Source organism: Erigeron canadensis, chromosome 8, assembly GCF_010389155.1.
Source record: "Erigeron canadensis isolate Cc75 chromosome 8, C_canadensis_v1, whole genome shotgun sequence".
NCBI lineage: Eukaryota > Viridiplantae > Streptophyta > Magnoliopsida > Asterales > Asteraceae > Erigeron > Erigeron canadensis.
In genome coordinates, this window is record NC_057768.1 from 45,541,255 (window position 1) to 45,744,525 (window position 203,271).

General features: G+C 33.7%; 23 protein-coding genes, 1 long non-coding RNA gene, 1 other non-coding gene and 1 pseudogene across 29 annotated transcripts; 12 read left to right on the top strand and 14 right to left on the bottom strand.

Annotated features, from left to right (window-relative positions):
- The first annotated feature begins 17,013 nt into the window (after window positions 1-17,013).
- Window positions 17,014-23,183, top strand: LOC122578450 (glycine dehydrogenase (decarboxylating) A, mitochondrial). The gene is made up of 15 exons (XM_043750421.1): window positions 17,014-18,405; window positions 18,891-19,136; window positions 19,207-19,284; window positions 19,369-19,469; window positions 19,819-20,014; window positions 20,104-20,229; window positions 20,309-20,494; window positions 20,569-20,682; window positions 20,819-20,971; window positions 21,053-21,241; window positions 21,359-21,436; window positions 21,511-21,636; window positions 22,077-22,175; window positions 22,264-22,381; window positions 22,937-23,183. The coding sequence occupies exons 1-15, from the start codon at window positions 17,194-17,196 to the stop codon at window positions 23,026-23,028; spliced, it is 3,114 nt and encodes a 1,037-aa protein (XP_043606356.1). The 5' UTR covers window positions 17,014-17,193; the 3' UTR covers window positions 23,029-23,183.
- Window positions 23,184-25,798: 2,615 nt separating this feature from the next.
- On the top strand, window positions 25,799-28,056 carry LOC122578925. The gene is made up of 6 exons (XM_043750977.1): window positions 25,799-26,188; window positions 26,676-26,746; window positions 26,841-26,887; window positions 26,986-27,474; window positions 27,547-27,637; window positions 27,769-28,056. The coding sequence occupies exons 1-6, from the start codon at window positions 25,825-25,827 to the stop codon at window positions 27,853-27,855; spliced, it is 1,149 nt and encodes a 382-aa protein (XP_043606912.1). The 5' UTR covers window positions 25,799-25,824; the 3' UTR covers window positions 27,856-28,056.
- A 4,806-nt stretch (window positions 28,057-32,862) lies between these two features.
- Window positions 32,863-36,363, top strand: LOC122578938 (histone deacetylase 2). The gene is made up of 13 exons (XM_043750997.1): window positions 32,863-33,092; window positions 33,212-33,267; window positions 34,163-34,280; window positions 34,389-34,451; window positions 34,753-34,821; window positions 34,912-35,078; window positions 35,173-35,237; window positions 35,315-35,361; window positions 35,447-35,491; window positions 35,581-35,631; window positions 35,715-35,801; window positions 35,918-36,005; window positions 36,104-36,363. The coding sequence occupies exons 1-13, from the start codon at window positions 32,868-32,870 to the stop codon at window positions 36,190-36,192; spliced, it is 1,170 nt and encodes a 389-aa protein (XP_043606932.1). The 5' UTR covers window positions 32,863-32,867; the 3' UTR covers window positions 36,193-36,363.
- Window positions 36,364-37,996: 1,633 nt separating this feature from the next.
- Window positions 37,997-41,265, bottom strand: LOC122578826 (homeobox protein ATH1). The gene is made up of 5 exons (XM_043750872.1): window positions 40,854-41,265; window positions 39,003-39,944; window positions 38,552-38,898; window positions 38,410-38,470; window positions 37,997-38,266 (listed from the first exon to the last, which is right to left on the bottom strand). Exons 2-5 carry the CDS (start codon window positions 39,894-39,896, stop codon window positions 38,123-38,125), a joined length of 1,446 nt encoding a protein of 481 aa, XP_043606807.1. The 5' UTR covers window positions 39,897-39,944; window positions 40,854-41,265; the 3' UTR covers window positions 37,997-38,122.
- A 4,703-nt stretch (window positions 41,266-45,968) lies between these two features.
- Window positions 45,969-46,802, top strand: LOC122610970. Its single transcript, XM_043783922.1, has one exon. It carries the CDS (start codon window positions 45,969-45,971, stop codon window positions 46,800-46,802), a length of 834 nt encoding a protein of 277 aa, XP_043639857.1.
- Window positions 46,803-50,012: 3,210 nt separating this feature from the next.
- On the bottom strand, window positions 50,013-55,936 carry LOC122578497 (protein NDL2-like). Its single transcript, XM_043750472.1, has 11 exons — window positions 55,798-55,936; window positions 53,452-53,551; window positions 52,845-52,942; window positions 52,535-52,623; window positions 51,964-52,024; window positions 51,788-51,874; window positions 51,270-51,347; window positions 51,122-51,178; window positions 50,788-50,843; window positions 50,564-50,699; window positions 50,013-50,442 (listed from the first exon to the last, which is right to left on the bottom strand). Exons 1-11 carry the CDS (start codon window positions 55,858-55,860, stop codon window positions 50,227-50,229), a joined length of 1,041 nt encoding a protein of 346 aa, XP_043606407.1. The 5' UTR covers window positions 55,861-55,936; the 3' UTR covers window positions 50,013-50,226.
- Window positions 55,937-57,695: 1,759 nt separating this feature from the next.
- Window positions 57,696-61,299, bottom strand: LOC122579632. Its single transcript, XM_043751837.1, has 5 exons — window positions 60,368-61,299; window positions 59,383-59,435; window positions 59,094-59,257; window positions 58,559-58,704; window positions 57,696-58,245 (listed from the first exon to the last, which is right to left on the bottom strand). Exons 1-5 carry the CDS (start codon window positions 61,083-61,085, stop codon window positions 57,932-57,934), a joined length of 1,395 nt encoding a protein of 464 aa, XP_043607772.1. The 5' UTR covers window positions 61,086-61,299; the 3' UTR covers window positions 57,696-57,931.
- A 2,138-nt stretch (window positions 61,300-63,437) lies between these two features.
- On the top strand, window positions 63,438-69,497 carry LOC122579106 (serine/threonine protein phosphatase 2A 55 kDa regulatory subunit B beta isoform-like). 2 transcript variants are annotated; one of them, XM_043751207.1, is made up of 15 exons: window positions 63,438-63,603; window positions 63,791-63,900; window positions 64,072-64,175; window positions 64,267-64,365; window positions 64,464-64,583; window positions 64,668-64,814; window positions 64,919-65,010; window positions 65,117-65,235; window positions 65,322-65,445; window positions 65,622-65,745; window positions 68,239-68,307; window positions 68,407-68,498; window positions 68,603-68,680; window positions 68,759-68,829; window positions 69,024-69,497. In XM_043751207.1, exons 2-15 carry the CDS (start codon window positions 63,801-63,803, stop codon window positions 69,158-69,160), a joined length of 1,476 nt encoding a protein of 491 aa, XP_043607142.1. In that variant the 5' UTR covers window positions 63,438-63,603; window positions 63,791-63,800; the 3' UTR covers window positions 69,161-69,497. The 2 variants fall into 2 exon arrangements, with proteins under 2 accessions (XP_043607142.1, XP_043607143.1); XM_043751208.1 differs by lacking the exon at window positions 63,438-63,603 and having other exon boundaries at window positions 63,665-63,900.
- A 5,931-nt stretch (window positions 69,498-75,428) lies between these two features.
- On the top strand, window positions 75,429-76,058 carry LOC122610971 (ethylene-responsive transcription factor ERF021-like). The gene has a single exon (XM_043783923.1). The coding sequence runs from the start codon at window positions 75,429-75,431 to the stop codon at window positions 76,056-76,058; it is 630 nt and encodes a 209-aa protein (XP_043639858.1).
- A 2,316-nt stretch (window positions 76,059-78,374) lies between these two features.
- Window positions 78,375-80,955, top strand: LOC122579443. Its single transcript, XM_043751623.1, has 5 exons — window positions 78,375-78,661; window positions 78,776-78,930; window positions 80,183-80,241; window positions 80,316-80,396; window positions 80,671-80,955. Exons 1-5 carry the CDS (start codon window positions 78,552-78,554, stop codon window positions 80,677-80,679), a joined length of 414 nt encoding a protein of 137 aa, XP_043607558.1. The 5' UTR covers window positions 78,375-78,551; the 3' UTR covers window positions 80,680-80,955.
- Window positions 80,956-82,763: 1,808 nt separating this feature from the next.
- Window positions 82,764-86,755, bottom strand: LOC122579706 (zinc finger CCCH domain-containing protein 34-like). The gene is made up of 7 exons (XM_043751929.1): window positions 86,296-86,755; window positions 86,008-86,153; window positions 85,747-85,812; window positions 84,887-85,006; window positions 84,178-84,477; window positions 83,802-84,098; window positions 82,764-83,710 (listed from the first exon to the last, which is right to left on the bottom strand). The coding sequence occupies exons 1-7, from the start codon at window positions 86,360-86,362 to the stop codon at window positions 83,363-83,365; spliced, it is 1,344 nt and encodes a 447-aa protein (XP_043607864.1). The 5' UTR covers window positions 86,363-86,755; the 3' UTR covers window positions 82,764-83,362.
- Window positions 86,756-87,786: 1,031 nt separating this feature from the next.
- LOC122610973 lies at window positions 87,787-88,778 on the top strand. The gene is made up of 2 exons (XM_043783924.1): window positions 87,787-88,284; window positions 88,476-88,778. Exons 1-2 carry the CDS (start codon window positions 87,787-87,789, stop codon window positions 88,776-88,778), a joined length of 801 nt encoding a protein of 266 aa, XP_043639859.1.
- A 3,327-nt stretch (window positions 88,779-92,105) lies between these two features.
- On the bottom strand, window positions 92,106-98,147 carry LOC122611375 (cullin-1-like). The gene is made up of 20 exons (XM_043784399.1): window positions 98,082-98,147; window positions 97,332-97,469; window positions 97,120-97,219; window positions 96,575-96,760; window positions 96,305-96,358; window positions 96,020-96,223; window positions 95,854-95,931; window positions 95,678-95,767; window positions 95,504-95,584; window positions 95,351-95,413; window positions 95,206-95,241; window positions 95,037-95,123; window positions 94,794-94,943; window positions 94,399-94,454; window positions 94,198-94,318; window positions 93,482-93,643; window positions 93,246-93,389; window positions 92,905-93,123; window positions 92,645-92,812; window positions 92,106-92,370 (listed from the first exon to the last, which is right to left on the bottom strand). The coding sequence occupies exons 2-20, from the start codon at window positions 97,466-97,468 to the stop codon at window positions 92,269-92,271; spliced, it is 2,238 nt and encodes a 745-aa protein (XP_043640334.1). The 5' UTR covers window position 97,469; window positions 98,082-98,147; the 3' UTR covers window positions 92,106-92,268.
- A 9,336-nt stretch (window positions 98,148-107,483) lies between these two features.
- LOC122579954 (lipoamide acyltransferase component of branched-chain alpha-keto acid dehydrogenase complex, mitochondrial) lies at window positions 107,484-111,520 on the top strand. Its single transcript, XM_043752221.1, has 8 exons — window positions 107,484-107,957; window positions 108,838-108,984; window positions 109,445-109,570; window positions 109,672-110,054; window positions 110,175-110,422; window positions 110,539-110,627; window positions 110,761-110,988; window positions 111,132-111,520. Exons 1-8 carry the CDS (start codon window positions 107,784-107,786, stop codon window positions 111,243-111,245), a joined length of 1,509 nt encoding a protein of 502 aa, XP_043608156.1. The 5' UTR covers window positions 107,484-107,783; the 3' UTR covers window positions 111,246-111,520.
- A 2,261-nt stretch (window positions 111,521-113,781) lies between these two features.
- On the top strand, window positions 113,782-116,062 carry LOC122579094 (probable acylpyruvase FAHD1, mitochondrial). The gene is made up of 7 exons (XM_043751194.1): window positions 113,782-114,013; window positions 114,120-114,285; window positions 114,711-114,763; window positions 115,094-115,156; window positions 115,243-115,293; window positions 115,477-115,594; window positions 115,764-116,062. The coding sequence occupies exons 1-7, from the start codon at window positions 113,921-113,923 to the stop codon at window positions 115,871-115,873; spliced, it is 654 nt and encodes a 217-aa protein (XP_043607129.1). The 5' UTR covers window positions 113,782-113,920; the 3' UTR covers window positions 115,874-116,062.
- A 960-nt stretch (window positions 116,063-117,022) lies between these two features.
- On the top strand, window positions 117,023-119,824 carry LOC122609918 (epoxide hydrolase A-like). Of its 2 annotated transcripts, XM_043782867.1 has the most exons (4): window positions 117,023-117,170; window positions 117,886-118,504; window positions 118,900-119,141; window positions 119,416-119,824. In XM_043782867.1, exons 2-4 carry the CDS (start codon window positions 118,022-118,024, stop codon window positions 119,660-119,662), a joined length of 972 nt encoding a protein of 323 aa, XP_043638802.1. In that variant the 5' UTR covers window positions 117,023-117,170; window positions 117,886-118,021; the 3' UTR covers window positions 119,663-119,824. The 2 variants fall into 2 exon arrangements, with proteins under 2 accessions (XP_043638802.1, XP_043638800.1); XM_043782865.1 differs by lacking the exon at window positions 117,023-117,170 and having other exon boundaries at window positions 117,683-118,504.
- Window positions 117,044-117,146, top strand: LOC122580705. Its single transcript, XR_006320851.1, has one exon. It is a non-coding gene; the product is annotated as a U6 spliceosomal RNA (small nuclear RNA).
- Window positions 119,825-120,072: 248 nt separating the features above from the next.
- Window positions 120,073-121,385, bottom strand: LOC122609919 (epoxide hydrolase A-like). The gene is made up of 3 exons (XM_043782868.1): window positions 120,865-121,385; window positions 120,534-120,778; window positions 120,073-120,427 (listed from the first exon to the last, which is right to left on the bottom strand). Exons 1-3 carry the CDS (start codon window positions 121,339-121,341, stop codon window positions 120,181-120,183), a joined length of 969 nt encoding a protein of 322 aa, XP_043638803.1. The 5' UTR covers window positions 121,342-121,385; the 3' UTR covers window positions 120,073-120,180.
- A 2,249-nt stretch (window positions 121,386-123,634) lies between these two features.
- On the bottom strand, window positions 123,635-125,727 carry LOC122609917 (epoxide hydrolase A-like). Of its 3 annotated transcripts, XM_043782862.1 has the most exons (5): window positions 125,630-125,727; window positions 125,302-125,367; window positions 124,427-124,943; window positions 124,085-124,329; window positions 123,635-123,997 (listed from the first exon to the last, which is right to left on the bottom strand). In XM_043782862.1, the coding sequence occupies exons 3-5, from the start codon at window positions 124,904-124,906 to the stop codon at window positions 123,751-123,753; spliced, it is 972 nt and encodes a 323-aa protein (XP_043638797.1). In that variant the 5' UTR covers window positions 124,907-124,943; window positions 125,302-125,367; window positions 125,630-125,727; the 3' UTR covers window positions 123,635-123,750. The 3 variants fall into 3 exon arrangements, with proteins under 3 accessions (XP_043638797.1, XP_043638799.1, XP_043638798.1); XM_043782864.1 differs by lacking the exon at window positions 125,302-125,367 and having other exon boundaries at window positions 125,630-125,725; XM_043782863.1 differs by lacking the exons at window positions 125,302-125,367; window positions 125,630-125,727 and having other exon boundaries at window positions 124,427-125,179.
- A 1,265-nt stretch (window positions 125,728-126,992) lies between these two features.
- On the bottom strand, window positions 126,993-127,607 carry LOC122609920. The gene is made up of 2 exons (XR_006325423.1): window positions 127,409-127,607; window positions 126,993-127,269 (listed from the first exon to the last, which is right to left on the bottom strand). It is a non-coding gene; the product is annotated as an uncharacterized LOC122609920 (long non-coding RNA).
- A 2,129-nt stretch (window positions 127,608-129,736) lies between these two features.
- LOC122611346 lies at window positions 129,737-131,395 on the bottom strand (annotated as a pseudogene).
- A 799-nt stretch (window positions 131,396-132,194) lies between these two features.
- On the bottom strand, window positions 132,195-133,655 carry LOC122611345 (epoxide hydrolase A-like). Its single transcript, XM_043784366.1, has 3 exons — window positions 133,042-133,655; window positions 132,718-132,959; window positions 132,195-132,601 (listed from the first exon to the last, which is right to left on the bottom strand). Exons 1-3 carry the CDS (start codon window positions 133,648-133,650, stop codon window positions 132,343-132,345), a joined length of 1,110 nt encoding a protein of 369 aa, XP_043640301.1. The 5' UTR covers window positions 133,651-133,655; the 3' UTR covers window positions 132,195-132,342.
- Window positions 133,656-143,640: 9,985 nt separating this feature from the next.
- Window positions 143,641-144,756, bottom strand: LOC122580040. The gene is made up of 2 exons (XM_043752310.1): window positions 144,552-144,756; window positions 143,641-144,418 (listed from the first exon to the last, which is right to left on the bottom strand). Exons 1-2 carry the CDS (start codon window positions 144,639-144,641, stop codon window positions 143,936-143,938), a joined length of 573 nt encoding a protein of 190 aa, XP_043608245.1. The 5' UTR covers window positions 144,642-144,756; the 3' UTR covers window positions 143,641-143,935.
- Window positions 144,757-155,831: 11,075 nt separating this feature from the next.
- LOC122579773 (condensin-2 complex subunit H2) lies at window positions 155,832-161,137 on the bottom strand. Its single transcript, XM_043752003.1, has 11 exons — window positions 160,811-161,137; window positions 160,592-160,691; window positions 159,843-159,955; window positions 159,625-159,767; window positions 158,865-159,306; window positions 158,277-158,452; window positions 158,040-158,201; window positions 157,857-157,952; window positions 157,657-157,758; window positions 157,396-157,554; window positions 155,832-156,351 (listed from the first exon to the last, which is right to left on the bottom strand). Exons 1-11 carry the CDS (start codon window positions 160,995-160,997, stop codon window positions 156,028-156,030), a joined length of 2,004 nt encoding a protein of 667 aa, XP_043607938.1. The 5' UTR covers window positions 160,998-161,137; the 3' UTR covers window positions 155,832-156,027.
- Window positions 161,138-162,579: 1,442 nt separating this feature from the next.
- On the bottom strand, window positions 162,580-164,464 carry LOC122580439 (pectinesterase). Its single transcript, XM_043752711.1, has 2 exons — window positions 163,405-164,464; window positions 162,580-163,312 (listed from the first exon to the last, which is right to left on the bottom strand). Exons 1-2 carry the CDS (start codon window positions 164,390-164,392, stop codon window positions 162,615-162,617), a joined length of 1,686 nt encoding a protein of 561 aa, XP_043608646.1. The 5' UTR covers window positions 164,393-164,464; the 3' UTR covers window positions 162,580-162,614.
- A 1,617-nt stretch (window positions 164,465-166,081) lies between these two features.
- Window positions 166,082-188,596, bottom strand: LOC122578256 (probable acyl-CoA dehydrogenase IBR3). Its single transcript, XM_043750171.1, has 19 exons — window positions 188,430-188,596; window positions 184,620-184,688; window positions 175,951-176,117; window positions 175,089-175,223; window positions 174,866-175,006; window positions 174,651-174,782; window positions 174,368-174,553; window positions 174,175-174,252; window positions 173,598-173,717; window positions 173,369-173,467; window positions 173,135-173,252; window positions 172,754-173,016; window positions 172,458-172,652; window positions 172,105-172,247; window positions 169,122-169,206; window positions 168,794-169,003; window positions 168,280-168,432; window positions 168,050-168,154; window positions 166,082-166,554 (listed from the first exon to the last, which is right to left on the bottom strand). The coding sequence occupies exons 1-19, from the start codon at window positions 188,446-188,448 to the stop codon at window positions 166,363-166,365; spliced, it is 2,610 nt and encodes an 869-aa protein (XP_043606106.1). The 5' UTR covers window positions 188,449-188,596; the 3' UTR covers window positions 166,082-166,362.
- Window positions 188,597-203,271: the final 14,675 nt, after the last annotated feature.

Below are 203,271 nucleotides of genomic sequence, written 5' to 3' on the forward strand. Positions count from 1 at the left end.
CTTGTCAATACATTCATACCATATGTAATAGCCAAAAACTTATCAATACTAACTGAAATCTTGCCAAATTTGATGGTATAGTGTTAAATTTTGCCAATTTTTGAAGTTACCAAATACACCCTAAAGTTAAACACGATACAAATACAAATTAAAAATATTACAACTAGGAATTAAAAAACAATACAACTAGAAAATAAATAACAAACTAATTCAACCCGTCATGAGGTCACCCGTATTTGTCGGTAATGTTGCATTTGCGCTGTAAAATTATGCTACGCATGGGATCGACCAAATGATCGTGAGGTTGCGCAAAGATTTTGAGGTCTAGTTCCATCGACTTTTGTCGTTGAAAATTGAGTTGGGATTGTAGCAAATCCCGCACAAGCTTCTCACGTTCGGCAATGGCGGCCATCCTCATTTGCCGATTGAGCCTCTTTTCTTCTTTGTGTGTCATACTCACCTCCTTATACTCTTCAACGGAATCGAGCAACACTTCTTTGTTTTTGACCGAACTCGTGGGAAATTTTTTTTGAAACGGTGGTTTTTCAAGGGTGTTTTGTCAAACAAGTTTTGGGGAAAAAAATTTATAAAACAAGGTAACCCAGTAATGCAAATACCGGTTTTGAATTTGGCTCAAAACCACCGGTTTTAGAAAAAGATGATCGAACCCGGTATTTCAATTACCGGTTTTAGAGTATACAGGTGTGATTTGACAAGCTCATGTACGATCTTGACTGGCTACAGTGGTTGCGTGCACCATTAAACCCGGAAAGTTTCTAAGTTCTTTTAATCTTTTATTTACTTTTTCCTATTTCCATAGTTTTTAATTAGTTTATTGTACATTGGGTACAACTCAAGTGTGGGGGGAGAGGTAAATAGGAAAAATCGGGTCAAGAGTGAATTGTTAAGTTTTTGAGATAGTTTCTATCTTTGCATGCATGTTTTTAGTCAAAATTTTTGATTTTTTTGAGTTAGCTTAGTTAAAGACGAAAAGTGATAAAATTTGTGGGTTTCGGAAATGTTAAAAGAATAACATAAACATGAGGTTGATTATTTTTAGCTTTCATATATCTATTACCCGTGACATTTCATCTTTCCAATTAATAGTTGGTTTGTCTTGAACTTCAACACAATTTAGGAAATTACAAATGCATGCATTAATTGAACTTAATTGAAATATGAATTAGTTAATGACTCCATCATATGATGTACCGGTAGGCACAAAGCACCACGGTTCCACTCTTGTGGGGAACATAACTAGTTATATGGCTTTGAATGCTTGTTTTTCACCTTGTGAATTGATCTTGTCCTTAAATCTTGCGAAAGAGCTAGTGTTGTTACTTCATGTATTAGGGGTTATGCGGGAAATGTCTACAAGTTAAAAAGCATAAAAGGCTACGAAGCCATCACAAGGGTGAAATTTAAAGGCCATGAAGCCATCCGAAAGGGGAATAAATTCAATATCAAAGTAATAAAGAGTACAAAGTATAAATGAAAGCAATTAAGTTGAACAAAGTGTTGTTTAGTTTGTTTAAGGACATTTTCCGTATAGGTCTCTAGTATGTGTTTGTTTTAATGCTTGACTCGATTGCGGGAGTATGGCTAGTTATGGGACACATAAGTGAGCTTATAAACTTGAGTGCGTTATAAATCTATAAAGTAGAAAGTACTTATGGATACCCGGAAGTGCCGAGTGTTTAAGTGGACAACAATATCGGTAATCATCTTGGATTGTTAATTAAATCGCCAATAAATAATTAAGTATGCGAATAAATTGTGAGCTTAGTAGGTATGAGCTTAATATTAATTGGAAAGATAGAAATGGTAGAGGTTTTGCACGAGTATGGATTTGATTCTAATTATGATTGATTGATTGTTTGCTAAGATGTATTTTTGATTTCGTCCTAGGCTTCCTCGAAAAGATATTATTTAAATGCATGTGGAATTCAAGACCGCTTGATAGAAATTTTTATGAAGTTTCCTTTGATTAATATTGACATACTTTTGTGTTTTGGAAAATTTGAAGATTCTTGAGTTTGTATTTGCTTGAGGACAAGCAAAGCTCAAGTGCGGAGGAATTTGATATCGCCTATTTTATACATAGTTATTTTACGCGATATCGTTTCTTTTATTTATTTTAAGTTTGTATTATTGTCACTTTTATAGACTTTTATACTTAATATGTGATTTTATATGATTATAGGTCTACAAGATGAAAGTTGACGAAAGTATGTTGAATAAAGATCATTTACGGAAAAAATGAAGATTGGAGCTGGAAAGACTAAAAATGTTCACAGAAGATGATTCGGTTAAATAGAGTTACAAGACACAAGACGGCAAGATGAGGCTAAAATGTTCACATAAAATGGCGTATTTTGGACTCGACTAGATAAGGAGTGGCTGCAACAAATAATAAGTGGTGATCTCGTGCACTTGTTCCAGCCGAGAGAAAAAAAAAAAAGAAGCAGCGGCCCAGTGGAGAAAAGCCCATTTGGGCCTGATTGTTCGTCAAGGCAGCCTCGAGTCAAAGGAGTCAACGGGAGTCAAGCACAATATGATTAATTGATTTAAGCTTTGCATAAAAAGTGTTCCTGGTGGAGTGGGGTGCGTGATTTCGGCAGAAAAAAGAACATGGGTCTAAGCCCAAAAAGTGATGGTGTTATGTGGGTCATGGACTCATGATTAATAAGTTCAAAGTACTTGTGGCTAAATAACGTGAATTGGCAGATGGCAAAATCCAACTATATATATATATTTTGAGTTTTGCAAAAAAAAGGTCGGCGAGGGGGTTACGAATTGGTGGAGGACCACAATTAATAAATAATTCGTACGTAGAAAGGAAGTTTTAGGAAGAGTTTGGAGGTGCTTAGGGAATTCGTACGGGAGGAGTTTGGAGGTGGCCACAATTTTGATTGGTTGGTGGATTCGAGACGAGAGTGCCGCAAAAGAGAGCAGCCAAAAGGCTTTTGCCTTGTTCTGTTCGTGACATCATTATCTTTTTAGGTGTTCGACTTCGACACTGCCGCAACAAACATCTCGTTCGATTCTTTCTTTTTAAGTTATTATTAGTACATTGGTATTATTATTAGTTGTTTAATATTAAGACTCTATATTATACAATTATCATTATGAATTCTATTTATTTTATAATTGTTAGTTTTATTTGTCTTGACATGCATAACTAAGTATTTTAATCATCTACTTAGATGAAGTGATACAATGAATTAAGGTTGCATATTTTATAAATTTAAGTTGATTTGATTTAACGTTGTATCATAATCTTAGCTTATTAATTCTTTGTTATTTAACTCTTAATTGCGGATAGTTTTTGCATGATCTTAGTGGTAACTTAGGTTGTGTAAGAGTTATTTTAATTGCTTGGTTAGAAGCGATTGTTTCTATGACGGGTACGGTTGAAAGTAATTAATAGTTAATAAGAATTAATGGGTTAATGGTTGGGTACAATCAATAGACACAATTGTTATCTAAAATAACCAAAATAATTAGTTGACTAGAAAAGTTATGAAAGGCGTCTCGGGGTACCGGTCTTAGTAATGGAACTAGTTAATTAAGGGAATTGAATAAAGTAACGAACTTGACGGGTACGGGGTGAGTCTTTGTTTAGTTCTCGGTTATTAATTATTCATATTTGAATTGGTTCTTCATTTAGGTGCAACCTGAATTTGTAGTGTCATGGATTCGAGGTAGATGATCTTTTAAATAATCTTGATATAAATCAAATCTCTTTTCGTTTAATTCTTCGGAATTACTAATTTTGTTAACTAACTAACTTCTTCAAAATCCAATGTGACGGGAGTCCTTAAAATCCAAAGCTTTTCTAAACTACTTAAAACTCGTTTGCTCTTAATCAGTCCCTGTGTTCGATCCTGGACTTACCTTTAAACTATATTGCATACGAACAGGTCCACTGCCCGAGAGTGTGTAGTAGTCAGTTTTAGGGTATTTCTTGTTTATAAATTTAAGACTAGATTTTACACATCATGGCCTTACTACGTGATTTGCGAGAAAATGAGGGCATCGAGTCCTCATTCAAATTGGGAACTCGAGTGTAGTGGCTCGACTCATTGGTTCGAACCCTTTTCTCACTCCCGCTAGTATCTTCGGTGCGAAGAGTGCCGACCGTAGGAGTAGTAGGCTCGGTCGAAGTACCACTAAAACCACTCGCCGATGGAACATACGAAAACTTATCATGTTCCTTCACAACTTTCCAAGCTTTGATATGTTTGAATCCCTTGTTCTTGTGTCGTATCGCCCACTCTTCCAAGTTTTATGTCAAGATACACGTCTCATTGGCACTGCTAGCCCACATAAATACAAAATTTATATTTATATAATACAACATAACTATATATATATAAATCCGTAAAACAACATATATATATATATATAAACGTAAAACAATATATATATATATAACCGTCAAACAACATATATATATATAAACGTAAAACAACTCTCTATATATATATAAACGTAGAACATATATATATACAAACCGTTAAAAAAATTTATATATATATAAGAAAGAAAATTAACCATCGTATTGAAGATACCGAAAAACTCGTTGAATAGCGGTTGCATTTTCTTCCACTTTGTGTTCACTTGATGGTAGGTTCGTTTTTTTTATTATTGCTTATTGTAGTGTTGATGAGTCATATTCCAAAAGGATTCATATTTTTGTTGATCGGCGGCTGCGAGATCCATAGAGATATGAACATAAGCTCGGGCCAACAATTCTTTATCTTCGTCACTCCAAGCGATCGGGGGTGCTCTTGTGGTTGAGGTGGTTTTTTTTGTCTTCCCACGACCGAGCGGAGGTGGTGCCTCCTCCTCGCTAGAGGTGTCTCACAGATCGTCATATGGTTTGTTGGGTTGCACTTTGTCATCATCATCTTCAAGAAACGTGATCGTGGGTTCGGTAGGAGGAAGTTGAAAGCGGCCCGTGTCGACTTGCACGGGGAAATCCGGGGTCAAGAATTGAGAGATGTCGTCACCGACGTTTTGGTTTTGACTAGAAGAACCACCGAAATAGTATTGTGGTTCGATGATTCCAGGAAGTTGATTTCTTTGTGCTCGGTATGTTTTTGATGTTTTTTTAGTAGGAATCATTTTGAAGAATATATATGAAAAAGATAAATAAGAAATATATAGAGAAGATGTGAGTATTCTTTATTTGTGAGAAGAAATGAAAGATTAAAAGGTATATATAGGTAATATGGAGAGGGGTAAAATTTGTAAATTAAATTTTAAAAAAACGGTCACATCTGACCCCCCGTTCACAGCAGACGCTCCCCAACGTGTACTAGCATTGGCCAAAACTAGCCGATGAACTTGCCAAACTTGCCGATGCATGTGTTATAGCCTTGCCAAAAAGACGTACTAGCCGATGCTTTTTGCCGATAAAACTAGCCGGGTACACCCTTGCCCCTTATATTGTGAGTTAATTTTGATGAGATTTAGCAGCAACTTTCCAACTTCAGTATATATCTGCCCCCATGAATCATATTTCCAACTTCTGTATACATCACAGAGAAGTAGCAGTTCAAATCCTGGCGGTTCACCACTAAAATATATATGCTGCAAATTTCTTTAGGGTGTGTCTACACGCGAATCATTGAACGCCTTTGTCAGCAATTCTGACTAAAAAGATAGGACTACATTAACCGAGTGGTTAAAGTTTAATGATTCTTTAATGAAGAAAAACACTCATGGAGGTACCAGCGAAACATTCTTGTGGCAATGATCAACACCTTACGGCATGAGAAATTGTATTATCAGTGTCATTTTCCGCCACTTTGCTTTTCAATCTGATCTTACATAAAAGTGAGAAACCACTAAAAATCTCCTTCCCACTCCTGTCCCCTTCTTTTTCCGCCTCTGTTACCACCATCGGCCATTTTACCCGTCACCCTCACTCTCACCGCCATGGCGGCTAGGATAGATCCCATAACGTATCCAACCACCACCATTTATTGAAAATTTGAAATGCATGTGATGGGGCTCGTCATATAAAAGGAATTGGACTTACTTAGAGGGCTTCAAAAATGAATTTTGCATGAAGATAATGGACTTAAATAAAGATTGGACCTATGGGCTTATAAGGACATTATAAACTAGGCTCAATCTTCCCTGATTAGAGAGAGAGAACCGCTGAAGTAGACATGAAAAAAAAAACCGGTTTTAAAAAAACGGTTCGTATAAACCAAAAACTGGACCCGATAAAGACCGGTTCCTTCCCTCAAGAACCGATCGGTTTGGAACTGGTTCTACTGTTGGATCCCAAAATCGGTTCCGGGATGGTTCCAGAGCGTTCGGAACTGGTTCTTGGTCAAAAAACCGAAAAAAATTAGTCAATTGTTGACCAAGAACTGGTTCCGGTCCTTGAAAAATGGGTTTTAGTTAACGTAATCGGTTCCAATCAACGTTAACTGGAACTTCCTGCAAGAACCGGATTTTGGGCACGACTACGCTGAAGAGCCTAAAGAGGAATAGAAAAAGCATAACAATAAGAGAACGGTTCATTGTTGAAACAAACCTTGTCGATGAAAGTTGCACATTATTCAATTCTCAATTTGTTGGTTTCCATTTTCTATATTTGAGTGTACATCATTTTTTAATAGTAAAAATTAAGAAGTCATTTATCATCATATCTTATGTAGGTATGATTTTTACTCATATATCAACTTAGTCAAACAGTCTTAAGAGTAGTTAGTCAAGTAATTGCAACAAGAAGTAATTGCAACAGATTTATAGATTTTTATCAAATATTTAAAACAGTTAAATAGTCTAAGTATCTTAACAAATTAACAAAATATTTAAAGACGTTATTAATGATCCACCAACTTCATTGGCTGTTACTCAGTTTTATTAATGTTACTTTTAATAATAATAGCTTATTATATTTAGGCAATATTCATTATTTTAATATGATTGTCCATGAGATTATTGTTTCTATCATGTTTTTTATGTTTTTGTTTGTTGCTAAAGATGTCAAATTTACATATTATTTATTGTAGTGGTGTTGTTCACGAGATTATTGTTCCTATTCATGTTTTTTATGTTTTTTTTTTTTTGTTGTTAAATGATTCACATAATAAAGATATACATTGAGCAAATAGTATTTTTAATTGAGTATAATACTTTTTTTAAAGGATATATAACAATTTTGCATTACTTATTTGTATAATCAATTATAAATACATGTATGATGTAATTTTTGCTATTGCTATTGGAGAGCAAATGAAAATTATGTATTATTTAAAAGTGTTAGAGATTTGTATTTTCTATTACATTAATATTATACTAATAATTATTTTCTTTTACATATGGGTTTTAAATAATAAGCTTGTGAAATTGTAATTATTTCATTTATTATCATATTTAATTATTTATTAGATTTTAGTACGTTGTCTTATAAGGTTGTCATGTAAAATTATAATTATATTTTTTTAATCTAACACACACACACACATATATATATATACACACTAGACGGATACCCGCGCGATGTGACGGTGATGGTGTTAGAGACGAAGGTGTGACGACGGCGCCAGTGGCGGCGGCGATGTACATCAGTGACGATGGTGGCAACGCGCGGTGGTGAATGTAAGTTAATTAATGTAAGATGGGTTAATATGGTTCTTTAAGTCTTAGAGGATCTATGTTATAATTTATTTCATTAAGAGTATTATAGATTTATAGGTAAATTTGTGAAAATGTTTAAATTAGTGAATAAAGAAGAGGGGTAATATGGTCATTTCAAAATATTAGTTATTTAAAGGATGGTGAGGTAGTTTGCTTTATAAAGTAGTATAGATATATATATTAAGGGTAAATGACCAGGAACCCCTTAGTCCCCTATTATATATATATATATATATATATATATAGGGAAAAGATAAAATGAGTCCAGCTTATTTTGAGTCCACAAAAAGTCCATTGTTTTTCTTCCATCACCTCCAATTCCAACCACCTCCTACCACCACCACCATCATCTTCGACCACCACCATGATCATCCGGAGACGGCGACCATCTTCGGCGAGTACAACTTATGTACACAACAATGAAGGTTAAAGGCGGAGCCCGTCAATCCATGGCACTATGGCAGTGGCCAAGGGCGGAGCCCGTCAGTCCATGGCAAAGCCATAGCGGCTAAGGGCGGAGCCTGTTAGGTAGATCACCCATCACCGGTCACCCCTATGACCTATCACCTTCTATGACCTATCACACTATGACCTATCACCCTCAATGACCTATCACCCCCACCAGCTTTGGTTTATAAATATCCTTAAGGGCGAAGCCCGCTCCGAATCATAATTTTTGACAACCACCACCAGCCACCATCATCGTCGGAAAGTTAACTTACACATATGTAAGTTGTACTTACACGTGTGTAAGTCTCGTCGGAGATGGTCGCTGTCACCGGAGGATCATGGTGGTGGTCGGAGATGATGATGGTGGTGGTAGTGGTCAGAGTTAACTTACACATGTGTGAGTTACATGGACTTTTTTTGGACTCAAATTAGCTAGATTCAATTTATCTCACCCCTATATATATATATGTATATGTATATAGATCAGTTATAACGAGAAACAATAAATTTTTGAGAACTACGAGAACTAACATTATCCATAAGATTATTTAGATCAAGGGTTAGAAATAGCTAATGGCATTTGTGTAAATAAATGGTTCCATTTAAAGCGTGAAATGAACAAAGGGTATAATTGGTATAAGAAAATGGTATTATTTACACAATCTATTTATTAAAAAAATAGAAATTTTCATTCACAAAATACCCGTTTCATCAATACAAGCCGTGAATAACTTAAGCAAAAAATCAGTGGCATTATTAACAAAATCGATCCAACTACTGATTGTGATTTATTTTGCTCCTGTAGTTTTTATTGGTAGAAATAATTTGGAGTAATTGTTGGTATGTGATCACGTTATAATAAACGCATGTTCGGTAGTTATTTAAGCCTATTGGGTCACACGAAATGACATGGTAACTTTATATTATTAATTAGTATATTAGAGTAATATATTAGTTAATATAATCATAAAATAATTAATTAAACTAAATTAAGGGTTTAATAGTATTTAATTAATTAAAAGTGGAGATGTTTATGTGAAATTAGGAATTAGAATTGTTTTCCAATTCCACATCAAAGGGCCGAAAATTCTAAGGCTTGAAAGCCTTACAATTAAGCCTATATATAGAGGGCTTAGGCTTAAGGGTTTTCACACATCCACACAAGACAATTAGTTGTGAAAATCTCTTTTCTCTCCTCTCTTTGGTTCGGCCGAAACATAGCAACAAAAAGGGTTTTGGGTTTTGTGGTTTTCGACTTCAAGGGGTATAGACAAAGGGTTGTTGATCGTGATTGGGTACTAGCATACGGTATAGGGGTGTGTAGTGTGCGATTATAGAGGGGTTTTACTTTAAACCCTAAATTAATAATAATAATCTTATTATTAATATTATTGGAAGCTTTGCGCAAAGGTACACGTTTCGATCCTTTAATTTGTTAATTAATGTGATTGCATATACGTTCTTATCCGCTGCGTACTCATGATTTGTTATTTGTTTATGTGCTCATATTTTAACAGTAACAGTGTAAGAAATTTGAAATCGTGAGCAATAACAGGGTAAGGAGGAACATAGTAACCGGAATAGAAACGATGGTGGTGGTGGATGGTGAGGAATTTTCAACTGCATCAAGATAAGGCTCTAAGAGGGAAGAATTTTTTATTTTGATATTAAATGGTGAGAGGGCATGCTAGTAAAAATGCATCAATTCCTTGGAATGTTTCAACATTCCATCAAGTAAGTGATGGCATTACAAATTCCATGAATAAAAGAATTTGATGGAATTTTTTAGATTCCAATTCATTTATCTCTCAACCAAACCATGAAATGAAATGAAATTTGAATTCCAATTTCAAAGAATTCCAATGAATTTAATGAGCCAAACATCCCCTTAAAGAATTCATATCCATAATTGAAATGTCAATCATACATGGCATGAAATGATGAAAATAGCTAGAGACGTGGACAAAACTCTTTATTTCTATACGAGAAATGCTAAAGCTACAAATAAATTATAAACAAAGTTATAAACTGACTTGTCAAATAGGATCAACCAATCAAAATAAAATACTCTTTTCTTTCATGTTTCCCCCTTTCTATTCTAATGGCGACAAATGAGCATGTACAACTTTTGTTTGTAAATTGTTAATAACTATAGCATTGCGCTTTCTATACGAGTATACCACCTCCACCACCGAACAAAAATCGCTTCATATTTGTCGCCATGTTTTATGCTTCATGGATCGAAACTTCGTTCATCTACAAGAAAAATCCAAATATAATAATGTGACACTTAATCTAAAAAAAGTATAAATTTCAATATCTACTAATTACAGTACTAGTTTACCAGCTTTGAAATTAGGAAGGGTCATTGGCATAAATATACGAAAGTCTATTAAATGTACGTATTTTATTATATGGACATTGGTTAGAAAATCTCATCGCACAAATAATGAAATAAATATTACTCGTCAAACGAAGTAGCAAATAGCAATAAAATTAGTCCGTACACGCAACATCAAGTCTTCATTTTATGTAATGTAATATGTTTTGACCCAGAAATGTCAAGTTGTCAAAATTACGAGGTCAGTTTTGTGAAGTTGTAAAGTTGTAACAAAATTCAATTAGAAGTCTGAAAGTGTTATAAAGATACAGATTGATGTATATAGGATCACTTTTTCAGTGACGAAGATCCCCATTCTCTCTCTCAATTCTATCATAAATTCATTTTCTGAAATGATATCATTGCTTGATCCAATCATCTGGATCAAGGAGTCTTTTCTTTGCTGTATCTTTTCCATTAACTCGAATCCCCATTTTTCCGATCACCGGAAATCATTCATTTTCTATTCAATTCACAAATCCAAACACCATCTACATTTTCCTCTTTCCTATAATCATTTGATCAAATATGTCAAATATATAAACCCCCGAATCAAACCCCCAAATTCAAACCGCCATATTCAAACCCCAGATCTCTATTGCCTCGAAGTTGTAAATGATATTAATTCCACTCAACCAAATCGACAGATTCAAACCCTGGATCTTCTATGTCCCAAGTTTTAGATGACATGAATTCCACTAAACCAAAATAAAAGAAAAACCATTTATTAAAACTCAAACCCGCTAATAATACCCAAAGGAGGTTGCTAGCTATTATCATATAATGTGTTATGAAAACTTGATCAGAATTTTAAAAAGCCTCGCCAATAATGTTGAAAAATACAAGGGAACCATCTAGAATTTTAAAGATATTGAAACGACTGTGATTGAAGCTATTGTTGATATGACATTTGACTTTTATTCGGATATATCCGCTTATGTATTCATCGCTTATGAGTACCAAGATTACTTGAAACTGTTGGTGATCTGATATTTGACTTTGATTCAATCATATCGCACTTGGACCAATACTTTTCAAGTAATCTTCGTTCTCGTAGATATAACTGAATCAAAGTTAAATGTCATATCATTCCCCAATAGTTTCATTCTTAGTCGTTTGAATAATATCTTTCAAGTTCTAGATTTATCTCTTGTTTTTTCCAACATTGTTAGCGAGACTTTTTAAAATTCCAATCAATGTTTCGTAACACAATATATGATCAGAGCAAGCAACCTACTCCAGGTTTTGCTAGCTTGATAAATGACTTTTTTTTTTTTTTTGTTTAGCGGAATTCATGTCATCTAAAACTTTCTTACATAAGAGATCCAGAGTTTGAATTTATCGATTTGGGTGTTTGGTTTTGGTTATTTGTAAGTGCTTATTGCATCTAAAATTAGCACAAATTTAGCCACTTAATAGTAGTGCTTCTTTGGCCTAAGCGAAGGTAAAACACAATGCTAACGAAGTTCAAACTATGCAATTAGCCATAAGTCCATAACTACTTATTTTGTGCATTCTCATAGGAAATTGTAAGTAATACAAAGTATGTATTATTACCTCGGAGTAGGGGTGAGCAAAGCCAAACCGGAAAATCGAAAACCGAAAAAAGTCAAACCGAACAGGTCGGTTCGGTTTTCGGTTTCATATACAAAAACCGACCCTCAAAACCGAACCGAATTGAACCGAATACTATATATATATTAATCTAGTAATTATATCATTTTGTATGATTGTATCTATTACTAGTTTAGCTCCTTTACGTAATGTTTCATTACATTATGTACAATACGAATACAAAAGTCAAGTTAATTTGTTTTTGCAACCGTCCAGTTTTACATAAATATAAGTTATATTATGTTAAATGTTTTTTTTCAGGTTAAACATTGACATACACCAATCAAAACTTAATAGTATAGCTTCTTTAAACTTCATAAAAGTTTACTGCATAATAAACATTTTGTTAGTAGTTAACACTACATAATAAAGCAAATATTTAAATAAATAAAAAACCGAAAATCAATAAACCGAACAGAATCAAAACCGAAAGTTTCAGTTTGGTTTTTGGTTTTGGGACAAAACCGACCCAAACCGACTCAATCTCACTCCTACCTGGGAGTGTAACTAACTATCCCTAAATGGTTGTGTTATGCATTTACTCGAGAAATGTTTATATAATGTATATAATTACTTATTTTGGTCTATAGTAAGTATAAGATTACCGGTCACTACGTGAATAATGTTAAAAAAAAAAGAAAAAAAAAAAAGAAAAGTGTACACCAGACGGTTTGACTTGGAAATCCCTTTGACTTTTTCTACGTGTATATTTTGGTTAGTTTTCAATTATTTTTAGCCCATGTTATTCGTTACTGAGCTTGAGCTCAAGAAACCTGTCTAACAGCTCAACTTAAATGCCCAGTAAACTCACTTTTAATTGAACAAACAAGCTTGTTCGACTAAAATAACTAAACAAGCTTTCAAATGAAATCAAGAGCTTTAGAATGCTTTTAGTTGTAAAAAAAAAATCCTTTGTTTTCCTAAGAAAAAATTTCAAAAAGAAAACAAAAAAGCATGATTAAATTAGAGTTTCCAAAAACATATTTTTAAAAAATAAAAAATATCATTTTCCATTTTATAATATAAATTTAGAAAAATACATTTTGATGTATTTACTATGCTGAATGTGAATAATAAGGTAGGCTAGAATTAGTTTTATACTAGTATAATTAACCCGCGCTTTGCGTCGGGATTGAGTAGTTTAATTGTGATTTTTGAAGTATTTATACTATTTCATATTCTTTGTACTTGCTAATGGTATACGAAAATTTTATATGAAATAAGTAAAATGGATTTTTCTAATAAGTAATAGCGTAAGATTATATGATTATTATAATATTGATAACTAATAATATATCTAATTTAATGTTGCAGTCATAAGTTTCATATAGTTCTGTAAAACTTAGTTTAAAAGGTAATTTTTCAGATAAACTGAAACTTAATTTAGTAATACGGATAGTACTAGTTGAAATGATAATAATAATAATAGTCTAACAAAGTAATAAATTTGAGTTGCATTTTATATTTGTCTTAAAAAAAAAAAGAATTGTATTTGACACTTTTAGCAAGTAGTCTTTTATGTTTTCATACTTGTACTTTTAGCTACCATGCTCCGGCCTTCATGTGAGAGTGCCGATTTTGTTTTTCCATCAATTGTTTTTTATATCTTGTGTGGAACTTGAGATAGAATTGTGAAAACATGTATCTTATATTCTTATCTATGTATTTGTTTATGCAGTAGTGGTTGTAAATTCTACTTAGAAGTTCTAATGATCAAAAGTTGTATATTATGTTTAAAAACTTGTAAAAATCAAATTAGTTTTTAGTATCTAGGTAAATTTATAAATTTGGGCCTGTCCAAATTGGATACATGAGGACATGAGGTGTAAAGATCTTCAAGCTTATTAATTAAAGCATGACAATGGTCGTTTCTTAAATGAAAAAAATTAATAAATAACAAAAGACTTCTAATAAAAATAAAAAAAGGGGGATGAAAATAGCCAATTTTCATTTGTTTTATAATAATGAAAAACTCCTTCAAATTTTGAGAAAAAATTATAAATCGCTTTTTTATAATTAACACACTCGTGTTTTGTTCTCCAGTATCCACATTAGATAAAGTGTTGCCACAATCCTCTTCACCTTTTTTTTTTTTTAAAAAAAATCTCTACACATCTCCCATTTGAAAAGAAGGATTAAAATCCTTCAAAGTTATTATCGACTTTACAAGTCGAAATTAAGTAAAGCTCATAGTAAAGTTGATAATCATGATTATTAAATTAGAAACATAGTTCATGATTTTTGAATTTTGATATTAGTCTAATGGTCCAGATACATTTAACTTTACTAGTAAGTTGAAATTAACTTTATATTGAAAGAAATGTCTCATGCTCCATCCTTTATTGATACAATCATTAGATTTATATTCTTCAGATTTCTCAACTGATTGTAGATATGTTATTGATACACTTCCTCAACGAATTACAATATTTCTTTATCGATACAAAATATATTTTTGAGACGCATGTATTAATTGAAGCAACAATAATCATCAATTTTTTTTAAAAGTGTAGATTACTCGCAGCGGAGGATTTAACATATGTTATCTTAACCGAATTCGCGCTAGAGAGTTTCTTCACCTCCAATACCTAGTAGGTGGAGAACCCCAGACTAAACCGTCTGAAGACACGACATTTAGTTGGGACTTCCCCCTCTACAGGACTCAAACCTGTTTCACTGGAAGACTTTTTTGTGAAATTTCTTGAATTGTCTTTTCTATGTCTCGAACTCGAGACCTCCAACATGCAAAGCCGAACTCAACCACTGAGCTATAATGAGAACTACAATCATCATTTTATTAATTTTGCATTTATTAATTTGACATCATTCTATATATAAAAGTGTTTATGCATTTGGAATTGAAATATGAATGTAGTTATATCGATTTTATAATTTCATCTAGTTCAACGATTGGAATTTAAGCATTATTAGAATTCGTAAAAAATAAGGCGTACGTTTTTAAAAGTGTTAAAAAATATATAATATTTTTACTTATTATCCCTTAAAAAATTCACTTACACTACTGCTTAACGTTGATGATTAAATAACACCTAAGTCTCTTATCTTTTAAAATATTTTCATTAACCTTTTACATCAATTATCTACATCACTCGACGTCGATTTGAACACTAACAATCGCCGCCGCCACCACAGCGTCGCGGCGTCGCCGCCACGACAACCGCTTTATTGCGCGGGTACAGTGCTAGTCTTTAGGGAAGAAAAAAATATATATATATCTTTCACTTGTTATTCATGGTTTTTAGAGTTACAAATAATAAAATCTTATAAATATTTACTTAAAGTATCCAAAAATATATGTATCACCAATTTCCAATCCTAATTCTGGTCATCAAAAGATTAGCAAGACAGATGTACAGCTAGCCCTCATATCTCCAAAGAATTAGGAAGATAATTAGTCATATTTTATGAGGTTGATTTTTGAAGAGATAAGGTGAATGTGAAACAGGATCGGCCACCCCAACATAATATTTAGCATTGTTAAATAGTTACACACAAATATTATAGGTACAATTTGCTCCACTGAAACCCAATCCAGTTTATCCCATCGTGCCTGCCACATGTTTAACAAATTGCGCCTATGAGGGTATGTAAGTGACTCGTTTTAAAGTGGCCGATAATAAACGATTGGCTTCCATTGCTCTTGGTTTTAGAACTACTATAGACGCCAAACAAAATCATATCATATCCACGTGTTCCAATGTCGTCATTTTCCTTTTATTTCAAATTGTACCCACCACCTTAGATCTGGAATATGTATTTATTTTCACTTTTGGTACACAGACTATACATATAAAGACATATCTTGTCCATCATAATTAACGCCCACATTCAATTTAGAACAAACCCATCGAGTGGTCTAATATCAAAGAGTCTTATTTTTTCACAAAAGGTCTAGGGTTCCAATGGTGTTATAGCCGAATATATTGGGATGACTAAGGTAACCCGTCACATAGGAGAAATCGGTTACATCGACATATCAAAAATTGGCTCGTCATCTCCGAATAACTCAAACATTAAAAATCTTTATTGGTTACCCGTTGTTGGGTATATTGGTTATCCATGATAGTTGTAATGCAAAAAAAGGGAGAAAACAAAACTATATGATTTTTCTTTTGAGAAATTCTTTATGTTAACTTAAAGCTTAAATGTTCAAAAAAATAATAAAATATAAGAACAAAAAAGAAAAAATTAAGGCCTTGTAACATAATTCATACATTATATGACACTCGGCCAAAGTTGAAGAATTGACTTTAAAGACTCAAAACATGACATTTATAGTGAAAGAGTGGGAGTAACTATTAATATTATATTAGAATTACTCTCGAATTAATCTTTTTTTTTCCAATAGGTTAAGTTGCACCAATTTGACATAGGGTGGTTCACCCTTGTGGTTACACTACATCATATGTTTGGTCTTTCATTATTACATCAAGTCCATAAGATTAAGAGTTATATATAATCAATTTGGAGAGAAAGTATTAAGAGTTATATATAATCAATTTGTAAAAGAAATGTAGTAGAATCCAATCATGGACTTGAAGGAACTTATAAGATTAGTAGATAAGTTTAAAAAACGAGTTGTTTATATAAAATTAATGTGTCATGGTGTGGTATTGTAATGACCTTGATAAAATATGCAACATTAGAGATACTCTTATAAAGGCGATACTCCGTATTATATATATTCTAGAAGGTTAAAATTTTAAAGAAGTAAAATGAAAGTAGAGAACCAAATATAAACATGAGTATATAGTTTAGGACCAAATAGATAAATATAAAGCCACTATTGATGACATGTGACTAGGGGAGAAAGCTTGTGAGGCCATTGTATTCCCAGTAACCCCTTTTTATCTACACCCCAATCCCTCCACCATTTCCCTCACCATACTAATCAAAAATTAAAAAAAAAAAAAAAACCAAACAGAGCAACCACTCTGTTTTCTTCTCATTTCTATTGACAGTTGAGTGTTCTTGATTCATTCAACTTCAATAGAATACAATCCAATCATATACATACATAACATATACATATATAACATATATATACATACATATACAAAAATATGGAACGTGCACGCAGGCTAGCTAACAAGGCCATCATTGGCCGGTTAGTTTCACAAACCAAACAAAGCCCGTCATCCCCTGCTCAATATTCATCATCAAGGTATGTTTCATCTTTATCACCTTATGTATGTAGTGGCACAAGAAACATTAGTAGATCCTCGGACAGGAACATGTTTGGTTCCCAACATGTTCGATCTATATCTGTTGACTCATTGAAACCAAGTGACACGTTCCCACGTCGCCATAACTCTGCCACCCCAGATGAACAAACCAAAATGGCTGAGTTTGTCGGTTTCCCGAATATCGAGTCACTTATTGATGCAACTGTGCCCAAATCTATCCGTCTTGAGTCAATGAAGTATCCTAAGTTTGACGAAGGGTTAACCGAGTCACAAATGCTTGCACATATGCAAGATTTAGCTTCTAAGAATAAGATCTTTAAGTCGTTTATCGGTATGGGCTATTATAATACTTCTGTGCCTACTGTTATATTAAGAAACATTATGGAAAACCCGGGTTGGTATACGCAGTATACGCCGTACCAGGCTGAGATTGCGCAGGGTCGGCTTGAGTCCTTGCTCAATTTTCAGACCATGGTTACGGATCTTACCGGTTTGCCCATGTCGAATGCTTCTTTACTTGATGAAGGGACTGCAGCTGCTGAAGCTATGGCAATGTGTAACAATATTCAAAAGGGTAAAAAGAAGACTTTTATTATTGCTAGTAACTGTCACCCACAAACAATCGAAATTTGTAAGACTAGGGCTGATGGGTTTGAACTGAAAGTGGTCACCGCGGATCTTAAGGATTTTGATTACTCGTCTGGTGACGTGTGTGGGGTTCTGGTTCAGTATCCAGGGACTGAGGGTGAGTTGTTGGACTATGGTGAGTTCATTAAGAATGCACATGCAAATGGGGTGAAAGTTGTTATGGCTAGTGATTTGTTGGCTTTGACTATTTTGAAGCCTCCTGGTGAGTTTGGAGCTGATATCGTGGTTGGTTCGGCTCAACGATTTGGGGTTCCAATGGGGTATGGGGGTCCTCATGCAGCTTTTCTTGCAACATCACAAGAATACAAGAGAATGATGCCTGGAAGAATCATTGGTGTTAGTGTCGATTCTTCTGGCAAACCTGCTTTACGTATGGCTATGCAGACCCGCGAGCAACACATCAGAAGGGACAAAGCAACCAGCAACATTTGCACAGCTCAGGTATCTTTCGATGCTTTAACGTGGTGTTTGGGTTTATGTCTTCGAATTAATTTATTACAATATTTGTTTTTTATTGTTTGGATAAACGTATTTTGCTTCTCATTATCCAGTTATTTAGGGTATAATAATAACTAGTTGCAGATTTTTTTGGTCATTTTATGCATTAGTTTCTAAGTTTCTTAGATCATCAATTTGTTTAAACAGTTAAACAACTGATTATCTTGTTATAACAACTTCAGAAAACATGAACCCACGTAAACAATATCTCCTGGAACCTGTTTTTATTGTAGCTTAAAATTACATAGCCCGCTCTAAAAGTACATGCTATTACACATCAAGTAACTCTATTCTTTTAGTTGTATGAAGGATTACAGATGTTTACTTATATGCACAAACACTAGCCTCTGATATGCTAGTAAAGTTATGCCATGTCACTCCCATATCAGATGTTTGCCGCTTTCTAATAAAACTGCTTTATTATACAGGCGTTGCTTGCAAACATGGCTGCTATGTTTGGTGTTTATCATGGACCAGAAGGTCTTAAGACCATAGCCCAACGTGTCCATGGTCTTGCTGGCACATTTGCTGCAGGTCTGAAAAAACTGGGGACGGTACAAGTTCAGGATCTCCCATTTTTTGACACTGTGAAGATAATATGTGCTGATTCGAGTACAATAGCTGAAGAAGCTTACAAGCATCAGATGAATCTGCGTATTGTGGATAAAAACACGGTATGTATCTTTCCATGTGCTATTTAGATATACACACTGTTACACTCTTTCTCAAAGATATTTGTCTCAGATCACTGTCTCTTTTGATGAAACAACTACCATCGAAGATGTGGATACTTTGTTCAAAGTTTTTGCATTGGGGAAACCTGTGAGTGTGCCCATTCTGTTAATATCAAGAATATCTGTATACATCTTGTTTGGATAGACACTTGAAAGTTTTTCTTGATTCTAGGTGACCTTCACTGCCGCATCTCTTGCACCAGAGGTTCAGGATGATATCCCTTCCGCGCTTGTAAGGGAAACTCCATATTTGACTCATCCAATTTTTAACGCGTATGATTCTTTCCTATACCGTTTCTTGCAATACTTTAACTTTTAATTTCATAGCCACAGTTTAATAGTTTAACATTTAGTATTAAGAACACCTGTCATCTTTAGCTTTGCCTTTTATACGGCGAGATGTACAATTTTCTATTTAGGTGGCAGTTTCGACCTATTTACTTATGAACGGGTTGCATCTGGGAAGTATTGTTTTGGGTCAACCCAACTTCAAACAGAAAGTTACCCAAAATGACCTCTTACCCGCCTCACCCATTTTACCACCTTTAGATTTTGTTGAGTAAAGTTGTTCAGGAGACTGATACTTATCATTAAAGACTTGCTCGGTTGTATGTGATTGCAGTTATCATACAGAGCATGAGCTATTAAGATACATTAGTAAGTTGCAATCCAAGGATCTCTCATTGTGCCACAGTATGATTCCCCTTGGGTCTTGTACTATGAAGCTCAATGCAACTACAGAAATGATGCCAGTGACATGGCCAGCCTTTGCAGATATGCATCCTTTTGTCCCTACCGAACAGGCACAAGGCTATCAGGTAACCTTATATTTCTTTTAGAATTTTTAATAATGTACCATAATCATTTCAAAGTTTAAAGGCAACATATCTGTGGCATTTGTTTGCAGGAAATGTTCAAGAATTTAGGTGACTTGCTGTGTACCATTACTGGATTTGATTCTTTCTCTTTGCAACCCAATGCTGGTGCTGCTGGAGAATACGCCGGGCTGATGGTTATCCGAGCATATCATATGGTATGTGTGCATTAGTTTTTGATGTTTATTATTTCTGAATGCCAAATTACAATTGAGTTGCTGACTTTGGTCCCTATAGGCAAGAGGAGATCACCATAGGAACGTATGTATTATCCCTGTCTCAGCACATGGAACAAACCCTGCTAGTGCTGCCATGTGCGGAATGAAAATCATTACTGTGGGAACTGACTCCAAAGGTAACATCAATATTGAAGAGTTACGCAAGGCTGCTGAGGCAAACAAAGAGAATTTATCTGCTCTCATGGTAAGTAGTTGTAACTAAATACTGTAACTTTATTTTGATCCAATGTATATGAGATTAATTAAGATACATTTTAGGTTACATATCCTTCAACTCATGGAGTTTATGAGGAGGGTATTGATGAGATCTGCAAAATTATTCATGACAATGGAGGTCAAGTTTACATGGATGGAGCCAACATGAATGCACAGGTATCTTCAGAAGCAGCATGCATAAAACAAGCCTGTGCATTCTGAAAGTATATTTAGCTCAGGAGTTTGAAGCATATATAATCTCATATTTTCATCTCATTTTGAATTTTTGTGTGTATTTCTCTTGTTTTTATAGGTTGGTCTGACAAGTCCAGGATTTATTGGTGCCGATGTTTGCCATCTAAACCTGCACAAGACATTTTGCATTCCACATGGTGGAGGTGGTCCTGGAATGGGTCCAATTGGTGTGAAGAAGCATTTGGCACCATACTTGCCTTCACACCCTGTGGTACACACCAAAACTGACTGTATTTGTATTTGGTCATGATTATGTGTGCACTTTCTATAATACTATACATTTTTTGTGAAGGTCTCGACAGGTGGCATACCGGCCCCTGAACACAGTAAGCCACTTGGTACTATCTCGGCTGCGCCTTGGGGTTCGGCACTTATCTTGCCTATATCATATACATACATTGCTATGATGGGATCTCAAGGAATAACAAATGCATCAAAGATAGCTATCCTTAATGCAAATTATATGGCAAAGCGCCTAGAGGTCTGAATTTGTCCCTTTTTCTTCTGTGCATTAAACAAGATATCATCTTGTTAGTTTAGGATAAAAGAATACAATTTATTATTATCAGTATGACTTACCCTAGGTATTACAATGCAGAATCACTATCCAATTCTTTTCCGTGGTGTGAATGGAACAGTTGCCCACGAATTCATTGTTGATTTGAGACCATTGAAGGTAATTTTCATACGTATCAGTTTAATTGTGGTTGTTTTTATTAAGATATATGGACTAAACTCAGTCATATTCAGACTTCTGCTGGAGTAGAGCCAGAAGATGTTGCTAAACGTCTTATAGATTACGGGTTTCATGGTCCTACAATGTCATGGCCAGTTCCAGGAACACTGATGATTGAGCCCACTGAAAGTGAAAGCAAGGTATGCTCCACGTTAGAGATTCTGTTAAAACTATAAAAGTATAAGCAGAAGATGTTGCAAAATGAGTGGGCTGGGTAACCGACTAACTGGTCAAAATGGATCGGTTGAGGTTGACCAGGAATACTTTTTTGTCTCAGAAGTCTTAAATGTTTTATATCAGATATATGTGTGTCAAATATAATTCTTATATAATACTCCGTATTACTTCAATAGTACAACTACAAAGTTTACGAGGTTTTATACATTAAGAATACGCTTTGGTGGACCTGTACTTGTAGCTAGTATTTACGTTTATTTGTTTGACATGTTAAAGACAAAACATAATCCAAATCAACCTATTCATAACTAAATCGCTTGAAATTTTCATCTCTGATGACGAGGTTTTGTATTCTTTTTCCTTACATTTTACTTAAGGCATGGGACTTTTAACTTGTATGTAGGCGGAGTTGGACAGGTTTTGCGATGCTTTAATTTCCATTAGAGAAGAAATTGCGGAGATTGAGAAAGGAAAAGTTGATATCAACAACAATGTCATCAAGGTATTTTAGCCATCAGTTTGACTTCGTTGAAATAGTTCTTGGCTTCTTGCATGAGTTATGCCTTGATTTGATATAAATTTATTTGCAGGGAGCTCCTCATCCTCCACACGTACTCATGGCTGATAAGTGGACAAAACCATACTCTCGAGAATATGCAGCTTACCCTGCACCTTGGCTTCGTGCTGCTAAGTTCTGGCCTACTACATGTTCGTATCTCTCTTTCACTCTCTTATAAATGCTGACAATATGGTTATTTTCTGAATAATAGAGGTGGCAAACAAGAGGATCGGGCAGGGCGTGTCAAATGGGTTGGGTCAAAATGGTTAAATTTTCATATGTGGGTCATTACAGGTCGCGCCTGGTTGGTCCAGCCCACCAGTTTTTTGTTTTGGTTCGTTTTTTCCTATATCTTTATAAATAAATACGAGTATTACAACTATTATATGAAGGTAATGATTTTACTTATCTGTAACTAAAAAGATATAATGAGCCTCAATAGGAATGGAAAATTTGGTTTAGCCTTTTCCTTTTTGATATTTTTTTTATAATCAACTATTTGACATGTAATCAATTAAATACAACTCGCATTGGGGCATGTTTGCATATAAATTGCCACCTATACTACATATGCAATGTGGTATAGCAAGTGCAGATTGGCCTTACTGCCAGATCACACTGATATTTAATATCCTGAAACTTTGGATCAAAACTGTCTTTACTGTCTCTATTTATAACTTTCTGATATCGGGTTGTGTTGACAGGCCGTGTGGACAATGTGTATGGTGACCGCAACCTCATCTGCACTCTTCAGCCACCACAGGAGTATGAAGAGAAAGCTGAAGCAACTGCTTAAGATATGAACCATTAAATGTGCCTCAAGGGTTTTCATTAGCTGTATACATCAATCTGTTCTTGTATATAGATGTTGCTTATCTGTACGCCTTACGGCTGCTGGATTTTGTGATATTCCTGTAATCATGATGACCAGCTGCTCTGCTCTTATAACAATTCCTTCTGGTATACAACTTTCACTTGTTGTGAAAGAGATTGTACTCGCCAACATCAGATTTATAGCTATCAAACATACGGTCAAAACCAAAATATGTCAAGGGAATAAGGGGAATCTGGTAAGTTACTCGATCATCTGAGGGCAAGGTACTTCAGTTGACGCCTAATATGCAGTTTTTGTGTATATTTCATTCAATGGCTTGTGTGGTCAACGTATTGAGTAGAGGTGTCAAAGTAGGTATGTCGGGTGGTTGGGTAATATGTGGAAACCCATAACCTATGTGCAACGTTTAACTCGCTGCTTGGATTGGATCAGTTCAAGATGTTTTAGACGTTTAATCAAGTTTTCAGAAATGTTATTTATTAAAGCGTCGTGATTACAAAAACAATATCATTTCAACAATGATATAAATTTTAAATGAAACGTTAAAAGTTTTTTTGCAAAAAAGAATAATAAGAAAAAAAATATTGAACTAACTTTTTTTTTTTTTAAACATATATATATATATATATATATTCACAATGGTCCTTGCAAATCACAAGCAACCATTATACAAGTTATTACATACAAGGTTATCCAATATTGAAATTATACCAATCTTTTCAACTAATATCCTTCCTTGTGGTTCTATTCTTATACCATAAAAAACCAAGACTTTTTATGTTATGAAAAATCTTCACCGGGCAAGCAATCACATTGTTGAATCTTCTATCATTTCTAGCCTTCCAGATACACAAACATGTCGTCCACACGATACCTTTGACAATCTTTCTTTTCTCCTTCTCAACCCTGACATGTTTGTGAATGATCACAAGATCCTTGGACTAACTTTCTAACTGATTTTGTCACTTGCTGCTTAGTCTTAAAGGCTATGTATATTTGACAAATAATCAATGTGGACTACATCAATTTACATTACATGAATAAAAAAAATAATCCAGACGATCATTGGTCGTCTCAAAAATGTTGGGTGTCTTCATATAAAACGAATACAAAGTCGTATAAAACAACATTATAAAACGCTAAGCAACTTGCTTATGTGATTATATAAATTATTTTAACTTAACAGGCGGAAAAAAAAAAAGAAAAATATTATCTGTTTAGTGTAAAGTAAAAGAGAAAAATAAGAATAAGAAAGACAAATGGTGTGGAAAAATTTTTGCTAATGAAAAGAGTATTGATAATGTAAAATGCTAGTGCTTAAAAGCAGTGGCGGAACCAGGATTTTTATTTTGGGGTCGTTGAACGGTTTTCATAAGAATAACAAGTGTAACATTAAACTACAAAATTTAATTACACTAGTTTGGGGTTGCCAAAAACAATTACCTAAAAACTAAATAAAATTATAGAAATAATACTAGAAATATAGAGTTTTATAAACATTGTGGGATTGTTAAGGCCATCCTTGATCACCACATAACTCCTCGACTGTTTAGAAGTGTCAAATAATTAAGGTGCTTAATAAACTTCTAAGGAAAAATCAAAATGAACAACGTCAGAGTTAAATCTATGTATTAAAAACATCAAACAATATGATATTTTAGTGTTATAAATCATTTATAATCAAAAACACATACCAAGTTTTTAATCATATTCTACACCAGATTAGATATAAAATCAAACATCATATCAAATATCAAATTTATATAAAGTACATATTAGTGATTCAATTCAAGTTTCAAAAACTATTAATTTGCCATAATTAAATACTAATTAATTTCTATAAACTAGAATACGAAAAATGATACTAAATATTAATTTTATAAAACTAATCTTAATACTCATATGATATACTCCATCCGTTCCACTAAATGTGTCCACTTTTAAATTTTTAAAGTCATTTTTTTGCAACTTTGACTTTGAATATCTTTGTTTGTGTTATATAATACTCGATGGAAGTTATACCGATGTAAACATATATAAAACTCAATTAATTCATATAATTTCCAACAAGTATTATACAACACAAATAAAAATAATCAAGGTCAAAGTAGTAAAAAATTGACTTTGAAAAAATAAGTGGACACATTTAGTAGGACGAGAGAGCCAAATTTTTATTGAACAATCATATATCAGATAATATCTAACCATACAAAGATGAAGTGTTCTCAATTCCAGTACTCCTAATGGGGTTTAAGAGATACACACCCATTTCAAGAAGGAAAATCTCATAAACAATTAACCATATATTGTAAATTTACCTTAATCCTATATTAACTAATTTTTAGTTGCTACTAGTTGCCGTCATCATCACCACCATCAGTCGCCTCCGTATTGGAACTGAATATGTTACATAAGACTGAAGAGAGTGAGAGGTGAAAAGGACAAACCCACCTACTTTTTGCCCCCTAGGTGAACCCTCTACCCGACAAACCTACAAGTTAGCTCAAATTGGTTTGACCAACCCAAAATTGAAAACCAAAAACCCACTCCCCCAATCAAAACAAAGAACCCATCACCCCACATGTCTCATAATATAAGTCGTCTTACTCTTCAAAATTCATCTATTTCCATCTTTTTTCGAAAAGAACTCTTTCTATTTTACATGAAGCAAGTCATAACATTTAGCTAAGGTTTTACACGAATTCTTTCCTTTTTCTTTTTCCACTACACACGTATCCAATCCAATGACGTATTGTGATGCCCGAATTTTTTAACTTTGTAATTTTATTACCTGTTTACCCACCATCCTTTTGCTTTTCCTTCACTTCCACCATCCAACAGAACTGTTTAACCCTCCTCCTGCTCCTGCTGGTACCTATCTTTTTCAACCTAAATAAGAAGTCCCAGGTATCGTATCATCCATCGATCTCTGAGACTCCAGAAAGATTCGAAAAGAATAAAATTAGAAAAATGGGTGGAGGTGGAGGTGCGGATAAACCAAGCAGAGGATTGGTGTTATTCGGTGGCGGAATGGCTAGATTCGTGAATCAATCTCATATCCATTTACACTCTTTGGCTGCCAAATCTTTATGTGGCTTCTTATCCCTCCCTCACTTCCCAGGTTCGCTTTCTAGTATTAATTTCAGTATTATTATTATTATGAATCCCTTTCTGTTGTTAGTACTAGTACTAGCATTAAATTAAGTTTGTTATCAGATTGAATCAATATCCATATGTTTTGTAGATTGTATGTATGTGTATAACCTTTTACTAACAAGGATGTTTATCTTAAATGCCCTAGACACTCGATGAAATTTTGCTTAAAAATTAAGAGATCATTAATTTCTCTTGGCCCTTCTCATCTGACAATTTGATCATTAAGGAATATATATGCTATTGAACTTACGCGGCGACTTTGTTTTGGGCCTGACTTGTATTTTTCATTATGGTGCATGCAAGTCATGGAAAGTTAATCAATATTCACATTTTTGGCCTTCAATATATGCTCATCTTTTTTAGTTACTTGTTTTTGCAAATCGTGATGTCTTTTCTTACCACTTAATCCCGCTGACTATCCGATTATTGGTCGTTCCTTACTTCTTTTGCAGAAAATGTGGATGATGCAACAGTTGGAGAGTTCCTTAATTTGATTGATGCATATGAAGATTATACCACTTTGGTCAGAATATGGTTTTAAGTAGATAACATTCAATGCAGACTGTTTAACCATTTTGTGTTTGTCGTTTTATCTTATACCTTTTGTCCGTTTCCAGAGTGGAGACTCTCAAGGCAAGTGCATTACACCATCTATATCAGAGAGGTAACATTACAATAGCACTTATTTAGGAAACCAATCATTCCTATCATAATCGAATGCTTTGATGACTAAATATATACACTGGTTTTGGACCAATTTAGGTTTATGGGAGTTAGAGCAGCTCTAATAACTGAAAATACAAGGCTAAAATCATGTGGAAGCCAACTTGGGTTTTCTGTGTTGCAGCCAAACGAGTTAATTAACAACAATTGTTCACTTGTTGACTCTCCGGTCAACCTTGCTGCAATTGAGTTGTTGAATCTGCTTGGATTTCAAGATGAGAAGGTTCTAGATACAAGTCAATTTGATCTAGTTTTTATGCATGTTGGATCTCATCAAGAAACCATCAGTAAAGGCACGGAATATGTTAATGCATTGGTTGGTGAGATAATATCTATAGCAGAACCTAAATCTCAGATAGGTTCTCGACTTCATTTATCTGTTGTGTTAACTTACGGGGATATCTCAAAAGACGATGCATCCAATTTTTTAATTTCAAATAAAAGTAAAATCATACAGTCGGGATTTGCTTCACTGTACCCTCGTCAAAGCTACACCATGAAAGGTAGCAATCTAAGGAATAATGTGAGGTAAACGCACAATGAATCATCTATTTACTTTGCCTGGTTCGTGATTTTACTAACTTAATTGTCATCTGACAGAGATTATTGCCCGATGTTACTCGCTCAATGGCAAGATGCTGTTACTCGGAAGGATATGGTTGAAACCTTTTCTTTTCAAGATTTTATGGAGGTACAAAAAACTAATCAAATATGTTAATTTCAAGTTTCGTATTGGTTATTAAACATCTTGTGGAAGTAGAGTTTTGTGATATTTGTGCAACATATCATGTGTTATTAACGAGCGGTTCAATGGTGATGCAGAATGGAGGAAACCTGACAATACCGGCCGATAGATTCCTTCATGAAGTTTCGTTTAAGCTTTGGAAGGCCCCCAAGTATGGAGCCTGAGCTACTACATTTTTGTTGTGATAAACTAACAGTGTGCCTTAGCCTTATGGTTGTTTTTATTGTTCTTATCGTACATGACACTGTTTGTATAACTAGATTTTTGCTTGGTAAAACACTGGTCGCTTTGCGAGTTTCTCACTGTGTTTGATCAGTTGTTTCTTCAAATGATGCATAATTAATTGCAACAGAACTTGTCAAAAAGGTAAAATTGTATACATGTTTAGTTGGTGTCTGTCATGTTGTTTCCTGTCTTTCTCTGCATAGCGACCCTGTATGGTGGATCAGGTTATAATGGTGAATTTTTCTTCTGTTTACTGCTTGCTAGTGGTGCAACTTTTTATATAAAGGATTAATCACGGGATGACTAATGTACTTTTCGTTTTGTATATGGTTGTCCATTATACTTTTTTTTTGATATATATTACCCACAAACTTATAAAATTTGTACATGGTTGACCATTATTTTCAAATCTGGTTCTCTTTCCTTCACCTAGCTTCGTATCTTCATTCACTCTATAAGAAAAAACCCAGAAAACCCAGATTCTTTTAAAAAAAATTAGGAAAAAGAGTAGAAAAGCCATACAATATGTCAAATCTACCACCGTAAAATCTCACAATCCGAGCGATCTAATTGAACCTCCACCTTATATCCACTTATTTCAACAACTCCACCTCACATCCTAATCGCATATCCACCGCAGATCCCAATCGCACATCACTGCATCTCCGCCTCTCAATCGTACATCTGTAGCGAGCATCCCCACCGCAAAATCGCACCTCTACACCGCAGCTCCAACACAGTTCCACCGCACAGAACCGCCGACATTAACGGTAAGAGTTGATTCAGTTAATTTAGATTATAAGTTCTCTTAATTCTTAATTGTGTGTGTACCTTTGTTTATATATATATTTGTGTATAAAATGAAACCTATTTCTGTTTGGATGAAGTTATGCATCTATTGATTCCAAAAGTATCTGTTGATATCTCCAGCATTATTTTGTAGTATTATTTGATGATTTATGAGGGTGTTGGCAACGATGGGTGTTCTCGGTAGTGAGTGGTGGGACGACTCACTCACACACCGCCGCCATCACCTAAGCACTCACGCGTGAATGAATTTGAGTGGTCCGACCACATCGGGTGATAAGTGAGTGGAACAAAAATCAAGGAAATAATGGCTCTTTTTTGTCAACAGATTTTTTTTTGTTTTTGTCTCTTCAACCCATTTTTTCTTGTTATTTAAATTTGTAGCGAGTGGTGAGTGAGTGGTGGCAATGCCAACCAAAATTGAGTGAGTGGTGAGTGAGTAATGCATTTGAGATGGCACAATGTGATTGGTTGGAAGCGAGTGGTGAGTATGTGGCGAGTAAATGGGATGCCATCACCCTGATTAAGTTTTGATTTGATTCCAAACGTACTCATCCTTATATCTGTTAGTATTCTATATATCTCATGTTTTGGTTATACTTATAAGTAATAAATTGATTTGATCTTGATAAGAGTTTTTGCGATTTTTTTTTTAAAGAAACTGGGTTTTCTGGGTTTTTTTTTAAGAGAGAGAATGTAACACCCAACATTTAAAAATATGGATTTCCAAAAATTTTCGCCTAACGGCGTTAAAGAAAGCGGAAAAACATTTAAAAGTCCAAACCAGTAATTTCAGTTTGGTTTATTCAACAAACGGTGTTACTAGCCACATCATTGAAACAAGTCTAAATGGAAATCCATCGGTTGCCCAACATAAAACAACCGATCACAAGTCAATACAATTCATAAGTATCTAAACATAAATTCAAAGGTCTAAAGGAGCAGCCACTATGGGTAAACTATAATCCTTTTCAAGCAATCTACCCATGCCTCGCTCTTTATTCGTCAACACTCAAAGCTTGTTAAACCTGAAGGAACAACACGTTTCAAGAAACAAGTGTTAGCTAACGAATTAGCGAAGTAAGATAACACAAGCTTATAAAAACATTTGTCTAATTAAAACGTATTAAAGTCATATTTCATCATTAAGGCACATAACATCTCATATACCCATAAACATCATTCATATAGGATCGTTCGTCTTAGATGTGCCTAATCATCTTTTCATCATCACATATAACATCATTTTAGGTGTGACTTAAGCCACTCATATCATATAAGGTGTAAGTTTGTGTGTAGGTGGTCAAAAGACCTAACGGGAACCTCACACCCGACTGGATGGATAAGCCTTACGGCGGTCCATCAGTGTCGTTAAGGAATGACAAGCCAAACCAGGAGTAGTCCGTATGTTCAAGACATTGGTGGTTAATCACGCCACCCGGAGATACTCTAACCACGTAATTATGTTGCAAGGAGCCACCCAAGCAACCATATACGCACTCACCGGGCAAGGGCAAGTACGGGTTAATCTTAACACTTTCACATCAAATTTACGAGCTCGATTTCACATCACATATAGTTTAGGTGTTTACACAACCTAAACAATCATCACATATACATCTTTTACATTTGGGCCCTTAAACGTGCACGTGTAATGGCAACTTAATAAGTCTAGTGAACTAGATGAACAAGCCATGTAATAATGCACATTTCACATATCATCATCATACATCACATTTCATAGCATTTCATAATGTCACATATCTTTGGGGTAGCATTTCAGGCTTCAATATGCATATACATAGCCCATATCACCCCCCGTATGATCCCAAATACCCATAAGCAACCAAGATATCATTAGGGGAAGTTATTATATGAAAACTATGTTTTTGTTGAACCTTCAGCGTGTCAAAGTAGTGTATCTTACCTCGTAGAAGCACACAACAAATGATAACGTAAGTTACCGAGCTTTGCAAGTATTCCCGACTACCTATAATCATTAAACGACATAATGAGCTATCAATTACCCACTATTTATGGTCATGACTCAAGCCTAGATACCTATAAATATCACCCATGACAAGACTTGATGCATCGGAGGTTCGTTTAATACTTTAGAGCTTACATAACTCGACGGAACATGGAAATCACTCACTAAATTAACCTTTCTGTAAACTTTACATCATCCTCAACTTTAAAAAGCATTACCATTAGAAAGTAGACTCTCTCACGATTCCGTGGATAGCTTATTCGTCAAAAACGGAGTTACGGTTCAAAAGTTATGGTCGTTTATAAATGTTAACAAAATCAGTCCCTAACGGGAGTTACGAAAATTTGTAACGGGAGTTACGCACCTAACGGGAGTTATGAAAATTTGTAACGGGAGTTACCGTGGAGGTGTTATCGCAATTACCCAGCTAACGGGAGTTACACAACCGTAACGGGAGTTACGACGACCAGTCGTGAAAAACAACCCCAAAACCTAACCAAACATATTCCAAACGACTTTAACACATCTCCAGGTCTTATGAACATCAAATACACTTAAAATAAGACCAAAATCACTCATTGAAAATACCAATTAATCCTTGAATCATTCACCACCTAAATCAATCATTGAATCACCCGAATAACACAAAATCGGTAAAACGTTTGATCAAATAAACCAACCCACACCCCATGGCCTGAGTTGAATACAATCCAAGACTTAAATAATCAGATCTCAGAGAGGAAAATACCTACAATACCTGTAAATGACTTAGAGGATTCAAGATCTAAGCAAAACTTGGACGAAACACCTAGAATCGAGGACTTTTGATGATGGGTTTGCTTTGGGAGGGAGTTAGGAGCGGCTGGAGGTTTTCACACACGTTCAATCAGTTTTGGTGACAATTAGGGATACCTAATTACACCTGGAACCCTGGCTATCAACTCTTAATTTTGCACTTGGGACCCTTTAACTTCTAATCTTATCGTTCTAAGCTTAAACTCACATAACGAGAGACTTAACACATTAAAAAGCACTTAATTACATCATGACACTTTAATTACTTTCATTAAACATCACGTTAGTCATATCACATTTAGCATATAACATCAAATCACATTATCACATATAAGGCACATAAACTTAACGACCTAACGGTGACTAACGGAAAATCAATTAGTCAAATACGAAAAGTTTGAGATGTTATAGAGAATGAAGATTTGAAGATATGTAGATGAGAGAGAAGCGGATTTGAAGATAATGGTCAACCATGTACAAATTTATGAGAAATTCTGGAATAACATATTTAAGTGTTTCGTCCCCCTTAACAAAATCTTTAAGCGTCTTGAGTCTTTATGATTAGCTTTTTTTGGGGGTCACTCGGATCATCATAGATTAAATGATTAATGTTTGGATTAGATGGAAATCAGCGCTTGCAAGGAAAGAGATTGGAAGTTTAGAAGCGTTGAACCTTGCCTTACTATAACAAGTGGAGGTGAAGAGAGTGAGCGTGTAACAATTCAAATGCGTTTTGGTTGAATTGAAGGTGGTAAAAGTGATTCACGTAAATAATTGTTTAACTAGTTTAAAAGGTAAAGTTTTTCATCCCAACACGACCGAATTACCGTACTCGGTAATTTACAGATGCTAACGAGATATCATCCACGAGAAGAAATTTTCTCATCAGTTGCACAACTGAATGTAACTAATATTGATAGATTTGGTTCTTGTTATTTTACAATATATTCCCAATTATAATTTGGGTTCTACTTTTTCGATTTGCTTAGTGTAAACCAACTCCACTTAGGTGGGTTGGCTATGGGCATTTTTTAAATTTATTATGTGGGCTTCGGAGGTGAGTTTTTTTTCCCCAAGGTCTCGGTTTCAAGTCTTAGGTTTCTAATATCAAGGTATTTTCCATGAGGATAGGGTTGTGGAGGTCCAGCAAATCGCTGATTAAAATTGTCTCCAGCACGTCTGAATCGAAGCTAACTTAAAAAAAAAAAATTTGCCACTGGAAGTGTGTATTTGATTTTGGAAAGAATGATACAGAATTGGGCCGGCTTGTTGGGCCGGTTACACTCGCAGAGTATCAGCCACAGCCTCATAAACTCACAGGAATAGATGTGTTAATGCAAACTGAGCGCTTTAGAAAGTATGTACCTTGTGCACAACGAATTATACTTTCGTTTTTCTTTTATACTCATAACCAGAACCACCGCATGTCAACAACCGCTAGCGTTAAATTCAGGCCGCCGCCGACGACATCAACCGCTCTGCCAGTCACCAACCATGTCCACTCCACTTTCAACCGACGATGAAGTTATTCGACGGAATCGAATTCTATCAAGCAAACTCTACTTCGACATACCCCTCTCTAAGGTTTTTATTCAACTCATTTTTCAATTATATATTCCGTTGTATAAACTCAATTATGCTTAATTTTTTAATTTTTATGTATAATTTTATCTTATGTGATTTTGTCTTTGTGTGTGAATCAGGCTCCAATAATCTATTCAACTTCTTATGACATATCCTTTCTAGGAATTGAAAAACTGTAAGTATATTTATATTAGTTTCATTTATTATTGGATATTAGGGTAATTGTTTAAAACTTTTACCAAGTATATACAAAATTATCTATGATATGATATAAATAGTAAAGATTATAACTTTATACATAATTATCTATGATATGGAGTAATGTAATTAGTAAGATTTTGGGTAGTATTATATTTCATTAAATTGATAACATCTTTATCATTTTCTAAAGCTTGAAGACCAAAATCCAATTCACTATTGGAAATTTTAAAATGATAGTACGTTGAGATTGGCTATTGTGACCAAACTCTAACATCATAGCGGCTAGTGTAAGACCTACTAAGGAATGTAGGTATCTTTTCTGTAAAAATGATTATAAATCAAATATATAGCATGTAATCAGGGAAATACTTGTACTCCATAGGGTAAGAACCGTTATGTGAAAAGTAATATCGTACTAGTATTTTTGAAAATAAGATGTGACTTGCCATAAACCTTGATTAGATCAGAACTTGAATCTTTACAGTTGTGTATATACCATAGTGTACAAGAACTAAGAACCCCATGGTGTATGTAATAAAGAGGTTTAACCTTGATTTGTTCATGACTATGTTACTTATGTCACGGGGTACATATTTTGGGTATGAATTTGTGAGGATGAAATGTGAAATAAGGGTGACAATGAGTGAAATGATGGAGGGAAGGATGAATTCACCAATATATCCTCATGTGGGACGCACATTGATTGGGTTTAACATTAAGAAATAGACGAAGTTGGAAGGAAGACAGTTTTTGTTACAATTTCCTTCAGTACAGATACATAGTGTAAGATTTGGAAAGAGGGGCAGATAGTAAATAAATAAGCAAACCACAGAGACGACATTTTGTAATTTGCTCTAATATTAATGCAGGCATCCATTTGACTCTTCTAAATGGGGTCGCATATGCCAGTTCCTCATTGCAAATGGCATTTTGGACAAAGCTCGTATAGTCGAGCCTCTAGAAGCAACCAAGGATGATCTTCTAGTGGTACTACTCTCGTCTGTCTAGTTATATATTCAATAGACCCCAAAGGCTCTCTATATGTGCCACTTCTTTAGTTACCACTTCGTTTATTATGATTCTTGTGTGTGGCAGGTGCATTCTGAAGCATACTTGAATAGTCTCAAAAGCAGTTTAAATGTCTCCACTATCACAGAGGTAGGTAATTCTCTTACTCGTATTTCACAAGTCATTGACTCGTTGAGCCTTAGTTGTGTATGCATTTGTCGAAAAAGTTGTTGGTTGATTTCCACAAATATCAACAAATCTTTTTATAGTTGGTACACTTGGGACTGGAACCAACAACCTCTTCATTGATGGATCACCTTGAATAGCGCTAGGCCAAAAGCCCTCGTGTTTGATTGACCATCGCCATGTGAAAAATACAAATATGGAAATGGACCTGTATATTTTTGTAGAAAAAAATAATTATTTTCTTTCTTCATTTGCTCGAATATAGGTTCCTCCTGTTGCACTGTTTCCTAATTGCCTTGTTCAGAAGAAGGTCCTCTACCCTTTCCGTAAACAGGTAACAATGGGGGATTGCAGTATTATTTTATTTTTACTTCACTTGATACGTTATATTTTCCATGGGGTTACTTATAATAGTTCTATTTAGGTGGGAGGAACTGTTCTGGCGGCTAAACTTGCTACAGAACGCGGATGTGCTATCAATGTTGGTGGTGGCTTCCACCACTGCTGTGCAAATCGGGGAGGAGGGTTTTGTGCTTATGCTGACATATCTCTATGCATCCACTATGTGTTTGTCCGTCTAAATATTTCACGGTATCTGATGTTTATAAACTCACGGGAGTCTCGTAATTAAGCTGAACTCACTTGGCATATTACTTATTCACTTTAAAATTTAAACTACTTGCAGGGTTATGATAATTGACCTTGATGCTCATCAAGGAAATGGTCATGAAATGGATTTTTCAAATGATGGCATGCTTCCTATTTGTCCTAGACATATTATGATACATGGTAGAATCAGTCAACTGATTAAATTTGGTTACTTGTAGGAAGAGTCTATATTCTGGATATGTATAATCCATATATCTATCCACTTGTGAGTTTTCTCCTTTTGCATAGACACTAAACCCAAAAAAAGCATTTGCGTTTGTTTCCCCTTAACATGATGTTATCTTATTTAGGATTATGAGGCCAGGAGATATATTGATCAGAGAGTTGAAGTTCCGGTGAGCCACTCAATCGCTTGCTTCAATATCTTCTGTATATTCCTTCCGTTTATCCTTTAGAACTCTACATAATATAAGGTTCTCAATAGAGTGGAACCAGGACAGAGGAGTACTTGCTGAAGCTAGATGAAGCACTTCTGGTGTGTTATTTCCTAAGATCAATGTAAATGTATTTTTTCGCGGCATCCAACAAATGTCATTAATGCTTGGAAGATATTGTTAGGTTGCAGCGAATGCATTCGATCCTGAACTGGTGATCTACAATGCTGGAACTGATATTTTAGATGGAGATCCCTTAGGAAAACTGAGGGTAACGCTAGCTTTCTTTTGGGCCTATAAATCAGACTGTGCAGCAATTGAAGTTTATAGTTTTATATCATGGTTAAGGGTATTTCATTGATGATACCTTTCTTTTTGTCACAACAGATTAGTGCGGATGGGATAACAATTAGAGATGAAAAGGTATTTAGGTTTGCTCGTGACAAGAATATCCCACTCGTAATGCTGACATCAGGTTCACAAACTTCCAAATATATTTTCTGTAAATATTTTTTTATCACCCGAAATGAGGGAAGTTAAAGAAACAATATTGTAATGTTGTGTTTGTCACAGGTGGTTATATGAAATCAAGTGCTAGGGTGATTGCCGACTCGATCATAAACCTTTCGAACAAATCCTTGATTACTTTGAGTAACATCTAATCCTATGCACATATGTATAGATGATACATAGCAAAGAACGTAATGTAAAATATAGAGTTGGATGTTGATGGCTGGTATATATATAGGGTAGATGTACGTATTGGATTTTAGATGTTGGCTGATGTAGTGATGTTATTTATGTATGGAGTCATTTTGTTACCATTTGTTTCATCAATTACTATGGATATAGTTTAGTGATTGTATCCTGCTTGATGAATTTGAAACATAAACTTATATTATCTACAGAGTAATGATACGTTGGGTCACAGGCCAATTGTGGTCCCAAGTTTGTTATCGTGTAAAACAAACTTGTACGTGCAAGATATTCTGCAGACATGTGTGTCTGGTTTTTCTCATAGAAACTTACTATATAATCAACAATTTAAAGCCCTTTTACATGTTCAAAATTTCACATAATAAATTTATATTATAAACTTAACCTCAGTTGAGCACTTCAGCATCATGCCCATGCATATACTTTTACCAAATCATTTTCATCTTTGCCCTCGTGTATTATTTGAAAATTATCAATAGAGAAATTATCACAAATCTTTGTGGTTTACTCGATTCGCATTTTCATTAATGTGATTTTTTTTTCATTAAATGTCCATGTATTTTTCATTTTTATTGTCAGTCGTAAATGGCACTAACATCCGTTAGTTTTCATCCGTTAAACCCCTCATTTGCAATGCATATGAGCGCATTTTCGTCCAGTTTGTAACCACAGGGACTATTTGTGATAAAAACATCTTCGGATTGATCGTTGTTGCCGGAAAGACATCACCGGAAAAATCATTTTGAATATTTTGCCGCGATTCTTTAACTTATAAGTTATAACTCGAGGTTGGTACCGAAACGCTCAGACGCGAATTCCGCACAAACCTAGCCAAAGTAAACCCCCTCTTGGCAAGTGGTGGGTTGGTGGTGGTTCACAGTAATTCAACCCAGGGATAAAAGGAACCTGTTTTAGGGTTTTTAGAGAGAACGTGCGAGGTTGAGTTCGAAAATGGAGGTTGTCGTGGTGGGGGATGCTGCTGCTGATGTATTTCCGGCAGTTAGGGTTGCAACGGTGGTAGGAGGTGGGAGGCGGCGGTAGTAGGTGTTGCGTGGTGGTTGGTGTATGGTTTTGTTAGTTATGGGGAGGTACAAGGTGATAGATGTGTTTGGGGTTTGAAATGGTGAAGATGATGAAGTGGGGTGGTGGTTCTCGGCTTTTAGCGACTCTTCCGGCAGTGACCGACCGTTCAGCGATGGTGGCCAAAATTATGGGGGAAGATGATGAAGTGTGTAACCCCTCAAAGTTGTTTTAACACAAATAGTCCTTGTGGTTACAAACTGGACAAAAATGCCCTCATGTGCAATGCAATGCCCTCATGTGCAATGCACATGAGAGGTTTAACGGATGAAAACTAACGGCTGTTAGTGCCAGGGACGACTGACAATGAAAATGAAAAGTACAAGAACATCTAATGAAAAAAAAACACATGAATAAAAATGTGAATCGAGTAAACCACATGGACGATTTGTGACAATTTCTTTTATCAATATTTGTTTTAAAACTTTGATTTGGACCGGACCGGCTCTTTAGTATATTGAGAACTCATTCAACACCACAAAATATGCAGGTATACTTCTATTGGTATTTTACAAGCATCACAGGTGCACCCATGATTATAGGCAGCCTAGTATATATAATAGGGATATGCAGCATAATAACAAAGGTAAAAATCCTATCCCATATCACTTTAATCATGATTTACCTTACTGGTCTTTGAAAAGCCAACAAGGGTTTTGGTTATCCATATAGATACAATATATAAACCATTTTTATTTATTGTTATCAAATATATACTTAGATTCAAGTTCAGAAAATCGCTGACTTGTGCCAAAATATAAGCGAATGATACATTACAAAAGAAGAAATGTAGTTTTATATTTGACTGAGATATTGCTGGTTTCTGTGATTACTTGCTGTTTCTTCACCACGGCTCCTCCTCCTGTTCATCTCTAAATACATTTCCTCGATCATGGGCTTCCATAAACGAACTCTCGCATTTATAAACCAGTTTGATACCTGTTCACAAATCTCGGAACATGAAACCAGTGTTAACACTAATCCGCCAAGGCTATTTCAACCGCCACTTAATTTCACACACTATCGCTTTTATGATATAACTGACGCGTAAATTAACTTAATCTGTTGGATATGTATAGTACCTGGCTTCGTGTTAATCCACTTTTTACAGCCAACAACTGTTTCTCCGCGTCTTTAGGATATCTGCACAGGGAGTAAACATTATAAATATATCATGGTCGTCCAATATTTTGAGTTAAACTAAAAGATCTGTAAATGGCTTACGGGTGAAGAAAGTTCTGAAACATCCATGCGCGTAACACAGAAACTGATTTTTCAGGCAACCCTCTTTGAGGCCGCCATAGTTGATGATCTTTTCTTCTTAATTGCTGAAGAGCCCACTGTTTTGGTACAAAAGACGACAACTCTTCTTCCCCGGGATCCATTGTGCTAAAATCGGCTCCCATTGAAAGTATATGATTACTTAATTTCTCCCTTAAATTCTTATAAAAGAAAGTAATTGTATGCAGAGCAAAACAAGAATGAATTTGAGGATCCAGTTCTGTTACAGTATGGAATGCAGATATCACGGTATGAATTTCATCTAAGTATTGGTTATATCGTTCATCAACCTGGGTCACAAAACAAGTTGCAGACTTTTAAGGCTTAATTTCTGCATAAAAAAGATGGCTTTAAAATTAAAAATCAAGAAAATCATGATTCTTTGGTAACATACCATTTCTAGTAATGCCAGCAAATGCTTCTTTTTCGCTTCAACACCAAGCGATTTTAATACTGGATTATATCGATCTTCAAATCTGTTATTTCCATCCAAAAAATCATCGGCATTCAACTGTTTTAAGCTCATATGATCAACGTTTCCAAGAGAAAAGCTTGCAATTTCTGTAAGGATTTCTTGCATCATATGAAGATACCCAGATGAACATTGCAAAACCTGAACCGGCCTATGATTGATGTTAGAATCAAACCCTAATGAAAGATTTTTGCTATTGCAAGAACTCGCTTGTTCTAAGCTTCCTAATTGTCTACCTTGTAAAGAAAGGTTGCTCATGCCAGAACAAGTAGCAAGACTCAAAGACAGCTCATTACCATCTGAACTCACACTCGGGTTATTTCCAGATGATACCCAGCCATTCGGAAGTGTACTAAATGCCGTTTCTTCGGTTGGTGGTGTAAAAAACTCGTTGAAATCCCATTTCCTGTTCATGTCACTAAGCGTGCCATCAAATCCAAAATTCTCAGAGGTGTTATATAGCGTATTATTAGGGAAATAACTGTCTGGAACGACGGTTTTCGGTATGTCAAGAGATTGACCAAAAGGAGGCAAATTTAGGCTTTCATGTTGACCATTTCTTGAGGCAAGAAGAGCTGCAAGTGCTGTGCCAGAAATCGGAACATCCAAGTTGCTTCCAAGATTTTCAGTACCATTTACCGGTTCATTCGTGATCATCGAAATCATTGGGAATCCAGGCATTAAATGGTGGTTTTGATCAACAAATGCTTTTTGAGTCAAAGAAACCATGGCTGCAGACTGAAAGTTTTCATCTTGAATAAAGAAATTCTCACTAGGAATTCCCATTGGAATATTATCATATCCATTGTTGTCCATGATGATCAACGAACCGAATGAGATCAATTTAGATTCCAATAAGATCACCTAAATGATCAAAAGCTGTATCATAAGTTTTTAAGATGTTGAAAGTGGTTGCTTGTGAAATTATTAGTACATAATTAACCACTTAAAACATATAATAATAATAATAATAATGTATATGTAGAAAAGTCTTTGAACTTTGAAGATAATCCTGTTATAAAACAGTAGCCAACAAAGGAAGAAACAAAAATTGTGCACCAAAAGATAACACATTCCTAGTTGTAATGTAAGTTTTTTCACTGGCACGAAGTGACTTCTCAAAGCTCAACTCTCACTATCATGACCCAGTGGGAACAGTATTATCAAAGACTATTTAACATATTGGCATTAATTTCAAGATTTGTTCATGTGAATAAAAAAGACACTTGTCCACAATAAAATTAAAAAAAAAAAAAAAGTGAAAATAATAGGAACTTAATGCTCCAATTTTGATATCTTGATAATGATCTAGTACCATCTCTTCTGCTACACATATAATGCATTATTAAGCTTAATCACTAGCCCATGAAGCACCTAAATTCTACATGTTTAAACTATATATCACAACTAAATATCATGGCATGCCAAAATTCACACTAGAAATGCAAGAATTTTTAGAATATATATATATATATGTATATATATAACCTTGAAAAACAAAAAATTCTAACTTCATACATGTTCAAATGTAAATTGTATATGCGAACAAATTCGTTTACATATGAACAGATGAAGTTATACTTAATATTACATATGCTGATGACATGAACTTTAAGCTATATATATTCTCTCTTTCAAATTGCATGTATGTGTATGCTTGTGTATATTAAAGACTACAAAGTTAACATAAGTTCTGCATTTGAAGAAAATTGACTAAAAGTTCAAAATTTAAGAACATAAAAACATATATAAATGAACTGAAGTAAAACCAACCTTGCAAACATTTGAAATGGAGATGAAGTTACAGTCATACAGTAGCCTATACTCCACCAAGAGAACAAGAAAAGAAAGAAAAGATCTTTTGTGTTTTTTTTTTTTTTTTTTAAATTTTGGGTTCGTTAATAATATTTCAAGTCAAGAAAGGATGGGGAGGATGTGAATGGGATCTTGGTTTGTTGTTGATGTGGGTGTTTGACATTTGACTCCTGTACAAAGTGCATCTATCTATATCCTACTAGCTTCACTCAGATCACCCAAATCAAGAAGTTTGTATATGCAAATATAAAAATCTCTAATTTTGAATTTTCCTTTGAACCCCAACAAATAGAGGAGCACTATTCTAAAAGGTTTTAAAACAGTGTTTAAATAAAGAGGACATATATGTGGCCTACAGTTTTTGTTTGCTTGGATTTTTTTATAGCTTTTGAGCCAATAAGAAAAAACGACAAAAAGTAAACAAATGTAGTAATAAATAATACGAGTACTTGTAATAATGATAAGTAATAATAATAAACATGAGAGTAAATGAGTAATAAAGTTAGGAATGTATATTTGTACAGTACTAGGAAAATGATAAATCCTCTTAAATATTAGCTTAAAAGTTCTTTTAAAGCTTTAAAAAGGTGACATGTTATCCTCTAATACTCTTTCCTAATCTTGTCATCTAACTTTTTCATATATTATAATCCAATAGTTAGGAGAATTTTTAAGCTATTTTGTTAGGAGGATTAATCATTTTCCATAGTAGTATTTATGTTACGTGAGGAATGATTAATCTTCCTAATTCATTAGCCTAAATCATCTTAATTGATTGGATGGTAATATGTGAAAATTCAAAAAGAAAAATTAAGAAAGAGATTGAGTAGAATCCACTTATCTCATTCATAAAGTTTTTATGAGGATTTATAAGCTAATATTTTGGAGATTCGTCATTTTCCATGTTATATTATGGTTTGCATGGACAAGAAAAAGAAAATGATAAAATACTATTCTATTTCAATGATTTTACAGAACCCAAGAAACAGAAAGTTGATAATCACTATTCTCTGCTGTGAATCCAGCAGTTGAACCAAACACGCAAACACAAGAATATCCACAGGTCTTTTTTTTTTTTCTTTTTCCTAAAAGCAAACAAAGTAAGACAATATATATGGTGATGAAAATGAAGGTCACCACTTGTGGGTTTTGTATAGTGAATAATAACACCCCATTAAAAGCATATAAATGCAAAAGCTGTTACTGTTTCTAAAAAAGCCAAAAGAATAGGAGGAAAGAGAGGTGGTGGTGGTGGTGTTTTGCAGAAAGAAAGCAAAAATTTTTTGCATGATATTACTATCAAACATACTATTACAATAATGGAACTTCAAATGGACCCATCATACTTTTAAGCCACACATATGCACATAATTGATTGTATATATACCATTTATAAAACAAAATGTACAACTTAAAAAATAAAAATCATATAAAAAAATAAATGAATAATAATAAAAATATACAGAAAGAAAGAGTGTGTATGTATCATGAATGTGTGTGAGAGAGAGAGTGAGTGAGAGAAGCCATCCTCCCTTAAATGGTGCAGTGCCACTCATTTCTGTTGCAGGCCTTATTTTTAGCCTGAAACAAAAGGGGCCCATACTAGCCTGCAATCATCACACACACACACAAAATATCTTGAATCTTTTTTATATTTTCTGTTTTGAAAAGCCCAAACCAATAGAAAGCTGGACTAGTAGTAGGAATAAAGGAATAAGGATAGGAAGTAGAGGTTTTTTTAGGGTGATGAATTGATGATGAGGTTGAGGTTGAGGGGTGTGAGCAAATCTAAAATCTATTTGATCAAAAACCAAGAAACAGAAAAAAGGGTGTTGCATTTTTAACCATTTTTGGGGGAATGTGAAAAGAGAAATGTAAGAAAGTTGGTTGCTTTTTTATGGGGGTATGAAAGAGTTTATAGAAAGAGGGAGTTTGGGTTGGTTTTGGAGTGACCATAGGGTTAGAAATGGGCTTATTTTGCTACTGTTTGGTTGCAGTGTGTAGGGCATTGTTTGGTTTGTTTCTAGTACTCAGTAAAAGTACTGGTTTTTGTTTAGGGGGTATGATGCATGATGTAAGCTAAAATGGAGTGGTGTTTTTCTTTTGTGGCCCATGAAGATGCATGCAAAATCTTGCAGCAAGATCTCTCTTTTAAATGCCTTCCACTTTTTATTAGCACACACTCCACACTGTACGGTTTCTCTATTACTACACACTTTTTATTACTTGTTCAATATTACCATATATCATACTGTTTGTATCATTATAGTGTTACGGTTGATTTTTTTGGTTGATATAGGTGATGATGATTCGAAAAATTCAATAGCATTTATGACATTCCAACATCAAGAGTACATTGATTCTGTTAATTTAGTATGTCGGCAGCTCGAGTGTATATGATTCAATTACTAAACCCTGAAACTTCAAGCTTCAAACTTGTGTGAGTCGGTTACTTCTTTTACCGATCGAGTGTTCAACTCGACTCGACTTAATTAAAATATTATATTAAATTAACATGATACCCGCACAATATGACCGTGATGGCGACAACGGCGATGTGGTGGCGGTGGCGAGTCGGCGATCATTAGAGGTGGTGGCTGTATCGCGTGGGGTATGTTGATATAGATTTAATTTTTGTAAAAATGGCAGTGAGGTTATCTTAAGGTATAACTTAATAAGGTAAATGTTTATAATATAAATTAGTTTACTAAGAACAAATATCCTTATAACCTTTTTCAAAAGGAGTGGTTGTGGTTCATTAAAAGTATTTTATGAAAACCAACCATCGATTGATCGGCATATCGAGAATCAGATGGGGTGGCTGCTAAATGGCACCGCATGCACAGGGACATTCACAAATTCGATATGATGTTCTACCGTGTGAACCAAGGTCGCGCCAATGAACACGGTGCAATGGTTGCAAGGACTTTGGGCGAGTACAATGCGGTATCTCGAAATAGTTTTCATCACGTGGAGGAGTGGGAATTGGTACGAAGCAATACGAAGTTTAGAAAAATTTAATCGTTTAGTTGTTTAGTTGTATTGTATGATGCTTGGAATAATTGTTTAGTTGTGTTGTGTGATGTATGAAAAAATTAATAAAATTGTGTTTTTTTAATATAATTTAGTAATTTAAAACAAAACAAATGGGGGGTGGGGGTGGGGGTGGGGGCCCTACCCCAAAGAGTTGTCTCACTCCAAGAAAAAGGAGGGGCAACTTTTGGGGGAATCCTCTGTCACATGGCGGAAGTCCCCCCCCCCCCCCATGTGGGAAGCCCCTCCCCCTCCTCAAAGTCTTAGAGGTTTCCTCTAAATCCATTATGTGGGTCCCGGATGTAAGTTTTTCTAAAGTTTCAGGTTTGAGTCTTGGGTTTTCATCTCAAGGTATTTTCCATGAGGAGGGTGTTGAAGGTCCATCAAATCGCTGGTTAAAATTGCCTCCAGCATGTCTGAATCGAAACTAACTTTAAAAAAAAAAAATCTATTAATTGCAAACATATTGCAACCGAATATTAACAAGTTACATGTTAACATTAGGATATACAAACAAAAAATGAAAAGAAAAAAAAAACCATGAATTTAATTGACTCATCTCATATATATGCTATACCAATATAAGTATCAATGATGTATGCGATCTTATAAATGTTAATGGGGTGTCAATGTGTCATGGGACTATGTAAGCATCTTATTTTCTTATTCCGTATCTCCATACAATCTTTTATGATTAATAGAGTAAATCTACTTATTTTGCTAATCCTTTCATAGAATGATTGACATGAAAGTCTTGCAATCATGGATTTGGTTTGAGCAAACTTAACTTCAAGTCTTAACAAGCATCGGATTTTACTATTAATTCATTGTGGTGCATGAGGCGGGTGAGTTAACGGCTTTTCTATGGATCGTGTGACTGGGTCTTGGCTCCATTCGGTTGGATTGGGCCATCTAACGGTAGCCTTTAGCCATTGACTTATCCAAACAGAGTTCAGACTATAAAGTATTTAGTTGGTTGTTCGGGAAAAAAAAATTCTTACTTTACTTTATTTAGATTTCTATAGGAAACTAGTTAATCTCCCAACTCTCATATCTATGGCCACTAAGTGTTTCTTGGGATAAAATTCCAACTCGCAAATGGTAATACATTTTGTATTTATACAACTTCACATATGCAAAAAAAATTTACCGTACCAATGTTCTTGTGTACATTTCTTGTAATTTGTTTGTAAGACTTGCATTTATTTATTTATTAATACAAATAAGAGTGACGAGCTAATAACATTGTGATTTAATGACATTCACCTAACGATTCAAATATATATAGTAATAGTAATACGTACTAAAATGCTAATTCCAGTCTTTAAGGCTCTCCTTTGAATGCATAAAAATATACCTTTTAGTTTTTACATCAAAATTTTAACCTCAATTATATGATAAAAATATAACTGTTTTATTACTTTATACGTATACGTATATCAGCAAGACCAAATTGAAAAAATAAGCTTGAACCAATAATAAACTTTTGCAAAAAATAGTTGAAACGTCGAATCAAGATCATAAGAAAACTAAATGGTAAATAAATAAAATAAAAGGACATGCTATATAAATAGACTAGTCGTCTAGTTGCCGATCAAAAAGAAAATGCTAGAGTACTAGCCCAAACTACCATGTTTAGGCCTGAAATATTGAATGCTATGCTGCCCAAACAGACCATCAACAATATGGGTACCGCTCGCCCGTGCTCTCTTTTGTTAATAAAAAAAATAATAAAACTTATTGACCTTTTATACTCCTTTATAAGGGTGCCAACAAGCGTCGAAGCCGACCACGCGTGAAACACTGCCGCCAACGAATTTCCACCCACGAATGGTGCGTTTTGGGTCGAAGTTCCACTCGCGTGGAAGGTGGGTCGAACGTGACCGTTGGAGGAGTAACGGCTAGATTAGGTACTTCTGTTTTTTTTTTTTTCCTTTAGATACTATCCTACCTTTTTCCATTTCAAATCACACACACACATTTCAAACAAAAACACACAGCAACACATACATCAAAAATCAAACAAACTCATTTTCACAAATGGATAAACGATTTGGATCTACGGTTTTACTAGATGAACAGTTTGAATGGTTCGACGATAGTAGTTTGGAAATATTTGTGGACACGATTGAGGACGATGGTGAAAGTTCTACGGCAAGGTCAAGGCGTAAAGTTGTTAACCGCAATCGTTGGGAAGCTGGAGAAAGATTGTTTCGCGACTACTTTTCTGATGAACCGAAATTCAGTCATGAGTTTTTTGAGGAGTATCGTATGCCTAAAGGTTTATTCTTAAAGATTGTTCATGATCTTGAGTCGCGGTACAAGTATTTTCAGAAAGGTTACGATGGTAGGATGAAAAAGAGTTTTACCATGATACAAAAATGTACATCCGCCATCAGGCAGCTTGCAACCGGTAACCCACCAGATGAGTATGATAAGTACTTGGAGATGGCTCAAAGAACATCACGCGAATGTCTCCAGGTTTTTTGTGACGCCACGGTAGACACGTATGAGCAAGAATATCTGCGTAGACCAACAACGCATGATATTTTGCGGTTATACGAAGCACATGAGGAGAGACATCACATTCCAGGTATGTTGGGCAGCCTAGATTGTACACATTTTGTATGGAAAATGTGTCCAGTTGAGTTGAGGGGCCAGTATAAAAGGGGTGATCATCAATACCCCACGATTATGATGGAGGCGACGGCTTCTCACGAATTAAGGATATGGCACGCATTTTTTGATCCTCCTGGTTCACTGAACGATATCAACGTTCTGCAGCAGTCTCCATTGTTCCTTCCCGAGAGCATAGGCACGACGCCTAACTGCCCATTCAATGTGAATGATCACACGTACCGACGTGGCTATTAGTGGATGGCATATATCTGACATGGTCTACTTTTGTTAAAGTGTACAAGTATCCAACCAATCCGAAAGAGAAAAAGTTCAAGCGGTTACAGGAGTCAGCTCGAAAGGATGTTGAACGTGCCTTCGGTGTTCTCAAGCAGAAATGGGGTATCCTTTGTCGACCGTTTCGACAAAGGTGCAATAAGGAACCTCGTCTATGCGTGTGTAGTACAACATGATTATTCAGGACAACGGTCGCGCTATCAGTCTGATTCATATTGGAGATCCTCGGGTCCATCCTAACAGTCAACATGATCGTTTACAAGAGATACGGGACGAGGAGACACATTTTTGGCTCCGAAATGATCTTACGGAGCATATTGCGACTCAAGAGTTACCATATCTCGACGTCGCTGAAGACTAGATTTATTTATATGTTGTTTTTTTTCTTTAATGTTTGTATGTGTTTTAGTTTTATTATTTAGTTTTTATGTTTTTAGTTATGTTTATATAATGGTTTATGTTTAATGAAATTTTAATTTTAAAAATAAAAATAAATTTGTAGTGAGTGGTGGCAATGCCAACAAATTTGGGTGAGTGGTGGATTTGAGGTGGCGTAATGTGATTGGTTAAAATTAAGTAGTGAGTGAGTGGTGGGTGGTGGTGATGCCATCACCCTAACATAATTTCACCCCTTTGTTTTTCATATTAGACGTATGTTTGCACGATACAACGACAATGACGGTGGTGGCGACTAGTGAAACCTAACGCCACAGTCGCCTCTACCACCACCATCAACACCGCCATCACTATCGTCGTCTTACGGGGATACCGTCTAGTCTTTAATAGTTATAAATCATCAACACAATGTCTAGATTTAACTGATTTTCATTTTAAACTTTGAATATTTCTAAATGTTAACATTTCCTCAATGTTAAGAATACATTTAAAAAAAACGAATTATTAATATGTAGGTTTTACTAACTCATTTGTTTATCATTCCTTTGGGTGACTAGGGAAGACATCTCTTGCCAAGTTATGCGTATTTATAACAATTTTCTAAGGAACTGTTTGGTTTGTGGATTGCAATGAAATTAAAATTTGAAAATTGTTATTTTTAAAATTATTTTATAGATTATTTTAAATTAGGTAATGAAAGAATCTAATTGCAATTAATTATTGAAATTTGAAACTATTTAACTTTCCTCCATTAAAATGAAGGATTTATAAGGAATGATTAGTACAAACTAGACGGATGCTCACGCGATGCGGCGATGATGATGGTAGCGACGACGTTGTGACGACGGCCGCGGTGGCATGGTAGTGATTGTAAATTAGTTGATGTAGGAAGGATTAATATGGTTATGTAATAGTTCGGGATCTATCTTGTATGTTATTTTATTAAGAATATTATATGTATATAGGTGAAAATGTTTAGATTAATGTATAAAGAATAGAATAATATGGTCATTTCAAAGTTTTAATTACTTAAAAGGAGAGTGATAGTTTACTTTATATAATACATTAGATATAGATATAGATATAAATATAGAATCTAGTGATTAAAAAAATTAATTTATTTTAACTTCCTTCATTATCCAATTTAGAATAGTTTTATAGGTAAAATTTTTAGAGATGTCTAATATATTGTTGACATATGCTGGTAAGAGTATATAATATTTTCCCAATATTTTTAATTCTAATTTCATTGCATTACATGAACTAAATGGTTCTTTTAAGTACTTTTACTAAAGAATTTTGACTTGCGACCTTTCATACGTTATAAAAATTCATATGATTGAATGCACGTATATTCTTTTGTTCCTTCCATTTTGGTTGCCTGTATTGAAGTTGCAACCTTTGTTGATTTCATATAAAAATTTCGTGTAACCCTAAGATGGGTCGAACTACTTTATTATTGAAAGTGTTTCTCGATTCAAAGGGCAAGTCTCATGATTCCCTAAACCTTTTTGTCCAACAAAAACTACCCCATTTGAAATTTGTTTTGTATAAATGAACCAGTGAAATTGAAGCCAATACTACAATATGTGCGCGTTTAATTGTTGAAAATGTTTTCAAGTTTTTCATTTTTAATTTTCTAAAAAATGAGAGGAGTTTTCATCTCTTGAAAACAAATGAAAATTTTGAAAACGCGTTCAAAACTAGAAATGTTATTTTTATTTTCCATATTAAAATACATGTTCTAATACAATTGGTTATCTTGTAGGTCGAGGTGGGGTGAGGGCGGGGGGTGACGCGGAGGGGCAAGGGGTGACGGGGGCAAGGATGAGAGCGTATGAGAAGAGTTAATATAATTTGAGGTTTTAAATTTAGAAAAAATGAAAATGACAAGTGAAAAACAATAAACTAAAAAAAATGTTTTCTAGTTTCCCATGTAAAAGTGAAAAACACTATTTTCTGTTTTTCTTGGAAAATATTTTTGAAAAATTATGATTTAATTGCATTCTGTTTTTCATGTTTTTCGTAAAATTAGAAATGGAAAAACAATGGGTGTTTTTCTTAATTAAACGCCCCTTACAAACTCTGACTACTTATTTTAACTTTCATATTAAAACCATAAAGCCAAAGTTATTCGATTGTCTTGTCATTTCATTGCGATTGTACCAAATAGCTAACTAAACTTGGCTATTTTGGTACAATCTGAAGATTCTCTAACCCGTATACCCTTTTGTCCAACGAAATATATATACGGGTTATCAATTTAGTACTTGTAAAATCTAGTGACATAGTTAGTTTATCGATGGAACTATGGAAGTGATGTTGTCGTTTAAGTTACTATGATATGTTATAATAACGATACAGTGTGATCAAGAAAACACTTCTCATGCTCAAAGGTGGCTCAACAGTACTATGAAACTAGGCGGTCATTTTAGGCCCCCAAATTTTCGAGGCCTCAATATTTTGTATATTCGACTTAATGTTTGGATTTTGGACTAACTACGATATATAATTTGCATTATAGTAACGCCCTTATTGGTTTTGGTATCAACATCCATTTTTTTTTATTACTGGTAGTTTAACTTTATAATAAAAATCGAGTTACTTTTTTTTTTTCTCTTTTACTCTAATTTATATGGTAATGAACTAGGCCTCAAAAATTGATACCGTTTGAGTCCTCAAAAAACCTTAATCCGCCACTGCTCATGCTCTTAGACGTACAAGGTTAATGTGTGTATAAGTGTAAGATATGATTTTTGTGACACACACTGACACTTAAAAAGAAATGTTCTTTTCATGTTTCTATCAGTTGATGCTTAGATACACCTCTACCGTCTACCAAATCGACAAGTCTGGAAGCTCTCTTGCATTTTTAGTAAATTAAAAACGATGTCTCCTCGATCCTGTTATCTACACACCTCTATTCGAGTTTCCCAAACAATATTCAACTATCTAGTAACCCATAGCACTTGCTTTTTTGCATCCTTCATCATGGATGAAGTCTAGTTTTGATAGGCTTCAACTTCAAGCCCATGCTTTCGGGTTTATAAAGCTCTGGGGAGATTGAAGTTGGACTCAATGGGCTTCTAGGACTTGTATTTAACTGAGATGGTCTGTAAACTCCATATCCCATCATGAAGCATTCCAGTGGCATCAACATCGAGTCAGGTTGCTCCTCTGTTACCACCGAGCCGCATCTTCCAACCTAAATATGCACCATCATGTTTTCGCCTTTATGTTACCCTCAAAGTTGCAACTTAACATGTAATAGAATGCATATGGTTTATCTCATAAAGTATCTTTACCAGAAGACCAAAAACGCATACCTCAATGAGTGCACTGAATCTTCTATCTAGCTTTGAAGTCATATGGAGAGACTCCAAATGGAATGGAGAATTCTCTCCTACAAAGATTAGTGTACGACATTGCAATCTTTTCAGTCCGTCAGTTATGTCTGCTCTTCTGAAACCAGATAACAAAAATTTGTGTTCATATGATACACATCAGGCCAGTCTAAGAAAATAACCCTACTGGAAGGAAACATTTTTACCCATTAATAGCTTCGAGATATTTCAGCACATTAATACTCTGCATCCCATTGAGCGACTGCATAATAGCGGTTAGAATATCAAAACAGGTATATATTGATCAAGAAAACATAGCTTGTATAATCATATCTGGCATACTTATTATTTATAAACAAAAATGTTGTACTGTCTGGACAGTAAGTGTTTTGGTACTTGGGTCAACACGACCCGTGTAACACGTACCAAAAGAGTTACTTACTATGACTGAACTCGCTATATCTTGTTATCAAATCCGTCTATTTTAACTTCCTCAAAAATTCACACTCAGGTAGAATTAATAGTAAAGTGAGAACTCACACTTCTACATGACTGAACCACATCTGCTTCTGGAATCACACTACCTCCACGAACTTCCTGTCAGTTTACAAGTAATTTCAATATCAACTTAGCAGTTGTCAAGAACCAATTGTCAGTAGCGTTAAGTCTTAACTGAGAAAATTTGTACCTTGCTGAAATAACGCATCAACAATAACTCTTTTACAAGACCACACATCCCATAGTAATATAGAACGTTTGACATGACCTGCAAACAAGAATGATACATGTCATCAAGATTGTTTTGAACTTAGAAATGGCAAAATGGACAAGTTGGGCGAGTTGGTTAACATGTCAAAAGGGTAAGTTTGTTAGTATGGTACGGATTAGGTTTGCCTGCAAAAATCTTAAGTCCATGTTTAAAAATTTTTCACAAATGCTTATATGTTAAATAGGGTCTAATATATATTATAACAGCCATAATCGATATTTTGAACAAAATGATTTAAGTCGTTAAACTTCCTATTTATGAAAGTCACTCATTTGGAAACTTTTAACCCTTTCACGCCTCGTTATAACCGACCTTTTTTATTTGGTCCATTTGACAGCACACATAGCATATCAGCAATTCTTAAAGTAAATGAGTTAGAAGTGCAATGAATTGTATGTGTTCAGACATTGAAATGCAAGGGGTATAGAGAAACTAACCTTATTACACAACCATTCTGACCAGGAAGGTGTTTTGCAGAATGGAGAAATAAGTATAAGACCAATGACACGTTGTGTATATTTCATCTGTAATGCCAAAGAGATACCCATAAATCATAGCAACTTAAATTAACACCATCATTGGTATATTGAGTTGTACATAAGAAGCAACTTACCGCAAACAAGGTAACTACATAGGCACCGGCTGTTACCCCCAAACACATAACAGCACCAAGTCTGTAAGAGAAATTCACTGATAAATTTTCAACTTCTTTCGATTTAAATAAATATACTCATAAAGAATGTTAGGCTTCATGAAATATAACTTGGCCAGAGTTACACCAGTGGTCTTAACCTCTGGGCTTGACCTGAAAACTGCTCTCCTACACCAGTTGGGATTGCAAGTTGCATAGTGATCCTAGTATCTAATTCAAAATCCAGTTAGTTGTGGTCCTACAACCGGTATGCCTAAAGCGGTTTTACTGCAATGTTCTTTTAGTTTAAAGCTTAAATTAAACGATGTTTACTACTTTTGATAAAAAAAAATATATAAATAAATAATTTGTAAGGAACAAATAAATGAATAGGACCATCTGGCCTTTCTCAAAGTGAGAAATGGGTCTTGTCTTGGATCAAACTTAAGCAGCACAGTAAGGACTAAATTTTTTATAACCGGGCCTTGTTCACCTCTAGCTTAAATAGAAAGGCTTGAAGTTGAAAGAAAATAGAACACTTGCATGAGTTTACCCAAAATAGTCGAGAACCTCAGCAACCTGATCGGCTAAGTCATCAGCAGATAATGCCTGATCATCATATGACATTGGAGCAGCTCCCCACTGCAAAGACTCTTGAAGGAAGAACCACGTAAGAAATGATGCCAAGTAACAAGCTCAAAATTAACAGATCACCTAATGATCAATTGAGTATATGACACTCACAAAACATAATAACATATCATTTAACTTACCATTTAAATGGATGATCTGATAATGTGGTGTGACAGTTTTCCATTTTTAAGGATTTTTAGAAGTATAAGGTCAAGTGACGAATTACTGACCTCATGACCAGGCGGATTGATATTATATATGCAGAAATTATGAAGCAACAAAGAGAATGCTTCTGGACATAAGAACAGGCCTTGGAAACATGACATATCTGCACAAACAGGCACATAAGTTTTTATGACTTTTATCTAAAATGTATAAGCTTATCATTCATTCAACTCACTATCAAGCCCTTTCAAACCATAGTACATTACTAGAATCTAGTAGCAAAGTGATGAAAGCAATAAGAATGATTCGAAGCAGGCAACCATCAACTTGTTTCAAAAATGTTCTGCATTAGAGTGCCAAAATTATGAATGTCACTCTAAATGGGTAACTTTTATTATGCATCAAAACATGTCATTTGTTTACAATGCTATCTCTTAACAAGACCATTGAGGATTCTTTAAGCATTTGGATCATTACTTGACCGGTTTGAACTGTTCCATCCATTTGGATCATAAAAAAAGTAATAACCCAGATTAACCCGTCATTAAGCAAGTAATTATATTCTAAAATCCCAAAGCCATGGGTCTAGTTCAATACTTAATTTGCCTCAAATTCGAATAAACATCATTAATTGAGCAGTTGATAATAAAAACAAGTTAGTTCATCACTTACAATTTAAAGCCAAATCTGGGTATGTAACTAGAGCTGGTTTATCTGGGTCCCCCAAGATGGCAACAGAAATAAATCCATTGGCAGTTTTGATCAGGTGCTCCTGAAATGAATGCCCGGGCAAGCATTAAATCATTTAATAATAAATTCGCATAAACGACAACAAAAGACAGCTGCTACGTATTTACATGATCAAAAAGACATGTAGTAGTTTATTCACTGTATTGGTCAAAAAGGTCACATAGCCCACTAGCCTCCAAATCTCCTCGTACTATATATCATATCTTTCTAGTCTTAAAATATTACACTAGTTTAGTGATCTTTCAATTAATTAATGTTCTTACCAATCTCAAAATCTTGGGGAAAATGACTAATCTAAACGAAGATCTACTTGTGTGTACGTTGTATACCACTTAACTATTTAGTAACAAAAGCTCACAAAAAATATAAAGACTTATATATATATATATACACAAGAGCTTTAGTACTATAGATAAAATACACAATATCGACGAGAATTTCATTATTTAACAAGATTATAGCATGTTATTTTTGATGCATTTACATCTAACGTTGACGGACTGTTAATATGTTGTATGGCCTATATAAATGCAATTACCCTGTAGTTGTAACCATACACACCAACACTCATTGAAACCAACGCTGAACTATGTATATATCTTACATAATTTGTTTTTTTATTATTATTGATTTTTTAATTTTTTAACGGCATATCCTAGTTGTTAGTGGCAGGGACAACTAGCAATGAAAAGGAAGGATAATTTCTCTAATTTTTATTATTATTGATATTATTTTATTATTTTTTGAACGGCATATCCTGCATAATTTAGTTTTGCATATTGCATTTTCATTATCATTTTGATTATGATTATTATTGTACGAGTATATTTTTATCATATATGTGTACAAGGTCCTATAACATTTACTTCACGTCAACTACTTGAGTGCAGGAATGATTTTACTTAAATTTCTCCTTACGTTGTTGTAATTGGGAGATCGATCAAATAGCAAGATTAATGAATTTGAACAAATCCTCCTTTTAACAAGATTTTCCTATTTTTCTCAAGTAGTAGCATATGCCTATGCCCCCACTCAACCAAAAAGGACAATTATGTTTATGTAGCATGATACATCTTTTTGCAATGTAATTTCATTCATTTTCATTTTCATACAGATATAAATAATGTATTCATCACGCTTTTTCCCAAAATCAAAGCAAAGTAGAAATAACTGAACAATCACGATGTTTTTCGTTTACTTGATTAGACATTACTAACCAAATACGTCTTAAAAGTTACTGACCCTTTTTAGATAAAAGCTTCTGATATATAAATATATAAAGCCATACACGTACAGCTGTAAAAAATAACTAATGACTAAACCAAAACACAAATGGAAAATAACATTTTTAAACTTTCTGGTATGAATATGAATATACATATACTAATTATTCTTAAAAAAATAAAATAAATTACTAGTACTAATAATTTTCAAAGACAAAACTAATTACTAATATTTCAAAGGAATCATGCATAATTGATTAGCCCTAGCTTGCTTGTGGCAGGGGTGATGCATGGTCGTTTAACTAATTGTTAATATAAAGTAATCATGCATCCTCTATAATTTCTTCGTTAACTGAGCCTACATCCATCATACCTTGTTCGATCGGCATGATTGTATGGCTAGAGAGAGCTATATATTTGGTTTGAGGTTTCGATCGTCTTAATTGATCGGATCATATATCCATATTTTCTACCAGATGAATTGGTAGTTGTTATGTATTTGATCGGTGGGTTGGGATGACAAATAATGTACTATGGTTTCTGTTTCATTAAATATTGTTGAATTTTCCCGGTTAATTAAGTTGTACGATCGAGTATATTCCAGGATCATTTTTGTGTCGGTTGTTATACACATATGGTAGCTAGTGATTTACACTAATTAGTTAAATGACGGACCATATATATATGTATAATATATACATGTATCTAATGAGTAATTATAATGTATGTATTATGTTTTTGTATTAAGCGAGGTATAAGAACGTGACAGTCTTATCTCTATCTTTATGAACCATATATATATTTATAATTTGCAAGTCAAATAATTGTAAACGAAGCAAGTGCAATGATGTATATTAAGGATCACTACTCACTATATATATAATAATAATGTAATAATAACAATTACTCGTAATTAGCTAGATCGATATCGATCAACAATCAAAGCAGCTAGCCTACCAAACATGTAACAATTCTTTCTTCAAGATATATATATATATATATATATATAATATAATATTTGAATTGTTATTATCATCATACGTACCTTTCCATCATGAAAGCAGTTGGTATCCATGTCAATGGAGAAAGAATCGGTTGAATCCGCCATTTTTGGTTTATATACGAATTTGCCTCTGACTGACTGAGTGAGTGATGGAGTCAAGTGTGTGTTAGTTTTCGTTCTCTCTTTCTACATCTATTTATAGGGAGCTAGCCAGAGTGTGTGTAACTTATACTACTGTTATGTAAGTTTATATCATGTGTGTACGTAACCTATATTAACTATAAATGGCAATCTCGGTCCCTTTGGTTTTAGATGTTTTTATTCTGCCCCTTTATGATATTCTTTTCATCAATGAATCCGGCTTATATCGTTTAACGCATAAGGTTTTTTCAAGTTTCAGGTTATTCAACAAGAACGAGGCTTTTTAATTAAGGGATACGTGACTTAACCAGGATATCATGTGAGCGTTTCCAAACCCTTCTCTAGTCACCTCAAAGATAACATGGCGGGATTCGACCCTAAGACGGACCACTTGGCCACCTTCGGCTCTTGGAGATGGTTTTGTGTATTTTCTTTTAATTAGATTATATACTTCATTTCTTTTGAGGTTCCCCGAAATAATATGACTATTTCATTTCAATTGATAATATTACAACTTCATGGCCCGAAAAGAAAAAGATGAAAACATTGGTATCGAAAATAAAAATATATCTCGTATATTAATTTAATTAGGGGAATGAACCGACGCTCTTCTTCATTCTATTTCACGAGTAGGGAATGGCCCCTAGTCCTACACTCCTACCCATCACCCCTACTCGCACTTTAATAAATATTCAATTAACCTGATACTATGGTTTGTTAATTAACCATGGTTAGATACCGACAGATGTATGTTTTATTCATTCATGCATTCATTCATTTTTCCCCAAATATATATCTATCGTCCCATATACAATGCATGCATTTTCCATGCTTAATAATTAATGTTATTGGCTTGATTAACATGTACAGTAGTTAGTTGTTACAAGTTTTACTTTGCATTATTTGTTCATAAAATGTACTATGTCTATTAGTCTATATGTTCAACTTTTATCTTAACCAAATTTGTACAACGTTCGCTATATAAAATTTGAAAGTGGGGGCTAATCAAATTAAACATTTGAATAATGATATGTGATTAATTTAATAAGCCTTTTAATATTCTTAAATATTGATGCTAACACAATAACACATCTACTTCATTCATTCTCTCTTAATTTTAATATTTGATCTGTGACTGGATTTTTAGGCATGTATGTAGCCACATTTAGCATTTCTCTACACAGTTACGTAAACTATAGTGATTCTTTAATGTTTTAACCCTATTTAAGGTTAAATAATAAATACTAATTGATATGTAGAGTGTGTTTTTTTTCTTTTGAGTAGCTGTTGTTAACCAGGCTTCTTTGCAGGCTCTGTATTCTTTCTAGTTTTAAGAAATGTCGCCGAAAGTTTACTAATTAAAGATGCAGAACTTGCTTAAGAAGACTAGCAAAGAAGACTCCATGTCATTACAGTCATGTGCAAAACAAAAACTAGCATGGATGTAGAGGTGGCTCAACAGTACTATGGGATTAGGCGATCGCTTTAGGCCCCCAAATTTTTAAGGCCTCCAAATCTTGTATATTAGACTTAGTGTTTGAATTTTGGATAAAGTATCATTATATAATTTACATTGCAGTAATGCCTTTTTGATTTTTGCATCAACATCTGCATATTTTTTTTTATTACTTGTAGTTCAATAATAAAAGACGAGCTACTTTTTTTTTTTTTTTACTTTAGTTTATATGGTAATGAACTAGGCCTCCAAAATTAATCTCGTTTGAGGCCTCCAAAAACCTTAAGCCGTCAGTGCATGGATGTCAAGCAGCTAACTTGGCAAATGAACATAGATTTAGCCGTAAGTGTCCACACCATCAATGTGCGTAAACCATTTGAGGTACTTAAGCAAGTCATGAATTACAAACTGAACCAATCAGCTCGATTTTTTTTTAACAAAGATGTATTACTAAGTTATACAAACCAACTAGTATTCAATTCTAACAGATTTGCTTGAGAACTTACTCTACTTCAGACGGAACACTTTGCATAATCAACTTTTTGTGCACATTATACAACTACCAAGGCAGTGCTCGCCTCAATGAACCATATCTACCATCTCTTGATCGGGGACTGAATTTCCAACTTCAATTCTACCACAAAAAACTTCATCACCCAGATTCTCGTGACAGCATTTCATAGCTTTGATATGCTTTTGTACCTCCCCAAACCCTGTGCTATCTCGTTTTCTTCTACAGTTGATCTTTGCAGGTGCGTCCTCAACCATAGTTTGACAATCTGTAATTTCATTGCCGATCTCCATAGACTTGTACTTCAGAGTTTTTTCATGTAATTCTGAAATGCTGTAGTCACATATTTTAAGTCCCTGCTTCTCGAGGACCAACAGCCAGCCTGCATAAGCAAATTGAATGCAGTTACTTAAAAGCAAGAAAAGAGAAAGCAAACATCCTTCGTTGGTTGTTAATTGTTACATAGGTTGGCGTAGAGCTGGCAACATGGGCATGGAATGCAGGTTCGATAACAGGTTGAAAGTTGAAACAGGTTGTTATCAAAATGGGCTCTCTACTAATTCAGGTCAAGTTGACCAGCCTATAATATTATTTTTTAAAATCTGTAGATATTAGTGCAGCACAAAAATTATGCAGATAAGAAAGATTCAAGAGTATGCAGAAATATACAGATTACAATAAAAGACATTATGTACCAATAATGTCCTTTGGAGAGGAAATATCAGGAATGGTTGGTTTGATACTTGTCACTCCAGTGACCCATGCTATTATCTGATGTGGGAGCTGCGATGCAGAGAAGGCGTTGAGATAATATTTGACTCCGGCTTGGTCATCATTTTCACTGCAACCAAAAAAGCTAGACGTCATACTTCACTTTATTGATGTTGGCACACAGAACTCCTATGTCGTCATTCAAAGAGGGTTTAGACATTTCCATCAATACTCAAACATTCTATCCTAGTATTTTAAATGAAGAGTAATTTAACATTATCCAAATAATCTGAACACCATTTTGTGAAAACTAATCTGCAAGACTATTATAATGTCAAAGTTGAAGGACACTTTGGATATGTGTGATAATCAAACAATTATTATCACCATTTCATGTGTGTATCTTGAGATTATCCTAACATTAAATTATTAGTAAAAAACACCTAGCGGAATATAGTCCACAACCAAAAACTCCAGTATTTTACACGTTAGACCAATTGATAGTTTGATATAAATTACCTAGCAAACTGCAATGCAGAGTTTGTGGCAAACAGCCATAATGTGACAATCTCTTTGTACTTAGAATCTGAGAGCTGAGAATAGGCATCACTGCGCAGAAACGAACCCAAATCCGATGCAACATCAAAAAGCAGTCGCCTGAGAAGAAGTTCATCTGTTGTAGTCTGTCAGAATATGTCAGGAGTATATTAGTAACCATTCCTGCTATGCGGATTGTACTAATGTCCTTGTACATGTGTATCTCTCATATCTATACAACTATACAAGTTAATGGTATAGATATACTGACCAGTAGCTCTGTGACAGGTAAACTTGGTTCCAACAGCAGTTTAAAAAGCGTAACTGGCAGCCAACAGAAATAATATGAAATCATTACCACTTACCAAGAGAAATGGACTTGTTAAGAAAGCAACATATAAACACCCTTTTCTCCAGATACCACATTCTTTACAAAACTATGAAATTAAATGAAAAAAATAAAGTACAAAGATTAGCAGACTAGAAGGAGAAATGGCGAAATTATTCCAGTGGAAATGGAAGTAGAGTCAAATACTGGCTATTACATGCCAGACATCGCAACTTTCAGTTCAAAACTGACAAGACAGTTGACACTAATAAATTTCTACATGTAGTAAATGGTAACACGTCTAATACAGCTTAACTACTCATTAAAATACTTTTTCCTGAACTGAGGCAGAATAAGTCCCTTTGACCTTACAAGCATCTTTCCAACCGAGTAAAAATGGTTAAAAGAAGCGAATTAGGAATAAATTGTTGCAATGTACTGATAACATTAAACTTTGAGGTTTAAATCATAATCAAAGTATATTAAATTGTTTGTCAAGTCAAATGCGGCATTTCTTTGGCACGAGAAAGTATATTTTAGGATTCCTTTTCTGTCCATGGAAAGCTTACCTGAATAAACTCGCGCTTGACTAAATTTAAACTCACAATCAATGTCATATCTAAACAAACTATAATGAATGAGCAGCAAAAACATAACTTGCAGTTAAAACTATGATCTGAATGCATATGTTATACTTTTTCCATATTCACTAAAAGTATTAGATGCACGTTTAAACTAAATTAGTACATCTACTATCCAGGAATCATATTGATCACCCTTTTGAATCAATGTAAGCATGTAGTTGTAAACTAAAAACGATTGCAGTGTGCAAGTTTATGCATATGGTTTTATACAACAATACTTATATATAATAACAAAAGAAAACAATAATGGAAAAAAATAGTTAAGCCAGTGAATGAATTCTCACCCAAAAAGTTTGAATTCTTCTTAAACCCCTTGACCATCTGGACAGCATAACTCTTAACATCCCTACACAAATCCACTCGTGAAGCCCCCGACCCAAACATCAAACACAACCTAAACAAAAATGCCTCGATCATAACAACCCCAGCAAGGCGATCCATCCCAAACTCCCCATCAACCCCCCGACCACTCGACATGGGCAAAAACAACTGCAAACCGTCAACACGACCACAATTCTCCCTAACCTGACCCGCAATCCAAACGGGCACTACCCCAACCCAGCTCATCCCGACCTCATCCTCGGGTTCCACAACCTCACTATTCTCACAACACATAACTAAATAACTAACTATCCGGTCCGCCAAACTCTGAACTTCCGTCTTACAGTCGTTACTAGAAGAATAAAACAGGTGGTATAAAACAGGTGCAAGAATAGCCACTTTTTTAGAAAAACACGGGGTACGAAAAGAGGTTAGCAAGTGAAATAAGTCCTTAACATTTGTTAATAATGAATAGTTAGTAGAATTAGAATGAGTTTGAAATGCGAGTGCAGAGTAAAACCAGATGAATTCAAGGGGTGGATCAGTCATTGTTTGGATCAATCTGAAGAAAATTGAAGTTAGCTCCGAGAAATCGGTACGGCCGTTTTGAGATTCGACTAGAAAGTGGTAGATTGATTCGCTTAACATTGGCTCTAATAAGTTTTCTGGTTGCAACTCCATAGTAGTACTATTTTGTAAGGATTTAAAGTATATTTAATTTGATTGGGGAATAATGTGGCCGGGTAACTAAGCAATATTGTATGGGAGGGTGAGTGGGGATTTTGAGTTTAATTTGCTAAAACCCTAATTTGGAGGAAGAGGAGTCACAAGGAAGGCAACGAGGGAAGGTTTTGGGGATTTTTTGTTTTTCCCCCAACGGATGGATTTTGAATTGTTTTACATGTTTTCGTTTCCTTAACAAATAGTACTACCAATTAAAATCAGATTATTTAATTAATATATACCCTTTAAATACATGTCCCACTGCTAATAAAATTCATCTATGAAAGCAAGCTTTGAATTTAAGGAAACTCAAGTTCGAGTTTAGGGGACCAAAATTTTGATCTAATATGTTATTGTGTAAGTTGACAAATTATTAGGGTTTTTTTTTTCAGTGAAAATACTCTCTAGCATAAATCTGATAAATACAACATAGTATAGATTTCCCGTTGTAATTTTCTATTTGCATTGGTCAAAAAATATTCACGTAAGTGATGCAATAATATACAAAATAATTAAAATTTAAAATAGTTATTTTTATTTTTCACAAGATCGAAGGATATGCATGCAACGATGATGATGGCAATCGTTGGTGATAATCGATGTAAAGATAATTGTTTTTTATTATCTTACGAAGATAAGAGTCTGATGATTTAAATTAAATCATTAATTTCTCCTAAATTTTTAACATGGGTTAGAATATTTATTAAGCAATATAAAAATATAAATAATTTATAAATATATTATAAATTATAAAAAACTTATTTCAAAAATAAATAAGATAGTTATTGATACAATACTGGTGATTCTAAACAAGGGTAGATAAGTATATTAAAATGGAAAATGATTAATATGACTAGAAAGTAAGCCTAAAGGTGTGGCTTATAAGGCGAAGTAGACACATGTCAATATAAAGGGTATGGTGGAGATTACGAAAGAAAAAATATGTAATCCATGTGTCAAAAAATGAATGGAATAGACATGTTATTAGGTATATTTCTTAAGCATATGCATCATTACTCCATTAACAGGTTAAAAGTTGAAAGATAAAAGATTAAATGTTTTATAAGTGATTGGATGAATATTTGCATAATGCGACAACCTCAAATATACCGTAGAAGAGCCCACTACTATTATGGCGATGCAGATGGGATGGTGGTGTGATGATGGCGCAGATGGTTGGACCGAACCGTAAGAGACAAACTAGGTTTTTTTAAAATAATTAAACATAAATTTATAGTTAGAAATATACATGTATTAAATAAGCAAAATAGTAACACAGGTAGCGCATATACATTTTGTGCTTTTAACCTTATTCAAGCTTAAGAAACTTATTCAATGGTCACTGCTAATCTTTTTTTTTTTCCGCAAATTTTTTAGGTTGTTTTTTCCAATAAGCGTTGGTTACATTTTATTTTTTGCAGCGCTCATTGGTACAATGCCACTTCGAATCACAATTGTGGATTGCTACATGTAATTGGTTTGCGTCACCTTCGGTTCAAAGCCTAAAAGGCCGTTATGTGGCTTTAAAAAATTGAGCCACGTTAAGCAAAAATTGCATCGAGCTCCCCATGGATTATTCGTTGGACGAATAACGTATTTAGAGGATGAATCGGAAGACATTTTTTGTGATAATAAGGTCGAGAGTGTATGAGAAAGTTATGATAATTTTGCATGTAAAATGGTTTTTGGTTTAACAAAAGTGAAGATGTTTGTATTTATAAAGGAAAAAGAGGGTTTTAAAAAAAATCCTTTTGGAAAAATGTGGAATAATCACCTTTTTGACCAAGTGGCCCCCGTCACCTATATTTTTTTCCCCTCTCGACATCAAACCCCGACTTCCTCATCGATTTGGCCACAATGAGACATCCGTGTTGGTGTTACCGATCAGTGATGACAACTCCACAAAATCCGAACCGACCCGACTGATAGGGTAATGGGTTGGTCACATTTTTATTATTTTGTCCCTTAAACGCGATAACAGAATCGAACCTGCCTGAAACCGCCCCGAACCAACGGGCCGGGCCGGGTTCTATTTTGTTATTTTGTTGGGTCATGGGGTTAAATAGATCATTTTAACCCGTATACATGCCTGCTCTAAATATTAATAAGTTTAGTGTTTTTCTTTCCTTTGACAAAACAAAACCAATAACAAAAGAAAGCCTTTTTTTATATGCATATACAGATATACAGATAAATAAGTTTAGTGTCGTTCTTCCATTAGACAAAACAAAACCAAGAAACAAAATAAAGTAAAGAAAACAAGACGATTCCGTTCTCTCCATATTGTGTTGAGGTGAAAAAACCAAAACAAAAACATAACCAAAAACACAAACAAAATCTTTTTTTCTTTCTTGACGATCATCGGAATCTATTCCAAATTTACTACTCTTTTTTATTCACTATCAATCAATTTAATTTTATGTAAAAATAAATAATAATAATAATCCATTCCCTTTCCTCCCTTTCCCTTCCCTAGGTTGGGCTGGTTGTTTTTATTTTTTATTTATTTATTTTAGCTTATTACTCACTGTCAATTCTCACTTTTCTTTCTTGTTCGATTGATCCAAGAATTTTATTATTATATAAAATAAATGCTGATTAGTTTTTAGAAATCGATTCTGTTTTGATTGATATATATATATATAATATTTTTATAATAATAGTATTGGGAAAATGGATGGAGATGGTGACGTGGCGATGACTCCAGTTGGTTTAGACTGGAAATTTTCTCAAGTTTTTGGTGAACGTGCCGCCGGTGAAGATGTTCAAGAAGGTACTATATCTAATAATATTACTTTTTTTTTGGTGAATTATTATATGTTTATATAGATACAGATTATGTATGTATAGTGAAGATTGTTTGTATGTTATTATTATTGTTAAATCAGATAGGTGAGACAATGTAGTGTGTACTGATTGTTAATCGAATTGGTTGTCGTTACAGTTGATATCATTTCAGCAATAGAATTTGATAAAACCGGTGATCATCTTGCCACCGGAGACCGTGGGGGTCGTGTGGTTTTGTTCGAAAGGACCGACAGAATAGATGTATTCTTTCTTCCTTCAACCTATATTTACATTATTTTCTTGTATTGTTTGGTAATGTGTATATAATGACATCAACATATGTATAAATTAGGATGGTGTTCATCGAAGAGTTTTAGAAGGAATGGATTGTTCAAGTAGTCGCCACCCTGAGTTTCGTTATAGATCAGAATTCCAGAGTCACGAGCCAGAGGTTATCGTAGTTTCTGTGTTTTTGTTATTAGATTATTTATGTGTCTTTGATGGTGAATTTTGTGTGTTTATTCTTTCTGGCTGTGTGTGTGAGTTCAGTTTGACTATCTAAAGAGTTTGGAAATCGAGGAGAAAATCAACAAGATTAGATGGTATCACACATCTAACAGTGCCATGTTTTTGCTGTCTACTAATGATAAAACTGTAAAGTTCTGGAAGGTAGGAGTTTAAATGATATGTTGATTCGATAGTACGTTTTACTATCTGTTTGTAGTATGCTTAATTTTCTTCTAATTTAACCAGGTCCAAGAAAAGAAGATCAAGAAAGTATGCAACTTTAATGTAGAGCCTCCAAAAACGACAATCAATGGTTTTATTAATAGTTCAAATGTGCCTATGCTATCCAGAGCTATTTCTGCCAACGGAATTACATCATTACGTCTACCTATGGTACCCGTTTGCAGCCCTGAATTTTTAAAAATTACTCAGCATCTATTATTTTGAATAGTTATTTATTTACCCTTATGATTTCAACTTCCAATTGCCATGTTCAGGTAACCAGTCATGAAAGCGCCCTTTTCGCTAGATGTCGTAGAACATATGCGCATGCCCATGACTATCATATTAACTCCATCTCCAATAACAGGTGTGCCTTTTTATATATCTCTATTGTGCTGCATCATGCTTGAAATCTTCGGTATAGTATTTGCTGATGTAACTTTGTCTTTTTTTTGTATATGTATATTTTGTAGTGATGGCGAGACATTTATATCAGCTGATGATCTACGTATAAACCTTTGGAACTTGGAAATTAGCAGTCAGAGTTTTAATATTGTTGACACGAAGCCAACAAATATGGAAGATTTAACTGGTAGAGCTGCTTTTAACGGCTTTTTCATATTTTAAACTAGCCTCCTTATATTCCTTCTTGCATAAACTTTTATACGCTTGTTGCAGAGGTGATAACATCAGCTGAGTTTCATCCTTCACATTGTAATATGTTGGCATACAGTAGCTCAAAAGGCTTAATAAAACTTCTTGATTTGCGACAATCAGCTCTTTGTGACACTCATAGCAAAGTGTAAGTGCACAATGTAATTGGTGCTATTGTGTTATGTATGTGCTTACATAAGATAATCATCTAAAATGTCTGCATCTAGTATTCTAGTGTGTCGTCATATAAAGTTATATTATTTATGAAAACAAGAAAAGACTTGCTATTACCTGTAAAAGTGAATTATTCATCTACTGTTGCAGGTTTCAGGAACACGAGGCTCCTGGTTCAAAATCGTTCTTCACGGATATTATATCATCAATTTCTGATATCAAGTTTGCAAAGGGGGGCAGGTACATACTAAGCCGTGACTACATGACTCTTAAGGTATGTAATTGTTAGTGTTCTATTTTCCATATGTTACCGTCAATAATGTGTAAAGGCTTCCAGTTCTCCAGAAACTGTTCTGTATGATAGATGATCCCAGCTAATTTCTCATGATCACAACTTTGTTTATAGAGAGACCACATTTAATCTCTCTTCAGAAAGGGCAAAATTCTTAAAGTTTAACTATAAAACCACGCTGGCCCTGTTTGTTTTTTTATTCATTAAGAGCTTTCTGGATAAAGTTTCTGTTTGTATAAATATTGTCTGATATATTAAGCAGTATTGTTTGTTTTTATGTTTTATGTGCTGAACAAGGTGTAAAAGAAAAATCTTAAAAATCAGAGACTAAATAAATAAAGCAGTACACATTCGACTTCTTCAGCCAAGTGCTTTTGTATGGATTAAGCTCAAAACACTAACAGACACACCCATATGGCTTACTGTATTAAGACATCTACTCATTCAGTCAGTTATGTTCAAACAAAGTCCACCTTAGTTTTTTAACAGGAAGTGGCCTGTAAGTGCTGTAATTATTGTAGGTCATGTTTGGATTTGTGAGAAGTCCTTGTACGCTGGGGGATGGTACAACAAACCATCTTACCCACCTTCACCATTGACTTTGAAGACAATGTTTTGTATTTATTTTTTGTAATACCTCGAGCTACATCCAAAATGGTAACCACAATTAATCAATCTTGTTAATAACGGTGATATAACAGTGTTATATCAGTTATCGGTCCTTCCTTAAAATACCGGTCAAAATAAAGGTATCAATGGTGGTATTTACCGATATTATACCGATATTTTTAGCTTTTAAATATCGGTCTTAACGGTGTTAACATAGGTTTTTTTTCTTTTCTTTTTTTTGGGCTCAAAACTAATAAATACTTAACAGTCCAATCCTAAATAAATAAAAAGCCCTATTTTCCAGCCCTAGTTCTAACATAAGATTAAAAAGCAAAAGAGTCCAGCCCTAATTTTCCAATCAAGGGATTGATCAGAAGGGTTTCTCCTCTGTGTCTTAACTTTTCTATCCTGTTTCAAATACTTTTAAGCTTACTTTTAATATTAGTATTAAGTATTAATTATTTTGAAATTTATATATATTGCATAATATTATAATCACCGTTATACCACCGCTATAACCGGTACATCAAATATCGGTCCTAGACCGTTATAACCGATATTTGAGTATTAACAACATAGCAATTAATGCATTCTTAGGGTATGGAGTGATTTCCGTCTTTTGGCTCTTTGTTGCACGGTTAATGTGGCTGTGTCCGTTATTGGTTGTATCTGAAACATCAGTCCATAGGAACTCAGTTGCAACAGGGTTGCTTCTTTTAAGTCTGTTGGTTGGTCAACACTTGATCTAGATATCCTGACTGATTCGTATCGCACCCCACAAGGCATAAGCTTATTCCAGTGATACATTAATTTTTCTAGGTTGGTCAGTTTAATACATTGGTCAATTCATGATCTGCTTCAGTCAATGCATTTATCTATTATTTACTATCTCATTATAAAACCTCCTTCTGGCCAATCCCAAGCATCACCCCACGAGCCAAACACTCCCCTCCAAGAAGTTTTTTTTTTGTTTTATAAGTATTTTTTTTTCTTTATATTTGTTAGTATTAATTTAAAATATGATATTATGATAAACTTAAGAAGTTTTTTTTTTGTTTTATAAGTATTTTTTTTTCTTTATATTTGTTAATATTAATTTAAAATATGATATTATGATAAACTTTTAAAAAGTAAGAACATAAGTAGTTTTTCTGATGACAAAGTTATCTTAATGCAGCTACTTTTTCTGACAATGACACATATTTCCAACGATAGTTTACTTGCTTAAAGTCACTATGTTCAGGGGGTTTTTATGTATATTTTGAAGTTACTTGCTTTGTAAATTGTAACAAAAAAATTTGTAAAAAGATGTGTCAAATGGACTTTTCCTTGTCAAGGACATATTACAGAATTGGCTTGTTTAGGTGCTTTTTGGCCTTGTGATAAATGGAGTTGGATCACTGGATGGACATTTACTCGTCAAGTAAAGGAGAGAATTTTCAGAACACAACTTTTGAGATACAGTAAAAAACTAAAATTAGGGCTGAATATTGCTCCTTAAAGAATTGTATGCGTTACTTAAAAAATGAAGGAATGGTATGATATCGAATTAGGTTTGTTGATTTTGGGGTCTGCGTTTACAGCCCATACTCTACATGGGAAATCCAAAGTCCAAAAGGTGTCTACCATGCGCGTACGGGATAGATATTTGTGAAAAATCTTGGTAGATGTGTGTTAAATCTTTGGTTGTAGATCTATGCTTTGCCTTCGTCTATGTATGTATAAGTGTATAACAAGTGGATCAACATATTTTTATTTGCTTACAAACATGTTAAACCCATTCATAATTGCTGGAAATTCTCGTTAGAACATCTGGAGCCCCAACTGTCTGAAGTTCTGATATTGGTTTTCATTTATATTTGTCAGCTGTGGGATATAAATATGGGTTCTGGTCCGGTTGCAACTTTCCAGGTGCATGAACATTTGAGACCCAAGGTTATAAACATTTCTACTACCTTCTGCTGTTTAATGGAAAATTTAACCATACTTGCACAATAAATCCACTTCTTACAATATTTTGTTTATTCTACCCAGCTGTGTGATTTGTATGAAAATGATGCGATCTTTGACAAATTTGAGTGTTGTCTAAGTGGGGACGGACAGCGGGTTGCAACTGGTTCATACAGGTCTGGCTTAATTCTTTAATTGTTCTCCTCTATCTTAATTAGTATTTAATCTTAACCCAGATCATTTTCATTTAATGTTGTACTAACTATGATTTACAATCCAGCAATATGTTTCGTGTTTTTGGTTGTGCTGAGGGCAGCTCAGAAGCGACAACCTTAGAGGCAACTAAGAATCCCACAAGGTACAGAGTGGCTAATATGACATTCATTTCCTTGCAAGTATAATGTTTCTTATGGTTTTGTTTGTTATGAACAAATAGGAGACAAATTCAAACACCTCCTAGAATCTTTAGCTCCCCTGGAAATCGTTCCCCTTCTGTTAGCAGGCGAGGTATGTACCATTTCAAATGAATTTCCATCGGTGAATTATTCTTTACTCCAGTTTTGGTGGACGATTACCCTTGTATATGGTCATTAATCACTGAGTATCCACATAAAAAGATAACTTGAATAGGGGTCCAAATAGTCCCAACTGTTAAACGGATACAGGACACGTCACTAATTATTTAATTTATATTCTTTTAGGATCAGATAACTCAGGAGTTGACGTAAATGGGAACAATTTTGATTCAACAACAAAGTTACTGCACCTTGCATGGCACCCGAATGAAAACTCAATTGCATGTGCTGCTTCTAACAGCCTGTATATGTATTATGCATGAAGACAGACCATGACATAATTGTAAATTTGCTTCTTTTTGGATCGAAAGAATGTACGCTCTCCTACAGCCAAAAAACATGGTAATCTTGTAGTTGGACCTGAGATTTATTTTTGGATTGGAAGGAAGAAGCCGTGTTGTGAAACAAAGCATTTTTAGACCTGAATTAAACTATTTATATTTGTTGAATCGGAGGTTTTGAGATCTTTCGACTGTTTTTGTCACGTTTTGGTCAAGTCTTTCCAATTTATAATGTACAAACTACGAAGGTGTAGCATGTTTGCCTTTGATCAGGCCTTTAGTTTCGTTGATGTTTGCAATATTGATTTTTGAATCATCAGCTTTCGATCATCATTTGCATTTTTATAGAGTAACATTGTTCGTCTCCATAAATGATAAAATGTCTGTAGCCTACATGATTGGTGGATCATCTTATATTTTTTGGATGCTTTAATGTAAGTTAATTATTTTCATGTCATCTTTATATCTGAAGAATTTCTTGTGCTGAATAGATTGAAACTTGAAAGACAATAAAAAGGGATTTCTTTGCTAGGAATCCTAGGAACCGGAAGACTAAAAGCTCAGCAAAACGAGTTTCTTTCTCCCCACATTTTCTTCTTTTAAGAATTTATCATGCTATAGGCCTATAACTAGTAATTTAGGCTTTTTTGAAATTAACTCGTCGTGAAATCTGAATGACAAGTGGATGGTCAGGTCAGACCAGAGCCAGACCCGTGCATTAAGCCATTAATTAACCATGTGTTGCATCTATTCAAGCCATTGTTGAATCTGGAATTTGACGCATATTAGGCTTCAGCATACTTTTTAGACGTATTTAAAATGCAGTATATGAAACTATATATGCTTTTCGAAATAACATTTTTAAGACATGTCATGATAGCTATGTACTTTTGAATTAAAAAAACAAATCTTCATCTGTCATTATATATTATTTTATTATATGATATATATGATATATACCAATGTCAATGTCGGTTAAATGACCAACTAGGATTTAAAATTGATCGAAGAGTTGGGATGTCTCAGTGGCTTCTTTTTACGGTTGACCTTTACAAACTAAAGCTTGCCGTCATGAGCCATCCCCCACAAATGTACAAAGAGTACAAACAATGATCTTAGTTGGTTCCATATCTATAATTTTGATGTTTTGTGCATCATGTTTGTTTCCTTAAAACAAGAAATTATATGTGTTCCTTTTGTTTTCTTTTTAATTAAATTTTTTAAGCATATATACATCTCATAAACACATGTTAACAAAAATTAATATTAATTGATTTTTTTATTACTTTTAAAACTCAAAAAATACAATTGATATACATATTAAATAAGCAAGAACTTTTAAGTTTTAATATGAATGTGGTTTATACGTGACATACTTTTAAATCTTGTTCCAATATCAACAAGAAGTGCACGTAGACTAATCATATAATTAACGACTAAACGACATCCAAAGTTTTGTCTTATAGATAAACTAGTCCTAATAACCGTACGATGTACGGTAGGTATATAGATGGTATCATAAAGAAATTCGAATATGCCGTATACATGATTCGTGAGTATCAAATAAATTGTACTTAAAGTAAATCGAAGATCGAATCTAAATTATAACAGTAATGATAAATATAATATATTTTTAGTTAGAGTTTTGGATTTACTTTAAATTTTTAGAACCACATAAAAATCTGAACTTGTAAGCATAGTGGATGATTGTAAATAGCCTTGTGATTTCGGATCGTAAACTCAAAATTTTGAAGTCTTCATGTAAATAACTTATTATAAATAATATAAATAATAGCAGTAGAAGAATTCAGAAAGAAAAAGAGACAGTTTATTAATGAGAAATCGATCAATCAAATAAGGTTACAATGTCTTTTGTATTAATAAGCCAAGAGTTAGAGTTTAACTTTAAGTCTAATAAGAAAATTAAATTTATATACAACTAAAAAAAGTTGATTTAACAAAATAAATAAATTAAAAAGACATATGTCGATCAAGTACTACGTCATGTGTTGTTTTAAGAATATGTTAATTCCGTTTTAGTTTATTGGTAGATATTGTATGTTGGTATTGAAACAAAATTTAAAAATACATAACCTATATGGCTATATTGGTAGTATTTTCTGAAGTTTATTATCTACACTTGAGACGATTGTATTATTTTATGACTTAAGCCCTATACACTAGGAGTTTCAGTAGTTTGCTACTTTGCTTGGCAGCTGTTTTCCTTCTTTAGACTGTAACCTTTTTACTCATAGAATAAGCAAATTTAATCTTGGAGGTAGGAGCACCAATAAGGCCCTTGCTTATAATGTCATCCTCCATGCGTCCGTTTGGTGGAAGTCGCAAAATCCTATTGGCAGGGAGCGTCCCATCTTGTGCGTCCAACCATTTAGTCCTCGTGAGGACTCTTGAAGACGGAAGGTGTGGGACCGTTTGTGGGGCCGAGTAGCGTACAAGTGGCTTAAACAAAAAAAAAAACCTTTTTTTTTTTTTTGTTTCCAACGGTTAGTATGTCTTTTTTTATTTTATTTTTTATCTATTTAAACCTTATCATTTTATTTTTTCAATTATGTGTGTTCTCTGTATTGTAATGTCTACTTTGTACTTCAATAAAAACAGACTTTTATTCATAATTTAAAAACAGTACAAATTTATTAAAGAGAAACATACAACATAATAGTTCATAGAACTTATTTCTTCATCTTATAGACTTCTCTGGCAATCGGGAGGAACTCGTTGAAGGTGTAAACCGCATTAGCAAGTTGGTCAGCAGCAAGTTCACATTTATCGTACTTCCCCTGCAAATAAGTGAAGTATTGACACTCAAGTTCAGTACAATGCCCAGTTTGTATATACTGGATTTCTTTTTGACACCATTCCTTTTTGGCTACCAGTTTAGACCAATTTCAATAATATCCTTTCTGAACATTTCGTGATCGAGGATATCAGCCATGATACTGTCGTTCACTTGATCGACAGTCATTGGTGGTTTATGGTTAGGGACATTTGATGAAGAAGCCATTTAAGATGTATAAATGTTTGAGTTTTGGTAAAAAATATCTGATAAGGAGCCAATATTTATAGCTTAAGTAAAAGACGTTGCTCCAACGTTCAAAATTTAGAATATTTACACAATTAGTCCCTCTAACGTTCGAATTCAAAATATTTACAAATTTAGTCCCTCAAACGGCCAAAAATTCAAAAACATTTACATTTTCAGCCCTGAACGGCTAGTTGGATTGCCAGGCTATAAATACCAACCCATAGCTCAATTCAGTTGCATCCTCATACCCATTTTCATTATTTTACAAACTCACTCACTCTTTCTAACAAAATGGCCTCCTCATCATCAAACCAAAATGTTCATCGACCCCGTCTGACTGAACAAGAGATGAAAACACGAATCATGGCTGATATCAAAGAGGATACCCTCCTTCAAAATGAAGTCTCTAACCAAATGGGTTACCTAAGCAGGAAAAGACAACAATGTGAGGATGAGCTTCAAGCAATACAAGCACCAGGCCGCAAGGTCTCGAAGCACGAAGAGACATATTGTATGTTTTTGCAGGATGAGATCAAGAAGATAAAGAGGGTGGTCAATGACGTTTTTAAAGCTGGTCACACGTTGGGTGACCAGTGCACTTGGGCCGAATCTTATCACGACAACTGCGGGGAAGTCAAATGCCCGCAACACGGCCTGTGGTGGGCAAACGAGTAATTTAAATGATTATGTATTTCGTGTTTGTTTTATCAACTAGTGTTTTTTTAAATTTTGTGTTGTCTTTTATTTTTAAATAATGTAATTTGTGTGTTATTAATAAAATGTGTTTTTTTTATTATATTTGAATAGTATTTTGCTAATTAAATAAATGAAAAAAGAATTGATGATGTGGCGAAGAAGTTCTGAAGAAGCTGTCTTATAGGCAGGGAGAGTCCTGAGGGGAGTCCTGGGAAGACAATAAGCACCATATATATATATATATATAGGGTTTAGTGTGCCGAAATGAAACAAACTATGCCCAAAAAGTTATAGTGTGCATGAACTAACGTTTTTGTTTATTGTATGCATAAACTTAATAAAATTGTTTAAATCATGCAATGTGTATACGTGACAGCCCATATGAGCTGCTACGTGTAAAAAAATTTTTTTTTAACAGGCCACGTGGAAGATTTTGATTGGTCGGTCATAAAAATTTACATGATATAAACATTTTTACTAAGTTTATGCATACAATAAACAAAAACGTTAGTTGGTGCACACTATAACTTTTTGAGCATAGTTAGTTGCATTTCGTTATATATATATATATATATATATTATATTGTACTAGTTCAATTATTAACTTAATAAACCTGAAAATGACATTAAATTGATCTTTAATCATAATTATTGGAGAAGACTTGAAAGTCTATCCCGCTTTTATACATTTTTAACGCCACACAATACATTATACATCTAAATCAATCAAAGACTTAATATATTTTTTAAGTTTTTATACATTTTGGCATTTTGCTTTAAAGTTTAAACACTCCAAAAAGTTATACATACGCTCAACCACTGCCGGCGCGGCAAGCAGAGAAAATAAAATGAACAAGAAATCTATATGTCTTTTAACAAGATCTTTGCCTTTGTACGTGAATGCCTTTCCCATGTAACTAAATAACTTCATTAACGGAGTTAATCTAAGTGTGGCTCTACGTACATTTAAATTATGCGAAACAATTCCTATCACATGTAGGTTTAAGATAATTGATTATTGCGAGATTGGAAAACTTGAATCGATTAATAACTTCCGTGTTAGTATGTTCAAAAAAAAAAACCTTCCGTGTTGTCATTCAAAGAACAAGTTTTAAGCTAAATATAGATTTTAGCTTAATTACGTCGGATGAGTCAAGTCCTGTAAACTGTTTGTTTTATATTTTCTATTTGAGTTAACCATGACTATATTTGAAATTAACATTGCATAATGGGAGAATATGTAATGAACGTATTCTTTGATATTTGATCACTTATTTGTTTGTTGGTTTTAATTGCCTTTTGCAGTCGTCCTTATCTTTTTAAACTAAACCTTTAAATAAGTTTCTTTTTTCTTTTTTTTTTTTAACAAGATCACGTTTAAATAGGATTTTTCATACATTTTTAATTTACAGCCGTGTTGTTTAAATTGCATTGTATTTTCATTTTCATTGATCAAAGTATGTTAGACATTTTGGTCATTGTGAAGTAACTAGAGATAAAATAAATATTAGAATGGAAAGCGCGTTATCAACATACGGGAAGCCTTTCGCTAACCAATCTCTCTGTTATCCATTACAAAGTGCTATCTAACAACATTTATTCGGAAAAAAATCACCACATTTAATTTTATGCTGAACACGTGGCAATCTCTCATTATTCAGAACTACATCCTTAAAAATGATTATTGTCTTGATGAAAGCATTATACATTCATAATTAAAGACCCTCGGAATTCCATTACTAAGTGAGTAGTACAGTATATATTAATCCTATTAATTATATGGTCAATAAAAAGTGACCCTTCTAGTGATATTTGACTTACGATGATTGATCATTATTATTATATCTATATTGCCTTTTTATAAACATAAGATATATACTTAATTAGATATTTTATCTTATAGTTTGTTTTAAAAGAGTTATCAAACATGTGTTCAATTCTTAAAACCTATACAAGATATATACAATAATTTATAATTTTTTCCCGAATGGTTGAATTCTTTAAAAAAAAATATTTGGTAAATTAATAATTACATGTGTGTCTTCAAAGAGTAGAGTTTAGATTTTCATTTTGAAATCATCGAACAGTTTTTATAATACTTGAGAGATGTACAACTAAACTATAAAATTCAAAATAGACAATTTTTTTATATTAGATGAAAAGAGTACGTACATTAATAGGATATCTGGTAGAACAATATGTATGTTAAATGTCAAGTACTTAATTAAGTGTAGACTGATTGTATTGGAATAATTTAATTAGATAGAACGTACACTTCATCAATTCAAGAGAGGGAGAGGTTTATACAGGGAGTAGTATAATAAATTATAGACTTTTTGAAATTAAAAAAATAATAAGTTCCATATAACGTATGTAGTAGTGTTGGATATATATTTCCACATCATGGATGTATAAATACTACTTGGTTGCATTGCCCGTTGATCTCCTCACCAAATTAACATTTATTTCCAACTAGCTAACATATAGTATATATTTTCCCAATATATATATATGAGCGACGGTAGTAGTAGTCGGTCCCCTAGTGGTGGGATATCTTCAGCATACCGCGGTGTCCGCAAGCGTAAATGGGGGAAATGGGTGTCAGAAATACGGGATCCGGTTACCAAAACCCGCATTTGGCTAGGGAGTTTCGACACACCTGAAATGGCAGCGGTTGCATATGATGCAGCATCCCTTTATTTCCGGGGAGACTCTACTACCCGCCTTAACTTTCCACATATGGCAACCTCTCTTCCACGGCCATCTAGCTCAAGAGCCGACGACATACGTGTGGCCGCTCATGAAGCTGCTGCACTAATGAAGCCACCTGCTGCTTCCACTTCAAGCACCAGCTCCAGCAGTACTACTAGCGGCGTCCCCACAAACATTGGGCTTTCGGCTAGTGAGATTCAGGCTATCAATAATGAGTCACCATTATTTGATAATTATTGTTATTCCCACGAAACAACGTGGATTATGGACGAATATAACAACAACAACGTTATTGATAATCAACAAATTATAATGTACTTTCCACCCGAAAATTCTACCAACTTTTATCATAATAACAACAACAACAACAACAACAACAACAACTGGGATGATGAAGTACCTGATGATTCTCTTTGGGATCTTCCTTAATTAATTAGGAGGTAACTCGATCGTGCGGTCGATCGACTATATATATATATATATGCATGGTCTATAAACATATGAATTTAAGATTATATATAAATAAAACTTATAATTAATCATATGCATGCATGCATTGGGAGTATATATATATATAGTTTTAAAGCTAAAATACTAGCTTGTACCGTCATGTTTTTCAAGCTAGGTTCTTGGATGTATTACTCGTACGTTGGTGTGTGCGTGTGTCTCTTTGTGAGTTGACCAATAATAATGTGATGTAATGTTAATGTACTTTTTATTTTATTTTTATATATATCGGACCAATATTAATTAAGGTTTTCCTACTACCTATGAGTAATTTGTCATAGAGTCATTGTATTTGTGATTTTTAATGGTATATTCTTTATTTAAAATTAAGCAATACATTTTTCTAAACGGAAAAATTTACATTCATAATAAGGCTTGTCTAGCTTTACCATAAAATCGTAATCATCGTGTCTTAACCGTTCTCCACGCCCTTACTTTTACGTCGCCGTTCTGGCCATCCATCTCCGAGAAGCGGAGTAAGCATCTCCGAAAAGGGGAGTAAGTGGGTCCATGTTTTGAAACCCTTACTCTCCGAATCCTAATCTTCACAATCTGAAATTAATTTTATTTATGTTTATGTTCAATAAATAAAAATGATGTACCAATGATGTGACAATGATAAGTTGGGAATATGATAAGATTGAAAATTCTAAGTAAATTATAAAAGTAGAAAATGATATCATGTTGATGTACAATATCAAAGAATTTGACTTTCTTATTGGTTTAGAACTAAAGTGTTAGAATATTAATTGATTTTTCTAAAATTTCATATAGACATATGAGCAAAGTTTTAGAACAAACTAGCACGGTACCCGTGTAATGAAGTGATGGTGTTAGCGACGACGGTCTGGTGGTAGCGTTTACTGGTGGTGATGGTGACAACGATCAGTTATGGTGACGACGTTGAGTGGTGTATGTTAATGTAAATATAATTAATGTAAAATGATATTATAGATATTTTAAAAGATAAAAGTTTAGGATGTAAATTGATGTATAAACATTTAGGGTGTAAAAGGAGTTTCATTTGAGGTAAGAAGATTTGTAGGATATTTATTAAAAGGGATTAATCACGGGAAGACTAACGTACTTTTTCATTTGTACACGGTTGCCTATTATATTTTTTTATTCATGAGTCTCACCCACAAATTTTTTTCTTTTGTACATGGTTGACCAATATCTTCATACCTGCTTCTCTCTCCTACTTAAATCTTCAAATCTGCTTCTCTCTCCTACCTAGATTTGAATCTACTTCTTTATCTTCAAAACAAAACCCAGAAATTAAAAAGAATTTTCAAAACTCATAACTCAGTCAAACTTTTATTTTTTGTCATCTTTTTCTAGATCTACACAAGTTCAATTCCAATATCTTCCCTAATAATCAATCACCAAAACAAATTGATATTAAACACTACTAATATATATATATACGTATATCTAACCATGATATACCCACTAAATAACATTAAAAATAAAAAACCCTTGGGCATCAAATTATCCAATAACTACAAACCTTGAACAATAAAGACGCTCCAAACAACATCTCTTACCCTTTTATTCATTAGATATATGTATGAAATATATATTTAGTTGACACGCCGTTGTCTATGGTGGCTGAAAAATGCAGATGGTGACAAGGTTGTTGATTAGTGCTTGGTCTTTTTCATCCATCTGGCACGACAGTCCGTCGGGCTTGATTTCTTCTTAATTATAGTTTTTTCGGGTATTCCTACCACGCTCCCTCGATCTTCAACCAAGGATATAATTGGCATGACCCCGCCCTTCCCACGATCAGAAGAAACCCCCGCGGTGGGTTTTTATTTTTTGCGACAATGAGCTTTTCAAACTAGGGTTTTGGGTTTCCATCGAAATAGATTTCAGGATGATAAACTAAGATTGTAAGATATTGATCAGACATTCTAGGTGTGAATTTCATTTAACTTTTGAGAATTCTTTTTAATTCATGGGTTTTATTTTGAAGATAAAGAAGTAAATTTGAAGATTTATGTGGAAGAGAGAAACAAATTTGAAGATTTAGGTAAGAGAGAAGCATGTATGAAATATTGGTCAACTATGTACAAAAGAAAAAAGTTTATGGATAAAACTTAAATATAATAAGTAATTGAATACAAATAAAAAAATACGTTAGTTTTCTTGTGATTAATCTTTCGTTAAAAAGAGATATATGAACATTGTTCATTGTTTAGTTGTGTTGGTACTTTATTAAAGGGTAGAATGGGTATTAAAGAATAACAAATAACCAGGTAAAGGAGGAGCAACCTGCAACTGGAACCAGTTTCAAAAAATAAACCCCAAAATAACAAGATCGGAGGGACAGACGACAAGTGATATCGAAACCCTCCGTCCTCAAAGTTATTTTGTTTCGAATAAAATAATAAAAATAATCTGGGAAGCGAGATGGAAGGACTAACAGAAGAGGAACGAAAAGCTCTCCGGGGAAGCAAATTTGCTCCTCTTCCTTCCGCCGCCGCCGCCGCCGCCGCCGCCCCTTCCGTTTCTCGATCCAGGTTCTCTTTCTGCTTTCACGGTGTCTAACTTTTAAAATATTATTGATAACTAAGAGATTAAATAGTTACAGTAATTATTAATATATGTAGAGTTGTAATTTTTTTTGTGTGTAGATTGGCACACCCAGGAGGACCAATGAAGACTAACAAAGCGGCGGCGTTAGCCAAGTTTCTGGAACGAAAGTCCCAGGAACCAAATGGGTTATCTTCTATGAATCCAAAACTTGTCGAATTGGCTGTTAAAAATGCCAAAGACACTGTTAGAGCAAGTAATCCTCCTTTATCATTATTATCATATTATTATTTACTCTCCAATTCTTTTGTCCCCTTTTCAATGATAGAATTTCGATTATTGCCTGTTTTTTTTTTATAACAAAGTTATAAGAAACTAGACTCAATTTTTGGACTTTGGACTAAGTAACATTTTATAATAATCTGCATTGCAATAACACTCTTATTGTTTTTCATCAACATCTGTACTCTTTTTATTACTAGTAGTTCAATGACATAAATCGAGCTTTTTTGTTTTTGTTTACTTTAATTTATATGCTAATGAACTAGGCCCCCAAAACTAATCTCGCTTAGGACCTCCAAAACCTTAAATTGGCATTGCACAATATACATACCTAAGTACTGAAATTCATCATCCTTTTTGTGGTTCTTTATATCTCTAGCAATCAGCTCTGATACCATTGTGATAACCTGCCTGACTAGCAACTATCCCTTTGTTGTTTGACAAACTAACCATTTATGTCAAAAAGAAACTGATACATGAGTGTTAGAAGTTTTGACTACTAATATTAGTTCACAAGAAATGCTTTTGATGCCTGCTTACTATACTAACATCTTAGCGAGACTGATAATCTATTTGTGGGCCTTAAATCTGGAATTTTTCTTAACTTTATTGTTAGGTCACCCAATGTTTTGCTCTTTTGAATACCAGGGGGAACCTTAGGGGCCGTTGGGTTCCAAGAGTTTTATAGGAATCCGGTGGAATGGAATTTGCATTGTTCTATGCTAACCTAACATGACAAGGAAGAAAATTCATATTTCATTCCATCGGATTCCCATATATTCTAGGAACCAAATGGCCCCTTAGGGTGTATTTAATTGCACAAAAGTTTCTTTAGCTTTCATCTTCAAAATTATATCAAATTGAAGGTATTTCTTATCACTAGCAGTTTTCTCTTTCTGGAGAAGTAATAGAAAACAATAAAAAGTGAGTTTTCAAAAACTTGGCTACAATTCTGAAATTTGAATCTTTATTTTCAATGAATTATTTTCCTTTAGAAGTGCCTATCGGACATACGTAGGAAGGCTGACTTTTCTATTTTTCAAGTATGCGATATTCTAGATCTCAAGTTACTTCTTTGTTAATGCAACTCACGTAGGAGTTGCTTAGAGCAACCCATTAAGTTGACTACTATCTGATTTCAGGAAACTATTCAGGTTTCCATCATTTGTATTCTGTATTATACATAACTCATGGATCAATAAGATCCTTATGTAATTTGTCTCCAGGCAATGCTTCAAATTCTGAAAGAAGAATCCAGCATGTAAATTCATTTGGTGACTCTGAGGTGCTTTGATCCTCCAATCTATTGATACGTTGTGTACTTTTATTTCCATCTCTAAGTGACTCTGATTGTGGCAGGATATAGTAGAAGAAGATGAAGAATCAAAAGTGAAGTTAATCAAAAAGAAGAAAAAGAACAAGAAAAATAAAAAACAGAAGGTGTGTTTTTTCTCTCCTATTCTTTTCATTGCAATCATATGGTTTGTGATTTCGACCAACTCACATTAATTTGGGGTGTGTTCTACTTTTAACAAGTCAATTGGGTCAGATACAAGTTTTTAGTTAAAAGTGAAACTGGTTTAGTTAAAAGTGAAACTGGTCGAAAGGTCACTGAGTGTGTACATCAATGCACCCATCGTTGTAAATCGCTATTTGCAAAACTAGTTATATGTTTGAATCTGGCTAAGCTACCTATGTTTTTGCATGTCATCAGGTGATCTAGATGCCAAAACGGAGTCTTTTTCACAGCAATCTTCTACCGTATAGACAGGTTTTTGATACCCAAATATTTGGTTATTGGTTAGAGATCCCCACAGAAATGTGTTGTAACATGATTTTGTCACACCCATTGTTTTTTGACGACAAAAAGCACCATATTATGTGTTTCCAAAATCTGATTTATTGCACCTGTCAGCATCTTTGTCATTTTCCTTGGAGATACATAACTTGTGTAGTGTTTGTTAAATTGTCATTTGAGTTAAAGGTAGTTTTGTTTGATTGTCTTTATCAGCTAAATAATGTAGTTAAACTTTAGTCATGTTAAATACAGGACTAGCCTAGTAGCCTTTCAATGTTTTGGAAGCAATTATTTTCTTGAAAGTAAATAATAATTATATTATACTCATTTAAGCTGACTTTCCAAAGTTAATATATTTGGCTTTTGAAGGACTAAGCAGGCAGCTGCCTCTTTGCATAATAAGAACATTCGTGGGATGTAAGATCTAAAATGACCAAGGGAGTAAGGGGCGTTTAGTTTGGAAAACATCCATTGTTTTCCATTTTTGTTTCTAAAAAAACATGAAAAACAGAAAACACGATCAAATCATAATTTTCGAATTTTTTTTAAAAAAAAGAACAGACTATTTTTCATTTTTATGTGATGGATTAGAAAACACTTTCTGTTTTTCATTTTCCATTTTTTGAATTTTAAAAATCTTAAATTGTATTAACTCGCTATCTACGCCCCCGTCACAACTCGCCCTGCCCAATCTAACCTCTCACTTTTTTTTAAAGGCAACGGATAAATGGCTAACACCCTCATGTGGATGTGCCCACACCGGTTCGTCTCCTGACAATGCACTAAAGGGTTTGCTTCTCATGTGTTAGATGAATATAACATTACTAAGGTTATTTCACCACATTTGCATGTGGCAAGATTCGAACATGAGACTCTCAGGAGGAAACCACATTGTGTAAAACCCTGACTACTGACTAACACCCCAATGACCATCACCTTCCACTTAACAAAGTATATTAGAACATGTTTTCTAATATGGAAATGAAAATAAAATTTAGAGAAAATTACATTTTTGGTCCCTCAAGTTGTCAGGATTTTCAGTTAGTCTTGAATACATTTTTTAAATTTTTATTTAATTTCTATACATGGAAAACTCTTTCCATTTTCTAGAAAATTAAAGTTGGAAAACTAAAATACATTTTCCACAAATATGTCAAGTTGTAACCGTCGAGATATTAAAAGTTGTAACCGTCGAGATATTAATATGTAATTTTGTCAAATAGACTTCATGTTTAAGTTAATTTAGCTAAAGATAAATTTATTTATGTATGGCTTTAAAATTCCAGGGTAACCCACAAGGTTGGCTTTGAGAACAAAATCCCTGATAATCGGGAACAATAGTAAAACAAATTATATCGTTGTCTAACCTTTTGGATTGATATGAATTATGAATCCTTGACTTTTATGTATCATTTTGGTATCCTTAATGACCATTTAGGCCTAACATTGTGAGTGATAACCGTTTCACAACAGTATCAATTATGTACCACAACTAGAGTTGAAAACTAACTTGATATCAATTCATTCCTGGTGTTCCTTACCTGCATTTTACATCAAATAATGATGGCCATGGGACCAACCAGTGGGCTAGCCTAAAAACGTGGTTTCGACACAACCCCTAGACAAGTTTCGTACGGAACTCATCATGTGGCTTGAGCGTGTTATTTTCCTTCCCGAGTAGTTCATATTTTGGGTCATGTTTCTCAAAATTCGTTAGTAAGAAGAAATAAAAGCTCGCACTTTGGCGCACAAAGTTCAAATAACATAACATTGTCTTGTCATGTTGATAAAGGCAGCCATAAAAAGATCTTCATTGCTAATGATGAATTGTCATCTGTATACTAGCCCAATCACACAACCTCGGTGTATCAGTACTTTGACTATTCAAAAACAATCTAAAACCCCATTGAACATCTAAAAGGATACCTCTAAGGCTCCAAACCCTGTTTAAATTTACATTCATAACAAGAAGCATGCGAAATTCACAGCAGGAATGTCTCAAAAACATATACAAAGAAATAAAACACTAAAAATAATAAAAAGACTGTAAAAGAGCATACAAAATCCAACGTACCAATATTCAATGTTTTGGTGTATATGGTTGATAAAATTATTCAAATAATCCTTACATTTTGTCATATACCAGACAGACTTGTATATTGCAAGGTGGGCATCACTATATGATTCTCTAAACTAGATCGGTTTCCCCAGTTACACAGCAGCCCCAAATCAAAAAGAGGGGAGAAGAACGTAATTACTTTCGCTTTGTAGTAGCAAGCACAACACATGGTGGAGAAGGAATACATGCTTCATCCTTTTTGTTCCTACACCACATACATAGGACACAAAAAGAGATTCATGCACAAGACTCTCTGATGGACAAGGGTCTTTTTTCCTTTGGCTATTCAAAAGCCAACTTAGGGGAAAGCAAGAGGGGTGAGGGCACTATACGTTGTTTTTTCCTAGATGTTTTGGCTTATTGCAAAGTAAAAATGGAGGCCATCTAATGAAGTCCTATTAAAAGGACTTGTCACAAAACCAAACAAGAAAAAGAACAAGATGGCAAGTTAGGTTTATAAAATGTGATGTAGGGAACTACTACCACTGGCTACGTGGAATGGGCATCCCCGCTATGACTGGCCCTAACGCCACCAGTTGATTCAGAAAGCGGCATGCTTTTGGACATTTTTGATCCAGCTGAACCACTAGGCATACTGGTTGAGAGACCAATATCCTTGTTGGGTGTAGAATTAATCTCGGGCTGCAGCTCAGAAGAAGAAGATGATGGGGCCAGAGTTGCAATAGAAGAGCCAATAGGATATGGTGCAACAGGCATGTCTGTTAGTGAAGATGCAGATGGACTGTAACTTAATGTCCCCATTGGGTGATCAAATTTGCATGATGGCCCAAACTTACACACCCCTTTTTGACTATAATGTGTACAGAGAGGTGCACCCTGAGAAATAGAATAACACATCAACATGGATAAAAAAAGTATCACGGTACTAAAAGAAAATAAAGAAACAGGGATCTGTAAAGATAATTACCGGGCGGAGGGGAAGTCCCATTGGGCTGAGCACAAAGTTTGACTTTGGGACACTCCACTCACGAGGGTGATGGTATCTACAAGAAGAACCAAATTTACAATCCCCCGTCTTCAAGTAATACTGACATTCAGGTTCACCAGGCCTTTCGGGAAATGGATGTTCCTTTTGACTGCTATTTGAAGGACCAGAAGAAGATGGCAGAGAGAGGTAAGATCCAGTATATGAAGAAACAGGAGGAGCCATTGCGTAAACCTGGCCTGCCCCAACAGCATGTTGGGTATTAGGACTTGCAGGTGCCTGAAACAGAAAAATGATATAAAACGTTGACCTTTAGAAATAAAAATGATTTGAGAAAAATGCTCAATAGATAATATACCTGGTAAGGATTCCAACCGGGAAATGGGACCATCCCAGGAGGAAGTAGAACTGGACTGTAAGTCCCGGGAATGTATTGTCCGGGAAAGAGAGGTCTTGCAACTGGCCAGTTTCCGGCCAATAATGGAGGCTGCATACTTGGATATATCGCAGAAGGCATGGAAGACAAAGATTCAGGTATAGGTGCCTGTGGCGGAGGTGGTGGCGGCATGATGCCAGTAGGCTGGGGATGATGAAATTTACATGACACCCCAAACTTACATTGCCCTGTTTTCACATAGTATGAACACTCTTTTTCACCCTGTGAAGACAAAACTTATGTTGGAAGAAGGAAGTGGAGATGAATCAAATAGAAACAGATAGAGGTAGCAATGGTAAATGGGGGTTAATTTGATTTATGTTTCAGCTTTAAAGGGTCAAATGAGTTCAGTTAAATGATTTCACTGAAAAGAAGGTTTCAAGTCATTCGACATGTATAAATGATAAACGTCGTGGGAAATGCTTTATAAAAGAAGTTTTTCTAATAGTTGCAACAAATTCGTTCTTGATTTTTAGCACATCAAGTATTCAAAAAATTCATAACTTGGATAATCGAAGTGTCTTCTGGCTGCCCCAACCTGTTTTTACCTGCAGACTGACCGCCTGATGTGTCTGCCAAACAGCCCAATTTGCAAATTATAGGAAGAATGATAAAAAGGTAAATGACTCACGGGACGGAGAGGGTATCCAGAAACATTTAGTGGTACAGCGCTCGATGATCCTACTCCCTGTCTTGGATGGTGATACTTGCAGGAAGCACCATATTTGCAAATTCCCGTTCGCATATAGTACTAACAATAACATAGAAATAGACTCAACCGATTGGAAGTAGAAACAGACTTCAGGTTCATATAACTCATAAGGTAAGTTGAAACACGAATACAAAGATATAACACTTGCGAAAATATTTTTTTTCCAGAAGGTTCCTAATCCCATGTAGAAGATGAGGACGCCATCTATAAACGGAAACAGCTAAAAGTTATTCTATGTGGAACGCAAGATTAAAATGGAACTGCAACAACGCTTTGCCAAATCTGCTCTTAAACTATTGAACACCACATTATATACACAATCAATGCTTCAAATTCCAGATTTTGTATGTCACAAAAAGACAATTTCTTGAACATTATACCTTTATCTCAATCTTTGGAGAGCAAACATATGACATATTGGCATTGCATCTCCCACAATAAATGATATACAACAAAATGGAAATGAACATTCCAACTAGATACTGCCTATCATATGACGTATCCACATTTTTCATGTCTTACAATTCATAAAGACAACCATTTCCAATATAGAAACCACCAAATAACTAAGCAAACTTCCATTTTGGAAATAGTGAAAAAGACAAAGTTAGTTCATATTACTATAATTTAGGAGTTTGGGATCATCAAAGGATGGAATGTAAGTACAAGTATATAGCATGGCATTCAATTGTACTATCTAAGAATCTAAGCTATCTAACTGGCATCATACAACAAAACACATCCAAGTTCCATTACTAACGAGTGATCAAATGAAGTACCTGGCACACGGGCTCCCCAATACGTTCCGGATACTCCTCTCCGCTCGACCTCATAGCTCCAACAATCTGAAACCAGAGAAGAAAAATCGAAAAACCTTCATCTTCGAATTTAATGTAACCAAAAATAGATTCCACTCAATGCATGTGAATATAAAACATTATACTTTCTTGAAACATTAAGAACCCAACTTTAACACAGATCACTTCAATTTCAGAATTTTAATAAACAAATGGAGCAAAAAAGGGGGAAAATCCTGATACCGAATTACGATCACGGGGATGATTAAACCGACAACGAGTACCATAGCCACAAAACCCTGTTCTTAAATAGTAGATACAATCAGCCTCCTCTGGCCTTTCAGGGTATGATTCTGAACCACCTCCTAAACTTAACTGCCACATAGGCTCTGCATTTTACAAAAACCATCAAACAAACAAACCAACCCCAAATTAATTATTAATACCCACTTTAATAATAATTATAAAAAAGTTAAAAATAAAATGTGATGATAATAATAAATTTAACAAAAGTGAAAAATGCAAGAAAACCTTCGAGCCCAGTTTGGCCACCAGATGAATTCCATTCAGTTACCGGATCGGATTGTGACATGTCCATTTATATAAATAATAAAGATATAAAACTATATACGGGTTGTATGTATATGTATATATAAGCTATCAACAGTATATACCAAAAGAAAGAAACCCGAAAATGGAGATTGGGGTTTTATTTCCCGATCGGGTTTAAAAGTGGGAGAAAGAAAGAAGAGGGTTGTTGATTAACACACACACTCTCTCTCTCTCTCTAAATATATATATTATATAATATATTTGTATATACGTATATATGTGTATGTATAGGTGTAGAAAGAAAGAAGAAGTGTGGTGGTGTTAATGCTGGTGTGTGGGAGTGGTGATTTTGTGGTGGGATTAATGGAGTGTTTTGTTGTTAGTTTACCTACGCGCCATTTACTAACCAAGTACAACAACTCTGTTGTTGTTATTGTTGTTGTTGGTGGTGATGATATATGTGTGTATTTTGTGTGTGTGTGTGAGAGAGAGAGGGGGAGAGTGGGGAATGACAAAAATGCCCTTTCGATTTGGTACACGTGCATTAAGACGTGTTCGACTTACATCACCACTAATCTATTCTATACCCCCCCTTTTTATTGTTCGAGTTTGTATTTGTCAAAACCCCTTTCTCATTTACAAATATCTTTTTCTGTCTTTCTTAATTCCTTTGTTTTTCGAATATTTATTATCACAAAGCCTCCTTGTAATTTGTTATTTCCTTATCAATACATATGAAAATTCCTTTGATTAATTCGATTTGAACCAAACTCCCAAATATCAATTCCAAACATAATGTTATATTATTCAACTTTTATACCATGGAACCCATCTATAAAATTAGGATAAATATGTAATTAAATATGACTGAATTTTTTTAGTGAGAATTTAACTATGATTTTGTGTATCGTATGGTTGTAACTTGTTAAATGGTACAAATTAGTAACCAACAGGCTAAATCGCTTACGTGAAGCAGATTGTAATTTTGTTTAGCTACGTTTGATATGCCACATCATAAATATAAAAGACAAAAAAGTTCAAAAGCATCTTGTTTAAGCCAAACCTAATACAAAATTATCCCATAACAATCATAGATCAAGAAAATCAATTTACATCCAAACAACCAAATATCTCTATTAAGGGTTGGCAACGGATGGAAGGTGGGTGCGTGGTGGATGCGGCACCACCACTCAACACCGCCACCACCACTCAACACCGCCTCCAACACTCCACCACCCGTCGTGGTGTCAAATGGCGTGGTCACACCACGCACTTGACCACTCACTTGTGCTTTTTGATTTGCGTGCCAACGTCTCTTTTGACCATATAAACGACTCTTTTTTTAATACTTTATATATACATACAACTTACAACACAAAACATACACACTACAACTACAAAACACACACACTACATTCACTTTCTCTTTCAAAAAACACACTAACACTCAAAGATATACACACTAAAAAAATGCAAAAACGTATTGGTTCCACCACAATCATCAACGAACCGTTCGAATGGTCTAACGATAGTAGTTTAGAGGTGTTTGTGAACGTCATTGAGTCCGAAGAAGCCGAAAGTTCCATAGCGCGGTCACGGGCGAAATCTAAAGTCGTGAACCGCAACTGTTGGACCGCTTCAGAAAGGTTGCACCGCGACTACTTTTTTGATGAACCGAAATACGATGATGATCTTTTTGAAGAAAGGTATCGTATGTCTAAAAGACTATTTTTAAAGATTGTGCATGATCTTGAGTCAAGATACGCGTATTTTCAGGACTCGTATGATGCCCGGTTGGCCAAGAGTTTTACACCGATACAGAAGTGCACATCTGCCATCCGGCAACTTGCAACCGGTAACCCATCAGATGAGTACAACGAATATTTAGAGATGGCCGGGAGAACATCACATGAATGTCTTCAATTTTTTGTGACGCTATCGTTGACACTTATAGCACCGAATATCTGCGTAAACCAACAACACATGATATCCAACGTTTGTTTGAAGCACACGAAGAGAGGCATCCCTTGCCTGGAATGTTCGGTAGTCTAGACTGTACACATCTTGTCTGAAATATGTGTCTAATGGAGTGGAGGGGTCAATACAAAAGGGGTGATCATTAGTACCCCACTATTATGTTGGAAGCAACGACGTCTCAGGATTTATGGATATGGCACGCCTTTTTTGGTCCTCCGGGTGCTCTAAACGACATCAATGTGCTACAACAATCTCCCTTGTTCCTCCCCGAGCGTATGGGCACTGCTCCTTACTGTCCCTTCTCTGTAAATGGGCGTACGTATAGACCTGGGTACTATCTAGTCGATGACATATATCTTACATGGTCTACATTTGTTAAAGCGTACAAATACCCGACCGACCCAAAAGAAAAAATGTTCAAAACGGCACAAGAGGCGGCTCGCAAAGATATTGAACGGGCATTTGGTGTTCTCAAAGGAAAATGACATATCGTTGATTGACCGTTTCGACAATGGTCACTAGAAACAATAAGGAACTTGGTGTATGCGTGTGTGATTCTGCACAACATGATCATTCAGGATAGTGCTCGTGCGATCTGCCCAGTTCATATAGGAGATCCAGTTGTCCGACCAAGTAGTCATCGGGACGCCTTACCGGAGATACATTTCCGTCTCCGGTATGATCTGACAGAGCATCTAGCAGTCTAAACTTACCGCACCTCCAGCCGAACGATGAGTAGTAGTCGTATCTATATTGTTTATGTTATATCTTTTAAGTATTCCTAGTATGTTTCTTTTTAAAATTTGTTTTATGGTTTTCAAGAATTATGTAATGTTTATGTATTTTAATATTTTTATTTTAATGAAATTTAATGTTTAAATAAAATGAAAATTGTAAAATGAGCGATGAAGTGAGTGGTCGGATGCCAATGAAATTTGGATGAGTGGTGAGTGAGTAGTGAGTAGTGGAATTGAGGTGACATGATGTGATTGGTTAGAAGTGAATGGTGAGAAAATGGATGGAAGGTAGGTTGCAACCCTCTTAATGATATACATAACTACATCTTGCATTTACATCCAAACAATCAATTAATCAAGTTAACCCATTTACATCCAAACAATCAATTAATCAGGTTATTATTGGGGTAAAACAAGTAGCATTTGGAGGTAGCAGAAAATGTGATGTATCTATAAATCTTTATAAGCAGTGGTGGCTTAAGGTTTTTTTGAGGCCTTAAACGGGGTCAATTTTAGGGGCCTAGTTCATAATTAAAGTAAACAAAAAAAAAGTTAGGTCGACTTATGTTATTGAACTACTACTAATGAAAAGATACATATATTGATGTAAAAACCAATAAATGTATTACTACAATGCAAATTATATAATGGTACTTCATACAAAATCTATACATTAAGTCTAAGATACAAAACATTGAGGCCCTACATATATTTGATATATGAATATGAATGTTGTTCTTGATTCTTATATACATATTTTCAATGTTGTTGCAGATTCTTATATACATACCGATTATATATCATGATATATGAATATGAAGTTTATGAATATAGTTTACAGAGATAAGTAGTGTATTGTCCATGTCATCAGTCAAAGTCCAACAATTACGAGTGAGTCGCGTAGCCACATTAGCTATTAAATACGAGTAAATAAAAATTAAACGGCAACCTTTTACCTTCTTATCAAGTCACCGGATACATAATTTGGACATTTTAACAAGTTACTCCCATATAATACACAAAAACGTAGTTGGTTTTACTAAATACATTCGATCATAGTTAGTTATATTTCAAAATATTTATCTCTAAAAACTAACTAGCATTTTACCTTGGAAGTGTTAAATCTTGTCTTGCTATCATTTATAATACATAATAAAGCAACAACCCGTTTTTAAAAATCTCAACTAAAGAATTGGAGTACTTAAAATACTCTTATTCATTAACTAGTTTAATAACCCGCGTAGCAAATCAAGAAAAAATTTGTTTTTATCTATTAAAACATGTTTAAAAATTATTTATGATGTACTACGTATTATAGTTAACATTTGTAATTAATGCATATACTAATTAACTATATCTAATTTCTTGTGTTTTAATAAAAGAATTAAACTTTTTTTAAAAATTAACTAATAAATGATGTCATAAATCATTTAAGTAAAAAAGAAAAAAATTATAAGAAATTTTCTAACAATACCAAGTAAATTTGTCTTTATAAATAATGATGTAAGCAAAATCTTCTTTTATTATATAGAGATTTAAACATCTTTACCTAATATATTTATAATGAATTAATTTACAACATAAATCCCTTAATCCTTAGAATAACTACACTACCTTCCTTTAACATCAATTACTATTACATTCACCACCATTGTCATCACCACCACCCGTCACCGCCCGTCATCACCACCCCGCGCCACTACCACCATCGTCGCCGCATTGCGCGGACATATGACTCGTTAGAATAATATGCAAGGCGAGCAAATTGCTAAGTTTAATTTGGAATATGTTCTTAACTAACATTTTATTTTGGGTAACCCATAAAAAACAACTTAATTATTCTAAGTAGATGTAGATGTGATGTAATCCGGTCACTTATTATGTGAGAAAAAGTCGATGTAAAAATATAAATATCCATTTTATAAGAATTGAAGTACCCAAATCACACTAGACACGATTATATGATAGCACATTCATAAAGCGAATTGATTGAGGGCCGTAAAGGGAGATCACGTCAAGCATTGATTATTTTGTTTGAAAATTCATGCTGCTATTATTATTTTTGCAAGAGAACCGACAAAAACCCTTATTTTGGGTGTTATTTTTATTATATTTAACACCCCAATATAAAGATCGAGTAATTATATACGGAGTACTATGTTATATTTCTATCTACCAATAAACTAAAACATGATTGAGATATTCTTAAAATGACACATGACGTAATCTTTGATTAACACGTGTCCTTTTAATTTATTTATTTTTGTTAAATTAGCTTTTTTTAGTTGTATATAAAATCAAATTAACTTTTTTAGTTATATATAAATTCAATTTTCTTATTAGATTTAAAATTAAACTTTAACTCTTGGCTTTATTAATACAAAATACATTATAACTTTATTTAATTAATCGTTTTCCCATTAATAAATTGTCTCTTTTTGTTGCTCAATTTTTCAACTCTTATTTACTTATATTATGAAGACTTCAAAAATTCAAGTTTACGATCTGAAATCATAAGGCTATTTGTCATCATCCATTATGCTTAAAGTTTCGATTTTGATGTGCTTTTAAAAATTTAAGGTTAATCCTATATATTATATTTATCATTACTGTATATTATAATTTAGCTTCGATCATCAATTACCTTAACAAATATTTCTTTTATACCCACAAATCATGTATGCGACATATTCGAATTTTCTTTATGATACAATCTATGTAGCTAATATACATCGTACGGGTATTAGGACTAGTATATTATATATACTATGGGAAAAAGGGTATATTATATATACTATGGGAAAAAGGGAATATAAGGTTGTCCACCTAAGCTTAGGTGTGGAACCCTTCATATACTAATATTTTATTATTTATTGTTTAATGAATAAATGTCTGAGTCCCCATGATTTTTATGGTTTAAAAAATTAATATGTGAAAGTTCGACATTTAAGCTTAGGTGTCTAACAGTCTTATATTCCCATCCCCCATATACTATATATATCAAGATCATAAAGCCCCCAACGTATATTGGTTATTTATTATTACGGAGTAATCGATAGCAACAACGAAAGATCATGAGAAAACATCCATTGGAATGACAGTAATATGTGGAAACAAAGTCGAAGATAAATGACCAAAGCAAGACATTAAACAGTTACTGTGGCATTCAAACAAAGTAGAGAAATGAACATGACTAGTATCAACATTAAAGCTAATCGGCAAGGTACCAACAGAATCATCATGCCAAGTAGTGGAACATGCTTGCATTATCTTTGTCTCTCTCAAGATACTCTCGGCTAATCAGATCTTCGATCCTCCTCTTTATTACTTTTACATCAGGCTGCACAGAATACCAATATATGTAATAAGAAATGGATGTATACATATATATGGCAACAGTTGCTTTCCAGTTTCTTCAAATTATTTAGATTTGTGTATGTATCATGGCTAAAGGTGGACTGTTACGAGAATAATCCCTCTAGGCTAATCCATACAAGATATGGGCTGTGATACAATTTAAGATAAATGACCCGCAGAGAAGAAGACCAAATTTAAGGAAGGATATAGTGTTGATCCTCGTTAAATTTTAGGTATTGCATTTAATAAGAAGTTACCTTAAACATCCGTCCCAATTGTTCAACACACTCCATAACCAGCTGCTGGTACCCCAGGACTTTTCTGCTCTTCATGATGCGAACAAGTGCTGCATCAATTGCAAACTTCCTATCCTTGTCAACATCCTCAATCACCTTTTTCTTCTCATCTACTGGAGGTAGAGGAATCTGCATTTATATTAAAAAAGAAAAGAAAACCGTTTCACACTGGATCCAACTATATTTTATTTCAAATGAATAAAATTAACATTTTAAACTACCTTGATCCTCCTCATTCTATCTGTAAACTTTGAGTTAAATTCAAAGTAATCAATGGAAGATATTGTTTTGGTATTTGGCTCCTTGATAAGGATCTTATATTTTGCACATGACAGCGAGTGGAGAATCCGGACTAGATCATCGTCTGACAACTTGAGTTCAGTCTTGATGTCCTCATAACTCCTCCGGGTAGAGGTATTGAATAAAAGAAGAACAGATGCCTACATATATCAAATACTTTAAGTCATAAACTAAACAGATACTCTAAATTAGACAAGTCAAGCCCATTTGTAGATAGATGGGTCAGAGTTGCCAACAAAGTCTATAAAAATAATAGCAAAACCTGAAAGGTAGTCACAATCAGCTCCACAGTTTTTGGATCAAATTTCCCATTGACGTTGCAGGTACCCAACGAATATATCCACGTAAGTCTCCTACTTTTCGTGTTTGTATCATAAAACTTTTTGAAAGCTTCAACACACTTGGCCTGGAGTGGCAAGTAATTGAACAATACGAAAATATTAGAGATCATGTAACAATTTATCAGAGCTTTTCTCTCATTAAAGTTCAGAAATTTACCATTTCTAATGGGAGAACAAGTTCGGACGATTTGTAATTCGGCCAGAAACCAGTAGTCAGCACAGTTACAGACAAGTCAATCCCGGGTTTGACAGTAGGATCATTTCTTACGTACTCTTCATATTGGGATTGATTCTCCTTTGCCAAAGCTAAATCTGTAATCTGATAAACACACACACCAATATCAAGGGGAAGATCGAAATGGCAGAATTCAATATTTGTGTGTCCTAATATGGAAAAGGGGTGTTTGGATTTTGAAACTGGCTATCCAATAACAAATTTTTAGATTTTGGATAAATAACTTCTATTTCTGATTAAGAGGCGACATAACAATTTATGGGTATGAGAATATAGCCTTCAACATAAAAGAGTAGGTTATCGGATCCAAGTCTGAGACATGCATACACTCTTTACGTAAAGTTTGACACCCATCCCAGTATATGTTCCCTTTTATGTTACTTTGTCAGTGAATTCCTTATATGATTAGAATTTGCCAGACAAATTATCTATGCATCTGATATTGCAAGCTCAAATAGTGAAGCGCATCCAAACAGTTTACAGTTGATCACATACCATAACCCATGCAAGACTGGTAGTGGGTGTTGTAATTTTTTACATATTTACCTTTAAAATGCACAATCCAAACACCCCGTTATCTTATGCATGTGTAAATTTGTGGTTGTGTGTGTTGACGAATATAAAGATTGCACTATTACCATTCCTTGCATCTTTCCGGTAAACTGAACACCCCACTGCTCTTTCAGTTTTGCAAGAATACTCCTCTCATGCTCATCGCTGGTACTCCTATCAAACAAAAGCCTCCGAGCAAGCTTTTTCCTAAGAGATTCATTTGCACAAAGGTTAACGTTCATGATTTATAAAAAAAACTGATGTTCATCATAAACTAAGTTATTTACCTGCAGAACTCAATAAAGAGATCCTTATCGCTGATGTATGCAAGCAGCTTCACTATCTGTAAATTCGTTAAGAGGATTTAATGATAACTTTCTGATCTTATTAACAAACTGCTGTCATTACCACTTACCAATAGAGGTAGTAACTTTGAGGTAATCTACTGATGAACAGGTGTATTGGGCTTAAAATAAAAGGTCAAAGTAACCCAAGGTGTACTTTTTATCCATAAAACCTTGATTCAGAAGACTATATATTGTCATAATATTCGACACTATTATTTGTATGACAAGGAAAAATGTATTCTGCCCAGCCCAACCTGAAAATTATCTGTTTTGACCCGAACCCACTGACATGATATCCAACCCAATTATTTTGCCACCTCTAGCTATCAACATACCTTCTCAAGTTTGTCCTCAATGCCTTCATCACTCAGTTTCTCAGTTCCACCTTTTTTAAGAATATTATCACAAAAGTTGGCAAGTAACTCTGCACTTGAACTTCCAGATATACTCTTGTTGCAGAATATTTCAAATGCTTCTTTGAGCGCCTAGAAAAATAGCAAGAAAAGGTAAAGATTAATAGACGTACTAACATATTTATAAATGTAGATGAAGTTTATTTAATAGTGTAGTCGACAGACCTTGTGAAAAAGGGTCTGGTTCGCAAAACAATCAACTACATACACCATGCACTTGTCATGTAAGTCGATCACTTTCCTGTAAAAGACCTGGAGAGAGCAGTTCACCAATTAATGTACCATCATAATTCATTAACATGTTCTACAAGTCGTATATTTCGATTATACTTACTTGTTCCTGCATTCCAGCCACATCTCTCTTTTCTGCCTGTAATGAAGCATATCACAATTCAACAAATGTTCCTTTTATTTAGCTTGACTAAGTTTGTATATAATCTAGAAGATTGTTGAATAATTGAAGTGTACGATGTACAAACCGTCTTATTATTTGCAGCATCTTCTGCCTGGTTGACCAAGGCTGTGCCTTCAGCTGTAACATGCTGCAGTACAACACAATTGATTACATGTTGTAACTTTTTAATATATATATATATATATTAAAATTAAAAATCAATTCCAGCATAACAAACCTTCATAAACATAGTAGACACAGGTTCCAATCCATGGGGTATTGTTACGAAAAGTCTGTGCATCCTTGATAGGTCATCAATCTAGAAGAGAATAACCAAAAAAAATGTCAACCAAACATAATTCAAATAGTGGATGTTATTTAAAGAATAATGCATAAAATAGAGATCACACACCTTGTCATCCCTCAGCAGTGCATAAACACCAGAGTCTTTTTTCTCGAATAAGTCGGTAGAGTGAGCCGTTAACAGCTCATGCCGAACTTTCTGCAAATATTTTTATGATACCAAATCAAAGATGGAAAACAATATCCTTTCTTTTCTTTTTAATTCCAAATAGTGATTAAGCAAACCTCGAGCAGCTTTGGCTCACTACTAGATTGAAGATAATGAGATACTCTTTCCTTTTCTTTTTTTAAGCAATCTTCAGCCTGATTATTAAAAAAAAAAAAAAGGTTAAGTTATTTACTTACTTTTCTAGAAAATCAAGATCAAAACAAGAGAGCGATTGAAATTTACTTGAAGCATATACTCTGGACAAGAATATTCTTGAATCCAATTTGAAGCTTTTCGTGAATAATACGCTGATGTATCTTTAAGCATGGGGTTTTCAAAGTCGTTCTCATAACATTCCATTTTCCCCATTCCCATTTCAACAAATATGTCTAAGATATTCTTCAGTAAAGATCGATCTATTTGCTGGCCTTCACGCTCTCGATCAATCTGATAATAAAATTTAACATATCGGCTTAATAAGAAACTAAGATGATCATGTGTGTTTTAATAAGATGAGGAAAAGCATACCAGTGTTATCACCACAAGCTTCACTTTCACTTTCACTTTCAGCGCTTTGTAGACCTAATAAACATAAATCGGTCACCGATCATTGTTTTGATCACAAAAACATGTTAATGACTAGTCATTTAATTATGTTGGATAAACAGCCATCTTTTTTTGTCTATATTCAATAGAGAATCAACAAGCTATGGCTATAGTGGGTTAAAGGCTTGAAGTGGAAAACTATAGTAAAGTCATGATATAAAAGTATAACTATTCAATATCCATTTACAATACCAGATCACGAAAACATGTGAGACCAACTTCTTTTAATGTAGGAAGGGATCGGCGTTGGATGAAGTAGCGATCAAGATAGTGGAAGAATCGGGAAAGCCATCTCGTCATGATTTTATGATTTGACCATCTGATCAGTAGCTCTTTTAGCATGAACTCATCATGCTTTTCTTTCAGAGATGGTAAAACCTGAATCAAAGACATTGCTATTATATCTAACTGTAGGTTGGAAATTACAAACTTAAGAATGAGATCGTGTTATAGAAACCACATTACTAACATTATAAACGTTCCTTATAACAATTTTAATAAAATAACTATCAGTAAGTTTTATTCAATCATTATGAATGACACCTGACTAACCAAGATGTGATTTTCATCAATCAATAATCGCCTAATTTTAAAAATAAAGCACATTGATCTTATTTTGATATTCAATGAGGATTTGAAATTCAACCCTTACAAATATATATCAATATTGTTTATTGCATTAATACAATAATATACTCAATATTACAAACAAGTACGGGGTATATGATTTGCTTTACCGTTGCTTTAAGGTATTCTGTCAAACAAATCTTATATCTGTCATACAGCTGCTGAGAGTAATCATACGGTGGTTTTTGAGTGCACATGTTGTAAATTTTTCTGAAACTAGGTTAAGGGGTCACAAAAAAAACAGAATCCACCGGACATATCTTTATAAAACCGGAAACATTATTAAATTTAAATTTGTAAACGATTAAATAAAGAAGGATACGTGTATTGCATTATATATTCCTCGGAGCTGAATTGTGGCTCCGTAGGATCAGCTAAAATCTTCTTCAACTTCGTTATGCCCTTCTGAACGTACCCCCATCCTTCCTCAAACTCTATCATCTTTTTAACATCGTCCATCCTGATTTCACGAAGTAACATCAATTATACCAAACAGCTTAAGTAACGAGTTACCATCATAAATTTAAATAACAAGGCAACTCTTTTCCTTTTTGTTTTTATTCCTCTTTAAATATCGATTAAAGTAGTGATTGTAGTCCGGACAGTTTTATATATATATATATATAAAATTTGACGTGTTCAGGGAAACAGAGAACTTCAATCAAATATGGACCGCCATTGATATTTAAATAAAAATAACAAACACGTAAATCAAAAACCTAACTGTAAGTCCAGTATACAAAAATCAATCCACATTCTCATATCATCATTCATATATACAAAGATCTTTCTAAACACGATAAAAACTAATCAGTTACAAAAAAAATATATATGTATATAAACCCTAACGAAACACATTCGGCAAACTGATCAGTTACAAAAAAAAATAAAATACAAGTAGCAATTCATATTAATGAAAATAATATACGTGAATATTAAGATGATCGGCGAACTGATCAAGCGGAGGTTTTCCGATAAACAAAATAATTAAAACAAATAATACAGATACATGTATATATATAGGCGATTGCTATATATATATAATTACAATAAGTAAATACGATCGATAAACCTTAATATAGTTGGGGAAAAAAAACCCTTGGAATCGAAAAGTTCGACAGGGATGGAGAGAAGTGAAGAGAGGGAAGCGACTGAATGAATCGTAGAGTTTGAACTTCGAATGGTTTTATAGTTTTATACTAGCTAATTAACCCGGGTTTAACCCGAGCATATCAATCAAAGTTTATAAAATTGCATTTTCGTCACTGAAGTTGTGATTGTATAAGAGCACTTGTATCCTCAAAATAGTATCTCTTATAAGTTATAATTAGTTTATTAACTCGCATAATATGTGAATAATTAAAAATCTGTTATGATAAAATTATTTAGATGAAGAAACTTATAAGACAATGTATAATTTTGTAGAGTTTTTTTCTAAAAAAATTACAAAAATATATAACATTATAAAATAACAAAAACAAAAGTGTAATAAATTTTAAAAAGGAAAGTGTTTATGACATCATAAATAAATTAAAAAAATTAAAACTTAATATTAAGAAATAATTTGGATGTGACAAATAAGCAATATTTATAGAATGTTGATATCACAACAATCCTCTTTTATTTAATATAAAAGATTACTTTAAGTCGGTTCCGCGAAAGCCCACCTTAGTTCAACCCAATACAAATCTTTTTTAAACTTTAGATTAACCTACCGATTGATTGATGTTTTATTAACCGTCTAATATTACGGTTTTGTTATAGATATATACCATTTATTTATATCTATTTGGTTATCTATAACTGTATCTCTATCATTAATGTAAGCTTTTTAGTTATATCTATACTACTACCAGTCTTAATACCCGCACGATGTACGATAGCTATATAGATTGTATCATAAATAAATTAGAATATGCCTCATACATGATTCCTGAGTATGAAATAACCTATGGTTAAGTAAATCGGTGATCGAAGTTATATTATAATCAACATTAATGATAAATATAATATATATTTATTTAGAGTTTTGGATTTACCTTAAATATTTAGATATACATCAAAATCGGAACTTGTAAGCATAATGGATGATGACAAATAGTTGTGATTTCGGATGGTAAATTCAAAATTTTGAAGTCTTCATGTTAATAACTTATTATAATTAATATAAGTAATAAGAGTTGAAAATTTGAGAAAGATTTTTTTTTTATTAATGACGAAAAGATCAATCAAATAAAGTTATAATATATTTTGTATTAATAATGCAAGAGTTAGAGTTTAATTATAAGTCTAGTAAGAAAATTGAATTTATATACAACTAAAAAAATCTAATTTAACATAATAAATAAATTAAAAGAACACGTGTCGATCAAGGAATACGCCGCGTGTCGTTTTAAGAACATGTCAATCCTGTTTTAGTTTATTGGTAGATATAAAAATTATAAAATCCTAAGTTGAAAAGTTTAGAATTTTGAAACATGCGAAATTACCATTTTACTCTTAATTAATTAATTTACACAATCATTCCATAATATTTTAAAGGATTTTAAAAGATATTCACTCCTTAAAAATCAAATATTCTTGTATCAATTATCTACACCACTTAACGTCGACGCCATAACCATCCATCGACGCCACCACATCGCAACTAATGTCATCGTCGCCGCATTACACGAGTACCATGTTCATTATTATATCATTTATGTGGTTATCTATAACTCATTATATTTCTATCATCATTATGTTTATATTGTATCATTGTACTAACTAGTAATTTACATGTCCCGTATTAGTGGGACTTCAATTATCTTGTATGTGTATCTTACGATGCATTGACCAAATCGTAGATATGTATTATTCGAAAGTAACACTTAAGAGTTTGTCATCTCTACTCCTTAATAAAGCAAATGCTCCCTCCTATTAAATATTTCTGTCTTTGAAATACCTTATTTGCCCTTGGACTTTTTTATTTACGTAACTATCTCTACTCCTTAATAAAGCAGACCGTCTTCCCCATTATTGTCGCCGCATTGCACGGGTATCATGCTCGTATATAATTAAAAAATAAACCAATATTTGTTTTAAACGTAAAGTAGTTAAACTTTAAAAGATAAACAAAATATGTTAAAAGTTAAAAAGCAAAAATAAAATAAAATGCCAAAAGTTTCTATTAGAAAAAAAAAAGAAGTTAAAAGTTAAAAAGACTATTCTATTAGAAAAAAAAAAAAAGTGAAAAGCAAAAAAGTCTACAAAAATAAAAACAATAGTAATGTCATTCACCAATTTCGAACTAAAGACCTCACCTACATAAGGGGCTTTAGCCAATTCCATCAAGTAGCTTTTGTTTTAAGTTTGTCAAAACTACTATATAAAGCAACTAATGGCAGTTACTGTTCGTCAACGACTACTGTTCATGATTCCACTTAAATTAATATATGGTATATAATGTCAAGCTCTTTAATATTATTATTATCAATTAATGAGTTAATTACAAAAATCATCTATGTGGTTTAATAAAATTATAGATTTCATCCTTAATTTTCATAATTTACGGTTTTGATCTTTGACCTTTGACCTCCGTCCACACTTTTGGTCCAACATTTAACACTTTTCGTAAAAAAAAAATCAACGCTTTTGGAATAATACTGTTGATGAGGACCCAAAATCAATGACCAAAATCATAATTTATGAAAAAAATAGTGATCAAACTTGTAATTTTTGATAAACCACAAGATTATTTTTGTAATTAACTAATTATCTATCTATACTTATATCTATCTACCAATAATAATAAATAAGGGCATGAAAATATTTTTTGAAAAAGTCTAAACCCTTAGATGAAAAAAAAAAATTGAATTGTGACCTTAGATCAAAAGGGTGACATCATGTACCTTATTTAGAATCAACATATATTAATTAATAATAACATTTATGTAATTGTCTCATTTGATAAATCGTCATATGTTTATAGATATTCGTGTTTTCTTTATATCATTTGATACGGATTATACTCATTCAATAGTTTCTTTTAAGATTTGATGTCTATTCTTTTACGATTTCTACATCGCTGTCAGTTTAGACATTTTCAAAAGTAAAAAAAAAGGTGAAAAAAAAGGAAAGGACAAAAAGTGAACAAAAAAAACTAATGAATGTTGACAACCTTAATAGAGAAAAACTAACAGCGTTATCTCAAAGATGAAAAGTGAAAAAAGTGCTAAGTTTATGGTTGTTTTTTCAATTTAGGGACAAAAAGTGCAAAAAATGCTATGTTAAAGGAAAAAAAAAATGTAATTTTCTCCTAAAAATATTTAGCTCATCCGTAATTATTTATAACTTTATATCTCTTTCATTCATGATGGTTTTTATTTTATTATTGTTATTTTAAGGTTACCATATAAATTTAATAAACTCCAATACCTTTAAAAACACTTAGCACATTCATAATTATTTATCATGTCTTAAATTTTGAAGTATTTATACTTTCATATTTTATCTTTATAAATGTTTAATATTTTAACCAAATTAATGCAAAACCAATGAGTCAAAACAATAGCCTATTATTTCGTAATATATTAAAAGTAAACATAACATTACACATAATAAAAACAAAAAAAGTCAAATGAAAATTAGCTTTGTAACCCCGAATATCGTACCGAGTATACCGGTTCGGTATTATTACCGGTACCGGTATTTCGGTTTTGTACTGATTAAGTTTGTAGAAATGGGTCTTTCTATCTTTCTTTTTCAATAGTATTTATTTAATCACCAAAGGTGATCTATACTACAAAGTTTGTAGTACAATCTGATAGCAGCATTAACATCCAATAACATTGGACTTTGTACATATATATTAACAGAAAGGTAAGAAGGTTTACACAAAATAAAAGGAGGTATTATGCAGGAAATGAAACATGATAAAACATGACATAGTTTTAGAACAAAAGATACAGATTCCTGAAACAAACGAAAATACTTGCAGAAAATAGTTGCAGCAAACTACTTAGCAAAAACATGACGTATATTAAGTGTCATACATCAGAGTAAATGCTTGTAAACAAACAGTTGCAGCAAACTACTTGGCAAAAAAATGACATTGTGCAAAACAGAACTACTTGCAGAAAAAACATGAAACTGAAACTGTTTTCTTGTGCAAACAGAAATACAATCGACCCATTTGGTAACAAAAGTTTTCAATCACAAATGCACCTAAGCTTCAGGGTACACTTTCTCTTTTCCTTTTTTGTTTCGTTTGTTGATAGCCTTTAATTCGGTTTCTCTTTTCCTTTTTCAGTCACAAACTCTTATTCGGTCCTTTAATTCGGTTTCCCGGTTTCGTACCGGTACCGTACCGATTAATCCCGAACCCGATTAAGCTAAATACCTAATCCCGAGTACCGTACCGAATACCTATCGGTACGGTTATTCGGTATCGGTTCGGTTTCGGTATTTCGGTATACATGCTCATCCCTACCCACAACTATTACGGATGTTGGACCCTATAATTCTCTCTTCTTTTTTTTTTTTATAAATAAATAACAAGTTAGTAGTTAGTATTTATTTACTAAACAACTTAAAACACGTTCAGCTATCTACCGTGCATTCTACAAACACATTCATATATCATATAACTAGATAATACATTGACACTAAATGAGAGATTATTGTTAGAAGTTAACATAGCTTAAAGGTTGTGACTAGATTTAACAGCAAGTTCAAAATGTATATACGTTAAATTGATTTGATGATTGGACCCAAATAAGATGGGTCAAGATGGTACGTAAATAATGGCTAATGCAACAACTATATATATAAAAACCTAGTTTAGATACCGATCATGGATTGTAACTTAGGATTATTAATTAGCAAGGTCATTGATCGATTTTGATTGAAACTCTTCTCGGTCAATGACTCTACTATTAGGACTTGTATGTAACACCAACCTTTTATTTATGCTACATTGCTACAAGCCTACAACATGACTCATTTTCCAATTTTGTGCAATTGTGCTGAGGTGGTATGGAATTGTGTGAATATGTTGAGTTAAATTTTTTTATAAAAATATTAAAAGTCTTATATAATAAATTTTTCTATACTCCCGTATGGTCGAGAATCTAGTAAATAGTTACTGCTCTATGTCGCCGAAATCTTCCAATAATGAACGTATATTTTGCATAAAAATCCGTAGAAAAAATGAAACCTAATCAACATTGTCAATTATGGAGTGACTTTCCAGTTTTCATTTATGCAATGGTCTACAAACATGGTTGTGGCAGGCCATTGTATTATTTATATCAATTATTATAAATACCTGTAAAATAAATACCTGTAATTCAACTAAAATAAAGTTTATAAATAATGGAATGGAATGGAATTTATAATATAAATAATAATAATAATAAAAATAATTAATAAAACTAGTTTTATAAAATTTAAATAGTAGTACTTTCTATAAAATAAAGTTGTAAATGTGTATAAAATATTATTAATTTTTATATAAATAATAAAAATTATTATAATATAATAAATACTTTTATAAAAAAATAAAATTTTTATAATCTAATATTATTATTTTATAAAATAAAAAAAACTTTTTATAAAATAGAAGTAAATTTATATAAAATATTGACTTTATGCCGAATAATAATAAATATTAATTTTATAACAATAATGATAATAATACTATTACATATGAATTATTTTAATAATATTAATTAATACTAATAATAATAATTAAGTTATTGTATTATTTATATCAATTATTATTATTATTATCATTATATTTATTATAATTATAACAAATTATTCATATTTTTATTTTATTATTATATTCATTATATTAATAGATGTTATTTATATTAATAATAAATATTTTTATTTGTGATAATATTAATTATTATAATATTAATAATAACTGTTATTTAAATTAATATATTAAAATTAATAGCGTTAATAATAAATAATATTTATTATTATTTATTTATTTGATTATTATAATAATAACAATTATTAATTATAATAATAATTATTTTTATTATTATATAATACTCATTATTTTGACCAATAATAATTATTTATATTTTTATAAATTTATATATTGTAAATAATATTTTATATTTTAAATAATAATAATAGTAACTATTACTGTAATTTAATATAATAATAATAATTATTGTTATTATAATAGTAATAGAAAATATAATATCTATTAAATAAAACATAAGAGTAATTTTAGAAGAATTAAATTGTGAAATCCATTGGAATTCAAGACTTTCCATCCATTTTGCCAAGGAATCTTGAATTCCTTCGTATGATGGAATTCAAAGGATTCCAATTCCAATTCCTTATGAACTAAACAAGTCATGAAATGGAATCTGAATTTCATTCTGTCAACCAAACAGGATATGAAATGAAATTCAGATTTCAATTCCTTCTAATTTTAACGAATTCTGCCATTTTAAAAGAATTCCATTCTGTAGTGATATTTACTTGTTAATAACAATGGAATACGAAACAGAATTTAAAAAAACACATGTAAACAACCTTGAAAGCAAAAATTATATATGCCATTTTAATAGTAAATATCACTACAACATCTTCAATGACATAGGCCCAATATTATAGTGTTCCTGCGGTTGGTTTCATACGATCTCGCACTTATGAAAGCATCTATTCCGATCAATTATAATACTAAAACTTGTAAGCTCATATTTTAATCATTGTCAATTCTATTTGCTAATTAAGAGTTCACTTATCTAATGTTATCAGTTTTTAGATAGATATGAAAAGCAACAACAAAAAAATGATATGATGTAATCAAAAATTAATGAACCTAATGGCATAAACAGTTAGATACTTATTTAATATCGATCATTGAAGATTCACCTGGTCTGGAAGCTTGGGTTGGACCACATACTCTGACGAAGGTGAGCCAGTGACCGCGACATAAGGGGGGGGGGGGGGGCTTGGAGCGATGACGACTGAAGCGGCAATGAGGGCAGTAGAAAACGGGTTAGATGGCGTCCATTGGTAATAACCAGGGGTTAGGGGGTTCGAGTATCTGCAATGGCAGTACGAATAGTTAGTAATATACATAAGACCAACAACATAAAAAAGCATATGATATAAAGAAAAACGTATATTGTATAAAAATGGATATATATGAAATAAAATGCATATGATATAAACAAAATTAAAGAAAAGTAAATGAAGATGATTATGAGCATAAAATTCAACTAAAAAAAGGGGCTGGAGCCCCACCATTAGCTAGTGGTTTTCGAGCATCTGCAATAGTATCATGAAAGTAGCAGCAAGGATGAAAAACCCGTGTCAGCCATTTGAAGGCAAACAAAAAATATTAGTAAAATTCGATAGTTATAGTTCTTTGATTGCAGTGTTTCTGTATTGAGTATGATAGTATGTGTGGATGTGAAGGGATGATATGTATATAGAAATTGGCAATGCAAGTGATGCATTACAACGATAACAATACAACAATTAGTTCAAGTCTCTTATGATATACTTTCTATATGTTGACCCATTTTCAAATTGCACAATTTGCCACCTCTGGGTCTAAATTATTTGGTCTCTTCACAATGAAAACTTCAATTGCCCAATCTCATTCCAGGAGATGGACAAAGTTTCAATTACTCAGTGCAAACATATGCAATATGTTTTACTATTAAGCAATGTCATATGGATATTTATTAAAGTCATCATGATCGTAAAGTGTAATTGTGATTTAAAATCGGAAAGATAATAAAATTGCTTCAACAAAGACTATTTACTTTGTTAATTAATGGTTTCGTGGCGTGTCTTATGACGCACATGATGATTTATAGACAAAATCGCAAAATCCTGATAACAACTACTAAAGTTATAAAATATCGAAAAATATAGATATATTTAAAAACTGAAAAATGAAACCCTACATTTATAAAATACCCAAAAGTAAAAGTATATGCCTCTATATCGAATCGTGTTATTTGAAAATGGAGCAGGCGGGGGCTTTTCAGGCGGTGGTGGTGATTGAAGAACAACACATTTAATAGTAATAACAATAGAAAAAATGAAAATCAACCCACAAAAATAGCCAAATAAAAAGCGGACAAATCAACACATAAAATTATAAAATAGCAAAAATAATAGATATATACCTTTGTATCGAATCGTCTTATTTGGGGATGGCGTCGATGGCTTTTCCGAGCAGCAATGGGAGAGAGTAAGGGACTGTGAAGGCGGTGATATGAGATTGGACAAAAAGGGAGAACAAATTGTGGTGGTGATTTGTGATGGAAGGCGGTGGAGATAAAGGACGATGGTGATGAAGGGCGTTGATGATGTTGCGATGGAGATGGAAGGTGGGGGTGGAGATGGAAGGAGATGTTGAATATAGAGCGTGTATGTTTGTTTAGGCAGTTAAGGGAAAAGAGTACATAGGGTTATATTTTTGAATAGGGGTATTTTGGAAAGAAAAAAGATACCAAACGTCTTAAATCAATATGTAATATAAGGAGGTATAGATATAGATAGTACACATGCAATGAATAAACAAATTTTTATCACAAACCAATCTATAATTAAAAAAAATACACTATGGTGACTGTTTTTAGAAGACATATTTTATTGAACTTTTTCTTAAAAAGGTCAAACCTAAAACTTCATATTTATATATATACTAAAAACCACCTGGTTTTTTACAAGTTTTTATGCACATGGTACAACTACACATACATGCAACTTTGAACTCTTTACCTTTTAAACCCCTAAAGATTTTACCTTTTACATTTAAGTCCGTCACCTTTTACTACTTCACATTTTAACTCCCTAAAGTTTTCTCTCTACTTTTTAACCCTCAAATTTAATCCCATCACCTTTTACCACTTTACATTTTAACTCCCTAAAGTTTTCTCCTTACTTTTTAACCCTCAAAGTTTTTTCCTTTTACAGTTTAGCCCATCAACTTTTACGTCTTTACCATTTAACCCCCTAAAGTTTTTATCTTTTACATTTTAGCCTATCAATAAAATGCTTTATTGTTACAATGTCAAATAAAAGTTTGTTGGTGACTTTATCAAATTTGTACCAAAACATTGTCATCTGAAAAGATAATCTACTTGAGTCTCGCCGCAAGGTGTGTAATATAATCTGCGGCAATGTGTTTAAGCTTAATGAATCATTGTTCACGACGTTACTATAAAAGCTCCGCGGCAACGCGCGGGTGTTTATTTCTAGTAAACAAACTAAAACGTACACCTAGACCTAATAAAGTTTAGTGATGGTGGTAACACGCCATCAATACAATCATAAATCTTATCAAAAAGAAGAAAGAAGATGGATGTGAATCAATGAATAAGAAATCAAAATGTCCATGTCATAACCGTGTATGTATGCAACGTATGGAAGTCGTGCTTATCTTTTGACAAAATAATACGGAGTATTTTACCAATATGAATAATGCATCTTGTCAAACGGCGACATTAAACAAACACAAAAGAAAAAGTTTGGTAAGCAATAGTCTAGTTGACTACATAACCACTACTCCTACTACTGCTACTACTTCAAAGTCTGAGTCTGACCAAACTGTCTGTCTATCACATTCACACTCTCTCATTTCATCACATATATATACAATATACAATCTATCAATCAATTCAGTTTAACAGACTACTATATCCGGGTTGATATACTTAAAAAATAATAATAATCATAATTCATAACCCAGTTGATAGTTTTTTTTATTTCCTCTGAATCCGGGTCGGGTCAGATCATCCACAGGATGCTGTTATCTCGCCGGATCATCCGTTGCAGACCGTTTAACACCGGCCGGAGCTGCCTGTGCTACCTCAATTCGTCCTCTTCGATACCGCCGGTGGTCACTCAACTAAAATCTCACCGATTTTCCCAATCCTTTCCATTTTCTGCAAAGTCAACGTTTGACTGCTCTTACAAGGTCACTAATACTATTATACATCATTTTTTGCTAGTATATATATATATATTTTTAATGTTATAAGTAATTTTAATTGGGTTACCTTGTATGCTTTTGTACCATGTATTTGTTCAGATTTCCCTTTATTTGAGTTGTTTTACTAGTACTAAAAACATGTGATATTTGTGTATGAATGACGTAGTTTTTTTTTTTTTAAATACAATTTGCTATTTTAAAGTACATTTCGGTGGTTATTGTTGTTAATACGAGCATAATACCCGCACGTTGTGGCGGAATTTTGTTTTAAGAATGAGATAGATTCAGGGGTAGTTTAGTCCAATGGTATAGATGGGTATAGAAAGATGTATTAAGGCTGGGGAGGGACATTTTAGACTTTTCAGGTTATTAATGACTTAAAGCTATTTTGCTTTATAAGCTAGTTTGCTTTATAAGGGAGTATAGATAAAGTACTCGACACAAGAGGGACATTTTCTAGAAAGTAACTCTTTTTTAATTTGATCAGGGGAGGAGATAGAAATTCATTATTGAGCGGGTAAATTTGGAAAAATACCTTAAACAGAGTACTCTATGAGGTGAAATAAATATGGAAAAGTATGAAATTAACACCCATAAATTATTACGAGTATCTTTTTACACAACTTTGGAATTAGTCATGGGGCCAGTTGACCCATCTGACCCAATGTGGCTCCGCCCCAGGAAAATCAAAAGAGCTTTATGCAATTGTAGGTCAAAGAAAATGATATGTGTTGACTTTGACTTTATAGATAATATTTCTGTATGAATCTTTTTTTTTTCTTCTATTATTTAAAAATGTGTCGTATATGATTTTTGAGTATTTATTGCAGAAGTTAATGATCTGGTTGTGTTGTACGTGGTGTAGTTGGACAGCTTGTATAATGTCAAGGGACACTACTTATCGACCAATGCGATAGACAGCCAGCCGGTTGATGGTGTTGTTGACATACCTTTAGCACAAACTGGTGAAGGTATTGCAGAATGTGAACTTCTCAAGTGGTTTGTACAAGAGGTGAGTAATTTCGGCTTACAATTACTACATTTTCCCTTTAATTATGGATATTGTGCAGTGTATTGCAAGGTTGAATTGTTTAGGGGTGCTTATATCCATTTTTCGTGAGAATGAGATGTGTTTTCTTATAATCTTCCAAAACGTTTAAATGTTTCCAAAATGTGTTCAAATGTTTAATTTTCCAGTTTAGAAAACAAAAGGGGTTTTTCATCTCTGAAAGGGAGTAAGAGTTCATATCAGATAGAAATGTGAGCTCTCTCTTTCCTACTAAAAACTCAATTCGAATAAGTTTTATATTTTTCAAGTAAAAGGCTTCATTTTTCTATGACTATATAGCCGCTTAGGTTCTTGACTCCCATTTGTCCGAACCATGTGCATGATATCCAGATGGTACATCTATCTTTTAATTGCACACATAAATCTTTTTAGACAAATCTGTTTCTTCTTTTTTGTTTCTCAGGGAGACCAAGTTGAAGAGTATCAACCTCTTTGTGAAGTTCAAAGTGATAAAGCAACCATCGAAATAACAAGTCGCTATAAGGGAAAAGTGGTTAAGGTTCTCCATGTTCCCGGTGACACTATAAAGGTAATATACGAATAGTAATATTTAGCTATTAGTCTGTTATCTTTCATTCACTTTTTCACATGTGGTTGTTTCCTGTATGTTGATATCTATCTTTCTTGCAGGTTGGAGAAACTCTATTAAGTTTAACAGTAGATGATTCTCAAGTTTCATTTGATGCTTCCAAGACATCACTAGGTTCTGATGCATCTGAGTCTGATGATCACAAGTCAGAGTTTGAAAAGCCTACGAAAGGTAGAGCTTTATGCACCCCTGCTGTTCGTAACCTTGCAAAGGAGCATGGTATTGATATAGATGATGTCGTTGGAACTAGTAAACATGGAAGAATATCAAAAGAAGATGTCCTCAAGTATGCTGTTGAAAAAGGAATCATTGAGGATAAGCCTGCCTTGTTTAATCCCAGTTCTATTGAACCCATGGCTGGACCAGAAGAAAAACTCCATGAGATAGCGGATTCACTTTACCAGGACAAGATATTAACTCTCAGGTTATAAAGGCTATTTCATGTATTTGATTGAAATAGATTTGTTAAATAATCATTTGGCAACATAACATTGATTACAGTTCACAGCATGTGACATAATGAGTTTGATTTGTATCTTTGCAGGGCTTATCAGCGTGCCATGGTCAAGTCAATGACCGCAGCTGTTGGCGTTCCTCATTTTCATTTTGTGGATGAAATAAACTGTGATGGGATTGTAGAGCTTAAATCAGCTTTCCAGAAAGAGAATACCGATCCAGATGTCAAGTTCACATTCCTCCCCATGTTAATAAAGTCACTTTCCATGGCATTGACTACACATCCATTAGTCAATAGTACCTTCAATTTGGAAAATTATGAAGTCACTCTAAAAGGTTCAAAGTTCTTTGATTCATGTGTTCCTTTTACCAAGTTACTTCACGAAACGGTATATTTCAGTAAATTTTATTTGATCACTCTTCTTTCTCATTATAATTACTAATCATTTTAGGCTCTCACAACATTGGAATTGCCATGGCTACACCATCTGGATTAGTGGTACCAAACATCAAAAATGTTCAATCTCTTTCCATGTTGGAGGTTAGTTGTCTGTCTTTCAAAAGATTGAAATCACTAAAATAAAAAACATGTATGTTGTGCTGGAGAACATCTGCATATATTGCTTATATTAGCTGCAAATATTTGATATGATATTTGTAAATGATTGCTCTAGATTACTAAGGAACTATCACGCCTACAAAAATTGGCATGGGCAAACAAGCTTCCCCCTTCAGATATATCTGGTGGAACCATAACTCTGAGTAATATTGGATCGATTGGTGGGAAGTTTGGCTCACCTCTTATAAATGTTCCTGAAGTTGCTATTATAGCCCTGGGTCGAATTCAGAAAGTTGCCCATTTTAAGGACGATGGAACTGTTTACCCTGTCTCCATTATGACAGTAAGTCTCGTTGTCATAATGTTCTACTTATTCAATAAATCTATTATAGTAGTCATTGTATTAGATTATCATATGTAGCCGAGATTTGTTTTGATCTTTTTATAGCATATAACAATAATATATTCTCTTCGAATGAACTCCAGGTAAATATAGCAGCTGACCATAGAATTCTCGATGGAGCAAATGTTGCAGTATTCTGCAAAGAATGGAAGATGTACATTGAAAAACCTGAGTTGCTCTTGCTGCATATGCGATAATTTTCGTTAACTCATTTGTTTCTCATTTCCTACATGCTAAAAGTTACCTGCCAACTTCTTCAAGAGATTTAATATTTCTCACAAGTTGTTATCGATCATGCTTGTGACAAGTAGCTGGGCCAAAGGAAGGGGTACACCATATGGAGTACGTCTTTGTAAGTTATCATTGATTTATTTATGTGTAACAGTCATCTTAGTGAACACATCTATTTCATCATTTTAATAGCAATGTTAATCCTATTTTACTTCAGAATAAACACCGTCGTTTTTAATGATACGACTGATGTCTCATTTTATTGTGTGTGTCGACGCTTGGCGTATTAAGCTGAACTTAAGGGGGGGCTAATTTGTGGGCTTCCTCCAGAAACATGATCTGTAGTTTCTTCAAGTCTTTTATTTGAACTTGTACCTGCATATAAATAGATTATGAATACAATGATGATCTAATCAATCCGAACCTAAACCCAACTTTTAAAAAAGATTAGATTGATGGTTGGTAGGTTGATAGCCTGATAGGTCAAGAATAAACAACCATTATCGAGCTTGCTTTCGGGTTGAGTCAAATATTACAAGCTCAACATGTATATAACCAAAACCTTTTTTTTCCCTTCAAACATACCTTACTAGTGTTCAGGCCCGTACTTGGACTGATAGTTTCAAAATGTATTAATCAAATATCACAACTTATTCAATACGAAAGCTAAAGACGAAACATATGGAAATGAACTCAATATAAATATTGATTTTAGTTTACCATTTTTTTTTTCAATTTTAGTTAAATAAAATATTTGCAGTTTGTTATATCTGAACTTACTACAAACACAAATAACAATTTTTAACTAATACATACTAATTTATCAACAAAGACCATCTCGAACGTTTTGATTTTCTTCGGGTTGTTCCACTCTGAAACAGTCCATACATGCACAACACGGAGTCGTAGATGATGGTTAACATGTGTTGGCATAAGATCTTCAAGATGAACTAATGTGGTCTTATTTTTTGTTGTTGAAAAATAAGCCATAATGAACCTATAATGGACAATAAACTAAATTAAAAGAGATAATAATAACAATAACATAAGTATTCAATGTTAAATAATGATAATAATGATTAAATAAGAACAAAGTATATAAATAAAAAACCTTTTTGATATAGACTAGATGGGTGCCCGCGTCCCGCGCGATGCGACGGTATTTTTGAGAAGGTGATGGTTAAATATGTCGACACCTTTTTCTTTTGTTAATTTACGAACAAAACACATGGATGGTCAGAAGAAAACAATGGATGATCAGGAAAATAACCAAACCAATTTCAAAGGAAAATCGGGAAAAATACAAAAACAATGGATTTAAATTAGGAAATTAGAGATAATAAATATAAAAAAACAATCGATTTCAATGAAAAGTCACCTAACCAATGGAGAGCTCGTAGGGAATGGTGATTTGTGGTGGTGGTGGTGCAGTTAAACATAGAGAGCAAGGGAGAGATGAAACCATTCTTTTTGTAGGTTGATGATTGCTGCTTTTGAGATGAAACTAATTTTTATATTAGGCTTCTGGCGAGAGCAAGAGAGAGGGGGATTAGGGATAGGCGTTGGGATTGGGAAATAGATGAAAGGGTAGTACATGAAAATCACTTAAATGAGTGGAAGAGATAGTTGTTTGTAGAAGGGTATAATAAGTATTTCAAAGGTAGAATAGTTGAAAAAAAAAATAGGCAGTTTGCTTTAATATGGAGTATAGATGGCCTTATTTTAAGTTTGTAACTATCAACCAAAACGTATATAGTATCACTATTAGTGATGTTAATTTATGAAAGTGTAACAGGGGAACCACATTTAACATAATTCAACATTATATAATAGACGCTAAACGAACCATAAAGATAATATTAGATAATATTGATTATTGAGAAACCATCGTCAACAGTGTCAAATGACACTGCCAACAAATTGAAACGACAGCGCATTTTTTATGATTGATGTGTACGGGTCAAAAGGTCAAAAACCGGCCTGACCCGTACAAACCTGTGACCCACAGATGCACCAAAATGAGAACCGTGACCTGGACCATTACCCTCTCGGGCGAGTCGGTTTAAGCGGGTTTCGGTTTGGTTGTCAGGTTTAAGGGACTTTTGTTCATTCACGTGTTAAAAACCGGCAGACCCGGTTCGACCTGAAACCCAGAAATGCACCAAAGCAGGAACCGTGACCTGGAACGTTACTTTCTTGGACGGGCCATTTTGGGTCAGGTCAAATACGGGTATTAGTTAGGGATGTGCAATTGACCGGAAAAGACGTGGGTCAATTGCACATTCCTACTTGACAGTATGTTAAAACTAATTATCTAATCGGTCAAACCGTTAGACCGACCGTCATACACAACATTGTATTCATTCATTATACAGTTATAGAGTACAATGCATATATTATTGTGTATAACCAAAAGTTATTATACAGGGATCACCTCTGTTTATAAAAACATGACAAAAAATATCGTCCTCCATACTCCATAGTTTCTAGTTTCAACTTGGGCTTCTATAGTTAAAAAGAAGTTATGCTTTTAAGGCCCAACTCAAACAACAAACATAACTACGAAACTTTGACTACTTTGCTACTCGACTGTTGAAAAGCTTCGGTTGAATCAATCACGCCGGAAAACAATTTGGCAACCATGGACAAGCTAATTTCCGTCGGAACAAAAGTCGTTGCCGTCGGCAGGAACTACGCCGCTCACGCCAAAGAACTCGGCAACGCGGTTCCAAAGGTCTGTTCAATCCGTTCCATTCATAATCTCATTTCACAAAATATATGTGAATCGTGCCGTATATATTATGTTTGTGTATAGTTTATAAAAATTATGAATGATTTAGGAACCGGTGTTGTTTTTGAAACCGACGTCGTCATACTTAGCCAACGGCGGAACGATCGAAGTTCCGCATCCATGGGAATCCTTGGACCATGAAGTTGAATTGGCGGTTGTTATTAGTAAAAAAGCGCGTGATGTTACTGAATCAACTGCCATGGATTACATCGGCGGTAATTATTTTTTACATCAGTTTTTGATATTTGAGTTTTCGGTTCCTGATTATAACAAATTTATTAACCTAACATACTCACATTTCACTTTAATTAAGCCTGTGTTATTGTTTCCTCAAAGAAGAAAATCATAAATGTTAGATATGTTTGATGCTAAATTCTGATGTTGTAAAACGAAAATGACTCGAGACATCTTATGCACAATAGCATCTGTGACATGTTATCATTGTTTTGGATAATTTTAGTACATCACACAACAAGTATGGCCTTACTTGGAGGATTTTCTCATATATGTAACAGGATCACTAAAGTACACCATCTCTAATACTTGATTAATCCCAAAAAAAAATGTGAAATAATAGACAAAGAGGATTCTCCATGGAGCATAGTCATGATCTCAAAGTTGAAAATGTGTTTCGTTTCAGGCTATGCACTTGCTTTAGATATGACTGCAAGGGAAATCCAAGCTTCTGCAAAGGTATGCAATTTCTTGATATGTAGATTCTCATGTGAAATGTCATACATTTTGAAAATATTTTCATGAGCATGTGAAAACGTTATACAAAAAGATTTTAAAACTCTGACTATCTGGTGGGTTGTTATAAACAATTAGATTCACTAGTTATATGGTTATGTAGTTGAAACTTTAATTTTAACGTGATTTATCTATGTGAATAGTTCGTTCTCATAAATTTTACATCTTTTACTAGGCAATTGCCAATGAAATTGGTAATGTTAGAATGATTTCATGTTTATGGATGTTGTGGAAATGATGCTAACCTTTTATTTGGCAAATCTTACATGCTAGTCTGCAGGTCTTCCATGGACGGTTGCAAAAGGGCAGGACACTTTCACGCCAATCAGCTCCATTGTAAGAATAAAAAACTATTGTCTTTATTTCTGGTTAGGATTTTGGATTGTATTAACTGCTGATGGACATGCATAAATCTTTTATAGCTATCTTTGTCAAGGGTGCCAGATCCTCAAAGCTTAGAATTGTGGTTGAAGGTACTTTATGTTATGGCTTACCCTTTCCATTTTATTATAATAGTGTAAATTTGGATGTCAAGCATAGCACTTTTTAGATTAAATATCTAAACTTTCTATTAATCAAAATCAGACACAACTTAGGTGTGTTCGTGTCTACTTGATCGTATCATCAACATTAATGTTACATGAAATTTTTTCCAGGTAGATGGAGAAATACGACAAAAAGGCTCGACAGAGGATATGATCTTCAAGATTCCATATTTGATCAGTCACATTAGTTCTATTATGACACTTTTAGAAGGCGATGTCATACTAACAGGTATCTTTAATCCTTCATAAACTTTTGATGGTTAGTTATCTTACTATCTGATGAAACAATATACTAAAGATTCTCAATGCTAACATTGACTATTAGACAGAATCGAGTACTTTTTTGTTGTGGATTTTTGCACAAGTAAACTGAGTTAATTGATCCAATATTTGAGCAGGAACCCCGAAGGGTGTTGGCCCAGTCAAAGTTGGTCAAAAGATTGAAGCTGGCATAACAGGCCTCTTGGATATGCACTTTAATGTTGGAAGACGTCAAAAAACTGTATAGAAATTCCAAGTTGAAACTAGTTCAGTATTTGGTTGCCTGCATCTGGCTTAATTGTGTAACTTTCAAACGTGAACTTAAATAATTACCTTAGCATGGATATTGTAACAAATTCCAGGCTCAACAATTTGTAGCATTTAATTGTTTCGAACTAAATTTATATGAGAATAACCATCCCAAACACTTGAATCAGTACTTGTTTTAAACTAGCACCATACACAGGTTTTGGCCTTATGCAATGTGACCATCTATCTAGTCTAGTAATTGAAATTGATGCATCCTTTAGCCCAATGTGTGGTAAACGTAACCATATGTCCATATTGCTATTTCATTTTGATCATATTTATGCAAATGGTATACTGTTTGTTTCTCTTGTTTCAACTTGAAGAATGTAAGCGGCCGGATGTAGTTTAACATGAAGGAAGTATATCAGGTTTCTTACCTTTTACTCATCTAATAATGTTAAACGTCATGTATGAAAAATTTAGACTAATGAGAAATTTCCAAAATATTATGTGAAATAGATAAAATGCTTCATTTGACATTATTTTATTATTGATATCATTGTTCTAGTTAGGTGTTGACAAATGTTAACTTGCATAGATAAAAATATTTGAAAAATCAAAAATTTTTATCTTGTCTAATAAAAAAAATGTAACTTCTGATTGAGTATATGATAATAATTACATACATAACTTAACTTATGGTAGATGGATATATGATTAATGATAAAATTATGTATAAAGATTCAATAATATGGATTATGCATATACATCTTTACATGCTATTTCGTTTCCTCATATAAATGTCAATCTTTAAATAACTTATAAAGTCAATTATTTTGTTATCACAGTTAAAAACAATGAACTATTTGTCATCGTTTTGAGTATCAAAATGATGTTCATATTCTATCCATAAAAGTATAAAACTAATTATTTGACTTAAATACTATGATCTTTTGATAATAATTGAAGATTTATTTTTACAAAAAAATGTAGTAGTATGGGGAACCAGTAATAATGCACAGGACCATCTAAAATTTAAAATTTTAATATAATAGTTAATGTAGAAAACACTAGTTTACTTGAACTAATATTTACTGTAGCTCGTCCCACATCGACTAGATAAGCTTTCCCTTGTTGGTTTATAAGGCGCAAGGTAAGAACATACATCGTCCCTTCGGGGACATCCGATAAAATTGGAACGATACAGAGAAGATTAGCATGGCCCCTGCGCAAGGATGACACGCACAAATCGAGAAATGGTCCAAATTTTTTTTCCCCAATCCATCTGATTTCTGGTATGGTTTGATTTCAACTTTTTAACATAATTATTACTCGTATTTTTTTGGCTTATTTATGTTTTGGTCTGTAATCTGACCTGCAAATCGATACCTTTATCTACATGTGATTGCGATTGTGTGTTAAATATCATATTTTAGGAAACAATTAGGGTTTTATGACTTTATGATATATATGTTGATTTTTAATCTTCAGTTCATTGGTTAAGTTAATCATTTATTTCTTAACTCCAGATATGGTCGCAACTTGCTGAGATTCTAATAAGAAAGTTTTATTTTTACAACACACTAAAAGAAGTTGTAAGTTCCGTATCCTTCAGCTTGCGGGTACAGCCTTAAAGATAAGATGCAACAATATAAAGAAATTGACAATGAAAGATGCGTATCAAAATGTAGTACTACTTAATGTTATTGTCAACAAAACACACTAGCATTAAATTATAGGTAGTTGTTGAAATTATGCCAAACTTTTATTAATAACAAACCTACCATTCTCTTTTCAACTAGTCAATTTTAAGAAGTTTGTCATCACAGCCACAATTTAGTCATATGCACCGACTAAGATGTCAATGTGGAAGAATCAACAAAAATGAACACGTAAGGTGGCCGGGTTGGATAACAATTCAAAATTGATCATAAGATTTAAATCAGTAAGTGTTTGTGGCTGTGAATTACTTGTTTTTGTGAAGAAATTGAAATTGTTAATACTTGATAGGGTGGGGCTGCTACCAATAAAACAAGTTTTTATTATCAGCTGTTGGTCCCAAATTTCTGAATTCTGCACACGGGCACAACACAAAAGCTGAACTTGTTCACGATTTCCCAATTCCAAATAATTGTGAGAGACAAAGATGGAAGGATTTGAAGAGATACAACACAAATTTATAGATGTCAATGGGATCAAGATGCACGTTGCAGAATTGGGTCAAGGCCCTACCGTGTTACTCGTTCACGGTTTTCCTGAACTCTGGTACTCTTGGCGCCACCAGATCCGTTTCTTAGCCACCCATGGATACCGTGCTGTAGCCCCTGATCTCCGTGGCTACGGAGACACAACTGGTGCACCTCTAGATGATCATACCAAATTCAGTATAATGCACGCTGTAGGTGATCTGGTTGCACTCATTGACGCCATTGGTGGAGATAAGAAGGTATTTGTTGTTGGGCATGATTGGGGTGCTATTATCGCTTGGAGACTCTGTTTGTTTAGACCTGATAAAGTCAAAGCCTTGATCAACTTGAGTGTTCAGTTTACTCCAAGAAATCCTGGACAGAAACCTGTTCAAAGATTTCGTGCTGCATATGGAGAGGATCACTACATTTGCAGATTCCAGGTAATGTTTTTGGTAATTTACTTATGACCAGAATATGATGACACAACTTTCATCGACCATAAGTCAAGTGTATTAATCATCCATGAGCTATGTATGGGATGCTTTGTATGAACAGATTTGATATTTTTATTCTGTCTATTTGTATGAATGAATCTACTTTTTCAGTTTTAACTCCAAAAATCAGCTCTTTGGATATAGACAAGTCAATTGCTTAATTACATAAACTTCTCCTTCATTGACAAAGTCTTTTCTGTTGACGGTATCATCGAGAACTAATAGGACTTGTATTGTTTGCAGATGTTGTTCTAAATATAAACAAGAGATAAGCTCTTGTTTCCTTTATCTTTTGGTAAAATTCAGCTTATTGTGTTCGCTCTATTGTTAACTTTGTATAGGAAACAGGAGAAATGGAAGCTGTTTTTGCAAGTCTCGGAACTAAAAAAGTGCTAACAAAATTCTTGACGTACCGTGATCCCCGTCCTTTTTATTTTCCCAAAGGTAAACCTTTTGGAGATGCACATGATACTCAAGTCATCTTGCCTGGTTGGTTATCTGAAGAAGATATTGATTATTACACCCAAAAATTTGACCAAACTGGCTTCAGCGGAGGGATAAACTACTACCGTTGTTTTGATCTGTAAGTTCTCCAGCAGTTCTTTGGGAATCTAAAATATTAGTATTACCATGGTTTTGTGTCTACATTATGTATTTTGCACTGGTAGCTCTTCTGCACTGCTCGATTTTTTAACCTTTGTCAGGAACTTGCAGAAATGTTATATGACCAGTTCTTTCAAAAATTAATCACAGTGATTAACAAATGTTCAAAATTTTGCTAGTACACAGTTTCTTTCACTCTGTACTGGTTGTAAACAAGTATTAGCCATTAAGTTAACATTTTTTTTTACTTGTAGAAATTGGGAACTTGAAGCACCTTGGACGGAGGCTAAAATCAATGTACCAGTGAAGTTTGTTGTTGGTGAGTTAGATTTGGTGTATAGTATCCCAGGCAACAAGGAATACATACACAATGGTGGATTTCACAAATATGTACCTATGTTGGAAGAAGTTGTCGTGATTAAAGATGCGGCTCATTTCATCACTCAAGAGGTACCAGATAAGGTCAACAAACACATTTACGACTTCCTTCAGAAGTTCTAATCCTCCTTTGATATGCTTTTGTAATGTGCATGATGTTCCCATGATTCTACAGAAATATCAAGGTCTCGGTTTAATAATGTATGCGTTTAGGTTACTCAGATGTCTGTGCAATAACATACAAGTGTAACAATTTAAGCAATTAAAAATTACCCCCTTAAGATATACATTTTACCTCGGTTGTTGTTAATAATAATTGTTGATTGCCATTTTGTTCAGTTTAGGATGCCTGGTCTTGTAAGGATTATGATAGGCCTAGTTTTGTACTGAATATAGTCAAGGAGAGGGACAAGTAGAGGTGTATACTCCGTCATGTGTTTCAAGTTCCATGCCCGTTGCAAGAGATTCTCAGTATTCACAGCCATGGACATATAAAATCGAAAAGGCATGACTAATAAGCCAAACAATAAACGTAATTAAAATAAGTAACCAAAGTTAATTAATAGCATGAATATCATAAGACATACAGCTTCATTTTGGTCCATACTAGTTTGAGCAAAAAAATGGTACAATCTCAAAAACTAGAATTTCTGTAGAAAGTCGATAATATGTTTATTGACATCATTAGGCTTCTCTTGGTTAATGAAGTGAGCTACATCTTTCATCACAACAACTTGTTCCAACAAGGGAACATCTTTTTTAAACCCTTCACCTAACATATAATCCTTCATGCCAGGCATATGATAGGTCAAATCGAGGTCCCCGATGATGAATTTTGTTGGCACCATCACTTTAGCACCGTTCCATGCCGCGGTAAGCTCCCAAGTCCTATATGTGTGTATATATATATATAATCATGTAAAAAAATTGCAGCTAATTAAGTTTATACATTTTCATAAATAAGGTAGAACCATTTTTCTTCATAAGGACTTACAAATGATAAGCACGATAATAGTTGACTCCACCAGTAATGCCTGTTTTTTCGAGTTGGCTAGCAAAGTATTCAAGGTCTTGTTCAGACAACCAATGTGGCAAGTCCACTGGGGTATCACCGGGTGAATATCGAAATCCTTGACCTTTAGGAAAGTAAATTTGATCTGGATCACGGTATGCCAAGAACTTTTTCATTACTGTTTTAGGACTCATTTTAGCCAGTTCAGCTTCTATGTCTCCTGGTTCCTACACCAATTATTATATGTATATGCCATATAAGTTATAACATGTATGAATTGAAAAATAAAAATGTAAATCTAGCTAGCACTTGCCTGAAATCTGGTCATGTAATGATCATCTCCATAAGCAGTATTCAACATCTGGATCAAGTCTGCATTTGGGTTCCATGGGATGAACGGGACGCTCATATTGACCAAAGCTTTGACTCGATCAGGCCTAAACATGCACAAATGCCAAGCAATGATGGCACCCCAATCATGACCCACAACAAACACCTTTTCCCCTTCCTTTGTGATGGCATCAAGAAGCCCAATCATGTCACCCACCAAATGATGGATTGTGAACTTAGTTGGGTCGTTGAGCGGCGCCCCTGTTGTGTCACCGTAGCCACGAAGGTCCGGTGCCACGGCTCGATAACCATGATCAGCTAAAGAAAGAATCTGGTGGCGCCAAGAGTACCACACTTCAGGGAAGCCATGTATCAACAAGACTAATGGACCTTCACCCTTTTCTGCTATGTGGATGTTGAGCCCATTTGCTTTTATTGACTTGTGATCTATCCCTTCCATTATCTTGTTTTGTCAAATTAGCTCACCATGAGATGTGTATATATATATATATGAACATGTATATGAAATAGAAATGTTGTGTATGAAAGTGTGCTGTACGTAGATAGGTAAATGGATGTTGTGGACCTGAGGCGGCTAGGTTGACTTTTTGGTGCATGTATATGATGATTGAGCATTTTCCAAGAAAAAAAAAGTTATGATAATTGAGCAGTGATATAATCTATCAATCCAAGTGGAACAACGATCTTTCAGTCCAAATGGTTTGGTTAAGGTGCGGCTGACTTTAATAACGAGGAGGTCATGGGTGCAACTCCTTCCAAAAAAAAAAAAAAACAGAGTTCGGAAAGATAAGGTAGGTCATTAATTTAGTTTAGGAGGACTAAATGAAAATCATTATGGTCGGGTCACATCAGGTCATTATTAAGAAACATAAAATGTAATTATATTGGAATTAAGCTACTATATCAGTATATCTGCAGGTAGCCTAAAATCGAGTCATATATGGGGCTAAAATTGGTTTAAGTTAAATTGCTTTAAACATAGGGGCTAAAATGAGTTTAAGTTGAAATGCTATAAAAGCAGGAGGCTAAACCAAAGTGTTTTTTTTAATAATATATATATATATATATATATAGAGGGATGGGAATATAAGACTGTCGGGTATCTAAGCTTAGGTGTGGAAAACTCACATATTGTTTTTTTAATCCATAAAAATCATGGGGGCCCATGCATTTATTCATTAAACAAGAAATAATAAAATATTAGTATGTGAGGGGTTCCACACCTAAGCTAGGTACCGGACAACCTTATATTTCCTTTTCCCATATATATATATATATATATATATATATTTTCTTTAAGAGCTAAAAGAAAGTAACTAAGTAACTAGTAATTAAAAAAAATTAACAAAACAGTTTACCTCTTTATAAATCTGGGGTACAATAGAAATAACAAAAAACCTTTGGGTTGATTTTAGGCAAGGTCTCTTATATCATTTCTTATTTTGTTCAGGCCCAAGGTGTGGGAATTCATGTTGGATGCACTTTTATTTTGTGATCCTGTACTATTTCAACTTACAAGGAAGATGGACCGTTATTCAGTCTATTTTACATGAACAAAAATAGCACCAAAATAGAGAGATGGGCAAGAAGAAGAATGATAGAGCAGCTAAGTAGATCTCACACGAGATGTGTAGATCGGATATGGGTCGATCCTCAAATTATCGATCATCTTGGATATAAAACATGTCTTGTAAGTTGTACTCAAATCATCATCTTGGATAATACTTAAGAGTTCACCAGAAATATATATGCCTAATTAATATAGATCATGTTAATATTGTTCTGACTAATTACATTGACCATATTAAGCCAGTGCATTTTATGAATAAGAACAATACATGTGATGTCACCTTGGACGACAATTAAAGTGAGATTATCCAATTAATTAAGCAAACATCTAGTAGCTAGGTTGTATGCTAGGAGAACAAAATATGGGTCTCAGACGACCAACACGTGGCCGGCCTTGGTGCTGGGTGAGAAGGGCGACAACCCTGAGCATCAAAAAAACTAGGGGCAGAAATTTCGGTTCATGTGATGCCATACCAGACAACTTTTGGGTAATTTACAACAATGAATCTCGTGCTACAGTCAATATATTATGTTTTATGTAAAAAATGAATTACTATTCAAGCTAAAAAAACGAAAAGCTTATGTTTTGTTTCAATGGAGTTTTCACTTTTCAGGTGAAGTCCCAAATGTCTGTGAAGAAGACGACATTAAATGGACGAGATCTCCTTTTTGATTTTCATATTCAGTTTTTATTCAATACCCCTTAAAATTAATTTATATTACAAAGTAACCCTCAAGCTTCCTAGGAGTAAATATATTAGCTAATTTAATAAAAAATGGTAAAACAAAATACCAAATAACATGATGTATTTTACTATTTGATGATTTTGTGAGATTTTATATAATTTTCTAGTTAATTAATTTTTGTAGAAACATTTTAAAAACCCACACAGTAAATGAGTTGAGTAAGCTAGTTATTACTGATAACAAAAATCCAATGGCACAATCGATATTTTAAAATCTGCTTTTGGCCACTTCGTCAAGAAGCTTTAAACCGTTTTCTTTCATACTTCGCATTTTCCTTAGGTGACATATATCTAACTTTTTAATATTATATTTGTATTTTGTTTATGTTTATGTATATAGTTTATATATAATATAATTTGCATTTTTTAAGAGTTTAAGATATATCATTTAATACATGTTTGCCTAACTTGACTAGATAAACATTTAACATTTTGTTGTGTTATTTAATATTTTTGATATAGGCATATTTTTCATCATCTTGCCCTGAGCATCCAAAATGCCAGGACCGGCTCTGAACACGTACACGGGATAATCAGAACTTCTTGAGAAACTCATTGATATGCTTGTTGATCTCATCGGGCTTCTCTTGGTTAATGAAGTGGGCTGCATCTTTTAAGACAACAACTTCTTCCAGTAGCGGAACATCTTTCTGAAACTCACCATTGTGAATGTACTCCTTGATGCCCGGCATATGGTAGACCAAGTCCAGGTCCCCCACGATAAACTTTGATGGCACTGTCACTTTTGCGCCAGCCCATGATGCACTGAGTTCCCAGCTCCTAAATCAATATATCAACACAGTACAGACTAAATTTAAAAATTCTCACATTAATGAAATGAAATTTGTGTGTCGATTAGAAACGTACAAAGGAATGGCTCGATAGTAGTTAACTCCACCAGAAATGCCAGTCTTGTCAAGTTTGCTAGCAAAGTATTCGATATCTTCTTCTGATAACCAAGGTGGCAAAGTGACTACGGCGTCATCAGGGGAATGTTTAAATCCATCACCTTTGGGGAAATAAATTGGTCCTGGCTCACGGAATGTTAGGAACTTTTTCATAATTGTTTTACTATCCATTCGAGCTAACTCATCCTCGATGTCTCCAGGTTCCTGCATATGTATCATATATGTGTAAGATGGTTGATTAAAAAAAACTCAACTTTTTTGGTTTGATATAAGCTATATGCATTATAAGTTTACTGTTTACCTGAAATCTGACCATGTAGTGATCCGGCCCGTACACAGCTCTCATCAAATCAATCATGTGTCCCATCGGGTTCCAAGAGAAATATGGCACACTCAGGGTCACCAAAGCTTTGACTCTATCGGGCCTAAACACGCACAAGATCCAAGCAATGTACGCACCCCAATCATGACCTACAACAAACACCTTTTCACCTTCACTCGTGCAGATGGCATCAAGAAGCCCAATCAAGTCACCCGCCAAATGGAAAATGGTGAACTTGGTGTGGTCGTTGACTGGTGCACCTGTGGTGTCACCATAGCCACGAAGGTCTGGTGCCACAGCTCGGTAGCCATGATCAGCCAAATACACAATCTGATGGCGCCAGGAGTACCAGAGCTCAGGGAACCCATGGACTAACAAGACTAGTGGGCCTTGACCCTTTTCGGCTATATGGATGTTGAGCCCGTTGACAGCTATGGTCTTGTGTTGTATTCCCTCCATGTTGTTCTTTCGTGAGTGTAATGATCAATGAGAGACACTATGATCCAGGAAATTATATAATCAGCTCAAGAATATGTTGTGAAGCAAAGAACAAATATGTGATACCAAGAAATGAGAAGCCGGCAGCTTTGGAAAGCCAGACAACATATTGCATTTGAATACTTGCTGTCATTAATTATATATTACTAATTAATACGATGATCATGTACTTAAGTAGTCTTTTTCCTTTTGGCCAATTATATAACAAATTAATTAAGCAACTGAAAAAATTAGAACTAGGAATATATATACTCCGTACTAAGCAAAAATACATCACTTATTAACTCAATAATGTTCTTAAATGTATGACCTGTTTAATTAGTAAAGAATCATCATAAGTAATTAATAGAAAACACCTCTTTAGCGTGCCAAGCTAGCAATGTATATATCAAATGTAAATATAATCATGGCTTCAACAAAACCTACACAATGCAAACGGCATAGTTAAAGTAACTTACAAGAACGTATCACATTGCTGGGTAACTAATTAATACTCGTATATCAAGTAAACAAAAAGGCAATGCAAAATTAATGCTAACATATCCTACTAATTAACCAACCATTTAATCCTAAGCTAATATATTACTGATAGAAGCCTTATAATAAAGACGACTCAAAAGATGTGATACGCGTAACTAGTAGCTAGCTATAGTTGTTTGGAGGATACAAAAGTCGTTAGCTTACCTTTGTGTCTATATATGTTTTGCTGAAGTATGGCCTAGCTATTGCTTGTTTTGAGATTTTTTTGCTTCTTAAAATACGAGTATATGATTTGTATCTTCATCAATTCCCCAAAAAATATTGACTCGTGCAAAGATACAAACAAATAACAACACGCACTGTTCGATAACAAATAAGTGGACTACATTATGTGTCACGTGTAGAAGCAATATATAGAAGCACGCTGCCAATTGTTCCAAAATATACAGGTGTAGATTGGGACACCTTTGATGCACCACCCATCATTGTTTATCATCTTCGCTATCTACAAATAAAAATCCAGTGTATTTTATTTTAGTTCACGTTTCTAAATAAGGGCACTAGGAGTCGTTGAAAGAAATTTATAACCCTTTCAAATTCTGTCAATATATTTTAGCCCTCTCAACCATTTTTATATAAACGAGGGCTTAAGACCCGTGCATTGCATAAATTTTTAATTGATTTTATGAAAAATTTATCTAATGGTTTTAAAAACTCAAATTATAAACTGTAGATAATGAATTTATCTTTTTTTGCATAGCAAAATTGTCTTAAAATTAAACATATTTATGGTGGTTGTTGAAGAGGGAACATGTAGTTGGAAACTTAAATCTCATCACATAGCCATGTAATAGAATGGAAAATCTATAGAGCTTGTTTTGGAGATCAAGAAAAGGTTAGGTACCTCTTGTCCATTTCAACTCTTGTAATAAAAATGCTACACCTTTACCCGGATCACAAATGATCCATCTGCGTCCTGTCAATGAGATTGTTAAGTTACAAATGACCGATTTCAACCAACCATTGATCGCATTTCCTATTCAACTGATATTTGTAGTTATCCAAGTTGAACTATTAGAGATATAATTATATTAATCAAAAATGACCCAGTTGTACATAATCGATGTGAAATTTTTTACTAATAACATGTAGCATTTACCTTTCAAATTAGTAATAGACGAAATCAAACATGATAAATTTTGTTAGAAGGTTCTTTTCAATTTTTATATTTACATGAAGAATAATCTTTTTATACAACCGAACAGGTGAAATCCAACCATAAACAATAGTTTCTGGATTAAGATTCCCTAAAGTTATCATAAATTTCCTAAAGTTATCAAGTTATCATAACTTTATAGGTAAAGTTCAGAGGATCTCAACCATTGGATTGAAATCAAGGGTTAAGATTCAAAAGCCAAGTTTGAATCTTGACCTTTGATTTTGATCAAAAGGTTAGGATCCTCTCAACTTTACCTATAAAGTTATAATAACTTTAGAGAATCTTAATCCATAGTTTCTTAGGCCTTAAATGTTAAACATGTGTTATGTAATTGCCAATATCAAACAATTTTTCGTTGAAAATGGGGTCTTTTCAATATTGACTTTTGAGATCAAACTCTCAAGCCATGTACCTTACAATCTCAAATTAGATATCTCATTGCTGATTTCTAGAATTACGCTATCAAATTCAGCCATCTCATTACAATGAATACAACATGAGATACTATTTCTCACAATTATAGTATACAACAACAATTAAAGAAAACAAAAATTGTAAACATAAAATCGTATGTTCCCATCTTCAATGATTCTTGTACAGAAGTAAACAACATCATCACCTAACACTTGACAATAAGAAAAATGAGAAAAAAATTACCTTGTAGGAGAAACACATAGTGGAACCGTTTATTTGAGACATAACATCAAATACCTAATAAGCAATGACACATCCTGTAAAAAAAAAAAAAAAAGAAGACAACAAACCTGGTGGAACCGTTTAGTGGTAAGCCGGAGGGGCGAAATGTGAAGATGAGTCGATGGCTGTGGTGGAGTGGTAATGTGTTGGTTCTCTAAATAAATAAGAAGTTGATTATCAGTTTATGGATCTTTGGCCCTAATCAACTTTAATTGCTATTCAATGTCTATGGTCCTTTTGATTACCATATGGAGGGATACGAAGCAATCAAAAGAAACTTCAGTTGAAGGCATGAATTGAAGACACATGTATTGATGGCAAAAATGATTGCTATATGGTATTCAACATTAAACCGGTTACCCTTAATCCATTGTATATCGCTATATGAAGAATTAAGAAATTTAATAAGCATCATTAGTAAGAAAGATAAAGTTGGTTTAGTATTGATTCAATAAGTTAACTTTTATAATAATAATAATAATAATAATAATATTAATAATAAGGAAAGGATATAAGGATTTTTAGTCCTCCCAGATTTAGTTTATTATTTACATATAATTAAACTAACATTTGGATGATAATCACATGATTAAACACCATGTGTCAACTTTGTGAATAAATTCAATCCCAAGGAATCTAAGTGGCCCGGTGTCTCACATGCAATCTTTCTCTCTTCATTTATTATCACCAGTTTCATAGCTTTTTGTCCAACTCTCTAAGCTATAAAATCAACATCTGGGGCGGCGGTGTTACCGACAGGTTGAAGCATAAATCTGCCCAACCCGATGACCGCTCTTAGTGCCCTAAAATCAACACCAGTGGCGGTGTTACCGCCGGTTTTATAGATAAAATCTTTTTTGCTAAAAAAAGTACTCGTATTATTGTGATCAGTTATATTGTAAATTATCACCATCAAAAGTAGAGCTGTCAATATTTAACATAACTCAAAAATAGACCTAAAACCATCGAAAGTAAAGTTGTCAATACTATTAAACCACCAACCTGAGTTTTATCTGGTCGCGTTTGTGTTGGGTTCTAGTTAACTCATGGATCAACTGATATATGTGTATGATGATGATGATGATGGTGTAAATGTATAATAGATATATTTATATTTAGTTAATTATAGTAATTGTAACTTTGTAAGTCATAGTATGTGTTAGTGTAAACACGTTACAAATTTGTATTGAAATTAATCCCGCCAATTAAGTTTGTATGAATTTTTTTTTCCTGAACATTCAGTCGGTATGCAACATCAGATAAACCTCACCGTATAATCGTGAAGCCTTGCACGTACCCTTGACAACTAAATGTTGACCATGGGTCGTTACAAGTATTCAGAGGAAAACCCCAAGACTTGTCATCTCTAAGGATCGAACTCAAGACCTTGGGTAAAACCTGAGATGCCTCTGACCAGTTGTACACTTGTACTAGTCATTATTGGCAAGTTTGTATGAATTGATGATTGGTTTTATTCGTCATTAATTGACTATTTTTGAAGACAAGTATGGCTTCAATCTTAGACTTTTCTCGAAAATTGAACACGAAATTTTCATGAAAGTTGGTTTGTCAATATCTTAACTACTGTAATTCCCATTGAAAATTTGAAGAAATCTTTGCCTTTCTGGGAAGACTATTATCATTCTGGACAAGTACTTGTCCAATTGTAATAGAATGAAAGTATACTTTGCGGTTGTAGATCATCGTGCAGTTGTAGATGGATTCTTGAAAAACTTTTTAGTTCATGTGTGAACTAAATTCAATAAAACAGAGTTATAAACTTTAAATTCAGTTGATATTACAAGATTGATACAAAGATTTTTTGGTAGGAAATCAGAGTATCAGACCATCTAATTAATTATAACCACTTTTTCAAGTTTATTCATGCCAGCAATAAAATTAAAAAAAAAACAAAACAAAACTATAAAGTATAATCCTGCAATTCGGGTGTAAAAACTTGAAAAACCTAGAACTAATCATATTAAAAACATATTATTTATAGAGAAAATGGAGTGTGTGGCTGTTAAACAAGCTTGGATGTATAACCCCTCATATACTAATTTTTTAATATATCTATAAATGTTTGACCCACATGCTTTTTATAGATTAAAAAAACAAGATGCGGGAGTTCTTTACCCAAGCTTGAGTGTCTAACAGCTACATAAACCCTAACCTCTTTTTTATATACTGTAAATAAAAGTAAGAGGTTGTGGTTATGATATGAGAATGGGATCACCATAATATGCACTTCTATTTGTAAGTTGTACATTTGTACTCATATCATCAGCTTGGATATAATCATCATGGATAATACTTTTAAAGAGTTCATCAGAGATATATGGCTAAACAATATAGATCATATTATTGTTTAAACTAATTACATTGACCATATTATATATATAAGCCAGTGCATATTATGAATTAAATAAGAACATTATACATGTCACCTACCTTGGACGACAATTTAGGTGATCGTGATTATTCAATTAAGCAAACATCTAGTATTGTTGTATGCCGTGAGACTAAAATATGGGTCTCAGACGACCTATATATGTTTAACCAATAGCTTAGACACGCGATATATATATTGTTGTAGCTATATATCACAATATTTGGAAAATAAACTCAGGAATCAGAACTTCTTGAGAAACTCAATAATGTGCTGGTTGACCTCATCGGGCTTCTCTTGGTTAATGAAGTGGGCTGCATCTTTTAAGACAACAACTTCTTCCAATAACGGAACTTCTTTCTGAAACTCACCATTGTGAATGTACTCCTTGATGCCCGGCATATGATAGGCCATGTCCAGGTCCCCGACAATAAATTTTGATGGCACGGTCACTTTTGCGCTCGCCCATGATGCACTAAGTTCCCAGCTCCTAAAACCATGCATATATATAAAACAGTACAACTAATTAAAGTTAAAATTGTCACAAAAATAGATGAAATGAAATGAAATTTTGTGTAGTGTATATTAAGACTTACAAAGGAATGGCTCGGTAGTAGTTAATTCCACCAGAAATGGTAGTCTTGTCGAGTTTGCTAGCATAGTACTCAATATCTTCTTCTGATAACCAAGGTGGCAAAGTAACTACGGCGTCATCAGGGGAATGTTTAAATCCTTCACCTTTTGGGGAAATAAATTGGTCCTGGCTCACGGAATGTTAGGAACTTCTTCATAATCGTTTTACTATCCATCCGACCTAACTCATCCTCGATGTCTCCAGGTTCCTGCGAATATACGTGCTAGGTCATGAATAATTAAATAACAATAAATTGACAGAAACACTGAGAATTTTTGTTTTCTTTTGATACAAGCTATATATATATATATATATATAGGTATGCACACCTGGAATCTGACCATGTAGTGATCCGGCCCGTACACAGCTCTCATCAAATCAATCAAGTTTCCCATTGGCTTCCAAGAGAAATATGGCACACTCAGGTTCACCAAGGGCTTTGACTCTATCGGGCCTAAACACGCACAAGATCCAAGCAAGGTACGCACCCCAATCATGACCTACAACAAACACCTTTTCATCTTCACTCGTGCAGATGGCATTCATGATCCCAATAAAGTCACCCACCAAATGAAAGTAGGTGAACTTGGTGTGGTCGTTGACTGGTGCACCTGTGGTGTCCCCATAGCCACGGAGGTCTGGTACCACGGCTCGGTAGCCATGATCAGCCAGATAAACAATCTGGTGGCGCCAGGAGTACCAGAGCTCAGGAAACCCATGGAGTAACAAGACTAATGGGCCTTGACCCATTTCAGCTATATGGAAGTTGAGCCCGTTGACAGCTATGGTCTTGTGTTGTATTCCCTCCATGTTGTTATTTTTGTGAGTCTAGTGATCAATGAGACACACTGTGATCCAGGTTAAATAATGGTCGATCGTATCCTGGGTCAAGTCAATCTTTATTAATTTCTAAAAATGATGGGAATTGAGGTTCACAGTAGTCTATATATATATATATGTCCACGTTGTGAGTGGTGGATCAGTATAATACAATTTTATGGAGGAAACTAGTCAAACATGAGGGCTTCACGTCATTCATGGAAATCAATTGTGTGGTCATCCCTATATTTGATTTGGCTAAATATATAGGAATAACAAGGTGTCGTGGGAAAGTTGGAAAAGGCCTGCAAACTGGTATCTTCCGAATTAAGGGAGCTGCTATAGTTTTATGGAATTCTCTTCTCATGGTCAAGTGTTTACATTTATTGACTTGGCTATCAACAGAAGATACCAGTTGTTCAATGGTTCCTTGCAGTACAACTACTTGTTCTAATTCTACTTAGCCCAAATCTAAATCTAGGAAACTTACATGTTTAATTAAGGCTCTATAATAGTTTATATTTATGTGGTTTAGGTAGTTATATTAGCATAATCCACCTTCATAGACAGCCGTACTAGGAAATGCAAGTGATGTTAGATTCAGGTTTACAAGTAAGATCGACTTTAAACTATAGATTTGCTATATACCTTTTGTTTTATCCTGATGTGAAAAATGAAATATTGTTGACGTTCATTGGTATGTTGTTTCCTATCGGTGATCCAAACGGTTTGGGCCTTGGGGACTCTGCGGCGTGGAGATGAAGAATACAAGTAAATGCAATATATGGTAGTAGAACTTAGGGGGTGTTTGGTATTGCGATTACAAAACAGAATCCGCGTTTGGTATTGCAATAATCAGATAATCACTTTATAACTCAATCCCAAAATATATGAAAGAGTGGTAGTTAGATACGTTTCTTTCAAAATTCAAAATACATAATATATAAACTTACATATAAAGCAGCAACTGGTAAATTAGTAAACAACAGAGTAACAGTTTTTAGATTAACTCTTTAAACTAAGAGCGCTTAAATGAAACATTCCAAGCAGAAACACGCAATTAATTAAATTTACAGAAGAAAGGAACAAGATATGATGGGCAAATTGACAGCACAATTATTAATGTCAACCAAACTAAGCTAATTATAAAACATCATATATCATGGTTCAACAGAAAAGTGTTGAATGAAATGGTGGATATGTTGGTTAATTTCATCAGGCTTTTCTTCATGAAGAAAATGAGCCACACCTTGGAGGATGACTACATCTTCCAAAAGAGGCACATCCTTCTTAAACCCGCCTTTTTGTATGTAGTCTTTAGCACCCATCGTGTGATAGGTCAGATCAAGATCACCCACAATGAACTTCACTGGAACTTTTATCTGAGCACCGGTCCATGGTGCAGTTAGCTCCCAGTTTCTGAAAATATATTCATGTTAATTATATCGCATACTTTATTCGTCTATATATGTATATGTTTTCATTACATGTGTAAAAATATTATTATGTACCTAGTTTAAATTTAGAAAACTTACATGTTTAAGGCTCTGTAGTAGTTTAGACCTCCTGTGAAGCCCGTTTTCTCAAACTTGCTTGTATAGTATGCGAGATCTTCTTTTGAAATCCATGAAGGCAGGGTTATAGGATCATCAGGTGAGGTTCCAAATCCAATACCTTTGGGTAGACAAAGTGCTTCAGGCTTGCGGAAATTGAAGAAATTGCTTAAAACTCTTTCTGTTCCCCATACCGCAAATTCCCCTTCTATTTCTCCCGGTTCCTAAAATTAAACATACTATATGCGATAATTTTAATAAAAAATAAAAAACAAAACATCTAAATCAGATGGGTTAGAATTGAACCTGAAATCTGGTAATGTAGTAATCCTTTCCATAAAGATGTTGAAGGGCATCAAGAGGTTTGTACTTGGGATTTCTTGGACTAAAAGGAACACTTAAAGCCACCAACGCTTTCACTTTATCAGGACGATAAAGACACAAAGCCCAGGCCATAACCGCGCCCCAGTCATGTGCCACCACAAACACCTTATTGTTTTCCCCTGGGCCCGCCACGGCATCAATGAGAGCCACCAGGTCACCAACCACATGAAGGGTGGTGAACTTGGCTGGGTCCGAGATAGGAGCACCAGTGGTGTCACCGTAGCCACGGAGATCAGGGGCTATAGCGCGATATCCGTGTGAAGCAAGGTATAGAATCTGGTGGCGCCATGTGTACCAAAGTTCTGGGAAGCCGTGGATCAGGAGAACCGTCGGGCCTTTGCCTAGCTCGGCTACGTGCATATTTATGCCGTTGACTGCTACCATCTTGTGCTCGATCTGTTCCATTTTTAGTACCACTTCTGTTTGGCTTTCTTTGTTTGTTGTTGTTGGTGTTGTTAAGTGTGTGGTTTGTGGCAAAAGGCTTTTTAAGATGTGGAGGACCCAATTCTTGAAGCCAATACATGTTTCCATCCAAAACCAAAAATTACAAAATTGTTAATATAGTACTATCAATTTTGTGTAGGATATATGTGGGGATCACTTCTAGATGATCAACTACTCCAGCTAAATTATAGAGAAGAGATATGTACGTACATTATGGTTTAAAGTGATAAAATGAAATAATTAATTCGTTTCAAAGTATATATGCCTAGCTACGTACCTTTATAAAAGCATTATTATTATTACAAAATTAAATAAATAAATACTACTTTAAAGCTTAATTTATATCGATACTAACACGAGTATTGTGATTGAAGTGAACTACTTTAAAGCTTAATTCAATTCGTTTCCAAAAATGGTCTCTTGCTGAGCCAACCTAATACTAGATTGAAAAAAGAATTATAGCACCTAATCTATTAATTGCGATCGCATATAAGGATTGATCATACAACCAAAATCTATGAAAATTTAGAAATCCGATATTAAGGTGTATTAACACATAACGCAGCAAAAAGTACATGAAGACTTACCCACAATTATCTCAAACAAGTGATCCGTGCATGTCGAAAAAAGGAAAATTAACCCCTAAGATATGTATATCTATTTATACCCCATACTAAAGCAAATTACCCCTTCCCCACATTTAACTATCTACCTTTGAATTATCTTATTTACCCTCAACATTTACATTACTTTCACACACCTTATCCTTAAAAACCAAAATTAGCCTTAAAAAAAAAACCACACATCACACAAAATCACATAGTATTCCAACAAACCACTACAACAAATATCTCATTTTCTCACACTTGTTTTTTAATACTTTTAAAAAGTGTGAAAATTTTTGTTAATTTAATCACATTTATAAGTGTATAGAAATAATTTACATTTAGAAGTGTAAAGAAATTTAAAAAATCACTATATTTATACACTTATACATGTGGAAAAAAAAAAGTTCACACTTTTAAGTGTGTAAAAATATGTCAATTGTTCACATTCAAGAGTGTGAAAATTAATTTGTAACACCTATTTTCTTCACACACCCAATTTTCTTCACACATGGGTAGTGTGAAGAAACCATGTGTTACAAATTAACTTTCACACTTTTAAGTGTTAAAATATTTGACAATTGTTCACACTTTTAAGTGTTAACATTTTGTTTACACATTTATAAATGTGAAAAAGTTATAATTTTTAAAATTTATTCACACCTTTAAATGTAATTTTTTTTATACATTTTTATATGTGATGATATTCATAAATTTTCTCACACTTCTTATAACCAAGTGTGAACAAATGAACTTTTTTTGTAGTGAACATACACTCACATTATAGTTTCTCTCTATGTCATACCCCCAACTACTAACACATTTTACACACGCTCAAAAAACACCACCGCAACCACCATACCCTCTCTCTCGCCACTACCAACTATCATTCCCCCTTTTCCGTCACCACGCTCCTTTTGCACTAGCCCCCACAAATCACCATCACCGTCGCATACCTGGCCCACATACCCTCCGGCACCACCACCCTTAAAACCACACCACCACCCCGATCGAAAAAAACGTCGTCGCCATCCCCATATTTTTTTTTTTTTTGAAAAGTAAGTATCATTCACATTAATATACACTATCCCACAATTATGGGATAGCAAAAATTACAAAGAAAGATTGGTTACATTGAAGCTAATCCAATCTTCCCAACTAAGAGTACCTTTTTTTAGTCTACTTCTATACCACAAAAAACCTGTACATCTAATATCTGAAAACACCTTATCAATAAAATCATTCACCAAAACCACATAAATCACTACAATGAATCAACGGAAGGGCAATACAAAACGTAATGAACGCAATTACAATCAACTTCCAAAACGACGCAAAAACACCCCGCCCCCAAACAATCGCGATTAAATGCCAGCTCCTCCTCCGACACAAAACACCGAAAATGTTTACATGCCGGTACCCGTGGATGATTTCTTGGGTCAAATGAACCCCGGGTTTTTTGATACTTATAGGGGGGTTGCAGGATTTGCGAATGAAAGTCAAACCAGGTATTGCAATTTGCGACGGGTGGTTCATCACAACAATACCAAAATGTTCAAGAAGAAGTCGAAGAAGAAGAATAAATAAAAAAGGGTGGAGAGGGGAGGGGTGGCGAGACATTCCTAACATTAGGCAGTGGGCGGGGAGATAGAGAAAAACCAGAGGGGGAAGGGATGGCGAAACGCTCCCCCTACCCTTGTATAAAGTGAAAGATATCTCTGCTATTCATATTCTCAATGCCAAACTTAATTATAATAGATATTTAAAGGTATATTATTATATTTATTAGTAATACTATATAATAAATGTTATTTTAATGATGACAGTTTATAATAAATGTATTATAGTTATTATTATTATTATTATTAATTAGCATTTTACACGTGCAATGCAGCGGCGGTGTGGTATTGGCGACGGCAGTTGGTGGTGGTGGTGGCGTGACGGGTAAGGATGACAAAAATACCCGAACCCGATTTGACCAGGGAATCCCCGAGTTGACCGGGGATGGGGATGTGAATTTATTTTCCGATGGGGATGGGGATAGGACACCGTAAATCCCCGATCCCCGTACCCGAACCCGAAAACAATATATATATTTATTAGATTTTCTTTAAGTTTTTTCTATATGTTAGAATTATTTTTGTTTAGAGTTTTTTTGTTTAATACTTTTTATGTGTTATACATTATTTATCATTTATTTAACATAGATATTAGTTTATATATAGAATGAAAAGGTCGAGTCACACGTTTTACTACTTATCTTATACTACATTAAATTAATGTTTATTCAAAAAAGGTATCCCCGATACCCGATGGGGATGGGTATGGGGATGAAATTTCTATCCCCGACGGGGATTGGGGTGGGGATGGGGATTACAAGTGAAAACCGGGGATGGGGATTAAGATCTTCAACAATACCCGTCCCATTGCCATTTCTAGTGACGGGTGGTGACAGTGTGATTATTACTGTAAAAGTAATTAATATAAAAAGGGTAGTGTAGTTATTTTAAGAGTTGATGTGTCTATGTTACAAATTATTTCATTAAGATTATTATATGTATTTTAAGTGAAAATGTTTAAATTAATGAATAAAAGAGTGAAAATTAATTAATTCATTAAGGGTATAATGGTCTTCTTGCATAGAGACATTTTTATGAGAGAGAGTATTAAAAAATGTTAAAAAGGAGGGTGTGATAATTTTTATAAAGTAGAATAGATGTATTATTATTATCTATATTACTTTATTATTGAGGTGATGTCTTGGTATAGAAAGTCATTAAATCGAGTAAGGTGGGTTGGGTAAAGCGTCGAGTAAACAATCCGAGTTGGTGGTGGTGGGAGAAATGAAGTGATTTGACAATTGGGTACATAGTAACACCACACCCTTCATTTTGAGTAGATTTAAATAGAATTGGATTGTTTTGACAAGAAGTGTATATTACATCACAGAGTTACTCGAGTACTCATTAAACTACATAACAATTTGATCATTATGGTTACACTCCGGTGTTATTATCCAATAATATTATATATCTGCTATTTCATATTTACAATACGTATCAAAATTTTACTTAATGAAAACTTGTTTGCTCTTATTCATGAAACCGCTATATATGTTTAACGTATATTATTGTACTAGTCTTAATACCCGTACGATGTACGAATCATTTATATACATCATAAGATTGATTTTATTTGGAAGAAATAATATTTATTTTTAATACATCACATGCATTTCGAATTTCCAATAATAGTCTTATAGCGAGAGACATTTTTCATAAAAGTATTGGTTAAGACTATTACTCTTCATATTGGTAATGATTAATTTAATCTAAATCATGATGGTAAAACATAATCATTTTAAGATTTCCAACTACATGTCTTTAGATTAGTAGATAATTATATGAAACGGGCTACAAACAGTCGATGATGACATCTGAGAGAGAATTCATACGAGTACTACTCATAAACAAGACAATTTTGACATTTTGTTCGTCCAATCAATTTAAATGGTTACACGTATTAATGATGTAGAGACCAATATTGATGAGAATAATACTAAAGATTATATGAGCAACCACCTAATTTGAACAACCCAAAAGCAGCTATGCTCGACCATAAAACAACCTCAAAACGACTGATAACTAGACTAGCTTGAAACAGAGGCGATACTAAGAAAAAATCATACAGAAGGCAAAATTAAAAAACTAATATAAAGTAAACCTAAAAGGGGTAAAATGTTAAAAACCTATAAAAAAATTTAAAAAAGAATTAGTTGCAGGATTCGTCCCTGTGGTTTATCTGTTTTCGTGGTTTACATCCCTACAAGAATTTTTTAACTAAAAACATCCAAATTATCAACGTTTGTTGCGGGATTTGTCCTTTTCACTGACGCCGTTTCTTTCATTCCGTGAAGTGGTGTCACATATATAATAGACGAGGGCATTTTAGTATTTTTGCCAAGTCCCACGCCTGCCCCTTTCATCCTTGTGATTTGACCAATTTTGCACTTTACAACCCTCTCTTTGAACTGGGAAATGATCAGTTATTAACTTATTCTCCAAATCATTATGAAAAAATAAATATCCAGTATTAATAACAATAAAAAAAAAAGGAAATTAAGTTATAGATATACGAGTAATACTTTATGGAAATATACGATCAACAGCCAATACACATTTGTCCTTAGATCTAAATCCTAAAACACTCGCATATGAATCCAGATCTGGTGATGTTGATGATGACAAGGATTCCGATGAATTCAAGGACAGTTATGTTTGTGGCAACAATCCATTCCCATGACGATGACAAAGGATTCCGATGACACATTTTCCATTCAAATCCTTGGCGGTGAAGATGAATGGAAAGATGGAAAGTGTTTTTTCTGGCATCATTTTTTCAATGTCATTTACTCCAGCAAATCGGATTGACCTTTTTTGCTTCTACCTTTTACATTCTCATCTGCTGCTATCTCTCTTTCTTCTTCATCTAACGGATGACAACCGCCTTCGATCATGACGCTTGTAACGACTCCACGAACAATACTACTGTTGCTATCTCCCATTTTCTTCTTTAATTTTTTCATTCAAAAAGAAAGTGAGTCTATTTTGTTATAACCATAAAAAAAAATTGTGTTTGAATGTGTACGTAGTTAAAAGATATGTACGGCCATTATCTTTTGCATTTGAAAAGTAAACAAAAATAGGAATGCAAGCCGTCTTCGTTATAAATCTGGAATTTGGATTTTTTTTTTTTCATGTATAGATATGGATATATATGTAAAGATAGATGTGGAAAATGGTTTCTATGTATGTATTGATTTAGATGGAAACATTGATCTAGGAAATGAGTTATATTTGATGAAGATGATGATAAATATATATCAGTTAATTGCTCAAAAAGTAGATGGAGATGCAGAGGTGATTTGTGATTTAGAGAAAAAGGAGAAAGATGGGAAGGTAATATTTGGTAATAAAGTTTAAAAAATAAACGTAAAATAAGGAGGAAAAGGGCAAGTGGGGGCTGGGTGGGAATATACATAAGTGCCCTCGTGTGCCGAGCATGTGCCATGACTTAACGGGTAAATACTAACGCCATTAGCCAGAGGGACGTAAGGTGCAACGAATGTGACTAGTTTGGATGTATTTGTTTAAAAATTTCAAACAGGGATGTGAACCACAAAAACGGTTAAACCATAGGGACGAATCCTGCAATTAACTCATTAAAAAATCTACAAAAATTTAAAAAATACATGACAAAATTTAAATTTTGAGGAGGGCATTGGACCCCCCCCCCCCCCCCCCCCCCCCTCTTTAGTACCGCCTCTGGCTTGAAACAACCATGATCAGATATGTCAAAACCCGAATGCGGTCTAGATTTTCTCTTTCGTCTTTTATTTTTATAAAAGCTTTGTATATCTCCTAGTTGCGTCCACTAGTAAAATAATTGAAAGATTTGAATTCATGGATTTTTTTTTTTCTTTATGTATTAGTTACTTACATGGTTAGTTGCGTGAATTTAAAGAAATTTTGGAAACACGTACAAGTAGCAATAAGAGGTCTTCAAGTTTCTATTTATACAAGTTGTTAAGGACTTAAGGAATCTAATTTTGGTTTTTTTTATTTTTTTTCAACGACATGCATTGTATCTTACTATTACCCTTATCTTTAACTTATACACATGGTTAGAGATGAAACCAAAAACTCTTAAAAAACCCTTATTAATTCATCTTCACATTTGGAAATAAACACAAACCCATATACATCCTTCCAAAATAAAAAAATTTAGGGCCCATTTGATTGTAAAAATGTTTTCTAATTTTTCATTTCTAATTTTTTATAAAATAAAAGTGGTTTTTATTTTGCAAAAAACAAATAAAATTTTTAAAACACCTTTTAATTTAGAAAACATGTTAGAGATGTGAATGGTGAGGAATGAATGAAATGGAAAATGAAAAACAAGAAAAGATATTTTCAAGTAGTCTATTGAAAAATGGAAAACATTGTTTTTTGTTTTCGTTAAAAACATTCTTGGAAAACTATGATTAGAACACTTTTGTTATTTTTCATATTTTTTTTAAAAAATAAAAATGAAAAACAAATGGTGTTTTCCCCAACTAAAGGCCCTTATCAATAAACTCAATGCATCCACCGATCCACAGTCTTGATGATCACTTGGATGGGCTCAATAGAGTTTTGTGGTGTCACTATATATAATATTGTATTTATCTACACTTTTAATAAACACACCCTTTTTAGTGTGCAGAGAATTATATACACTTTTATTTCTATATATTTTTACACAAATAAAAACATAAAATTTGTTTTAATCTATTCATGCTAACTAAAAATCTAAACAAATGTAACATTGTTTGTACTTTGTTGCCTTTCTCGATTTATTTTTTCTTGTCATGTTCCTCTTTTACTTTTAGTGAAGGTGTAAATATAGCTTTACCTAATAATTATAGCTTGCTTTACAAAAAGCAACAACCAAGAAACACATGGTTGTGTGTACACCATGCCTTCCCATGTGTACAGTGGCTAGCTAGCTTTACGCAAAATGGTTATCAGGATCGGGATCTAGACCGTAGGATCGTACAATCTCAAGATCCCACCAACCCAAAACTTATAGGGTCGTAGTAGGATTTATTACATAGGATCGCATAAGATTGTTCTTAAGATGCAGCAACATTCTGATGATCTGATCCTATAAAGTACTGTAGCCCAATTAAACGAGTTATTATCACTTGTTACATTCTATTTTAACTTGTGAATTTGTCACGCCTTAAACACATGGACATAGTTTGATTTTCATGAGATGATGTTCCGTGGACATAGGTTGATTTTCATGAGATGATGTTCCGTGTTCGATTATATTTTTATTCTATGTGAGAAGGTAAATATAAGACTTTTACATACTCCACCTTAGATATAGAATGTCTTAGTTACTAATTTTTTAATATTTATGGTATAATGAATAAATAATTAAATAGTCAAAATATTAAAATGTAAGATATTATATAACTAAGCTTTGGTACATGATAACATCCTTTTTTATATACATATATATTTTTTAATGATAGTAGGCTTTGGAAAAAATGATTTTAAAGTAAAAGGGCAAAGGATAATAATGGATCACTAAAAATTATAAATTGATACTAAATGTGTTCGGAGTATTTTCTAGAAACAAAAATCTAAGGCCTCACCTGTAAATTAAGGTGGCATTTGATTCACTGTATATTATTTAAACAAATTAAATCTGTCAAAAGAATTCTAATTTGAATAATAAAATGTGACAAAATGTTTTCGTCTACTGAAAATTCAAATGATGGATGGAGAAAGTCGACTTTACAATGTATGAGAACTAGTTGATAGCCTAAGTCCCCATATAGTAAAGGCCCCAATTAGTTAGTGCCCTCAAACTCTAGCCTTAAAGTGTATGCAAATGTATTTGGCTTTCTATTTATTATTAAAAAGTTCAAAAATCTTTTGATGGTAAAGTTTATAAAAGCATTATATTAATCTTGAAAAATTTAAAGTATGGTGATAAATTAGATACTGACCTTCAGGAAAAAATGTAAGATTTGTACAGTTATACCTATGTAATTTCACCATATATAGTTATGTTTTGTGGGCGTGACTTTGTACGGTACATTATTTCCTTGCCGTGTTTTACTTTCACCTTAAACTGATAAAGGCAAGATACAAGTAGCGGCCGGGTGTATATAATATACTCATTGTGGTCGCACAAGGCCAAACTAATAATGGATAATATTTTCACGTAATGATCAAAACGATAAGAATATTCATATATATGACTGAATATCTCGTTTTAACAAACGAGATGATTGGTCCATTAAATTTCAAAAATTAAAGTGCAGAAAGTAATTGTGTCTTTTCAAAAAAACTTAACCATCGTTTAGATACATGTTAACACCAAATTGTTAAATATGTCTATTAAAAAGTTAGTACTATTATATGATCTTTCGATGGTACTATGGTAGTATTCAGTTATTCACTACTCACTAGTTGGTGGAGGCCCTACGTATCCACCGATGTTTTCATCTAAATGAAAAGCCCAGCCCAATTTCATATGATGGGCTCGATTAACAAAATAATATCCCGTGGCTATGCTAAATGCTAAAACCCAATAAAATAACCTTCAACCGAAAGGTCGTACGTATAGCATTCATCCGTTATCCGTATATGTTCGATAGCTATGTCTTTTGTATTATTCTTGGCTTCTTGGTTAGCTATTTATTAGACAATGTTTAATACCTTTCTCATAACCTAAAATCAAGAAAGGAACTTCTCTGCCAAAACTATTGAAGTAAGACAAAACCAACAAACAATATACGACACTACAATGAGTAGTAACATGTGTTATTTAGTCAGATTGGCATCGGTTGTCGGCTCTTCCATTTCAATTTGCAAACCTAATTGAATTTTTATTTTTATTTTTACGTTCAAAGCATCCGACCATTGCCAATTGCAGTGATATGATTGATAGTCAACACAATATATGCATATTGTGTCAGTCCAATGGTGCCATTATATTATCTTTGGGTGAATAGCATTTTTTTTTCCATTGTTTAACTTGGACTTATTAAGCAACTATACATTTAAAAATACAACAAAATATTATCACTGACAAGAGATATGAAATTGACAAAGACTTAATTGTTGTTAAACACCTCACTGACTTTGCTTTGATAATTAACTAATCAAGTACAATTCTCACTTCACATACATTTTCCTAAGTTAATATCAATTTCACACTGTTCTATCTTCTTCTATTTTTTTTTTCTTTTTTACTTTTTAGGCAACATTTGAAAATTAGTCTTATGTCTAATAAATTGACTAGAGCTTTTATCCTTTTTCTTCATATGTGCATAAACTTTTGAGTATAACGATATTTGTCACATGGGTCAAACAAGATTAAAGTTTTTTTGGTCAACGAATATGACATAAAGGAGTTATAACATACACGAACATCAGATAAAAATTATGTAATTGGCACCTCCGACAATAAAGTTGATCTTACTAAAAGATACTATCAATTAAAAAGAGTTCATTCCCACCTAATTCACTAATATATTATACATCAAAATAATTACTCGTATTTCTTAGTAGGAACTTTTACTTCTCATGTGTTTTTAAATTTTTACAGCTTCTTTTTATAACCTATAAACGACAAACCGAATTATAATTATAATTATGGTAATAGTAATAATATATATAAAAAATTGGCCGGTGCCCCACAACATGTCAACATGCCTAGTTTCATGTATATGGGCCATGAATATATCAGTTTGAACATGTTTCTTGTAACGGTATGAAGAATTGTCTACACCATCTTTGCTGCACAATTCCATACAGGTGACATTAACAATACATTAGAATATGGACAAACTACAACAGTAATTGATAAATCAATGAATAAACATTCATCCAAAATTACATAATTGGGCCAATATAACATGGTCAAAACATGGGTACATTTAACAATAAAGTTCACTCTGCAAAAATATTTAATCAACCCACAAAGTTATACATTTTTCCAACCAATCTCTGCTTTTATCATTACTTTAATGCCATACAAATAAAGGTCCCCAGTTCAATTCTTTTGAAAATAATTTTTTTTTAATAGTAGATAAAAAAAAAAAACCATCTAGCTAGGACCAGTAGACCGACATAGGAGGAGAAGAGGTACTAATTAATTAATCGTGTTACAAATGACGTGACATACTTCTTTGGTCGACGACTGTCTCAAGTGACCAAGTAAATTGGCATAGGAGGCGAGGTTGGCATCTTATGATGACGAGTCTGATCCATATTGTTAAGTTGGGTGAGGCTAATATAAGGTATACTAATATCGAATTCACCTCGAGCTAGTGGCCCGGACGAGGCCGGGCTGCTACGAAGATGGTACGGAGTGGAGGACCCACTTTTATTAGTACTACTACTGTCCGTGAAGTACACGGGTCCAGAAAATACACGAGCACTTGAGCCACTACTACTATAGACCAAATTGTCACATTTGTTGGTGGTGCGTTTTCGTTTGAAAAAATGAAAGGCGTTTTTCCACCAACGTTTTTGGTTTTTCTTGATTTTTTTGCTGGTGTCAATATTGTTGTCTTTGGAGATGGGCTTTTGAAGCTTGAAATGTAGGCTGTCAATAATGGATGATGATGATGATCTAAATGATGAACTTGTTTCACGTTGTTTGTGTTTTCTTGCTTCTTCCAACACCTGTACAAAATATATGTATAGAAATGGAACACATTAGTTTGTTAATTTTTACTTTTATTGTTGATGTTGTTCTATATATACAAATGAAATATAATTAATAAAAAAGAAAAAGCAAGGGTACGGTGGGTGGTACCTGAAAGTAGTCGAGTTGAGGGTCAAAACCATAGTCACTGAAATGTTGAGGTGGTTGTTGAAAAGGGAAAATGGGGGATTTGTTGGTCATGTTTTCACACAGTTAGTGACACCGAAAGAAAGGGAGTGAGTATAGTAGGTTTGAGGGGAGGGAAATAGGAATAGTGTGTGTATATGAATGAATAAGGTGAAAGATAGAAGGGGAGGTGCCTGAATCAATAAAATTCTCATAAATACGTTTAATAACAATAAATTAACAATAATGTAAGGGTTTTTTAAATGTCTGTTGCTTATTCACCTATAAATTGAGAAAGGGATTCCCTCACATTGTTGATCAAATTGGAAACATTTTCATCATTGAAATAAAATCAATGATTAAGATTTAAAAATAAATTTTGAATCTTGACCATTGATTTAATACAAGGGTCACGACCCTCTTTATAAAATTGTGGTAGTCACTAGTCACATAAAGAGAGAATCTTATGTGTACTACTACTTACTAAAAGAAACATTTAACCAATAATAATAAAGATAATAATAAAAATAAAGTAATAATGAGACATTTCAGATAACAATTATATATATATAATTTTAAAATAAACAAATACACTTTTTATGTTAAGGTTTTATGATTATGAATTATGATGTTTTCTTGAGTAAACAAAAAAACACATTTTATATTTTAATAAATTTACGTGTGCTAAAAATCTTAGGGTATGAAAAGACATGCCGTTAAGTCTAAATTTACCGTTACAAAATAAAAACTACCCATTCTTCAAGAACTAACCTCTTCTCTAATCACTAACATTATTATTTTCAGTTTTTTTAAAGAATGGAAAGAAAAGAAAGCATAAGATTGGATGAATATGAAATAAAATGATAAAAGAATTTTTAGTTGATTTTGTTTTAAAAAAAAATGTATTTATAAAGTGATTCGAAAGGAATATAATATCACTTGCATTCATTTTCTTTGCTTTATTTAGTTTATAACTGTTTCAGTTATAAAAACATGATTTAATGTTAAAATCCACGATAACATATGATTATGTTAAATTGTAGCATACTACCATGTGATATCAAATGTTATATTTTGTAAGACATGAAAAGAAGTAATATTTTAAGTGATATTATACGTTACATATGAGATGGGGCATTGGGGGGAGGGGGGGAGGTGTTAAATGTTAGGATGCGTATTTGGGGGCCGTGTTTGTACTTAATAAATGGTGTTCACGTTTGGACTTATTGCATTCACTTCTTCCTCCTCTTTCACGGGTAATTTAATTTCAACACTCTTTCCTACCATCTTCAATATTCAACAGGATGTTTGTGGTTCTCACTATTTATATAGAGGATTTTGATTTTGAATTTGGTTCAATTGTTTTGACGTTGTAAAAAAACTAAGTAAATCATTAGTAAAAAGGTATTTAAAAGGTGGGTTACGGTAGTTTAAACAGCTAGTACATTATATGGAAAATGATGTTGGAATAAATATGATTCGATTCGAGTGATAAAACATCCCCTAACGTCCTGTGGAACCTGTAAGAACATTAAAGCATAATTGCTATTGATTTCGGGTTCCCATAACAAGGTGATTGAGTAAGGATGAGATGGGTAATTCGGCTGTGATATTATGCACGAATTTGAGAGGAGTAAACACACGAATTTGTGTGGGATTATGTGTGTGTGATTAACCTTAACTTAGGGTTAATTACCCTCTATTTATAATGAGAGTAATTACACATTCAACCCTTTAGTATTTACAGATTCAACCCTTCTGATGTTTAATGTGTGTACCATTAGTCCTTTTAGTTACAATCACCTAATGGGAAATCCTATACTACGTCTCTAAGAGTAAATACGCCCATCATATATTTACTTAGACATAGGGATTTCAGTTATTGTCAATTATCATATCAAGAATGACACATGATCAGTGATGGTCACACTAACGTGGTTCCAACATTCTCCAACTTGACCAAGCGATCATTTATCTATGAGTATTCAAATAAGTTCCGGAATAATACTCATTTTGTTTTAAGCCGAAATCATAGCCAATAAGTACAGTCGTAGAGAAGAACATCAACTCAGGACCCCCACTAGTCAAACTATGACTCAAATTTAAAACTAATAAGCAATGATCAATTGACTAAGACAAATTTTGTTATATAATGTCTTTACACTGTTATGAGCTCGAAGTGTAACTAATAGACAAACAAAATCTGAATAAGGAGGAAAATTTTAATTAACATAATAATAATGACCAATAAGTACGACATGCTATCATAATATGTCTTTAAGTAAGCCTCATCTTCGATACGTATCCTACGAAGATTTTAGGAGGAAGACCTTCGGTCATTGGATCCATTAGCATATTTATGTGTACTTATGTACTCAATACAAAGAACATTTTCCTCAATCCGTTAACATAAAACAGATACTTTGTATCGAGATACATCTCAGCGCCAGTTGAACTGTTACTGTTCAAAGAATTACGGTAGCTGAGTTATCACAGTAAAACTTCAATGGTCTGGTAATGAAGTTGACGACTTTCGAGTCCACTGACCAGGTTCTTTAACAACATCTCATGACATGAAATTATGAACGTTCAGACATCATGGTAGACATTGCAGTCAGTTTCTACTTATGACTCCGTCAAAAGATAGCTTTGCCAGCTAATCATAAATATACATTCAGAAGTAGATTTCTTATTGGAATTAAAACATCCCACTACTTCTAAGTTGTCACATCTTCTATAAGTTAATATGTAGTCTTTGGTCCTTTGTAGATATCGTAGAACCTTTTTTAGCCATTTTCCAATATGCTAATCCGGGATTATATACTTAACTCCCAAGCATACCGGCAATATGAGCGATATCTGGACGAGTACAGACCTGAGCGTACATAATGCTCTCAACTACTTATGAGTAAGGTATCATCCTTATTTGCCCTTTCTTTAATCTCAATGTTCAGAGTTTGGGAACAATCACATACGTTTCCTTTTTTTACTAATAGATCTATAGTGGGTGTGTAGTGTTGCAAGTTATGGCGTTCAAAGATGTGTTCAATATAAGTCTTTTGAGAAAGAACTAGAACATCATTACGCCTATCCCGATGTATTTCGATACCTGTGACATTAAAGGCATCATCGAGATCTTTTATGTCGACATTCTGCGAAAAGTAAACGCTTCGACTTATGCAACATATCCAAGTTGTTACTTGCAAGTATATCATCATTCACGTGCAAAACAAGGATTGTAAATTTACTCCCACTGATCTTGAGATAGGTGCATTAATCCACTTGATTTTCTTAAGAAGTCTTGTCCTCTTATGACTTCATTAAACTTAGCGTACCATTTTAGTGATGTTTGCTTCAACCTATATATGGACTTATTCAGCTTGTAGATCATGTGCTATTTACTTTATGGAACTTCAAGTTCACATGTATCCTTCTTAATGCAAGTTTGCATTTAGGAAAGTGGTCTTGACATCCATCTAATGTAACTCTAAATCATAATGAGATACGAATGCCATGATGATCCTTAAGGAATCTTTATGAGACAGGAGATAAGCTCTCTTGATAATCGATTCCTTCCTTTTGAGTAAAGCCCTTTACAACCAGTTTGGCCTTATAGCGTTTGGCGTTCTCATTCAGGTCTAATTTGGTTTTGAAGATCCACTTACAACTTACAGGTTTGGATTCTTCAAGAAATTCAATCAAGTCCCAAACGTCATTATGCTATATGGAATTAAGCTCTCAAGTTATGGCTTCATTCCACTAAGTGGCCTGATCGCTATTAATGGCTTCTTAATAAGAGGTAGGATCAGTAAGCTTTCCAATGTCCTCGACTTCAGTTAAATAATGAAATTATCAAAGTTATGGTCATGAGTGACCGAGATGATCTCCTGAGTTGATTTTCAGGTTCAATAAGGAAGATGCTTTAGCATTAGTAGTAAGATGCTTTGCTTTAGCATTATTAATAAGATGCTTTAACATTAGTAGTATTCTAATTAGGAGGTTTAGAATTCTGATAGAGAAGGTGGATCAGTGATATTAGGAGCAGCGTTGGGTACAAGAGGAGTTATCGGAGGAGTAATAATAACCGACGAGTGGTTCCCCCTGCTTCTTGTACTTCCTGCAAATCTTAAGTTATGATTTGTCGTGCTCCCACTGATCTCTTAGTTCTCATGAAATGTGACATACTGCGTGACAATAATACTAGTAGAGTAGGAAAGACAATAAAACTAATAACCGATAAAGAAACGGGTAAGGGATTTAGGATCCAGTTTCTTTAAGTTAGGATTATAGAGTTATGCTTTGGCAGTACAACCTCATACGTTCATATAATTCATACTTAGTTTCCTTTCTGTCCAGGAGTCTTAAGGACAGATTCTAATGGAACTCTTATTGAGTATATGAACAACTTTGCGTAAGACCTCAGTCCAAAGGAGAGTAGGTAAGTTAGTGTTGACAAACATACTTTTCACCATGTCCATTAAGGTTCTATTTCTCCTTTTAGCAACATAAAATTTTGTTGAGGAGAACCAAACATGGTATATTGGTTACTTATGTCTTGTTCCTTTCAAAAGTTATGGAAAGGATTAAGAGCTTAACCAATATCAATATGTCAACCATAATACTCACCTCCTCTATCTGATCTCACAACTTTTATTTTATGATCAAGTTGGTTTAAAACCAAAATTTTAAGATCAATAAAAGTCTCTAAGGGTTCAGATCAGATATAGGTGCATATAACATGAATAATCGTTAATGAATGTAGTAAGTGATGTATGTTCTGAGATGGTTGCGGGATAGGAGATACTAACATCAGAGTGAATTATTTCCAACAAGTTGGAACTTCTATTGGCTCCTTTCTTAATCCCTTAAGCCATTGAATACATGTTTCAAAATCACTAAAGTCAAGAGAATGTAATATTCCATCCTTTATCAGTCGTATCATGCAAACTCGTGAGATGTGGCTAAGGTATTAATGCCACTAAATGGAGTAATTCTCTTAATTAGTTAGGTGATTTTGTCTTTGTTTTAGTAATGTCATCAATATTAGGAGACAACAAAGAATGTGAGAAAAATATGATCTAGTTCTAACTTTTACAACAATCCACCCAAGAAACTAGGACCAAGGAATTCATTATTATGAGTAATGGCAATCTTGTCGTAACCATGAATTAATACATAACTTTCAAGGTGTTAGACTAGAAAAAATAGACACAGTGTTCCGAGAAATTCTCGGTACACATAATGTATCCACTAGTCTAATACACTTTCAAGTGTTTATATGTAAATCATAAGTCTCCATGGTTTCGACATATAAGAGACCAACCCTTCCAACTCTAAGCTTTCTTTGGTCATTTGATAGCTTCTGGATTGTATGGAACTCCCTTATGTTGAGTTAATCACATGAACCATATAATTAGAATCACTCACACATGTATTAATAGATACATCATAAAAAGAATCAAATATTACATGAAATAAGTTACCTTTATTAGCTAGCTACTCCTTGATTTTAGGGCAATCTGGGCACAATCAGAATTTGTAGTTAGGATTGCTTGTCAAGGACTCAAAACTAGAGGTATAAGCACCATGATTAGCCTTTTGAACTTTAATTTGCAGTCTTATTACTGTTATATCTTTCCACTTAATGGAATTAGCAGTGGTAGTAAAGTGAACAAATATAGGTTGGCCCAACTTAAGGCGACCATTTTCTTGCACACACATTGCTATTCGTTCACTCATCAACCATTTATCCTTCATAGCATTATATCTAATTTTGAAGGTGTCGGAATGAGCAAACAATGAGGTCATTATAAAATGCATAAGAAAATTGTCAGAGACTTCCATTTTTGGACTCTTAAACTTATGAGTCATGTTAGTCATCTTCATTATGTGTTCACAAATACTGCTATTTCCTTTATTCTTAAGCTACTTGCATACGCTTTATACATTACCTCGGATACTATGATGAAGTTCTCGACCATCATTAGTGACAAGTGATTCACCCTAGCTCACTTTTTTTTTTTTTAAATTCGCTTTCTGAGCTGCGAAAAAGTTAGCAGTAATAGCAGTGGGTTCATTATGGCGAATGACATAGTCAAGGACTAGCATCTTCAAAGTTAGAGGTGATTAATCCTTTCATGAAGCAAAGTTTGCATCAATAGGCGACTTAATGCCTAAGTTAGGTACTATAGTGGAAATATGGAGGATATCAATTTATGATACAAGTAATAGAAGATTATTAAAGTAATGCCTAAAACTAAGGGCAATAAGATTATAGTGACATAATTAGCTATCTAAGGCAGACTAAGCAATATCTATAAAACTAATAGAACTAAAGTAATGCCTAAACTTAACTAAGGGCTAATAATAATGTTCCTCATAATTAGATATCTAAGGCTTACTAAGTAATGTCTCTAAAAGTAATGGAACTAACGTAATGCCTAAATACGTAAGAGGCTAAAGTAATGTTCCTAAAATTAATGAGACTAAGACCATTATACTAATGAAGCCAGTGATAGGTAACCTATTGTAAACACCAAAACAATAAGTTGACATAAGGCTCTACTTAGATTTACATCACCTTTGGGCAGAAGTAACTAATATCTAAGTACACATGAGCATTAGGGTCATGCGGCACAACGCTTATCTTTTGACCTTTGGGCACAAAATTAAGAATCGTGTATCTTATGCATGAAAAAAATATTCCTTTTAGCACACCAAGTATATTAAATCACCTTTGGGCAGAATCAATATACTTAGTGTTCATTATCCAAAAGGAAAAAAAAATGCACTATGAGAATCATATTTGACCTTTGGGCACAAATGATGAAACCATGTACATTAGTGCGAAGCCCCCACAAATTACGGGGGTCCGGGGGCAGCGCCCTTGGGAGCGGGGTCCAAGGGGCAGAGCCCCTGATTGGGATCGAGCTGACCTGGTAAAAATGTCTCAGAAAAAATTATTTTTGAAAAATTAGAGAAAAATTCAGCCATAAAATTATAGGGTAAAATAGTAAGCACGAACACATTCATCAGCTAAGATCTTCTTTAGTATACACAAACTTAAGTAATAACTTGTGATCAAGCAAGCACAAAGTTAGGTAATAGTTCGTGATAACATAAGCACGAAGACATCAATTAGTCGTGACGACATAAGCACGAAGATATCTGTAAGCATGGGATATCATAAAGTCGTGCTGCACGAAGTGTCATTAACTCGTGATGACATAAGCACGAGATTGTCATTAGTTCGTGTACGAAATTAAGCTGAAGTTCGTGGTGACATAAGCATAAGTTCGCAATGACGTAAGCACGAATTCGTGATGACGTAAGCGCGAGGAGCTGCAGAAGCCATGATGACGTCAGCACGAGATGACGTCATCGCGAGGATGACGTCAGCACGAAGCTCGTGTGACGTCAGCACGAAGTTCATAATCTGCAGATTTTTAGTTCGCGAAATTCATCAAATTCGAACCAAATCATGACTTATAGCTCGTAACGAGGCTTTGATACCACATGTTGGAATAAACATGATTCGATTCGAGTGATAAAACATCCCCAATCGTCCTGTGGAACCTGTAAGAACATTAAAGCATAATTGCTATTGATTTCGGGTTCCCATAACAAGGTGATTGAGTAAGGATGAGATGGGTAATTCGGCTGTGATGTTATGCACGAATTTGAGAGGAGTAAACACACGAATTTGTGTGGGATTATGTGTGTGTGATTAACCTTAACTTAGGGTTAATTACCCTTTATTTATAATGAGAGTAATTACACATTCAACCCTTTAGTATTTACAGATTCAACCCTTCTGATGTTTAATGTGTGTACCATTAGTCCTTTTAGTTACAATCACCTAATGGGAAATCCTATACTACGTCTCTAAGAGTAAATACGCCCATCATATATTTACTTAGACATAGGGATTTCAGTTATTGTCAATTATCATATCAGGAATGACACATGATCAGTGATGGTCACACTAACGTGGTTCCAACAAATGAGTTGTAATGTTAACGATACACAAGTTCGAGTAATCATAAATATATTGGTTGTGTATAAGTGCAGGGCCGGATTTGAGGGTATTCAACACACACAAATGAACAAGGCCTAGTTTTGTTTAAGGGCCCAAAAGTTCAATTATTTGTTTGTTAATATTAAATATTCATATTATAATACCAAAGAATTATAATTGAATATTGTGTTTCTGTTTGAAGTTGCTTATTATAAAAAAGGTATTTTGTTTTTCTATAACAAGAGAATACGTAAATGATATTGATAAGCTTTTGATTTTGCTTTTGTAATGTTTTTTTGTTATTTTAATATAAAAAAACTTCTTCATATAAAATTCGGTTATTTTTTTTGTATAATGAAACAAAAACTTTTTCTCAATACCTTTCACTTGGTAAAATTTTTTACGAGTATTTGATTAATGGTCTTTATATTCAACACAGCGCAGGGCCTTTAAAATCCATGAGACGGCCCTGTATAAGTGGATAAATTATAAGTGTGTATAGTCAGATATTTTCAAACATTTGTTTTTGTTGTATATAATGTAAGTATGCATGTGAAGAAAGATTTATCATTTTTCTTTTTTCATTATATATTTATATGTGAATAAAGTTAAAGAATGATGATTAAATTCATCGTAGTGGTGTATTCAAAACTAAAAAATAAAAAGAAAAAAAAATTACTATATGGTTTAAAACAATGATTGATTGCGGGATGTAAACAAGCCGAACTCTTAACGAGGTATTTAAACTCAACCTCTATATAGACTAGTTTAAACATATTAACTTCACTAGATATTATTACTGGTGTATTAAATGACCATCTTAATTTCACTAATTAATGTTTGTAGTTATATCCCACGTGTATATATATTAAATGATTTATGACTGCTTTCAATCTCTTTAAATGTAGAAAACCCACGTCAATGAAAAAATTAAAATGAACGTGTATATTAGTCTGTAGGTTAAGGTAAAGTAAAACAAGTATTAAAGTGAAATATATAAAATAATATACATATTTTTAACTGAAAATCACCGTGCATCATAAATGATCACATATGTAGTGACATACATGTTAACATAACCCAAGGACACGAGAAGACAATACTTTTGACCCATCCTATTTATCTATCTATCTATATATATATATATATTATACAGTGGAGGACAACGGTTGTGAGACAGACATGCACTTGCCCATTTAGCTTATAAATACCTTTCTCCACTGATGGATAAGGCATAATTTCATTCATTGACAATCGTTCGTCCACTCATAAATACACAACCCTTCTAGAGTGAGAAATCAATCTCTCTCACTCCAGGTAATCTTCTTATCACCTTAGGTTCGTCAATAACTTAGTAGGTTTGCATTCTTATATTGAGGAGATTAAGAGGATAACACGGTTAAACACCATCATGATTTAGCATGATGATCAATGCTCAAACATTGAGCACGATGAATTATGTTTCCCCGTACGAAGGCTGTGACACTTTGTAAGTTTAGACACAAGCATACTGAGAAACTTCTTTATGTTTGAACTTGGGGGACTTGATCACGTATATGGTTACATATGCGTTAACAAGAATTGCATGTACATTATTAAAATATATTTGCGTAAACATAATATATATATAACTTTATTTATGTGGGCTAAATATATGACAAGTCGTTACATATTGTTAACTAGCCAAGTCGACTAATACATTACAAATATATGCATATGCTTATGACAAGTTGGGATTGACAGTCAAACAACCAAAATCTCTAGTAAGCCCTAACTCCTTAGTGTTATAAAAGGTTCTTCCTTGTTAGAGTTGAGATACATTTTTAACATGAAAGACATTTTATTTCTATCAAAAAGAGAATTACACTCAATTCACTTCACTACAACAATGTCTACAATCGATCATATCACATCATAAAACATCCTTCTAGGATATTAGAAATCAAGATATTTCTATCATAGAACAACCATCATCATCTTAGGCTCGCGAAGAGCTTGTTAGGTTTGCACTGTATCAGGAAATGTGATGGTTGTCACGGTTAAACCTCATCGTGATTGAGCCCGACGATCCATGCTCAAACAATAAAAATCATCATGTATCAATTGCTTGTGAATATTCGTGCATTAATTTAAGCACGATGTAATGGTCAAGATTTATCTTATTTATTTTACTTTAATGCTTGTTTTACGATATTCAACCCCTTAGTTTGTATATATTGCTATTACTATATGAAATCACACTTAAAGAGTATCAAACTAACGTATCTAGCCAATATAACTCATAAACCTTTCATATTAATACACCATAATACATATATGATGAACAGCTGTCGCTCTCTTATTAAGCGACAACTTAAATGAGTATCACGTAGGGGGGAAAAGAGAGTTCAATACTTGACTAACAAAAATTACATACATCTCAATACATTTTTTTTTAATGTTAATGGGTGTTTATAAAAAACAGATCGAAAAGATGCTGACGCTTTGATTAATTTTGATTTGATCTTTTTAACTTGTTTAAGCAGTCGGTGTCACCAACTCTTTCAAACGGTTACACTCCCTTTTGAATGCTTAAAGGTTTGTAGTAGTTGTGTGTCAATTGTTCATTTTAGCTTATATCATGTGTTTTTGCACTCATAAATCATATTTGTCAATGTCAATGTTAATACTCACTCGTGTACATATAATGTTAGAGTTAAAAAGTTAGTAACATTGTTAAATACTTTGAAACTAAAAAAGCCATTCATTCAAAGATAGATATTAAATTTGCCAACGACTAAAAATCAAAAGAGTGTAAATGGTCAATATACAATGGTGGTTGATTTTAAAAACAAGTTATTGCATTTGTATGTTTTATAGTTAATGGAGGAGGATTTACTTTTAGGGAAGCAAGATGTGACATAAAGATGGAAGGAAAATATGACATGGGGGTCACATGGGTTCAATTAAAGATAGCCGTGTCAACAAAGGCTGAAAGACTTGAATTTCAAATTGCAACGGCATTATGATATTTACACTTCATGACTTATTCAGTTGGAAGCAGAGACTGGACAAATTGGACTATTGTAAAATAAAGGGGTTTAAAAGCAACCAATGAAGCTTCTTGATTGATTTTTTGATCGATAACATCTAGCAAACTAGCTATTTAAGACAATTCTTTTGATTGTTTCCCATTTCATCAGTAGGAACTTGGTAGTCTAACTACTATATTTGTTGACAAATAGGTATACATACACAAACCCCTAGAATATCTATCCAATCTGTTCCATATCCCAATATATGGGATTCAAGTTACAATAAATAAACATTGTTACAAGGGGAAGAAAAAGAACTATCACCAACTCTAAATTATTTCAAATTATTTGTTACAACTTACAAGCCTAACTGTCAATACACAATGTCACAAAAACAATACTAAATGTTATCAAGTTTACCTACTTTATGTCACCCTGCAGAACTTAACCCATCCGGGTCAACCATTCTTGACCGTCGTCTCCTCTTGCTTTCAGGAGTGCACCTAATTGCAACACCTTTACCTAACTTTACAGTTATCTGAGGGGATGATGATGATGTTGAACCGGTGGCTAGTCCCCGATTCTCTTTTCCTTGTTTCAACTGAGCCTTTGGTCTCTTATTGGAGGACCTAAGCTGTACTTCTGCTCTCTTTTCATTATTTAAAAGGCGGACATGAAATGGGTTCTCAGCGGTATAACAAATAAATTCACCGCCAGCCCCACACTTAACCAGTTCTACGTTTCCATTATTCACCTGATACATTGTATTCAAGAAGCTAATTACCCTCTATATCAAGTAAAATTATATGCATACTCCAAAAGGGTTCAAACAAAAATTACACTAACCAAACCAGAAATAGAAACTGACAACAGTTCATGATATTCATGATAGTTGGCCAACAAGAAACCGATAAATTTAGAATGCCACCTTTCATTTAAGCCAGCAACACTACCCCATAAGAAATTACTCACCCTATTCATTTTTCGACACACATTAACCAGACTATGGCTCATAATGTTGGTGATGGATGGTTGACAAAGAACCAACAAATTTAGAATACTAACTTCACTCCCTACAAACAATAACCCTTAATAATTACATGCTTCTATTTGTCAATACAGCTTGGTCAACTCCATTTTTCAACTAGTTTGACAAAAGATGTACTGCTATTTTAGATTCATGTAAACTTTTAATCCGAACACTCGGCTGTTCAGATCCAGATTTCAGTACCTCTCACGAATCAATTTCTTTCTTAATTAAAAAGCAAACATTTAAATTCACTATGTATTCTTCAACGAGAATTTAACAAAGTTTATGCTATTTCAGAGTATAATTGTTTATTATTGGAGCAACTGATGCTTGTACATTACAATCCATCAGATGTTCCAATTATAGAGTATAGACAATACAATAAAGTTGTACAATCTCCACACGCAACTCTCAGTTTGTGGTGTTCTAGTTAAAGGAAATTTATTATTAAAGGATTCCTAATTTGATAAAGAATATATTTACAAAAAACAGTTGATTGGTAAGCCAAATAGCTAAAATTAACCAGTTTTTCCTGCTTGGGTGTAGGTCTATAAACACATCAAACTGATTTGACTGCCTAACGGATATCCAGTTAACCACTAACCAGATTTCCTACCAAAAAACACCTTTAATTAGTTATACATTTTTGGTGACTTCCGACATGTTTGACTCATTAGACAATTTCCCCCGAAGTGACCCGTTCATTACTAAATCGGTCAAAATAGCCACCTTTAACATACTCAAATTTCTAATAGAATATAACCATACCAACTGTAGAAGGGCAGAAAAAGTCCGTGCAACATCATGTTTCTCTTGACCCCTGACAACATCAGTGAAGGTTAAGGAATTTCCAACATCTGCTTCTAGCGAAAGCTTGTCCAAAGTCCTTTGACCATATTCATGTATATCAAATGGTGGCCGTGCATCCTGCCAGACAATAGATTCGTTAAAACAGTAAATAAAGGCAGTAAACTTGACATTATGAAAATCTGGTATATGTGATAAGACACCAGAAATTAAATGACGCACTTGCTCATCCAAGTTTTGCTCGATTCTCTGCTTCCAGTTTGATACCCTAGCTGCCAGAGCAGTCTGCTTCTCTGTCTCAGCGATACTAGCAAGCAAAGAATCCTAAATTTTGAAAAATATAATTAGTCACACTATAACAGAATTCTAGAGAATATGCATAACCAAGAGAACTATATAAATATTCCCCCTCATAGCCTCACCATATGAGAACGGCACAGATCTTCAAGATTCGCATGAGAATCTGGGTCTTCATGATCGAAAGGGTTGTCGTCAAAATGTGCATCTTCATTCACATGCTGCACGATTAAAATCACTAAGTGTCAAACAAACTTCTCACCACTCCATGTCAGTCTAAGGATTACAAAGTATTAATATGAGAAAACCTTTTCAGGTTTAAAATGATCTTCATTCATATCCGGCATGTCATAATCATCAGCCATGAAATCAGGGCCCCCATCGTCATCATATCCATTATCTTCATCATCTTTACCATTTTTTAACGCCCCAAGATTTTCATGATCTCCTAGCACAAGTGATCGCCGAAGCTACAATATATAATTCACCAGTTACATCATAACCATAAAACAGAAAAGTTAATAAATTAAAATCAACAGACAAACCTTTTCATACAATGGAAGAGATTCTGATTCCTGATCTTTTTTGTCAACATGATATCGTGCATCCCATATTTCATTCAGCTCAGCACTAATCGGGCCATGCAATTTTGCAAGTGGAAACTCCTCTAATATAGAAACTTTAGTGCTCGGAGTCGGCCAATTCTTTTTAAAAGCTTTAACTGTATAAAGCAAAGTAAATAAGTAGAAAGTAACAGAATAAGCAGCAACTTTAAGCCATTTGCTGACAAATGGATTGATTTGATGTGTGACAACTCTAACAGGTCAAAGGGCTGACGTAAAAAAGAAACAGGCAGAATGGATTAAAATTTGGCTAAATCTATTCTAATTTGATAGAACCTCCTAAAATGTTTTTATTCCAAGCTTTATATAATATCTAAAATAATACACTTTTAGTAAGCATGTTTAACACACTATTTAAAAAAAATAGTAGACAATTGTTGTTTCGGGTCAGCCCATCCCATTCCATAATATCTACCTTTTTTACATACTACCCAACCCGCTCAGTTTATTACTTATGGGTAATACATGCTTGGGAATTGATCAGGCAAAAATATTAAAACATTAAGCAACCTTTTTTAAAGGGTTTGACTTTCAAGTTTCCCCGTTCATGAGGATTTAAAGGTTTCCATGGATCATCACTGTCTTCATCCGAATCGTCAAATGTCCCTGGATGTGAAAACCCATCCTCCATGTCAAAATCATGGTCCATATTACCATTACATGCAGGAGCAGGTGATTGCATATTATGGTCATTTGCATCAAAGCGGTTATCAACAATGTCAGGTGGATCTGAATCAGGAACATGGGTCTTTCCAGCAGATTGTTTACGCACCGTTCCACCAGAAGCTTTTGAAGGTGACATAAATGATTTGCGAGACTTAATAGAACTCCCTCCTTTATGACCACTTTTATACTTGCTAAATGTTTCTTTGCCACCCAGAAAATCATCAACTGCTACTGCATCACTAGCATCTAAAAGAAGAAAATCCCTGTGTAGATCATTTGTCGCTAACTGCAACCATAGATTGACATACACGTAAGTTCAATTCAATATCTACAACTATTGGAGAAAAAAGACAGAATGAGTAACGAGCCAAAGCATATTCCAGAAATTATAAGTAATATTAGTACCAGGCAAGTGAGGATCAGCTTTGACCCATATTTTAGTTAAGCAATATATGTTGACCATTTTCCAACTTATTTCCTTTTCAGCTAATTTTTTAAAATTTACTCACTTAACCAGTTAGAGATGAAACATACCCCAAGCCAGCCCATCCATAAGTAAAGGATCAAAATTGTGAATTCTAATTCCCTGTAAAACCTTACATACCAAAAAGGACTCTAATTCCCCACTGTCTCCACTAACATCCAAGCAATCACCTTCAAGCACAACCAAATTCGCAGGAGGTTTCACAAAGGAGTTTAGAGGAGCATCATTGTCATTTGAAGTATCCAAGGAATTCTTGGCATCAACTGGTAACCGAAAAAGCAGTTAGCAACTTAAAAACATAAATCAGATCCGATGTAACCGATAGAGCTACTATCTACCTGGGATATCATTTGAGCACCAAAAAGTATCATCTGGTTCAACAGGAGCAGCATCAGAACCATTTTGTTCTTCGTCTTGGCCTGATGAGCTCGCTGGTTGATCATGTTGCTGACTGATTACAATTTTTATAACAAATCAGAATGTGACTGCTTTATCATACACAGGAAAACATATCATGCATTTCTTTTTATTTTTGAAGCACTAGCTCATATCCGTGCAACAATAAAAGAAAATCTAACACATTGAAAAAAATTGTGTGGTTAACTTTACATACACGTATACTAGAACTAAAAATTATTTGTATACGAAACCATTAAGCGATCTAGATTCATGACATTAAGTTTTTATGCATCATAAATAATCTCTAATAAGTAGTAAAATTGATCTAATTTATAAATTGTATAATCTAAAAACTGTAATATTCTACATTTAGAACCTTGTAGAGTGGAGTTTAAAGCAACTTTAACTATTTTACGGCATCCATCTTCAACTAAATGATTTTATAAGTCTTAGAAGGTAAAGCTAATCTTATAAAGAAACTTTGATACTAAATGAAGTCTAATGTAAAATCATCATTTTTAAGAAAAATTACAAATGAAAAGGTAAAGAAAAGGATAAACTTGACATCAAAAATCAGGATAGATTCAACCACATACACAATCTCTACAAATACAAACTACAATTAATATATTAAATCAAATACAATCAAATAAGTTATAAAATGGTAAGAATAAAAAAGAAAAATTACCCATGTTGAGAGATGAACTCTAAAGCATGTACAACCAATGAATACAAATAGTCAATCTTTTTACTGTACACCTGAACTGACCCTTGAATCAACAAAGCAGCTACATTTCCCACACACAAAACCCAAATTAGTAATAAAAAAACCCTAATTCCAAGATTTCAAAAAAAGTAACAATTTTTATAATATATACATATACATATATCTATATAAAATACAAACCTTCAGCAAAATTAACAGAAAGATGATTGGCACTATCTTCTTGACCGGTAAATTCACCAGAGCATATTTTAAGTAAATAACTTTGAAGTTTGTTTACAAGATCAACTTCCCAATTTGATTGTAAATCACGGTGTGGTTGCACGCCGTGAAAATTTCCGTCGGAAGTACTGGCTTCTTTATCATTCATCTTCAATTTATCATAATAATTTGATGGGGCCCATATGTGTTATGTAAACCCTAAAATTGAATTCAAAGATTTGAAATTGAACAGAAAACCAACCAACCCTAAATGGGTTTTTGACAGGTGATGATGAAAAGTCAAATGTGTGTAAAGAAAGATGATGGATAATACTCTGCAAGTAACAAGATTCACAACTGTGTGTTTGTTTGTGAGTGTGAGTGTGTGTGTGTGTGAGAGAGAGATATTAGTTTTTTTTTTTTTTTCTTTTTTTGGGGAGGGGGGTTTTATTCAAAATGTTTTTTATTTTCCCGCTAAGTGGAAGATGAAAGTTTTTCAGTTTTTGGATTTTGATGAACTGGGCTGGGCTATGATGGCCAGCCAATGGGTACTTTGATATGCCATAAATAAATAGCCCGTTGGGGATTCAAAATTTTGGTTTCCGTTTTGACTTTGCCTTGTTTTTTCAATGCAATGATGTGGTAATGTGGTTAGTGGTATGGAGTAAATTTTTGTGAGTCACCGTTGCGCTGAACAGTGAACGGAAGGATAGAGCTTTTTCTAATATTTCAATGTTATTTTGCAAATAAATACTTAATATTAATTTAAAGTTATTGTCCTAAAATACAATTAAGCAATGAGAGGCTTTAATTTTTCAATAAAACTAGTTGAGTTTGAAACAAGTCTAGCTCGAGTTCTAGCTCTTTCAAACTAAGCAAGCTAAATCGAGCTTTGAGAAGTTCGACCCTACTCTTTTATAACTAAAAAAAAGTCAATACATAGTTATAACTTCGGTCTTTAATTATAACCATTATAACTTCTTCTTTTTTTTAACAATTAAAATATTTGTCATCATAACCTGATATGGAATACAATTTTTTACTTTAAAAAAGCAATTATTTCTTACAACAAAACCATAAAAATTTACAATTGGTTCTTTGAACTAAATACTACATATGTTATTTACTTATTACCTTATTTGAAATCCCAAAGCAAATTTTCTTTTTTGACAGGTACACATTATAGAAATGCCGACGCATTCCCTACCTAACATGGTAAGGACCTACTTAGCGTGGGTTGTCGGATGTCTTAACGGATCCTGCTACATCCAAACTGAGTCAGCTGTCAAGGGAAAACTCCAAGAGGCTCCCGCACATGAGAACTTTAATGGAGAGTCGATTCCGCACTTGGCAAGGATCGAACCATCCACCTCACGGATAAAACTTTGATAACTCACCACTGGACCGTGAAATCCCAAAGCAAATAATCAATAAACTTGTAATAATCAATAAACTCATGCTAGTCATTTCTTCATTCCTATACATACAAATCATTGGAACTTTTTAAATATAGTTTATCAGTATCAATTATCAAATGATCTAACATCTAAATCATATATCTAAAAATAATGTACGTGGAAAAATATCTCAACTATGTTATGTCTATCATTGATACAACACTTACATAATGTTTCCATGTCAGTAAATTAAAAGGATTTTCAAACTATATGGTGGTACAATCTAAAGTAAAACTTATATATTTATTGGAAAAACTAATTCAGTAACTTAAAAACTAACTATGATCGCTTATGCATGTATGAAAGAAAACCTTGTAATCATTACAAAGTTAGACATTCATCATGCCAGGATTATAAGGGACACCAGTTGCCTTGACCCATAAATCTCCTAATAGAAATTTCCCTGGAGTGTAACTAGTAGCCTCTTGCAGGCTAATCTTCTTGATCCCCTTCCATTTTACCCTTTGGGCTGTATTAGCCCCTGGCCCTCTATTGTTAAATTCACCATAATAACACGTGTCCAGCCCGAATGTTCCAAGCCACGGGGACCACCCATCAGGGACAATGTGTCGGTCGATGAATGACTGCATGATTATGGTTCTAGAGTATTCTTTCCACGGGCGGCCTAGGTAGGATTTTGGCATTGGCTGGGTGGCCATGTAGGCTGGTTCAGCTGTAATGGTGCAGCCCTCGAGGATTAAGGCGCCTTTTGAGTTGCGATCCTTACGCCCTTGGGCTGTCACCATGCATGCTTGGTTATCAAGGGGCTTTCTTACTATCATCTTGCAGTCTTGGAAGATGGCTGCAGCGTCACCAAAAACGAAATCAATGGTTCCAGTGATGGTGCATTGGCGGTAAAACTGGCGATATGCGTGGGCATAAAGCGTGTCTTGATATCCGTCCATGGCACAGTTGTGAAAGATAGCCATGTCACCAGAGACACGAAGGGCGACTGCTTGATGCTTTTGTGGCCCTGCAGTGTTCTCAAACCCTATGTCTTTAGCCATGAAACCGTCTCCATTCACCGCTGTTTCATCATAGTAACAAACATTTGAAGTTATTACACAATCAAGAAAAATATGAATAAGAACCCTAGCTTACTGCACATTAGGAACTTACCAACAGTTGCAGTCTTGTAAGTCGTAATTCCATCATTGTAACCTATGTTTCCGGTGATCCTTGTTTTCGTTGGACCTTCTCCTATGAAGATGATATTATTAACACGTCGAGGGATTTCCACGTATTCCTTGTAAATACCTTGCTTGATTAGGATAACAAATGGCTGCACATTCTTTTTGGGCACTGTTTGGACGGCCTCCTTGATGGTCTTAAACTTGCCCGAACCATCTTTAGCCACAACAGCATTTGGCTTCAATGTCTTTGGATCAACATCAAGAAGCAACCGCCTCTCACCTCTAGCCCACCATGCATCATCATTTGGAAACTTGTCTAGTAACCTACGACTAACCCCGGTTAGCTGAAACTCCCCAAGGAGCTCACCAATACCATTAATCATGGCGAGCCCATTACTTGTGAGCTTCCACCCTAATCTCAATAACTTCTTCATCTTCTCACCCGCTTCACCAGTTGTGTTCTTGAACCCTTCACGACACGTTTCTTGATAAGTTAACGAACCACTAAGCCATATCTTAAGATCATTCACATATTCCTCCATCCTGGCAACATCAAAGTTATCTAGCTTTTGTAAAGATCTCTTAAGATCATCAATAGAGGTATTGAGAACCTCTTTGCATTGATCCAATGCCTTAGAAGCTCTGGGGTCCTTGGCCAATTCTTTCAAGGTTGTTGAGTTATCCATGGCTATTTGAACCTCCTTTATTGCAGAATCAAAAGCCATCTTCACAAGCTCTTTGGGGTCATCTGTGTCGCTTGCATTGGCAAGACTCTTATGACATGACTGCTTGTAATCCGTATGTTGGCAAAGCGAGTCCACGGCCTTGCTTGTCGTTGCAATGGAATCATCCTGTTCTGCATCGTGTGCATGACCCGAATACATTTTGATAAGAAAACCTGCACCAATGACCGTGGCTGCTAATAGGACGACGCCAAGTCCAATCAATGTGAACTTTTTCTTCACGTCGTTCATTTTTGTGTATGTTAATTCTCCTAGGATTAAATACCGAAAACAAAATAAATAAATCAAATACTATGAAATCTATTAGTTAGACTCCTTGGAACCCAATTTGGATTTTGGGTTCAGAAATGTAACAGACAATTTTGTGTTACGTATATGGTTAAAGCTTCTTAAATATTCAGTTATGACAATTTGAGGTTTAGAATCAATGGGTGGTTGGCTTATTCTAATATTAGTTATAAACTTATGACCATGATCATAAACATTACTGTTTGTTTTTGTCATAACATGAATGTTGGTTTTTCTCTATGTATAACCTTCAACACAAATGAGTAGTGTTTAGTCGCCGTACATAACTTTTTCACATGATCTCGACTTGTGGACAAGTGTATTTCAGTTAAAAATAAAACAATATGTACCAATTGGTCAACTTCACATAAACGAGCAGGTAACAGATCCAACCGAGTCACGTACCAATTGATCAACTTAACATCAATGAGCTTGTAATGATCTGACGGTATTAGATCACATCGATTAGCATCATGCTCACATTAGACTCCTTAATAAAACAAGCAGCTCAAAACTCACGTCGAGGTTGATCGCACCTCAGTCCATAATTCCAAGTTCGGTCTACTGGACACTATTATTAAGGGCTAATCGTTTGAAAAGTACTTCAATTTAGACACTTTCGCTTTTTTGGAGTTCCAACAAAAAAAGTTCTATTTGAGGGAATGAAAACGGTTAAAAACTTTTTTGCGGGGCTCCGTACAGGTAGCTTGTTAAAAATGTTTTTGCAAGTCATTTTCATTTATTTTAAATCCATTTATTGATTACATGTATATTACACGTCATCTAACAATTACCCAGTTATTGTTCATGGAAACAGAACAATGGTTGAAACCTCTCATATGAATTCTGATACAAAACTCATAATTCTAATCACCTACAAAAATTCCGACACAAATCGCCAATGGTATGTGCCGCTTTCCTAATCAAACCCTTATAAAACAACTAATATACACACTCCAAGATTATCAGATTTATATTTATAATATTATACAGAATATGATATATATATATATATATATAGGGATAACTTGGATGATGTTAACATTATATTGGTTGGATGATGTTGCTCTCACAAACCATTAAAATCATGGGGGTCTTTTTGACATGTGTAGAAATTGATTTAAGTGAGTTTGTGAGAGCAACATCATCTAACAAAGATGATGTTAACATCATAAATCATTTTTCCATATACGGATACACATGGTAAAGGATGTGATATATGATGTGTAAAATATAAGGCTACAACCGGCTAACTGGAGTCCACGTCATCAAAAACAGGTCGTAGTCCCACAAAAGTGATCTTATCCGTTTTCATTCCGAACTTTTTTTTTGTTGGAGCCCAAAAAACAAAAGTGTCTAAGTTGAAGTACTTCCTAAACAATTACCCCTATTATTAATATTAATCAACATGACACTTTTAAGTCTAAAGCTCAACTCGATTCCAACATGAAACAGCTGAGCCTAAACAAATTTCAACCTATACCACCAGTATACCAGAAACTTACTTATGCACCATAACAATATGTAACCAAGAGTGCTGTTTGAACACAGATTTGTCAGGCTCAATCACAAAGTCATCAAGTGCCATTTTTGCCTAGTTATTTTTACCGCATAACTGCATAAAAGAGTATCTTCATAAAACAGCACTTTATTTACTGTAACAATTTCTGGGTACAATTAACAAGAGCAGCTTATATTTTACAATCTCAATCATTTATTGTAACAAGGGCTTATATTTTACAAAATCATTTATGGGTTTACATCTTTCAAACACAGAAGCTAGATGCCTCATTAACCATAACTAAGAAACATTGGATTAATAGTTTGTTTCGACATTTTGGTTCTCTGATTTATTTTTTGTACGTTTTACTTCATCACTTTAAAGCTGCATAAATATGACACTTATGAAATCTTCAAAGCTTGGCTTTTCTTATTTCTAATTTGGCAATTGTCCCCAAATGAACTTCGTCTGGACCATCGGCGATTCTCAGAGTTCTAACTGCAGCATAAAGATGGGCCAAAACAGTGTCTCCTGATACGCCTGCTGCCCCATGCACTTGAATTGCCATGTCGAGCACCTTCAGAGCCATATTTGGAGTTGCTACCTGTTCCATATCAGACGCATATGAGTCAGTAGTCGTGCCAATTTGTTACCCCCATAGATTCAAATTCGAAATAATTAGCATATTACAACAATCATTAATTGAAGATGACAATCTCAACACTTGAGGGGTTGACTTGGGTAGTGTTGCATCCCACACCAGTGAATTGGATCAACCAATAAGTTTGGCTAAAAGGGAAATGAATGGGTTTAATGGGTCGGCAGAAGTCAATCAAAGAGTTATTTTCCAGAATCGTATTATTCATAGATTGATCAATAATATTGTGCTTGGTAATCCTCACTAGCATTAGCGCGCCCCACCTTAACCGTTTTGACCCGTTACCCAGCCAACTCAATTGCTCATCTGTCACCTCTAACTCATATGCTTGATCAAAGATATTACTGTATCAAGCAAACAGCAAGTATGACTCCAAAATTTTCCCCAACTGTATAGCGGCTGGTGAACCTAATGTCCTCTAGTTTGTACTAGATGGTGGTGGATACCAGATAGTGAACCGAATGCATTCTACTTATTTCTTTGTTCCTAAGGCTGTGTTCTCAGGATTTATTTTTAAGAAAACGATAAAAAGGTACCCGCGCTTTGCGGTGGTGATGGAGGTGGCGGCGGTAATGGTGATGTAATGGCGGTGGAGGTGACGGTGACGGGTGGTGGTGGGGAGCAGTGGTAGCGGCGGAGATTGGCGGTGGTTTATAATGTGTACATTGTTGAAACTTAAAATCAATATTGAAATTTTAAGTTCAATGTTGAAAATCAAAAGTAGATTTGCTTTATAATATAGTATAGATAAAAGAAAGGGAAAGAGAGGAGAAGGTTGAGTGAATGAAAAGGAGGTTAGATTAAAAAATGAGTCCAATGACCACTGCTATTCAAAATTAAAAAATAAAAAATTAAAAGATGAGTTCTCAAAGCTAGAAAGAAGGGAAGGTGAAGAGAGTAATGTTTTCAAGATTGAAAGAAAGGAATTGATCAAATGAAGACTTGAAATTTACTGTTATGTCCTTTAATCTACCATCTAACTTAAGAAATAATAATTTGGTCAATGTACAGAAAACCTAATAAAGAAACCTCCTACCAGTCTCTGATCTTTCCAAGACACACAGTTTTTCTTTTTTAACCTCCTCCTCTTCTCTAACTTTCATTTTTAATAAAACTTGAGAACACAACACAGGAGAAATTGTTCCTCTACCATACAAAACTGAGGCATTTATTGAGACCCAACCAGTTCATTTAAGAGATTAAAGAGAAATATTCAGGTGATGCTATCATGTCTATATTGGTTCTAATTATGTCAAGTTAGCACTTGTAAGGTAAAACAGATATAAACATCAGTGAACCAAAAGATTTGTCATGTAATTTACTTATACTTTCACCATCATGTCAGTTATATTATCTTCATTCAATACTCGATCAATTTATAAACTGAAACCAGTAATGTGCCATTTTATATATTACCAAATGCACAAGCAAGAAAGGTTACCTTGGCCATTGCAAGGGCCCCTTGAGCTTTCTTATTTCCATGCCGATCAAGTTGGTCTGCAGCTTCAAGAACTAATAGCCTGGTTCTCTCTAGTTCTATTCGACACTGCATTAAAAAAATCAACTTGTATTCATTGAAGAAGGATTGGATCAAGCTTAAAGCAGAATCTACATATTTAAGGTCAATGTAATCAAAATAAACCGTCACAAAACCCCTATTTGTATAATTACCATGGCCAATTCAGAGAGAAAAGAGCCATGTTCAGCTATAAATTTTCCGAACGTTCTTCTTTGAAGAGCCCTCTGAACCATCAACTGCATCCCTCGTTCTGCTGCACCTATTGTTCGCATGCAGTGATGCAACCTCCCTGGACCCAACCTACCCTGTAAATACAAAATTGCTTTACTCGAGCATTGTTGCATAAGTTATATATGCTTTAAGGGTACTTTCGTGAAATGGAAACCTATTACAAGTGAATCAATTGATTCAGGTTATATGCTATATCTCTAAAATGTAAAATAATCACTATAACCAATATTCAAATTTGACACATTAGCTACAATAAGAAATTTATACAGAATGTGTTGCAAGAACAATGGGCATGGTCTAGTTCCAGTTCATGCTCCCCATGTGCTATTACACAGAAGGAACCCAGTACTACACGTTTCAACGTGTACAAAAGAGTACCCTTTTGACCCAACCACCTGACCCACCAATTTTGTCACTTTTAGTCATTTGGTTTACCTGTGCAATCTCAAAGCCACGGCCCTCTCCTAAAAGGATATTCTTAGCTGGAACACGAACATTCTCAAATGAAATCTCTGCATGCCCATGTGGTGCATCCTCATAGCCGAACACCGTGAGTGGTCTTATTACCGTCACACCAGGAGTATTAATATCTACCAAAATCATGGATTGCTGCTTATGAGTTGGCGCATTAAAGTCAGTTTTCCCCTGCATCATCATGCAGTAAAATGGGTCAACTCCTTGATGCTAGACATAGTAATACGATTGACCACATAAAGCCAACTTCTGTCTCTTTTCAAGGGGAGGACTAGAAGCTGAAACTAACCATAAGTACAAGGAGCTTGCATCTAGGATCCATGGCTCCACTTGTCCACCACTTCTTTCCATTTATGACATAACTATCGCCTTCTCTGTTCATGTTATCCAACTTCATTATCAAATATTAGAAATATCTTTTCACCTTATATTCTGATTTTGCAGAGTCTCTAATGCATGAAAACTGAAAATATTGGTTAGCTGTCTGATGAAGGGTTAGTATCATTAGTATTTGTAGAGTATGATTATGTTCTAGTTGGCTTCGTTCCAGAATTTAGACAAAATTTTCATAATATTATAACTTCAATATCTGGTTGCTGGATAGTATGAAATAAAGGAGGCCATGTTTAGTATGGATAGTAGCAAAGCACATGGGCCTGATGGTTATCCTGCAGTTTTTTTTTTTTAAGAAAGCCTGGAATTTTGTGGGTTCTAAGGTGTGTTTGGCTGTGCAGGAGTTCTTCAGAACTGGAAAATTACTTGGTGAGGTCAATGCTACACTTATTGCCTTTATTCCTAAGGTTAATACACCTAGTAAAGTGACTGATTTTAGGCCTATAGCATGTTGCAATGTTCTTTATAAGTGTATTAGTAAAATTCTATGTAATAGAATTAAAAATGGGCTGGGCAAAATTGTTCATATAAACCAGAGTGCTTTTGTGCCTGGGAGGCATATCCAGGATAACATTCTGATGGCACAAGAACTTTTAAGAGGGTATAATAGGAAGAGTGGGCCCAAAAGGTGTGCAATGCAAATTGACATTCAAAACGCATATGACACTGTGAGTTGGGAGTTTTTACAGGCCATTTTGAAGAAATTTGGTTTTCATAGGAATATGGTTAGTTGAATTATGACTTGTGTTTCAACTGTTAAGTTCTCTATTTGTTTAAATGGTGAAATCAAAGGGTATTTTAAGGGTGGTAGAGGGCTTAGACAAGGAGATCCTATATCACCTTACCTTTTTACAATGGTAATAGAGGTGTTTAATCTCATTATGAGCAAGAATATTCAGAGATCTAGTGATTATGGTTATCATTTTGGATGTAATGAGCTTAAGTTGTCTCATATGTGTTTTGCTGATGATTTGTTGGTGTTTTGTAAAGGCAATGTGGGTTCTATTAGAGTGATTAAGGAAACTTTGGATGAATTTGCTAAGGTGTCTGGTCTCACCCCTAATCTAGGTAAGAGTACCATATTTTTTGGCAGTAAAAAAGAAGAGGATAGGGCTGATTTGTTACAAGTGTTACCTTTTAAATGTGGGAAACTCCCTGTAAAAATTTAGGTGTTCCACTACTGCTAAGATATTGGGGGTGGGTGACTGCAAGGTTTTAATTAAGAGGGTTAAAAATAAAATTGATTGTTGGAAGAACAAGATGTTGTCTTATGCTGGGAGAATTCAGTTGATTGCATCTAACTCTCATCAATGCAATTATACAGGGCTGCAGTTTTTATTTTGCCTAGCCTGTTATTAAGGAGATTGAAAAATTGTTGAAAGGCTTTTTATGGAATGGTGGTGAGTCTGCTGTGGGTAAGGCGGGTTGCATGGAAAATTGTTTGTAGACCTAAGGAGCAGGGTGGTTTAGGTATAAAAATTATTAGAAAATGGAATGAAGTGTTGCTTGTTAGGAAACTTTGGAAGATTATAGAGAATAATAATTCTCTTTGGGCAAAATGGGTTAATATTGTCAAGTTAAAGAATATGAGTATTTGGGAGATTGAAGAAGACAAATATGATAGCTGGGGTTGGAAAACAATGCTGGGTATAAGGGACTTGGTGAAACAACATGTATTAGTACAAGACTGGAAATAGCAGAAGAACATCCATGTGGTATGATAAATGGTGTTCTGATGGTCCACCGAGTCAGGTTATTACCAAAAGAGTGTTGTATGATGCCAGAATGGAGGTTGATACTAAAGTAGCAGATATGATTAATAATGGGAATTGGAATTGGCCTGAAGAATGGGAAGATAGGTTTGGAGTACTGACGAATATTGATACTCCTGTGTTGCAGTTGAATAAAGAGGATAGAATTGTTTGGATTTCAAAAAATGATCAACATATGGAGTTTTCTACTAAACAGGCTTGGCAGGATTTAAGAGATAATTGACCAAATGTTGAATGGAAAGGAGTGGTTTGGTTCAAACAATTTAACCCAAGACATGCTTTTATCCTATGGCTTGCTGTTCTGGGGAAACTAATGACTCAAGATAGAGTTGTCAAGTGGCAGAGTAATGGGAGTATGCAATGTGCATTATGCAAGTCTGGAATTGATAATCATGAGCATTTATTCTTCAAATGCAAATATTCTGGGGTTATCTGGGCCAAGCTAAGAAAGTTGGGGTGGGGAATGACTGAATGAGTGAAAATTCCTCACTGCAGGATTTAATCCATGAAATTGCTGGAAAGAAAGGAAAGAATAACATTGGTGTTGTGGTTAATAAGATCATTGTGGCTGCTGCAGTGTATTTTGTTTGGCAAGAAAGGAACATTAGAATCTTCCAAAATGTGGAAAGGAGTGAGGAGGGTAGGAGGCAGTGTGTACTATTGTTAAAGATAGTATTAGAAACAAGCTGCTGTCTTTAAGAGTTAAGAAGACTTTGAATGTGATCAAAATTGGTGCTAAATGGGAGCTGAGTTGGGTCAATAGCAGATTTGTGGCTATCTGAAGTACTGGTGTGACTGTTTCTGATTTCCTTAAAGTATGCATGCGATTTGGAATAGTGAGCTGTGAAAGATGAAGCTACTTGGTCCTCTTCTAGCATACTTTGAGTTTGAAGCTGCCCTTGAGATTGTGGTTTGAATGGATTGCTTAAAGATCTTGTATAGGAAATGAATGAATAGAAGTGTATCTGGGCTGGTATAGAATTTTTTACTTACTAGAATTGGATGCATTAGGCTGAATGTTTCTATAGTTTGTATTATTGTCATATTTTGAATATCAATATAATTCAAACGGTTAATTAAAAAATATCTGGTTGCTGGATAAGATACCTTCTTATAGAACACTCTATATTAGTTGCATCAGAAGATGCAACTTGAGGCTCTGTCATTGCAAATCCAGACCGGATTGTCCCATTCAGCAATGGAATAAGCCATTCTTGAAGCTGTTCTTTGCTGCCATACCGCAATAATACCTAAAATACAGGAAAATAAAAATTATTATGGGTTCCCAATTTATCCTCAAAGGTAAAAACCCCATAAGGTGAAAACAGGAAATGAAACAAATGGACTAAATTAACTGACTATTAACTTTTGACTACAATAAGAATTTTTCCGTATGATTACACACTGTTTGGTAATGTCATACGAAATCAACATATCCTTTAAAGAATAAAATATATCACCTCCATGTTTCCGGTATCAGGTGCCCCACAGTTGAACACTTGTGGAGCCCATACTGAGCGACCCATGATCTCACAAAGGTATCCATATTCAAGATTCGAGAGCCCAGCACCCAATTGGTTAGGAAATCCCATTCCAATGACCTCATCATCTTTGCCTTCAAAAAGAACTTTTCTTGCCCTTGCAGCACTATCCAGCTGCATATTAAGTAATAAAACAATAAGTTAGACTAGTTATGCGCAATTAAATGTACTCAAAATGTAATTTAACACATATATAGCAGGGAAAAACACATCACAGGTATAAAAAGATTCCATAAGCCTTCTTGCTTTGCAATTTCCTTCAACTTTTCCTCTTGTGGGTGAATCGTCCAGCGCATGGAAGACTGAGCAAGCTTACTGAACTCGTGCTCCATCGGGTATATGTGATCTTCCATGAACTTAATTAATTTTTCTCTTAACTCCTGAACTTTTTTGTTAGGAACAAATCTCCCCCCGTCTTCCAACCCTCGATCTTTCTTGTCGTTGGCAATACCATGAACGTAATCCTTCCCTCTTGTGACTGTAAAGTTTAAAATGAAAATAGAAGGTCCCATAAGGTTAGATGTTAGCCAATCAACACTTCAACACAGGGAGAATCCCGTAAGCATTGCAGTTAAAATTTAAGAAAATATAGTTACTTGATGGAGGGGTTTGTGACAGAACAGTTTCCCTCTCTATATAAGACCAAGCAATTTGTATAAGATCATTGGCTTTTTCCCCTGCATCTTCGGCACGCTTTCCACCGGATGCGTTACCCTAAAATTTAAGATCAACTTATGAGTTTTTGAGTTATTTTTTGAGTACTTTAAATCTTTAATACAAAACTCGAATTCCGTAGTTGCGATTATTCATATGTTAATGGTCAAGCATACCATAATATATCTACTGTGGACACCAGCTAAGATTGACGCACCACGGAAAAGTGAAAACGCAAGATAAAACTTCCATCCAGCAACAGGCCATGGTTTTCCCTACAACACAAAGAACTAACATTAATTTATCAACACGAGCAAACAATATGTAAATAGTACATACAAGTATGGTTGTTAAAAAGTAAGATAAATTAAACTTAATAATCAACATTATCTGCAATAATCTTACTGCAGCAGAGCAGTAATCAGTTAGGTGTTCTTCCAAAGAAGGAATTCCTTCAGGAGCGTCAGTAATTTCAAAACCGCTATTGTGTTTCACTTTATCCCGTGACATATCGCCGACATACATCTGCCAGAGAAGAAGAAAAGAAAAGGTGATTTAGCTTTGAAAGTTTATTATGTGTGCAATCCTGATGACAACCAACAAACAGTAGTGTGTAACTCATCACTAAAGTCTTATTTCAAGTTGATATGCACATCTCATAAATAAACTGAGCAAAAAAAGAGGAAGAAAAAAACAAGGGGGGGATGTCGAAATGGTTAGTTTGTAATACGGATCAGAACCCTTGTTACTGTCCTATAATCTTGTGCTGCATAACTTTATATTAAAACAATTATGATATTTCCATCCAACTATTTGAATAAAATGATTTAGGAGGTCTTGTGCATGTAAAAGAACACCTTGAGCGTATTTACAAGTCATTGACATGTTCTCCTTTCAGATATGTTTTTGGATTTTACCCATTTGACCTGTTTCAGATAGATGATAATCTCTACTCATAATGTTTGCAAAATGATTAGTTTACCAGACAGTTGTATGCAATATCACACATCTGATTTCCAAGAGTCGACAACTCCCAATCAAGAACGCCAATCACTCTATCCTGCATTTTTTAACTTATACATATTATTAATACAGTAGAAAACCATATAGTTACAAACTGAGCTCACAAAAAAGTTACATACAAAACTAATGATCATCAGCTTAAAGAAATGCACCTCAATAGGATGGAAAACTAGATTATCAATCCGAAAATCACCATGGACTAGACCTGCTGTGCTTCCAGATGAATCTTCTGAAGGGATATTTTGTCGCAACCAATCAATCAATGTCAACATCTTTGGGTTTCTTTCAGATTTTCCTTCACCAGTAGAAGCAATGTATTGATTTGCCCACCTTTCCACCTGATGCATAGCAAAAAGTATACATTTGTTAAAAAAAACAAACATAAGTTTTGATAATTTAAAGGGTTTACAATTTGATAAGTTGAAGTCAATATACCTGCCGTTTACAGTAATTTTTTCGTCTGCCATAGTTTCCCAGACCGATTGCATCAACATTTGCAGCATGAATAGAAGCCAAAGCTTTAGCAGTTGCATGGTACAAAGCCGCCCTCCTATTAGGTGCTACACCCTAAAACATATATGCGTATATATAAACATACAAATGAGAATATAGCACAAATGCACAATTAAATATTTGAGTAGGGTTCATACAGGTAGCATAGGGTCTAAGAAGATGCGTCCCTCCAAAAACTCCATGATGTAGAATGGAGTTCCAATTACACTTGAATCTGTACATAAACAAAACACTTTGGGTACAGGAACTTGCGTATGTGTACTTAATGCATGAAGCACCTGTCATAATAGAACATCTAATAAGAAAAGGCAAGATAAAACCACACACAAGCCCTTAAATAAAAACAAAACAGATTATTACCTGATACTCTCTTTCGATAGCATGAGCAGACTGGAGAAGTTTCCCAGGAGGCTTTTTTCTCAAAACATACCTCTTCACTAAAGGACCTGACTGCATCTCGATTAGATACGTCGGGTTGGACTGGCCATGCCCAAACTGATCAACAATAAGCAGCAGTAAATATTAACACTCGGAGAATGAATTTCAAATTCAAATTTGGGGCGGAATGGATATTTTGAACATTGAGTGAGCACCACTCCTTGTTCGACATGATCAGCAGAACGAGTGCCACGACATGGTATCCTTCATGCCGTACTTGAGTGTTATACATTTTTTTTACTTTTTGATATCAGTGTGATTGTGTTTTATGTAAAAATATAGTCCAGCGTGTGATGCTGATGTATCTAAAGCCACTCTAATTTTATGGTGACCACTCTGAATGCTCTAATATCTAAGTGTAAATATATATATATATATATATGCTTCTAGGATTAAGTGTGCATCCAAATGTATCTAAAACCTTGTCACACATATTTATCATGTGTAACCAACTTCCAAACCGTCTTATCGAATTTTAAATTCATAGCTACTGTATATACTTATTTTTTTTGTCGATATGGAAACCATATAAGCTATAATAAGCAGCGACGTCATCAATCATAACCGGCGATCACTAGTCTACAAGGTGAAATACATACAAAAAGCACACTTTCACTCATAACTCCCCACTTGTAACCCCTAATTATCCTATCCAAAAGAAACCAATCAAATAGCCAAAAATAACAGTTTTGTAGCACCTTTGATCAATATTAATGTAACAAACCATATATATATATATAGTTGATAAATAGAAATGAAAAAAGGAAAAAGATTAGAATGGAACCTGAGAAACAGAAAAAAGAGAAGAAGAAACAGGGAAGCCTTGAACATAAAGAGAACAATAACGAAACAAAGCCTGTTTATCAATTTCATCATGTGCAGCTCCTCCACGATTTACTATTAGTTCATCCGTCCTCCTCGCTCCACCAACTGATCCCATTTTCAGATTATCTGCAATTATTGTTACTATTTATAATATTTTTTTACTATTAATATTGTAATGATTAGTATGAACACTACCAGCAGTTTACGTATTATGTGTATACAAAACTACAAATACATATGGAGATAGAGATGCAAGACTTTGGAATTATCAAAACGAAATTTTTTTTTTTTTTTTTCTTCAAAGGCAAATTTCAATGATTTTTTTGCTTATAGTTTAAAATTAATTAAAGTAATAATACTGAGCGGATATGCTGGTGTCGAACGTCTTAAATTTTGTCTTTTTCTTTCTGTTTATAGATAGTTGGAGATATTTGAGAAAATAAAGTGAACACACACCCAAATTGTCAAATAAGACCTACTCGTCGTGATTGACTTCCCTTTGTCTTAGTTGGTTAATGGTGATAAATTGATAATATTATCTAGACAAACAAATATATAATATCATCAAAAAAAAATTATAAAAAATAGTAACACGTAACAAATATATTTTTTTACTTTTAAAGAAGAAAATGTGAATAGTCGTGTGCGTTTAGCCAATTAGCTTTAACAAATGATATTGTGAAAATGACCTTCAACAACATTTTTCATTTTGTTTTAATGTTATGTTTGCTACTATATTTATATCCAAAATATAACATGTTTAGATTTCAAATGAACGAGGTTTATTGTTATCGATTCCAATTTGTAGATATCCAATCTATCACTTACTCCAAATTTAAATATCAATTTTAAATACAATAGTTTTTTTTTTTTTGTTTTGACATATAACAGCCTAGGGGCAAATCCAGGAATTTTGATTGATAAGGGTCGGGGTGATGAAAGATATTTTCCTAACATTTTTAACGGAGTTGATTTGTGGTGGTAATGTGGACATTTTTGGTAAATATCAAATTTAAAAGCATATATCTTCTAAATTTCAAACTAAGTTACTTTTCTTATAAACAATACATAAGTTAAGGGGTCAAATTATAAATTTATCTATACTATTAAATTGAAAAGAAAGGAAACAATTATCTGCATCAATCTCATCTTCCACCTTTAAAATCCCCATCTCCGTCTTCCACCACCAAACTCCCCATTCTCTCTTAAGCTGCATTTTATATACAAGTTTCTGTGTAGATCCTCCCTACATCATGCTCGAAAGAATGATATGACCGTGTAAAACTATCGTATTTGAAATACCTATACATTGACTTTCCTAACTTGATGACCGGAAACCTGCAACTTCCAGCCAAAGTATTTGTAGTTCTCAACCATGGACAAATTTTATAGAGGAAAACTTGACAAGTTGGCAGGGACAAGCACCCCTTAGGCCCTAGTCACCCCCTCCCCACCCCACTAGCTCCGCCCATGTAACTGCCCATCAATATAACATGCTTTGTTCCTCATGTATTTATGGTAGCTTATTCATGGATGAAGACGCATATATAGAGGATATACTTATCCATAACAAGTATGAAATTTTACGTAGCTGGGAGATGTTTACTTTGTAAAATCAAGGCTGGCTTACATAGCATAGTGGGTCAGGCATGGGCCTAAGGCCCACCAAAAGCAAAGGCCCCCATATTTTTATAAATTGCGTTGTTTTTTGGGCTAGAATCAATTAAGATAAGGCACCATAGACAGGGTCGGAGCCAGAAAATTTTTGGCGAGGGGACAAATTTGAAAATTGTTATATTTATCAGAGTCATAGTATATAAAAAATTAGGCCCTAGCTAGAGAATAGAAAATGAGCCTTTTAAAGAATTTTGTTAACGTCTGGTTTAATCAAATTATCAAAAATCGTTGTTCAGAAAGCCGAATTTAGCTTATGTAAGTGCCGACTATGAAAATGTCTGTCTTTAATATAAACGTCAATGGTCAATCTTTGCAATTTTGAAACATGTGACGACCAATGAGTTACGTATATTAAACAATATAATATAAGTTCATCGAAATCAATCATATATGATATTAATGATAATGTAGGTATTTTATGAAATTTTATAGTTTCTATATATCTTTCTACCTTACTATGTGATTAGAATTATTACTTATTTAAAATAAATATATATACTATAATAATTTGAAAAGGGGGTGATATTTATACAACAAAATTCAGCCATTTACAACAAATATACAAATTGGATTACGCAGTGTACAACTGTATTATGCAGGATTTGTTGTAGCAATATCACTTCCTATTTGAAAAGAAATATTACTTTTTTACATACAGCTATATTATTGATATACTACATATTTACCCAAACAATACAAAAACAAATTCTTCAAACTCTTTTTATTATTAAAAACTAAAACAATTCAAACTTTTTACTCTACCACTGAAGGAATCTATCTCAAAAGTCAAAACTAATGCTTACAAGAATAATGACTTCGAAGAAAAGACTTATGACAACAAATGTGACATTTATATGTATTTTTTTTATATAAAATATCTTTTTAAAATTAAAATTATAAATATATCCTTTAAAATTTTTTTTTACATTGTACCAAAATTAGAGTGGGGGCAATTGCCCCCAATGCTCCCATTGTGTCTCCGTCTCTGACCATAGACATTTAAACAATAAAGTATATTGTATTATGTAGACAACAAAACGAGCGCTCAGTGATTATAGATTATTTTGAGAAAGAATTTTTGGGCCTTATAAAAGTATCCTACATTTCCTACGAATTAAAAAACAGGGCTGCTATCCAACTATTTGAAAAATAAACACTAAATAACGTCGAAATTAAACAGCAACTCAATATGACAGTTTATCTATTAAGTTAAAAAGAGGCCCCAAATTTAGTCCTGCTTAGAGCCCCACAAACCATAAGCCGACTTGTGTAAAATCAAAATACTTTAAGTACAATAACTCTAACTTCCTTTCTATAAGTTAATTGTACAAAACATCAACAACCATTTGCTATCCAAAATGAAAATTGATATTAATACCATTTTTTTATATATTAATTTATCGTAACTGATGTCTATTAAATACTTATGTCATATGTTGTGGTATTTGTACATTGTGACAAGAAAAAAAAAATTTAATATCAATATCATCTCCTTTTTTATTTTCTTATCACACTGTTCAAATACAAAATATTTACTTTGATACATAGGTTTGCTAACAATTCAAAGTTATAGGTACTGACACTGCTAGCATGAATATCGGAGTTAAGATAAATAAAATTTAAAGTTAGAATACTTTTCCCTAGCATAAACTAGTGCTACTGGTATAGTGGTATATCATCTATTTTTCCCCCCTTTTGTGTTAAGATGAAAGAAACAAATTCAAAATTTGATCCAACACTTGGCCAGCCATGAGTGCTCTATACTCGAATAAGAAAATGACTTCATCTGCGCGCCTTACAACGGTTAACTATTTGGCCGTTTTAAACTTTGGACCATCATAGTCCAAACTCCTGACCATTTAAAGAGGTCATATGCCATTTATTCTTACTCCATGATAGCTCAAAGTGGCGTAGCTTATCACATCTATTCCTATGCCACGTTCCTATGATCGAGGGAGGACGTTCACACAACTTGAACAAGCTTAGGTGGCACATTCGGTGAATCTTAAAGACACGTGGAGGACGCAATTCATACGAGGATGCCACGAAAAATTCCATCCGCAGTTGACAAGAATCGTGTTAATCAAACTTAAAGACAATTTCTTTAGTTATCCAGATAGGGGTGTATTCTTATGATCACTATGGTGGTCATGTGCAACGATACTCGGATCCACATTCATTCTACCGACTTATCTAAAAGGAATCACAACCACTTGAAAAGTTAAAACATTTTCTGCTTTAAAAAGATAGTTTATTGTTTTAAGTTCTAACCCTTTTCCCCCTTATATATAAATATAAATGTTCTGGTTCTGACAAGTCTAGTACACCATTTAAATAATACTTCACTTCCTTTTGTAATATTCACTAACTAGTATTAACTCTACTTTATTTGCAGCTTCAAAACTGGCACCAAAAAATCTTGTAAAGGTTGGTATGGAAGCGTTAAGCACAGCAAACGAAAGGTTGTTAGGCAAAGAAGTAAGGACTTCACTCAATCTGCAACAATCTTGCCACTATCAGTACGTACCTCAAAACCCTATTGTATGTGTGGTGGCACCAGAGTCTACTACAGATTGTTGCAAGGTCAGCAGTAAGCCATCGTGTTCTGCGGTGGAGGGGACTAGGAAGCTTGACTTGATCAACAAATCAGTCTTTACTTTCTAGCAAAAGGCACAGATGGGAGTCAGTTAATGCCTTCTTTGTTATTTAGTGTTTTTGTTGGCAGTATGATGCAGCTGCATGTGGTGTTTACAGGCAGTTTAGTAACTAAACTGGGTTTATAAATGTTCAACTTGCCTTGTATGAAGTAATTCCTATAGTGGTTGTAGTGTTTTTAACGTTTTCTTAGTTGTTCATTCGATATTCCTCTCCCTCTTTGTGCATGGCATATCTTTATCGGAGTAGGTGTAATAACCTTGACCCGTCTATCTTATGTATCTATTTCTCTCAGCCTCAATGGTACGTATCAAACCTACAAATTTTGCTATTGGGCAAGTATCTGACCTCATATATTATATGGCAAGAACATCATCAAAATATACTTGTTATCAGACATTACTCCATAAACACACAATAACAATAAACTAAAAGTTTGACACACACAATATTGGTGCTAGTAAGTGATGTATGAATACAAAACAAAACAAGACAATATAACACATTTCCAAGTACTTTTGTCTCATTTATTTATAAAGATGAAATGAAGCAGAGAATGTTGGTCTTGGTACAATTACCTTCACAAGCAGGAAGAATGCTATCCAGTTTTCATGAACAACATAACAGCCTAGATTCCTAGAAGCTTGCATGAACAAGCAGGGAATGGGTTACTAGTTAGATCTCAATATATTCTAAAAATCAGGCTCAAATTTTTTCCAGTTTTCATATGGGTGGTTTCGGCGAATACATGGAGATGAATGAGTTATTTTCTTCCATAACTTTAAACAATCAAACTAACAAACTCACATGGAGATGAATGAGTTATTTTCTTCCATAACTTTAAATAATCAAACTAACAAACTCATAAGCTATAACAAGGTTTGAACCCACAACCATGATATTGTAGAAATCTACTGCCATCATGCCATATCTTCTCTTTTAATGGTCATACTACATGTCTATGATTACAGGAAACTAATGATATACGTATTCAACGGTTAATGCGATAGAATACAAGTGCTGTGAGATTCTTGAGTGTGACTCTTCCTTCACTCAGTCTACGCCCTATCAAGTTGCAGTATTCTGATCCAGTGGTCTCATAGAGATTTATAATTTTATAACTTTTTAACAATGAGAATACAGATATACTCCTTTCAATTTCAGAGAACAAATTAAATGTAAGGTGTTACAAATATACAGTTCAACGTGAAGTCTATATTAACACTACATATCCAAGCAATGACTTAGCAGTAATAACAAGCAAAACGTATCTTAACTTATAGAAATGTTGGCTATTCATATAGTCTTCGGGTAGCACCACTAGACCTTCAACATCAACAAGGCAGAATGTCTCGTATTCCGAATATGGCTTAAACAAAAAATTCTTTGAGACACAGTCACACAGAAGTCATATATGTGTCAAGTAAATTTTAACCAATTCCTGTTGGTAAATAAATGGAACAATAATATCACTTATGAAAAAAATAGGAAGGAATAGCATATAGTCTTTTATTTATGCCATTAACCAACGATATAATCACACAATTATATTTATGCAGATGGATGCACATCAAAAAGATGCCATTGAGGGAATGTATTCTTATATAAAGTCCAAATTGCATATATCCTGGTGTGGTGAGCACAAGATTCTAAAGTTTTAAATTAAACCGGAGGGGATATACATTGAAAGATTATATTCATATTCCTTAGAAACCTTGAAAAACATATAATCTTACTAGCAGTCAATCTCAAATCCAAAACCGAATCGAAAGACTCAAATAGTAGCAGTTGGATCAAATGCTGGTCATAAAAGAAATCGTGTAAGATTAAACCATATCTGATCTTTCATGAATAGTTTATTCTGATCCTCAATTATTTACGTAGAAAAGTCTAAAGAGACATAGCATCATGCCCTGGGCTCCTCTTTAATATGCTTATGAATCTTACTTAGTATCTATGTTAGCTTTGTACCTGAAGCTAAGGAATGTATCGGGTCGAATCTGAGGATAGTTAATCTTAGAGACTTGCATAGGTCACCATAAGAACAACATATGTCTTGTTTGTAGATGTTCCAAATGAAACTAATGGAAAAAAACTTACAAGTGCAAAACATTACATGAAAAAAACATTAGAACACCACAGAGAGTATGTTAGAATTACAAACAGTAAAGGATAATATCTAAGTATAAGACCCTGAGAACTATCAGCCAAGAATAATATCAATGTATAAGACACTGAGAACTACTACATGCTAATGACAAATTTAAATGCCTCTATTGATCAATTTTCTTAAACAATGTATCCTAGACCAAATAAGGGCTACTAACTCAGGTATTAGTCTACAAATGAGTACCCCACAGTTGGGTTTCTCATAGATATATAATCACTTGGTCTTTTCATACGTCATGTATTCTCTCTTTCCATCATTGCATTCATGAATGCCTATAATGATAATGGCTGGGCGAGATGTCCCAATGACCTTCCATTCACATCAGTTATGTTATATTCCTTGGAACCAAGCCCATCGCATGTACTTCCCAGAAACAACAAACAATACCTTCGCCATCCAACGAATCAGAATATTAACCCTTGCATGCACACACCGTAGTTCACTGGATCCGATATCTCCTCCAACTCCATGAGTTGGGAACATCACAATCAGAAGTTCCAACTTAAAGGTGTGGCAGACTTTAAGCAACTTATCCATCAACTAATCTAGAAATTCATGTGTGCGCTAAACACGTGACGAAAAAAAGTGGCATGCAAGGAGCTTCAAGTGGAACTCAGCGAACAATTTTATTGTAAGAAAAACAGCCTCCTCCAAGTCTCCAACAGTCCTGTGCCTAGATTTTCCTCGCTATAATCCAAGGCCACGTTGTTAATCACCCTATGCCTAGATTTGAATAGACTAGGTTCAAATCCAACCCAATATCAAGGATTAAGTAAAGCTTCCTCTCCGAGCTATGTGTAATTTGGATATTCATTGTAAGGTTTTAAATACCATCTATTTAAGCAATAAATACAATGGGATCAATCCATACAAATCCCATGGTCTCTTGAATATACAGTGCGCACCTACCAGACTAGATTATCATGGGAAACGGGAAAATGACCAAGTGTAGTGCAATATTCCTAGATCAAGTGAGGGTATGAATTAAATGTGTTGAATGCGGCCATGAATGAATAGTACTGCATATTTATACTGTTCATTTTAGGGCACAAGCAGATGTTGGGCCTTTACCCCTCCAGGCTTTCATGGGATAGTCCATAAAAGGCAAAAATGACCAAGCGAAAGACCTAGAATGTTCCATGGCAGTCTGACATAACAACGCCAGAATCCGGCTGTCATATTGGCACGTTCCTATAATTTAGGAAGGGAGACCAGTCGTCCTATCATCCGGTACATTAGATCGAATAGTAGTAATTAGACCATTTGACATGGTGGTCCATTGGTAAGGACTTTGCACTCTCAATGTAGAGGTAAAAAGTTCTATCCTTTCCCACTAATGGCCATAGAGGTTCACCCACTATGACTCCAGGCTCGCAAAGCAAGTCACCTTGAGATTAGTCTGGTTGCAAAGCGAGTGGAATCACCCAAACTCGTAAGAAGACAAAAATAAAAGCATAAAGATAATAAAAACAATAATGACTTTTAGATATCGTTTGCTATCTGGTTATTTGGTCATGTAGGCCCGGATGAGCAATCCAGTAGAGAGTGATGATATGTCACATCATCACTCTCCAACAAATACAATTACTTTGTCATACTATTTGAAAGGGGAATTAAATCATTAATGATCTAAACTTCTTTATATGAGTGGTCCTATGAGTAACTTCTCCGAAAAGTTGATCTAAACCGTTATAATTCTTGGACTACTCTTTACAACAGTTAGATTCTCAATCGTAGTGAAATGACACAATAGAATCCTGGAAGATATCAAAGATTAACCGGCATTTGTGAAATTTGATGCTATATTGTACTTTTAGCACTGAAGTGTGCTAAAAGCTTTGGGGCATCTATTCTTATGTGACACTTCTTAAAGTCGCCAAGCTTTAGAATATTTCGATGCATGGCCAAAGTGAATATAACTAAGCTTTTGTTTGAAAATTTTGTTTTAGTAATGTATTAAAAATCCCAAACTAGGGGTGGTGTAAAAGACAATAGATGATAAAACTAAGGATTCAAAGCAATTAGGGACATTTTTGTCCCAAATCCAAATGTATACTAGATATTTATACAACAAACTGAAAAGAAAACTTACAAATATAATTAAGCAGCTGAAAAACAGAAGTTACCGGAATACAGGTCAAACTTAAGATGATAAACCAATTGTGTCCAGCGGAGAAGTATGTAATTGCTTCTTCCTGCAAACACAAAGGTCTTGCATGAAATTTTCTATGGTTCTATCCATAATGTGTTAAATTTACCCTAGAGCTTTGAACTCTTTGAGCTAGCTATCTGCCATGTTCTTGACTCAATAAGTGTTCAAAAACCTCTATACTGCTTCTTTATTTGTACTTTCTTTTGAATTACAAAATTCATGATCAATTTTGGTGACATTACTTAAAATTGTAAATGCAATCTACAATGCTTTTCTTGCCTCTCTATATGTTTATCTCCATGGTATCGAATGAATGATAATAATGAATTCCATAAAAAGATTCATCAGACAAAAGTTTAGCATGTATAGAAAACTCTTAACAGGTAACTTTGGAAGGTTGGTCGAATAATCTAAGCCCTGAAATGGCTACTGATTAACACTGAAGTTTGATCTCTTAAAGGTTCGGGGCATTATGTGTAAACTTGGTACATTTACTGTGCAAGGATTCCATCTACTTATCTGAAAGGAATTGATTCAAAGCCCTCATTGGTGGGATTTCTTAAGATAATATTTATTTCTTTTATGCCTTTATCTATAGAAAATACTTAAATAAAAAAAAAGGGAGGGAGGGAGGGAGGGAGGGAGTTATGCTCTCTATAAAAAGAGTCTGGTCTCAAATTTCATGCAGCCCGAAACATAAGCAACATTCCCATCATAACTCATATATAGTACCAGAAACTTCCTATAAAATCCAGTACAACCTTTTCTTGTGGATGTCAATGAAGACTAATCTTGCTATGTTAGGGTTAGATTGCTTCAGGACGGTGGATGATAAGCGTAAGGGCGAACAACAACCTCAACAACAGTTATGCCGTCACAGGCATTTATCACAACACTCAAACATTCATCAAGTGATCCTTCCAGCTTCCGAAAGGCGAGGGATGGTCGTTAAATTTTACCAAACAGCAACATCTTGAGGTGGCACACTACTTTTGGGTAAACCAAACTGCAACACTCAATATCTTGTTTGCCTAGTTAGTGTATGATACATGTGTAATTAGGGAAGTGGAAGCAGCTGTCTGGCTCTTCACATTAAATGATCCAGGTAGTTAGTATACAGACATGCTTCATCCTCTACTAGGTCGAGCGTTTTTTTCTGTACCCATGTGCTGTACTAATATAAACTTTTCTGTATAAACTCAAGCTCTCTCTCTCTCTCTCATTCTCTCCAAATATAATCTTAAGGAAAGATCATATGCAATCTGTTAAGTTTAACCAAGTGTAGATACAAAAAAAAAAAAAAAGAATATACAATCCAAAATGGCACCTCAGACACAACTTGTTGCTCGGGTAAGAAAGCTGTAATTACAGCAAATTAAAGATTATGCTAAAAGGATGCTCTTCCCCCATTCTGCAACAATCTTTGCCACTATCAATATGTACCTTAACATCTGACTGTTCATCTGCTAGAACCAGATTCCACTTCAGATTGTTACAAGGCCAACAGCATGCCATCAAGTTCTCTGGTGGTGGATAGCAACGCTTGATTATCAATAAGTTTTTTTACTTTTAAAAAGATACATAGATTGAAGTCAACTAATGTCCTTTTGTTATCTAGTGTTTGGAATGGCTGTATGAACTAGTTCACATGGTCTTTACAGCTATTCCCCAAATTAAACTTAGTTTGTAAGTGTTTTACACTTGACATTTTAAATTCTCATTCTCCTTTCTGCTCCTCTCTACCAAGTATCAAACAATCTTTGCCACTATCAATATGTCATCAAAGTATCAAACATTATGTCATCACTTATAAAAATTTCTCAATATGTCATCAAAGTATCAAACATTAGGACCTCCAACTTCATGATCACGAAATAAATGACATATAACTTCAGGCATGAGCTTTGCAGATTTGGCACCTTTATCATCAAAAGGTAGGGCTATAAACGAACTGAACAGTTCACGAACAGTTCATGAACCGTTCGGCGGGAAGTTCGTTCGTGTTCGTTCGTTTAGTTAAATGAATGAACATGAACAAAGCTCTCGTTCGTTCATATACGTTCGTGAACATTCGATAATCTGTTCGTGAACGTTCGTTCGTTTATGTTCATGAACCGTTGTTCGTGAACAATAGTTTGTTTATGTTCGTGAACATTTGTTCGTTATGTTCATTTACAAATATAAATATGTGCTTTATATAATATATATTATTAATACCTAACTATTTAAGAAAAAGTTAAAATAAAAATACTTAATTTATAAATATTTCGTTCGTTTGTGTTCGTTCATTAGTGTTCGTTCGTTTGTGTTCATGAACAGTGAACAATCGTTCATGAACACAAACAGTCGTTCATGAACACAAACAAACGAACATGAACAAGTCATTTTGTTCGTTAATTTGTTCGTGAACCGTTCGTTAAGTTAAACGAACGAACATGAACAAGGTCCCGTTCGTGTTCGTTCGGTTCGTTTACAGCCCAATCAAAAGGTCAAAACAAGTACAACTAGACAACTAGTTTTCAGAAACCCTGGAAAACTACATCAAATTAAATAGAACTATTGCCCTCAGTTGTTAATCCACTCATATGATTTACCCGGCCAACATGTAGCATGCAACTGTTAATGAGATACGACACTGAAAATGAAGTTATTCTCTCTTCTTCTTCTCACCCTTTCTGCCCTAACAAGTTGCAGCCTTTTTTTTTTCTTGAAAGAGGACAATACGTCATTTCAATTATCAATAAAAAAACACATATACAATCATTCAAACATGGTGGACATTCCCACCTTTTACAACCTGAGACTACAATCAAAAACAACCTACACTATACATCATTCCACTACTAATCTAATTTTATACCAACAACTAGATAGTCTAATACTAAGACTCAAGTACATTTTGAATCTTGATGCAAGTTCATTGAGTTGTTTCAATCTTATAAATGCTACACCTACAAAAGAAAAATGTGTCGCCAATTAAATAACTTATTTATTTTTTCTCCCTCTTAGTTAATTGGATCATCTCACACGCCGCATGTGTCCCCCCAACAAACAAACAAAAAAAAAATTTGATAAATAAAGAAATCTTGACATGACATACTGCACATAAGCGGCACATATATACATTGTCAGAAGAGTCTTGAACCCATAAAAACCAATTAAATAAGACCACGTTAATACCAATCACATATAAAACTACATGAAGAAGAAATATTGAAAGATTCTATTCTATCCGATCTTTCATGTATACTTTATGCAGATACTCAATTATTACAAGTAAGAAGGCATAGCAACATTGCACATTGCATAGCCCCCCCTCTCTAATATGCTTATGAATATTTTACTTTAATCTATGGCTTTTGCACCTACGACAAGGAAGGTATCAAATAAAATCTCAGGTCGAAGAATCTTATATAAAGGCATGGGACACCTTTAGAACACCAAGTGTCTGCCTCACAGATGTTCCAAAAGAATATATAATATAATGGGATCAATGAAAATATATCCAAAAAAATATACCACATGCAAAAGCACATCCCAGCATACAAAAAGATTTAGGAATTAGATATCACAAGGTACTAACCAACTTGTAAGATACACTTAAATATTCATAACACTAATCTAACAATCTATTAAACTCTTTTTATATTGAATAATATCTGATTGAGGCCATATTCACAAGTTTCAAATGCAAACATGCTCATAATAATAACATTCAATTAAGACTAGCTTCTCAAATATAAACTAGCTAGGTAAATTAGATAGATATAGTAAATAAAAATACCTTGAGCGCAAGTGCCCATGAAGTGAAGGGATTTCAGGCGCTCTCCGGTGAGTATTAGAGCCTAATTCCGTCATCGAAACATATATATAAATTTGAGTATTTGCAGAGATGAGACCAAACCGAACCAAATGGATGGGGTTTGATTAGAGGGTTATTATTATTATTATTATGCTCATAAACATCATGAGTGAGAGTTGCAAGCAACTTGTAGTTCTTCTTGTTTAGCTTTTGCAAAATCCAATCATTCAGTCTGGTTTTGTTAATAAATACTAATATAATAATATATTTGGATAATGATTATTAGGATTTTTAATTTATAGTTTATTTAAATAATGACATAAGCGAAAGTCAATTTGATAAAATTGAGCGATTTGATTGGTTAATTAGTCATTAGTTCAGCTGTCTTATAGTATATATAAAGATAAAGATTAAGATTAAGATTTTTCATAATTAATTTATATTTTTTCATTATTTTTTTAATGATGATGACATATTATGACTTTTTAATATTTAAATATTACTAAATATGTTACAGTTTACAACTTTAATAACCATATTATTAGTTGTAATATTTAAATATCATTAAAATTAACAACTTTGATGAGCATAATTTTAAAAATTATTTCAATATAATAAAATCAAAATTTTTTTATATATATAAATCATTTTAGCTAACAAAAATAGTAAACTAAATTCAAAACGCAAAAATTAACATTTAATGCTAATAATATCATAAGGCATAGTGGATTAGACACGAGTCTAGAATCTAATATGTAATTATACTTGCATCGTAATTAATATAAATTATTAATTCTTTCTTTACAAATTTAAAATATTAACTTCTTTTTTTAACAGCAGTGGTGATTGGACTCAGCGACATGCTTCTTCATCGTCCGGTAGAGATCGATCACGTCACCAACATAGTCAATTCGAGAGCATGACTGGCGGTCGAAGTCTCATTACTACCGTTCTGGAGGAAACCAACTAAATGTTGAAGAAAACCCCCATTAAATGTTCAGTTGGGTTAAATTCTAAGGACTGATATATTAGCTTTTTATTTTATTTTACTTTTCTTTATATCTTTTTTTCTAGTTCTTTTTTATATTTTCTCTTCTCCCGTTTAAAACTCGAAAATATAATATTAAAATTTAGTTAATGAGGATGATATAAGTTAAAGAATTAAGCTACTTTGTATAATGACAATTCTAGTTGTTATAAACTAGGTAAATGAATAAGAATGTGAGATTGTCTAATTGGGATATATGTTATTTTATAATATACCTATAAACTTCAAATATGTTATTGGAATTTGAAATCCGTGAAAAACGGTATTGTGTATTAACCATGTTATTTTCTAACCCTCGTCAGACCATTCTAGAATCTAGATATACTTGTGGAGGGTTGAAAAGTAATACTTCTTGTGATGATACATCTTTACCTATTTTTAATACGATTCACCACAAAAGTTAAAAAGAAAAGGAGCATCGTTTTATTTTCTTCTGTTCAAAATGCCTATATATTCAAGTACACAAAATCAGAGATTTAAAAATGAGATGCACAAAACTTATTTTAGCAATTTAAACCCTAAAAAAAGTCACATAAAGAGTTAATTCTCTTGATGGTGATTCTATGATTGACCAAATTGCAGACTCGAGAATGAGCATTTAAGTTATAACAAAATTTGTTATAGATCCTGAATTCACCAATTTAAAAATATCAGATATTTTTACTCAAAGGTTTAATTTTGTTTTGATATATTTCTTGCATTTATAATCTTTCGAAATGTATGTATGAAAACTACGGGTGTAGAAAATATGTAACGGTTCATTGAACGATATGTATTATATTATATAATTTTATTTTGTAAACCGCATCCTATGGAATAAACTAATCCACTTATCCATAAGGAATCGATTAAAGGCCATTTTAGTGGCAACTCTAACTAGAAATGATTATATTCTCTCATACGAGTACTTAATGCTTTACCTATTAAAGAATAAAAAACTACGAGGATGCAACAAATTCTCTCTATATAAAAAGAGGCTTAATTGTCTAATTGAGCTAAGCAACAAACTTCCATCATCTTTCTATAAGTTCTTAAAATACGGCTATTTTTCTAGCTTAATGGAATCAAAGACTAGTGTAGATATTGCTATCGCAGGGTCAAACTGTTTCAATTTGGTGGATGATGAGAGCTTTGGGCCAAAGGTAAATAAGCGTAATGGTCAACAACAACCTCGACAACAACTATGCCTTTACCAGCATCGGCCACAATCCTCTACTATCCATCAAGTGACACTTCCGGCGAGAGGTGTGGTCATCGACTTTTACAAAGTGCCAACATCTTGACTCTTGAGGTGGCATCCTGATTAGGCGTAAATCCAGCCTAGTTGATATATGTGTATGTATGTAGACATGTAATGTAACCTATTAACTCAGAGATGAAGGTATATGTGTACCACTAGTGGTTTGATGTCGTGGATTCCATACCCTTGTGTTATACTCCGTAATAGACTACAATAGTTACGACCTTTTTCCATTATCTCTATTTCTTTCTACTTCCTATATATGTCCAAGTTTAATATCAAGTAAAGATTTTATATTTCAAGTAAGATTTCAAAAATCTACCTATATAGCTAGGGAGTGGATATTTTAGAGCATCAATCATCATGATGTCAATCTCCTTGTTTTGGAAGTCCTCATCTATGATGATTTCCAAAGACAAAAAGTATGGATATATATGATAATCAATTTAAATGTAATTATCTAGGAAGGAGCAAGATAGATCTTGGTATTAACATCTTATTCTCAAGAAAACTTATAGGTTGAGAAATTGTTACGAGCCAAAATCAGCCTCCAAGATTATGTAAATAACTTTAAAATAAGTTGTGTGAAAAACCAAAAATTATAACTTTCAGATAATACAAAACCTAAGAAAAATTATTAAATAACTAAATAAAGCAAAGCCACAAGCCCATAAGAAGCTATAAGTTGCAAAATACATGCATTCATAAAACATGAAAACGTAATAATAGACCCAATTCACAAGCCCTGGCCCAAAACTAACCCAGTGGCCCATTAAGAGAAGTGTTTAACCAAAGGACTCGTAATTTCATGGATGAAGTTTTTTATTTGTATGTTTACAAGTCCTAATATCCGTACGATATATGGTAACTATATAAATTGTATCATAAATAAATTCGAATATGTTTCATACATGATTCGTGAGTATAAAAAATTTGTGGTTAAAGTAAACCGATGATCGAAGTTGAAGTAATAGGAGTTAAATAATTGAGAAAGAAAAAGAGATAATTTTATTAATGAAAAAACTATTAATCAAATAAGGTTATAATGTGTTTTGTACCTATAATTCAAGAGTTAGAGTTTAATTATAAGTCTAATAAGGAAATTGAATCTAAATAGAAAAGCTAATTCAATAAATTAAATTAATTAATAGGACACGTTTCGATCAAGGATTATGCCACGTGTCATTTCAAAAATTTGTCAATCCTGTTTTAGTTGATTGATAGATGTTATACCTTTCGGCTATCGGTGATTCATGTAAACGGTAAACCTTAGGTTGGTTAGTTCGGCTCATATACAAAATAAGATATTGTCACCCTATAACCAAAAAGTTATGGGCCTGACCCCTTACTATCGTATTAGAATTGTTAGAGTGATTAAACCCAAAAAAACAAAATGATAAATCAACTAATATTAAGCCCACCAGGCCAACATCCCCTGTTGCTTTGTATTATTTTCATCACATCCATTCCCGGCTACTTTTGGTTCAGATATTGTGGCTCAAAATGTTAGCATTCTTATCTCTAAATCGAGGTCTTGTTAAGTTTTTTGATTTTTGAGCCTAAACTTAAGGTATGGGTTAAAGCTCGATAATAGTTTTACTCAAGCATGAGTTTAATAATTACTTGATAAAAGTTCGACTTGGTTAGTTGCAACTTGCAACCTTCCTCATGGTTCACTACTCACATGATTTATCATAAAAGTTAATTTGCTAAACGTGTATCATTTGGTTACATTTTACCATCTAAATTAACTGTTAACTACTTTAATTCACCTTTCCCGCAATAGACATGTGGCGGTCTGATGTGCCCCAAGTGAAGTTTACAGAAAATTAATCAATCATTTAATTAGTAATTACCAACACGCATACACCATTGTAGATGGTTCAAATTGATCAGTATTATCGAAATTTAATATGTAACACATTTCTATCAAATTGAACAAGTTTGGTGATGAACTTCTTATGCAAAAACATTTAAATAAGAAAGCCAATATCAAACTGTATCTTCAATTTTGTGATCTATTTTATAAGCATTAATATATACCCATCAAAATGAATGAAGAATGATTCTTAAATAAAAGAAGGTTTTCATATCCTGATCACACATCTCACATGGATTGTTTTAAAATCTAGGGCATTCAGCACGAATGTTACTTTAGAATAGCATTTGCCTTTCCAACAAAAGAAGACATGAAACCGAATCTTTAACAAATAGTGATTGTCACATATATAGCTTGTATACTACTGAAGAATTACTAATCAGTTAATCACAATTCTAATCATATCATATATTTCGCTGTCGAATCGCGACACGAAGTTTCCAGCGAAATTAACTTTATAAAAAAACATAAATTTTTTGATGTGCGGCGAAAATAGTGTTTAACATTCTGCATGCTACATACAGTCCAACGATTAACAAATATGCGCCATTGAAAGAAGAAACAATTAATGTATTCAATTTTAGATTAATCTATCCTCACTTAGTAAAAGGATTACAGTTTTATCTAACATCTATGGTTATATGACATAAGCATTACTAACTTTGAATAAGACACTTAGTTTATGGATTACTAAATAATGGTTAATATAACTTAGTTTCTCTTTTACTTTAGATAAAGATTAAGATAAGTGAATTAATTATTAGTTCCTATAGCTCAAAAAGAAAGAAAGCGTTAGGAAACACACTGTGTGAGATTTAATTCGGCAACTTATTTCTTGAGGATATGTATGTACAGTACGTAGTATCAAAAACAATGTATATATTATCAAATCTAATTACTACTAAATCAATAAGTAACACTCTTAAAGTAATTAAGGGGTTATGGGGTGTGTGTATGTTGGGAATCTCAATTATTGAAATAAAAGGGTTAAAAGATGCTAATCAAGTTATCACGTAAGAATCGTTTGACGGGCATTGACATGTACGTGGTGGGGGCGTGGTTAAACATTCCACTCAGGTCCCTAGCTATCGTCTTCCACTTATCAATAATGTGAACTTTCTTTTTTGAACAACGCTTACTATATATTGTTACCTAACAGAATTATATTCTTAATTTGGTAATATCTAAAAATACTTGGACAGTGGTTTATCTATCAATAGGTAATTAAATGGATTATCGAAAATGACATAACATACATACGCAAAACTATTATATTTTAATTGTACCAAAATTTGCAATTTCCACTGTACTTTAAGTGTAAAAAAGGACTAACATTACCTTATAAAACATACGGTGAGTGTTTTAATTTTTTTAAAAATAGTAAAAACACCCAAAATATGAAGTTATTAATATGCAATAAAATAAATTTCTTTTAATTTCCCAATATAAAAATATACTCTCTGGAGTAATACTTTTGGTAATAGTCATATTTTAAAGTTAAAGGTTTCTTTTACATCACTGATGATGTTAGACATCATAATATAATTTAGTTTTATTTTTAGTTACAATCAATTAATGTAAAATCCTATAATATGTCTTTAATAGTAAATACGTCCATTAAATACTTACTAGAAATAAGAATTTCAGTTATCATCAATTATCATATCAGGAATGATAAACGATCAGTTTCGGACATAATAACGTGGTTTCAACATATATAATTTTACAGGTATCGTTAATTACATTTCTATTATGTATAAATAAAATTACCAAAACTGGAAAAGAATCTATACCCTTTTGCAACTGTTATAATCGAAAGGGAATAATAGGCACAACCAAACAAAAGAATAAACTTCGGTAAAAAGGAACTAGCCAGTTATTCAATTATGGAAAATTATCTTAAACTAATATCTTAATAGTTGCATTACCAAGTTTTCTATATAAAGGCATTTGTGTCTCTTGCAAACAACCCACAGCAAAACACAACAACAAAACCAATTACAAGTCCTTTCTGCCTCCTCACCTTAAATATATATTACCTTTGCGTATATAGCTTCACCCAAAAATGGCATATTATTCAAGAAACACGAAGACGACTGATCATCTTGTCAATATTGGGAAAGAAACGTTTAACGATATAGATGAGATGTTCCCACGTGGACGTAATTATGCTGCAACTGCTCCACCAACGGAGCAAGAGCAGGTAATTAGCTATGATCACCAGTACTACCAGAATCAGCAGCAGCGCCACCAGCCCCAACAAGCTTACGTGGTTTATCGTGCTCCGGTAGCTGCCACGACGGCTCAGACGACTAGGGTGATGAATAGCTATGATGTTGCCAAGATGTGCGGTGGGACTATGTATGTGGAGTACTATCCTAAAAAGAAGCCTGCTCGTAAAGGTTTCTTTTTTTGATTAAACAGTACGTTTTAATTAATTAGCTCGCTCCGCTATATATATAATTAGCTTAATTATGTAAAAGTTTATGTATAATTGTGTAACTATCTTGGATTCCATCCCTTGCCACCAGTATAGTTGGTTTTACGTGGATGTGCCAAAAATGTATAAAAAACACTTATGATAATAATATTACTGCTTGTGGTTTTGTAATAACTTGATCGTACGTGTTCTCTACTTTCTTTGTTTGAACTCGTAACGTATGTATTGATTGAACAGCTAGGCCAGGAATTAGCTAGGTTATACCTATATACTTGTATTAGTTTACATTTGAGAAAAATAGTACAGCCGCTGTACATATATATATTTGGGCTAATCTTATATATTGAAACTAGTGTTTAGCCCCGTCTAATGGACGGATAGTTTTAAAATATATTTAAACTTAAAATTTTTGACGATACATGAAGAGACACACTATTACTTAACCTCACAATATCCTTAGCTATAAAACTATGATAAAAGAAATCAAGATATGTGAAGTAATGAATAATGATAGGTTATGACATTAAAGCATTCTACAATTTAGTTATCACATACCCAAGGAAGGAAGTAAAAACACACAGACAAACCATAAAATTGATTATTGGTAAACCAAAACAAATAGTGTTGCTTATAACGATAAAAGAAATCCAGCTCATGTGGGATTACTTAAAGTCCTAATGTCTAATCAGACTCCTCTTTCTGCGTACATGACAGTGGTGGACATGCAAAATCCATGCTGGTAATCCTTCTTAACTTTGAATCTTTTATGCTTATTAATGTAGAAAGGCCTACAACCTTGTTGACCAACTTGTGAAAATTTAGATTACTATAGTTTTAAAACATAAGATGCATATTGAAGGCAAAAGTTTTTAAAAAAAAGACAGATAAGTGTTTGTTACACATTAAGAGTATTATTCCAGTAATAATTAATATAACCAATATCACAACTTAATCAATATGAAAGCTAAAGAAGAAACATATGAAAATTAACTCTATATAAATATTGATTTCAGTTTACCTTTTTTTTCAACTTTAGTTAAATAAAAAATTTGCAGTTTTTTAATATTACAACTTAATTAATACGAAAGCTAAAGAAAAAACATATAAAAAGTAACTCCAAATAAATTTCCAGTTTACCATCTTATTTTTTTTTTCCAATTTTCAGTTTTTTTATACCTAAACTTACTACAAACACAAACAACAATTTTACAGTAAGCAATTTAAGGTTTAAGCTCAACAAAAAGAGAAACAAAAAATGTATAGTATATAATTTGAAAAATACATATCAATTCATCAACAAACACCATCTCAAACGTTTTGATTTTTCCGGGTTGTTCCACTCCGAAACAGTCCATACATGCACAACACGAAGTCATAGATGATGGTTAACATGTGGTGGCTTAAGATCTTCAAGATGAACTAATGCCGTCTTATTTTTTGTTGTTGAAGAAGAACCCATAATGAACCTACATTGGACAACAAATTAAATTAAAAGAGATAATAAAAATAGTAACATAAGAATTCAATGTTAAATAATAATGATTAAATATGAACAAACTAAATAAATTAAAAACCCTTTTGTTGGTCGATCGAAGGTTTTTTTTTGGCCGTAGGTTTTTTTTTAGAATATGTCAGGGTTTTTTTTTAGGTTGTATGTATATAGATAATAAATTTTGGAACACTAGGATAAAAGTATTTTTATTTATAATAAAGGTCGGCCATATTGTTAAATAAATATTAAAAAATAGCGGATTAATAAGGAGGGAAGATTAGGCTCAAAGAGGGGGATTTGGGGTGTCAAGTGTACCCCAACCTCCTATTTTAGTTATATTATAGACTAAATATTATCAATATTAGATCTTCGTAGATTTAATTCATAAAAGCTTATAATTTTGAAGATATACGATTCTAAGTGTTATACTTTGCAAGTTGTAATACAATAATCACAGGTTCGTCACTGTTATTATTAGTTGCGACATATTAATAGAATTGTTTGACGTAGTCATTCCACAAGGCACATGCTACAATAATTTTCCTATTATAGAATTTTTTGAAACCAGTTATACTCATAATGTGATATTATTATGAAAGATAGTTGAAAATTAAAATATAAATATACGTGTGATCACATGTCCTATGATAATTAGATAACAATTCGGATTGTTTTCATATATCTTTGATAACAGTTAGGACTCTTGATTTGAGTGAGAATTATATGTGGTAAATGTATCACTTGTTGTGGTACAAATATCACTACCTATAAAAAAATTAAATATATAAATATTGTCATTCAAAAAAAAAGGACCTTCTCAAGTTGATGGTTAAAAATAAATATAAAATTTTTTTTCTCAAATTGGTTAAAAATAAATATAAATTAAGTATTCATGGCTAAAAAGTGTAAATTATTGATGGAAAAAAAAAATGTAAACTAATGGGACTTTTTCTACAAATTAAAATAAGTATTAATATAATAATATATTTAGATAATGATTATTATGATTTTAATTTATAGTTAATCTAAATGATGACATAAGTGAGAGTTAATTTGATAAAATTGAATGATTTGATTAGTTAAAAAGTTATTAGTTCAACTATTTTATAGTATACATTGAGATTGAGATGAGATGAATGAGATTGAGATTTGTCAATTTATGATCTTCTGAAAAACTATGAAATTTTTATATGTACGTAAATAAAATCCTCGTAATTAACCTTATTTTTTAAACGGTGTCATTAACAATATTAAAGGGTTGTTGGATTAATCATATCGGTTTTACCCGACTCAGAGGTTGTAAACTTATAACTTGTAAGATTAAGAGGAGTTTGGGATTGTGTTATAAAATGATTATTTATTTATTACGTATGTAAAACGCAAATAATTTTAAAAAATATTTGTATGAAAAAATGATTTTCTGTTATGAAAACGCAGTTTTGGAAAAGCATGTATATACATGATTTTTCAAAACGCATAATTTATTCTGAAAACGCAAAATTTGTTTTATAATCGCAATACCAAACACCCCTAATTAAATCCACTATAATTTAAATTAATAATAGTGCATAGTAGGCCATCCAAAGAATTCATGTTCTGTGAACGACAACGTTCTTCTGGTATTAAGAAAAATTTTCTTTGCGTAAATATCTAGCTATCATGACGTTTGATACTAATGCATCAGCAGATGATGTGTCATGAACCTTTTTTCGTATATGGCTAATTAAAGCATCTCGTTAATGATGGAGAGGGAATCGATCACAATTTAATTTATAAGTTTTCAAGAATCTTTTAATCAAACGTGCTTATTTTGTTGGTGCAAGGGTAAAGCTACTTATCTAACCATTGTTATTGTTTTAGATACTATACCACTCCCAACTATATTTAAAGTGACGAGAGTCACTACGCGATCGATGTCAGAATTGGCACCGCCTTCGGTTGCCAATGTTTGTTTGCGGGTTAGTCTGCATAGGATGTGGGTCCCAATTTAATATCCGATGGTTGACATGTTAAAAATATAAACTACAAGAAAAATGGTGATTAGTAACCATTTTTCTTAGTGACAATTAAAATTTGGTCACTAATAATCTTATGTAGTTGTCATTAAAAAAAGTAGTCAAGAAATTTGGTCATTAAACAAAATTAGTAGCAAAAAATTAACTTTTTTGGTCTCTAAACAAAATTAGTGACGAATCTTTAATAACGGAGAGCGATCACTCAAAATTTGATAACTAACCACAATAGTGACCAAATTTTGATTGTTAGTGACGAAAATTTAGTCATTGTGATAAATTAGTGACCAGATGTATATGTTTAGTCTTTACCTGTTTTATACGTTTAGGGACTAAACTTGTATTATGAGAAACTTGTTTTACATGTTTATAATTTTGGACTTGAAGTGTAAAAAAAGAAAGAGCAGGGTGAAAATGTCATTAAAAGATTCAACTGCTTATAAAAAGAACATTACAACCCGTTTAGGGTTTCTTAACACACATACATATACATTCATATATATATTTCTACATTTCTGTATCTTTCTCTCTATTATTCATTTGACCTAATTCATATAGATTAGGCAATGTCTTGTAATAGAACTATTATCATATAGATAATAGATCCATACCAAAATAGTTGTGGTGGATTTGGGTTGTTTCTCGGTTTCGATATTTTGTGTGTTAGATTGAATTAAGATTAAATCATATTGATTGAATTGAGATTAAATCATAAGAAATTCTTTGTGTTAATTTTTTTAACACGACTAACTTAAAAAATACTATATAATTTTAATAAAATGATAAAGGAAAGTCATGAAGTATTGTTGCTGGATGTGACAAATTAGATAAAGAAGAGATAAGTTACAATTAACACAAGTCTTAGTTAATAGATATCGTGATAGAAAGATAGAATAGAAACCATCGTCATGTACATCGAAATGAGGTGTACTGTTAACTTTACTCTTCCATTTTTATTCTTAATTAAACGAAAGTAACCAACTTTAATTGGCCTTTTCTTTTGAATTTTACTAGTTTCTCAATTTAATCTTAAACTTCATCATTTTAATTTTTTTCTATATTATCTAATAAAACAAATTATTTTTTGTTTTTCTCTTAAATTTTCTGCCATTGAAAAACCAAAAATACTCCTATCATTTATTCATTAACTTAAACATCTTCATCTAATATATTTATAATACCCATAATGAAATAATTTACAATATAGATCCCTCAACCCTTAAAATAAATATACTATCATCTTTAACATCAATTATTTTTACATTTACTACCATTGTCGTACCCACCGCCGTCCCCACTGCTGTCTCAACTGCCCCCCCACACACACACCCCACTATCGTCACCACCACCATCTCCGCCATCACTACACCGCCGCCATATCACCATTGTGTGGGCATAAATTTATTTTATGAAAGCACAAGCCTAATGTGCGAATTATGTGACATATCTAAATATTATTCATTAGCTAACATATTTCTCAGTTAAAGCCTAAAGGTCATTAATGTCATTTTCCTATTTCTAGCTTTTTGCCTTTTTCCTTGAAAAATTTCAAGATCATCGTAATGTGATTATTTCTACTTTCTAGTGTGATTATCTATATCTATATATCTACGTATATATTATTTTATAAATCATTCAACCTCATTTTTTAAAAAAATAAAAATAAAAATAATCTATACAAATTACTGTTCATTTTAATTCATTAATTTAAATATTTTCATCTAATATAGTTATAATATGTTTAATAAAATTCTTACGATACTAATTTATCAACCTTTAAACTAACTATAGACTATATTACCTCTTTTTACATCGGTAATTTTACATTAACAACCATATTGTTACCGCCACCGTCGCCACCACTACCCGTCACCGTCGTCGCCACCACCTGTCGCCGCCGTGACCACTACCATTACACTGTCGCATCGAACAGTTATATGACTAGTTTTTTACATAAAGCATGTATATGTTCTTTTAGCTCAAGCGACCTTGTAACAACAACAACAACAAGACCCAATCCCTGCGCGGGATATGGGGGAAGTAAGCTGTAGAAAGTCTTACCTCTACACAAAGGTAAATAGATTGCTTCTATAAGGACCTCCGAATGTTTAGAAAATCATACCTGTCTGCCGAGAATCTGAAAAGATGAAATACCTATCTGCTGGGTCCGGCTACTATGCGGGTCGAACGAGTATCAATCATGTGCCCTACCGATATCTTAGAAACATGTTTGACAATACAAATACAAATACGAAGGCAACCATATTTGGCATATTAAACAACATAAAAGTAGCAAACTAATACGTAACTCGAACAAGTAGTGAGAAACAACCAAGACAAACATACATATAAATAAGAAATGACAAAACCTGAAAGGAGCCCGATTGGGCCAAGGCAGTAACGACTTCTAAACAACCTATATGGAAAAAAGGAACTTAGGCCGCCTAGCTATACTAATCCTAGTCCTCTCACCGGCTCTCCAAACCATTAAACTAGTCCTAAACACCTAGTCCTCTAGATAAACTCTCATTGGTCATGTCCTCCGATAGACATTTTGGGGAACAAACACAACAGTAACCTCCCCCGGTTCAAGCGACCTTGTAAGAGACATAAATTTTTTAATAGATAGTACTTAAATTGAATGCTCCATTCACGTTAACTGTTGTGGATGGATAGAGTATGAACGGAATATAGTATTCAATTAGTTTAAAAGATTGAGAGGAATAGAGATATATGCAAATATCCATTTGTAATGATTATATTTCTTATTTAAATTATAATGCGGGAGAATATATAATACACTTTGATAGGTTATATACTACATATAGAATAGATTAAACTCCTAGAGAATATTGGATATGGATGGAGGATCTGTGACTCATTTTTAATATTTGTTTCCATTTGGTTTATAATGATTATATAGATAGATACCTGGACGGTTGTTGATGATGCCTTTTCAAATGAAGTTCTAACACTGTTTATAAATGATCAATTTACATGGCTTTATCTGTTTCAGTTCTGCTGTATTTGATATTGATACTATGTTCTTTCAATTTTCATCCGGTTCACTGCCTTTCCTTAAGAAAACAAATGTAGATGTGAAGTCGATCTATAGGATGTGACAAATGTGTTACATATTAAAAGATAGAGTTAATTACTTAAATGGTACCTAACGTATACTTGATATTGCGGTTTCATACTTAAATATTGGAGGCAAGGGTTTACCCCTATTAATGAGCGTGCATAATTTAAGTATATAGATAAGATATGAAACCAACAATATCGAGCAAATGTACCATTTAAATAATTAACTCTAAACTGTTCAAAAATAATTAACTCTAAAAGATATGTTCTTTAGGTGCAAAATTAGACAACACCTGTGAATAAGAACTCGAAAATTAAGACGGAATAGGGATTTGGGGATCCTAGAACACCTTGAAACGAAACACGTACATACTAGTTTCTAATTAATTAAAGCCTCATAGGACTCGTCAAGTCGATTGCTAAAGCAATGAGCTAGCTAGAGCTTACATATAAGAAATCGAGATCAGCTAGTCCACACCATTGACAAATATATACACCAATCCTCTGTATCCACTTCATTACATGGTTTGGGTAGATCAAACTAGTCCGCTACATTTTTATTCAATTATATGTTTGATATGGATACCTAAAGTTGAGTACACTTTTCATTGAATCCTGCCTTCTTTCAAGCATCTTCAAAAACTGATGAATACTATTAAGCACTTTACATGATAACTACTTTTGTAAAAAGAACCCAGAATAACCTATTTGCTTTCCTTCCGTCTGAAAGGAATACGCACAAAATATGATTCGGCACTCAAAGAAAAAGAATAAATTTCCATGAACAACAATTAATATAACTAAAAGAATGCAGATAAAGAGTACCATCAAGGCTAATCAGGCTTATCATCATCTGCATTTGCATTTGCCTGTGTATATATAAAGCCATATAGTATATGATGATATACACAACATAACCAAATACAACAAAACAGAACTATCTAGCTAGTAGCTCCATATATCTCAATCACTTTCTTTCAAAATGTCCAATTACTCAAAGACCAAACCCGAGCTTCCAATGATTGGGGCAGAAGCATTTGCCCTCCTGGACAATAACTACCCGGGTAGGCAAACCGCTCCACCAGAGAGGTCAACTCCACCACAGCTCTTTCCATGTCAGTATAAACGCCAACAAACTTACATTGTTCAACAAGTACCAGTTAAAAGGACCGAGAATGTGATCAATTGCTACGAGGCGGTCAACAAGTATGGCGGGACACTAGTTGTGGAATATCCTAAAAGGAAGTGGGGCTTCTTTTTTTAACAGTTGATTTAGATAGATAGCTACATCATATCAATATATGTTTTGTAAAGTTTGCTGTGTGTAACTCCGAATCCATCCCCTAGCTTTGCCAAAAACCGGTCTTATGATGAGGATGTGCCAAGAGTACTACTACTGGAAACAATTATCATATCATAATATATCACTTAAATAGTGGTTATTGTTATGTTTCAATAGTACTCTTCTTCTCTTCCTTGTATCATACAGTATCTCTCTTTGTATTCATAATTAATGCATGCATCACCATTCTACTTGCTTATAGTGATTAAGGAGGCATATTAAAGAGAACGAAAGAAATATACATATAACATGAATCAACTCCTCATGAACTAACGAGTCTACCTAAA

Coding starts and splice junctions, on each gene's coding strand:
- LOC122579443 (XM_043751623.1), top strand. CDS start 78,552: ATGGAAGGACTAACAGAAGAGGAACGAAAAGCTCTCCGGGGAAGCAAA. Junction 78,931..80,182: donor CAAAGACACTGTTAGAGCAA/GTAATCCTCCTT, acceptor ATTTGTCTCCAG/GCAATGCTTCAAATTCTGAA. Junction 80,242..80,315: donor ATTCATTTGGTGACTCTGAG/GTGCTTTGATCC, acceptor TGATTGTGGCAG/GATATAGTAGAAGAAGATGA.
- LOC122579706 (XM_043751929.1), bottom strand. CDS start 86,362: ATGGACATGTCACAATCCGATCCGGTAACTGAATGGAATTCATCTGGT. Junction 84,099..84,177: donor CCGGTTGGAATCCTTACCAG/GTATATTATCTA, acceptor TTTCTGTTTCAG/GCACCTGCAAGTCCTAATAC. Junction 83,711..83,801: donor TGGGACTTCCCCTCCGCCCG/GTAATTATCTTT, acceptor TCTATTTCTCAG/GGTGCACCTCTCTGTACACA.
- LOC122579632 (XM_043751837.1), bottom strand. CDS start 61,085: ATGGAGTTGCAACCAGAAAACTTATTAGAGCCAATGTTAAGCGAATCA. Junction 59,436..60,367: donor GAAGAATTCAAACTTTTTGG/GTGAGAATTCAT, acceptor GTTGGCTGCCAG/TTACGCTTTTTAAACTGCTG. Junction 59,258..59,382: donor TACCTGTCACAGAGCTACTG/GTCAGTATATCT, acceptor ATATTCTGACAG/ACTACAACAGATGAACTTCT.
- LOC122611345 (XM_043784366.1), bottom strand. CDS start 133,650: ATGGAAACATGTATTGGCTTCAAGAATTGGGTCCTCCACATCTTAAAA. Junction 132,960..133,041: donor ACTACATTACCAGATTTCAG/GTTCAATTCTAA, acceptor GTTTAATTTTAG/GAACCGGGAGAAATAGAAGG. Junction 132,602..132,717: donor TACTACAGAGCCTTAAACAT/GTAAGTTTTCTA, acceptor ATATATTTTCAG/AAACTGGGAGCTAACTGCAC.
- LOC122578938 (XM_043750997.1), top strand. CDS start 32,868: ATGTACCTTGTGCACAACGAATTATACTTTCGTTTTTCTTTTATACTC. Junction 35,492..35,580: donor ATCAGAGAGTTGAAGTTCCG/GTGAGCCACTCA, acceptor GGTTCTCAATAG/AGTGGAACCAGGACAGAGGA. Junction 36,006..36,103: donor ACTCGTAATGCTGACATCAG/GTTCACAAACTT, acceptor TGTTTGTCACAG/GTGGTTATATGAAATCAAGT.
- LOC122578925 (XM_043750977.1), top strand. CDS start 25,825: ATGCCCGAATTTTTTAACTTTGTAATTTTATTACCTGTTTACCCACCA. Junction 27,475..27,546: donor AATCTAAGGAATAATGTGAG/GTAAACGCACAA, acceptor GTCATCTGACAG/AGATTATTGCCCGATGTTAC. Junction 27,638..27,768: donor CTTTTCAAGATTTTATGGAG/GTACAAAAAACT, acceptor ATGGTGATGCAG/AATGGAGGAAACCTGACAAT.
- LOC122579106 (XM_043751207.1), top strand. CDS start 63,801: ATGGATGGAGATGGTGACGTGGCGATGACTCCAGTTGGTTTAGACTGG. Junction 65,746..68,238: donor GTGACTACATGACTCTTAAG/GTATGTAATTGT, acceptor TATATTTGTCAG/CTGTGGGATATAAATATGGG. Junction 68,308..68,406: donor ATGAACATTTGAGACCCAAG/GTTATAAACATT, acceptor TATTCTACCCAG/CTGTGTGATTTGTATGAAAA.
- LOC122610971 (XM_043783923.1), top strand. CDS start 75,429: ATGAGCGACGGTAGTAGTAGTCGGTCCCCTAGTGGTGGGATATCTTCA.
- LOC122580040 (XM_043752310.1), bottom strand. CDS start 144,641: ATGACCAACAAATCCCCCATTTTCCCTTTTCAACAACCACCTCAACAT. Junction 144,419..144,551: donor CTCAACTCGACTACTTTCAG/GTACCACCCACC, acceptor TATTTTGTACAG/GTGTTGGAAGAAGCAAGAAA.
- LOC122579094 (XM_043751194.1), top strand. CDS start 113,921: ATGGACAAGCTAATTTCCGTCGGAACAAAAGTCGTTGCCGTCGGCAGG. Junction 114,014..114,119: donor TCGGCAACGCGGTTCCAAAG/GTCTGTTCAATC, acceptor TGAATGATTTAG/GAACCGGTGTTGTTTTTGAA. Junction 115,157..115,242: donor TCACGCCAATCAGCTCCATT/GTAAGAATAAAA, acceptor AATCTTTTATAG/CTATCTTTGTCAAGGGTGCC.
- LOC122609919 (XM_043782868.1), bottom strand. CDS start 121,341: ATGGAAGGGATAGATCACAAGTCAATAAAAGCAAATGGGCTCAACATC. Junction 120,779..120,864: donor ATTACATGACCAGATTTCAG/GCAAGTGCTAGC, acceptor TAATTGGTGTAG/GAACCAGGAGACATAGAAGC. Junction 120,428..120,533: donor TATTATCGTGCTTATCATTT/GTAAGTCCTTAT, acceptor ACACACATATAG/GACTTGGGAGCTTACCGCGG.
- LOC122578826 (XM_043750872.1), bottom strand. CDS start 39,896: ATGGACAACAATGGATATGATAATATTCCAATGGGAATTCCTAGTGAG. Junction 38,899..39,002: donor TGCTGGCATTACTAGAAATG/GTATGTTACCAA, acceptor TTTGTGACCCAG/GTTGATGAACGATATAACCA. Junction 38,471..38,551: donor TTTCAGAACTTTCTTCACCC/GTAAGCCATTTA, acceptor CTCCCTGTGCAG/ATATCCTAAAGACGCGGAGA.
- LOC122610970 (XM_043783922.1), top strand. CDS start 45,969: ATGGATAAACGATTTGGATCTACGGTTTTACTAGATGAACAGTTTGAA.
- LOC122578256 (XM_043750171.1), bottom strand. Junction 174,783..174,865: donor TCTTAGACCCTATGCTACCT/GTATGAACCCTA, acceptor TATATGTTTTAG/GGTGTAGCACCTAATAGGAG. Junction 173,718..174,174: donor ATATTGCATACAACTGTCTG/GTAAACTAATCA, acceptor CTTCTCTGGCAG/ATGTATGTCGGCGATATGTC.
- LOC122578497 (XM_043750472.1), bottom strand. CDS start 55,860: ATGGCGGATTCAACCGATTCTTTCTCCATTGACATGGATACCAACTGC. Junction 52,943..53,451: donor CCCAGATTTGGCTTTAAATT/GTAAGTGATGAA, acceptor CTGTTTGTGCAG/ATATGTCATGTTTCCAAGGC. Junction 50,844..51,121: donor TGGTTCAGTCATGTAGAAGT/GTGAGTTCTCAC, acceptor GCTATTATGCAG/TCGCTCAATGGGATGCAGAG.
- LOC122579954 (XM_043752221.1), top strand. CDS start 107,784: ATGCTGTTATCTCGCCGGATCATCCGTTGCAGACCGTTTAACACCGGC. Junction 109,571..109,671: donor TTCCCGGTGACACTATAAAG/GTAATATACGAA, acceptor TCTTTCTTGCAG/GTTGGAGAAACTCTATTAAG. Junction 110,628..110,760: donor AATCTCTTTCCATGTTGGAG/GTTAGTTGTCTG, acceptor TGATTGCTCTAG/ATTACTAAGGAACTATCACG.
- LOC122580439 (XM_043752711.1), bottom strand. CDS start 164,392: ATGAACGACGTGAAGAAAAAGTTCACATTGATTGGACTTGGCGTCGTC. Junction 163,313..163,404: donor TTACAAGACTGCAACTGTTG/GTAAGTTCCTAA, acceptor ATGATGAAACAG/CGGTGAATGGAGACGGTTTC.
- LOC122610973 (XM_043783924.1), top strand. CDS start 87,787: ATGCAAAAACGTATTGGTTCCACCACAATCATCAACGAACCGTTCGAA. Junction 88,285..88,475: donor TTATAGCACCGAATATCTGC/GTAAACCAACAA, acceptor ACGACGTCTCAG/GATTTATGGATATGGCACGC.
- LOC122609918 (XM_043782867.1), top strand. CDS start 118,022: ATGGAAGGATTTGAAGAGATACAACACAAATTTATAGATGTCAATGGG. Junction 118,505..118,899: donor ACTACATTTGCAGATTCCAG/GTAATGTTTTTG, acceptor AACTTTGTATAG/GAAACAGGAGAAATGGAAGC. Junction 119,142..119,415: donor TACTACCGTTGTTTTGATCT/GTAAGTTCTCCA, acceptor TTTTACTTGTAG/AAATTGGGAACTTGAAGCAC.
- LOC122578450 (XM_043750421.1), top strand. CDS start 17,194: ATGGAACGTGCACGCAGGCTAGCTAACAAGGCCATCATTGGCCGGTTA. Junction 18,406..18,890: donor GCAACATTTGCACAGCTCAG/GTATCTTTCGAT, acceptor TTTATTATACAG/GCGTTGCTTGCAAACATGGC. Junction 20,683..20,818: donor GAGCCAACATGAATGCACAG/GTATCTTCAGAA, acceptor TTGTTTTTATAG/GTTGGTCTGACAAGTCCAGG.
- LOC122611375 (XM_043784399.1), bottom strand. CDS start 97,468: ATGGACGATGTTAAAAAGATGATAGAGTTTGAGGAAGGATGGGGGTAC. Junction 97,220..97,331: donor GAATATATAATGCAATACAC/GTATCCTTCTTT, acceptor ACCTAGTTTCAG/AAAAATTTACAACATGTGCA. Junction 95,932..96,019: donor GTCCAGAGTATATGCTTCAA/GTAAATTTCAAT, acceptor TTTAATAATCAG/GCTGAAGATTGCTTAAAAAA.
- LOC122609917 (XM_043782862.1), bottom strand. CDS start 124,906: ATGGAGGGAATACAACACAAGACCATAGCTGTCAACGGGCTCAACATC. Junction 124,330..124,426: donor ACTACATGGTCAGATTTCAG/GTAAACAGTAAA, acceptor ATACATATGCAG/GAACCTGGAGACATCGAGGA. Junction 123,998..124,084: donor TACTATCGAGCCATTCCTTT/GTACGTTTCTAA, acceptor ATATTGATTTAG/GAGCTGGGAACTCAGTGCAT.
- LOC122579773 (XM_043752003.1), bottom strand. CDS start 160,997: ATGAATGATAAAGAAGCCAGTACTTCCGACGGAAATTTTCACGGCGTG. Junction 159,307..159,624: donor GGGAATTAGAGTCCTTTTTG/GTATGTAAGGTT, acceptor CTATGGTTGCAG/TTAGCGACAAATGATCTACA. Junction 157,555..157,656: donor AGCAAAACTTGGATGAGCAA/GTGCGTCATTTA, acceptor ATTGTCTGGCAG/GATGCACGGCCACCATTTGA.